Genomic DNA, 287,746 nt, shown 5'->3' with positions numbered 1-287,746 from the left:
TAAAATAAAACTATACGTACTAAAAATGAAATTATAGAGATTAAAAACAATATTTAACCTTAAATAAAATAAGTAGATTTTTGTATTTTTACTGAAGTAACGAATATCTAATCAAAGTTGGGATCATCCACTAGATGGTTGGTTTCTCACGGGCCTGCTTATCTATCTATTGAGTCCCAAACCAAACCAAGAGAGCCCAGACACAGAGTATGAGTCAGATCGTACCAAGGACCACAATGCTAGCTACTCGACACTGCTGCCCATACATACCCCAATTACTACTTCTTACATTCATTCATTCATATGTTGCTTCCCATTCATTTCTTTTCATCACATTCATTCACTTCAATTCCCTCTCTCATTAATTACACTATAACACTACATGGATAACTCTTATTCAAAAACATACCCTAGTAATTGTGAGGAGTTGGCTAATGCAAGCTTGAAGAAGAGGTTCCTCAAGAGAGCTAAAGAAGAGAGGTCCAGGCTCTACATACTAAAGAGGTGCATTATTATGTTACTATGTTGGCACAAGTACGAACAATATTAATTATTAATATTCATCATCATATCATTCATTTACTACACAAACCCCCACTATTATTTTTAAGGTAACATTAATTCTAGCTAGTTTTTATTGTTTTAGTCACTACTATATATAATTGTAGTATTGGTGTTGTGTTATATAGTAAATATTTGTTAGAAAAAACAACATATGAATACACAATATTTGTTAACGTGGTTCGGCCAATTTTGCTTAAGGGCAAAACACATGCAGTTCCTTTGTATTATTAGTGAAAAATTACAACATTATCTCTGAGTATTGAATGACCAAGTTGAGCACTTTATTGCACCTGTGAACCTTGTCTGAAGATTCCTTTGAATTGAATATTTCAAAGGGTATGTATGAACATTAATTAAAGATGATATGAGCTAGCTAGGTTAATTAGTGCGAATGAATTGAATTGAATGAGAAATGGGAGGTGAAGATGGTATATGATACTATAAGTTTGCAGGATTTTCACGTTATTGTGTAATCAGACATTGTTGAATGGAGATTGTTTTTTAGTGTAAAAGAAGGTAAGGAAAAAGACACTGTTTCACATGAAGATAGGGACACATCGTGGCTACCAAGTACTGGTCCTTTGGTTTGGTCAAGAGAAACGAAACGAGGGTTTCATTACTTTTTCTGCTTACTTTAATTTCATTGATAAATTCATCTGATCTCAACCTTCACCTTCAGCTATATATGACATCAATCATCTTGTGCTTTGGCTTTTCAACTCCAATTTTATGTTTAATTTCTCAGTTGCAGGCAATGTTTGTACTATTTATACTGCCTTGGTTTTATTATAGTGGCCAAGTAGAAGGACTAGCTAGCTAGCTTGCTTGCTAGTATATCATGTGTATGTTATTAAAATAGTAGTATAAAATAATTCGGGTCTTTTCACCAAGTAGATTAAATGTATGTTTGGTTTGTGTTGGCAAAAATTAATTTTGAGTATATTGATTATGTAAAATTGGTTCTGACTAAGATTGAGTTGAAGGTCAAATGGTTAATGTTTGGGTATATTTATGTAAGAACAAGTTGAACAATAAATTTGAGTGTTCAAGTTAATTGTAAAATCAATACCATCAAATATAATCAATTCTAAAGGTAAAATCAACGATCAAACATGTCATAATCAAATATACACCTCTAAAATCAATTTCGCCAATTCTAAAAGTGAAACCAAGTGTATGTTTGAACTAGAGTTGGTTTGTCAAATTCAAAATTTTTGTGCAAATTGCGATAACTCAATGTATTGTGATAATTTCATCTCAATTCAACTCAAGAACGAACTTGTTTGAAGAGTTGTGACATGTGCCTTCTCTATATTTTCAACGATTTCTATTGAATATTATATTAAGTAACTCAACGTGATTGTTACAATTTCTTTGTCAATTTCAAATAAGGGATATACTTACAAGCAAAGTTGTGGGGAGACATTTGTCCCGACTGTATTTTCAACAATTTATATTGAATATTATACTTACATACTATATATTTTTGTTAAATAAAAACATGACGTATTTAGTTTTTATATTTATAAGAAGAAAGATTGAACGCAACAAACCCACAATTATAATAGCCAAATTCTCGACCGGAAACCTAGATTTGTCGTGAAAACCACACGAGCATGTATTTCATCCGGCCACAGTTTCATATATTTCCATTTAGTTTAATTAAAATTATTTAAACAATGCCACATATTATGTCGTGTGGTTCGTGCGTGCATATTGTCGTGTACTATAACTATAACATAGTAGCTCCTATAAATCTAGCAAGTACCTGAAGCTAGCGTGTAAAACGTGTGAACAAACACACTGCCTTCTTTTTCGGAACTTATTCGTAACTGACATTTGTTCAACCGGTTATCTAATTAAGTATTCGATGTTGTAAACTACCTGCAAAATAAAATTTTGTAAGTGTAATTCTAAGGAATTTGTGTCATTAAGGATTGATCCATTCCATGATACAATAAGTAATTCACTGGCACAGCAGAGAACAATAAGAATAAATTAAACTGTACATGATAGAAAAACTCTTTTAACAAATATAAATAAACTTAGTTTACAATATGACTTTGTTTTTCCTTTAGTGTACTATTCAATGAACCTAATTTTGTTTTTTTTTTTTCCTTATAAATGTGGCTAAAAAGAATACTCCATCCGTTTCAAAATGAGTGTCGTTTTAGGTGTTTACACACATATTAAGAAATGCAATGATTAAATGAAAGAGAATGTTTATTTTACCAAATTATCCTTATTAACTATTGGTTAGTTTTAAAAGTAATACTTTGGAAGTAGTGTGCTGAGTAATAATTGGAGGGTACAATTGAAAAGAAAAAGTTATTATTGCATTGGAAACTGAAAGTGACATTCATTTTGAATTTTTTTTTTTTGGCTAAAGCGACACTCATTTTGAAACGGAGGGAGTATTAGTTTCGTTATATGAGGTCAACATACAATTTAAAGTGGGGTCAAGATATAAAATCATTCTATTATTGGTTGAAATAAAATAAAAAAAGGGGTCCATTGACCCCAATGCACATAAGGTGCATCCGTGCCTGACTATACTACAAACAATCTTATTAGATTGCCTTCGAATATACAACACTACAAAGTCGGAATTGCCATTCAAAGGATCCTTATATATTGCTATACAAGGTCACCAAACTCGCTGTGATGTCGGAATTGCCATTCAAAGGATCCTTATATATTGCTATACAAGGTCGCCAAACTCGTTGTGATGGATAGATGTAGGTAATGGCTTGAGCGAGGGTTTTGTTGTTGGATTCAAACCATACATCGTGGAATTCATATGAGATCGCCAAGTTGATCGCATCAACATTGCACTTTAACACACCTACCTGAGGTTTGACCCCATAGATAAGATGAAAATATTTCTCTTGAATTGCAAAATGTTGGTTAAAACCTTGAAATTAGAGGTGACAAAATTGATGAGTTAAATAAATTTAAATTTGGATAGTATGATGGATGAATCAAAATAATCAGTTGAAAAGACGATGTTTTTGACACTGACAATATTCATATAATTGATGTCAATTGATGTCACATCAATCTTACTTTTTAATGTCCTCGTGAGCTTAACTCAGTTGGTAAGGACAATGCATAAAATATGCAAGGTCCGGGGTTCAAACCCAAGCCACCACAAAAAAAAATCTTAGTTCTTAATGACTCTACTCCAAATGGCCTTGATAATGTACACTTATTTGTATGTTCTTTTGGTGCTTGCATCAATTGTCATATTCATTATTCTCGATGGTGGAGTTACATTAGAGCTTAGAAGTGGATGTAAAAATTCAAATACTCCTTTTGTTCATCATATAAGCCCTCCGTAAATTTCATAAAGGAAATGTTAACTTGTGCCTTAATGATATATGTTTTTTTGTTGTTGAAGGAAGGTACTCCTTCAACAAAAATATGTTAAGAATTCCACTAATAAAAATTATGTATTGGAAATTGTGTTAATTTATTGTTCAAAATATTTAATATTAATTTCTTTTTATTAACTTCTTACAATTAATGGAATGAAATTAATGTTTAACATCTGCCCTAAGGGTACAAGTTAACATGACCCATTTCATAAATATTAAAAGCAGGTATTTGTATAAATAAATTTGTAAAAAATATATGTTACTTTGACATAATTATTCATACATTTAATATGCAATAAGATAAAGAAAATAAATTTACATTTCTCAAACAATGCCAAGGAAAACATAAAAAGAAATAGAAAAGAAAAATTAAAATCTCTGGAAAAAGGGACATCATTCCTACCCACCAACAAAGACTAAGAAAGCAATATCTTAAACAAATTTTTTTTTGGGTGGTGTCAAGTTCGAACTCCTGATCTTATATATATTATACATTGTCCTTAACAACTTAGTTAATCTCACGATAATATCATGAACAACTGAAAATGTTCTAATACAATCAGTGATGCCAAGACTTTGCTAAATGCATTTGTACATTTGGCAACATATACAATTGAAGGGTCCTAATTAGTAATTAACACTAGTTGTCCAAAAGTTAGATAGGCAGCTTTATTTGTGAAAATTCCGGTTAAAAGAAAAAGAGTATCATAGTCTTTAACAAAAATAAGCTTCATAATATAAATTAACGTGATTGATAAAAGCAAAACCTTTTTCCATCGAAAACGTGTGGAAGCAAATCTCCCCCTTAGTTATGGGCATTCCTCACGGAAATAGGGTCCCATCCATGCATGCGCCTATTATTCTACTTTTATTATCATGTCATGGAAAGGAGGGATATTCTGCTAGCAACACAACCATATCAAATTGAGTATGAACGTGCACTTTATCAAAAATAAATAAAAATCAGTATTACAAAAGTGCATGTATATTCAATTCAATTCTTAAGTAACAATTTGTCACCATAAATTAACTATATCTAATATCATGTTAAAAGTTCCATTTCTATATTGATTATGTACTGCACGGGTGTTGTCAACTATAATGGAGATCAATGAATAATCTTTAACCCGTAAGATTATGGGTCGACCAATAAACACAAATTAGATTATTAGAGATACAATATTACAATCAAATTTGTCTTACTATGTCTTTCAATGATACTTGAATCTTATCAAATTTTACATTTTAGTTTTGAAAAACTAATCAATTAAAGAGTGTTATTTTATTTTATCATAATATATTATTGGGGGATTATCTTCTCATTTTTTATAAAAAAATTATAAAGAAAAAAGATAAAAAGAATACAATATTATATTGTTGCACGGGTCAATTTTATTTATTACTTTTATAGTTAAAAAAATTATTTAAGTTATTTGATTATCTTCATTGTCAATTTTATAGAGCCGAGTTTGCATGGAAATTAGGGTAGCCGAGTTTGCATGAAAACTAGGGTATTCTGTTTGTAAACGTATTAAATAAGTGTACAACAACTTGTCAAAAAAATAAGTCTACAGAAATAATAGATATATACAAACGATGACACAACAGGATAGGAATGAAAAACTCATCGGAGAAATATTAGGGATTGCTGCATTTTAGAGGGAATTTGTTAGGTTAAATTGGTGAGCTGCATTTTAGATGGAATTTGTTAGGTTAAATTACTGCTAACCTAATGCAGCATTTTAGAGGGAAATTATTAGGTTAAGTTGTTGCAGACCTAATATTAATTAAGTGTACAAAATATTGTAAAAAAAAAGACAACAAGATAGGAATGAAGTTGGTGGGATGCATTTTTTTAGTACTAAATAAGTGTACAAAATATTGTCAAAAAAAAAAAAAGAAATGAAATTGGTGCGATGAATTTTTTTAGTATTAAATAAGAGTACAAAATATTGTCGAAAAAAAAGGCATGAAATTGTGCGATGCATTTTTTTTATTATTAAATAAGTGTACAAAATATTGACAAAAAAAAGGCAAGAGGATAGAAATGAAATTGGTGCGATGCATTTTTTTAGATGGAATTTGTTAGGTTAAATAATTGCAAACCTAATAAAGCAAATGAGCGGGAAAAAATTAGGTTAAATTGCTGCTAACCTAATACAGCAAATTGGAGGGAAAATATTAGGTTAAGTTGTTGCAGACCTAATAAAATGCATTTTAGATGGAACTAGATTTTTGATCCGTGCTCCGCTCGGGTTTATTGTAAAGGGATTGACATACAAATAATAAAATGCAATATATAATAGGTAACGGTGAAAAAATAACACGTGATAATCCATAGTAGACAAAATAAAACACTTCATAAAATGTATGACATCTGAAAATATTATAAAAGAAAATTCGGTAATCCTATCAATAATTCAGGTATATATAACCATGTTTACATGGAAATTAGGGTAGCCGAAAAAAAAGTATAAAATAGAAGGCATCAAACGTGATCATTGATATGCTCATAGTTTCTAGAACAAACGTGCAGCATCAAATAAGTGTAGAAAATATTTTCTTCAAAAAAAAGGCAAGAGGATAGGAATGAATTTGGTGTGATGCATTTTTTTAGATGGAATTTGTTAGGTTAAATAATTGCAAACCTAATAAAGCAAATGAGCGGGAAAAAATTAGGTTAAATTGCTGCAGACGTAACAAAATTAATAAATAAGGATAAGTTTAGAAAATATTTTCTTCAAAAAAAAAGGCAAGAGGATTGGAATGAATTTGGTGCGATGCATTTTTTTTTAGATGGAATTTGTTAGGTTAAATAATTGCAAACCTAATAAAGCAAATGAGCGGGAAAAAATTAGGTTAAATTGCTGCAGAAGTAACAAAATTAATAAATAAGGATTTGTTAGGTTAAGGGCCCGTTTGTTAGGGATTAAAATAAAAGTGATTTTGATATAAAATAATTTAGAGATTATATTTTAGAGATTATATGAAAAATCAGAATCTATTTTGCGTTTGTTTACTGTAATAAAAATCACTTTTTTTAAACAAATAATCTAGTTTGTTTGGATACAACTATATAAAATGGATTTTTTGTTACAAAATTAGTTCAATCTTTTAAATTATATTTTCTCTCTCCTCTAAAAAAAATCTATTTTATTTTAAGCTGCTCCCAACAGCTTCTCATTTGAAGCTGTTTTTAGATTATTTTTGGATTCTGATTTTTTTAAAAATCTGTAACAAACGGATGCAAAACTCTTAAAAGTGATTATTTGTTTAAAAAAAGTGATTTTTTTCTTAAAAAAGCTATAACAAACGGGCTCTAAATTGCTGCTAACCTAATGCAACATTTTAGAGGAAAATTATTAGGTTAAGTTGCTGCAGACCTAATAAAATTAATAAATAATAAGGATGTTAAGTAAGAACCTAATAAAATTAAATTTGTTTATACTATTAGAAAAAAAAAGGAAATGCTAAAGAATGTCCTCATGACATTGGTTAAGGGAACAAAATTAGAAATATTGTGGTGGATAGTGGTGAATTCAACTTTTTAAAATTGTTAAAATTATAATTTCCTACTATTTTTTATTTCCTTAAAAAAAATCTTAAGAAAATTTATCCTAAAGACACAAGTTTATAATCAATAATTCAAAGCCAAAGAAGCGTAGCTTTAATAGATGAGGTAGACGTAAATATGGCTGAGTAACCAAAGAAAATCTTAAGGAAATACTATTTTTTATTGTGATGCTCCATAATCAATAATTCATGAAGAAGAAGAAATTCCTCACAAGAGGTAGACGTAAATATGGCTGAGTAACCAAAGAAGCGTAGCAACAACATTAACCATATCAAACAACCAACAAAAAAGAAACCAAACCACACCAAAGAACAATGATGGTTTCAATGATACATGTTAAATAGATTTGGATCTCATCCCAAAAGTTAGCTCAAAAGATGAGGGTACTCAAACATATTTATATACTCAACAGCTCGGAAACTTGAGCAATACAAGACTAACAACAAACTACAAACAACTTCAAAGCCAACTTCAATACCCATTTTCACGCCTAGCGTTGGCCTGAGTCCAATTCCTACATTGCAATCCTTAACCCGGCTCTAATACCATGTTAAATAGGCTTAGATCTCATCTCAAAAGTTAGCTTAAAGAATGAGGATACTCAAACATATTTATACACCTAACATCCCAAAAACCTAAGCAATATAAGACTAACAACAAACTACAAACAACTTTAAAACCAACTTTAAAAAACCTAACCCATAGAGATACCTTAAGATGTCTACTGAAAATGAAAGATCATAATTCCAGTGGATTAGCGTTAAAAAAACATGACATGAGGCCGACTCAATCAGATGATGACCATACTCACAATTACTTACCAACCAACCACTGACTTACTACTTTACAAAAGCCATTTCCTATTTGAATTTCAAGTGAGGTTGGCAGTGGTAGCAGACCAACTTACCCATCCATCTGAACTCCTAATAAATATGTATAGACTCAACTTTCTTTCTTCCTTTGTTGTGTAAGTAATTCAAAAAATATGCCTTTCTCCAATTGTCAAAATTTAATGTGTCCTCCTATTATTTGCAGGGTCGTTGGCAAATTAAATTAAATGCGTTACCACCAAATTTAAGACTCTGCATTTCTCTGTCTCCCTCCTCCCACATATTAAATTTTAAGAATCTCACACTTACTTACTCCATCAAAACATATATGCCCTCTCCTTCACCACTTTTGTTACACTTTTCATCGTTCTTTCTGAGTACTAAATGTTCTTTTGGTGACATATTATTTAAGCTATTCTAGTGACATATTATTGATGTCTCACATTGATTAACAAAGGTTTGTTATTGTTTCTTCAGAAAAAAGTGCAGGACAGGAGCAAGAAGCTTTGTTTTTTTTATAGTTGAGAATTACAGCTAGTTGAGATGAGATATTGGTGCGGTTCAATCAGAAGGCAGTGCTTTTATAGTTCAAAAAAGCTCTGTGTTATTTGATTGAGCCGTGCCAATATCACGTGTTAATCGGGCACAGCTTCTTTCTCCTCTTTAGCAAACTGCAGCATTGCAAAGGTTTTTTTTTTTTCTTCCAATGAGTTCTATAATTTAATAGTTGTATAATGAATGTGATTGATTACCATTTATTTGTTTCTTTTCTTCTGCAGATTTTATCTTCATCCAGCAAGCTATCTAGCCATCTTACTAGTCTTTTTTCTTGTGACATGATAATGAAAAAAAAAAAAAAAACTCTAGGTGTGGGATCACACAACAAATGAATTGGTATGGTAGGTAGGAAATTAATTCATTAATCTGTTGTACCTTTTTTTCTTTCTTTTTTTCCTTTTTGAAGGTGGTAGGGACTTAATTCATTTGAGGACGGATCAACAGGCAACATATATGTTTTTCTTTATGTTTACTTTGCTTCTATTTAAAGGTTCTTAGCTCAAAATATCCCTTTTTTTCTTCTTCTTGCTTTTATGTTTAAACTTCGAAGTACTTTCGAGACAAATGTATATGAATAAATTAATTTTAGAAATATTTCCAACTAGAAAAGGTGTAGACAGTGATTTGATTCTCCAAGACAACATACCAATTGTTGCAAAAAAAAAAATGCTTGAATAAACTTCTGATTGTTACTATTTTTTTCATGCTATGTTACCTATATAGGCTATAGTTAGCTTTAATGACCCTTCAACAAAAAAAATCTACAATGACCCCCTCAAAAAATAAAATCTACTACAATGATATTCCTATTAATTTATGGTTTATTCCCGACACTGTGACATCATTGTAGAATTCTTTTAAGGGTCATTAAAATTAGGAAAATGAGGGCACTAGTTAAGGAAACCAAATATAGTTAAGTTAACAAGACCCTTAAAATTAATATGGTTATGTCCCCGTGAGTTTAATTCAGTTGGTAGAGACGTTGCATAATATATGTAGAGGTTGGGGTTTAAACCCCGAACACTTCACTTAACCACCAGACTACTTGATAAAAAAAAAGTTGATAGGGTTATAATTTTGTAAACTTTAATGAAATAGTGTATATTACAATTTTGTAAAAAAAAAAGTTTGTAATTATATTCCTATCCGTCATATAATATATTAGTGTTTGTGTTTTTTCTTTTGAGGGAATATTAGTGTTTGTATTGTAATTAAGAAAACTAAGATGGTTATAACTTGTGTATTGGCGTTGTATCCTTCTACCTTCAATTTGGATAATTAGGGACCTCTACGTTAATTTTTGTCTTAGTAAATTTATTTTCTAATAACAAATTAGGGTGAGGGGACAGTTCCTCACTCCAAGACCCAAAAAACCCTCGGATTCAAAGAGCTCTTACAAAAATATTTACATTTATATCCTTCTCTAAAACATTTCATTTAGACTAAAATGAATATATTTAATATAATATAGATATCTCATGTGTTTTATGCGATAAGAAAGTGCCGCTTAAATTGAAAGAAATTATATCGAACACCAATCAGACCGATAATGTTGTATAGTATGGAGTGTTAGAGGTTAATGATTGGATCAAAAGAGATAGGAAGACCTAAAAAAATTATAAGAGAAATTATTAGGATAGATTTAGATGTTAATGAGTTGAATCCAAATATGATTTATGATCAAACAACATAATTTGATCCATGTAGCCGACTCTAGTTAGTGTGATAATACTTGGTTGCTATTGTTGTAATATAATATAGAGATTAAACCTATATTTAACTCTCAATTCAAATAAAAATAAATTTAATGCAGTTGATAGCATTGTAACCAAAAACTTCAATGAATTTTAAAATTAAATTCACTCGTAAAAAAGTTATTGATAAAAAAATTATTAAAAAATATATTTATCTTTTATAGTGAATGCAAATTAAAACAGAAAAACTGTCTCAGAAAAGCTTACATTTGAAAATCTGGAAAAAAATACAAATGAAAATAATATTTTTAACAATCTGCATCATATATTTGTGTTACTTATGTTGAAAACATGCTCATGCACGAAGTACTTTACATTATAGTACCTGGCCAAGTTCAAAATGGAATTGCAAAATGTATTTGAGATTATTGATCTTGCTATCATGAAGTACATCATTGCTCAACTTAAGTGCAATTGTCCAAGAAAAATCTCACGAAGGAATGTTAGAGAGCTATGAGAGTTCGCCTTTGAATTTTTGAAATTTGAACAAGTCTCAGAGTTGTAGCATTTTCTGTTTCTCATATTTCTATTTTAGTTGACCAATATGACAATATAACAATCCCAGTAAAATCTTAGTAGTTGATATTTTTTTGATAAATTTCATATTGCTTGTAAGCCAGTAAATTTGCATTCTCATTATGAAATAAACAACTTTCCAAACTTGCTGTTTATTGCTCTGTCAACTTTGATATTCAACACAATCATGAGAAACAACTAAAATTATATTAAAATTTTAAAGCAAAGACAAATAAGTTGGATGTAAGTTATCAAAAAATAAGTTGGACATAATAAAACTGATTATTACAAAATGTTAATGCGGCAGATAACTAGAATAGAAAGCGCTTCGGCTGCTTAACAAAAGAATGGGTAGGTTGCTACTCTACTCTTCTACTTGTTCATTATCTTAGGCGAGATTACCTCATTTCTTCAGTTTGGAAAAACAAGGGCACTCAAGCAGCAAGTGTCCGACACCTACTACTTTCATATGTACGTTAATCTTTCAAGATGAGTTGCGAGTTGCAATATATCAGAAAGTTGCGGTCCACAATGCATTTTTAGCCTCTCCACACCGCTGGTGAACATACTTCATCCTCTCAACAGGCTTGGAAATCCTGCTGCATCTCCAATCAAACGCAACGCATATATCACCTGTCATCGCCTTCCACTCACAATATGCACAAGACTAGAGTAACATATATATTTCATGATGTCTGCAGAACTCTCGAAAATGTGACTCTATGCAAAGTTTTTTGTTAGTTGTTGAGTTTTGATGTTTCTGATGAGGTACTAAATCAATGGTGTCAGATTGTTTTTCTTTTAATATATTATGATGAGAATCAAAAGAACATATTGAGGGTGTACCACAACATGTTCCCCTATCATCAACATGTTCCACATCTAAGCCTATGAACCATAATCCCCATGAAACATCTTCATTCGCATATTTATGCAGTACATCCCTGACATTATAAAATCAAACTATTATTAATTTATCAAAGAATTAAATACTGTGTGCCAAATTACTCAGAAAATCATTCAATTAATAATGAGTACAGAAGGCCACACAAAGTCCACAAAATTATTAGTAATCGTTTCTATGTAAAATATAAATTTCAATAATATCTCAATTTCTATGCAACGAAAACAAAACTTACTGGTTTATTATTAGTAATCTTGTGAAATGGCATATAATTGTCCGGTAGCATGACGAAAGTACTAGTTTCCAACCTTACCAAACTTTCAGTATTCTGGTTCATGGTATTTCACTCCCCTGTTGCAAGACAGTTACACTAAGAAATAACTTTGAACATACTGAAAAAAAAAAACACAATTCATATTTTCTTACTTCTGAGAAAGGACAGGGCCAGACTTCATGCACCCAACATACACCCAAAGTTTCAGACAGTGCATAGACAGAGTCGATTCAAGTGTTGCTGCAATTTAAAAAAGAAACATCACAATGAGTTAATGATGGATGTTCATAGTGCTTGTTTTTTTATACACCCTTTTTTGCCCAAAAAATCATGGACATTCGGTTTAACCATTATGACCCACTGCTCTAATGGGTCTTGTGTTTTAAAGTCATTGTTAAATTATCACATCGTGTCTTAGTTGAAAATTCAGTTTTCAGGCTACTTCATTTTTCACATTCTTAGAAAAAAAACCCAAAAAAATGTGCATGAGCTTTATTTGATTTTTAGATTTTTTTGTGGTATATATATATATATATATATATATATATATATATATATATATATATATATATATTTGAGAGGTTTTATCATTTTTTTACTTTATTTTTTGGTTCTTTTTAAAAGTAAAATTTGCAATTTCTAAAATGAGATGGATTCTGATTGTCGCTTATATATAAGCATATTTCAGATTATATAATCCAAAAATCTCTAAAAAGAGTTTGAATTATATAATCTGACATAAGTATCTTCAAAATTTAGTAGAGTGCACAAGAAAAGAGTAGAATCAAAAAAGAAGTAGTGATTATAATTATGGGGGTTCGGATAACCATTTTGTCAAACAATGACGGAAGTGGTCGAAGTACCAGAGAAGGAAAATCTCATGGGAGAATTCTTTATCCTCATCAAGACAATGAAGATCGAAGATCGAGAATAAATGTTCATCAAGACAGTGAAGATCGAAGATCGAGAATAAATATTTAACTGTATGATACATATATTGGTGAAAACATGTGGTCAAAAACAAAGCATAGGCAACACAATTGTTTTTTTTATTTTTTTATTTTTGCATTTCTTAATTCAATTTTATTTAATTTGTATGAATGTTCGGTCCAATTGGATTAATCTCAATTATTATACAAAAATCTTAGAAATTTATTTCTGCAACCTAGTTAGATATTTTATTCATTTTATTGATTATTTGTTTTTTGTTGATCATTGTATACAATAACGTATAAATAATTGTTATGTTGAAATTAGTATCACACTTCTTTCTTTGAAGGGTGTTGGTGTTGATGACTTTCCTTGATGGGTGTTGGTGTCAATGACTTTCTTGTTTGAAGGGCGTTGGTGTTGGTGGCTTGAAGGGTCTTGGTGTTGTCCTACGGCGTATTCGATAAGAGATAACACATTGTTTTTCTTGTTCGCCGGTGTTGAATGGAATCCTCTTCTTTCTTTTTTGTGTTCTATTTTATCACTATTCTCCGGCGATGTCCGAGTTACATGATATTTATGTTATATGTACTAGCATTCAGAAGGACACTTTATACTCGTATGTCTGTTCTTTTTATTTTATATTTTTTGAAAAGGCTAAGCGAATATAAAAACCAACAAAAGCTCCTCTAGGACAAGGTGTACCAAAGGAAACTAAATTGTTCAGATGTTACAATAACACAGGCAAGCTACTACACAGTAGCCGAAAGAAAATAAATAAAAAAATTATGTTATAGCCTGAAAGCATAACAAAGGAGTCGATCTCCAAACTGTGTACTCAAAATTGAAAAGGGCATAATATGATTTTAGCAACCAATAAGTTTGAAGTTTAATCCCATTTATAAGTATATGTATAGACATTTTTCACTTTTATATTGTAACAAACTATACATATATTTTTCAATGACACCAATAATATATCAAATATAATATAAATTGTTATTTTTATAATGACACCAACAATATAACATTCTTTAATTAAGAAAAAATATATATAACATTCTTATAAGTAAAGTAAATTTTTTAAGGGTGTAATTGGAAGTTAAAAAGTAGCCCAAAACCATGTATTCTCTTTATATATAATATAGATAATTCATTCATTTTTCAATCAAATTATCTAATAAAATTAACAGAAGCTATGCTAAATTAAATATAGTTTAAAATGAAATTTAATGAAGGAGAAAACTGAGAAACAAATAAATAGTTAGAATTAAGGACAAAACTCATGTGGATTTCCTTATGTGTTTTTCGTAAGTTCTTGGCTTAAAATACACTTTTTGTGGCTAAAATAAACTTTGAGAAAAGTGTGGATTTGAGAAAATCATAAGTAGTTTAGTTAAGAACCATACAAAAAGCACCTAATAAAACTTAGGTGAACTTGCGTTTCCTTAAATGTTTTTCATGTTTCTTTGCATAAATACTCATAAGTCATAACTACCTATGATTTTTCAAATCCATAATTTTCTCAAAGTTTGTTATAACCACAAAAAAATTAATTTTATATGAATAACCATACGAAAAACAGGTAAGGAAATACACATGCATTTTTTCCTTAAAATAAATGATTTTTCTTTAACGATAAATGTTAACAATTAGTTGTTAAAAGAACACAAAATATCAACAAAAAATATCAAATCATTATAACAACAACAATAATAGTAGCAGCAGCAGCAACAACAACAATCATAATAATAATAATAACAACAACATAATAATTTCCTTAAAAAAAAGTAATGTTGGTTGATCTATTTTCTTCACGTAAAGCATAGTTTGTCTAAACTCACCAATTCATGTTTTTGAGATCACGAATGTGTTTGACCAAGGCAGGAATATTTCCATTAACATTATAGTTTCGTGCGACCATATCAACAAACATCTTTGAACCCACTTTCTACTTGAAGACGAGTAGTTCTTGTCTTAAAGCTAAATCCATTTTGGTGTATGTGCCCCACATCTACGCATGGAGCGTGTCGCAAGAGCTAATTTTACGAGCAAAACTACTAAAATATATGCCATTGTTGTCTCGGAGCAGAACGCCGCAAATTGAAAGATGAATTTAACTTACCTGAGTGTCATCTCAATTAAATTGTACCTATTCTTCCAGACCGCTTCCAACCAACAAAAATAATATCATTTTGCTGAAGTCATCCATTAAATAAGTTTCCTTGCATGAATTTAAACATGGTTATTAGTTTCGTCTTCAGGTGGGTGAAATCAACAAGCATGCTGAGCATAACAAGAGTGAGTTTTTTTTTTTTTTGTGGTGGCTGGGGTTTGAACCCCGGACCTTGCATATTTCTACCAATTGAGCTAAGCTCACGAGGACATAACAAGAGTGAGTTTGGAACAACATCTTCGATTCTATCCTTCCAACGTTTAATTTGATAAACATGGATCTTCAAATCAATTTTAACAAATCCCCAGCCAATCAATTCAAAATCGAAGTCTCTAGTTCTAACACATCCTAGCAAGTAAGGTGCACCCATAACATAAAAATGTACCTAATAAAATTTCAAAAGTAATGACATATTGGTTGTACATATATTTTAAAGACATGATTTGTGTAAGACAACAGTGTTAATGACGATGGTGAGTTTTAAAAAAAACTACACTTTGAATAAAGCTCGGTTTTCAGCACCATTTTGTTGTTTTAGACTGATGATGAGTATCCTTTTTCTTCACTACATGAATCTACTTGTGTACACATTGGTCATAAATTATGTGTCATTATCAAGTCCGTAATATTACATGCCAAAAAAAAGTTTGTGAGTAGTGAGCAACAAGTTGACATACATCTTCTACCTTTACCCTTCCAAAGACGGTGACATTTAGCATACACAAATGATAGTTTTTGTGTACTATACCAAAAGTGCAACATTAGCCATTAATTTATAATTTAAAATTTCGATGGCCATGATTTTAGAAGAGCAACTTATTGTGAGAAGTGTGGGATTGTACCTCTTTCCTGTTTCAAGAATTTAGTGCAAACATAGATTTTTAGCAAAATCTCAGTACAATTTATTTATTTATTTATTTTATACAACTAATTATTTTTTATGAAACCCACAAGCACACCAATGTTCCCTTTTGTGTTTTGGACCATTCTCCATTTCTTCCTCTGAAACAAAACCAGTAACACAGGCCAATAATAAGATTAGTTTCAGATAAGACAATAAGACATCACTGTTTTGAGTTTTGGATCTGTAATTGGTGGTGTTGCTTTGATGGAAAAAACTCACTACCCCCATCCATCGTGGTTCTTGTGAGTTGGGATTCCATCAGATATGTAATTTTCATCACTCCCTGTTTATCCACTTCCTTTTCTATTTGTCTTGGTTTGTGAAGGATGAACTTTGGCACTGATAATCGGATTCACATATATTAAAAAAGAAAATAACGTGATGCTTATGTTCCTCATTTTCCATAATCAAGGAAAAATTAGTACATGTTATTTTGGAGATATAAATAAATGAATTAAATAGTAGTATTTATTTTCTCCTGCTGTCAAAAATTATTATTTTTTCTTTGCTAAAATTAAGTATATATTTTATGAAATTAAAATATTGTTTTTCATGTTTTGTTTTTATTCGTAAGAATTAAAGAATAGGGAAGATACACATTCTCATACTTCTCACAAGAAGCTACTCTTCTAAAATCGTGACCATTGAAAGTTTAATTTACAAATCATTGGCTAGTGTTGCATTTGTGTATGGTACACAAAAACTATCATTTGTGTATGCTAAATGCCACCTCCAAAGACAATTACACTCAGGCTCATCATTAATGCAAAGCCATACTTTGTAGTAAAATGGTATGATAAGGAAATCACATAATTTTTTTTAATAAGCTGAACTAGCTCATCGAAATTAGCAGCAGGAATAATCGAATTTGAAATCTTAAAAGGAGTATACTCCAATATCCCATGTCATCACCACCAGACCAACCCAAATTGGTTAAGAAATCACTTACGTTATGCAAAAAGGATAGAAAATCAGTTCAATCTAAGGTCAAAAAGTGTAAGAAAATTGGACACAATTAAAATTGAGAAGAAAATTGGGCAAGCACAGCAAATAAACCTACACATCTAAACATGCTTAATATACCAAACTTAACAGGTAGTAACATGAAATCTGAACAAAATTTTAAAATTAAGTATCCAAACTAGTGTATATAGCTTTCTTTCCAAAAGAGGAGCAAAAGCACAACAGGAGTATATGTTTTTTGTCAATTCAACAGAAATAACTTAAGCTGCCTCACAAACCTAGCCATCAATTAGGTAAATCGGTTTCACAGCTCCTTCTAGAACTAAACTATTTCTTTAGAGAAGATAGGTGTATCCAAGCACCAACGGCAGCAGCACTAATAAAGCAGCAACGGTAATCCATGTCAAGTAATTGTTGGACTTTTTCCGCTTCAGAATAGCTTTTTGAATCGACTCTGGTCCTTTTGCTCGGCTTCGGAACCTGACACCACTCTCCTTTGCGACCTTTTCCTTCATTGGAGCCGGGGCCTCGACAACATCATTCACCATTTCCTGTTCGGTTGCCTCAACTTCTGCAGCTTCCAGTTCCTCCGGGGGAGTGGTAACAGCTCCAGATTTCTTCTTTGCTTTCTTCTCGCGATCCTTAAGTTTCTTCTCAGCTTCCTTCTGTGCTTTGAGAGCTGCTTTAGCTGCAGCTTTCTCTGCCAACTTCTTCTTCCTTTCCGCAGCAAGCTTTGCTTTTGCAATTTCATCTTCTCTTTTCATCTGTTTTAATTTCGCTGGATCGATTTCAGGCTCTTTCACAGCAGAGGTCTCCTTATGAGGATTTTCAAATTCATATTCATCATCAATTGCTGCTAAATCCTTATTATCCGATTTAGTTTTCAAATCTTTACCTTTGGTTTTGGTTTGTTTTTGAGCTGGCAAAGTTTCAACTGGAGAAGGCTTAGGCTCCTCCTTTGGCAGTTTCGTGACGACTTTTGGTAATGCCACAGGTTCAGCAGCAGGTTTCAGTTCTTCCCACAGTGGTTTTTCATCCGGGTTCCTCACGCGCCCGTCCCTACCCAGCTTCCTCATATCCAACGATGAAATAATTCTTTTCTCATAATCAGCCCTAAAAGTTTTGCCACCTTTCCAAAGCGACATGAATTTCTCACCCTCTGTCTGTAAAAGTTCATCAACAGCTGTAACATCTTTCTTAGCAGCCAGATCACGTGCCTTGGTCAGAAGCGTACGATTTTGGTAGAAATAGGAGTTCCCCTCATTATGCTGTTTCCTCAGCTTCTGAATGCTCTCAAAAGCTTCTTCTCTCTTCTGAGTAACATCTGTCAGTTCTTCCTGTAGAGACTGGATATCGATGTAAATGGTTTTCAGCACATCTTCAATTTGCTTGATTTTGGACCGAATCGCTTGTCTCTCCTTCTTCAAACCATCCAAATCCCCACCTATAAGCTTAACCTGATCTTGGATGGCATCTTTCGGCCCAATAGTATCCTCTAACTTGGTCTTCATTGCAGAATTGGCAATGACTTTCTTCCTTGTATCCTCAAGCTGTTTGATTTCTCGGACAATTTGCCTTTCCTCGTTCAATGGAATGCTCTCGTGCTGAATGCGGTATTGCAAGCTATATATTGTATCGTTAAGTTCCTCCTCGGACGAGCATATACGGCCCCGACCCGCATTATTCGAGTTACGCAGCTTTCCCAGTGCCTGCTGCAGAGGCTGAATCTCTTCCATTTTCTCATCGATAATGCTCTGAAACTGCTTGTTGTCACCTCTTAGAAGCTTAATCTGAGAAATCAAATCTGATCGTTCCGACCACTTTGCATTCAGTGCATCAGTGATCTGAAACCGAGCTTCATTTTTCTTGTTGATCTCTTTATCAAGCTGATCAATCTTCGCTTTGATAGATGGATCATCATAAGGTCTCCATCTGACAAAGTAAAAAGAATGAATCCGCGTAGGTGCAGGCAATTCTTCAACAGCGTTTTTCGGGGTATTGGAATCCGCAACATCGTTGGCATCCCCTTCAGCAAATCCATCTCCAAATGAGCCAAATATGATGGTCTCACCAGCTCCCGGGTCTTTTTCCAGCTTTCCATTCTCCTTTCCAAGTGCAGTAGATTTGCCTCCTTTAACGCCATTGTCCACCATTGGTCCTTGAACCATTTCGAATCCCACAATCTCAACCGTCATGGCTCCAACTACAAAATCAAAGTCACAGTGTAAAAAGCCAAGGATATTTGTAAGAAGACTCTTTTTGACAAAGGGTCTCCAAATCCAATTCAGAGTTTATGTAAAAACACAAAAGTCAATTTTCATGAGAATGAAAGAGTAAAAACACAAAATTATGAATTTATCAACTCTTGGATGAATGAGTACTTGTCATTAATTCATCTATTAATTAAAAAAATTGGAAAATACTTAAAAATATTGATGTCGAAAAAGAAGAAATTGAATTCAAGAGTCAATTAGGAGCAGACAAATGTATTAACACACTCATTGTCCGTTAAAACGGTTGTGCAAAATTAATTGTACAAGAATTATAACTATTTTGACAATATTATTTTACCTCCAAAATATTGATGTCGCGTAAGAAATCAAATTCAAGAGTCAATTATTACGAGCAGAAAACGTATCAACACCCTCATTGTTCATTAAAACGGTTGTATGATTAATTGTACAAGAATTATAATGGTTTTAACTATTTTATCTCGAAAGAAACAATAAGCAAATTATTTAAAATAAATAAGAGAATAAAAAAAGGCTTTTACTTACTAATTAATTTGACAGGGGAAGACCTTGTTCTTACTAAGTCTTACGATCAAAACAAATTTAATTCTTCAAAAAACTATTTGTGGATCATACTCAAAACTTGCAGATTCAAGACTTTTTTTTTCCGCCACTAGAATAAACTCTTGACATTAACCAAATACATCTATACTATATGTAAAGAATAACACATGTAACAAATAGATAAGAATAAATTTAAATATTAAAATAAAAGTGTAACAAACACAAATATCCAGTTTTTTCCTTAACCATTTAAAAAGTGTAACAAACTAGATGATTGTATCTATACCTACTTTTTCATTATCCCAATTATACCCTAAAACAACAACTTTTTCTATAATAAAGATTGTTGTTGGTGTTATTAAAAAAATAAGAATTTACATTATATTATTTTTGTTATATTGTTGGTTTAATTGAAATAGACAATCATGATTAGTTTGATTTGTTGTAATTTGAAAACAAAAAACATTTATATTTTTACTTTTAATCAAAATTAAAATTTCATAAAAAAAAAACATCGTTCATAATTTTTAAACTTTAGCACAATAAAATTAGCGGAAAGACGGACACGTGAGTGCCCGTCTTTTCGCTAGTGATTATAAATGATACATACAGTTGTTATTATGAAGGGGATATCAAGTGAGAGGAGTGTTTATTGTAAGAAAAACCATTAGATCAAACTGAACAGTCATGATTAAATTTCTCTTTTAATACTATTATTATACGATAGGCATTAAAGAATAACAGTATCCCTTTCTGTCTTCTTTTCTCTAGGGTCTCAGATTTCATTACCCCACCCCAATTCATCATAACACTTGTGCACCAGATTTTCCAATCAAGAAAAAAAAAACTATAGTTTTCAAGTACAAGAAACTTAGATTTTGGATTTTACTATAAGAAAATTCAATTAACTTCTAGAAAGAAACACAGTGAAACCTGAATAACAATCACCAGACAAAGTGTATTGGAGAGCTTAAAATAAGAATTGAATCTCAACCGTTCAGTTTGATCTAATGGTTTATATATGTTGCTTTCATCTCTCATAACAAAAACAATAAAATCTACAAAAGAAAAACAGCACTAAAAAAATAAAAAATTTAGACACAAATAAAATGCGTACCTGTTGGCAAACTTTATCAATCTGGTTTTTTAACACTTTCTGCAGCAATTCTCAAAATCTCTCCTCTATTTGTAGAGAAAAATGAAGTTTCATATTTTAGGAAATTTTAACCCACATTATTACTAATAATTAGGATTGATCAAAAACAAAAAGTTTCCTAAATGAGGATAAATCTGATTTATTACTTTAAAAATATTTTAATTTAATTATAAATAATCAAATCAAATTCATAGTTCAAAATAATATATCAAAAAAACAATTTCTTTTAAAAACTTGACTATTTTTTTTTTTTTTTTAGGTTTTAAAAACTTGACTACCTTTTTTTTTTTTTTTTGAGGTTTTAAAAACTTGACATAATGGGACAAATCAAATTTATTACACATTGAAAAAAAAAAGGCCAAAACTTAACTGGGTGTATCTGTTCTAAATTTAAAGTGCATCGTGATTTTCCTTTATCTAATAAAAGGTACAGGTAAGCACATCCTTATTTACTTATTTTAGAGACAATTTATTTATATTAAAGAAACTTTGTCATAAATATTTTGGAGATGCCGATTCATTTTTTGGTAGGTTATTTAATTGCCTCTTCTTGCTGTTGCAAGGTACCCCTTCCAGTCAAATATAAACAAAATTTTACTTATTCACGAAATAAATAATGTATCTAGTCTACATTATACACCATATACAATAGTTATTCAATGAATCTAGAAAATAAAAATTTGGCTTATAATAATGACAGGAAGGAGTAGATAGATAAATGAAAAAAAAGGTAGATATATAGACAGAAAAAAGATGCTCCCAGATTTGTACTTATTCTATAGACTAGACTATAACCTTCCTTTTTAAAATATATATATATATATATATATATATATATATATATATATATATATATATATATATATATATTAAGAAATGGCATCAATGACCATTTTACAAAATATATGAACTCAGCACATGATAAGTTATGATACAAGGTCTATCTTTTTAAAAAAATATATTATCATCTCCAATGCTATGTTCTACGATATTAAGAACACCTAAGAACAGTTTTAATAGTTTTTATGCATTGGAGTTATGTGACTTGGCTGCTATTTTCATGACTTTACATCATTGACATTGGCAATGATTATTTAAAGATCGTCCAAATAAAAAGAATGTTATGAAAAGGTATGTATTGTAGAACAGATACATATAAACCAAGATACATATAAACCAACTTTGCAACCGAATGAGAGAATAACAGTTTTCAATTATCAATTTGAAATAACTTGATGATAAGGCCAACAGAGAAAGTTTTGATGAGCAAATCATTATGAGAAGACAACTGCAGCAGAATAATCATAAATATGTAATTAAGCTAAAAAAAAGAATATCAGAGACATTGAATCTGACCTGTGACCTATAGCAAAGCGTACTATTATGCCCTTTTCTTCCTCCAACTTCTTTCTATCCTCAGCTGAGTTATTTCAAACCATGGGTCAGATGCATTAGGTACATAGAATCAAAAAATTGAAAGGAAAAAAAAAAACTAGGAAACGTAGAAAAATCATTGAACCACCTTGTGGCATCCAAGTTTCTCAAACAGAATCTCTTTGTTTCCTGCTCTACTAAAAGCTGTATTGGTTCCATTAACAACGAAATATTTTTTTCCTTGGAGTTGATTCAACTCTCTCTGGTTTTCCTGATAAAAGAACTATTGACCATAAATACAAACATCACCTATTAAAGCAAATTTAAGATTCAGCTCCAATGAAGATAGTCTTACTCGATTTCCTGCAGTTTATGTAATAACGCTTTAGAATCAAAGTTATTTGATTTGATAAGAATAGAAGTGGATTTAATGCAAACAACCATTGGTTTGGCTTACAACCTTGGGAGCAATTGGAGCTATGCTTTACAACCTTGGGACTAATGGAAGAAACAGAGAATAAAATGTCATGACCATATTTGTAAATAAAAAAGATGCAGTCAATAATTATATGCCTGAGAACTATACATTAAATAAATATTAAATTTCAAAAGCCACCAAAGTAAAAAAAAAAAAATGTATTAGATAAAATAACATGCTTGACTTGCACTAACACTGAATCTTTCGAAATAGTCGGTGTTTAACCATTAAAGTCATGTCAACCAAACATGAGATGCACTTCCTTGCATGGTTTTCATATTTTGATCAAGTAAACTTAAGCAATCAGGGGGACATACACGAAGAGCACACCAAAGAGGGCATAATAGAGATGAAAATATTTCATGGAATATTTCATGGCTCGCATTTGGCAGCATAATTCTCAAGGAAATAAATTTACGCTCTAGTTAAATACAATTCCTGAATACGAGTAATGATTTACCAACATTTTTTACACTAGTAGCGTGTGTATATGTGTAATGAACTAAGAAAGAAAAACGAGAAAGTGTAGAATACTTCAAATATATTCCTGTTTATTTAGAGAAAACAAACCAATCACCTCATTGGAACAGAACTTGTAAGATTGTTATAAAGTCCAGGAGGGGCTCAAAAAGAGTCTATCATGGGATGGGGGAGAAATGCATAGCAAAAATATGGCATGAGTAGAAATCTGACAAATACACTTACTAGAGTAATATTACAATGGTCGGAGTTTAATTTTATTGGTTTGATCTCTCTATAGGTCCTTGAAATTTCTTTATATTCAGACATCAACCACATCGGAGGGGTAACCTTGGCACAACTGGTAAAGTTGTTGTCATGTGACCGTAAGGTCACGGGTTCAAGTCCTGGAACAGTCTCTTGTGTAAAAACAGGGTAAGGCTGCGTCCAATACACCAAATGGTGGGACCCCTTCCCGGACCCTGCATATGCGGGAGCTTCAGTGCACCGGGTTGCCCAGTGCAGACATCAACCACATCCTGATTCAGAATTTAAAGTTAGCATTACACATGTTATAAATTTTAGAACAAGCTTCCTTTTCAAATTATAATAGCAAATAATGATATAATCAACACTTGATATAGAAACGTAGCTTCACACGTCAATATTTTTCTCAAACTCATAAGACCAAAATCAAGGCAAAATGAAAAGAAATTCGTGATATATGAAAAAAAGCTATCATTCAATTAAGCTCATAGTAATGTATTAATCCACTTGGCAACTTCATGATTATTATCCACATTCTTACGAATCTTTCTAATTTTGTTCAACTATTTGGAAGGGATAAAAAATCTTCCTGTCCTCACTCATTTAAACAAACAATTCTAATATAATTTTCTAAATAGTATACAATAAAGTGATAGACAAACACTAAAAAGAAGAGCAGTAGCAGTTCAATGCACAAGCAATATAGTTCATGGCAACGCAGTTCAAAACCAATGAAACTAATTCATATTTAAACAGCCCCCACCTAGGTTCATAATAACATATTAAAACAATTATGCTAATGGTTTTTTAGAAACTTGGTATCTGACCTAAGGACCGACTAATCCGGGGACCAACATGTGGGAGGACCCAATTGAAATCAGAGCAAAGCCTTGTATGGACCGACTAATCCTAGAGAGCCTTACGCCACCGGGCCAACCCCTCGGGGTTAAGAAAAATATTATACTAATTCAAAATAAGGTTCTCTAAATCAATTATATAATAATTTTTTTTTTTGAATCAGAATTATATAATAATTGAATGTGGCAGAACAATTAGCTGTCAATAATAATATCCTTCAAAATCAGTTAGGTTCAAACCCAATACAAACTAGAAACTCAATTACTCACAGTGATCATATTCATTACTGGGAAAAATAAATAAAAATCAAAACTTGATAGATAAATAGAGAAACCCAGAAGCAAAAAAGTACCTATTAGTGAAGAACATTCCAGCACATAAGCTAGCCAAGCCAAACAAAGCAAAAGAGAATAAAAAAACGAAAGTTAACACAGTTTTTGCTCCAAGTTCAACACCTCCTACTTTGATGTTCACCGACATTGTCCTTCTCCTCATCTTGTTCCCTTAGCTGCAAACAAAACCAATAAAATAGAAACAAACAACAATGTAAGAGAAGTAAAAAAGCAAAGTTTAAAGCTTCAGTGGAACCTCAAAAGTTTTAGGTTTGGGGCAAAAGAGTAGAGAAGAACGAACAACCTCCTAACTTCACTTCAGTTCTCTGTCTCCTTAAAATCTGCTAAATGTTTTTATTTCAATTTCAACGACTCAATGTATAGTCTCTCTCGTAAATAAGCAATTGGGCAAATAATCATTTTCTTTTCTTTGAATGAATATAACAAAATTCTAAAATAGTTAATGATTGATTATGATTTCCGATAATCAAAATTGTCCCCAGCATAATATTTATAAGAATTAATTAAAAATAATTTTCAGATTCAAAAAGGTTAGAGACTATTTTGACTAAATTAATACATAATGAAAATTTTAAAAAAAAAGTAGTGAAATTACAAAATAGGATATGTTCAAGGATGAAAATTACTATTTGTCTAACCGTAACTAGTTTCGTAAAAAATGGAAACGTGTTATAAAACTAAATAAATAGATAGGATGATATAGAGAGAAAAAGAGAGAATATAGAAATGTTGTTATTCTCTTCTTATCAATTGTGTTGTATTTGCCGTGCTATTTATAGAAGCTTAAGCCTACTGTTGTTTGAAGTTAATTCAAACATTACTGCATCGTAAGCTATAAGCCTATGGGCAGCTAGTGTAACAAATGGGCAATTTGCAGTTGCCTTTTGGTTTTTGACTGGCATATACAGTGGTTGGACCCATCAATTTGGACATCCATTATTTATAACACTCTCCCTTGGATGTCCATCGAGGATATGCCTCATTAAAACCTTACTAAAATAAAATCCAATGAAAAAAAAAATCTAGTGAAGGAAAAAGAGTACAATATCCTTTTGAGTGTGAACTGCCTCGTTAAAAACCTTACCAAGAAAACCCAGTTGGGATAAAACCATGGTGAAGGGAAAAAGAGTGCAGGATACATTTATTTCTCCCCCTCATGAAGACAAATATCTCTAAGACGGCGAAGACCAATTCTTGATACAAGTTTCTCAAATACATTTCTTGAGAATGACTTTGTAAAAACATCTGCAAGGTTATCACACGAACGAATTTGTTGGATGTTGACATCACCATTCTTCTGAAGATCATGAGTGACAAAGAATTTTGGAGAAATATGTTTTGTTCGGTCTCCTTTAATGTATCCTTCTTTCAACTGAGAAATGCATGCTGTATTATCTTCATAAATGATTGTTGCATCCATTCTTGCAAAAGATAAACCACAATTATTTTGTATATGTTGAATCAATGACCTTAACCAAACACATTCTCTACTTGTCACGTGGAGTGCTGAAAGTTCTGCATGATTTGATGATGTTGCTGTTATGGTCTGCTTTACAGATCTCCATGAAATGGCTGTTTCTCCACTGGTAAACAAATAACCTGTTTTTGATCTACCGTGATGGGGATCTGACAAATAGCCTGCATCTGCATAACCAATTAATTCTAATTTGGATACTTTGGGGTAAAACAATCCCATATCCATTGTACCTCGAAGGTAACGAAGTACATGCTTAACCCCGTTCCAATGTCTTCGTGTGGGTGAAGAACTATATCTTGCTAATAGATTGATAGAAAATGAAATATCGGGACGTGTATTATTAGCAAGATACATCAATGCACCTATTGCACTGAGATATGGTACTTCAGGACCAAGTATTTCTTCACCTTCTTCTTGAGGTCTGAAAGGATCTTTCTTCACATCCAGGGATCTAACAACCATTGGAGTAGATAATGGATGAGATTTGTCCATGTAAAAACGCTTTAACACTCTTGTTGTGTAAGCTTCTTGATGCACAAGAATCCCGCCATTTAGGTACTCAATTTGTAATCCAAGGCAAAACTTTGTCTTTCCTAAGTCTTTCATCTCGAACTCTTTCTTTAAGCAATCTATGGCTTTTGGAAGCTCTTCAGGAGTTCCGATAATGTTTATGTCATCAACATAGACAGCAATTATAGCAAATTCATTTCCAGATCTTTTCATAAAAATACATGGACAAATGGAGTCATTTTTATATCCTTCCTTCAGCAAATATTCACTGAGGCGATTGTACCACATACGTCCTGATTGTTTTAGCCCATAGAGAGACTTATATAATTTTATGGAGTAGTCTTCCCGAGAACCTGAACTATTTGCTTCAGGCAAATTAAATCCTTCAGGGAGTTTCATGTAAATTTCACTGTCAAGTGAGCCATACAAGTAGGCTGTAACAACATCCAACATGTGCAAATTGAGCCCTTCATGAGCTATAAGGCTAATTAAGTATCTAAAAGTAGTTGCATCAACTACAGGTGAGTATGTCTCATCAAAATCAATTCCGGGTCTTTGGGAAAACCCTTGAGCAACAAGTCTTGTTTTATATCTTGCAATTTCACCATTCTCATTGCGTTTTCGGACAAACACCCATTTAAATCCAACTGGCTTCACACCTGTAGGTGTTCGGACAACAGGTCCAAATACTTTTCTCTTATTAAGAGAATTTAATTCTGCTTCAATTGCATCTTTCCATTTTGGCCAATTTTCGCTTTGTCTACATTCTTTTATAGACCTTGGTTCTTGATCCTCGTTATCATTTATTACATTTAGCGCTATATTATATGCGAAAATATCGTCAACGTTGACTTCATGTCGGTTCCATTGTATTCCATTCGTGACATAATTTATTGAGATCTCTTGATTTTCATGTATTTCAGATATCTGATTAGGTTCTTCTGGAACTGAAATATTGATTATGTCAGAAGACTCTTTTAGAGTTTCTATATCCTCTTTTGGCTCATCTTCCCTTTTTGCTCCTTTTCTTGCTCGAGGATTTTTATCTTTGGAACCGATTGGTCTACCACGCTTCAAGCGTGGTTCAGACTCATTTGCAAATTTAGATTGTCCAACAGGGACATCTATTTTTATTGGAGCATTAGCAGCTGGTATATATGATTTAGTTACACTTTTTGGATCAGTGAATGCATTTGGTAATTAATTTGCTAAACTTTGCAAATGAATTATCTTTTGAACTTCCAATTCACATTGTTTAGTTCGAGGATCAAAATGAGATAATGAAGATTCATTCCAACTGATCTCCTTTTTCAGTTGCATTTTCTCTCCCCCTAATATTGGAAAGTTTGATTCATCAAAATGACAATCAGCAAATCGAGCTGTAAATAAATCTCCTGTTGTTGGTTCAAGATACTTTATAATAGACGGGGATTCATATCCAACATATATTCCCAACCTTCGTTGAGGACCCATCTTAGTGCGTTGTGGTGATGGAATTGGAACATACACCGCACATCCAAAAATTCTTAGATGGGAAATATTTGGTTCTTGACCAAAAACTAATTTCAAAGGGGAAGAGTCATGATGACTTGTTGGCCTGATGCAAATCAATGATGCAGCATGCAAAATTGCATGTCCCCAAGTAGAAATGGGCAATTTGCATCTCATGAGAAGCGGTCTTGCAATTAACTGTATACGCTTGATAAATGATTCCGCAAGTCCATTTTGTGTATGAACATGTGCTACAGGATGTTCAATGTCAATCCCAATGGACATAGAATATTCATTAAATGATTGAGATGAGAACTCAGGGCATTATCAAGTCGTATTTTCTTGACAGGATAATCAGGGAAGTGAGCTCTTATTCGAATTAGTTGAGCTAGCAATCTCGCAAACGCCTGGTTGCGAGTTGGTAATAAACAAACATGTGACCATCTAGTTGATGCATCAATTAAAACCATAAAATATCTAAATGGTCCACATGGTGGGTGTATTGGCCCACAAATATCACCATGTATTCGCTCTAAAAAATTTTGAGATTCACTTCCAATTTTTGTTGGTGATGGTCTGATTATCAACTTCCCTTGTGAACAAGAGGTACATGAGAATTTATTAGATTGAAGAATCTCCTGGTTCTTCAATTGATGACCACAAGAATTATTAATTATTTTTCGCATCATTATAGACCTGGGATGGCCCAACCGGTCATGCCAAACAACAAATTTATTATTATTTGTAATCTTCTGGTTTACCATCACATGTGCTTCAATTGCACTTATATAAGTGTAGTACAAACCAGAGGAAGAGGCAGGTAACTTTTCCACTACACTTATTTTATCCAAATTATGTCTCGTTATATAAAGATATTCAATATTTCCTTCATTTCTTGTTTCAATATGATATCCATTTAGACGAATATCCTTGAAACTTAATAAATTCCTATGAGACTTGGGAGAATATAATGCTTTCTCAATGTTTAAATTCGTTCCTCCACACAATATTACATTAGCTCTTCCGGAGCCTTCAATTATTTTTGAACTTCCAGATATAGTACTAACACCGGTTTGTTGCTTTAGAAAAGAAGAGAAATATTTTTTATCCTTGAAAATTGTATGAGTTGTTCCACTATCAGCGAGACACATATCTCCATTATTGGGGTTAATGTTAATACTCATTCTATTTAAAAATGAATAAATAAGAGATAAGTATGAATATAAGAATTACTATAAAACATTTATTATCATTAGATAAAAACATAACATAAAACAAATAAATACAACATAAAACTGTAAAACTTTTATTATCATCAGATAAAAACATAACATAAAATCCTTTTATTATAGGAAAATAAAAGGTACTCTTAAACATTTTATTGGTGGGGTTCTATTCCTGGATATTTTCATCTCTAGTTAGATGATCAATCTTTTCATCAGGATCAGCAAAGAAATCAGCAGCGTCTAAGTGGGTAATATCGATATTACCATAATCATCTTCATCATTTTCACATGCAAAATGAGTTTCAGCCTTTTTATCTTTATTCTTAAGTGATTGTTGGTAAAGATCAACAAGATGTTTTGGCGTACGACAGGTGATAGAAATCTGGCAAGTGTACCAAAAATATATCGAAGTAATAAAATTTATAAGTTCGTATCCACAGGGACTGTTTCAATTTATACTCGACAAAGACGTTAAAATTTAGGATGTATGAAATTTATAGGGTTGCCCTAGGCAGTTGGATTAAGTGCTAAAAAATAATAAATTGCAAGTAAATAAAAAATGGTTGGAAGTTATATAGAAAACAAATGATTAAGCCGGTGAATCCGCTATTGCTTTATATGAATAGTCTACTCTCTTTACTCTCAATTAATATTCATTCTTTACGACAAATTAACTAAGTGGTTTTGATCAATCTCTTGACTCAAAACCCTTTCCTAAGTTATAATCCTATTAATCTCTTAATTAGATTGAATAACCGCGGAAGCGATGTCGGAACGTTAGTTTATATGTCATAACCCTCAATTTCCTATCTCTAGGTTCCTAGTGTTGAGTTAAACAGAATCATTATATCAGGATTAAAAGCTAGGGCTAGTAGTCATTCAATTCCTAAGATCAATTTATGTGATTGCAAGAAGCTAGGGTTAATAGTCATACAAACAATCATATGAAAAGCAATGAACACAAATAATTCTGAATAAAGACTGAATAGCATTGATAACAAGAGAGTTCAACTACAAATTCATATATTACAATAGTTTCATCATGGCTCAATCAAAGGAAATTAGCTACACATAATTGAATGAATAAACAACATAATAAAGAAAATAAACCGATAGAGTTTCGACGTTGCCGGTGTTGCTCATCAATTTCTTTTCAACATGTGCTGCTATTGTTTCCAATCATCCATGTGCAACTCTCCTGTCTCGTGATGCGTTCTCTTTTTCCAAACCAAATTGAGGTGCGGCTGCTGTTGGCAAAATCGCAAAACGTGAATGAATCCCAATGTGTGTGTGCAGCTCCTTTTATATATCCTTCACCAATTGTTTCTTGTTTCTTGGTCAGCCTACGTACACACACACAAAGCCCAATTGCTTTCCTAATATTTCTATTATTCACACCACCCAAAAGCAAAACAATTGTTCACGTGGCAGCAACTTAATTTAATCATCGTGGCACGTTTCGTGGTTCATCGTGCCACGAAATTTCCAGAACGCATCAGTGAACTCTACATCCTTGCAACGTGCCACGATTAGAGCAAACGTGGCACGATTCTTCACATTTTTTCCTCTTTTTCTCAATTTCTTCCTTTGGGCTCTTGTTCCTGTTTTAATCTGATTTCACCATGAATTACAAGTAATTGACTCTCTAAATGCTATAAAAATATCATTAAAAGACTCTAAGAATGTGGAATGACGGACTGTCATCAACAGGTACGACTCCAATGACCTTTACCTCCACAACGATAGCAAATACTCTCATTACTTTTGCTGCTTTGACCAATCTCATTCCTTCCAACATTTTTCATCTTCTGGTGAGAAAATGTGTTTTTGTAATCACAATGGAGATTACAAAAACACATTTTCTCACCAGAAGATGAAAAATGTTGGAAGGAATGAGATTGGTCAAAGCAGCAAAAGTAATGAGAGTATTTGCTATCGTTGTGGAGGTAAAGGTCATTGGAGTCGTACCTGTCGTACGCCAAAACATCTTGTTGATCTTTACCAACAATCACTTAAGAATAAAGATAAAAAGGCTGAAACTCATTTTGCATGTGAAAATGATGAAGATGATTATGGTAATATCGATATTACCCACTTAGACGCTGCTGATTTCTTTGCTGATCCTGATGAAAAGATTGATCATCTAACTAGAGATGAAAATATCCAGGAATAGAACCCCACCAATAAAATGTTTAAGAGTACCTTTTATTTTCCTATAATAAAAGGATTTTATGTTATGTTTTTATCTGATGATAATAAAAGTTTTACAGTTTTATGTTGTATTTATTTGTTTTATGTTATGTTTTTATCTAATGATAATAAATGTTTTATAGTAATTCTTATATTCATACTTATCTCTTATTTATTCATTTTTAAATAGAATGAGTATTAACATTAACCCCAATAATGGAGATATGTGTCTCGCTGATAGTGGAACAACTCATACAATTTTCAAGGATAAAAAATATTTCTCTTCTTTTCTAAAGCAACAAACCGGTGTTAGTACTATATCTGGAAGTTAAAAAATAATTGAAGGCTCCGGAAGAGCTAATGTAATATTGTGTGGAGGAACGAATTTAAACATTGAGAATGCATTATATTTTCCCAAGTCTCATAGGAATTTATTAAGTTTCAAGGATATTCGTCTAAATGGATATCATATTGAAACAAGAAATGAAGGAAATATTGAATATCTTTATATAACGAGACATAATTTGGATAAAATAAGTGTAGTGGAAAAGTTACCGGCCTCTTCCTCTGGTTTGTACTACACTTATATAAGTGCAATTGAAGCACATGTGATTGTAAACCAGAAGATTACAAATAATAATAAATTTGTTGTTTGGCATGACCGGTTGGGCCATCCCGAGTCTATAATGATGCGAAAAATAATTAATAATTCTTGTGGTCATCAATTGAAGAACCAGGAGATTCTTCAATCTAATAAATTCTCATGTACCTCTTGTTCACAAGGGAAGTTGATAATCAGACCATCACCAACAAAAATTGGAAGTGAATCTCAAAATTTTTTAGAGCGAATACATGGTGATATTTGTGGGCCAATACACCCACCATGTGGACCATTTAGATATTTTATGGTTTTAATTGATGCATCAACTAGATGGTCACATGTTTGTTTATTATCAACTCGCAACCAGACGTTTGCAAGATTGCTAGCTCAACTAATTCGAATAAGAGCTCACTTCCCTGATTATCCTGTCAAGAAAATACGACTTCATAATGCCGCTGAGTTCTCATCTCAATCATTTAATGAATATTGTATGTCCATTGGGATTGACATTGAACATCCTGTAGCACATGTTCATACACAAAATGGACTTGCGGAATCATTTATCAAGCGTATACAGTTAATTGCAAGACCGCTTCTCATGAGATGCAAATTGCCCATTTCTACTTGGGGACATGCAATTTTGCATGCTGCATCATTGATTCGCATCAGGCCAACATGTCATCATGACTCTTCCCCTTTGAAATTAGTTTTTGGTCAAGAACCAAATATTTCCCATCTAAGAATTTTTGGATGTGCGGTGTATGTTCCAATTCCATCACCACAACGCACTAAGATGGGTCCTCAACGAAGGTTGGGAATATATGTTGGATATGAATCCCCGTCTATTATAAAGTATCTTGAACAAACAACAGGAGATTTATTTACAGCTCGATTTGCTGATTGTCATTTTGATGAATCAAACTTTCCAATATTAGGGGGAGAGAAAATGCAACTAAAAAAGGAGATCAGCTGGAATGAATCTTCATTATCTCATTTTGATCCTCGAACTAAACAATGTGAATTGGAAGTTCAAAAGATAATTCATTTGCAAAGTTTAGCAAATCAATTACCAAATGCATTCACTGATCCAAAAAGTGTAACTAAATCATATATACCAGCTGTTAATGCTCTAATAAAAATAGATGTCCCTGTTGGACAATCTAAATTTGCAAATGAGTCTGAACCACGCTTGAAGCGTGGTAGACCAATCGGTTCTAAAGATAAAAATCCTCGAGCAAGAAAAGGAGCAAAAAGGGAAGATGAGCCAAAAGAGGATATAGAAACTCTAAAAGAGTCTTCTGACATAATCAATATTTCAGTTCCAGAAGAACCTAATCAGATATCTGAAATACATGAAAATCAAGAGATCTCAATAAATTATGTCACGAATGGAATACAATGGAACCGACATGAATTCAACGTTGACGATATTTTCGCATATAATATAGCGCTAAATGTAATAAATGATAACGAGGATCAAGAACCAAGGTCTATAAAAGAATGTAGACAAAGCGAAAATTGGCCAAAATGGAAAGATGCAATTGAAGCAAAATTAAATTCTCTTAATAAGAGAAAAGTATTTGGACCTGTTGTCCGAACACCTACAGGTGTGAAGCCAGTTGGATTTAAATGGGTGTTTGTCCGAAAACGCAATGAGAATGGTGAAATTGCAAGATGTAAAGCAAGACTTGTTGCTCAAGGGTTTTCCCAAAGACCCGGAATTGATTTTGATGAGACATACTCACCTGTAGTTGATGCAACTACTTTTAGATACTTAATTAGCCTTATAGCTCATGAAGGGCTCAATTTGCACATGTTGGATGTTGTTACAGCCTACTTGTATGGCTCACTTGACAGTGAAATTTACATGAAACTCCCTGAAGGATTTAATTTGCCTGAAGCAAATAGTTCAGGTTCTCGGGAAGACTACTCCATAAAATTATATAAGTCTCTCTATGGGCTAAAACAATCAGGACGTATGTGGTACAATCGCCTCAGTGAATATTTGCTGAAGGAAGGATATAAAAATGACTCCATTTGTCCATGTATTTTTATGAAAAGATCTGGAAATGAATTTGCTATAATTGCTGTCTATGTTGATGACATAAACATTATCGGAACTCCTGAAGAGCTTCCAAAAGCCATATATTGCTTAAAGAAAGAGTTCGAGATGAAAGACTTAGGAAAGACAAAGTTTTGCCTTGGATTACAAATTGAGTACCTAAATGGCGGGATTCTTGTGCATCAAGAAGCTTACACAACAAGAGTGTTAAAGCGTTTTTACATGGACAAATCTCATCCATTATCTACTCCAATGGTTGTTAGATCCCTGGATGTGAAGAAAGATCCTTTCAGACCTCAAGAAGAAGGTGAAGAAATACTTGGTCCTGAAGTACCATATCTCAGTGCAATAGGTGCATTGATGTATCTTGCTAATAATACACGTCCCGATATATCATTTTATATCAATCTATTAGCAAGATATAGTTCTTCACCCACACGAAGACATTGGAACGGGGTTAAGCATGTACTTCGTTACCTTCGAGGTACAATGGATATGGGATTGTTTTACCCCAAAGTATCCAAATTAGAATTAATTGGTTATGCAGATGCAGGTTATTTGTCAGATCCCCATCACGGTAGATCACAAACAGGTTATTTGTTTACCAGTGGAGAAACAGCCATTTCATGGAGATCTGTAAAGCAGACCATAACAACAACATCATCAAATCATGCAGAACTTTTAGCACTCCACGTGACAAGTAGAGAATGTGTTTGGTTAAGGTCATTGATTCAACATATACAAAATAATTGTGGTTTATCTTCTGCAAGAATGGATGCAACAATCATTTATGAAGATAATACAACATGCATTTCTCAGTTGAAAGAAGGATACATTAAAGGAGACCGAACAAAACATATTTCTCCAAAATTCTTTTTCACTCATGATCTTCAGAAGAATGGTGATGTCAACATCCAACAATTTCGTTCGTGTGATAACCTTGCAGATGTTTTTACAAAGTCACTCTCAAGAAATGTATTTGAGAAACTTGTATCAAGAATTGGTCTTCACCGTTTTAGAGATATTTGTCTTCATGAGGGGGAGAAATAAATGTATTCAGCACTCTTTTTCCCTTCACCATGGTTTTATCCCAACTGGGTTTTCCTAATAAGGTTTTTAACGAGGCAATTCACACTCAAAAGGATATTGTACTCTTTTTCCTTCACTAGATTTTTTTTTCACTGGATTTTATTTTAGTAAGGTTTTAATGAGGCATATCCTCGATGGACATCCAAGGGGGAGTGTTATAAATAATGGATGTCCAAATTGATGGGTCCAGCCACTGTATATGCCAGTCAAAAACCAAAAGGCAACTGCAAATTGCCCATTTGTTACACTAGCTGCCCATAGGCTTATAGCTTACGGTACAGTAATGTTTGAATTAACTTCAAACAACAGTAGGCTTAAGCTTCTATAAATAGCACGGCAAATACAACACAATTGATAAGAAGAGAATAACAACATTTCTATATTCTCTCTTTTTCTCTCTATCATCCTATCTATTTATTTAGTTTTATAACACGTTATTACCCACTTAGACGCTGCTGATTTCTTTGCTGATCCTGATGAAAAGATTGATCATCTAACTAGAGATGAAAATATCCAGGAATAGAACCCCACCAATAAAATGTTGAAGAGTACCTTTTATTATAGGAAAATAAAAGGTACTCTTAAACATTTTATTGGTGGGGTTCTATTCCTGGATATTTTCATCAGGATCAGCAAAGAAATCAGCAGCGTCTAAGTGGGTAATATCGATATTACCATAATCATCTTCATCATTTTCACATGCAAATTGAGTTTCAGCCTTTTTATCTTTATTCTTAAGTGATTGTTGGTAAAGATCAACAAGATATTTTGGCGTACGACAGGTACGACTCCAATGACCTTTACCTCCACAACGATAGCAAATACTCTCATTACTTTTGCTGCTTTGACCAATCTCATTCCTTCCAACATTTTTCATCTTCTGGTGAGAAAATGTGTTTTTGTAATCTCCATTGTGATTACGATTAAAACCATGACCACGTCCCCGTCCACGACTATGACCACGTCCACGTCCACGACCATGTCCACGGCCACGACCACGACCATGAGTTTGTCCATGGTGATCATGCGTTGCTATATTCACTTCTGGGGATGGAGCACTACCAGTGGGACGGGCCGCGTGATTTTTCATTAAAAGCTCGTTATTTTGTTCTGCCACAAGCGGGCACGATATCAAGTCAGAATACCTTTTAAAACCTTTTTCGCGGTATTGTTGCTGCAGGATCACATTAGATGCATGAAAAGTGGAGAATGTTTTTTCTAACATCTCCGCATCAGTCACTTTTTCTCCACACAATGTCAATAGAGAAGTGATTTTAAATACAGCCGAGTTATATTCGATTACAGACTTAAAGTCCTGTAAACGCAAATGCATCCATTCGTGACGAGCATTAGGAAGGATGACGGTTTTTTTGATGGTCAAACCTTTCTTTTAAATTATCCCAAAGAACTTTTGGATCTTCTATGGTAAGGTATTCATTTTTTAGATCCTGATGAAGGTGGTGACGAAGGAATATCATGGCCTTAGCCTTTTGTTGATCAGTTGTTACTTTTCCTTCTTTAATAGTATCTCCATGCCCTTCGGCATTTAAATGAATTTTGGCATCAAGGGCCCAAGCCAGATAATTTTTTCCAGAAATATTAAGAGCCTCAAAATCAAGTTTTGCAAGGTTCGACATGATTCAATCTATAATACAGAAAAGCATAATCATCATTCAATACACACATATATATATACTATAACAAAAATAAAAATACCATTTTATTTAATAGCAACGATTACAAAATATAATGATAATATAATATTTTAATCTAAGCCACCACGAAAATAAAAAGTAATCATACAAGCAAAGACTAATAATGGTAAAACGAAAATTATAGCTAATAGTACAAAATCTTCTCCTAATTCTTCAATATGAGTGAAAAACAAGAAGAACACAATAACCACAAATAGAGTGATGCAAAGGAAAAGGATTTTAGCCATTTTGTAAGTATGGGTAAATATTTTAAGATGTAAAAAAATATGAATGAAGGCGAGGTATTTATAGATTGAATTTTATAAAAATGACCGTTATTATTACCGTTAAATCCACTGTTCATAGCCGTTAAAAAAAACTGTTCATGACCGTTGAATTTACTGTTCATGACCATTGAAATCACTGTTCATGAACGTTAACATCACTGTTCATGACCGTTGATTTCACTGTTCATAACCGTTGAATAATGAGAAAAATATTTTAAGTGTTAAATATCATCTAGGTTAGGTGATAGATCTCTGGCAAGTGCACCAAATACTATCGAAGTAGAAAAAATATCGATCCCACGAGGACTGTTTTTAACTTCAATAATTCAATTGCGTTATAAAAATAAGATATATAAAAGTTTATTTTGTTTTGCCACTAGGCAGTAGATTTGGTTTGATTTTAAGAAATCAATTAAAAGAATAAGATTTGATTAAGAAAATATGGAGAGAGATGAGATCAGGTCTTCGAATCCTCTATGTTTCCCCTAATTGGTTACTGCACCTATTATTACTAATGATTTTCTAGTTTCACGATAGTTAACAAATTAGCCCTAATCAATCCCTTGAGTTAGGACCCTCTTCTTAAACTACAGCCCCTAATTCCTTAGGTGGTCTAATAATCCTTGAAGGTTTTATGAACGTTAACCTAATATCACTAACAAACGATTATCTATTCCTAGACTAACCATGTTTATCAGAACAATTCAATTAGGTCTAAGTCGAAAGCTATGGTCAGTAGTCATTCGATCTCACAAAATCATGTTTATATTTGATCAGGATATAAAAAGCATTAAGAACAATTGAATTGAATAAAGACTGGAAATTCATTAATAAACAATAGAGTTTCACAGCAACATATGATCAATTAGGGTTACATAGGTTCATCTCCGACCTAATCCTTAAGAGATTTAGCTACTCATAATTGAGTTTACAAATAGCATAATGGAAGAATTAAAACATACATAAACTGGGTTAGAGATGATGAAATCCTCTCCGCTGCAGCCTTCTGGGTGTTAAAATCGCCCTTTAGCTCTCCAAAATCGTAATCCTTATGTTTGAGAGTAAGTTGGGCTTAAATAGGCAACTTCTGGATCGCCCATAATCGCATTGCGATTTGCAAATCGTACCACGATGGCTTCTTTGAACCCTAATTTCCTTAAAAGCCCTTCTTGAAATCGTATCACGATTGGCTGGATCGTATTACGATCCAGCTTCTTGAAAAACATGCTCTCTGACTTCAAGAAATCGCATTGCGATTAGAGAATCGCAGTACGATTGGCTTCAATCCAGTTCTTCCAAATTTGTTGCTTTTAACTGCTCCTGGACACTTAATGTTGCTTAGAACTCTATCAAAATGTCAAAATAAGTCCTAAAAATTACGTAATGACAGCATGTCATCACAACCCCAAACTTAAACCATTCCTTGTCCTCAAGGAATTTGCTTGCAACAGTGACAAACGACAGTAAAATAACAGTTACCTGACAAAACGATAGTACCCAAAAGTTCATTCTCCTTCTAGCTAAAGATGAGCTAGTTTGACTTTTTCGCATCCACCAATTCACAACTCCTCGCATCAAATTGAAACAGGGTTCTACCAGTCGACATGCAGGTCTACATATTACCATACGCTTGAAAAGTTTCTAAATATCAATCAAAGTCAATATCATTACACACTTTTGAGGTCTTCAGGGTTATAACGGGGCTTAGGTGAAAGGTGGGATATATTTGGATAAGTAGGCTACACAAAATTTGAGTTAGGCATTCCTACGAAAGTTAAGCACAAAATTCAATCCATCATTCATTCACCTTATGAAACAACAATCAATGTAAAGGTACTAGAGAATATTTTCAACAGTAGGGACAATCGAGTTTGAAGTTACTCGGATTTTCAATGTGTTTTGTCCCTTTCTTTTCATCATTTCATTTTCATCATATAATTTTTTTCATACACCATTTTTGTGTGTATTTTGCATGACAATTTCTTTTTCTTTCATTTTTGTTCTCTTATTCTCTAGTACCCCCACCCCAAACTTAGTTGGTTGCAAATTCCAATAGCAACCCCAAACTTAATCTTTAGCAACATTCTACAATGCCTTAACTCAGAAAATACATTAAGGGACAAGTCCTAAAGGTCTCTAGGCTTGTAATGTAGTTTGTCACCGAACAAAAAGTTCTAATCCTACCGGCTCACAATTGGTTAAGAAAGGATAAATTCAACAAATTAAAACAGGGTAGGCTTCAAAAAGGCTCACAGGACCAAGCACTTTTGCCTCAGTGTGTAATTGACAAAGACCAATCAATAATAGAGAAACAATGCAAGTTCTAGAAATGTAGTTGCATGGAAACTAATCTAAATATAAGTAAATTGAAAAAACAAATTTGGCAATGAACCTTATGGCTGAGATTTCTGGGAGTATGTGACTACCTAGCAACGCCGTACACTTCGCCTTTGAATCAAGTCACCCCTCCTTTAGAACTTTTGGAATACCGTTTCATCAAACAACTGTTACTAAACTGGAATAGGTCACATAATCAAACAAATTCGTCAATAATAAACAAGTTGCTGGTTAGTTCTACACCTAATGCAATTAAAGTTGCTGCTACTACTTATGATCAATTAGGGTTACATAGGTTCATCTCCGACCTAATCTCTAAGAGATTTAGCTACTCATAATTGAGTTTACAAATAGCATAATCAATGGAAGAATTAAAACATACATAAACTGGGTTAGAGATGATGAAATCCTCTCCGCTGCAGCCTTCTGGGTGTTAAAATCGCCCTTTAGCTCTCCAAAATCGTAATCCTTATGTTTGAGAGTAAGTTGGGCTTAAATAGGCAACTTCTGGATCGCCCATAATCGCATTGCGATTTGCAAATCGTACCACGATGGCTTCTTTGAACCCTAATTTCCTTAAAAGCCCTTCTTGAAATCGTATCACGATTGGCTGGATCGTATTACGATCCAGCTTCTTGAAAAAATGCTCTCTGACTTCAAGAAATCGCATTGCGATTAGAGAATCGCAGTACGATTGGCTTCAATCCAGTTCTTCCAAATTTGTTGCTTTTAACTGCTCCTGGACACTTAATGTTGCTTAGAACTCTATCAAAATGTCAAAATAAGTCCTAAAAATTACGTAATGACAACATGTCATCATTAGGACATGATTTTGGTATGAAAGGATCGCATAGCTTTGGTTAGTATCACTACTCGAAATTATCTTTCGTGATAATATAGTATATATGGGGTTTTAGACCTCCATTAAATATAAAAGTTAGTATCACTACTCGAAATTATCTTTCGTGATAATATAGTATATATGGGATTTTAGATCACCACTTTAAATAATAATATCCATACTTATTATAGATCACTTGACGAGTTGCCAGTTTTCTATAATAAGAAGTAAAGTAATAATAACAATAATAGCCACTCTAGTTATAAATCACTTGACGAATTGTCAGTTTTCTATAACCGGGGCAGATAATAATAATATTAAAATGATAAAGATAAATGATATACATAATAATATTAAGTAATGATATTAAAGTTATGAGTAGAGGTAATATACCTAGCAGTAGTGTAAACCCTTGGTAGAAACTATCGTGCTGATAACGTGTTATAAAACTAAATAAATAGATAGGATGATAGAGAGAAAAAGAGAGAATATAGAAATGTTGTTATTCTCTTCTTATCAATTGTGTTGTATTTGTCGTGCTATTTATAGAAGCTTAAGCCTACTGTTGTTTGAAGTTAATTCAAACATTACTGCACCGTAAGCTATAAGCCTATGGGCAGCTAGTGTAACAAATGGGCAATTTGCAGTTGCCTTTTGGTTTTTGACTGGCATATACAGTGGCTGAACCCATCAATTTGGGCATCCATTATTTATAACAAAACGATAGTTTTACTTATTTTTATTTTTGTGTTAACAATTTTTTTTTTATTCTTCATGTGAAACTATTTAAGAGTTTTAGCAATGTTGCATGCACAAAGCTGACTACAAATCAAGGGTTTGATTTAGCTAAAAGAAACTCGTACCATGTTATTCAAATACTCTTTAGTACTCCGTTAACAATGTAGGTTTGGTATGTTAGTATAGAAGATATCGAACGACAATTAATATGAAACAAATGAAATGAAGTACTTATTTAAAATATCAACTTTTTATATCCCTCCGTCCCAAAATAATTGACATTATTGATCATGTGCGTTTTTTTTTTGTGGTGGCTAGGGTTCATGCCGAGGTTTGAACCGAAACTTACATATATTATACATTGTCTCTACCAACCGAGCTAAGCTCATGAGGACGATCATGTGCGCTATACACATAATATACTTTAACGGTTTAACCATACATTTTTACTATTATATATGATAACATATACTATTGAATTTGTCTTTTCAGATCACAAACTACAGTATATCCACCAAATTGTTGAAAGATCGAGTGAGTAGTCAAATGAAAATTGTTGAAAGGTCGTTTCAGATCACAAACTACAGTTTATCCACCAAATTGTTGAGATGGGATGCAGCAAGTAGGACTGATATCGAAGATTATGAATACGAGAGCTTTTATAAATAGAAACATTATATATGATTATGATTTGATTTGAAAACATTATATTATTCACTTCAAATGGAGAACTTACATAATTATTCTATCTAGTCATGAATTGCATTGCGAACATTCAATCAGGAAAAAGTTATATCAATTGCAAAACAAGAATATTAAATGTTTCATTTGCCTAAAAAATTACAATTAATTATCATTTCTAATATCATTTCTACCATGGCGAACAAGCATCATTACGGTCCTCACTCTTCCATACAATCTGGATTCTCCTTCAAAATTACAAAACCTTCAAGAACTGGCGAAATGGGAATATATCTGCAAAAAAAAACAACTGTTAGTATTACAAAGACAGCATAAGTCTGTTTTTAATTTAAAAATTCAAGGCAGTGACATGTTACTTTTCTGTTGCTAACTCTGCCCTATCCCCGGCAGCCAGGAGAACCGGGGTGGAGTGAGTCTGAAAACCAGTGATTGTCTTGGGACGACCAGCCTGTCCAACAACGTCCACTGCCTGGCCAACTCGAACAGGCACCGATAGAGGCTTCAAATTCTCATCCACAGTCAACAACATCCTCGGCTGTTGCAACAAAATATAATAACTAAGACTTAACTTAAAATGGGAGAGGGGGAGGAGGAGTTAATCACTGGAAAGAAGAAACGAGACTCAAACAAACCTGCATTGCCAACACAAGGAAATAGAGAACATAGTGATATTCTCCCAACACCAAAGCTTTCATGTCGAGACATGAATGCAGCATTGTAATTAGACCAGCAAACGCTGTCCTGTTAAATGAGAAAGTAAAAAAACTTGATAAGAAGTTATTAAAATTAAGCAGCATATAATGTCAAAAAAATAAAATTAAGCAGCATATATCATATGAAGTCACCAGCTCAATTGGCATGCAGTCTTACAACACAGGGTTTAATAGACATCACAGAGGGATTTTGGAAACCAAAGGTTTTACTTACGGTGACAATAAGAAGCGGTCAGAATGATATGGATTAAGAGTTAGTAGGCCCTTTCCCAGATGTACAAGACCTTGGGCAATCCGCACCTGTAGAAACAAATATCAGTGACCATCGAAACGCCCCAAAACTAAAAAAAATATGGACAACAAAATGAAGCATACACAAAATAGAAGGTTGGTATCCTTGTAGTAATAGCTTGAAAGATCGCGAAGCATGCCAGCAATTCGAGCATTGTTAGTTCCAGCTCCTATTAGACCGAAGGAAATAACCGCCGCCTGTACATAGAAAATGTTTTATAACTTAATTACAAGAATCAGGCGATAGACCATAATGATTAAACTGGATTTACCATCTTACCATTGCCACTTCCGAATCAGTATCATGGCTAAGTCTGCTCAAGGTATCCATAACATTGACCTGTTATGATGATCCATTGAAGGGTTAACAAAATCGACCAAAATGAAACATTCCATGCTATTACAACCGATGTTTACCTTGATCTTATTTTAAGAGCTATGTCATAATGTGTTTCACACTAATATTATTACCAGTGTGATAAAATGCAGGGATGAAAACCCACTTTACCTTTGGATTTGATATACACAGTAGACCAAGCGCTAGGGGAACTGCTCGGCGTACATTCTGCTCTCCATACTGTAGAAGTTGTTCCAGTGATCGAATTGCCATATCAACACCTAATTCTTCAGCCATTGCTACCATAGCAATTCCAAGAACTGCAGGACCTTGATGCATTTTATCTTTGTCAAGATGTTGGGAACAATGATCCAAAAGATTTTGCACCTGAAGTAAAGAAGTACCAGAAATTGTAAGCACAAAATTACAGTAGAAATTTCTTATATAAAGCGGTCGGTAGTTTACAAGATTGTACCTTGAGAACATTCCCAGATCCAGCATAGGCACATGATAGCAGTGTTATTTCACAATACTTTCTAATTTTTTCATTAAGAGTCTTTGAAACTTCAGCAGTTGCCTCCACACTTTCCTGTTGTTACAAAGCACATAATGAATTGAAGAGTAAACACCACACCAGAGTAAATTAGACATAACCTAATAATACCAACCCTCCTCAACCATAAAATGTTTTCCGAAATTAAATTAAATAAATACGATAATGGATGCATCTAAATACCTGTTTCCCAAGATAAAGAAGACCTAGGCCAAGAGGTAAAAGTCGTGTCAAGGGCTCTCCCAACTCTGATTCACTTCTGTCCATCAGTGCAAATATGATTGCTTGAGCAATTTGGTCATCACAAGAACCCACATAAATCAAGCCCAATGAAATTGCAGCAAAAGCAATCACATCAAGTGAAGCTTTAGCATCATTCAGAATAGGTGCCAATTTGCATCGTAACTGAAAGAAGAAAAGGATAAATCAAAATTTACATGTGCAATCAAAAAGCCACATGTATCTCAACAAGCAGTCAAGCAGTATTACTGGAACAAGATTCAAGAAATATAAAGAGAAACAGCTTACCTGCTCGTTTTGGGAACCTGCATACGCAATTCCTAATCCCATAATTGCACAAATCCTGATCGAAGTGTCTTCATTATCTGTGTAGTCCCCTAAGACAGCCATTGCCTAAAATGGAACCAATTAAGGTCTAATTTTGAAACTAAAAGATGCATGTCATACATTCAAAGGGTAGAAGAATAAATGAAACTAACCGGATCAAAGTCGTTCTTGATACTACAATTGACAATTCCAACTCCTAATAAGGCACCAGCAGTGACATGGTTATCATTAATATGGAGGTATTTGTCAAGTTGTGCAAGTCCACGGTCAACATCCCAAAGTAAAACCATGCCCTGTTATATTACATGATAGAGTATAAGTATTGCAAATAAATTTATATGGTTCATAAAAAGAAAAATGACGATTTAGTAAGAAAACTCAGACCAGACTTGCTGCAGCACTAATCTTCCCATGTTCCTTGTTTTTGAAAACCCAATTTACAGAACCACTACTTGAAGAATCTGATGTATCAGTCATTAATTTATCCTGCACAACAAAGATGGAAAGGAAGTAGAAATTAGAAGAAACATCAGAGATTAGTAACCCAAAATCATAAAAAGTACAACATAGCAATTTTGAAATATGAGGTCTACTGTACCTGACCAAAGCCAACATTTACAAATGCATTAACAAAAGTAGCGGCAAGGTTCTGTCTAGCTGAATCAACACTTGCTCTAGCACTTGTGTGGCCATCGAGCAAGTGTTCCTAGAAAAACCAATCAGAGTGCAACATAAGGCTCAATGCATATCAATAAAACGATACATTAGTAGCAGAAACATAGCATAGCTAGAAAAACATGCCATAAAGTTGTCTTATCAATACAAATACAATTTCAGTAAATATAAAGAAATACATGACAAGAAGCATCCTCTTATGATGTTTGCAGAAATCATTGAAAGTTACAAGATAATTTAGAGAAAAAAAAATAAGAAACAACAAAATCTGATTTCTGCAAATTTAGATAATAATATTTCACAACAGTTATAACCAAAGGAAGGGAATCATACAAAATCCAATGTTAATTCAGGAGGGAGGAAATTTATCATAACAAACACACCTTGTATATAGCCCGAGGAGATTTGGGCTCCATGACTTCAATATCACGAGCAAGAGTCAGATATCCTTCACTTAACTTTGAATTGTTTAAGATATCCTCCAAAAATAATCTGTCCTCTTGCTCTAGAGCCATTTCCTCATCTAGTTCAAAGGTAATTCCCTGCATGCATCAAACCCATCAAAAGACGGTCTAAAAGAAAGACTGATTGTGGAATTGTCTGAGTCTCTCTGGCTCCCTCTAGATTTGTGTCATTTAACAACACAAAGCTAAAAACAGTTGAGCATAGCTTCACAGTTAAACAACTGTTGTGTAACAATTACACATATAGTCACAAGGAAGGAAACTCCAGAGATATACTCACAAAGTACTAACACAAAATTATAGGACTTACATGACGTGCAAGCATGTAACAGAATTGCTTCTTTTGCAGCATATCATTACAAGAGGTGAACACCTGCCTCACATACTATCAACAATACTGCAACTAGTTAGTTTCAATTCAGAAATTCATTTAAGGAATAAAATATAGATTTTTTTTTACAAGATTCAGAAAAACCTAAATCACTGTTAAACTTTCCAGACAGAGACAATATTCTAGTGTCACACCTGTAGCTTGTCCAGGAACAACGCTAGCTGGAGTGCATTTGTATATTCTTCAAATGTTATATAGATTGAGCATGCAAGTTCCAAAACTAACCTATCATCCGGTCCAGGAAGGTATCTGTAGAAGAACAAAAATAAAATAAAATACTGCTTATCCAAACAATTCATAATAGCAAAAGCCCAAGATGATGTTTAAAAATCAAAATATCTTCCTTCCACCTATAAAAATCTTCTTTTTCTTCATAACTAATTTGAACTGATGAATTGATTTATCTTAAAAGAAATGATATTTGTACAACCAATTTGGGGTCTGTTTGCACTTACCTAGCTGAACTGGTAAGGTACATGCAAGTCCTCTTAAAATTTGTTTTGTCCACATGTTTGATCAACATATCAAGGCCTTCAACCTAACAAAGTTAAACAATTTTTACACGAAAATAATGTTAAGCTCACCGTTTGAAGAAATTGAGCGACAATGTAAAGAAGGATTTGACAAAGTACCTCCATTAAAAGATCTACAGCTTCGGCTTCGGCATTATGCTGCAGCAATTTAGAAGTAGTCAAAAGTAATAATAAGTAGTTTTCATCTAACAAATATTATTATCAATTTCCAAAAGGTTAACAAATTAGAGCAAAAATAATGTTTTATTTGATACCTTCATGTGAAAAGCAACTATTTGCTGTACAAGTTCCAAAAGATCGTCTATTGGAGTGTCTGCGCTCTGTAGAAACACCCAAAAAAAAAAGAAGCATTGTTAGTATTAATTTAAAATAGGTAAAGGGGCAAGAGAACGATATCATTTAAATTAGCTAGCCAGAATCTAAACCTGTCGTTTCGCATACTCTTTTGCAATTTCTCCCGCCAAATTCCTAATAATGAAAGAAAGCATGAGAGTTAAGTGGTAAGATAATATTTAACTGACCTTCAAAAAGAAAAACATAATGGAATAGTTTACATATATAATTCTGACCTAACGTACTCGTGGCCCCAAGAACTAATATCACCGTGTGAACCCAATAATCTGTATCTGAGGCTTTCCTGAGCGAGTGGGAGATAAGGTAAGAGTCAATATCTAAAAACAAATTAATCATGAGTTAAAAATATTTACAGTAACAGAAAACTCACAAGTTCTTGTCCGTTAGACGACATGGCTAAAACTGATAAAATGTCTGCTAAGTGCTTCTGCAATAATGAGTTAAAGTCGAGAAATAGTTAAGTAAAGCATAAGAAAGTAAGAACATTATTAATTAATAATAATACCTTTAAATAATTTGATTCATGCATAGTTTGATAATATGTCTTGAGAGTGGCGTAATGGGGGCGTAGAAATTTTAATGGCTTGGGAACTGAAGTCATGGAGCTGGTTGAATTATGAATTTCATGCCTACAATACAAAACAAACATCTCACTCACCAATCAGTTTCTATATATTTGGTTGAAGAATAGAAAGCAATACAAAAACCTAGCTAGCTTGATAGCTACCTCATGTTGTCAAGTGCAAGCTTCTGCAATTCTTGGTTAGAATCCTGAACCCTCTCAACATACAAATCTAGTTGTTGCTTCAAAGCTACATCCTCATCTGACTGCATGCATGCATAACAGATTAATCAAATCAAATCAAAAACCTTAATAATAAAGAAAAGTGAGACTCACAATGTCTTCTTCTTCGCTATGGACCCTCATGTTCTTTGCCATGGCGAGCGTCGAGAATCAACTTGAAAGTAAATAGAATTTCTAGAAAGAAAGAACGATTGATTGATTTTGAGACTTTAGTAAGTAAGTACTTTGAAGAACAAGGTGTATTTATATCCCTCAAAAAATACCTTTCGTCGTGCCCACCAAGTCAATTTTTTTTTTAGACTCAATTTTTTTTTTTTTATATATATATCAAGAATTAAAAAATACTTACACATAAATAGAAGGCAAGCAGGCAGCAAGTTGATGCCAAAATCAATCCTCGTAAGTACAATATTCATGAACCTAGAAGACATGACATTGTTATGCAGAAGGGTCTGCAAAGAACCGAACTAGTACTATATGACTACAATTCAAAACTTTCACCATTAGACCACTTTCATTTTTGTTGAAACATTGTTGCTTTCAAAATATATATATATATATATATATATATATATATATATATATATATATATATATACACACACACACACACATATAAGCATTTTTTTTAAAGTCACAAACACCCTAGTGATTCCTTTTCTAATAGCAGTTTTTGTTCGTTATTTGGTTCCTTTATTGATAACAGTTTTTTCATTATTATTATTATTATTATTATTATTATTATTATTATTATTATTATTATTATTATTATTATTATTATTATTATTCGGTCACCACATAAAAGTTCATTTTATTTTTTTCTTCTTTCAATTACCACATAGCAGTTCCTTTTCATTTTCTTGGTCTACACTTACTACGTGTTACGATATTAAAGTTGCATCTATTATTGATAATATGAGTGATTTAGATGATAATTTCATCATTAAAACTTCACTTTTTAGTGTAATTTTCTGGCCTCTTTGTTTCTCCTATATTATATTACTTGAAGTTATTTATTCTAACTTTTTATTTCTAAAAATTACTACACTAGATTATAACATTACTTTACTTTTTCACTTTGACTTTTGAAACATGTTTACTATTTTCAATTTGCTTATTTTAGTAGTTCTTTTAACATAAATGTAATTGACTATTAAGGTTGAGAAAGAAGGAATTCGGGAACACAACTTGGTAATTTTTTTTTTGAAGGAACCTGGTAATATTATTTGGTAAGAAAATAAAGTTAATAGTTTAAATTGGTGTAATTTTACACTTTTTTTATTGTTTTTGTAGTCGCTTTATAGAATAATTATAAATGTATCTCTATAAGTAAAAATATAATCAATTTAATATTTATATAAGAAATTCTAAAAAACGTGTGGATAGGGTTAGAGTCTTGTATAAAAAAAAGTCACTCAAATATTTTCATATCAAATATCAATCAAGAAAATTCGGTACACATATATAGCTATAAAAATATATACATACTTGTTGACCGAAATTTTTCTTCACTTTCACATTAATTTAAACAGTTTTATCATTTTTATAATATTATTCAAATTATCAATTAAAAAAGACTCATGCTTCATATACGTAGCTTCACAAAACTGAAATAACTATTTTTAAGTCTCATCATCAAAGTGGCAATGCATGCATGGAGGAACACTAATGTTGCTAGTTAGTGGGAAATCAAGCCAAAGGGGCGCCGCATACACCCAGACCCAGTAATGGGCACCAACACATGTGAGAATAACCGATTAATGCAAGTCAATGCTAAATTTTGTAGACCACAATATTTAACTATTAGGATAGGATTGCCTTAATTTGCTTATAAATACTCATTCCATATTTCATTTTACACACAATCATGAACACACCATCAACCTCAACATCAAAGACATTAGACCCTAAAAAACCTAATGATCCACCACAAACTCTCAAGAGTGTCAACTTCAGTGGCTCATTCTAGTGATGTGGGGATATACATCAGTTGATCCACCTGAACAACCAGTGGCAGGGCCGGCCCATAGCCCGTCGAGGCTGGGCTATGTCACCGGGCCTCAATTTTTTTGGGGCCCAAATTTTTTTTTTTAATATGCAAGGCAAACAATTATTAGTTATATATAATCAACGTGACATAATAACAGGTTATGCACGCGAGCTGTAGTGGCGCTGCCACTTTTGGTTTAGTGTAATATGTCATGTAATATGTCATGTCATGGGTTCAAGTCCCACTTGATGGGTTCAAGTCCCACTTGGGCAATTTTTTTTATTTAGTGCCTCATTTTAATTTTTTGGGGCCCAAAATTTAATTTTTTCTTCAAACCTTAAATGACCAAAACCGGGCCTACTAATTGCTTAAGACGGCCCTGACCAGTGGTAATGACCATATTCTTTATCAAACAACAAATTGATATGAGGATACGCGATATCATGTGCACCATCAAAAGAAGTATCGTTGTTCCACACACTTAACATATTTGTGAACTATCACCAAATGTGCATTTTAATGTTATACTTGTAAAACACTTCACTTAACTTTTATCCTTATGCTTGGGGGACTGTGGACCATCATATGATATATAGTTCTATACCTCCGTCCTAGATAAAGGAGATCCTTTGATGGCTTAGGGAAACCATGTGCCTCGCACATGGGCGAGCAATAACTTCCGGGCGGTTTAAGCAAGATGTTATGATCCAAATATAAGCAAAGCCCAATCATCAAAGTTTAATCAACAATTGGTTAGAGAAAAGGGACATGTGTCACTTGATCCAACAATTAAGGGATAATTCTAACAAGAAAATATCCTCTTAACCCTCTATAAAAGGAAGAATGGATTAGCAAGAAAGGTGTCGAGAAAAATGATTGGAATCACTCTCTTCTCTTTGTGAGCTTAGGCTCTTCTGGTTGCTATTAGTCTTGTACTTAGGCTATAGCATTATTATCCTTCTTCACCTTTTCTTTATCATTCTAACAATTATTTTCATTGTACTGTTTTGTTCCAAAGTTTATTGAATACAACTTGAGTATTTCATTTCTTCATCTGCGTTGAATTACTGAGTTGTTACACAAGATAACTTCCTATTAGTATAAAATGAAAGATTGGCTTCAAGGAAAAGGGGGCTTTTTAACAAAACTGAAAAACATCACCACCCTTGGGTCTCTCAGTAAATTGTTGGCAAGGTTCAACAAGCCGGTAAGTTGAAGGTCAAATTAAACGAGCCAATTCCGATGACATTTTTTGTGTAAAACCTTCGATTTTATCAAATAAATTAAAAATTTGTTTGTTCGTAGATTACCTTAGAAACTTGGCTTTGTGTGGATTCCTGATACAGATCCTCTAATTCTAAACCATGTTTCGAATATTCCAATTGGTCAAGATAACTTTCTTGTTTGTTTTTATGCTTGTGATGATCGGAATGTCCTTAATCAACTTCTATCCGTGGACAAATGAAGACTTATGAGTTATGGAAAATGAAGAAAGGCATAAGTGTAATGATAACCTGCAAGATTTAGTGGTTGGTATGTAATATGTGTGAGTATTATTTTCTCCTTGTGTGTGTATATATATATATATATATATATATATATATATATATATCATTGAAAATGTTTTTTTTACAAAAGCAAAATAATATACATTTATTTAAATTGATAGAATACATCAGATATATTAACATCATCATGGCTAAAAACATAAATGGTAAATCTGCGAACAAGCTCACAATAAACCATACAACAGCAAAATGTCTACAACTATAATATGATTAAATCTAAATCACCAGAACACTTGTGCTTCCGGATATACAACGTTGACTTGCAAATTATTGATGAAATCTGTGATTGACTGAAGCTGATTTGTTAATAGGAATCAAACGAACACCGCAACAAAACGTGAAATCTACGAACGCCGCACAAGACGACAAACAACACAATGCCACACTCTGACAAAAAAATCACAAAAAAGTGCAAAAGAAAAAACTTGATATATGTGAGAAAGGGGAAAGAAGATGTAGATGGGTAATTCTAGGTCAAAAAATGACCTAAAACCATCACTCATAAATGAGTGAAAGAGAAAGAGAACTTAAAGAAGGTAAAGTTACGCTCAAAAACTAGGGCCGGCTAGATATAGGCAAATTTGTATGATATTTCTAATCTCTTAGAGTGTGCGATAATTACCTTAGATTAGTATTGTGGGTAGAAATTATAACTGTATTATTTTGCATTTAACAGGGACTCCTTATGCGATCAAAAATAAATAAAAAACAAGGGCTCCTTAAAAATAAATGCCCATTTAAAGATTTCCTTAGATTAGAAATTTCAAAAATAAAACCTCCTAAGATGGAAATACGTACAAAATATAAAGAATTTCTACAACACACCTCACAAATTAAGGAGTAGGGATACTCTCCCTTCGTAAATTTATAAATTAACGATCATGGACCTTTGTCATTTGGCACACGGTTAATATTGTATTTTACAGAGTCCCTGTGAGCGTAACTCAGTTGGTAGGGACATTGCATAATTTATGCAGGGGCCGGGGTTCGAACCACGGACACCCCACTTCTCCACATTTAATTGTGTAAGCTCCAACCACTAAGCTACTAGACCAAAAAAAATATATTGTATTTTACAGAAATCTCTGATTTTATTCGCAAAATCTTGGGATTAATAGCAAACAATTGGCAACCGCATTAATATTCTTGTATGTCTTTGAGATTTTATTTTAATTTAATCTTTAAAATGGTAAAATTTAAAAAAATAATGTAGTTTTTTATTTAAGGAAAAAAAAATAAAATAACGTTGTTGTCATTTGTCTCGCATATTGGCTGGTGGGTTAAATATAAAGAGGATATTACATCTTTATCTTTATATAATACAAAAGCATACATATAAAAGCAATAGTACACATGTCATCTTCATACTCATTTCATTTAATGTTTTTCCATCAACCAATTAAAATGTATCTTGACTAATTCATTTTCTATTAGCAAATCAAAATTGATCATGACTCGCTTATTTTTCACCAACCAATCAAAATTGATCTTGATATGATTTTTTCCCTATATATAGACAATTTGATTTTTTTATTATTTTCATCTATCTCTTCATCCCATAAAAAATCACTGCTTTCAACCTCATTCTCTTTTCTTTTATTTGTTTATTTTTTATTGTTTTGTTGTTTATTTAACATTTCTTATTGTTATGTTCCTTTTTATGTGATTTCTTAGGTTTATGTTTCTTAATCATATTCTCTTTTCAATTTTCTTTTGGTGTTTATATGTTCTTTGTTTTTGTTCGGATCTTTATTTTAGACATGGAAGTCAATCAAGAGAAAAGAAGAAATGCATCACATATAAATTAGAATATATATGAAGGATTTCTATTACCACGTTCAAATATAATCACTTTCATCCCCCTTTTCTTTTATTTTAATCCTTCAATACTCACAACTTTTTCTATCTATCTATTCTTTTTTGTTTAATTTTTCTTAAGTTTCTTATGTTGTTATTTTACTTTTAATATCTTGCTCTTTTATATTTTATTTTGGTTTTTGATTTTTTTTTGTTTTTTGCTACTTTATGCTTGAGATGGAAACCAGTCGATTATCAAACAACAACACCACATACAAATCTCCTACGTGCAAGAGTGAAACAAAAAAAAAACAAGATAAGAAGCCTTACCTAATCGAAATTGGAGAATCTGGAAGGAAAGACGAATGGAGAATTTCGCACTTCTCTTTATCCTTCTGGTATAAGCCTTCGAATTGAAAACAGATTGGTAATTTCACTTTTTCTTCCTCTTCTCACCTTCGTGAATCTTCTTGAGCTTTTCTGGTGATTTTTGAATCGTTGAGTACTCTGTGGTGTTGTTTTATTGTTGATGATGATGAGAATTGAGAGGTTCTGTGATGAATTGCTGAGAATCAAGCGAAATTGAAACGGTCAGGGTTTCTGGATTCATGTGTTCTTCGCAGAATTCATGTGAATTTGGGGGTTTTGATTCATTTTTCTGGAAAATGAAAATGGGAATCTGTTTGTGGTGAGTTGGCGTTCAATTCATGGTCTCTGACTTGTGCAGTAAATGCACTATTTATAGCCTGCCATGTGTGACCCTGTGCCAATGCAAAAACGCCACCTAGACTTGGACTGAAATTCGAACAAAAGGACTGGATTTGGACTTGGGACCTTCTTGCAATTTTTGAAAGTTGGAGGACTGTTCTGCAAATAAAAAAAGGACTAAAACAAAAGTTTGACTTAAAAATTAAAAGACCTAAAATAAGATGACACAAAGGGGCTAAAATGCAATTTTAGAATTTTTAGGACTAAAATGAAATTAAAATAAAATTGAATTAAAATTGGTAAAACGGAAAATAACGTAAAGTGAAACGATTAAAATTGACAAAACGGACTAAAATGAACCAATTACCTAAATGAGGTACTTTAAAGTAACCTCTCTCTGCCGAAATTTCGTGTGAAAAGACCAAAATGCCCCTAGGGACTAAAACGACTTGAAATGATTCAGATGTAATTTTAAAAAGGTTTTTTTTGACATGGAATTTAAGCAAGAGCTTTATACAAACAAATTAAAAGACTCAGAGACAATTTTTAGAAATTAAACAGGGTTAATATGTGAAAAGACTAAAATGCCCCTAGGGGCTAAACTGACTCAAAATGACTTTAAATGCAATTCTTAAAATGGGTTTTGACATAGAATTGAAATAAGGACTTATTCAAACCAGTGGAAAAGACTCAAACAATTTTTCAAAGATTGAAAGAAATTTTAACATAGGAAATGACTAAAATGCCCTTTTTCATGAATTTTGCAAATAATATTGAAATAAAATGCAGAGAAAAATGCAACTGATCAGAGACATATCAAATGACTTAAAATGCAAGAAAAGGAGAATTGAGCTAGTATTCTTAGGTCCAAAATTAGGGTATAACACTGGGATGTTACAAATGGTATCAGAGCAGACCTCTCCCAATACGATGTGGTTTGGGGACGAACCAAGCGGAAGCTGGTGGGCATGTAACACCCACGGCTGACGAGGACAGGGGAGTGGTCGCCGGTGCACAAGGCACGACAATGAGCGGCTCCCGACAGTTTCTAGAGGAACTGAATCACATCGGAATGAGAGGGATCCTAAGGCTGTGTAGGTATGGGACTACATGGTTGAAGGAAAGCTTAAAAGAATTGTTTGGTACTACCTTTATCAACAAGATGCATCTTCTTTTCGGTAGCTCATTCTATAAGAACTCCACAGTTAAGCATGCTTGACTTGGAGCAATTTTGGGATGGGTGACCTACCGGAAAGTTTCCCGGTAAGCGTGCGAGTGAGGACAAAACACGCTGAAAAGACTCGTGTTGGTTTGTGGGGTCAGTCGGCAATCCTAAAAGTAGTCTGGGATGTTACATTTATATATAATAAAATCCTGAAAAATTATAATTTACATGAGTTAACAAGGTAAAAAAAACGGACAGATAGAAGTGTATAAATAAAATCATTCAATAGACTTTCTCATATCAATCGATAAAAATTAGTTTTCAAAATATCTTATATCGACTTTTTCATATCAATCGACAAAAATTTGTTTCTGTAAGCGAATAAAATCTGCAACGAACACGGTGCTTTTTCATATCAATCGACAAAAATTTGTTTCTGTAAGCAAATAAAATCTGCAACGAACACGGTGCAAAGATTTAACGGTTTTTAAAATATATATATATATATATATATATATATATATATATTAAAAAGAAACATTAAATTAATATTTATAATTTTCATTTAATACGTTTCACAAAATTATTACTGTCATTATTTTTATGTGTGACTCTGCAAATATACGGATCATTTTAGGAATATATATATATATAGGAAATTACATATGATGAGGGAAGAAAAATAGAAATAAATACAAATAAAAACACGTTGTGAAACAAAAATATTCATTCATAATATCAAAGATAATTAATTAGATATCTTGAATGGCATACTTAAAAGAAAATGAAGTCTTCCTCAAAAAAAAAAAATGAAGTCTCTCAAAAGAACTTAAGAAAACTATAAGGACTTGTAAAATTAAGGTCCTCTTAACTCCTAAAAACCAAAAAACTTAAAAAGGAAAAACTAACAAGGGCTCCTAAAAATAAGGCCCTCCTAATTATTCATTAAAAAAAAGATATAAAACTTGATCATGCATGATCCGCTAACAAAATAACCAAGATCATGCAGCTAAATTAAGCAAAGCACGCTAATTAAGCGGCATGTGACGCCGAAATTCCTGGTGTTAACACTAGTTTCTTGTAGTCCAAGCTTTCGTCCTCATACACATCCCACCATTTCTTCACCAACATCTTTATATCCTCTCTTTGCATATTCTGTTCGACTCCAGTGTACCTCCATGGCTTAGACCCCTATATTACGTCACCAACATACGGTAAATGTTTCACAAAATTAAAGGAAATTAAAGTTAAAAATTCTATATAGAAGTATGGAAAACTTACAGCTGCACAGTAATGAACAACTTTGACTTTTTCAAGTTCAACATTCTCAGGGTGACGCCAAAGCATGGCCAACACAAGATTGTAAACATTAGGAATTGGCTTATATTTGTCATTGAAGTACATGTTCAAAAAATCCTACAAAACAAATATACAACCATATTACTCATAAGTTGATAATCCAATTAATTAAGTGATTATTTATACAAGGTTAATTAACAATTAGGTACCTGCTCAGCAAAGGAAGTTGGCTCTGTGACTTGCAGTTTTTGAAGGAGATCTTGGTATGTAGCCATGTTAGGTTCATAAACAAACATGCCAGCATTGAAATACAAAGGTGGTTTGGGACCAAAGTTAGTGGGCCATTGAACCTTGTCTGGACATTGCTGACAGTAACCAATTTCATACTGCTTAGTGTGACGCCAAGAGGCCTCACAATAACAGTCCATCACAGCATAGAAATAGTTATTTGGCAAGTCAAACAAGTGGTCAATGTTTTCAAAAACTTGTATGTCACCATCAAGGTAAATCATCTTCTCATATTCCTCAAACTGCAACATTAATTTTACAATTAAAACATAATCACAAATCAAGTACGTAAAATATATGGAATATTTTTTTTACAATAATATGAGATTTATTTTTAGAAAGTATATATTTGAAAATGAAAATAGTTTCCCTATCACCACAATGAAAATCATAAATCAAGCTTACAATGTTACACGTGGTAATTAATGTTAGGATCTATTTATAGAAAGTATATATTTGAAAAGAAAAAAGTTTCCAAATAAAAAAGTACTCTCACTTTCTCTTTCTTTTGGGGGAAAAAAAAAACCCTAATGCCAAGATCACATGCAAAGTTACCTAGAAAGTTAAGAATATAGATTAAAAATAAGGAGAATGATTGCTTACAGCCCAAATACGTAGTTTGGAGTAGTTGATGACATAATAAGCCATAGCAAACTGGGTTTGATTCTTAGGAGGGTAAACAGGTTCAATTGGTCTAACAATGCAACCTTGAGCGGTGAGAATATTCCTATGTTCCTCAGGAACATCAGGCAACACTGCAACCACTAGAGGGTACATGGTTTTAACCTTACGAAGACCTTTGGCTAAACCAACAACACCTTTGACATAGTCACCATTTCCGGCAAGGAAGGTCACAAAGGCGCGTTTGGCGGCCTTAGGTTGATTGTCGGTGACGGTGGTTGCAGCAGTTATGATATGAGGAGGAGACATGGTTTCTTGTTAGGGTTGTTAGGAGAAAGGGACAGACAGAATTTTTGTGGAATGTTTTGCTGCTTGCTATGTTGGTAGGAGAAATGGTATGCTTGTTTATATAGAGCATCAGAGGGTATAGTCGATATTTCACTGCTCAGAATTAATCCAACGGTTCGATGGGTGATCTTGGAATTATACGGTCATGGATAGTTGCAATGTTTGTGAATTTTAATTTTTTTTTTACGCAATGATTAATTTTAATTGGGAATCAGAAACTAAGGAATATAAAGTGATATTGTAAATTTCACACACGGTTAATATTGTATATTTATTTATAGAAATCTCTGATTTTATTCAGTCACACATTATAAATTTTTTTTGGAGCAAAGTCACAACATTATAATTGGTCACTGCGGTATTTGATTTGATTATCCGCAAAATCTTGAGATATATATCATCTGTGAGTCGATTTGAGCCAAGAAATCAAGCATTCAAGTAGCAAATTAATTACAAGGGTCTGCTAACTAGTGTCAATTAGTTAAGAAAATATAAAACAAAAACTTTGAATTGAAAACAACAACCTTTTTACTTTCAAAAGGTTTGTTTTGACAAATACTTTCAAAAAGTTGAAACTTGAATATTTCACTTTTCACTATTTTTGAATATAATATTTTTATATTGATTTTCTTGACTAATGCCCCTTAGACACTCTTTAGCATTTTCTAATTACAAAATCAAACATTCAATTTTTCTTTTGAATATTTTTATATTGATTTTCTTGACTAATGTCCCATAGACACTCTTTAGCATTTTCTAATTACAAAATCAAACATTCAATTTTTCTTTAATAAAATTAATTAAATTAATATTTGTGGGTTAAATATGAGCCACTGAATCAAGCATTCGATCTATCATTAATAGCATTAATTTAAATCATATTTGTGAGCTAAATATGAGTAAAAAAAAATCAAGCATTCAAATGGCCAATTAATTACAAAATCAAGAAATAAATCAATCATTAATAAAATTATATTTGTGAGTTAAAAATATGAGCCACGTAATCAACCATTCAATCATACCAATTCTTTTAGACGGTGTAATGTTTTTTTAGACATGTTTTCAATCAAATTACTTCATGATACCAATTTTATACATTAATTCTTAAAATATATATGGGTTAATTATGTTTCTAGTCCCTATAAAATAGCGACCTTGTAAGTTTAGTCCCTACTTAATTTTAATAGCATTTTTAGTCCCTAATTTTGTTTTTCTGCATTGAGTATTAGTCCCTACTCAATTCAAATTCGTTTAATTTATGCTTAAACTCTTAAATTTTTGAACAATTTTTTGCAGACATGTTTAGAACATTACTAAAAGTTCGTCCGCAAAAAATTATTGCAAAATTTGATTTCTACATCCAGATTTTATTACTTTTTATCTTTAACTTTTGTCGTTTTAAAAAATTCATATTTAATTCATTTCATGTCAGAAAATTCTAAATTTTAGTAAACGAACCTTTCATAGTGTTCTAATCTTGTCTCAAAAAAATCGTTCAAAAATTTAAGAGTTTAAGGATAATTAATCAAACTTTGTTTTAGCAGGGACTAAAATTATAAGTAATTTTTTTTATAGGGACTAAAAATGCTATTAAAATTAAGTAGGGACTAAACTTACAAGGTCGCTATTTTATAGGGACTATAAACATAATTAACCCAATATATATTCGACATGATTTGATTAGATGTGTGTAAAAGTTTTACTCAATACAAATTAATCTAAAATTTAAATTAACATATTTAATGTTAGATAAATGTGTCATCATATGAACTTCAGCCTGATTCAAGAGTATGGCCGCTAAAACCACCAATTATTAGAGTTTGCAAGAAAAAATATTTGTATTCTAAACAAAAAAGCCCCATAAATTATTGGGATGACCTTAGTTTATTCAGTTGTTGCTATTCGTTTCTTTTAGGATTTTTGCTCTTCTTTACTTATGAGAAATCAAGTTTTGTGGCTTTCCATAGAACTTAAGTTTACATGAAGAGAAATCAAGTTGTTAATTCTATAAAAGGTTTGGCTTGTCGTGTGTTAGTTTTTAAATTATTTTTTTTTATTGAAAATTGTTTATAACATATTAATGAAAATGTGTTTAATGCAACATGATATATCAACGGTTAACGAACACTAGTTTACCACGTAAGTAAACACTAGTTAAATATGTAGGTATGTGTTCAATGCAACATGATATTATCAACGGGTGTTCAATACAACATGATATATCAACGGTTAATTGAACACTAGTTTACGTTACCATGTATGTAAACATGTAGGCGTCTTTGCGTAAACAACCTCATTTATTTGCTATTAAACTCAGCGCTAAATTTTACATAAAAAGAAGAAAAGACAGCTTTGCACTTACAAATAGTCAACAAATTCTGCAAATAGATAAGAAAAAAAACTATCCACTACCAATTTTAAGAATACACTCTTCTGCTTAACAAATACCCCTGGTAAAAAAGTCATGTTGTAGTTAATAAGAGAGGTTGAATTGTCTCTCTTGAATAACAAATAAAAACCTAGCTGGGTTTCTTGGTGGCACCACCCCTCTAACGCTTCAGAAGCAGCACCAATCATAATATTTATGTCACATCATGCAAAATTGCCACACTATGCTTATTAAGATTAAGATGTTTATGTTGATTTGGCATTAGAGTGAAAGTGAGGAAGTAATAATAAATAAAAAATCCAGAATTTTGTTGGAGCAACCATCATTCATTAATAAAAAATAATTCTAAAGCTACAAAGTCAATAGTAAAGCTAGAAGATTCAGAAGACAAGACACTTCTGTTAATAGAAAATAGAAATACATTCACATTGCAGGTATGCAAAGTTATGCGCAGGTTAGGTGATGTAGGAGAGCCAGCAAAAACCGCTTATACAGGAGAAGTGGCAATGCTCCTAATCCTACTTGAACGCCTAACCGGAGTAACTATCTCCTCTTCGCCGCGTCCCTATAAAAAACAATATGATGAAACACATTAGCAACAATTCAACATGTTAACAGTTAACAAAGATAAAATGATGATTCAATTAACAATCAACAATACTCACCTTTGGAATTTTCTCATACATTGTTAGACTTCCATAGGATGGTGAACCCATGGAGTAGTCAGAAGAGGCCAACGACTCTCTCCTGTGGTAATTCCGGCGCTTTTTCTCTACGCTGGTAGCTTCACTCAAATGATTCACTCTGTTAGATGAGCTCTTCTCAAAGCTGCTCATTTCTGAAGGGCACGATTCTCCAACCACGTCCATTTCTACAGGCACATTCCTCATAGATGGCTTATCTGGGGAAATCTTCTTGTCCTCAGATCCAATCTTAGGCTTCTCCACAGAGCTAGTAAACTTTTTGCTTCTGCTTTTAACTTTCCTTGACCAGTTAAAAGTTGCACCTGCAATAAAAACCGTACCTGCACAAAGCAGCAAGTATAGCACAATGTTTTGAGGAATGTGAGTTGCTTCTAATAGCTGCTCATTCCCTCTAATTGCAGCATCTGTGTCAGCTGATATTCCCACTGCTTGGTCATCCGTGTGTATCTCAGCAACTTCTGAAACTGGTGAATGCTTGAGATCAGCATCACTTTCTTTGCCAATTAATTTAACATCATTTTCTTGTTCCAGCTTTGTATCTACATTACCTTCACCACAGACTTCATTTTGAATTTCCGAATTTGAACTTGGCATATTTTCATGATCATCAGCCCTTGGTGTTTGGTCTCCTTCTGAGTATACTGATTCAACCAGTTGCAAAGCCTGCTCTGGTTCTACCAAAGTAGTAGATTGGCCCGCGAGTGCTTCCTCAGACTCTAAAGCATCTTCAACTTCAAAGCTAGCATCAATTTCTTCTTCCAACTTTGCATCTAAATGTTCATGTTCAGCCTGCTCTTCTGATTCTATATAAGTAGCAGGTTGTCCATTGTGCACTTCCTCAGATTCTTGAGCATCCAATGCATTTTCAAATCCAGTGTTCATCCCCATATCATGCTGAAGTTGTTCTTCATATACTTCATAATGCTCTGCTAAAATATCACCAAAATACTCATCCATCGAAATCTCTGAGGCAACGTGTGTTTCTTGAACAGGAGGGCGAGTGTCGCCTATTTTATTTTCACCGCGACCAAAGATAGGACTCTGATTAACTGCACTATAGTCGTGCAGCACAGTCAAGTTAAAGTACTGCAACTGGGACAAATTACGCACTCCTCTAACATCTGAAATCAACTCAGAGATGGAAGACAGCGACTTAGTATACCAAATATGCGAATTCCGAACGAAACCTGCAAAATTCGCTTTTGCAAACTGGGAGAATTGATCAAAGTTAGCCTTTGCAAACTCCGAAAGTTCAGAAGACTCATAAGCCTCATAAAAGTCTTCCAACACAGCATGAGACCCTGGAGAATTTGTGATTGAAATTGATACAAAAGCAATTGAAAGAAGCAAAATTAGAACAGCAGCCTTCGATCTCAAAGAAAAGCGTGGTTTTTGCAGCTCCTTTGCTTCAACTGTTTTCTCTGGCAAGAGAGTCCTAACAGGACTTTGTTCAGAAATTTGATCATCTTCCTGCTTCACAGTTTCATCAGAAGAAACATCCTCCGATGATTCCTTCTGGGATTCATCAGACTGAGTATCCTCGGTAACATCTGTATCTGAAAAGTTTCCTGACATAATGAAACTGTCCTCTAATTCCATTAGCGGCTTTGGTTTGTAATGAAGGAATTGTGGCCTAGGGGATAGGTAATTTGTTTTAGGGTCATAAGGTGGCACAGAGGAATCAGCATCAACAAGAGGGTCTACGGCATTAGCAGTGTAAGAAACTGGAGGAGTAGCCGCGGCTGGACTAAGCTTAAAAGTAGGGTCAAGGTTAACAAAATCTGAATCATTGTTTCTAATCAAAGGAACATTTTGAAATGAGGGTTCAGTGTGCACAGTTTCAAATGAAAAATCTGAATCATTGTTTAGAATCATAGGAACATTCATACGCATAGCATTATACGACAAATCATCCATAGGAACAACATTGGACTCAGACAAATTTTCATCACTCAAATCTTCAGACTCACAACTCGGAAAGAGGACTCTACTATTCCCATCTAATGAACCAGTATCAACCCTTTTCTGTTCTAAAGGATCAGAAAAAGTTACCTTCCGAACATGAATTTTGTTGTCGGAAGAAGGAGTAGGCTCGTTCCTCTCCGCAAGGATTTTCTTTCTCGGTGACTCAGCCATCTTGAAGGAAGCAGAGATCGTCGGTGACATGAAATTCTTCGTTGATTTCGATGTTGCAGCTGGCGATCTAACCTTTGCCGGTTTCATAAACTGATCTTTTGTGTTTTCTTTGTCATCAGCAAAGCTTTTTCTTGAAAAATCTTCAAAAATAATAATAATACCAAAATTAATACATAAAAAATCCAACACAGATTAAATTTGAAATTGAAGTCATTAACATCACATTAATCGCAAATTGAAAGAAAAAGATACCTGAAGGACTATTGGCGGGAGTGTGAGAGAAACTAGATCTAGGGTTAGCGGCAATGAGGGAAGGTTTAGAGAATGGATTTCCTGAGAAACTTCTTCGCATGGGGTTAATGGTTTCTGAATTTCTTGGATTAGGGTTTGATGAATTTGAAACTGGAGGGGATTTGTCGTTGTTGAGAGGCATTGAATCGAAATTGAATTGAAAGAAAGATTAGGAAAATGGATGAATTAGGAAATGGAAGTGGAAGTGAGAAGACAAAGATTAAAAGAATGTGAATGTAACCCTAAGAATTGAATTGAGAGATTCTTAAAGATTGAGAAATGAAGAGAAGGTGTGACTGTAACGGCTATATTCTCAGGCAAGTTTAAAATATGGTAAGACGAATAGAGCCGTTAGATTTAACATATCCGATTGGAGAGAACTAGCCGTTGGTCAATAGGGGGGTGCTTGCGCTATTTGAAATGTGACTTTTTCCTTTTCTTATTTTTGACTCCTGACTACTATTTGAGTTAGAATCACAAGATAATACAAAAAGAACTGGATATCAATTGAATATGGTTTGAATATCAATTTTTTTAGTTAAATTGAATATCTAATCTAATGATCAACTATTTTGAAGGTTTAATTCTTCCCTCCACTTAAAAAGGTCAGTTTTTTTTTTGTTGTGGTGGCCAGGGTTCGAACCCCGGACCTTGCATATTTTATGCGTTGTCTCTACCAACTGAGCTTAAAATGTCAGTTTAAAATCGGAACAAACATTGTATCGATTTTTTTTTATTACTAAAAACAGGGAAAGGATCCTCTCAAGTGACTGGAAGGTCCAGTGTAATCTCAACCATTGAATAATAAATACACATGAGCAATTAAATGTTAAAATTAAGAGAGATAGTGTGTGTATTTAATGGTTTGGATCCGACGGGAGAAAACTGTATATGATTTCACTTGAGGGAATCTTCTCCCCTAAAAACACTATTGATTAGTACTCCCCTAAAAAATAGTCCCTAATTTATACATGTACTCCCCCTAAAACACTATTCATTATTTTTTTATTTTATTTTTTTAAAAAAAAAAACACCTCATTATTTGTATATGTGTAAAATTAGTCTATATTGATTATGGTTTGAATATCAATTTTTTTAGTTAAATTGAATATCTAATCTAATGATCAACTATTTTGAAGGTTTAATTCTTCCCTCCACTTAAAAGGTCAGTTTTTTTTTGTTGTGGCCGCCGGGGTTCGAACCCCGACCTTGCATATTTTATGCGTTGTTCCTACCAACTGAGCAATGCTCACGAGGAACAAACATTGTATTGATTTTTTTTTTATTACTAAAAACACTATTGATTAGTACTCCCCTAAAAAATAGTCCCTAACTTATACATGTACTCCCCCTAAAAAAAACTTATGCATGCACTCGTTACACCTCATTATTATTATTATTATTTTTAAAAAAAAACACCTCATTATTTGTATATGTGTAAAATTAGTTTATATTGGTAATATATATTTGTGTAGTTTTTTTTAAGGATATATTTATGTAGTTGATATTGAAAACACCTCATTATATATGTGTGTGTATATATATTAAAATAAGAGCAATGCTATATCTCTAGAAAAAAAACATCAAGAATTCTTCAAGAATAAAAAGCAACCAATCACAATGCACTATTTGCCACAATTCAAGGAGGTGTGGCTGAAAAATAGGAAGTGGACAAATAAATCATGCAATTAAAACTTGCCACATGTGTCTTGAAAAATTCTTGATGCTATTTTTCTAGATAAATAGCATTTTCCTTAAAATAATTATCTAAATTTAAACACCTCATTAACCCTAAGAACATTGATTTGATTCTTACTTGAAACATATTTTAATGCATTACAACATTGAGTCCAGCTGAAAAATATTTCTTTTCTTTTTATTAAAAAAAATCCATTTTAGGATGGGGATATAAGAGGGATACACGAATCCGTTGAGGACGAGGATGATAATTGATTTTTCATCCTCGTTAGACATGAGTAAGGATCCTCTCCATTTATAAAATTATTTTCATTTATAAAAATAATTGGAGATTGCCATTTAAAAAGAGTCACACGTAAAAAATAGATTGTGGATCTTACCAACTTATGTTTCCCATTATCATTAATTATTATCAACTTTCATTATGTCTTTATCTCTTCAAATTGAAGAAATGGAAAATATCTAAAACAGAGAGGATCTCAACTCGTTGGACATGAATAGAGTAACGAATAAGTATTTGAAAGTAGGATATAAGGACGAAGAAGGTAAAACTCGTTCTCACCATGTCCCATGGTCATACCTATTTCTTATCGAAATTGTGTGAATGGAATTAATGGATGATAGAATTTTTTATTGAAACACATATTTCGTTAAAATTGAGAGTGAGGAGTTCAAGACTGGTTTGTCTCAGAATTCATGCTCATGCACACATTCCATGATTCCTTGTGAAAATTGATCCAAGGAGGGTAAATTTGAAGGAAAAAAAAAGATTTTCGTGGGTGGGGTGTGTGTTTAGTAAATAGGGACGAGAATTGTGGAAGGCTTTTAGAGTAAAAAAGGTCCATCGAAGGAAGGATTCATTCCAATCACGTAAATTTCTTCAATCTTCATACTTACACAAACACACGGATCTAAAACCCTAAAAAATGGAAAAATCATGCAGTCTGTTAATTCACTTGGACAAATGCACACCAGCACTCGCCTCCGAGATCAAAGAATCCCTCGAAGGTGTTAAATAAGCTTGGATCTCATCCCAAAAGCTAGCTCAAAGGAGGAGGGAACTCAAGCAATCCCTCGAAGGTGTTAAATAAGCTTGGATCTCATCCCAAAAGTTAACGATCTCATCCCAAAAGCTAGCTCAAAGGAGGAGGGAACTCAAGCATATCATGGATCTCATCCCAAAAGCTAGCGATCTCATCCCAAAAGCTAGCTCAAAGGAGGAGGGAACTCAAGCATATCATATCATGATCTCATCCCAAAAGCTAGCGATCTCATCCCAAAAGCTAGCTCAAAGGAGGAGGGAACTCAAGCATGAGGAGGGAACTCAAGCATATCATGGATCTCATCCCAAAAGCTAGCGATCTCATCCCAAAAGCTAGCTCAAAGGAGGAGGGAACTCAAGCATATCATATCATATATTTATACAATCGACAGCTCGGGCTAGCGTGGGACCTAGCGTGGGACTGGGTCAAATTCCCACATCGCAATCCTTAACCTCGGGCTAGCGTGGGACCTTAACCTCGGGCTAGCGTGGGACTGGGTCAAATTCCCACATCGCACAATCGACAGCTCGGGCTAGCGTTGGACCTAGCGTGGGACTGGATCAAATTCCCACATCGCAATCCTTAACCTCGGGCTAGCGTGGGACCTAGCGTGGGACTGGGTCAAATTCCCACATCGCAATCCTTAACCCGGCTCTGATAGATACGGAGTTAACGGCTCTGATACCATGTTAAATAAGCTTGGATCTCATCCCAAAAGCTAGCTCAAAGGAGGAGGGAACTCAAGCATATTTATACAATCGACAGCTCGGGAACCTGAGCGATGTGGGACATACAACAAACTTCAACAGAAGGAAACAACTATGCAATAAAGATCGAAGCACTGAAGAAAGCAGTCGCGTTTCTCATCAACGGTGAAACCATTCCTCAACTTTTGGTCACCGTCATCCGTTACACTCTCACTTGCGACAATCACACCATTCATAAACTCATCCTTCTCTACCTCGAAATCATCAACATAACCAATTCACACGGTCGCCTTCTCCCTGAAATGATCCTATTCTGTGAAGGTCTCCGTCGCAATCTTCAATCCCCTAACGAATTCATGCGTGGTGTAACTCTCCGTTTTCTTAGCCGCATCAATGAATTCAAGATCGTCGAACCGTTAATCCCTTCGATTCTGTCAAATCTCAAACACCGTCACCCTTTCGTTCGTCGCAATGCAATTCTCGCAGTTATGTCTGTTTACAAGCTTCCTCAAGGAGAACAGTTACTAATAAACGCACCGGAGATCATTGAGAAGTTTCTCGAAGCTGAACAGGATCCTTCATGTAAGCGTAATGCTTTCTTATGCTGTTTTCTTGTTCTCAGGATCGTGCTATCAAATATCTTTTTTCTAATGTAGACAACATTATTACTTGGGATGAAGATGAACAACTTTAAATGATTGTTTTGGAAGCGATTAAGAAAGTTTATAAATGGAATGAGAAGTGTGAAAATAAGTGGAAATATATGAAGATTATTATTATATCTTTGTTGAGTGTAAATTCTACTGCTGTTGTTTATGAATGTGTTGGTACACTTGTTTTGGTTAGTTCTACACCTAATGCAATTAAAGTTGCTGCTACTACTTATGATCAATTAGGGTTACATAGGTTCATCTCCGACCTAATCTCTAAGAGATTTAGCTACTCATAATTGAGTTTACAAATAGCATAATCAATGGAAGAATTAAAACATACATAAACTGGGTTAGAGATGATGAAATCCTCTCCGCTGCAGCCTTCTGGGTGTTAAAATCGCACTTTAGCTCTCCAAAATCGTCACACCTTTGTTTGAGACTGACTTCAGCTTAAATAGGCAAGTTCTGATCGCCCAAAATCGTACCACGATTAGAGAAATCGTACCACGATTGCATCTTTGAACCCTAATTTCCTTAAAAGCCCTTCTTGAAATCGTATCACGATTGGCTGGATCGTATTACGATCCAGCTTCTTCAAAAACATGCGTTCTGACTTCAAAAATCGTATTACGATGGTGAAAATCGTACTGCGATTACTGGATTCCAAGTCTTCCAATTTTCTTGCTTTTCTTGCTCTTCTTGCTGCTTAAACTTGCTTGTGAACTCAAAAATATCATGAAAAAGACTCTAAAAATAGTGCATGACTGACTGTCATCACAACCCCAAACTTAAACCATTCCTTGTCCTCAAGGAATCTACTTGCAATATTGACAATCGACAGTAAAATAACAATTACCTGATCAAGCGATAGTACCAAAAAGTTCAACACCTTACTAGCTAAAGATGAGCTAGTTTGACTTGTTCGCATCCACCAATTCACAACTCCACGCAACAATTTGAATAGGGTTCACAGTCGACATGCAATCTACATATTACCATACGCTTGAAAAGTTTCTAAACGTCAATCAAAATCAATGTCAATGCACACTTTGAGGTCTTTAAGGGTTATAACGGGGCTTAGGTGAAGGTGGGATAATATTTGGATAAGTAGGCTACACAAAATTTGAGTTAGGCATTCCTACGGAAGTTAAAACACAAAATTCAATCCTTCATTCATTCACCTTGTGGAACAACAATTAATGTAAAGGTACTAGAGAATATTTTTAACATTAGGGACAATCGAGTTTGAAGTTACTCGGATTTTCAATGTTTTGTCCCTTTCTTTTCATCATTCATTTTCATTTTTTTTTCATACACCATTTTTGTGTGTATTTTTCATTTTTGTGTGTATTTTTCATTGATAAAGTTCATTCTTCATTCTTTGTTCTCTTATTCTCTAGTACACCCACCCCAAACTTAATTGGTTGCAAATTCCAATAGCAACCCCAAACTTAATCTTTAGCAACATTCTACAATGCCTTAACTCAGAAATTTATTAAGGGACAAGTCCTAAAGTCTCTAGGCTTGTAATGTAGTTTGTCACCGAACAAAAAGTTCTAATCCTACCGGCTCAAATTGGCTAAGAAATGGATAATATATAACAATTATAATTAGGGTAGGCTTCAAAAGGCTCACAGGACCAAGCACTTTTGCCTCAGTGTGCTAATGACAAAGATCAATCAACAGTAGAGAAAAATCGCAAGTTCTAGAAATGTAGATGCATGGAATATTCTAATATATGTAAATTGAAAAACAAAATTTGGCAATGAACCTTATGGCTGAGATTTCTGGGAGTTGTGACTACCTATCTTTACTGCCGCACACTTCGCCTTTGAAATACCAAGTCACTCCTCCTTTTGAACTTTTGGAATATCACTTTGATCAAACATTTGTTACTAAACTGTAAAGAGTCAACAAACAAGCAAATTCATCAATAATAAACAAGTTCAGATTCAATCACATAACAGGGGGATACCACTGAGTTATTCAAGCATACTGACAATTGTCTGACTCAACAATAAAAATAAATTACTGAAAATAAAGACATAATAAAAAGGATGGGTTGCCTCCCACCAAGCGCTTTCTTTTACGTCATTGAGCTTGACGTTTCAACCAATGTTAGGGTGGAAAATATGTCAGAAAAAACACATCATCCTTCTTCTTCCTCTTGTTTGGTAGGAATTCCATGTATTTGTAACAAAGAAGTAGATGCTCCCATGCTCTCACCGTTAAACCTTTGGAATTTAAGCTCTCCCACCTTAGAGAAGGACATGCAACCATCTGCACACGAGTGATTTCCTTAACCCCTGTTTGTTCATACTTCGAGAAAATGTCAGCACTCCTTACTTTTGGATTTTCTTCCACCACAACCTCGTGACACTCAATCTCCATCTGAACCAGCTTCCTCTGAGACTCATGTGCTTTCTCAACAAGATCACCACACTGAACATCAAACTTCTCAAATGAAACTTGATTTGACACCAAGAAATCATCTAAAATATTCTGAAGTTGAGTATTGTAATCGATGTTGATCACCTCTTTCTTCCCTTCACAATTGCTACCTGGTTGATTTTCCTCATAATGACCACAACTCGAGATTTTGTTGTCCAAAATTTTGATCTTAAAAGATAACATATATTTTTCATACTGCAACTTAGCAATCTCTTCTGTGTCATAGAGGAGTACCCTGTCTATCATAGCTGCAAAACTTGAATAAACTTTTCAGTAGCACAGTACAATGAGTAGAAAAAGAAGAGCATTAATATATATATATATATATATATATATATATATATATATTTTTAATATATATATATATACAAAAATATAAATGACTGAAATCCTAAATAAAAACAAAATTGCCAAATTGAAATGACTTAACAGTCCCCGGCAACGGCGCCAAAAACTTGATAGATCTCTGACAAGTGCACCAAATACTATCGAAGTAGTAAAAATATCGATCCCACGAGGACTGTGTTAATCTCAATTCAGCAATAAGGTTAATATTTAGGATGTGTAAAATATTTTGTTTGCCCTAGGCAGTAGATTTGATTTGATTAAATAAAATTAAATAACATAAAATAAAGATTGGGTTAGGAAATATGAGAGAGAGATGAGATCAGGTCTTTCGAATCCTCTATGTTTCCCCTAATTGGTTACTGCACCTATTATTACTAATGATTTTCTAGTTTCACGATAGTTAACAAATTAGCCCTAATCAATCCCTTGAGTTAGGACCCTCTTCTTAAACTACAGCCCCTAATTCCTTAGGTGGTCTAATAATCCTTGAAGGTTTTATGAACGTTAACCTAATATCACTAACAAACGATTATCTATTCCTAGACTAACCATGTTTATCAGAACAATTCAATTAGGTCTAAGTCGAAAGCTATGGTCAGTAGTCATTCGATCTCACAAAATCATGTTTATATTTGATCAGGATATAAAAAGCATTAAGAACAATTGAATTGAATAAAGACTAGAGATTCATTAATAAACAATAGAGTTTCACAGCAACATATGATCAATTAGGGTTACATAGGTTCATCTCCGACCTAATCTCTAAGAGATTTAGCTACTCATAATTGAGTTTACAAATAGCATAATCAATGGAAGAATTAAAACATACATAAACTGGGTTAGAGATGATGAAATCCTCTCCGCTGCAGCCTTCTGGGTGTTAAAATCGCACTTTAGCTCTCCAAAATCGTCACACCTTTGTTTGAGACTGACTTCAGCTTAAATAGGCAAGTTCTGATCGCCCAAAATCGTACCACGATTAGAGAAATCGTACCACGATTGCATCTTTGAACCCTAATTTCCTTAAAAGCCCTTCTTGAAATCGTATCACGATTGGCTGGATCGTATTACGATCTAGCTTCTTCAAAAACATGCGTTCTGACTTCAAAAATCGTATTACGATGGTGAAAATCGTACTGCGATTACTGGATTCCAAGTCTTCCAATTTTCTTGCTTTTCTTGCTCTTCTTGCTGCTTAAACTTGCTTGTGAACTCAAAAATATCATGAAAAAGACTCTAAAAATAGTGCATGATTGACTGTCATCACTTTCCTGTAGTTTCTAAGAACCAATATTCTAATGAAATTCTAAGAACACGTTAACGTTGCTCTATACGGTTAAAAAACTGTCCATAAAACGTTATCAAAACAAAATTCTCCATGTAATTGTGTCCAAGTTGGAGCTATCTTGACATAAATTTGGAGGCATTGGCTTCGGAAGAAATATTATATAATTGAGGTACCACATGCTCATAGCTGTTAAGTATTCAGGAAATGCACAAAGTTTCAACTGGACAACAGAGGCACGTGACCATGTTTCAAAAAAAAAAAAACAGAGGCACGCGACCATTTCACTTTTGAAGCAGAGGCATTCCTTTTTAATAGTAATGAACTTGATTATGTAAAGTGGGGTTGATATGTTTTAGTTTTTAACTGGCATTATCCGTGACATCAATTAATTAAGGACTGTTCATCGATAAAAAAAAATCTAATCAGGTGACTGCAGTGGCGGATCTTCACTTATTTTCTTGGGGGTGCCAAATACTTTTGTATACTCCACTTTTAATGAACGTTTATATATTACAATATTTCAAGTAATATCATACAATAATAAGTGATCTGGTGGTTTGAATTGCTTTAAATTGGTGTTGTGTTGTGGGTTCGATTCTCCTTAGGAATGTTTTTTTTGATTTTTGATAAAATATTAAAAATGCACAAGAAAATATCAAAAATATACTGGCTAAAGAGTCGAACACACGACCTTTAGCCTTGTAAAAGCACCCCCTATCCGCTAGAACAACTGGAAATTCCATGCTATATTATGGATAATACTATATATATAGTAAATTTGGGGGGTGCCACGGCACCTGGGGGTCTCAATAGAGATCCGCCCCTGGGTGACTGGGCATAAGCAATAAACTGATAAAAAATACAATGCGATGGAAGAATGTTCTTAACATCTTTAATCAAAGTGGCATGTTTAAGCTAACTCTCAAAAAGTAGTAAGTTAGTACAACAAACCACTTCTTGGAACCTCGTATCTTTACCAAAGAAAGACCACGAAAAATAACAATGAGCTCAGCGAGAAGAATCTCATAAGAACCGACTTCGAATCCCAAAAAACCCACTATCCGCACATTAGTGGTGGAGTGTTTTTTTTATCCACACTCACACTTGTTTTAGGTTATGAAATCTAATAAGTTAGAGGGTGTTGGATTGTGTTTTGAATGTGTTTGTATTTTTCGAATTATATAGCCAGAAATTGATACGGAGTGCGAGAAAACATTACGGTGGAAAAAGAAATAATCTTAGAATAATATTAAAAAATTGTTCTTTAAGCACATAATATTTGCTCTCAGACAGACACCTAAAACTACCAAAAATGCTCTATACGATAATTAATACCGTTCGCTTATGAATATGAGTTAACTACCGATCAAATGACCTGTTGCAACAATACAATTCAAGTAGTTTTATTATATCACTGTTATGGTCCTCGGTGTGGAGTGACTTTACCAAATCAATCAATAAGAATGCATCTCGTGTATGCATTCTTATCATGGTTCAGTGAGCAATGACAAGAGTGCAACATGATTTCCTTAGTTTACTACCCGTCTGCGCAGGCTCAAGCAAACGATAATTAACTATTGTAAGAGGCATTATTAGTAAATTGAGGTGCCTATGAACAAATATTAGGTGCTAAAGAGCACTTTTCTAACATTACTAGTTAACCTTTTCGAACATTTTACCTCACACCCCAACAATTATACCACCACCCCTACAAATAACCAAAAATACCAATTTTAACCTTTTCTAAAAGCACACTCATTTGTTCACCCCATCATGTTTTCTAAAATAAAAAATAGTTTTTTTTCCTCAAAAAAAAAAATGGTTGAAAAGTGATCTACATCAGTTTTGGACAGAAAACTACTTCATCATTTTGCTTTGCTCGTCGAAATTTAATAATCATGATCTAAATTTTCTGGAATTTATCACAACACCAAAGAGCTTAAAAACAAATTCCGGAACCAACGAACCGTGGCTAAAGCAACGTACTCATCAAAGAATTGAGGAAATATAATTTCATGAATTCCGGAAATATAATTTCACTGAAACACAAGCATGTGATCTAATTCCAAAACTTTGGCTAAACTTCTTCTTCACTAAAACAACAATCCATAAAAAACAGAGATCTAATTTCAATTAATAAGGGAACGGGTCAAAGAAAAACACAAGCATATGAATGATTTTGATGAATTTCGGTGAAAATGGGTATGCATCGAATTGGACAAAGAAATCGAAGGACAACAAACACTGAGAGAAATGTGAGATGAATTCATTATTCTTCCAATCAACTTGAACTACGATATCGTAAATATGGCTGAAATTTAGAAAAAACAATGTTTCAGCTTTCCGGTATGGTAAATAATTCCAGAAAACATGGTTGTGATCTTAAAAAGGTTAAAATTGGTATTTTTGATTGTTTGTGAGGGTAGAGGTATAATGGTTTGGGGTGTAAGGTAAAATTTCCAACCTTTTCCTTAGTGAAAACCTCATAAAACATTTGGCCCATTGGACTTAAAACAACCCATGACCCGAGTCCGATAGATAATTCAAGCACCACCCTCGTCTTCTTCTCTTCTTTTCTCTCTGCAACTATTTTCCACTTCAGTTCAAAGGGTTTTTGCAGGGTTTTGAAACAATGGAATTCGAAAAGAGAAAATCAGCAACATTAGCTTCACTGAACTCAACAGAATCAGATAAATCACCAAAAGGTTCATTCGACACACCAATAATCCCTCTCATAAACACTCTCAACCAAAACCCTAATTACTTCACCACCAGTTCCTGCTCCGGTAGAATTTCCATCCTCTCTCAACCCCTCTCTCCTATTCCATCTCCCCAAACAAAGAAAAAAGCTAAAGGTGGCACGTGGCTCTTCGTTTCTCACCACACCGCAAATCCTGACTCCATCATTTCTCTCCTTTTTCCATCCGATTCAACTCACTCAACTCAATCACCCATTTCCGAACTCGTTTTCAGATTTGAACCGTTAATTATCGCGATAGAATGCAAAGATCTTTCTTCTGCTCAATCACTCGTGGCACTTGCGATTTCTTCTGGTTTCAGAGAATCTGGTATTACAAATGCGAACAAACGTGTTATCATTGCCATTCGTTGTTCCATTCGCATGGAAGTTCCGTTGGGTGATACACAGAAGATTATGGTTACCCCTGAGTATGTGAAGTACCTTGTTCAAGTTGCAAATGAAAAAATGGAAGCTAATTGGAATAGAACTGATAGGTTTCTTAGATTGTTGCAGAACAATGGATCAATGGTTAAAGATAATAGTAACCGGTTGTCGCCGACAAATGGTGTAGAGCTTGTTTGTGATAATCTTCAACTCGATCGTGAATCTCAGTTAACAAATGGGAATGCACCCGAAAATGAATCAGGTATTTTTCTTTGGTCAAGATTTTTCAATTGTAGGATATAATTTAATTTAACTTTGAACTTATAGACTACTCAATTAACAAATTGACAAAATGATTTTGAAACTTTAGTAATCTTTTAAAATATTTGATTACTAAAAAAATGGTAGAAGAGGGGCAAAACGAGAACTTTACATGAAGTCCTCGCACTTGTATGTTTAACTGAAGAACTGAATCATGTGCATTATTAGTATAGACTGTGAAATTAAATCACTATGTTGCACACGATATTGGCTGATTATAATGTATAGTCTCATTCTCAAGCTATCAAAAACACACACTTCTGGGATTAGACGTCTGGGATTAGATGCGTCCTTGCATCCGACACACGGTGTAAGATACTCATTCGACACTTGTCCAACAACTCATACAAATAGTGGGATTTTTTTAATTCTTTTCCTCGACGGAGAATAAAGATGTATCGAAACAATGATGATTAATGAGGAGGTTAAAGACATTAATTTTGATTGCAATATTTTTAGATGGACGAATGAGGCTGAAAGACTATCTTATCTCATTTTAGATATTTTCTGTAATGAAACAAATTGCTCAATTTAGATGGACCTATACATTTTGATTCTCAAGTTAGAACTTTTATACTTAGTATTCATATTCCACTTAATTATAATAAATAAATATATATGCATCGGTGTCAATGTGCTATGCTTTTTTTACATTTTCAGTGTCAACGTGACCGTGTCATGTCAGGTGCCCATGTATGTCAGTGTCACTTTGAGAATGAATATGTCTGAGTCAATAAAATTAAAATCAGTACTGATATATATATATATATATATATATATATATATATTGATAGAACATTATGGCGTCATTTGATCCATGTAGCCGACCCCACTTAGTGGGATAAGGCTTGGTTGTTGTATATATACACATATGCATCTGATTGCAGGACAACTTTCCTTTTAATATCAATCAAAAAAGTCTGAATCTTTGAATGGTTGGCAGGGTTTGTGGGTTCTCCTGGTTTTAATCTGCCAATTGCCCATATTGAAATTGTTGGTGAACCGGTGGAAAAACTTTTCCTATGGGGTCACTCTGCTTGTGCTTTGGATAATGCTGACCACAAAAAAATCATTGTATTTGGTGGCTTTGGAGGGCTGGGGAGACATGCTAGAAGAAATGACTTATTGCTGCTTGATCCGTATTCTTTCAATCTTGAAACGATTGGCACCTCTGGGTGTGCTTGTCCATCTCCGCGGTTAGGCCATACAGCCTCCTTGGTTGGAGATTTGATGTTTGTGATTGGAGGTCGGACTGGTCCTGATAAAATTCTGAACGACGTATGGAGCTTTGATACAACTAAGAATTGTTGGAAGCTACTGCAATGTGGTGGAAGTGTCTTTCCTCCCAGGTAATACTTTGCAATGTTCTTTTGTTATAGCTTGCCCCAGTTCCATGAAAGCCATTTATCAAGTGATTATACAGTAGGGGAAAGAAGTTGTTTAACAGTGTGACTTTGTGTGTGTATATATATGTTGTGTATATATATTTGTAAGACATTTTACGTATTCAGCTTGTTAGGTTAACATTATGTTTATTCATGTGCATACAACTTATTGAACTGTATATTGTAACTCTGTGATAGAGTACATTGCTGTTATTTCCTGTGATTGATTCGGCAATTTTATGTTCACAGTTAAGTTTAATATTTTTTATGTTGCACAGGCATCGGCATGCTGCAGCTGTAATGGGTTCAAACATTTATGTATTTGGAGGACTTGACAACGATATTATTTTTTCCTCCTTTTATATTCTTGACACAGCTAATTTACATTGGAAAGAAATTCCAGTTTCCGGGGACTGGCCATATGCACGTCACTCTCATGCAATGGTAGCATCTGATTCTCGGTTTTTTATGTTTGGTGGATATGATGGTGGGAAAGCACTTGGGGATTTGTATAGCTTTGATGTTCAGACGAGTCAGTGGAAGAAAGAAATAACAGCTGGAAGGAATCCACATGCCAGGTTCTCCCACTCAATTTTTGTCTATAAGAATTATCTTGGAGTTCTTGGTGGTTGTCCAGTAACACAACATTGTCAAGAGTTGGCGTTACTTGATTTGAAGCTTCATATATGGAAACATGTTACCCTTAATTCTGCAGGAAAAGATTTATTTGTGCGTAGTACAGCCAATGTTGTCGGTGATGATCTTGTTATAGTTGGGGGTGGTGCATCATGCTATGCATTTGGAACCAAATTCAGTGAGCCAGCAAAAGTCAGCCTGCTCCATTTAATGCATTCACATGACAATGTTATGCCTGTCAAAAATCAAAAACAGCATATAATTGACCTAAATGGAGGGATGAAAGGGAATACGGTTGAAAATTCTCAAGGACCCCAACTTGAACATCTGCCAAATATATCTGAAAATGAAAGTTTGTGTTTTAATGATAACTTGCTTCACATCAATGGTCAAAGTCAGACGATTCCATTGCACTGTGTTCTGCAACTAGAGAAGAAATATGCAAAACAGGGTAAGGATATATTGAAGAAATTCGGATGGTTAGACTTAGGGAGGAAAGCATACTCTGAAGAGGGTGGAGTACATATCTGTTTTCCGGTCCATCAAGAGCTGTTTGCTGTATTTCATGAAAGGAATCAACATTCAGGAGATCCTATTGATCGGGAAAATGATATCCCACTTTCCAAACCACTTACACAAGCTGGATACTTGTTAAATAAGTTATCCTGCTCTGAAGCCCTGACTCTTCTCCACGAATATGGTGCCGTTCTGCTGGAAGATAAAGTTGTTGAAACAAAAAAAGCTGCAATGTCTCCTTTGAAAGAAATGAGTGATGGAGTAACATCTTTGATTGAGGAAAAAGGCCTACCGACTGGGCTTCTACAGGAATTGCCAACAAGGTATTTTTTATTATGATTGCTTCTATGGTGCCTACTTTTCAACTCTTCTTGTTTTCCATTCATTTAGGATTTTTGTTGTATGAAATCCCTTTAGTGGTTTGTTTTGTAGTAATCTTTAGTGTTTTCCAGGTGGGATCGGATTGGTGATATTGTTATACTTCCAGCTACTTCATTCAAGAATTCTTTGTGGGACTCTATTGCAGAAGAGCTGTGGCTAATTGTTGCCAAATCACTTAAGGCTCATCGTCTTGCTCGCCAAGTAATCATATATACATAAATGCATAATAAAACAAATTTGCTTTTGTGCTTTCCCTGCCATAGTTTCATCATACTAATTTACTTTTTTCCCTCTATACATAAATGATATTTTTTTATATATATTTTTTTTGAAAACTCGGTATCCAGTCCAAGAACCGACTAATCGGAGGGGACCAATCCCACCGCTCACTTGCGGGGGCCCGATTTTTTTATTTTTTTCTTATTGAAGCAATTACTTTTTTCCCTCGATACATAAATGATATTTTTTATTTTTTTCTTATTGAAGACGCATCACATATAACCTTTATGTGAAAGATAATAGAATATCTAATAATTCCCTAAAAAAAACGAGAGAATATCTAATAATGACATTCGGTAGATATATGAAATACTTAATTTACCAATTATGAATGGAATTTAGTTTTAGAATATTTTTTCCAACATATGAGTAATCAGTGTCTAGACGAACTATGAAGGCTAAAATTACCAGAGGATAATTTTTTGTTCTTTTAATATGCAAACTAGGAATGATGTCCAGTGGTTGATTTTTGGAAGGAATTCTTTTTGTTTGTAATGCTTTATTATTGGGATGGAGCTTTGGGTTATTGAACATAATGCTGTTTTAATTATGCCTGCAATAGCTTTGCAGTGAATACATTGTTGATATATAACACAAGTTAGCTGGTTTATTACAGGGCCCGATTGCTGCAACTGGTACAAGAGATAGTACATTAGAGATTCTTGTTGGAGATGATGGTTGGGTTAACCATCGAGAAAATGGAATACACTATTCTTTTGATGCTACAAAATGCATGTTCTCATGGGGTAATCTTTCTGAGAAGCTCCGGATGGCCCAGATGGATTGCAAAGACGAGGTTATAGTAGATCTGTTTGCGGGCATTGGATACTTTGTGCTGCCTTTTCTTGTCAGGTATTTTGCCTGTTTGAACATGCAGGGTGTGCAATATACCTAACCTCCAATTATATTATACTATTTTAAAATTTCGAGTATTGCCGAGACAAGATTATGGCGTGCTGTGTGGAAAGATCTGGTTTCATTATCTTTGGACACTTTAGCCAATATTATCTGGTTATTTACTTTTTCAAAATACATTCTGATCTGAATATCAACATTTGGTGACGAGAATGGGACTTACTCCTGAGATTATTAAAACTGAGATTAAGAATTGGATTTTTCTAGTATCAATTGTTTCAGGTTTTCTTGCTTTTGAGGTTTTTATTTTTTTATTTTTAATGTTATCGTATTAATCTCTATTTATTGATGTTGTTTCTGCATGATCTTAAGCAGGGCCCATGCAAAACTTGTATATGCCTGTGAGTGGAATCCCCATGCCATAGAAGCACTCCGACATAATCTACAATTAAATTCTGTTGCTGAGCGTTGTATCGTGATTGAAGGAGATAATCGAAATACAGCTCCTAAGGTATACTGATGCATTGTATTTGTACTTGTATGTTTGCTTCCTTTCAATTGTGGTTAATTTAAAAATCCAGTCCTTAGCAAGGAGAAATTTTCTTTAATTAATCAGCTGGCATCGCCTATTGATTTTGAAGTATTGTGGGAGGAAAATGGCTGAGTCACCAATTGAGAGTCGGTTTCACTGTCCATCTAAATGCCATGTTATACTTGTTGGTCATAATTAAGCCTTATCACACTTGTTTCTTGGAGGAGCCAAAGATTCATTTATCATCACACTTAGTTGTAACTTGGTTTCCTTTAGACATCCCATCAGTTTTAAATTTAACCTGGCCAATTTATGAATAATGGAAGAAAAGTGAGGTATAAAAGTGTGCAAAGGAATTTGAGTGAGGGATGTATTATTTATCTTGTTTGGAGAAAAAGAAAATTAAGTGAAAAGTACTTGTTTTATCCCCTTGTTTTTGGTTAAAAAATAAATAAAGGGAAAGAAATGTGTGACTCGCAAACTTTTTACTTTGGTTACTTTTTCATAAGTCATTTTGCATGCTTATTATATACGTAAATATGATCCCTATAGTCATATCAATTATTAGTACCCATTGATATATGCAGTAGGAAGTTACTTCACTGAGTATGTCGATATTTTCATTTTCAGGGTGTGGCTGATAGAGTCTGTCTTGGTCTACTTCCATCTAGTGAATGCAGCTGGGTCACCGCTGTGAGGGCTTTAAGGTAATTGAGATACTGATACATACCTTACAAGTTACAATTCAACAAGACTTAACTGGTGTTTCTTTGTTGTCAGCATTTAGCCATCATGAGAATCTATAGATTGATTAAATTCTAATTGATGGTAACATCTTGCTTCCACGCCCATGATAATATATTATTGTTTGCCGTATTGTTGTCTATATAATTCGTCTTTGCTTTTGCTCTCAAATGCCAAGTATCCCTGATGATCGACATTGAAATAATTGCCACCAAGTTCTTGAACTTATTTTTATAAAAGCATTTTTAAACTGGCTTGTTGGACTTAAGTTGTGTTATTCTACTGACTTTGATTGTATTGATCCTGAATTATTATGGTTCATATCACATCCAGTAACTTGCCTGATTGAAATCTACGTACATAACTAATTGCTAGCCAACTTTATGACTGTTTTACTTCTGATGATGGCAGTTAAGTCTTCCAAATCTGAGTTGATATACCAAGCATGTGTTCCAGATGGGACAATGGAAAAAGTTCTGTTTCTTTATTAGTACTAGCTGAATTTTGCTCAGATTTCGCCTCATTCGTGTTCATGGAATCAATATTGCAGGAAAGAAGGTGGAATATTACATGTTCATGGGAATGCAAAGGATTCAGAGGAGTGTCAGTGGACAGATCATGTGTCAAAGTCAATATATGAAATTGCTAGATCTGAAGGTAGCATATTTTTTTCTCTGATTTTAAAAATTAGTGAATTGCACATCTTTGACCCAGTCTCACTGCAACCGCGAAGATCTAATTTCTAAAGTAATTATTGATTAGTCACACACTGTTATTCTTTCAGGATATTGTTGGGAGGTTACTATAGAGCATGTTGAAAGAGTGAAATGGTATGCTCCACACATTCGCCACGTTGTTGCAGATGTGAGATGCAAACAGATCCAGAGATAACAAATGGTTGGCATTTGAGGTTAAGAATTGGTTTTAGCATGCAATTAATGTGAACGTCACTAGGAATGTTAATACATGCAATGCCGGGATTCTAACTGTTGAACCTTTCAAGTGCTGATTCTACATGTCCAAAGTTCATAAAATCCTGTTCAACCTTTGATCAGACTGGTAAATATTGCCGATGGGAAAGGTCTCAAACTGGATGATATTACGTTATGTTTTGGAATTTATAATATTGTTCATCCAAAAATTGTGGAAGGAAAACTCGTACACGGGAAACTTTTACAACATGGAACTAGTCAAGTTGCTCTTGGGTCGTAGTTTGGGATACAATGAATGAAGCCCATTTGATGGTGTTTATACCACTGGTGAGCCCCATAATTCATACTACTTTCCCCGATGACATGAAGGGTTTTCCTAAACTCATAATTTACATGTCTGATTGTCTATCATATGAAACCTTTTCCCACCCTATTTGATTTCTCGCACGCCCTATGCAGTTCAGATTATAGAATCTGAACATCATAAACACCCCATAAAAACTTCTAAAACACGTTAAAACATTTCAGATTTTAGAATCTAAATAGGGCGTGAGAAACTCATAGGGTGAAACAAGTAATAGTCTTATCAGATTACTAGTTGGACTAGTGATTGATTAATCTGTGGGTATGGTTAGTATCCAATTAATGTCTATGAAATACAGTTGGAAAGCTATTGTTGTCCTAAGACGTAGCTGATTTGACAAATTTTCCACTTTGGGTTGTTCTATTTGCTCGGCCTTTGTGGTGTTGAACTTTTCCCATGAATTGAATTCCATCTAATCGAAGAATCTGTAGGTCGTTTTTGGCTTATTCCCTTTCACTGCAACCACTGAGTTGTGTGGATTGACAACTTTTACTTCTTTATGAATAATAACCTTCCATTGGCATCATTTGATGCAAAATCGTAATTGGAAAGCTTGCAATTGTTATATATGAATGGTAAAATAATTGAAGTACGAAATTGATTTTTCACCTTGGACTCGGGCCTCTTTTAGCTAACCTTTATCATCCTATTAAGTTTATTAAAAAGTTATTGAGAATTGCTTTTTTGACATAGAAAAGTTCCTATTGACACATGGAAATGACCATATTGCCCCCAGCGGTAGTTAACTACCGTTGAGGACCCGGCGGTAGTTAACTACCGTTGAGGACCCAGCGGTAGTTAACTACCGGTCAATTCATTTCTTCAATTCACTTTCTCTTTCTCTGTCTTCTGTTCTTCTTCTTCCAACCTCATATTTTCTTCTTCCCTTCACTTCAATATGTGGGCTAACCTCTTAACATCCACCCCTTTTTCTCTTCAATCGTTCTTTCCTTGATTCAGAATTAAGTTTCTTTTGTTTTTGCTTTGACAATTGATTCAGAAAATTTCTTGGATTGTGATTTATTTATTATTAGAAATTAGAAATTAATAATAAAAAAGATGAATTCAGATGAAAACAATTTCACCAGATAATTCACTAGACTTGAGCATAAGACTAATATTAATTATTTTAGGTTTTGTTGTTGTCTTTGATCAATTTTTGTTATTGAATGATTTATAGGTCTCTTCTTTGCAATACTGGGATCAATCTTGTTCATACCAGGTTTCTACTATACACGGATTGCATATTATGCTTACAAGGGATACAAAGGCTTCTCTTTCTCTAACATACCTCCTGTATAGTTTTCTCCAGTAGCATCCTTATGTAAAATTTTATATTGCCATATAGAATGAAGAATCAATCTTCCTGAACAATTACATTTACAGCTGATAAGATTTTATACTGCTCTATGGAATGAACTCTTTTTAGTGTTTTTATTAGCTGATTATGATGGCACAGTTTGCTAAGTTAGAATAAATTGAAGTGAAGGGAAGAAGAAAATATGAGGTTGGAAGAAGAAGAACAGAAGACAGAGAAAGAGAAAGTGAATTGAGCAGTAGTTAACAACCGCTGGGCACCAGCGGCAGTTAACTGCCGGCGTGTTTACCAGCGGTAGTTAACTACCGCCAGGGGCAATATGGTCATTTCCATGTGTCAATTGGAAGTATTCTTTGTCAAAAAAGCAACCTTCAAAGTTATTTGGTTCGAGAATTAGGAAGGGAGGGGGGGGGGGGGGGAGGGGAGGAATTTTAACGGAGGGGAGGGGAGGGGAGATATTTTAATTAAAAGTGTGTTTGGTTCACAAGGGGAGGGGAGAGATTTTAAAATTATTTTACTGTTTTACCCTTAAACTTAATTAAATAAGGATAATAAAGTAACAAAACAATAACGATGTAATCGATAACAACATGATGTAGACGATGGAATAACGAATTAGTAATATGGTTGTTACAAGGAGTAATGAAAGTTGTTACAAGGAAAAATTGTTAATAATATAGAATACAAGTTGTTACAAGAAAAAATTGTTAATAATATGGAATAAAAGTTGTTACAAGATAATCTAATAATAGTAAAAGTTGTTTCAAGGATAATATAACATAATAATAATAAATGTTGTTACAAGGATAATATTGAGATTTTAAATTAATATAAGGATAATTTTGACAGTGCAATAAAATTTGCTCATCTCCCTTCCCCACCCCTCCCCTTCTAAAAATTGAACCAAACACGTCAAATTAAAAATCTCCCCTCCCCTCCCCTCCAAAACTCTCGAACCAAACGGAAGTTACATATTTAATACAATGTTACATATTTAATACAAAATATAGTATATAAGTTTCAATGTAAAGTTACTATTTTAGATAAAAACCCTTAAAAATATCATTTCCTAGCTTGTATAAATATAGTAAAATGATTATTAATCATTAAAACTTCTTTCAGATACAAAACAATGTTTTTAAATTTTGTTTATATAGTTTTAGAATTTAGAGTAGTATAAATTATGAAAGATAAAAAGTAAACAAAATACAAATTAAAAATATGTGACATAATAATATATGTGGATTTGTCATTTATGCCGATTATGAGTGATGAGTGATGACTCATGCTCCTGTCGGTGGTCATAACACAACGGCTTAGATGACCAAGCCACCAAGCTACGCTTCAGCTTCACCCACCCACTATAATTATTTTCAAGGACTTGAGGGAGCAAAAGCTAACGCTAATAATAATAATAATAATAATAAATTGTTAAAAAAGATAATAATAATAATAATTTGGCAGAATAATTTTTGGTTGGAGTTACTTGATTTATATGAAATTAGATATTTTATGTTCTTGTATGCTTAGCTCAGTTTGGTAGGTACAATGCATAATATATACAAAGTTTGGGTTCAAACTCAGCCACAAAAAAAAAATTATATTAATTTATTTATTACTTTGTTATTTATTAAGTGTCACATCATAAAAATTAATAAAAAAATTGTACAAAATAAATTAAAATTAATCAGATCAAAATAAATGTGATTAGATTGGATGAGATATATAAGCTGAAATGTTGAATTGTGCGGAATAGGGTTTCAAATAGAAATATTATTTTTAAATTCTACTCGACATTTCAATTCATTAGAGAATCAATTTGATTGAGCAAACAAAATTTAATTTAATTTGTCGTGAGCTTAACTTTGTTGGTATGGACAATGCATAATATGTGTAAGGTCCGAAGTTCAAACCTCGGCCACTATAAAAAAACAAAATTTAATTTGATGACAATTTTAAAGAATAATATATGTTAAACCAACTCGATGTTTTACCTATTTGTTTATTATTTCATGCAATACCTATTTGTTTATTATTTCATGCAAAAGTTTCACTGTTGTTCAGTAGTAACTCATTTTATAAATAAATTAATATAGGAGGCACACAAGATAAATTCTTCTCTCTCAAATGTTTTTTATTTACCAACTAGACATTTTATATGTTAGAAAGATTTTTTTTTTTTTTTTTAAGGAATATGTTAGAAAGATTGTAATCAAATTTGGGTATTAACTTTAGTTGTGATTTTTTATCCACTTACTGCTTAACCCTGTCGCTTAATTAGATTTTTTTATTGATGAAGATTGAAGAGTCTCTTAGTTAATTAATGGAAAATGCTAACAAGTGCTCTAAGGGCATTGTTTAAGCATCTAAAAGTAGCAATTTTTGCATTGAAAATTGTACGGTTATGACTTTAAAAAGTGTTTGAGTTGTATTTTTAAGACATAGTTTCTTTTTTCGGTTCCTTAAACAATGTCTTTAGGGCACTTGTTAGCAAGACCCTTAATTAATTAATTAATGTCACAGGTAATGCCAATTTAATACAATTAATCAACACACTTTAGAATATTAAGTTAAGTACAGTAATATTGAAAAGTACTTGGAAAGTGAAATGGGCACATGCTTCTTTTGTCAAGTTGAAGTTGAAGCTCTGTTCATTTTCCTTCCTGAGCAGTCAGCACTCAGCAGTCATGAGCATGTGGCACCTCAATTATTGAATTGAATGTACTTCTTCCCAAGCCAGTGTCTCCAAAATTTACGTCCAGATTGCTCAAATCTGGACAAAATTATATGGACATTTTTGTTTTGATAACGTAGCATGGATAATCTTCTAACCGTTGAGCAGCATTGTTCAATTGGTTAAACCGACCATATTGTTAAAAAATTGTGAAAAAGATGAGAACAACAAATTATTTATGTTATGAAAATAATCAAGAACAAGATATTATAAAACATGAAGAACGGAGATAAGGAACAATGAGATGAGAAAACAAGAGACTATTTATTTAGTTATGCTCTTCAAGATTAAATTAGTTGAGAAAACAGTTTTACAAATTTTTGGTTGGGAGTCCACAACAAATATATACTATATCATAAAATATCTAAATTGTCAGCAAGATCATATGATAACTGTGTATTGGGTTCCAGTTATCACATTATTTGATTTATAATATAAATTAAAGAAAATGCTAACTAGTGCTCATGAGACACTAATTAAAATGACTAAAATAGTATAAAATTCTTAAAACTTGAATAGTTCAACTCTTAAAAGTATAAAAAAAAATACTCTATTTTTGTTTTCCTTAACTAATTCCTAGTTAGAATGACCTATAAACTAAATACATAAGCTTTTACTGTATTTACTAATTTATCTTTCATAAAAAAGATAGTAGAAAGGAGTAAAAATAATTGTCTTTTCTGAACACTCAAGACTAATTAATGATTTTCATTCAAGGTCATTCCATTAAAAAAAAAAAAGAATGATTTTCAAGGTCATTAATGTGGGGCACTAAAATAAAAATGAGTTTGAGTAGGACAGCCAGCCACGCTACGCCAAGCCAGTTGAAATAGCAGACTGCTTCTTTCGGCCGTGTTGTTCATTGCTTTTGCCACGCAGCTACAAACCATTTAATGCATCCATCAATTTACACAAACAAGCAACCGTTTTGACTTTTCACCCTTATTTCATGTTAGCTTATGTACTTCACATTTCGGACGTCAAATTTATAAAACTTGAACACAACTACTCCATCCGTTTTAAAATGAGTGTCGCTTTAGCCCATTGCACATAGATTAAGGAATTGAATGAAATAATCATTAGACATAACACTTTTACTAAACTGCCATTACTTTATAAGAAAAAGACAAATTTAAAGTTGCATTGAAAATTGTGTGAGAGAAAAGTTGAAGAGGGTAAAGTTGGAAGAAAAAAATTAAAGTTGTATTGAAAATGTAAAACGACGTTCATTTTGAAACAAATTTTTTTGGCTAAAGCGACACTCATTTTGAAACGGAGGGAGTAGTTAGTATGCCTAAAAAATTTGTACTCTTATTTAAAAACATTTGTTAAGAAGACTCAAAATCATTATTATGGATTCGTAGATGAAACATCAAACATTATTAAAATTCACACATACAAATAGAAGATCATACAAATGTGAGATTGAAGTTGAAATTTGGATGAAGATGTCTATATTCTAATAACATCAAAAATATTGGTTGAATTAGGTCTTACAAACCACTTAAAAACATTTTTATTTTAGATAAAAACAACTTTTTGATCAGACTTCACTTGTTTAACCATCAAACCCCATATTAATAAGAATATGATGATTAACACAAAAATAGTAAAAATCTAAGTTTGGGTATGTTAAAAGAACCTCCATCCAAATTTGTAACAATGCTTCAACGGATATAATGTCACGGTGACATTATGTCACCCAAGTATTTTCCCAAAATGAGTGGATGAATAGCATCAAATTTGTCAACCTCGAAAATACAAATCATAATTAAAAAATTTACTTACAAATCATAATTAAAATTTACTCAACGTATTATTTGGATAGTATTAGTCTACTTTATAATATATTTTATTAGGACATTTATTTAGCTATTTGGTTATTTAAGCACAAGCAAGTAGTTCAGTGAACTTCACACACACTCTCCACTTCACTATAGAGAAAGCAATGTCTCCAAACAAAGCTTTCCTCTTTTTAGCTCTTTTGTCCTTTTCTCCACAACTCTTCTTGATTGTTTCTTCTGCAGCAGAAGATAATGGCCTTGTTATGAATTACTACAAAGAAGCATGTCCTCAAGCTGAAGAAATCATCAAAGAACAAGTCAAACTTCTATACAAACGTCATAAGAACACTGCTTTCTCTTGGCTCAGAAACATTTTCCATGACTGTGCTGTTCAGGTAACTGTAACTTTCTTTATGTCATGCTATTTATGTACTATGTTTTGTTTTTTTAATGGTTTTTGAAATGGTTTTGTTTCTTCTCTTACTTGTGTTATAGAGTTGTGATGCTTCTTTGTTGCTGACATCCACAAGAAGAAGCTTGTCTGAGCAAGAACACGACAGAAGCTTTGGTTTGAGGAATTTTAGGTACATTGATACCATCAAAGAAGCTGTTGAAAGAGAGTGTCCTGGAGTTGTTTCCTGTTCTGATATTCTTGTTCTTTCTGCTAGAGACGGCATTGTTTCGGTATAATTTCCTCTCTTTGTTTTGTTTCTGACTTTGTTTATCTTCATCTGATGTATGCTTTTTAAAGAAAAAACATGTTTTTTTAAGGACAAGGTTGTGCAGGTACTAATTATATGTGCATGTATCAAATTGAGTTATACAAGGACAAATTATTGTACATAAAACCAATACACAAAACTGTTAATTTTGCTATGTTATTTTTGCCTATTATTAAATTGAAGAGTAGTTGGAGGCTTAGATCTAGTCCAGATTTGCTTTGACTTTTGTTTGAAGACCGAACTTTTTTTTGAAATAAATTATAGTAATAGTTTAATTTATCCATTATTTGTTGAGCAAATGAGAAGTTATAATTGATATATTTATTTTATATGTAAGGCTCTAAGATCAATTTTGTTGGAATAATTTTTTGCAGCTAGGAGGTCCGTATATTCCTCTGAAAACAGGAAGAAGGGATGGTAGAAAGAGTAGAGTGGATCTGTTGGAGGAGTACCTTCCTGACCACAATGAGTCCATTTCTGCTGTTCTTGACAAATTTGGTGCCATGGGAATTGACACTCCTGGAGTTGTTGCTTTGCTTGGTATAATACCATACTAATTAAACACCTTCTTCATTAATTAATTCATAAACATGATGATATATATGTTCTCATTTTATTAAAATGGAAATCTTCATTTTTACATCATATCTAATCAAAATAATGTGATGTCCTCAATCCTCATGACTCATCAGATAGATAAATCCAAATTGTGGGGTCCTCAATCCTCATGAGTCATCAGATTCTAATAGATAAAGCCAAATTGTAGTTTAGATCCGTCGTACGGTGCAACAACTCGAATAGCCTTTGGATCTGGATCTGAATCCACGTGTATACCACATTTAACTCATTTAGATCCAATGGTCATTTAGTTTGCTGCACCGTACAGTAAGGGATCCAGATCCATCATACAATTTCAATTGCCAACACTCATATAATTGCACGACACAATTATAAGATTGAAGTACTTTATTATTGTTAAAATTTGCGTTGAACTTAACTCATTTCTTACAAAACTGACTTGTGGAGCGTGGACTATCCATACCGTAATATATATCATTTAATGTGCGACATTAACAATTATTTTGTTGAACAGGAGCACACAGTGTTGGTAGAACCCATTGTACAAAGTTGGTGCACCGTTTGTACCCCGAAGTTGATCCAGCTTTGAACCCAGAACACATTCCACACATGCTTAAGAAGTGCCCTGATTCAATCCCCGACCCTAAGGCCGTGCAGTACGTGAGAAACGACCGTGGCACACCGATGATTCTGGATAACAACTACTACAGAAATATCTTGGACAACAAGGGTCTTTTGATTGTTGATCATCAATTAGCACATGACAAGAGGACTAAGCCTTATGTGAAGAAAATGGCCAAGAGCCAAGAGTATTTCTTCAAGGAGTTTTCTAGAGCTATTACATTGCTTTCCGAAAACAATCCTCTTACTGGCACAAAGGGTGAGATCAGAAAGGAATGCAGTGTTGCCAACAAGCAGCGCCATGAAGAGCCTTGAATGAATTTCATTTCATGGTGGAGGAAATGTTGTGTAAGATATTATGCAGAAATAAAAGTGTTGGTTGGTTTAAGGAGCCTAGAACACAATGCTAGGGTTGAGCCTTGGCAGGTTGTGGTGCTCATGGGGATTGGAGAATTTAGATGCTTTTAATTTTTAATCTTCTTTGAGATGTAACTTTGTCTTTTTTCTTTATTTAATTTTAGTATGCTAGCTCAGTGTTGGGCATGTTAATTATGTAATATGGTATTTCATGTGATGTGGTGTGGTCCATGGATGGCATAGTGACAATGTTTATGATATTTGTGCTCATCAAAGCTTTGTTCTTTTATATACACTAATAGTAGTAATAGTAATAGACACCATGTGCGAACTATAATTTAGTGCAAAGTACAAACACTAACATTATGATAACTAGCACTGAGGATGAATACTTGATGAATTATTAAATTGTTAAAGAATAAATTTCAAATTCTCTCTTTTATTGAATTATGTGAATACCATGTTTATGATGAAGGAAGAAGGGATATTTTTTCAACAGTTTTCAAATTAATTTCATTTTTTTATCAAAAATTTCATATAATTAAAATTTTCTAATGATACACTATACTAAATGCATGGTTTTAAATTTAAATTTAAATTCATTTGATTGAAAGCTGTTTAGCAGGTTAAGCAAACATTTGCGGACTAAAATAATTGGGGGTACAATATAATAAAAAACAATAACAATAATTGGTGGTAGATAAGAAGTACTAATCCAGAAAAAGCTAAGAAGTGAACAAAGGGATCCACAGAACAAGTGGTCCATTAAACAAACAAGAGTATCTGTCTCTTTTTTCCTATTTATTATTATGTTTTATGTATCTTTTTCATTGTATAATTCATCATTTACTTTATTTCATCATGGTATTTTATAGATAAATGATATTTGTACAACCATTTTATGACAACCTTTTGACAACTTTCTTTCTCATACTCACATTATCTTCTTATTCTCTCTCTTCCTTCTTCTCTCTCCATTGTTTTTAACCAATAAAAAGAGAGAAAAAGAAGTTGTCACCAAAAGTTGTTTCATATTTAAATATAACTACCGTATTTTATAAGGTGATTCTCTCTTTGTTTGAAGGGTTGTGAAGTGACGTCGGAGTCATTAAGTGACTTATTATCCAATTGTCTTTTATTCAAACAAGTGTGGTATGACGTCTTATCTTGATTAGAGTTTTTTTTGGCTTATCTAATGAGACCGATACTCATTTGCTCAACAATTTAATGGTCGGTGTTTGTGTGATCGATCCGGTTTTTACATGAAAAATTGTACAATTATCTGACCAACAACAATTTAGCCCATTTGAAAAAGAGGAACAAATTGAGTTTCACAAATCTTGAAGTTCGTGACATACCCGTTATTAACAATATCAATCTTTGCTTGTGAAGCGTTGGATTAAATCCGATGTGAAAAGATTTAATTTTGATTTTCATCAATGATGCACTCGTCCTAAAGGGTGTTTGGGAATTTTGATTCCTTGATTGTGTTCATCCAAGAGTGTTTGCATTGCATTGTAGTTATTCTAGCCTTTTGTATGATTTGATTTTGACTTGTTTATATTGCTATTTGTGATATATATAATATGTCGCTATGTAAAATTGAAAAAAAAACGTGTTGCTAATATAGTAAATACTTGACAAATTTATTAACATGGTCAACTAATTAATTTTTTATGACGATTATGTTTTTTTATCTTTTTTTTTTCTTTCTTTCGCGCCATTTTAGTTTATATCCTTAAGAATTTTCAGTCATCAAATCTAAGTCCTTTACCCATGTTAACATATGAATAGTAAATTTAAAATTTGAAAATTCATTATGCAAATGAAACAAAATTACACAAAAATAAATACAAAATTACACAAAAATAAATAAATGATCAAATCATTATTAAAAATTAAATTAAAAGATCAAATGTGTAATTTAACCTATATATTCTAAACATTATATTTATTATAGGGTTAATTATGTTTTTGGTCCCTACAAAATTGCGACCTTGTAAGTTTAGTCCTTACTTAATTTTAATAGCTTTTTTAATCCCTACAAAAAATTTCTGCACTCAATATTAGTCCTTACTCAATTCAAATTTGTTTAATTTATGCTTAAACTCTTAAGTTTTTCAACAATTTTTTACAGGCGTGTTAATAACGTTATTAAAAGGTCCTCTGAAAAAAATATCGCAAAAATTTGATTTCTACGTCCATATTTTTGTTACTTATATCTTAAACTTTTGTCATTTTAAAAATTCATATTTAATTTATTTCATGTTAAAAAATCATAGATTTTAGTAAATGAACCTTTCATAGTGTTCTAAACTTGTATAAAAAGAATCGTTAAAAATTTAAGAGTTTAAGGATAATTAAACAAAATTTATTTTAGCAGGGACTAAAATTATAAGTAAATTTTTTTTTGTAGGGATTAAAAAAACTATTAAAATTAAGTAAAGACTAAACTTAAAAGGTCACAATTTTATAAGGACCAAAAACATACTTAACCCTTTATTATAAGGGTTAATTATGTTTCTAGTCCCTATAAAATAGCGACCTTGTAAGTTTAGTCCCTACTTAATTTTAATAGCATTTTTAGTCCCTAATTTTGTTTTTCTGCACTGAGTATTAGTCCCTACTCAATTCAAATTTGTTTAATTTATGCTTAAACTCTTAAATTTTTGAACAATTTTTTGCAGACATGTTTAGAACATTACTAAAAGTTCGTCCGCAAAAAAATATTGCAAAATTTGATTTCTACATCCAGATTTTATTACTTTTTTATCTTTAACTTTTGTCGTTTTAAAAAATTCATATTTAATTCATTTCATGTCAGAAAATTCTAAATTTTAGTAAACGAACCTTTCATAGTGTTCTAATCTTGTCTCAAAAAAATCGTTCAAAAATTTAAGAGTTTAAGGATAATTAATCAAACTTTGTTTTAGCAGGGACTAAAATTATAAGTAAATTTTTTTATAGGGACTAAAAATGCTATTAAAATTAAGTAGGGACTAAACTTATAAGGTCACTATTTTATAGGGACTAGAAACATAATTAACCCTTATTATAAATATCCACCTTAAAGATACATACAGGACATGTCAACAAAATTGACAAAAATGAATGCTCTCAACCCCACCCCATCGGAATCCCCACTCTTGTGGGTCAAGAAATAATATACTCTTGTTCCTTTGAGTTTGAGAGATGAAAGAATCTGAGGACACGTGGAACTTTAAAATGGATAAGGTGCAGTACTACCATTTTTGTCCAAAATGAATGACTAGCAGAGCAGCGATAATGTGCGTACAAAATGCCAAATGAAATGAAATCACCCTCGTTTCTTAAGCTGGCCTACTAGTAATGCATTATGACTCTCTTTGGTAAACCCAAAAAAAGAGCTTTTAGCTTATAAGCTCATTTGACAAAAAAAAGCTCTGTTTGGTAACACTTTAGCTCTGTTTGGTACAACGAGCTTATAGTTTATTTCAGGAGCTTATAAGCTATTTTTCGGAAGCTACTTCAAGTAGCTTTTGAGCTTATAGCTTTTAGCTTCTCATTTTTTTCTTCCATATTTACCCTTATTATTCAAAGCAAAAGCTATCAGCTAATTTTACCAAACACTTCAACTAGCTTATCAGCTAGAAGCTATCAGCTAGCTTATCAGCTATCAGCTATCAGCTAGCTTATCAGCTAATTTTACCAAACAGAGCCTATGTGGAAATAAATCAGACTGCTAGGGTCTGTTTGGTAAGCCATATAAATGAGCTTCTAGCTTCTAGCTTATAAGCTCGTTTGACAAAAGTAGCTCTGTTTGGTAACACTTTTTCATCATGAGCTTATAGCTTATTTCACGAGCTTATAAGCTATTTTTCAGAAGCTATTCCAAGTAGCGTTTGAGCTTATAACTTTTAGCTTATCATGTTTTATTCCATTTATACCCTTACCACTTTAACTAAAACTCATGTTTACCCTTAATAATTAATTTATTATAATTTAAACAAAACAAAACAAACTCAGCTGCGTATGTATGTATACGTATGTTTTTTTTTTTTGTTTTATCCTTCGTTCCTTTTAACAATTTTTTTTTAATCTTATGAATTGATTATTTTTTATTTTATTCTTAAAATAAATTTGTAAACTTTAGTTTTTTTATTAATATATAATAACTGGAAACTTAATCGAAATAAATTTATAGCTTCTCATTTTTTGTCTCATTTTTACCCTTATCAATTTAACAAAGTCCATATTTACCCTTTGTAATAAATAACTACGTTGAAGAAACTTCTTCAAAAAGAAAACTACGTTGAAGAAAAACATGACACTTTTAATCCCAGATTTCACTTTAACTAAATATATATGTTCACGCTTTTATTTTTTTTTACAAAATATATGAAATTTTAAATATTTTAAATATCAATTGATACAAATTTTATAATGCATTAAAAATACCCTTTTATAATGCATTACAAATTTTATAATGCATTAAAAATACCCTTTTATGCACTAAAAATGCTATTAAAATTAAGTAGGGACTAAACTTACAAGGTCGCTATTTTATAGGGACTAGAAACATAATTAACCCTAATTTAATTAAATCTTGACCAAAAAGTAATAATTTAATTAAATAAGTAGTATTTTTCAAGGGCCTGCCAAAAATTATAAGTAAATCAACCTACCTCTGCTGACTTTTTTCAGATGAAATTTCTCTTCCTAGTTTTTACATTTGCCACTTTATTTTCTTCGATTTACGGTTGAATTTTTCCGTCACTATCTAGGGCCGTTCCTACAAAATTAGAGGCTCATCTCTAATTGTAAGATAGGCACCCTAGTAAAAAAAAAACATTACTCTTTTAAGAGAAAAATGTTACAAGTGTTTTAAAAAAAAGTAAGAAAAAAAAATTATATTGTTTTTTTTTTTTGTGATGGCCGGGGTTCGAACCCCGGACCCAATCATACTAAAAAAATAATTCTAGTAAAAAAAATCATCTGCCCTTGCCTACTCGGAGTGGGAGTGGAACCCAGGATACCTAGTATACCCACACATGTCTTAACCACCAGGTCATCTCAACAATTCTAATATGTGTGCGCGCGTTTAGTATATATTATTGTACAAATAAAAAAAATATTTTAGGCCACCAAATTTAGGAGGCCCAGCTCTTGCACCCCAAAGAGTTGGCCTCGTCACTATCACAAAAATCTTCCCATTTTTTCTAATCACGTAAAAAAGAGTATGAGAAGCAAGCTTGAATATGGAAAATATGTTGCAGAAGATGATGTCACTTGCCTCTCTCCATTACTAAGACTTTTCTCAATTCAAGCCATTTATTTTTTTTTTTAACAATAAAAAATGATATATATTAACAAAGAGACCATAAAGAATATATAAATGCTGTGGTAAAAGACCTTAACCTTGTTCTTTCCCTTCCAATGTATATTAGTTCTCAAGCAATCCAAAGTATTGCTTTGCTTTAATTGATATATTTAATTTCCAGTCCAAAATCAGAGATTTTCAGATAAAATTAATTGCTTAATCCTCAATGGTAGAACATCAATCCTGTGCTACCTTACCTTGGTCAATGCCTCTGCATTGTATGTGAATGGAGATAATTTCAATGCTTTTGCTGATATATATATATTACACATATCTCTGCATATCGCATGGTGAAATCTAACCATAATTGGTTCAATGGTAACATAAAGAGTGAAAGAATGACACCAAGTTTTATGCAGCTGGTGAACCTTTGAGATTCACATAATTGATTGAAGTAATCTCATCTCATATATCCAATTTAAAATATTCACCAAGTAAGCTCTTTGGAGAAGCATATGTGTCATGCACGAATGCAAATGTAACATGCTCTTCATGTTATCCAAATGTCACATGTCTTACTTCTGATAATTTTGGGGTTAAGAATTTTCTTGAATATCGTCAGCGTGGATTGAGGTTTGATTACGACAATAATCTGAGGCTGGGGTTAGACAGTGATGTTTCTTCAATTTAAGTTTTGTTGTATTGTACTATTGTTTATTGTAATTTGTGATCTATCTCTATTTATGTTTTCTGAAGTTAATTAAAAAAATGGTCAAAATCCAATTAATGCATATCTTCAAAACCATGTCTTATGCTAAGTGATGCAAAAACTATAATTGAGCAACTTTTTTTTTTCAATCCTTTTAACTTCTTTTGGACAGAGCTGCCATCTGTGGCTTTCTATTCTGTTATACGCGTACAGATCCTAAATGCTGAAGCCTGTTTAATTTCATTCCCTTGTCGCATTTTGACTTCAACCTTGTTGGATTGTGGAGCAAGTAACTTGTCTTTTGATTTTCTTGTACTTCTTGATTTTTTTCAGCCTTGAGTTCTGTGTTCAAATAAAAAAGATAATGTAACGAGTTTCGGTGTTTCTTTCCCTTATCTGAGCCTCGAGCATTGATATTTTTTCCATGAGCTCCGCATTTTTCAGCCTTTCCCTTTCATCAGCAACAGCATTAGCATTATTTCCATTCAAAATGTTATTAAAATTCTTCCAATCCCAAACTTTTCTAGAGCAGACACAAATGCACTTTCAAGGCAGAACTACAAATATCAACTAAAGGAAAGCAATACTTGGATTGCTTAAAAACTAATATATTGGTAGCAAAAGAATAAGGTTAAGGTATTTTACCAAAGCATTTATATATTCCTAACACTTAAATGTTCATTTTTTGGCTTGAGTTAAGAAAAATCATAATGGAGAGAGGCTCGTCAGTTTTGGGTTTTAATTAATATCATCCTTTCAGTTTTGTAAAATAAAAATAGAAAGAAAACATACATTAACATATGCACGTGCGCTTCTCTCTCACTTTCATTGTAAGGCCCGTCAGCTATAAAAAAGAAACCTACGCGACAATAATAAGTGTCAAAAATCTCATATTCAGTCAAAAGCCTATGCGACAATAATGAATGAAGAGGCCAGGATACGGCAGAGGGGTGGAGTAATTTGGTTCTGTCAAAAGTGGCAGTTTTGGCTTGGAGGTTGATACAAAACAAAATTTCGACAAAGGATAATTTACTCAAAAGAGGCTTTGTTGGAACCAAACAGTCGTCTTGAACAAAGCTCAAGTTCTGTGTACTAATGGTTGTGGAGTTGCAGAAAATGTTCCTCACGTATTCTTTGCTTGCTCGGTAAGCTCATCAGTCTAGCATAAGGTTTTATCTTGGCTAAGTCGCATGCGTTTCAAGTCATTAATGGTCAAGATGTTGACAGTTCCAGCCCCTGCGTTGCTTTATCGAATAGATTTCATCTGCAATTGCATTTCTAGTACGTGCTGGTATGGAGATTATGGTATAGGAGTGTGATTCCAATAGGTAGAGAGTAGGAAATAGCATGATTGTTTTTCCTATTTATATACTTGCTGCATTGTTATATACCAGGGAGGGTAAATCAACATCTGTTCTGGTATGCCTTCTTTGTATTATATTTTAGTCTAATCCAAATACTTCTTGTGCTTAGGTTAGTGTTTCTAATAAAATTTGCCTTTTCAGAAACAAAACAAAAAAACTTACTATTGAATATATTCAAAGATTATATCCATGTTAGACACCTCAAAATAAAAAACTATATGATCATTGCATTTGATGTTTCTTTGGCTTAACTTTGATTATAAGTATATGATCACATCCCTAAAAAAAAAGTATATGATCATTGCATTGCAATTCATGTTAGACACCTCAAAATAAAAAATAAACTATATGATCATTGCATTTCACCTAAAAATAGGGGACCAAAATTGCACAATCAGATATAAGGGGATCAAAATTGCGGTACCAAAATAGGGTGATTTATTATGTTTTACAAAATGACAAAAAAATTAATTATCAATAGAGGTTGGTCTTTAATATTTCCTGCCTGATGATAGCAATGAAAGAAACAAGCATCAATGTTGGAATTGTCATTAGTTCAAAATTTTCTGTTACAAAGACACTACTGCAAATCATAAACCATCTATTGTTGTAAATTGTTCCTCCTATTTAAGCAAATTTATTTGTGGACCTATGGTCCCTGCTTATGAAGCTCAGTACAGCCACCTGAATTACTATCAGTATCACTCTTAATTTCACCTAAGCCTGACTCATTTTTTCCATTTCCTTCTAATAACTTTTCTGAGGATAAGTTGCACGTAGGGTGATTGTAATAATAAGGCCGTGTTTGGAATGACATGTAACTTGCAGTAGAAGGAAAGGATCTGTATCCAAATGTAGAAGGATAGTATCCAGTGAAATATGCAGTTGGTGGAGGTGGTGGCCAATACATCACGGGTAGAAAAGTACTTGCTGCTGCTGGCGGCATTTGATATGAACTGTGATTACCAGATACATTAGTACTATAAAGGGTATGAGTTGGATTCAGTATAATATGGGAAGAAGTATTTTGGGAAATTTGAGATTGAATAGAATAAAATGCTGGTGTCATTGTATATGTTGGAGCAGAAGAATAGCCAGTTAAACCAAATTGAGTAGTTGATGCAGAACTCGTAGGTGTTGGCTGTTGAGGTGGGTTTTTTCTCCCTCTGGATTTAGCAGGAAGGGTCTTATTAGTTGAACTCTGGAGTTCATGAGTGCCCTGCTTAAAAAGTACCAAGTAGAAGCTTAGGAGAAATGAGGAATATAACAAGGGAGCTTAATTGAATATGGCTGGTGTGACACAAAAAGAAGTGCTATTTAGGCCGTTTTTGGATAAACAACTTAATTAAACACTTATAGCATAAATGCTAATATGGGATTTGTGATCTTACATTGTTCCATGCAATTGGATGTTGAATGAATAAATCCTCCCCTTCAGCATCTTCATCAGTCCTGCCGGATGAAAAAAAGTTGCCTTTTAGAGTAGTTTCTATAAATTGAAATACAGTTTTGTATGATGGCGACATATCGGTTTATATTTTATGAGAATATTCTGATCTACAATAAAAGTTTTCAGTCCTTTTCACATGTTTCCTATGATGACAAGTTGACAATGAAAAATCTGAAGAATGCTCTTCGAAGATTCATGCCAGTTATACAACAGGACAACTATATCTTGCTGTTTCGTTTATGCTACCATAATAGTTTACAAAGTGTATGATTTGATAAACCTGTAATATTTCTGAAGCAAATCTAAATTCTGGTATTTGGTTTCTCTTTGAACTAGATCATCAGGAAATCCTGCCATAAACAAAAGCGTAATGCCCAATGCCTTGAAGAAAAAACTTCCACTGCGAACATGAACCAACATCGCCATTTGGCACATAAGTGGACCAAAAGACTTCAATTTGTTTCTTCCCATCACCTGCCTCACATATCTGTATTATTACTCAAAATCCATGAATTAATCAGTATTAGAGTACACATAAAAGTATTTTTCAATTGCAATATTAATAAGATTCAATACTCAATACCGATTATATTGAAGGAATGAAGTTAGAAAATTGTACTCATTATATCATTCAGAAACTTACTCATTTTGAGGAAGATTTCTTGTCCTTCCACCATATTTAATGCACAAGAATAAGCATGATGGACAATTAGCATCATATGGACGCATCACTCTTTCCTCTTCAAGTATCTGGACAGGACATAGTGCCGGGTTTTGTTGGTTTGGATAAAATATTTTCCTCCGAACGCCAGGGTTCATGTATAAAACATGCTCCTACATAGATAAACAGAAAATAAGCATTGCATTAATAGCTGAATAGAACTATTTGAGCCTAAAATTTGCATGTCAAGCCTAAAAACAAGTTATCTGAAATATTTTCTTACACCGGGATGTTTTGGAGACACATATGGTTCTCCTTTCTTCAAAATGCTAAAATGGTTGAATTTCAATTCATGCATATCTTCACACCCATGTCTTATGCCAAGTGATGCAAAAACTATAATTTTCCTTATAGTGTGAGACTGGGCATTTTTTTGTTTAAGGGCTTCAGATTCAATTATCCTTTTAACTTCTTTTGGACAGAAAGCCGCCTTCTGTGACTTTCTATTCTGCGATACGCATACATATCCTAAAGAAGGAACCTCAAATGCCGCTGCATATGCTTCAGCCTCTTTACTTTCATTCCCTCGTTGCGTTTTGACTTCAAACTTCTTGGAATGTGGAGCAAGTAACATGTTACTTGTTTTTTGATTTTCTTGTACTTCTTGTCTCATGTTACCTGTTGGAATTGAATCATTCACATGAACAGAAAAAGTTTCCATACATGTTACATCTAATTCATCATCGATATGATCAGCAAGGTAACATTTTTGCGAGCTAACAGTTTCACCTATGTCATTAATTTCCTCTTGTATTTGATTGTTATCCAATTCATCAAAATAATTACCATTGCATGCATCACCACTTTTTGTTTCATTGAAATATGCAACAGAGTCACAGTAGTTAAGTTTTTCAAAATGCAAATTTTGGCCTTCATCCATTCTCATCCAATTTATCAATGGCTTTTCTGAATTAATCTCTTTAGGAACAATGGCTTCAGTATCATCAGGCTTGTACTCACTTTTGAAAATATTCATATTCTCTACTTCATCATCCACCATTTCATTCTTTTTCCTTTTGAAGCTTCTTGCAACTGCTTGCTGATTATTTTCCTGATATAATGGTTAAGTTTTTTACTTTTAATGAGGGAAAGAAAAAACAGATGAAAACTACGACAATCATGGAATATAAATTAAATAGGATTAATAATGATGTTATAGAAGATGAGTGTCCTTCAATCTTGGTCATTAGATATCTGTGATTACTACAATCATATGAATCTCAAAGATTCATTTTCTGCATAACTGTGTCATTCGTTCACTCTAGATGTCAGCTTTTGTTGAATATAAACAAGTCAACATTTATTTAAGCAAAGTACAAATAGAAAAGATAATGTTACTTGAGTTTCGGTGTTTCTTTCCCTTATCTGAGCTTCGAGCATCGATATTTTTTCCATGAGCTCCGCATTCTTTTTCTTTTCCCTTTCCAACTCGGATGAAATCTGAGCAACAGTATTGACATTATCTCCATTCACTTCTTTTTCAATATCACAAAATGCAGAGGCATTGACCAAGGTAGCACAGAATTGATGTTCTGCCATTGAGGACTAAGCAATTAATTTCATCTGAAAATCTCTGGTTTTGGACTGGAAATTAAGTCAAATGGAAGATACCCTTTAACTCTTTACAATGTTAACAGCTTCAAATACTTGGATTGCTTAAGAACTAATATATTATATTGGTAGCAAAAGAATAAGGTTAAGGTATTTTACCAAAGCATTTATTTTATATATTCTTAACACTTGACTGTTCTTTTTTTAGCTTGAGTAAAGAAAAATCTTAATGTAGAGAGGCAAATGAGAGTGATCTCAATGAAAGGCAAAGAAAAGTCTTGGTTTTGGGTTTTGATTAATATCATTCTTTCAGTTTTGTAAAAGAAAAATACTAGAAACAAAGCATTAACATGTGCACGTGCGCTTCTCTCTCATATTCATTGTATTCCGGGCCATATACTTTTTCCATTAACTTGATAATTTAGAAATTTTCAAGAGGTTGCCTTTTCATGTGTATGAGGTTTTATTAAAAACTTGAGATTAGTAAAGTTTTTCCACTAACATATTGCTTGCTGTCTTTTATTAATGACAACTCACCATCATGTTTTATTAACAGTTGCATTGTCTTGTTATGAAAGCCTGAGTGAGATTGTTACCTTAAATAACAGCATATAATTATAGGAGCATCCGAGGCACAACTCACGTATACGTATTTAACTGTAAGTTGTCCACTTAATTACCATTTCAATTGAAAGGCGTGTCAGTTCGGATCCGAGCTTGTGTTGCAGATGTCCAGTTTGGGTAGGCCTTTGGTCTAGTCCGGAACAAATAATATACGAAACTTAGAACAGCAAACGTTACGTTTTCAACAGACATTTCTGTTGTTTTGGTTAATAACAAAAAAGATGGCCAATCCTTGCAAAAGTTTCTTAGAATTTATGTTCATGTCGGTAAAATCAAGAGGGCACCAAGTCAGTGATGGTCATTATCAGTTAAAAGAAAACAGACATATTGGTTGCTGAATAATCAAATCACATAATTAAAATTTGATTAGTATTTAAAGTTTAGACTGTGTTCAAAAACTACATCAATTGAATTGCCAAAAAGCAACAGAAACAGAATATCATTACCTAAGAAAAACTATTTTAGCATTCTTGAGAGAAACGTATTTGGTGGAAGAGCTTTGATGTCTGGTATAAAAAAAAATAATAAGCATTCTGTCTTGATGAAAGAGTATACAGATATTATGTATAAAAAAGAAACGGGCGTGTACACGTGCATATATATTACATATGCATTGGGCTGCATAATACACAGTATAGAAACAATATCACGTGGATTAGGAACTTAAATTGTCTCTTAATATAATTATTGTCAGGGGAATACAAAGCTAAAACCTTGGATACCATCTTATTAACATTAAACTAACCTCATTAGCATCAGGCATTTCTCTTTTTACAACAACCGGAGCTCCCTTATTATTCTCAGGAAGTATAACCAGTTTAATTACTTTGAATATCTACAAAGTGATAACATGTAGGTCTTAGCTTGTAAATAAATTATGAAAATATAAAAGGATTAATATCTTTTGATTAGGTCCCCCTCTATGATGTGCAAAGGAAGCACTAACTTTTCGAGCAAGATTTTGATGTCATGCATGAAATTTCCTGAAGATACATAATCTCAGCCATACGTCTTGTTTCCAAATAAGGTGAAACTTACAAAGAAAGGCTCTTGTTAATAGGAAAAGGAAGAAAAGAAAAGGGGAAACTACTATTCTAACACAAGCACAATAGATTATCAATACATTATGGGGAACCATATATTTGAGTTTTTACTTCCTCATACGGGTTAAGGAAATCAAATTCCTCCCGTGATTATTCTTTCCTCTACCACAAATAAGAGCATAACACTGAGAGCATTTAACATAAAAATTCAGGCTCAAGACACTTGGAAAATGTGACAGCCTGAAACTAAAATGTATAAAGAAATGCATAACAATACTTCAATCAATCTATTTTTAGTACCACACGCACGGAAACAACCTTGCTACGAAAATTGGGATTGCAAAGAACCTCAAAGTATTCACCAATCCATGAAGAAGTGTCTTGCATATTCTGGGAGATAACAGTACTTGCCAACAACGTTAAGTCTCTCGATCAATTGGCGTTCACAATGAATCACATGAAATCGACTCCATTCAGTGGATTTAAAATAATGGTCCCTGGTGTGGCATTCCACTTCTCATCATTGCACAGAATTCCTCATAATTTATTCTCCCATCCTGTTTGTTTAAGAATCATTAGCGATAACATTGATAATCTGTAATAGAGTTTTCTTGATTAATTTAGGAGTAACTTACATTATCTGTATCCACCTCAGAAATGATTTCCTTTATCGTTGCTTCATCACCCATTCCATGCTTTGTCATGGCAGTCTCCAATTCTTCTCTAGTAATATGCCTGTCCGGGAATTTACAGAAGCAAATGGTCAATCTCAGCCATAAATCTTACAATTTTAACAAGTTAAGCTGCTGTTTAACTTTTCAGAATTGATTGAGTAATTCACTCTTTAAATATTCCTAAGTGCCAGAGGTTAGGAATTCATAAAGTGAAGTTTTTATTATGGTGGATATATAAAGCAACTAATCTAGTTTAGTACAGAAATGTTATTGATATCATATACTCCCCATAGTGAAGGGGTTAGGAAAAAATAAATAAGGCCAGAGTGAGCCAGTATCAATGTGCATGACATAGATAAGGCCATCGAGCCAAAATGTCCTGTCAAGTTTAGTCGAATGTGATGGTAATGTCCAACATTGACTTAGAGATTAAAAATAACATGAAAATGAAATTCTCATAAGAGAGTTTATCATCAACATTCATTGACGAACTCATCTACAATAATGGCAGGTGAACAAACAGTGAAAATCTAAAAAGATGTGTGATTCTAAAGAAAAAGTCATTATGTAGTCGTTCAAACACAAAATGATTTGGATTTTTTTTTTTTTTTTTTTTATATATGGGTAGCAATATAGATCTTGCAATACTCACCCACTATTGTCCTTATCAAAATACTGGAATGCTTTGTAAAGATGTTCATCCCGCTCAAGTCTGTGCCTATGCATTGTAGCCGATATGAATTCAAGATAGTCAATCGACCCATTTCCATCAACATCAGCCTGAGAAACGTTATACATAAGAACACAGTTTCTGTTAAGTTTAGGGTTTGAGTCATGCATTCAACTAGTTATGCTTTGGTATAGATTTGTAACTACTTACAGCTTCCATAAGCTGTTTCACTTCAGCCTCAGACAGTCTTGATCCAATTCGAGCCAAGCCTGTCTTCAGTTCTTCATAAGTGATCGTGCCACTACTATCAGTGTCCATGTTTGCAAACATTGCCTTGAGACCTTTAATCTCTTCTTCTGATAAATTTTCAGCCATAACCTAGAGAAATTTCCACCAAGTTAATGGAGAAAAATATCCAGAAAAGATAAGCCAGAATATGAAACTCATAGAATGTTCAGGATACTCATGCATATGATGAAAAATAAAACACTCTACAACCATCTAAGCTTCCAAAATGACAGCAGTTTCCATAAACTTTAGAGTTCAATATGCCAGTTTTTCTGTTTTATGTCAACACAGTAGACTAGTCTGAATGTGTTAACCTTCAGGGCATGTTTTTACCAAAGAAAACTTTACAAGAAACCAACACAAATGAATTTATTGGCATTTATACAGCTTAATAGTGGCATTTGATCCATGTAGCTAAACCCACCTAGTGAGATGGCGAGTTGAGTGAAAGCAAACGAGGCTCATATACAAAACAAAACAAACAAAAGCAATTCCATAATACCATTTCTACAGACAATGACCGACAAAAAAGGACACAAAACATAGTTGCTTCTGACTCAAGTTTGTTGTCATACCTTCAATGCAAGTTTCTTGAACTTGTTCATTGCCCTGAATTGTTTCATTCTAGATAGAACTGCACTATCAATCGGTTTATCGGAGGCTTCTCCACCTTCTCTCATCCACGGGTGTTCTTGCCAAACAAATCATTAATCATAGTCAGGCCATGTGTGATAGAAAAGTTAGACAACAAAGTGAAAATGCAAATCAATGATGAGGACTTATTGAATTGATGACAATCTGATAGTATGTATTACAATACTTGGGATAGCAGAGGCAGATAAAGAATAAAGATTCTTACAACATTTGAAACAAAAAGTCAAAGGAGGGCGATTTAGATGCTAAACTGATACTGGAAAAATAAATAAATTAAATAAATAAAAATGGTGCTTCCACTTGATTAAAAGAAGAACTACTGCAATTGAAGTTATTTGATGATTGAACCATAATAGAACCAGTAGTCTAGTACCAAGGACTTCTGTAGAAGTGATTCTCTTCTTTGGATCTGGTGTCAGCATCTTCCGGACTAGATCTTTGGCACTTTCGGATATTGATGGCCATGGTTCACTAACAAAGTCGAGTTCACCTTCCAATATAGCATTAAATATTCCCTTTTCAGTTTCTGCAAAGAAAATTAACCCCACCATAAAAGTGTTAATTTTTCAAAGAGAAACTCAACCAAAAACTATAAATATATCACATTTGAAATTACAAGTTGATCTTACCAGCCCAAAAAGGTGGTACACCACTAAGCAGAATATACAATATGATGCCTGCACTCCAAATGTCTATTTCCTTTCCATAATTACGACGAAGTACCTCAGGGGCAACATAGTAAGCACTGCCTACCATATCACGGTAAACTTTTCCTGAAATAAATTACAGTAACACTATGTATGAATTATCGACCATGAAAGCAAAGGAGATACCAGGAAGCAACATGTAATTCCTTTGAAACTACCACAATAATCAAACACAATCAGAATTCAAGATAGCGCTATAATGAGAATTGTCTTGACAATACAATACGCTTCAATTCGACCTACTGAATATGGAATAGAAACCAACTTATCTGATTTACTATTTGCTCAAAACCAAACGAAAATACAATCTTTGTTAGGAAGTCAAGTATCATATCTTTTCGATGGAGAAATCAGATATCTACATCGAAAATCAATCTTACAACAACAAGTTGGCTCGTGATGATTAGAGTGTGGTCGCATTTGAAGCTGTCAAACCTATCCACTCATGTTAAAGATCAAGTTAGACTTGAGGATAGCATTCTGAAAACTTGGCCTAGCCTAACAATGTGCCAATGAGTTATAACTCAAACTCAATGTCACCATCCTAAGGGTTCAGGTTCACCATTAGATATCAATCAAACTAACATAACACATATTCTTTTGATAAGTCACAAATAAAATTACCTAACAAGCAAATATAATAACCAAACATAGATAGTTTTGAGAGCAATCAAATAACTATCACATAATTTAAACATTAGCAGGACAGTAAACAACAATGATGAAATTGCATAAATATACAAACAATGCAAAAGCTGCAGCACCTTCTTCAATAAAGACAGAAAGTCCAAAATCAGTAGCCTTAAGTGCTGCCCCATCATCCTTACTAGAAAGCAAGAAATTCTCAGGCTTCAAATCGCGATGCAAAACACCCATAAAATGACAAATGTGCACAACTTTAACAACATCCCTACAAATAGAAGCAGCAGCTCTCTCTGAATAATGACCTTGAGCAATAATCCTATCAAACAACTCACCACCAGCACAAAGTTCCATCACAAGATGCACAGAGAATCTATCCTCATAAGCACCTTTAAACTCAACAATATTCGGTTGACCAGACAAATGCTGCAGAATCTGAATCTCTCTTTTAATATCTTCTCTATCCGCTTTAGACACAAGCTTCCTCTTTAATATAGATTTACACGCGTAATTTAAACCGGTTGAATTCTCAGTACAAAAATAAGTAATCCCAAATTGGCCTCGACCCAATTCTTTACCTAGAGTGTAAAACTTCTTTATATCTTCATAGGGTTTACCTAAGATGGTTGTATCAACCTTCTGCTGCACTGGTTTCTGGGCAGTGGTGGCAGAGGGTTTTGGATTTGAGGATGGGGTAACTGTTGTTGAAGACTGTTGAACCTGAGGTGGAACATTGATGTAACGAAAATTACTATCTACACCGGCGGGACGAGAAGGGGGTGCAGCAGCGGGACGGGCAGGTGATGATCTATGATGACGGGCAGTAAACTCATCTTTGGCATGTTTCTTCTCCTTGCTGCCGTGACAACCCATTATTGTGTGTGATTTGGATTGAAAGATGATTGGAATTTGGAACGCGGCTAAGAAAAGACAGAGAAGATGAAAAAGAGGATTGAAATAATGGAAATGAAATTATTTCCTTTGCTTTGGTTGATTACAGATCATTGTGTTTATTGATATTATTTATTTATGTGTAAAAATATATAAATGTTTAAATCACATAATTGGTATTTATTTATTTTTATAAAAAAAGAAAAATAATAACACCCCTTATATAAATAAAGGTGAATTCATTTTTGGAAGTTTTTTCACAAAGAGTTCGACATATAAAGTAGAATATCCCTCAAAAAAAAAGTATAAAGTAGAATATCGCCTTTATCTGTTACAAGGTATTAAATCGGTGGTCACTTACTCAAATTCCTTTTATTAGTTGAATTGATATGAAGTTGATCAAAAGATTATTTACCAGGTGTGTGTTTGATCCGTTCAGAATTATGGAATAAAACATGATAAATTCGATTGTATTGGCTTTGTTGTAAAATTGTTGTAGAGATAGCATAAATTAGAGGCAAGAGATATGATAAAAACTGAAATTTTTGTTCTTAAATTTCTCATTAAATCACAACAACTTTTTGTTTTACGTACAAGTTGTCTATATCTTAAAATACCAAAATAGTTTTTTTGTCTACTAAACATTACGTATATAAGACAAAAAATTGTTCAATATGGTAAAAGTTTGTGATGTTATATCTTATGATGTGTTGTTCCGTATTGTTATGTTTTGTCAAGTATTTACCATTTAGCAGATTCAACGCATTCAATGTTTTATTAAAGTAAGCTTTTTTTTAATGGACAAAATGACAATAGTCATATCTCAAATTCAGACACAAAGATATAAAGTTGATGAGACGGGGTTTGAACTCCAATAACGGTAACAGACCTAACAATTTTGACATTTTCGCTAGTTGATAGGGATGTAAATGGATATCCATCCACGCATATAGTGTGATATCCGTGTCCGCTTCATTGAATAAATATGAAATTTGTACCCTGTCCATATCCGTGTGGATATCCGTTTAGCAGATAATCTACGGTTTTAAATTATCAACGAGTTTATACATATATCTAGGGGTGGGAACATGCCAGGCCGTCTGACAGGGGCCTACGGCCTAGCCTATTTAAAGCCCAGCTCGGCCCAGCTCGTTTATTAACAAGGTCAGGCTCAAACTTTTTATAAGGCCTATTTAATTAAACAGACCAGGCTAATGCTTGCAAAAAAAGCTTATTAAGCCCATCAGACCGACCTATTAAGCTTTTCATACATAATATATCTTCCATTATTGATATTTTTGAAGTTTTTTTTCTTCCATAAACACAAGTCTTCATATGATTGGTTATTTAGTAGCTGATATATTAAGGTGATTAGACATTCGTAAGAATTCATTATTTAGTAGCAAACATATTTATGTGTTTTAGACCTTAATAAGTTTTGGCCTATTTAAGAGTAGGCTTACATGCGTTGACAGACCTTAGCATAAAATAGGCTTTTAAATAGGCTTTCAAGCTTCATCAAACCTTTAAAAAGGCCAGACCAAACCTCGAAAATAAGCCTATGACGGGTAATAGGCCTGGCTCAAGCCTATAATTTTTGAAGTAGGCCAGGCTCAGGCCTTACAAAACCCGGCCCGGCCTAGCCCATTTCCACCCTTACATATATCCATGGATAACACTTATGAAAAAAATTGTTGATTTTTTAACTAAAATTTAAAAACAAAAGTTCATCAGATGCCTTTTTTTTAGCAAAACATATATTCATACATTACAATAAAAATAAAGATCCTTGACTCAGCAAAAACATAAATAAAGTTCGTTAGATTTAATAAAAATAAAGTTCGTGTAATAACTAATAACATTCACACTATCGAGGTTTTTGGCTTAGGAAGTTGAAATGTATTAAGGTTATTTGTGTAACTTACTCAGCTTAATACTAGCAAGTATGGATATTCACATGTGCAGACACCATTAAATCTCTATTTGTATCCATTTATTAGTCGTTAGTTATAATATTTATTTATTTTATCTATGAATATTCATTAAGACATCCGCTCTGTGTTGACTAAAGAGGATAATTTAAAGATTGAATTGATAATAGAGGTCTCAAATACATGCTCACCAACAATATTAACAAATTAACATAAATTGTTTTAAAAAAATTGTATCACAGTAATCAATTATTAATACTCTATCTTTTGTTATTAGAAAAACAGTCTTTCGATTCCCGTGAGTATAGCTCAGTTGACAGCGACGCATTATTATATGCAGGGGTTGGGGTTCGAAGCCTGAACACTCCACTTATTCACCTTAAAAAATGTGAATTATAGCCACTAGACTATTTGACAAAAAAAAAATAGTTTTTCATATCGAGTATATCACAATTAATTTAAATTTTGTTTGCTGGCATCGATATGACACATCCTTACTATATATCATCTATTTTTACAATCAAATATAGAGTAGAGATGAATCCATCATGAAAATTGTTGTCGACGCATTTGGTTTGGATGAGAAAGATATAAAAGACGAAAATACCCCTCAGTAGTTAAGTGCCGAGGAAAAAATAAAACCGACTGCAGTTAACTACCGAGGAAATCTTCAGCACTTAACTATCGAGAAAAACCTCGGCAGTAAACTACCGAGGCGTGCTGAACATAAACAGAAGCAGAAACTCAGTTTTCTAGTTTCCTTCAATTGTTCAAAAAACTTCCAAAACCATCCAACTCCTTCAATTTCGATTTTTGAGCAAAGTGCATCATCTCCATTTAATCACAAGTAAGTATCTTGACTCATTTTTAATCATAATGTTAGTTTATGTAGTTTTTTTTTTAAAAAAATTGGTAGTTTGCATGTGGTTAGGGTTGATGTTGGAATTGAAATTTTGATGATTACATGTAGTTTATAATTGAATGCAGTTGCTTTAATTGATGTTTGAATGATGTTAGAGTATAGTGTGGTTTTGAATGGTGCCAAATGAACACATTTTGAGTATGTTTGATACTTTGCACACAAAGTGTTTGATAAAATGCTTCAATGACAATTTTATTGATTATTTAGTTAGTTTATGTTATGAGAAATATATTGAATGATGTTTAGGTTATGATGGAAATGTTGCACACAAATTATATTGAAATGATGATTATATTGAATGGTTTTAGGTTTAGTTATGTTTATGTTTATGGAAATGTGAATGTTTATGTTGAAATGATGATTATAATGATTATATTGACTGTTTATGTTTATATTGAAATGTGAAGGTTATAATGTGAAGGTTATATTGAAATGTGAATGATTATATTGAAATGTGAAGGTTTAGTTTAGATTATATTGAAATGATGCACACAAAGTGTTTGATTAGGTTATGGAAATGATGTAAATTTTTTAATTGTTTGTGTAGATATGTCTGAGCAGGACCCGATTGATCCAACTAAGATGATTGGTGGTAGGCGTGCGATGACTAAGAACCACCGGAAGGAGAGGCAAAGAGGGCACATCCCAAAGAGGGGAAGAGGTCGGAGGGGGGATGGTTCAGGGACTTCTCGGGTTTCTCAGGCTACACAGCCTGAAGAATCGCAGGTGGATGACCCGACCTAGGAGGTGGAGTACCTGAATTATCAGGATCAGGTACACCACGATGTGACTGATGGTGGGTATGACCAGGATCATATACCAGAGCAGCAACATATACCAGATGATATATCAGGCGGAGGTCATGAGCCCTCAGTAATGGTTTCAGGCCATGAGCCATGTTAGGGAGCAGATCGCGCCGATATTGGCCAGGAGGCGAGGCCAGAAGCCGAGGAGGTGGCAACAGCAGCAACATCAGCAAGACCAGCATCATGAGCAGGAGTACTGGACATTATGTTTTTGTTTATTACTTGTTTTTAGTTATTGTGGGATTTGTTGGTTGGTTTCTTGTAAATTATCATGACATTGCTTTCTTGTATTTCGATGACATATTTCTATGACATTTGTTCGTTTTAGTATCATATTTTCATTTTCAATTTTGTTGGTAATTTTCACTTATTAACTTCATGATTTGGCATTGAAACAATGTGTTTACAATGTGTAAAAACACATGTAACAGGTTCTGCCATTTTATGGCTACAAGACGCATCGACAGTTAACTGTCGAGGGGCATTTTCGTCTTTTATATGTGTTTCTCAGCCAAACCATATGTGTCAACAACAATATTCATCCATCATGAGTTGTCTACAACGGTTTATAAAAGTAAGTTTGAAATATATAAATCACTTTAATTAAGTTTTTAATATTTACACAAATTCTTATATAATAAGATACATTAAAATAAATATTTTAATTTAAAAATCCCTTCAAAAAAATATTTTAATTTAAAAAACGGTTTATAAAAGTAAGTTTGAAATATATAAATCACTTTTATTAAGTTTTTAATATTTACACAAACTCTTTTTTTTTTTGAAGAAGCTAAACTAGCCCACCTAAATTGGCACTGAAGAGAATCGAACCTGAGACCTCAAGGAGGAGCACACTCCCAGATCCCAAGTCAATACCACCAGGCCAACCCAATTGGGTTATATTGACACAAATTCTTATATAATAAGATACACTAAAATAAATATTTTAATTTAAAAATCCCTTCAAAAAAATATTTTAATTTAAAAATCTTGATTTTTTATTAATTTCTCTTGTTCCAATAACTAACTGGACACATACTTATATTTTCAAGAAACAATTTAGGTATCTACGATATAAAAGAAGGGATATGCTTGAATTGAGTTTATCCTAGATTAATCTGAACTCAATAATTTCTTGTTGTCTGCTGATATATCAGTAGCTGCGTGAGTTAACTCACGTAGAGATTAACACTAGCGTGAGTTAACTCACACAGCTGAGATAAGTCACGCAGATTTAACACCGGCGTGAGTTAATTCATACAAGGGTATTTTTGGAATTTCAGTTGGAAATGAGCAAAATGTGTTGGGTAAAGAGCATAATTCTTCTGGGTTGTGCCTATGGTGGTGCAAGTTGGCCCTGTTTTTGTGTGAAGAATTTCGATTTCAGAAAATTTGACTTCATAGCCCCCATTTACACCCATACCCCAGCAAATTGAATTCTCAAGATACTCTTTATTTTAACAAATTGTCAAATATCACATAAACTCTCCTGGACTAAAATATCATTTAAAAAAAAAAGTAAGTAAAATAAAACTACTTGTTGTTCTATGATTTGAAAGATCTAGCTTGTAAACATTTGATTCACAAATCAAATGAGAAGTTTTAAAATTTGAAATATCTGATTTGAATATTCAAACAAATCTTTCAAATTGTACTATATTGGTACTGAGTCATAGTCATTTCATCAAAAGAGAGGTAAAATGAAATGATCTCTGGATGTCATCTTTTCACGAGTAGTTAAAATAGTATAGGATAGGAGAATGACTCTAAGAGGAGAAGAAAATCTTATAAATAAGAAGAGAGAAAAGCATAACCAAATCACTATCTTCAACACTCCTGGCTGGACCAAACAGTACTTTTGCAAAGTTTGTTGTCATACGTTCAATCCAAGTTTCTTCTCCCGAAAGGGTAAGTATATGTGAGAGGCATAGCAAATACAAATGCAAATACAAATACAAATCGAGGATTCTCATACAAGTTCAAAATGAGTTAATGAAGTCGGATTAGGAAAATCATAAAAAAAGACTCAAATTCGTTCAAATTGTGGCGGCTCAAGTACAAAAATTCGTAAGAAAGATGGATTCATATATTTATTGTGATAACTTTGTTTACACTTCAAGTCTAATCATCTCAAAGGCGAGACACTTTGATAACTCTAATACTTTCAATAAAGCTCAACTCAAGCCGAGCTAAGACTTTATAATGCTACTCGCACTACAGACCAAAATCATCACATCAGTACAACAATGAAAACGTCGAATTAAGTCCAGAATCAGATAATGATATTATCACTAAAATTTCAGAATGGTGCATAAGCAACACATACACATTCTTCAAGTATCTCCAAGATGAAGAACCTGTTGGAACTTGTGTTGGGGGTCTGCTGCAATAACTTGACCAAGAAGATGATGAAGATGAATAAGATGAAGAGTGCACATAAATTCCAAAGATTGTTGTATATCTTGATTGTTGGGAAGCGGCTACTACACTTGAAACCTGAAAAGTTTAATGGTTATGCATGTAAACTCAAAGCGTATGGGGTTGCCATACTAACCTTTAGGTTCGATTCGCCCCCACCAATAACTGTATATTGGATGCAATAAGGAATGACCGGCGAATCCCCTTCAGGATACTATGAGTTCCTTGACGTGTATTGCACAACCACACCAAACGTATCTCCTAACAGTATTTTACAGATTTATGGTTCCAGCAATTCACTCATGCATTAGAGAATTGATGGATGATTTAGAGTAAGAGAATGATGAAGAATTATGTTGTTAATGTAACAAAATTCTGTCCAAAATTGTATGTTGTAGTGTGTTTCTTGTCTATCCAACTAATGCCCAAATGCCAAGCATTTATAGTGCATTATATGACCCTTCACATGAGAGAAAGCACCCCTTTGACTTGAATCAATGCTATGGTTTATTAAGCACCCCTTTGTCAAAGGTTATCATCATATACATTTGAATCAATGTCATGGTTCATTAAACACCCTTTTGCCAAAGGTTATAACCATATACACTTGAATCAATGTCATGGTTCATTGTATATCAATAAATAATAATGTTCCAATGTATATGAATGGTTCCCATGAGGAGTTACAACTTTTGGTTCTAAAGTGATTCCATTATTTTGAAAATCACCGACAAAACCAAGCATTAGCAATAGGATTCCTCTAAAAAAAAAAAGCATTAGCAGCAATAGGACAGCATACTTGTCACAATTACTCTAGCTCAACCAACTGCTCAGTGTTGACTTCATTGTTTTAGAGTGAATGGACATAATAATGGTCACTAGGAAACAATGCCAAATATATGACATCACAGGGATAAAACTAATGAAAAATCATTAGTTTTAATTAATGAATGAATGTGTCATGGGAACAAAAAGAAACAATCTCTAATTATGCTGAAAAATATTTAACTTTATGATTTCTCAATGATAGCTTGTCAAAAAGAAAATGAGGAAATCTTTTGGTTGATGCAGAAAAATGCCCTATACCTACACACAATATATATCGATGCCTAACTTTTTGGAATACGTCCGTAGGTAAAACTATACTTCAACTTTTTTTTTTCCTTCTCAAATTTCGTGAATATAAAATATATTTCTCCCAATTAACAAAAAATCCTTACTCATTATTTCCAAATCTCATAAAGAGAAACATAACTTCCATAAAGGAAAATCACAATCTTCTCCCTCGGTCTCTTTGAACACCATCGATCTACCACCACTTCATATTCTCATCTCCGAGTTGTTATACCACCAAGACCAAACACACGCTTCCTCTTCTCCTCCACCTTTGCTCTGAAATTTGAACAACCACAGCGTTGCACACTGATTTCATTTCAATTGAAAGGTGATATGAGCCTGTGGTGCAGATGTCCAATTTGGATAGGCACTGGTCTAATATGGAACAATTAACGTATGAAACTTAGAATAACAAAGGTTGCTTTATCACCCGACACTAGTTTTGTTCTTTTGGTTAATTACAAAAAGATGGCCAATCCTTTTCAAAGAAAACAGACATATTGGTTGCTAAATAATCACATCACGTAATTAAAGATTGATAGTATTCAATAAATATTTAATTTTTAACATAATCAAATATTATTAGTAGTGATCCAAATGGAGACCATATCCATGTGAGACACTTCCGAATAGAAAACTTTATGATCATTGCATTTCATGTTTGTTTTGTCCACCAGTGCACATCTTACAAAGAAGAAAACGAAAACTACTAATCTTGCACATGCACAATAGATTATCAACGCATTATATGGGAAGTGGGAACTATATATTTGAGTGTTTACTTCCTCATACAGGTTAAGGAAATCAGATTCCTCCTATGATTATTCTTTCCTCTACCATAAATGAAAGTAAAATTCTATGATATCATAAGCCAGCTTTTTAACATCAAAATTTAGGCTCAAGACACTACTAGTAAAATGTGATGGCCTGAAATTAAATGTACAAAGAAATGCATACCATTACTTCAATAAATCTGTTTTTAGTACCACGTGCACGAAAACAACCTTGGATGCCAAAGAACCTCAAAGTAATCACCAATCCATGAAGAAGTATTGTCTTGAATATTCTGAGAGATAATCTTGTACTTGCCAAAAACGTTAAGTCTCTCGATCAATAGGATTTCACGATGAATGTGAAATTAAATCCATTCAGTAGATTTAAAATACTGGTCCCTGGTGTGGCATTACACTTCTCATCATTGCACAGAATTCCTCATAGTTTATTTTCCCATCCTGTTAGTTTAAGAATCATCAGCGATAACATTGATAACCCGTAATAGATTTTCCTGATTAATATAGGAGTAACTTACATTATCTGTATACACCTCAGAAACTATTTCCTTTATTTTTGCCTCGTCAACTATTCCATGCTTTGTCAATGCAGTCTCCAATTCCTCTCTAGTAATATGCCTGTCCGTGAAATCAAAGAAGCAAATGGTCATCCTCTGCCATAATTTAATATTTTTAACAAGTTAAGCCATTGTTTAATTAACTCTGTAAATCATCCAAGTATTCCCCTGAGGTTAGGAATATATAAACCCTAAAGTAAACTAATCCAGTTTAATACAGAAATGATATTGATATCATATACTCTCCATAGAGAAGGGGAAAGAAAAAAAAAATGGTTTTGTTATGGATTTGTCAAAATACAAATGGTTTGGATTTTTTCGGGACAGTATAGTACCAATCTCCATAGAGAAGGGGAAAGAAATGTTACTATCATATACTTTTCGGGACAGTATAGTACCAATCATATACTATCTAGTAGTTCAAACACAAATGGTTTGGATCTTTTTCGGACAATACAGTACCAATCTTGCAATACTCACCCACTACTGTCTTTATCAAAATACCGAAATGCCTTGAGAATATGTTCATCTCGCTCAAGCCTGTACCTATGCATTGCAGCCGATATGAATTCAAGATAGTCAATCGACCCTTTTCCATCAACATCGGCCTGAGAAACGTTATACACACAACAACACAGTTTGTGTTAAGTTTATGACAAGAGTCATGCATTCAACTAGTCATGCTTTTGTTATGGATTTATAACTACTTACGGACAGTTCTGATCCAATTCGAGCCAAGCCTGTCTTCAATTCTTCACAGGTGATGGTGCCACTACGATCAGTGTCCATATTTTCAAACGTTTCCTTGAGATCTTTAACCTCTTCCGCTATATTTTCAGCCATAACCTAGAGAAATTTCCACTAAGTTGGTAATGGAGAAATATATCCAAAAATATAAGCCGGTATATGTAACTCAAAAAGTTCAGAGTATTCATGCACATGATGGTAAACAAAACACTCTACGACCATCTAATCTAAGCAATCAATGTGTTACCATGTTTCATGCCATACCTTCAACCCAAGTTTCTTGAACGTATTTAATGCCCTGAATTGTTTCATTCTAGATAGAACTGCATTATCAATCAGTTTATCAGAGGCTTCACATCCGTCTCTCATCCACGGGTGTTCTTGCCAAACAAATTATTATCCACAGTCAGGCCATGTGTAATAGAAAAGTTAGACAACAATGTGAAAATGCAAATGAAAGATGAGAATTTATTTAGTTAATAACAGTTTTGTGGTGTGCCTGTCTGTTATAGCTACTTTCAGAAATGATTTTGATAGTGTCTCATATTTTCGTTATAATATTTTTAACAATGAATTTTTTAATGAAAGCTTCAAATGAGAAATTGGTTCAAACAACTTCTCTTAAAAAGTCATTTAAGTATTTCTTCATCTTGCTATACTTTTTTAGGATCATCAAATTTAGAAAGAAAAAAAAAGCTTGAATAGCTTCTCATAAAAATCAATTTTGAGACATATCTTTTTGAAAATGTGAAGTTACAGAATGTCAAAAGTATTATTTTAACCTATAATAAATGAGTTCAAAATAACTTACATTATTTTTTAGCAAGTTTTCATAAAAACCGTTTTTAGAAGTACAAAGTAAAAATCACTTTTGTTAAATCTATAACAAACATACCCAGTATGTACTACAATGCTTGGGAAAGTAGAATCACGTAGAATAGAGAATATTGCTACATTTAAAAAATTAATTAATTAATTAATTAACATTGGTTATTTTGTATAAATAACAATGGTGCTTTAACTTTATTAAAAGAAGAACTATTACAATTGAAGTTATTTGAGGATTGAGCCAAATTAAAAACAGTAGTCTAGTACCAAGGACTTGTTTAGAAGTAATTCTCTTCTTTGGATCTGGTGTTAGCATCTTCTTGACTAGATCTTTAGCACTGTCTGATATTGATGGCCATGGCTCACTCACTAAGTCAAGTTCACCCTCCAATATGGCATTCAATAGTCCCTTATCAGTTTCTGCAAAGAAAATTAACCCTATCATAGAAGTGTTAATTTTTCAATCAGAAACATAACCACATTTTGAAATTACAAGTTGATCTCACCAGGTGAAAAAGGCGGTCCACCGCTAAGTAGAATATACAATATGATGCCTGCACTCCAAATGTCTATTTCTTTTCCATAACTACGAAGCAGTACCTCAGGAGCAACATAGCAACCACTGCCTACCATATCATTATAAATCTTTCCTGAAAAATTTATAGGAATAGAAAGTTTTGAGAACAATCAATTACCACATAATTGAATATTATTAGGAATAGTAAAAAATATTAGTCCAAAACAAAACTAAATACTGTTAAAATTGCACATATACAAATACAAGCAATGCAACCAAAACTGCACCTTCTTCAATGAAGACAGAGAATCTAAAATCAACAGCCTTGAGTGCTACAGCTTTAGCTTTGGTAGAGAACAAGAAATTCTCCGGATTTAAGTCACGGTGCATAACACCCATGCAATGACAAGTGTGCACAACATTAACAATACACCTGCATAAGGATGCAACAACTCTCTCTGAATAACCTTGAGGCTGAGCAATGATTCTATCAAATAGTTCCCCGAAAGCACAATGTTCTAGCACAAGGTGAATAGATAACCTATCCTCATAAGCACCTTTGAATTCCACAATATTTGGTTGACCAGACAAATGCTGCAGAATCTGAATCTCTCTTTTAATATCTTCTCTATCCGCTTTGGACACAAGCTTCCTCTTTAATATAGACCTACATGCATAATTTCGGCCAGTGGAATTCTCAGTGCAGAAATAAGTAATCCCAAATTTGCCTCTACTCAATTCTTTACCAAAAGTGTACAACTTTTTTATATCTTCGTAGGGTTTTTCTAATATGGTTTTGTGAGTTTTTCGCACGGTTTTCACATTTTGGACTGTGGGAGAGGGTTCTGGATTTGGTGGTGTTGTCACCGGTGAAGCAAGTGAGTCTGGTTTTGATGGTGTCTGTGTCACTGGTGAAACAAGTGAGTCCAGTTTTGGTGGTGTTGTAGTGATCTGAATCTGATTGGAATATGCTGAAACAGTGACGTACCGATAAGTAGTATCATCATCGGCAGTGATGGCGGCAAATCCACGATGGGCAGCAAACTTGTCCACCTCTGGCTTGCTAGTGTAACAACCCATGTTTGTGATTATTGTTACAAGATGGTAAAAAAAGAAACTTAGGAATTGATATGAGGAACTATATATGGTGTGAAGATTGAATTGGAGAGAATGGTGTTTGTGAAATGAGTAGAAGATGCTAAGAAAATACGGCAGAACAGGTTAAATAGAGCATAATGCAAATAATTTCCATTACAAATCATGGCACTGATTATGTGGCGCAAACATGTAAAAATAAATATACCAATAATAGAATCTGTAAAAATAAACATATAAGGTGAACAAATTTTTGGAAGTTTTTTCACAAAGATCCTTTAATTTAATATTAATATTGGATCGTATATTTGAATCTTAATTGGTTTCAATCAATGTGTATATTTTGGAATGCAATCTAATATATTTTGATACTTATTTAAAATATAATTTTGTATTCAATAATATATTTTTGTACGATATAGTTTGATATTCAATTTAAGATATTTTGTACTAGATTTAATATGTGAATTATTTGTTACCAAAGTAATATGTTAATTACTTGTTCCCAAAGTTTCACACATATTAGTTGTGACTTTTCTCATTAAATAGAGAATTCAGTTACATAGTTAATCCAATGCACCGAAAAGTATTATGGAACTTCGAATCATATTCTACTCTCTCCTCTGACTTTTGTTGATGAGTCTTTCTTCTCTTCATCTCACTTTTTTGTCCCTTCGAAATTAAGAGTGTTCTTAAGTACATAGTCCATTTTTCGTATAATGTCCCTTCGGGATTAAGAATTGTCGGTCTTAAGAGCATAGTCCCTCGATAATCTATGTCCCTTCGAAATAATGAATATGTTCAAGAGCATGGTCCCTTTTCAGAAATAATGTCTTTTTGAAATTAAGAATCATCAGCATAGTCCCTTTTGATATTTTCTTCCATTGGACAAGTTATATTTTATGATGGTGATAAAAGCATATTTGAGTTGTTGAAATACCATATTGATATTTGAAGATGTTAAACATTATAATGGTGGTAATATCATATTTGAGTAGTCACAATACCATAGTAGAATGGTCTTAGTACAATACCATAGTAGAATGGTCTTAGTACCATATTGGAGGTAATTCTCTAACGGTTTTCTATAGTGCTAGTGACTGTCTGCGGCTACGCCTTATGCCTTTACTTGGGGGAGCAGCTATCCAAAAAGCAGTGTGGTTGATAGTATGCCTTGCGCAACTTTGGACAGTGGCACAAAACATCTTAAGAGAGAGATCTGATCGTGAATCAACCTAGTGACAACTTCGGTAGATGAAATTTCTTTTTCAATATAAACAGTTTCGAAATCCAAAACAATTAAAAGACAGAACAATTACAAAACCAAACCTACCAATGTAGTAATGTGAGAAATCAAGCTCTACCTTGTTAAAAATCACATGATCAAAGAAATGAAGATTCATCTCATATGAGAAATAAGTTTGAGAGCTTTGATATAAAAAAATTTCTTACATTTCATATTAAATTAGATTGGAAAGGATAGTAAATGAGTACATCATATTCTCTATATATGTAGAATCTCTGAGGATTAACAAAACTAACTATTTTTTGACAAAATCTAACTAAGTAACCAACTCTATATATTAGCTTCTGATAAAAAAAACAAAAACAAAAAAACTGTTTGTTTCCCACCGCGCGTTCTTCAGCGATCATTCTCTCTTGCGCGAGCCACCTCGTTATCAGAGGCATCTCCACCTTCTCTCATCCATGGGCGTTCTTACCAAACAAATCAACAACCATAGTAAGACCAAGTGAAATATAAAGTTAGACAACAAAGTGACAATGCAAATGAGTGATGAGAATTTATTTAGTTGTCACAATCTGATTCTATGTATTATAGTAGTACTTGGGAGAGCAGAAGCAGATAAAGAATAAAGAGTCTTGCAACATTTGAAACAAAAACTCAAAGGGGGGAAATTAAGGTGCTAAACTAATACTGACAAAATAAACAATAAATAAATGTTAATTAGAATCAACTTATCTGATTTAAAATTTGCTCAAAACGAAACAATATAGAGCCTTCATTTGGAAGCTAAGTATCATATTTTTCAATTGACAAATCAGATATCTACAACAAAAATCAATCTCGCAACAAGTTGCAAGCATAGAATTGTTTGCTCCATATCCAATAGTCTTTTTTAAGGTTCATATCCAATATTCATTGCAAGTTAGCATGGATAATAAAAACTAGCAAATCCCCGTCAAAACTGTGAAAACCTGGCCTAGGCTAATTAATAATGTGGCAATGAGCTATATTTCAAACTTAATGTCACCATCACCATTCTAAGGACTCACCACCTTATAGAAATAGCCTAAAAAATATTCTTTCGATAAGTAACAAATAAAATTACCTAAACAGTATAATAACAAAATTTCTGCACAATCAATTGCTCACTGCAGCCTCAATATCTAAACTAAGACATTAGCAGGGATACTAAACAACAATGACAACAAAATTCAGATATAATTGCAAAAATACAAGAAATGCAAAAGCTTCCACACAAAAAGAGAAACTTTGAACGAAATCGATTTATTTTAAATGATGTCCGTGAAAGGTGAATGGACATGCTGCTCTTCGTAAGTCAGTAGATTATAGACTCCTTTAGATGAATAATTATGTTCTAGATCATGTTTCGAAAGTCAAGTGTCCGCTACAGAATCCTACAAACTAATATTATCCAACAAAGAACAACACTTCACTAATGATCCTTCTCCCAAGCAAAGGGTATCCTCCTCCATCACCATCTCTGCACCTCTACCCCAACCTAATCTCCTCATCTCAGCCACTTCATAATAGACTTATGTAATAAATAGACTAGTAATATATTTTTGGCTTAAATATACTTTTGATTCCCCTATTTACAAAAATATGAAATTTTGGTCCCCCCCGTTTTCAAAAGCAGTTCCCCCAATTTTTGTTTTTCTTATGTTTTAGTCCCCCCACTCCATTTTGAAGTCAATTTTGTAGATGTAATCTTCTCATGCAGCGCTTGTGTGGAGAAATATATCATACATGTCATTACCAATTTCTTTAATTAAATAATAGACTTGTTTAGACATATAAGCTATTTGCAAGAACTCTTCATCCATATCGTTTCGGTCTTGTCTAGATAACTTTTGCTATCAACAAGATAAAATGAATTAAATCGTGCTTGTAAAATCAACAAGCCAACACTAACAATTGCTAGTTTATTTTTTCTGGAAATCACTAGCCTTGGAAATCACTTCATATTGTTGAAAAGCTATGAAGCCCGGATACTCCAAAATGGTGTCGTACCCGTGTCGGATACGTATCGGATACCGATACTCCGCGGATACTCCGGATACCGTATCCCAGAAGTATCGGAATTAATTATTTTAATTTAAAATATATATTTTATCGGATACTTAAAAGATACTCGACGGATACACACACAGACGTATCCAAAAAAAATGAAGTGTATAAAAATGAGATTGTGTTGTGCAAATTTAAGATACGAATCACTATAATTACTTTTCAATTAACAAATTAAATATTATGATTTTCGTGGATGAAAGTAACGAGAGAGGGGAGATTTAATCAATCAACATTAAACAAACTTTGTTTTGAGTTCTTTTATTGATACATTTGTTGATATCCTAACATATGAATGAAAATAGAATATGATTTATACAAAAACTTTACATTTTTTATTTTGATCATATGTATTTTTTTTTTATTTTGTAAATTGTAACTTTTATGATTATATAGTATGAGTAATCAATGTTTTTTTTAAGTATTTTACATGCATATAAATTTTAATATAAATATTTTGTTAAAGTATCTTAGCCGTATCGTATCCTAAATTTTAAAAATTTCGCGTATTCGCGTACCCGTATCGTATCGTACCCGTATCTCACTACGTATCCGGGCTTCATAGTTGAAAAGTGACTCAAAACCAGTTTCCAGGCAGGCAAAATCGGTGGCCGATTTACAGGACTCGGTGGCCGATTTTGGTCAGCAGATTTGAGACTTTTGTCTCGGCAAAAATCGGTGGCCGATTTGGAGCATTCGGTAGCAGATTTTGCGTAACAGCAAAATTAGAAATTGTGTTTTTTGGGCCTGGATTGTTTCTATATTTTGAGGGATGTTTTCCACTATATAAAAACCTTGTATCAGATGAATATCTGAGAGAGAGTGAGAGTGTGTAGAAACAAAGCACTGTGTAGAAAACAGGGTTTAGAAGCCAACATACAAACTAGGGTTTATAGAGAATTTCTCTTGGCAACAACACTAGGGTTGAGATTGTTTTGATTCACCTTGAACAAAGCACTATTAGTATTGAGTCTTTTGGTCACGGGAAGAGGTTGGGACTTGGGTAGAATTAGGTTTGAAAACTGATTCTTGTAACTCAATATCTCTTTGTAAAGAAACTCATATCATTATAGTGAAACGGAGAGCTGCTCTCTCCCCTCCAGAGTAGGTCATCATTAGACCGAACTGGGTAAACAAATTCTTGTGTTCTCCTTCTTCCTTTATCTTTTGCTGTTTATTTTTGTTTGAATTATTTTGTCACCTGCTTGATTTGATTGCTTGGTATTAATTTGCTCCACGCATCAAGTTTATTATTGATGTGGTTTTCACAACGAATTCACAACACATATAAACAATATTTCATTTTGCTTAAAATATTTTCTCTATAGTTGTTTTAGAGATTGAAAGTGTCAAAATAAAATGAATAATCGAGTACTAATTTTTTTACTTGTCTTTGTTTCTAGGGGTCTTAGTAACCAGTGTCCTCAGGGCAATGGTTAAGAAATCTACAAATAGAAATTTTGTCTTGAAAATATAAGAAGTTATTTTTGATCAAGTAACGATTACACAATTTTTTTTTATAGAAACTTGATTATTTTGGATGCTTAACCAATCATTGGGGCACTAGTTAGAATTCTCCTTGTTTCTATTAATCTTTTGCATTGAAAATTTTGTTAATTTATATCTCAAAAAGTTAAATAGTACTTCATGTAAATTAATTCTTTTCAATAAATATTTGCTATTTTTAGAATTCTTAACATATATGCCCTAAAAGCGCAAGTTAGCGAGACTTATTTCAAATGCAAAATTTTCATTTTTCTATCTTTAACTAATGTCCTTTATCTAAGTAACCTCTACCAACTAATCACATGCATGGGTGGATGCAATAGGTTATTGTTTGGATGCATAATATACCGTAAGTTGAAAGCAGGTCCCACCTCATAAAGAAAAAGAAGGCATTCAGTGCCAATCTTTTGTTCTATTCATCAAAACCTTGAGTGCTTATTGATTAGGATGACCCATGGTTGTGACATAGATTTTTATATTTAACACAAATTATATCTACCAATACCTCTATCAAACTTTAGTGCAAATCGATGGTCGTAAACCCTCATGAATTGTGAGATAGTTACGTCATTTTCATGCATAAAAATAAAGGAGTTAACCATTGGCTTGTCAATTGTTATTCGTCGACCTTACTGAACCTGTAGCAATCCCACGGCAACATCCATCACTTTTCCATTTAAAGCATTTGGTGTCCCATTTGGTGACTCTCAAAATGTTTTTGTCCACAAATATTCGTATTATGGCATTAAAATATTTTGGATTCCATGTTTATGGGTAGCTTCCTCGATTTGGCATGTTGTTAAATTTTTAATATTTATAAGATAAGATTACTATAAAAAGAGGTTTAGGCTTTATGCGGAGAGAAAACGACACTCTAAAAAAAAAACATATTTTAAATCTTCACCCTTAACCAATTTATATCCTTTTAAACCCCTTGTATTATAAACACATTTCATTTAAACTATTATATTCTCCTCAAAAAATTTAAACTATTATATTTAAAATTTAATATTTACTTTTTGTTCTAGTAAACAAAAAAAATCACATTAAACAATTACTCTCTTCTATCTACCGAAATGCCTTTTACAAATGACACAATATTCACGAGGTTTTACACAAGACTTCAAAGCAGATAATACTTAAAAAATGTGATTTGAGATCGGAACAATACATTTGAAATTCAACAAAACTATATAACATTGAGTGACCCTTATTTTCATTTTTTTTATTTAATTTGCAGGTTAACTAATACCACTCACAACTTATTAGTAATAACTTGGTAAAAAAGAGCTTATTAATTTTTTTGGTTACATAAAAAAAAAGAGCTTATTAATAATAACAAATAACAAAAGGAAAATTTGTTAAAAAAATAACAAAAGGAAAAATTAGGTCATTGTTTCAAAAAGGCAGTAATATAGGAATATATGTGATTCTCATTTATTTGCGTAAGAACCAACCAATTGAAGGACACTTTTGTTTCTCAAGTCAAACGATATTTCTTGCTTCACGGTTGTTTGGTTCCCATCCAGCTTCGAATATTATTTGAGAGTCATAAAACCACCAATTAAATCAAAGATACCTTTTGTCAAAAAATATATTCAAAGATGCCTGACAAGTTACAACACATGTATTGATCCAAAATCCAAATATAGATAACTCAATCTCTCAATATTGAATTTATTATAAAATTTTGTAAATACAAGGGTACCCCTAAACGATAGCAAGCTTGGGTACCCCTAAAAATTGAAGGGTACTTTACAATCTAACGGAAATACAAACTTATACAAATGCAGGTGTTGGGTGGTAGAATTTGAAATCGTGATCCACATATGATTAAGGAACAATGTTAAAGAAAGTTAGAGAGTAATTCACATTTGAGCGGCAAGAGAGCCAGCCAAACAGTTAGGGTACCGGTAATGGCAAATTTTGAAGTATAGGTCAATGCTTCATACTTCATAGTAACATCACAGGCGTGGTCCGGAAGATAATATTTGAGATGAGTTCGCACCTATGAATGGAAGTAATGGTTGACATGTCATCAAGTATAAGCGCACCAATATAATTAGAAGAGAAGATAGTCGACATCAAATAAAGTATAACTGACTAGAAAAAATCGATAATTAAACCGTGTGCTAGTAAAATCAACAAGCCAACACTAACGATTGCTAGTCTACTTTTTCTGGAAATCACTAGCCTTGGCCAACAATGATGGACAAATACTTAGGGAGATGTCAAGTGTTACTAAATGAAATGTCACATGATCTTCCCTTTCATTTTGACTCTTTCTTTCTCAACAAACTCCATGACTTTGATACATTCTATCAAATATATGATGTTGAATTTGTTACTTAATATATAAATAAGATTATCACATAATTTATTGGACTCAAACATATCGCATGATTAAACATTTATTTATAATCTTTATAATCAAAATTAGTTTTGGATAATTTTGCTTAACTCTTGATTCTTTTGTTCGTCAAAAAAAAAAAAAAAAAAACCTCTTGATTCTTTATTTTCCATCACGCTCCACGACTCCATCAAATAGTTATATGATATTGAATATGTTTATCGATTCTTAATAAGATTACCATATAATTTGTAAAGCTTAATAGTGGACTGATTAAACATTCTTGTATAGTTAGTTTGGTGAATTTGGGAACAAATTTGTCTAAAAAAACAGGATTACATTGTTCTTCCTCTAAGACAACTTGATCCAAATTCTAATTTCTAACTGAACTCTTATAACCCGAGTCCACCCAACCCAATCATTTCCCCAAAAAACCCACCCCATCCAATTTTAACAGCTCAAAAAATTGAATTAAAACTTTTTTCTTCTTCCTGTTTTTTCTCTCAAATTTAAGAATTAATACGGGTGAATTGAATTGAATTATATAGAAAGCAGTCCACCTCAACCATCGAACCCGGTTTGGTTCCAAACAGCATCACGAACCCGTCTCAAATCACGGCCTTTTAAGGTCCGACCCACCCCTTCGAAAACCGAATTTGCCGCCATTTTCCGGCCACGCGCCAAATACTCATGCGGCGGAACCATCTCCGATTCGTTATCATCATCCATATCATGCAACGATTCCACCGATTCAACTCGGAGTATCTTACTCCAATCCGGCACGTTCACCGGTGCTGATGTTGCAACGTTCCGGTACTGGTGGTGAACGATTCTCGACGACATAGTCGCAACATCACTAACCTGATTCTCAAACGCTTGCGACAGGCCGCCGTGGTTGTGACGACGTGAATGTGCGCGTGAATCCCAATCGCCGGGAGAGAAATTGACGTTGTGGTCACGATCTTCAACCATGGACCACACATCTTCTTCCCTGAAATCGGTTACTTCATGAGTGGTGGTGGAGCTTTGAATATAGTTTGTTCCTAACAACCGTTCGTTTCGGTTGGTGGTGAATTTGCGACCCTTCGCCATGGTACTCAGCGACGGTGGTAGCAAAGTGAAGCCAATAGTATTAACTATAATAATAATAATAATATGATTAAATACAAATCCATAATAATATTGTGTTTTTGCACTTAACCTCTTAGAGGATAGAACCTGGATTGGGTTTGGCATAAGCTGTGTGTATGTTAGTAGATGTGTATTTATAGCCTTTTGTTTCAAGGGGTATGCTAATTTCATCTTTAATTTCATTTCAATTTGAGTTCCACTTCATTTTGTCTTCTACATATTATAATAGGAAAATGTTAACGAGTGCCCCGGGGCTGGTTAAGGAAACCAAATATAACATAAGGATCTTGGTACTTGTGTAGTCAAAGTTAAAAAAGTGTAAAGAATTATGTTTTCAATGCAAATATTTCCTTTTTTGTTTCCTTAACCAAGGCACTAGTTAACAAGATCCATTATAATATTATATCTTGTTGTCCCAATAACAATCTTAAATTAACCGTAACAATAATAACTACATTACAAAAACAAATACAAAAGACTACCACCATTCTTACTATATACTCCCTCCGTCCGTATATCTAAGAACTCATTTGACTTTATTTTTGTCCCTAAATGTAAACTCCTTTTCAAATTATTAGATGCATTTATTATTTTTTCCCTAAACATACCCCTAATTAATACGACTAATTTATCTTGAAATATGAAAAGTCAAATTTTATACATATACAAACAAAGGTCAATTTGGTAATATTAACACACAAAACAGACACATTAATTACACTGACAACTTTTCTTAAGAAATGTGAAAAAGGTAATGGGTGACTACATTAGGGGACGGAGGGAGTAGTCTTCTTGAATCTCAATTTTATTTTATTTTATTTTAAAAATATTTTTTATATTTAGGTGAGTTGAGTTTCATAGGACTACCAGGATCAATGCAACGTTCAACTGTTCAAGGCTCAACGAACATTTAGTAAGGTATTTATAAATGGGGCTGCTAACTTACACCCACCTAAAAACATTAAGGTGCAAGTTAGCAACCTACACACCACTTGATTATTTACACACATTTTTATAAGTATTATCACCCACTTGATTATTTACACTCATTTTTATAAGTATTATTACGGTGCAAGTTAGCAACCTTCACTAATTTACACCCACTTTCATCATTGCAAATATTGTTTCCTTAAAAGTTTGTTTTTATTATATATTTTGTACCTTAAACATGTCATTGTCTTTTTTGTTTCTTTTTTTAAGGATCTTTTTTAAGCTAGTTACAAAATTGCCTTCTATTTAAAATTAATTAGAATATAAACAAAATGATGTTTTAGTAAATTATAAGTGGGTGCAGCTTGCTAACTTGCACCTTGGTGTTTTTAGGTGGGTATAAGTTAGCAGTCCCCTTTACAAATTATCCATCAAATATTTCATTACATCAACAACAAGAGTTGAACTCACGATCTTACGAGAGAGTCAACAACCCCTATCGACACTCAATAAAATTCTCTTTTTTTAATGTAAAGGTTATTTATTTATTTTTTTACTCAATAAAAAATCTATTGATTCATTTTACATGATTTATTTATAAAAAAATTGCACAATTTTTATTAATTAAAAATTATTTTGTTCAAATGGCAACCGATCGACTTGATGGCGTGTGGGTCCACTTTTAACCAATTCCATTAGATGGACCATCATGGAGAAGGAGATAGAATAGACCGGAACGCAATAATACTAATATTAATTTCTATTCTCTTTTTCGTATTTACAAAAAATATTCTATTTTCTTTGTTGCTCTCTATAAGTGGCAAAAAGACAAGGGTAACACTTGTACCTTATGGCTTATGGGCACATATTAAGTTATTTAAAAATTATAATATTTATGTTGGAAGACTTTTTAAAATTTTCTTTTGAAGAATTGAATGCTAAATTTTAAAAGTGTATTCATATAATTAGTTCAGTAACTTAAACTTAAACTTATACCCTTTGAGCACATATCAATATTTTCTTAAAGATAAATCTACTTTCGACATATGGAAACTGTGATGCTTTTACTTATTTTTATTTTTACTTTAATGATATACTAACACTAGTTAGGGATAGAAATAATTCAAACCAAATTATAGGGGTAATAGTATAGACTCTACACAACCATAAAGCATATCTAACAAGAGTTTTATCATAGAATTTTAAGTAATATATATTTTTAACAAAAGAATTTTAACTAGGGCTGGCAATGAACCGAACCAACCCGAATTTAGTTCGAAACTCGATTCGACAATTGACTCGTTGAATTTGGTTCATGAACCAAATGAGCCGAACTTGAGCTGAAAAATAAGTTCGTTAATTAAATGAGCCGGACATGAACTATATATAGTTCGACTCGTTTGGTTCATGAACTGACTCGATTATATATATATACACACACACTTTTAAAAAAAATATCTTAACTTTTTCCAACTTTTTAAAACCTATAACTACATTTTTCCGTTAGAGCACATCTACATATGGCATCTGCGTTTCATAAAAAATGCAAAATACTTTATTTAAATTATCCTTGCATAGTCCATACAAAAATATATTACCTCCGTCCCGGTATAATTGACATACTTTGGTTTTTCACACAAATTAAGAAAAGTGTATAAATAAAGGGGAAAGTGGAATATATTGTATTGAAAATGATAAAAGTAGTATTATTTAGTGTTATATTGTATTGGGAATGATGAAAGTTGTATTGAAAATTGAAATGGGTCAGTTATTTTGAGACACTTTTTTTTAGAAAATGAGTCAGTTATTCCGGGACGGAGGGAGTAACTAATTATGCTTGCGATCAACAAGCAAAATAATTAATTAAACTACATCACCATACGAGTTGCTTAAACATTCACAATTGAAGTATAACTAATCCATACATACATGCATACATACAAAGTAGAGACAATACATACATGCATGTATTCAAGTATGTTTTTCTTACTTAGCATGCAATTACAATAGAGATAGTGTCGTATATGTGACTGTGTCATTCAAATGCATCTAATAGATATCCCACACGGTCCACGTGGGTCAGTGGCATGCATGCTTAACTCTCTTCTTCTGCAACCTTTTACTACTCAACACGTGTAAGATTCTTGTACAACGTGGGCCTATTGATGTTCCAGTGCCACGTGGGCACACAATGACAGGTTGTAATTGTTTGCGAAAATAAGGTTGTATTGTAGTTGTAGATATGTGGGAAAAAGGTTGAAAGATAATGAAGACAAAGACACCGAATTGAACCAACAATGTGGACATATAATTGATGGTTTTGGGAAGGTTTTAGTGATGATTATACTCCATCCGGTCCTATTTATAAGAGAAAGTTAGGTCAACAAAAGTAAATGTATTTGGACTGGATTTTTAACTAGATACATCAACTTTTGTTGACCCAAATTTCTCTTATAAATAGGACTGGAGGAAGTAGCTAAACTAATCCCACTTCATTTTGATGTTAATAGCAAAAAGCATCTTTAAAATCAAAATCCTCACATTCTCCTTCACCAATGAGTTTACAGAGAGAAGGGCACATTGAGTGGTTTAGAATTACGTTTAGGTCTGTGTGGGACCCACATAAGTGAGCACTCTCCTATTTTGTAATTAAAAAAGGGTTAATTATGTTTTTAGTCCCTACAAAATTGCGATATTGTAAGTTTAGTCCTTACTTAATTTTAATAGCATTTTTAATCCTTACAAAAAATTTCTGCACTCAATATTAGTCCTTACTCAATCCAAATTTGCTTAATTTATGCTTAAACTCTTAAGTTTTTCAACAATTTTTTACAGGTGTGTTAAGAACGTTATTAAAAGGTCCTCTAAAAAAAATATCGCAAAAATTTGATTTCTACGTCCATATTTTTGTTACTTATATCTTAAACTTTTGTCGTTTTAAAAAATTCATATTTAATTTATTTCATGTTAAAAAATTATAGATTTTAGTAAATGAATCTTTCATAGTGTTCTAAACTTGTATAAAAAGAATCGTTAAAAAATTTAAGAGTTTAAGGATAATTAAACAAAATTTATTTTAGCAGGGACTAAAATTATAAGTAAATTTATTTTTGTAGGGATTAAAAATGCTATTAAAATTAAGTAATGACTAAACTTACAAGGTCGCAATTTTGTAGGGACCAAAAACATAATTAACCCATTAAAAAATATCAAAATATTATGATGAAAAGAAAAAATTATGACTATTTTTCATAAAGAAACATTCAGTCACGGAACAAAGGTTCAAGGCCCTCACAAGTACATAACCTATTTTGAAGATAACTTCTGAATGACATTTTTATGTTTTGAAAAATGCTAAATATAAGAGAATTAAGAAGTTTATGTAAAAAAATCTTTTTTGCGTAAGACTTATAAATTAACTTTTTTTAAAACCTTAATAAGTATGCTAAGGATATTGGTTACATCCCTTCAGAGCACTTGTTAGTATAACCTTATATTTTTAAAGGCTTGTAAATGTTATTTTTCAAGATAAAGAGCAATTAAGTAGACCAAAAGATCAACATCTTACCCAAATAACAGACTCAGCCTAATGGTTATGGTTCAAATGTGTGGTCTAGGGTGTGGCTTTTCCTCCCTCACGTATTTTTATTGTCAGTGAGTTCTTATGAATATTCACAATTTCACTGAGAATTCTGCTCTTCTCCCAACACATTTTACTCATTCCCAATTAAACTTCTGAAAATGTCCCTGCGTGAGTTAACTCAAGCGGAGTGTTTTCTCATGTTTAATACCTGCGTGAGTTACTCACGCATGAGTATTTTCATGTTTAACTCCTGCGTGAGTTAACTCAAGCGGGTGTTATACCCAGTGTGAGTTAACGCAGGCAGCGTAAGTTAACTCACAAGATTATTTTCGGAAGTTTGGTTGGGAGCGAGCAACAGCAGAATTCATTCACTAATTTTAATGGGCCTTAGATTGTGGAGTGGGCAGTAAGTGGGTCACAGCAACTCAGGAGTGGGTCCTGGGTCATGGGCCCAACTTCTAGACCCGTCACAGCCACCAAGCATCCTATGTTGTGCTCTTATTTCCGGTCTTCCAGACAAGGTTGTTAAATTCACTTTTATTTTGAGCTGATTCTGTTGTAAACTTAAATTTTAATAGACACGAAAATGAAAGTGAGTTTACTCAGGTTGAGCTCATAGTTAACTTGGAAATCTCCCAAAAGAAAATTAACAATATTTTTAATCCTTTCTGTCATCTCAACATATTGTCCATTTACTTCTTTGTTACTTTGATTTTGTTCATGTTAATTTTTTTGCTTCACAACGGAGTTGTAATTTTAAATAAATTATTGACGCATTTAGCGTATTACCTAAATATATATGTTGTGTATGTTATTTTAAATATTTTGTTATAAACTAAATCTGTCAGCCGCACACAGTTGTGGACACTATAAATCGAATTTACAAGTCGATTTCACGCAAGTAAAACGAGTTTGCTTAAATTCTTGAATTTTACTAACTTGTTCGCTACCTGCAGTTCTTTATTTCCTTGCCCCAATTGCACAATTCTATCAATTTTACTCTGTACTTGATAAATTAAATTACAAAGGAACTTTACTTTTGCCTTGTTGGTGTTTTTGCCTGAAATGAGTGGGAAAACTGGGTCTGTGTTGAGAGTCTGGTGTAATTGGATCATTTGGCACTAACAGTTCATATGGAATGGCCCACTCTGGGAAAATAATCCCACATATTAGGTAATCAACCACGTTGTTTAGCCAAACAACACAGGACAAAATTTACAAGTGCAATGATTTCAACGCAGAACTGTTCCATAAACATGAGTCACTACTATGTCGACTTTAGAACAAAACAAACACAGCCTAGAAACTGCCACAATCTGTGTTTAGCCTAAATCATAAAACTTTTGTTATGAAAATTTATATTGCTATAATATTATATAAGCTAAATTGCATATTTGGTTATATTATTTTAATTTTAAGTTAGTATCCTATATTATAAAAAAATTTAAGTTGATCTCTTGTGTTACTAACGTTGCACTAAGTTAGTATTTTTAGTTAAAATTCTGTCTAAAATGTACATGTGGCTAAGAGAAACGTACACATGGATAACTTTGAGGGTGCTATGTGGACATTTTAGAGAATGTTAACTCAAAAATTGATGGAAAATATGAACTTATGCTAACATCAATCAATAATGTAAGTGATCAACTTGAAACTTTTTAAAGGTTAAATATGAACTTAAAATCTAAAATGAACTCAAGGAACCAAATATATTTGGTGAGACCTACGTTACCCCTCAATGAATTGGGAGTAATTTATCCCTAATGACAAGTACGATTTGATTCTAGAACGAAGGAGATGGAGATCACATGTTGAGTGAAGACGAGGAAGAAGTTTGATGCTCTTGAGATAAAAATAGTAATTGTTTGTAAGAAAAAATTCAATCGGTGAGGTCTACATCACGCCTTAATGAATCGAGGATAATTTACCTCTAATGACAAGTATGATTCGATTGTGAAACGCGAAGGAGATGAAGATCATTGAATGAAAGAGAAGAAGTTTGATGTTCTTAAGATAGAAATGGTAATCGATTGTAAGAATAAAGATGAAGAAAATGAGATTTTTTTTAAAGGAGTAAATTACACCCAATTAATCGAGTGGTAACTTAGAAAAAATCCTCATTATTGTACAATAGGTTAATACTCTATATGGTGCATAATAATTGTCATATTAGGTAATTTTGCATAGAATAAGGACAAATTATAAGTTAAAAAAAAATTAGTAATATCATCAAAATAACCTTATTAATGATTTAATGATTCTCTTCTTAAAAGAACGATTGAGTAATTCTCATTATCGTAAATGCAAAGAAAAATAATGAATTTGATGTGATGAACATATGTACTGTTCAATGGGGAGAATACAAGCACAATAAAACAATCTTAGGACCTTGACCCCCGTTGCATCGACAAAGAAAGTTGAGGATGGTGGAGGAAGCTAAGACTTAAGAACATTAGAGACCTAAGAAGAAAAGGCCTCATGCTTTGCAAGCTAACCAGCACAAAAGTTTCTTTTCTAAGAGTATGAGTGAACGGAGATTCCCAAACATACGACATGGAATTCTTGATGTGGGACACCAAAGGAGCATAAGGATGAGTTAATGCATGTCTATTTTCCAGCAATTACAATGTTGTTTGAGTTCATAATTAACTGAGCAATCCAACATTCCATGCAAATCTTCAATACTGAGCAATGACAATAAGCTTAACGTTCATATTTGTTGTGCGACCACAAGAACTATATAGAACCAAGAAGCCAATAACCACTTGAATTATGAAAGATGCACGCGGTGTTAAATATATAGGTAAAATTGGAAAAAGAATTGAAATTAAATTGAAAACTAAAAAGTGACATTTTATGGGAATGATTAATTTACAAATGAGATAATTAATATGGGACGAAGAGAATAGTTATTTATTTATTTTTGTTGTATTGAAGAATAATATATATGGTCTGTTTGGTAAGACTTATGAACGAGCTTATAGCTTATAGCTTATAAGCTCGTCTGACAAAAAAAGCTCTGTTTGGTAATGGTCTTTTACCAGGAGTTTATAGTTTATTTCACGAGCTTATAAGCTATTTTTCAGAAGATATTACAAGTAGCGTTTGAATTTATAGCTTATTGTTTTTTCTTCCACTTTTACCCTTATTACTTTATCTGAAATCCGTTATAACTTACTCCCTCCGTCCCGGAATAACTGACCCATTTTTTAAAAAAAAGTGTCCCAAAATAACTGACTCATTTCAATTTTCAATACAACTTTCATCATTCCCAATACAATATAACACTAAATAATACTACTTTTATCATTCCCAATACAATATATTCCACTTTCCCCTTCATTTATACACTTTTCTTAATCTGTGTGAAAAACCAAAGTAGGTCAATTATACCGGGACGGAGGGAGTATTATAGTTTAAAATCAAATATATTTAACGTTATGTTGCCTTCTTTTTTTTACAGAAAAGTTACGTTTCTTTTTTTTTTTTGAGCAAAAGTTACGTTTCTTTTTATAAATAATTGATGTTACTTTTTAATAAATTGTTACGTACCTAGCAAAAAAGTTGACACGTTTATACATGTATATATATTAAGGGACTTTTATATACATTTTTTTTAGGGAATTCTTTTGAGTGGGTTTTTACTTTTTATGCATATTTTGTTACGTAAACAATATATTGTTACATTTATAATATTCGTTTTATTGTTAGTTCCTTTCAAAAAAAGTTATTGTTAGTTATATAATTTAAATGAATATAAATTTAAATTTAAATTCTGTTGGAAAAAATCATTTTATTAATAATAATATATAAAATATATTTTAAATTAACTATTTAAATTACTAAATTTTAAGTATCTTAAAATTTCATAAAAAGTAAGTATTTTAAGTATTAATTGATATAAATTTTATTTTGAATTAAGAATGCCCTTTTATGTCATTTTACATTTATCAGCTAGTTGAACCGCTAATTTTACCAAACACTTCAATTAGCTTATCAGCTATCAGCTATAAGTCATCAGCTATAAGCTATCAGCTAGCTTATCAACTATCTGCTATTTTTACCAAACAGAGCCATTGTAACCCTATGGTATTTTTGTTCAGGGTGGATCATAGCCCACCTGGTCCCTAGATAAGCTCAGCCTCTTGGGGATTTTTTATTAAAGAGACTCTATACATGAACCACCTTAGGTGGCATACCCTCTTTGACACCCACATACAATTGCGATGGGACAAAAACATTGAAAAAAGAGATGAGAGGGTGTGATGATGTAATGTGAAATTACTAAAATACCCCTGACACGTGGGGTGTACATGAGAGGTGAATGAAATGGTGTCTACCTATCATTTTTCTTTATTAAAGGAAAATGATTGGTAGAGCACTCATATTTTCATTGGGGGGGGGGGGGGGGGGGGGGGGGGTAGGCATGCTTCCCAACCATGTATGTGGATGTAGGTCTATTGATATGCTCAGACGTACTCCCTCCGGTCACATTTATAAGCAACTTTTACTTTTTTAGATTTATTAAATAAGTGATGTATCTAAAACATAATATAGTCTAGATACGTCACTTATTTAATGAATCTGAAAATGTAAAAGTTGCTTATAAATGTGACCGGAGGGAGTATAATACTAAGATCATTCACAATTGTGGCACCAAAATCTATAATCATAGATACCTATTATTAGGTACCATTATTAATGGCCAAAATTTTGAGTCCTTAATATATAGAGGGTCTCAAATAAACATCCCCTCAACTCACGGGTTCTACACCTCTTTAATATTAAAATAAAAATAAAAACATTGTGATAGAGTTATTAATATTGATGATTTGTGGACTATATTTAAAAAATTTGTGTGAAGTGATGTGTTAAAGAGATTGAATTTTATTGGTTATTATTATTAAAAAAATTATAATAAATATTGCGTACACATGAAATCCATTTAAGTATAAAAAATGAGTTTCTCCCCTCTAAATGCTCTAAGATATTATTTTCAAGAATGTCATCATGAACTTAACTCAGTTGGTATGAACAATGCATAAAAATATGTAAGGTCCAGGGTTCAAACCCCAGCCACCACAAAAAAAAAGATTATTTTCAAGAATGTAGAAACGTAGAAACTCATGAGTCCTTTTTTTCTCTGTTTGTATGATGAATGGACCTTAGGAAACATAGAATATCCCTGAACCGGAAAAGCTCTAAAAAGGCCCTCTTCATTCATATTGTGCAGGATTATGTGGTTATTAGAAGGTCCAGGGTTCAAACCCCAGCCACCACAAAAAAAAAAGATTATTTTCAAGAATGTAGAAACGTAGAAACTCAAGAGTCCTTTTTTTCTCTGTTTGTATGATGAATGGACCTTAGGAAACATAGAATATCCCTGAACCGGAAAAGCTCTAAAAAGGCCCTCTTCATTCATATTGTGCAGGATTATGTGGTTATTAGAAGGTCCAGGGTTCAAACCCCAGCCACCACAAAAAAAAAAGATTATTTTCAAGAATGTAGAAACGTAGAAACTCATGAGTCCTTTTTTTCTCTGTTTGTATGATGAATGGACCTTAGGAAACATAGAATATCCCTGAACCGGAAAAGCTCTAAAAAGGCCCTCTTCATTCATATTGTGCAGGATTATGTGGTTATTAGAAAAAGACAAATCTTTTTATGGACCACTACATTTTTATTTTTTTTTATAAAAAATGGACCAATACATACGTGAGAGCTTCTATGGTGCAGTCAGGAAACTACTTTTTTGGAAAAGTTAATTTTTATTTTTAATGTTTGATTCATTTTTAAATTGTTGATTACTGATTAATGATCAATAACAATTCATCTAGTAATGCTTGCAACATCTTGGACTTACAGGTACTATTTTATCGTTGACATCTTTAACAGGCAAACAGAGTTGATGATATTATGTGATATTCTGAAGTGTTGTTACACTTAAAACAAAGTAGGATAAAATTAGATTAAGTGTAGTCTTGTTAATTTGATGAATTGATGATACTTTGGGGACTGAACTTTTGATGTCATTGTACAAACAGTGGGGTGTTTCTCCCTGCATTTTTGATGTTATAGTGTTAACTTCACCAGAAAAGTTATTTTCATGACTTCACCATAGAATTTTCCTACGTTATGCCTAAACGGCACCTTAAACCAAGCTAAAAAAAAAAAAAGAGACAAATCTCAAAGGTTTATATTAAAAACACGAGAAAAACGTGCTGAATTTGGTTTTACTTTGATTCTATTTTATCTTCTTGATATTGTGTTATTGGACTAATTCTACCTAATATTGCGCTGATCATTAATGACCGCTGCATGAAAGGAAAAGAATACTATAAAAATGGAATAGAAAATTTGGAAAATACTTCATCAAAAACAAATCAATATATATGTTTTGACAAACAAGTATAACCACAAAAAAGAAAGAAAAATAAAAATCAAATCTACTGTTTCAATTTGGATAAGAAGATTGACAGAGGCAAGTGAATATATATAGCGTTTTGACTAAAATGGTAAAGAAAAGAATGTATCTGGTCTCTGACTTTGGTTTGAGGCAAGGTTTACCTTTTCTTGTTTTAGATTTTCTGTGCATTTGACTAGTATATACTTATTTGTCTTGTAGCAGACTTTGATATTAAAAAACTAAAATTATCGATGAAATTTAGTGATTTTATTTTATAATGACAAAGAAAAAAAACACTAATATTTTTGTTTGGGAGTTTGGTGGAAAGAGATGGGAGAGTTTTGAAGGATGAGATTATAGGAAAAATAGAAATAAAATTCGATTTTTTTGAGAGCATATTTTTCTATTGAATATATACATTGTATTTAGAAAATTTACCTAAACCCTCCAAAACCATTATCTACTACAATATTTTAGCTTTCTCAATTAAGAAAATTTTGTATTACAAAAAAATTAAACCCACAAAACCCCTTCCAAAGTTCTCATCCTTTGCATTTCTCCTTTTCTTTTTTTTTCAAGCTCTTCCTTTCTCTCTCCTCCAAACTCTCAAACAAAACCTAAAAAAAAGTGCAAGCCTAAAACATAAAAGCTCAACATAGTCTTCAACTTTAATGGAGGAATTAGACAAAAGACTATTACTAGCTTAAGCGTGTTCAAACTTGACCAAAACGGGACAATTCTTCTCTCTTTAAACCAAAAAAGATATATTATTAAGTTGAACAATTTTTAAACTACTTTTACTCTCCGAACCAAGCATTGTAAGGTTTTTTTTTATGTATACTAGAGCAATTTACAAAAACAATACTCATAACAAAATCATAAACGGAAAATTTGAAAGTTGTTCTATTTTATACCATTCTTCGAAGAAGTACGTTCAGGTATGCCACTGTGAATTCAAACTATACAGAAATTGTCATCGTGAGCTTAGCTCAGTTGGTATGAACAATGCATAATATATGCAAGATCCGGGGTTCGAATCCCGGCCACCAAAAAAAACTATACGGAAACCTTAATTTCATCACTATAATAATATAATTTATTTATATATCAATCGACATGTTGCACCGACTTATATTCGAATAGAGCGCTGCTAATAAGAGAACACACCATGTGCGTAACGTTTATCGATCAATTCTTAAACAACAAAAAAAGTTGTATGAAAACTATATATTTCGTACTAATTAACCTCACTCATATTTACATAGCTGTTGTCGTTATCTTAGCTTTTCCATTTGCATTTGCATAAAATATGATCAATGACAAAAAGCAAGGCAGTTCATATCTTTTGTCTTTTTTTCATGCATGGAATCACACGCGATTCACATTATTCTCGTAAATCTACACGATATGTGAAGATCGTTAATTATTTAGTAATTAATCTTATAGATTGCTAAAGATCTCATAGTACTTTATTGGTCAAAAAAGAAAATGTTTACATCTACCATAAACTTTTGTATATTAATCGTTAATACAAATGATACTCATAAAGAAAATATTGAAATAATGACTAAACACAAAGTAGGAGCGGGATCGAAATGCCGAATTTTCAACTTTTTTTTTTTTGGTGGTGTTTTCATCACTTATTTAGATTAAGAGACCCATTTCTAACTATTAGATTACTTATAAAGAAAACAGTATTCACACATTTTTTTAGAGCAGTAATTGCATGCATGTCAAGGTGCCATTTTAAATTGCATGAAAATGGGCCCATAAAACTATCATCGTACTTTACACACACGAGGAGATCAACAAACCAAAATCTCCCGTGCAATATTCTACAGTATCCATTAATTAAGAGGTAATAGTATATTTTGATCCCTAAATGTGTAAGGGGAGTAGTCATAATACTCTCTCAATGTATCAAAATTCTGAAATAGTCTCTGATTATATATTTTGTTAGTCAAAATAGTCTCTAACGCTAAAATAATCTCTCAATACTCACAATAATTATTTTCATATAAGGATTGAAATGACAATAATTAAGTACTTATAAGAACTTATATGACAATAAGTAAGTATATTAAATGATTAATATGACAATATTAATGATGTATTTAATATAAATGACTTTTTTTAACTAACGAAATGCACAATTAGGAACTATTATTTTAAAATTTTGATACATTGAAGAACTATTGTGACGACCCGTTACACATTCAGGGACAAAATAGTTATTACCCCATTAATTAATACCACGAATATCATTACAGGACTATTCCCTTAAGAAAACATTACGGGACGATTTGGCAACCATAATAAATTAGCTAATTACTTTAAAAAATAAATAAATAAATTGGCTTATAAGTCCCCTTTAGGTACTTTAAAAAAAATTTCCTTTTAGGAAAAAAAAATAGTATAAATTAGCTATAAGTTTATATGATTATCCCTAAAAAAAACTCCCATTTTATTATAATATAAAAAGTCAAATATTTCGATTTCTAATTAAAATGTATTGATGACTCATATTTTTTATAAAAAATTACCATATAAAAAAAAAGTGTCACAGGGATACTCGTGGGAATGTATTATAAAAAGTCAATATAACTAGTTTATTGTTTATTTTGTAGTTCATTAATTTTTCTCTCAATTTTATCCTTATTATCTTATTTGAAAAATATTAAATAATCATATATTATTTATGTGATTTCATATTTTTAAGTTAATTCAATCGAAGTTAACCGCTATAGGGTATCAATTTCTTTTGTCCAAATAGGGCTTATATGTGTGTATTCACACTCACCATAGAGGGAATGTATTAGTATGAGGACTGTCTGTACTACTTGGTAGTATTAGGCAACTGATTACCTCTGGTCTCTCTTGATTTCACACATTGCCTGGCAAGTGGCAACCAAAGATTCATAGTACACGGCTAATTAATATTACTAATTTATTTATTTATTATATGGTCAACAAATTAATCCCCCACACACACTTTGCGGCTGCCATGCACACGAATGAATGAACATGAGAGATGATACGAGATGAGACCCAATCTACTCGCCGTCACAAGAGAGCGATTAGTATTAATTAAACTAATCATATATTAATTCATCAATCACTATTAACCAAACTCATGTCAAATTTTCCCTTCATATCCATTTCTCTCACATCACCCCTATATATACACAAATATCAAATTAAACATCCTCACAACTTCAAAAATCTCTCATTAACAAACTTTTTTATCATTCTTCTAAGAATATATTTCATAGAAAAATAATCCACTGCTTAATTTGAAAGTAATTATTGTTGTGTGTACGTAATCAAGAAAATGGGAAACTGTTGCAAACCATCATCTTCAATGGAGTGGGTCGGAGAGGACTGGGAATCTTTGAGGTCTAAACCTGAATCAAGGAAGGCAAAGCCATATCCATCATCAAGCAAGGTGTTTGATGAAGCTAGTCTTGATCATCATCAGAAGGAGATTGATGTATTAGGAAAGCTTAGAGCTTCTTGTGACGCAAGTGGGAAGGTGACGTTGAAGATTTCAAAAAGCGAACTCGCTGAATTATTGGGAGCTATACAACAGAATAATAGTAATTGTAATCAACAGCCACAGCAGCAGATGAAGAAGAAAAAGGAATTAGCTTCTGCAGAAGAAGTTCTGTTTAGGTTAATGAAAACCAAAAACCATGAAATTACAAATAATCATCACTGGAAACCAGTGCTAGAGACTATTCCTGAATGAATGTTAATTAACTTCTAAAGTTATTAGTTTAGTTGTTAAGTGTGTGTCTGGTGAGAATTAAAACGTACGACCATGCACATTTTGTTAATAGTTTCAAGTTGTTTAGTATAATTTCAACTCAATGGATGAAATTATTCTTATCCTAGCTATGTGACCAAAAAAAGTGGAACTTCAGCTAACCCTAAAGATAAAAAAAAAGATCGGTGAAATATGAGAAGGGTTTGAAAACACAAGATGTTAATAATTTCAAGATCCTTACTTGGATCAATAATTATGTCAGGAAAGCAACTTGAAAATATAATATTACTAAAGATGTTTGGGATAATTTGACACGTTTATACGTTCTTACTAATTTTGCAAAACATTATAAGATGCAGATTGATATTCCCTCTCCTAAGCATAATAATATGATTATTCAAGAATTTTGTTCCACCATGTCTAATTTGTGGAAATCAATTAACTGGCACTACTTAATCTGCTGAATTAGCAAGCCTCAAATAGCTTTAAAAGTTTTTATGATTTTTTATAGACTTGGTTTACTTGACAAAAACTTTCAATTCAATTCAATTCGCTTCCTACAAAGAATTATAGAATGTGTAAATATGTTAAATTTGACACCAAATATTAATGGATTGAGACTCATCCGTGAACGTTATTTTATCCTTTTTATAGTGTGTTATTGCACTGATTATACTAATCTTGCACTCATCATTGTCATTGATGACCAAACGCAAAGGGAACTAATATTGTATAAAAATTAGAAGCGAATGAATATTTGGAAAATACTTGTATACCTAGGACAAATAGATACCTATCGTTTGACATTAAATATTACCGAGAAAAATAAAGAAACTACTTCAATTGTATGTTTCTGATTGTTTAAGAAGATTGATGGAGGCACATTTATATCAATGGAGGTGGTGGTGGTGGTGAAGTGTGGTGGAGGTGTTGATGTGTGGTAATGGTTGGTGTTTTAAGGGAGGAGGTGGGTGCTTGCTTGTTGGGGTTTTCCTTTGAAAACAACCTCTGTTTCACGGGTCCTGGTTCGTCGTCACTAGCTCTGGTTTGTGCCTTTTTGGGTGGTTTAGGTGTTTTCGGAGTTTGGAGGTGTGAGTCCCATTGCGTTGAGCCTTTTCCTTTTGATTTGTTTGTTGTTTCATCTTCGCATGCCATGTTTTCGTCTTACATTTTGTTTGCTGGTGTTCGGTGGGCCGGTTCATTTGGCTTCGAGATCGGGAGTCGGGGTCCAGCTACAATCTCTGTTTGACTTAATTTGGTTTTTCTCTTATGTACCGGGGGCGAGGGGTGCCCTGCTATTTGGTTCTTAAGTCTGGTGGGCCGATCACTTTTGATTCGAGATCGGGAGTCAGTTCTTTGACTAAAGTTGGTTTTTGGGCTAGTGTTTTGTGCTCTTTTGGTGGATCAGGGGTCGCGAGGTTGTGTCAGCTGCATGATCCTTAGGTTAGGTGCTCTTCGAATTGTGGCTTAGCTTGGGTGCTGGGGATTTGTGTTTTATTTTGAGGGTGTTCTTTGGAGGTGAGTAGTGACGACGGACAGTGGTGTATACCGTGTTTACAGTGCTTGTTTCTTTTGGAGTCGTGTTTAGGTGTTGTTTTGTTTTGGTGGGTTTATTTTCAGGGTGTTCTTCTGTGGGTATGGTGTACCGTATATATGCGGCACCATTTGTATCTTGTTTCGTTCATACCCTGCGTCTTGCGGGGATGACGTTTAATAATATTTGCCGATTCAAAAAAAAATATAATTGAATAGCGTTTTGTCTAGAGTGGTAGACAAAATGAAGAAGATCAATGTATGTCTCAGACTTTGGTTTTGTTGTGGGTGAGATGATAATGGATTTCCTTGAGGTTAACCAAAGATTATGAGTTAAATTCAGTCATGGAAATGCAGCATTTTTAAATCTCTTGATAAATAGATTTGTCATTAATTATGGTCTTACCCAACTTAAAATATTAGTCCATGCAATTATGCAAGGAGAATATTTGATTTACATCAACAAAGACTTTGGTATTGTTGTAGATTTTGTGCATAAAACTATTGTTGAGAAACATGGCATCCATGAAAGTGGAGAGAAAAAGCTAAGAAAATTATTGTATTGATAATAGTTGAAGAAATACAAAAGTGAAAAAGTTGGTTACAAAAGAGTCAACTTGTGACTTATATAGTGACTACACTAGTACCCTTAACTAACTCTAATATGAATATAACTACATATATTTCAACAGTCTCCCTCAAACTCAAGGTAAGAGAACTCTTAGCTTGAGTTTGAATTACAAAGCAAACACCAAACAGAAAAAGAAAAGACCAATACAAAGCTTCAAACCATAAGAGAAAGCTTCCAAACAGAATTTGCTCTTCAATCTTCATGCAAGGAACACTGTAGACCAACTACTAACAAAACAAGATCATCACCAGCCAAGTATGAACAGCCAGCAAGTATGCCATCAGTAGAAAACTTCAAGTAATAGAACTTCAAACAAAGGAAGGTAAGAATGGTCCATCACAAACTACAAAGGCTAATCATCAGTAGAAAACCATAGAGAGAAATGCTTAACCATTAAGCAGAAGCTACAACTCAAGGCTTAACCACTCAACAGAAGCTAATCATCAATAAGGCCAACAAAGGGCAAAATGCTTAACTACCATAGGTAGAAGCCAAATATAAGAAAGAAAGAGAAAGAATGTTAAAGGGTCTTGATGGCTACAAAGTGATTCACAATACTAAAGTTGTGCCAAAAAGGTAGTTAGCACATCAGAGGACTCAACAATTCAACATCAGAAAATCAAGAGAGTGCTGATTGATGGCTATAAAGTGAAGCATCAATACTCAGATTGTGCTAAATGTGGATAGCTCATCAATAAACCAGCTAGACAATAAAAGGAGACAATCCAGAGATGTTGAGCAAGCCCAGCCCAACTGAGAACATGTGAGGAAGCTTCAGACTCAGTGTCTCTGAGTAGAGAAACAAAAAACGCTTCTGAATAGAGAAACAAAAAAACGCTTCTGAATAAAAAAAAGTTTCTGAACCACAAAAAAGCTTCTGAAGAATACAAAAATGCTTCTGAAGAATACCATGCGCGTCTGAACTTCTGAAGAAGACAACGTAGTGTATCATCGAATACCAATTCGGAAACGAGCTTCTGAAATGAGATTCTTTTATCCATAATATGCTTCTGAAACGAGCTTGTGAAATGTGCTTCTGAAACGAGCTTCTGAAACGAGAAACCAGCTTCTGAACAAAAAACGGCTTCTGAACAAAAACAGCTTCTAAACAGAGAAACCAGATTCTAAACAAAAACGTCAGAACCACTAATGCTAAACTTGCTTCTAAATGAAAACGTGAAGCTTGTGGCAAAACACAACTGAATGTAAAACGCGATTCTGAACCAAAGTAGCTTCTGATTCTGAATGTACTTCTGAACATCCTTCTCCAAAATCTGCAAACATACTTCGTTGACGCAGATTCTGCTCAAAGACTGATGAAAACGCGTTGCTAAAACGAAATTTGAAAAACGCGGAGGAAGAGACACACCAAAACAGAATCGATCGAAAAAGGATCAAGAAAGTGAAACCGAATCAAGAACGAAAAATAATCATGAATTGGATCCCGATCAAGAAATCGAAATCGAATATGTAAACAGAATGATTGATTAAAGAAGAGAAGATGAAAAACGTACAACTCGCACAAATTCGAAACAAGAATCGAATTGTGAACCGAATCGTGAAAAGTACGATAGAGAATCAAAACACAAAAGATGAATTGAAGTAAGGAATTGGAAGAAAGTGATGATGAAGGTTGAGAATCAAGAACGAATCAGAAAGGAATTGGAAACAAGAACCCTAGAATGTGGGGAAAACTGCAGTAACGAGCGATTTCAAGCAAGAAACTCGAATCGAAGGTGAAAGTCAATCAGAAACTGGATTCTAATCCAGAAATTGAAACTGAATTTGCAATTGAAGTAGAATCATGAACTGTAATGAAAGGAAATTGAAAACACATAACCTAGAATTTGGGACTAAGAACATGTGAGATCAGAACAGAAGAAATCGATCGAGGAAGAAACGAAATCGAAGGAGGAAACAGAAACAAGAAAGGAAGAAAAGAAAATGAAACTGTCGTGAGAAAATTAAATTTTCTCAAGAAAATGCAGCGGAAAATCCTTCAAGGAGGATACCAGATTAGCTCTGATACCATGTTGAGAAACATGACATCCATGAAAGTGGAGAGAAAAAGCTAAGAAAATTATTGTATTGATAATAGTTGAAGAAATACAAAAGTGAAAAAGTTGGTTACAAAAGAGTCAACTTGTGATTTATATAGTGACTACACTAGTACCCTTAACTAACTCTAATATGAATACAACTACATATATTTCAACAACTATTACAACTATATATACATTATTTAAAGACAATTTCTACGATAAACTCGAAAATTGAAGAGTAGCGGTACACAGTCTTTCAATTAATAGTTAAGCGAGTTGTTTTTTGAAGAAAAAAAATATTATTTGGTCTCATACGTGTAACTCAGTTGGTAGCTACCATGAACATTATTTACAAGAACTTAGATTTGAGCCTCAGATTCTCCACTTCTTCATTTTTAAAATGTATGAATTTAGCCACAAAACTACTTGATAGAAAGAGAAAAAAAAACAGTATTTGAACCAACAATGAATTAGTTTGAGTGTTAAAAGACACTTGGACAACTATTTATAAATATATAAAAGAAATTATTGTTGACAATATCACAAAAGAAAAAGGAAATAGAAAGGTTTTGAATAAAACAGGATGTAGGACGGAAGTGTAGAACACTATTAAAATTTTTCCTAATCAAGTAAATGGTCTCTACAAATATTTATAATTTTGATAAATGGTCTCTACAAATATTTATAATTTTGATTTTAGTCCTTATAAAATAAAATTACAATTTTCAGTGTCTGTAATATTGACAGAATTTTTTTAAAGAGATGAAAAGTGTTGATGGAAAATTTCACAAGGGCTAAAGATACTAACGGAAAATTTTACAGGAATTAAAATGTGCGATTTTATTTTGTAGGGACTAAAAATGAAATTATGAATTTTTATAGGGACCATTTACGTAATTAACCCTTAATTTTTTTTTAATACTTAGGAAACCAAATATTATATATATATATATATATATATATATATATATATATATATATATATATATATAGACACACACACACATTACATGGTTGTGATGCTTGGGATCGACTATGTGGGATAACAAAATGCAATTTAGTTGGTAAGACGCTTCATCTACATTCAATAGAAAGGATTACATAGAAAACACTATTGATCCCCTTTATAAAATGAGGCAAAGAAATATATATGTTTCCATTTGATAACATTTCTTTGCATCATCACCTATTTGAGGAACATGAAGTTGTTTCAAACCGCCGTAAATTGTGTTCATCAAACAATGTTGTTCATACAAGAAATCAATACAGTACTGCGAATTAAACTATTCAGATACTTTAATTCCATTGAAGAGCACGTAGATATGCATATTAATCCACGTTTTATACAAGGACTTAACAACAATTTGTTGCTTTGAGAAAAGAGAATCACATCATGTGGGAAACATTTTCATGGATCAATTCATAAACAACAAAAAAAGCGTTAAAAGAATGAAACTACGTGTTTCTTTAGTTGTTTGTCGTTATTTTAACTTTCCATTCTTCATTGCTTTGTTAATTTGCTTTTGCTCCGACAGAAACATAAACCTGTGACAGAAAAAGGTAGTTCGTCTTTTGTCCTTTTTCCGTGGAAATCGCGTCTGATTTACAATATTTTCATAAATCTAAACGATCTGTGTGATGATCCTTAATTATTTGGTAATTCTTGCTAAAGATTTTTTGTTTTATGTTCAGACTGACAACATGCATATGATTTCTTTTTTTAAATGCCACGCATGTAAATTATCATTGATTAATATACATGTTAGTAGTTGAGTTGAATATTGAGTCTTTGTTTGGAATCTGAATACTCATGCAAATAAGACATCAATATCCTGAATGCGAAAATTGAACTCGCACTTTTATATGGGTCCATCTAACATGGTCCACTAAAATGTTTGCTTTTGTTGTCAAACATCGTAAGAACACTTGATAAGAAGTTTAAAGTAGAAATTTTATTTTTAATTTTGTGTATTCAACACATTAAAATATCAAAAAATAAATTTTTCTACATGAAAGTTATTGTTTCCATTTTTAAATCTTTAACAAAAGCTTTTATGACACTATTGGAAAGACCCAAACATTATTATTAATCTTGTAGTTAATTAGCTAATGACGTACTGCATGGTACAATTTTTCAATACAAGATTTAAAACGTTATCGCATGTCTAGGTGGCGCCATGTTAATTTCCACATCCTTATCAATTACTTATACTATATCATCATGTAATTAAAGAGAGAACAAGAAAAAGAACACCAATGTGATTAAACTAAAATACACTTACAAATATTGTGTTGGTCGACACAGGGGCGGAGCTAGGTAGCTTTGAGGGTGTGCACCTGCACACCCTGGATTTATGAGATTTGCATTAGTTTTCCTACCTTCATTGCTATTTGCACACTCTGATATTCTTGCTTTGCACCTCACCTATTGATTTTGGTGTTTGTACATACCAAGTTTACTAACGTGCACATGTACCACCAGTACTACATATGTTTTGACTTTTAAAGTGTTATTATTTTATTATTTGGAAGATTTTTATCACTTAAAAGCCAAAAACAAATAACCTGGTTCGAATTCATGTTATAGTATAGGGCTTCATGATTCATCTACAATTAATCATCCCACTAGACCAATTAAACACATTTGTAATATCTTTGTTTTAAGAGGAATCATTTCACTCTCTATTCTCTAGTTCTATTTTTATTCTTTTTCCTTTAAAGTGTATATAATGTAAATGATATTACTCTTTTGAATTCCTAGTGGTAAATACTTGAATTTACACTTTGTCAAAAATCATAAAATTTAATGTGATAATTTATTAAAAAGAATAAAAATAAATGCAATTTTTTATTGGGTAAAAGTAACACAAATGTAAATTTAGTAGTTTAAATTAATAGGAAAAGAATTTACTTTCTCTGCACATACTTTAAAGTTATTTTACACATGCATTCAATGATGTGCTTTAATATCAATTAATAAATACGATAATTTGTGTTTTCGCTCACATTAAATGACACGATAACACATTATTTAACGCATGTGTGAAATAAGTTCACACCGTCTTGTCAATGCATACTAAGTAATTAGTTACTAAAAGAAATGAGTTTGTGTGTTTGTGTGTGTGTGTGTGTGTGTGTATATATATATATATATTAAAATTTATAATATTAATGATTAATGAAGTTAAAAAAATTGCACCCCTGATGCAGGTTCTGGATACGCCACTGGGTCGACAGACATTAATCATTGTCAATAGAAACTTTGCACCGATATTACGTCAGAAAAAAAATTACTCCCTCCGTCCCGTTTTATCTGAGCCAGTTTGGTTTTTCACACAGATTAAGAAAAATGTATAAATAAAGGGGAAAGTGGAATATATTGTATTGGGAATGATGAAAGTAGTATTAATTAGAGTTATATTGTATTGGGAATGATTAAAGTTGTATTGAAAATTGAAATGACTCAGTTATTTTGGGACATTTTTTTTTAGAAAATGGGTCAGATATTCCGGGACGGAGGTAGTACCACATTTGTGGAGGTAATGATTCAAGGCAAAGGACAAGTCAGCCAAGTACTCCCAGTTTAATATTCTTTTAATTAATAATATATGATTGTGTGGCGTTCACATTCACCTGGATGTGGGGACTAGTACTTGGTAGTATTAGGCAGTCCTAAAGGTGCTACTATTCAGTAGTTACCTCTCTCTCTCATTTGCTTCATCTTAATATTAGACCTTTACTTCACACCTTTATAGCAACAAATTACACGTGTTGGTTTCTAAGCAATGCCACCTATTAATCAGAAGTATTACAGAGTACAAGTTTTATCCTAATTTAGCTTTCGATTTCAAATTTCAAATTAGCTCTAAGACAAAAAAAATGGAATCACCAACGTCACTGGCTTCAAATAGCTTCATTGCCTTCAAATTCATTTTAATTGGGCTGGGCTTCAAATAAGGCCCATTTGATTTCGTCGGCCTTTTAACTCACAAACAAAAACAAAATGACAAACAAAATTGGTCAACCGGAACACTGATTACCCACCCAACAGGGAAGCGATTCCCCGATACCAGGTTTTCATCTTCTTCCCACAACCCTTATTTCATGCAAGTTTTTCAAAAGTCTATTTCCCTCTCAATGATGCAGGCTAATAGTAGCACAGGAATCTTATCTAAACAAGGTTTCACAGTAAAACTTTATACCTTATGTCATTATCTAACCCTAATTTCCTCATATTTTAAACCTAAATACACATATCCCAAATTCACAAAAACCAACCCATTTCCTTTCTCAATCAGATTCCACTAATTCAATATTTTTCCACAAAGTTGACTCTAAAATCTACCCATTATCAGAAAATTAGGGCAGCTGTGGAGAGATTCCTTCTGCCTTGATAACAATGTAAGTTTAAATTTTTATTTTGTGTGTAATTTTTTTATGGTTTTTAATAGATGATGTGGTAGACTCGGGGTTCTATAAATTGGGGGAAATATTGAAAGTTTACTCACACCACAATCCCAACATTGTATTCAGAAACTCTCCCTCTTTTTTCTTTCAAAAGCTTTTGTTTTCAAAGTTGAAATGGCCAAGAGTTTTCACTCAATTTCTGAAATTAACACTTCTGAAACATGTTGGAATCTTAAGGCCAGAATCCTTAGGATGTGGTTGGTCAACGATTTAAACAAAAATGCATTGCCTTTCTCTGTTGAATTGGTTCTTATGGATGCTGAGGTTAAAATTACTTTCAATTTTTTTTTTGTTTTATTGTTCTTATTTAGCTAATAATGTTACTTATTTTCTGTAAGAAGTTTTATAGTAGTTTTAGTGCTTAATAGTTATCATCACAACAATTTTTTACAACTGTGTATTTAATTAAGTACTGATTTTGTATTGATATTGTAGTTTTAAGTAATAAGTTTAAAGCTTTTACCTTTTATGTGGTTTTATTGTATATTTACTGGCTAACAGTTATTGTCAAAAACAGTTTTTTAGTTTTTAACTTTGATTTTAAGTCTGTACTGATTTTATAACTTCGATTTTACATTAAAAAATCAGTACTTAAACTCTGTTTTAAATTTTGTGCTGATTGTCTAATGATACAACTTATATTAACATAAGTTTAAAGCTTTCAACTTTTAAGCACTGATTTTGATGTCCTATTTTCAGGGAGGTCGGATTCACGCCTCCATTAAGAGGACTCTACTTTACAAGTTCCAGAGCCAAATTGCTGAAGGCGGAGTATATGCTTTTTGAGAACTTGACTGTTGCCACTAATAATGGTAGCTACAAAACCACAACACATCCATTGAAGCTTAACTTCCAGATTTCTTCTAAAGTTATGCCTCTGTCTTCTGCCATTGTAACTGGCTCTCCCTTTAAGTTTGTTCCCATATCTGAAATATGTGGAGGCACTTGTGATGATGAAGTCTTAGTTGGTTAGTCTTTCATGAGCCACTTCTTAACTTTATATCATTTTTTTCCTTCTTGAATGCTTGCTTAATATTTATAAATTTCATTAGATGTGGTTGGAATGCTTACTGGAGTTGGCTCTGAACGTGAATACGATTGTCATGGAAAGACTACAAAGCTTAATGTGATTGCTCTCGAAGCAGATGGGTACTTCCTTATTTAATAGTCTATGTTAACATTTCAAAATATATTCTAAGATTCCCTATTAATCTGTAATTTTTGCATGTTAACTGTTGAGAATTTAAGAATGCTTTAGACTTATGTGCATAATATGTTCAAATTCTTCATTCTTAACACAGAATGCTGCTCCTGGAGTTCTTCCAGCCGAGATTTCTGCTTTGGTCAAGTCCACTTACCTGTTTAAGGTTGAATGCAAAGCGGATACAAGTCCTAGGTTTGAACAGTCCTTTCGCGTGCGTAAGATATGCACCGATGGAGTTATCATAAATCAATTTAAGACCAAGTGGGCGAAGGAGGAGGCAATCTTCTATAGGAATGTAAATATTTCTTTTGCTTTTCTATAATCATAAGTATTCATTTCAACTTATTTTTTTAATTAATGTATGAAATGGTATTTAATTAATGTTAGTTTTACAATTTCAATTTGATAGGAGTGGGGTTCTTTGAGTGGATTGGCAGGAGATAGTGATGATTCTCAGGCTGGTGCTTCAGCTCTTGTGCTGTCTCAGGCTGGTTCTTTGAGTGGATTGGCAGGAGATAGTGGTGATTCTCAGGCTGGTGCTTCAGCTCTTGTGCTGTCTGAGGTATAAGTTAATTGTTTACTCTATAATTCAACTATAATGTAATTTAACAACAAAATCCAACCTGTAACTTAATGTCTAATGTTTTTAATCACACATTAATTTAAGGGACTTGAGACTTTGACTGCATCTTCTTCCAAAGGGAAGGAACTTGTGATCGATTCTGCCAGCCTTGCTGTGAGCCAGGTACTTATAAACACTATCAGATGTACCTTACTTATCTCTCATTCTGTCAAACAAACATAACATTCAAAATTAATTAATGGCTGGACTTTAACAAACACAATGTATATTTACAGGATCTGCTGCCCAAGTTTTCATCTGCTGTTGTTGAACTAGATGAGGCTGTTACCAGATTGGGCATTGGTGGTACTTCTGATGTGGTGATTGAAAACAAGGGAGGTAAAAGGGTTTCACCCACTGCTGAAGCAGATGAAGATCTGAACCTTCCTATCAAACTGTTGAAGCGGAGTATCAAAATTGAGAAGATCTAGCTAGGAAGTTGATGTCTTCTAAGTTTGTGATAATGGCTTGCAGCTCAATCATTATGTTTTTCCTTTTATCGTATCAGTCTTTATTTCAAGTATTGTTTTCTTAATCCGTACCACTCCCACATATGGAGGATCTTTTGTTAGAGTCGAGTGTGGCATCCCACCAAATAGGGAAACATGGATGACTTTTAGTTTATTATTATTATTAAGTATTTCGAATCTTTGTAAGACCCAGTTATATTGGGCATTTTGTTTGTGGTATGATTGATCCATCTAAGTCCCATAAGTTTGTTTTGGGCTTCTATGTTATTGTTGTAATGTTAACTTTGTAGACAATCAAATTTCAAAGCTGCAGTCGGGTTTTTAGAATTAATCCTCATTGTTATTGTGTTTTGTTCAGTTTTGCATTTTAGTTTTCTAACACTTTTCTTTAAAAAAAAAAAAAGGTTTTTAACACTTTTTTATTAGTTCTAAATACTTTTTAAATAACATCACTTTATAATAGGATTTGCTAAATACATTAGTTAGGATGTACTTTATATAGCAATATTTAAGAATTGAATCTCAACGATAAGTTTTGTTAAGATTTAATTAGTAACTACAAGAATAACATGCATGATGAGACCTTAACAAGTTGAAAATAGTTGCAAATCTTATATACATATATAACTTATAACTTGAAGTATCCCGTGCGTTGCACGGGCGTTATTACTAGTTTCACACATTTATTACACGGCTAAGCTATTTTGTACTATATGGTCGACAAATTAAGTTCACCCCACACACACCCCCTTTACGGCTAAGCTAACCATATCTTAAATTTTCCATTCATCTCTCTATAAATACATGTATCAAATTAAATCTCCACCACTTCACAATCTCTCATAAACAAACTTTGAACATATATTCTTCTAAGAGTTCAATAATAATACATCACATCCAAGACTGAGAGCGTACACTCATAGTATTTTCAAACTAATTAATTCTTCAGTGTAATCAAGAAACTATGGGAAACTGTTGCAAGGCAGCATCTTCAATGGAGTTTGGTGGAGAAGACTGGGGATCTTTGAATTCATCTAAGCAAACAAAGAAGCCGAAGCCAAAGGCATGCCGTTCATCATCAAGTAAGGTGTTTGATGAAGCTCGTCTTGATCATCCTCAGAAAGAGAATGATCTATTAGAAAGGCTTAGAGCTTCTGGAGATGCAAGTGGGAAGGTAACCTTAAAGATTTCAAAGTCCGAATTGGCTCAATTATTGGGAGCTATACAAAATAGTAGTAATAATCAACAGCCGCAAAAGCAGATGAAGAAGAAGATGGCGAATGAATTAGGTTCTGCAGAACAAGTTCTTTATCGGTTAATAAAAGCCAGAGACAATGAAATTGCAAACAAGCATGATCACTGGAAACCAATGTTAGAGACTATTCCTGAATGTTGTTAATTACTTAGTCTGAGGTTAATTAGTTCTTTAGTTAATTAGAACATACTACACAGTTCAGGTGCTAGCTAGCTGAAGGGTCGATTGAGCATTTGTTTTTTCTCAACTTTTTCATATACAATATATATATATATATATATATGTAGAGGGTTGGTTGGTTGGTTAAGGGATCGTGTAATGTGTATGATCTTTTTCGTTTGTAAAATTGATGAAGCTGCTGCTCCAAATAAAAAAGTTAGTGGTAATAACTATTTCCATTGATTCAGTACGTAGTTTTAGTTATGAACCAAACCAGGTTAGATTGATGATCGAAAAAAGAGACCAAAACAAAGGTGTGTCGTGTAGTACTCTACATCTATTCGTCAATCACGACGAAAACTATTTATATTTATATCATATAAATCATATCTTGAGTAGACAATGTTTTTTGGCTTAAATGATCCATTGGTCCCTTAATTAATTTCCATTTTTCATTTTCGTCCCACAAGTAATAAAACGTACCTTTTGGTCCCTTAAATTTTTCTCCTTTTGCCAAATAAATCCAAACTGTTAAGTTTAACCCCAAATGTCTATTGTGGACCAACATTATAGATAGTCCACCATAGACCTTATTAATTTTTTCAATTTTAACCCTTTGATATTTGTCTAAGAAAGAGGACTGTTGGATAACATATGTCTATTTTATCTTACCATGTACCACTACCACCTAACTTTGTTTTCCTTTTCTTCATCTTCCTCTTCCTCATCTTCATCAATCATATTCATACATTGATCAAAACAACCCAGAATTTTTTTATTTTATATATATTCTTCATCATCTCAATTCACATTAAAACCCAAACAAATAATTGGACCCAAAATCGAAACAGCAACAACCACAAAAAATTAGATCTTTTTTTCCTTCTTTTCACCTTCCTTTTCTCTTGTGTTCACCTTCCTTCTTCCGTTCCTTCTCTCTTCTGTTCCCTCACAACCTCATTCATTCCCTCCAAACACTTGATAACCCAATCAACATAACTAAACTTAAACTTCGAATCAGTAACTCCAAAGCAAAACCGTCCTCGCCTACCAAAACGGCGTCGTGTGGAATAATCCAATCCTGCAATTTCTTCCTTCAATTTGTGCATATTAAAATCCAGAATCAGATGATGAAAAGTTTATTTTGTTATCCATTATCAATCATTTTAACAACGACCCAGATGAATAATTTCAAAAAAGATTAAAAATTAAAGCCAACTGAAGTGTGTAAAAGGTCTTTGAACCCAAAAGAGGATGATGTCGCCATTGATGAGTTACCGAGCTTTGGAGGCAAGTGATAAAGCAAATCGGTACATGGTGTTGCTGGAATTGGAACTGAGAAAATTGAATAACGAAGAAATTGCAGAAAGTAGTGTTGTTGAATTGAAGGAAGAAACGGCGTCGGTACATGGTTGGGTGTTTGTGTTTTGATTTTGCAAATTGATTTTAATCCTTTTTTGATGTTGTTGTTTAATTGATTTGTTAGAATAATTGAGAAAGCAGAATTGAGTTTGTGTTTAGAGTTTGAAGAGCACAGTGATTGATGATGGAGAAGTGAGGTTGGAATGGATGGAAACAAATTTTTTTTTTCTGGGTTTGGGGGTTGTTGTGATGAATGTATGAATATTACTGTTGAAGATGAAGAAGAGGAAGATGAAGGAGATGAAGAAAAGGAAAAAAAGGTTAGGTGGTAGTGGTATAGCATAAGATAAAATAGACATGTGTATCCAACGATCCTCTTTCTTTAAAAAGATCAAAGGGTTAAAATTAGTCCACCATAGACATTTGAGATTTAACTTAACGGTTAGGGATTTATTTGGCAAACGGAGAAAAAAGTAAGGGACCAAAAGGTACGTTTTATTACTTGTGGGACGAAAATGAAAAATGGAAATTAATTAAGGGACCAATGGATCATTTAAGCCATGTTTTTTTATTGGGTTAATAGTTCTTTACCCTTGTAATATAGGTCATTTTCCGTTTTCTCCCCTGTAATTTTTCTATTTTGATTTACCCCTGTAAAAGTTTTTTGTTTTGATTTACCCCTTTAGTAGGCCAAACAAAAACCAATTTTATTTTATTTTTTTCAAGAAATTTTCGTTTTTGTTTGGTTTATTAGGGGTAAATTAAAACAAATTTTTTTTACAAGGGTGTAAATCAAAAAAAAAAATTACAGGGAAAAACCGAAAATGACCTATATTACAGGGGTAAAGACCTATTAACCCTTTTTTATTTGGGTAGTGTTAACTTGTGCCCTTAGGGCACATGTTAAGAAACCCAAAAGAAGAAATATTTTTTAAAATTTTGTGCATTCAATTCATTAAAAAGTTAAAGATTAAATGTAATGCACACATTGCAATAACCTATTTCTATTTTTGATTCATTAACTTATGCCTTGAGGGCACAAGTTAATATTTTCCTTTTTATTTTTATTTTTTCAGTTGCCACGTACATTCATTAGTGTGAAAGTGGTCATGATCATGAAGAATATGCAAGATTGAGAGGTAAGCTTGTATTAAAAACTGATTATATATTCTTTTTCGTTTTTTTATTTTTACGTTAAAGACAAATTTATTAACGAAAGTCTAGCAATAAATCAAAAGTCAAGACTGCAGAAATACAAGGTGGAGTTTCTTCGATCCATATGCAATCTAAATTCTTAAGAGCATATTTATTTAAATAATGAGCAGCTTTGTTGGCTTCACGCCTAACATGCAAAAAATTTAAACTACGAAAATTACCCTTAAAACTAATGCAATTTCGAATAATAGAGCCAAAATAGTTAGGAGATTGTTGGTGAGCGTTCAACATTAAACCACATTAGAAACATCTGATTTTGCTATAAGATTCAGAAAAGACATGTCTTTCGCAAATTCCAAGTCCTTCTGCATAGCTAAAGCTTCTACAACCTTTGGATCTGATAATGAAAAGATTTTCCAGGAACTAGCACCAACGACAACACATTCATTATCTCTCACAACAACACTAATACCCCACTTAGCACATTTTATCGGACCTGCTGCATCAACATTAAGCTTATAGAAACCACTAAAAGGAGGTGTCCAATGAACATCAGATATTAGCAAAAATAGACCTCCACTTAGTGTCTCCATCAACACCGTACTTGCACTCTTAAAATTCATAATAGATCTTTGTGTCTTTCGATAAGTGGTAGCACATCAACATCATCCCCTCAAAACATTTCTTATTTTTAGCACAGCATATATAGAGTCTTAAATTCTCTAATACTAATTCAATTTTTCCTTAGTATATATAGAGTCTGTTTAACAATATTCATTTTTTAATTTCTAATACTAATTCAATTCTTCAAAAAAAAAAAAAACTTATGTCTTAAAAACTTATTTGACTAAAACAGACTCGTTTGATAACTTTTACTATCTTTTGAGCATCAATCTTAATTGAAAAAAGTAAATATCAATTAAATATATCATTTCATTCATATTTATAACCTAGTTCAATTGTTAATTTTACCAGTTATTGCAAATTCATTCAGCTAGTTTATCAGCTATAAGTTATAATTTAGCTTATCAGCTATATGAAATAAACTTAGCTTCGCTTATAAATTATCTACAACTTTTTTTACCAAAAAGAACCTACAATTAATAGCCTTAACTTTACAATTGGGTCGAACCTTATAACTTAATTACATGAAAGTTTCCCCACGTTGATCCCAAACCCATCAGCAAAGGAAAACAACACAAATCTATATATTGTTCTAAACATGGAAGAAAAATCCATAATTTTTCACAGCTTAGAAAAATTAAGCTGAGGAAAACCTCAACTTAATCCACCAAAAATGACAAGTTAATCGTGACTTATTACAAAATAGTTTTTCAACAATAAGACTTCAATATCAGGTAAGATTTTTTTTAAAGGGAAATGTTAACTTGTGCCCTCAAGGGACAAGTTAATGATTCAAATATGGAAATAATTTATTGGAATGTGTGCATATCATTTAATCTTTATCTTTTTAATCAATTAAATGCACAAACTTTTATAGAATATTTCTTCTTTTAGGTTTCTTAACATGTGCCCTATAAGGGCACAAGTTAACACTACTCTTTTTTAAATAATGATGCCATACCTTTGAAAAAAATGTCTATTCTCATTCTAATTTCATACTCACACCTTAGATAGGTCGAATCAGTCTTGCTCTATTGATTGCAACAAGATCAATCTGTAACAAACTAAACTTTCTTCATATATCATCAAAATCATAGCAACAGGCTTAATTTAAAACGGGATAATGTTGCCTAGTCACTGTCCGAACTTATGGCAGATTGTAATATATATCATCTCTTGACATTCGTATTTAACAAAATAAAAAACAGTATGCTCATTTTATTAATATATAGTATCTATCTCAGACAATAATTTTACGGCATACATTTATAAAGCCATGTCTTTTCAATTGACTACAAAACTGGTTTATTTTGGACATGGATTTTGTGCAATAAAATAAGAGCAGTCGATATAGTCATCAAAATTGTCGTCAAAATTGGAGTAATAGATAAAGATCGGATTAGATTCCAAGTCTCCAAGTCGGTAATAAGGTTTAAATGGAAATTGTCCGATCTTCATCCAACGACTCTAAATTTTCAAGTGCCTGCTCCAATTTGGTTTTCAGAAGACAGTGTGTAACTAAAGATTCGGTAGGATGATTGAAATTCACCTTATCGACGTTACCAAGAGAGCTACCATTTTGAAGATCACTCTTCTCCATGAAGCCACATCCTTCGGATGAAGCTTGTTTTCAGAAGGATCAGATGGACCAATCTGTTCATATTGCATGGATTCAGGTTCACTGGTCTCAACTGCATGATTTGGAACCAGGCCACATCAAGAATATTAGCAATATACCAGTATGTATGGAGTACTAAATACTAATTATTTCATTGGTTAATGATTTCCTGGTTTCTCCTTCAAAGGAGGAGGACGATATTCGTTTTTGAATTTATTTTTTCAATTGCCACGTACTCTGATTATTAGGGTGAACGTGGTCATGTAGGATGCAAGATTGAGAGGTAGCATTTAAAACTAATTTCATATACAAACCCCTCCTCTTTCAACTTTGCCACCATATCATCTCCAGTAGATTTGTTTGTCAGGACTTGTTATAACAGATTTCAATATCAGGTACGATTTTACTCGTACTTAATGTCATACTCGCACCTTATAAAACTCGAATCGATCTTAATCTATAACAAGCAACAAACAAGATCAAGCAGCAACAAATTATACTTGTAAATATATCAAGAGCTGTGTAACAGGCATAAATTAATACATGCGGATAGTGATGCCTAATCTCTGTCCAAACTTATGGCAGATTGTATTACCATCTAATCTATTGAAATTCATATTTAACAAAGTAATGAATAGCATGCACATTTGTATTAAGTATATATTTTATATCTCAGTCAATAATTCAAAGAGTATGTTTTCCCCCCCAATAGCAAGTATTCTGACATCATGGATAACTGGGTAAGATGGATTACAGTCAGGGCCAACACAGATGAAAGCGGCAACAATCAGGTAACATAAACAATCTCGAATAATGACAATAAAGTTGCTTAGAGCCAATAAATATTCGTCATCATGTATCCTGTGATTACTCAAATCATATGTATCTCAAAACCTCACTGGCTGCACATAGCATTGTGCCATTCCTCCACATTGACGTTAGCTTTTTCTTGATTATAAAAAGGGAATTGAAAAGTTCGAGCAATAATAATTCAACATAATCAACCATCATATTCCTAATTGTATTTTTGTCAAAAAAATATTCTTATTTGTAGCAGTAACTCCCTCTACATATAACCTATGAAAGGAGTTGAATCGATCATGGTTAGATTTCACCATGCAATGTGCAGAGAGATGTATATGCTAAGTATATATGCTGAATAATATCGTGTTTATCCTACCAATATTGAAGAGAAAACTCATTTTATTCAATAACTGAAACAACAAATGTAGAGCAAACTACAATGTTATTAAAAGAGAAAATTAAGAAGACCGGAAACTATAACTACTAATGTCAACTCAATTCTAATAACCATTCAAAAAAGAAGAAAATCAATTCCAATAACATGTCAAATCAAACGACTACTAGACTACTAACGTTAAATTCGTTTTGGTGGAACTGGGCTAGGATCCTTCAAGCAAAATCTCGTTTTCGAGACTTGTGGTTGGAAGGGGAGACCTCACTAAAGGTGGACATCCAGACCTTTCGGCGGAGATTAGTCATTTGCAAAGCAGGTGTATACTTTGCACCAATAATATGGTGACCAAACAAAAATAACCACTATACTTGTTTATTTTGGACATGGATTTGCTACAGTAAAATAAGTGCAGTAACTATAGTCTGTAAAATTGGAGCCAACAGATAAAGTTTGGATCAGATTCCAACTCCGCGATGAGGTTGAAATGTATCTTCATCCAACAACTCCAATTTGTTGCAATCAAAATTATAAAGTGCCTGCTCCAATCTGGTTGTCAGAAGGCCCAGCATCAACTAAAGATTCAGTCGGATGATTGAAATCCACCCTATTAACATCACCAAGAGAGCTACAGTTTTGAGGATCAAGCTTGTCCATGAAGTTGCATCCTTCAGATGAAAGCTTGTTGCCATAAGGATCAGACTGACCAACCTGTTCAGATTGCATGGATTCAGGTTGTTTAGTCTCAACTGCTTGATTTGGTACCATTTCCAGAATATTAGCAATGCCAGTACTTGGTTTTCCATTTGAGTTTGGGGTATTTTCAACATTGCTAAATGTATCAATAGAAACAAGATTTGTCTTTGCATCTTCTTGTACATTTGTTTCTGGTAAGTTCTGCTTCTCCACAAAGTTTTCAACAGGTTGACTAATCTGTTCAGATGGCATAGATTCAGGTTCAAGAGATACAGTAACCAAGTTGAGTTCAATATTTGAATTATTTGGATCATCATGAACCAACTCATTCAGCTGATTCACGGAAGGAAATACTTGTTCATTTCTGAGCTGCTTATCTGTGTTTTCAATTGTTGGCAACAGGTTCATGGTTTCAGATGCAGGCCTTGACTCTTTTGCTGCACCAGATTCTTCTACCTGTGTGGAAGCATCGAGTTCATGCAATTTATCACTTTGTTCAACAGTTTTATCGCAGTCCATCTCTGAATTGAGACAGGACGACTGATTCACATGCGCAGCCTCTGATATCACTGGTGGAACTGAGATACTAGAGTGAACCACTGTCGGTAGCACGTTCTCTCCAGGCAAAGGCACCGGTATTTGTGGCTTGATTGATTGCAATGGGGGAAGAGAATCATGTACCTCATTGGTTTGAGAGTTTGGCTTTGGAATTGCAAACATCTGCTTGATCATTTGGCTGAAATGGGGAACACCATCATTTTCTTCGGTATCTGGCATAACTTGTACCGTATTGGTTTGAGAGTTTGGCATTGGAATTGGAAACTCTTTCCTGTTGATAACTTGGTTGACGTGGGGAGCCACATCATTTTCTGCAGTAACTGACATAACTTGAACCTCATGGGTTTGAGAGTTTGGCTTTGGAATTGCAAACATCTGCTTGATCATTTGGCTGACATGCGGAACCACAACATTTTCTTCAGTATCTGGCATAACTTGTACCTCATTTCTTTGAGAGTTTGGCATTGGAATCGGAAACTCTGTCCTGTTGATCATTTGGACATGCGGAGCCACATCATTTTCTGCAGTAACTGGCATTACTTGTCCTGGAAGAAACACGACACCTCTCAAAAAAGAATCAGAATCTGTTGCCTTAACATTAACAAGGTATCCATCATTGAAAGCTGCTTCAATGACACCAGTGACCGTCTTCCCTAACATACCACTATCGGAATTATTAGTTGTTCCGGCAGTTTGATTGAAGTTCAATACATTCTCAGGTTTTTGCACTCCATGAACTACATTATCTTCTTTTCGTGGCCGGCCACGTTTTCTTTTCATTGGAACACTTGATTGAACGCCCAATCCTTGATTCTGTTGGTTCATTTTTGTTCAGAAGATACTGGAAGGTCTCAAACAAATATCTCTCTGAAAAAATCACAACGAGAAATCATGGCATTTGTTTGAACAGAAAATGAAAGTACAAATAAGCATACATTGATCATCATGAGTAATTAAGTTAGAGAAAGGATGTATAGAGAATACTTTTTACTATAGTAAAGATTAATAAGAATTTTGATCATAGAAGAAAATTCTATGGAAATCAAAATATAGCCTCATGTCAATAAAACTGCAAGAGTAAAAAATGCTACCATGTATGGCATCCATTTCCCCTTATGTGTGTGTGTATGTGTTCATGGTTGTCCCATAATACATCTCTTAGCAAATAATACAAAATGATTTGCAGAAAGATTTGACATGATTTTATAAATTCAAACGATAGGCCTGTAACAAACAGTATATTAACTTATAAAGTAAAGAAATTAAAGGCTTGTGACAACATCTAGACTCAAAATGAGAAGCAAACTCGGATAATAAAATTCCACACATGACATGCATAATAGTGTTCTCTGCTATATCAGTATATTGGCATTTATTATTTCTTAGTTGACAGCAAACAGAATAGTATCAATTGGTTCAAAACTTGTGCTACATCATGTAAAGATGAAAACACAGTGGTAGCTATGGTGGTCCCAATAACAAAAGGGACCATTGTATCCCTCTTACATATAACCATTCATAAAATTGTTGGTTAAATAAAGAGAAGGAAAATTCCCTATCAAATACTATCAAGTGCCAGAAAATTACTAAATACCAGATAAAGCAAAACAATGCATCAAGTTCACAAACATTATCAAGAATTTCGACATATCACAATTTACAAATTAATCTTTTTTCATGAATGGTTTTGTATTATCAAATTATACTTTAATAAATATAATTAATCTTAATGTTACCGAAAAAGATCCATCTTAACAACTTTATATCATAATCACAAATGGTTTTGTCATATGAAGTACCGACACGACTAATAATTTGAGAAAATCACATAAATCAGTGTAATTATATATGTTGGTGACACTTGTCCGACACCGAAACATGTCTAATCCAAGGAGTGTCCGTGCTTTTTTGCGTTATAAGAAGGAAAATATTTATACAAGCTTTTTTTGTAATAGATGCACTAGTTTAAGAACACAGAAAGGAAAATTGCATATGATTAGGTTTGTTATTGTTACCTAAGCGTAAATAAATGAAAACTCACAAATGGAATGCAGAAATTCAAAGACGTTGATGAAGACGAAATGTAGTGGTTGAGTTATTATGGTGAATAAATCTACCACGATCAATTTTGTTGCCTTCGTTACTATTTAAGCAAAACTGATGAAAATATCGTTACATAGTACAATACTAACATTATTTATTTTTCTTCAAAAAAATACATTATTTATTTATTTATTTTTACTAGTAACATTATGTTGGGCATTTACATTCAAAAAAAATATATATAAATATATTCCTCCTTCAACAAAAAAATATAAATATATATTATGCTGGGTATTTATTCAAAAGAGAAGAAAATAAATTATGTTTGTTTGAAAGAAAAATAAAATAAATTAATGTTGGTCATTACTATTGATGAATCAATTGGTCTCTTCAGATCTCCAATTCCAAATTCTCATATATGTCTTCTCCTCACATATATCTTATTTTAGGGTTGTCGTTTTTTTTTTTAAATTTAGGGTCCATTGTGGTTGCTTTTTTTAACTAAAAAACAATATTCAATTAATCATATCGTTAGAAATTACATCGATACTAATAAAAATCTTAAAGTCGATACATACAACTGTAAAATGATAAATATTTGAACAAACTCATAATATTCAAATTTATAGCACAAAATGACAACATGTCTACCAATGTTACATAGTAAAAATGTTCATAATACACGTATCTTCGGATCTGTAATGTTGAAGATGTCAAAGTCAATGATTAAATTTGTAATGGACATCAAACGAAAGAAGGAAAATTCCGGTTATATTGGTTTATGCCTCTGGTCCACCTCTTTACAATAATATCACCCATGTATTCTATTAAGATGAACATCCAACGGTTTAAAATCATTCGCTATAAGTTCAGAATGTTTTTTCTCGGGACATATAGCAGCTCTCACGAAAGAATTATGTTAATCTAAATCGAATGAATGTTGCAACAAGATCGGGAAAATCAAACAACGAACAGATACGTCGAACAAAACAACATTGTCACACTTAAAAATTAAATCTTTAATTTTCGAGCATAGCCTAATCTTTGATTAAATCATTCCACCATTCTTCTTCAAAACCCAACTCTCAAGCGTAGCCTAAAACTTTTATTTCACAAAGTCAATTTTTAAGCTTATAGTGAATAGCTTGGAGCACTAATTTAAATAACTTTGTGGTGACAATTTTTCTTACAAGCATACAAATTTTTTAACCGTTAATTTCATCAGACACTATAAATTTATCCACTACAAAAACAAACCATAAAAAATATAAGATTTCCCTACATTTTTCTCTCAATCCCTCCTATCCAAACTCCAACCAGACACACATAGTGTCTGGCATTTGGCATATGAGTCGAAATTTTTTGCTTACATGGATGACTTCTTCCCAAAATTATTAGGGTTTATTCTATAAATTCAGTAACGAAGAAAATATATTTTAGTAAAAAAAAATTGCTAATAAAAAGTTTAGGTGAATTGGCTTCTTTGGACTGATCAGTGTTAGGGTAGACCTCAAGGTAATGTGAACGTGTCTAACATAGATATTTACAAATCATTCATAAAAAGGCGCTAACGTTGACAACAAGAATTGAATCCACGACTTGGTATGTCAACTCTTTACCAACCAATCAATTGAGCCGAAGTGATTAATGAGCTTCACTAAGGATGAATCGTTCGGGAGAACCCGAATTCAATTCCTAAATAGAATAATTCTTGGTCAGACTATCCTTACCTCACGTCCGAACTCCATATTATTAGGCTCCTTTCCCTGAACGAGGAGGATTAACACCAAAAAAATCAACTCTTTACCAAATAATCAAACTTATTGGCTATTTTAGTCAATCTTTATGAACTGAGTTGTGTGAGCCATCAATTAAACTTTATGTTTTTCAAAGGGAAAACTCTATAACTTAAAGATATCGTTCTATAACAATATAATACTAAGACGATAAATAAGAAGAATAGTTTATGCTAATCGTAAACACTTGCTTGTTAAAGAAATTCAGTAATCTTAGAGTAGAAAATTTAGTAAAGGTCTAACAAACCAGAAGAGGAACTAATCAACACAAATAATCCGAAAGATAAAGAAAACAAAAACAAATAGCCTTATATCTTCTTAACACCAAACAAAAAAAAACATCAAAGAAACAAAAAGAATAAGAAAAACAAACAATGTGTCTCTCCTACGAGCGTCCACTATAGCCGGACAAGTAAGATCCAGCAGTTCCTTGATGTTCAAGTAATTTGCAGCTAGAAGGAGATCGTTAAGGGTATCCTGATCAACCTGCTTCATGAATTCAGCGTCCCAAGCCTTGAGATCATCGACACGCTTCTTAACCTTACGATCAACCTTAACGAATTCAGCTTCCCAACGAATCTCCACATGCTTCTTACAGTATTCAATAACCTTCGTCAAGATCTTGCTCTTAACGTTCAGAATAACGATTTCATTGTCGCTGCCACTATTCTTCTTGATCATGTGCTTGATTGTCTTTGATTCCAGTGCCACGTCCTCAGAAACCTCGAAAGTTTTGCCGTCTGAACTTTTCAGAGTGATCTTCTTGGTTGAAGACATGGTGTGAAATCACTGGCCCTAACAAAAATATATTGCTGCATAAAAAACTGTGAGATTGATCGCACGTTTCTCATATTTATAAGCTATTTTGTATACATATTTTTTTAACAAAATATATCTGAGATTCGTAACCAAAAAAAATATATCTTAGTTTCGGTCAAAAAATAAAAGATATACATACTCAACCCGAACAAAAAAATATATTTCTGCAGAAAATTTAGATTTAAAATTAGAGCAAAAAATAAAATAGATTTAAGATATATATACTTTAGATATAAAAATTTGATTGATTTCAAATATATTTAAAAATAACGATGTGGTACAATTTATGATTAGATGACAGGGTAATCTTATTTCTTTTGGTACAAGTGAGACACATGTTGCTTAAAATCTATTTAAAAACAACTAATAATGTAATATAATTTAAATTTTCTTAATATGGTACAATTTATGATTAGATGACAGGGTAATCTTATTTCTTTTGGTACAAGTGAGACACATGTTGCTTAAAATCTATTTAAAAACAACTAATAATGTAATATAATATAAATTTTCTTAATAAGTATACTAAAAAAAAATTAGGAATAAATCTATCTATGTTATATATAAAGAAAATAACCTCTTTTAACTCATTTAGGCTGGCTTTTTCTGCTTCAAAAATGTCATCAACTTTCAATACAAATAATACATGTAACAAATAGTTTAAATATTAAAAAATATGTAACAAACACGATATGAATATTTATATGTTTGGTTTTTATCCTTTATCATTTAAAAAGTGTAACAAACTAGATGAATATGTTTATACTTACTTTTTCATTATCCCAATTATACTCTTAAACAACTTTTTATATAATAAAGATTGTTGTTGGTGTCATTAAAAAAAGAATTTAAATTTTTTTTTGTTATATTGTTGGTGTCATTGAAATAGATAATCATAGTTAGTTTGGTTTGTTATAACTTGAAAGCAACAAACACTTATATTTTTGGTTTTAATTAAAATCAAAATTTTATAAATAAAAAAACAATGTTCATAATTTTCAAACATTAGCGTAATGAAAAGAGCGGAAAGACAAGCACGTGAGTGTCCGTCTTTTCGCTAGTATAATATAATTGTTAGTTGATTCTTTCCTCGGAATAATTTAATATATTTTGATGGTTTTGGTATGATTTTGCATGTTGTTGATGGAAGTAGTATTGATTATTACTGAAGCTGGACTGGGATGATGATGATTCCTAGGGATCGGATCAATTGTTGTTTGAGTGCATTGCTTTACACTTTCCTTTCTTGGAATAACCATTGGAAAAAGTAATTTATGTAACGGGAATTAAGTATTAGATTATTAGTTTCCTTTAAATCCTTACCTCTCGCCCGAACTCCAGATTATTAGGCTCCTTTCCCTGAACAAGGAGGATTAACGCCAAAAAAATCAACTCTTTACCAAATAATCAAACTTATTGGCTATTTTAGTCAATCTTTATAAACTGAGTTGTGTGAGCCATCAATTAAACTTTATATGTTTTTCAAAGGGAAAACTCTATAACTTAAAGATATCTTTCTATAACAATATAATACTAAGACAATAAATAAGAAGAATAGTGTATGCTAATCGTAAACACTTGCTTGATAAAGAAATTCAGTAATCTTAGAGTAGAAAATTTAGTAAAGGTCTAACAAACCAGAAGAGGCACTAGTCAACACAAATAATCCGAAAGATAAAGAAAACAAAAACAAATAGCCTTATATCTTCTTAACACCAAACATAAAAAACATCAAAGAAACAAAAAGAATAAGAAAAACAAACAATGTGTCTCTCCTACGAGCGTCCACTATAGCCGGACAAGTAAGATCCAGCAGTTCCTTGATGTTCAAGTAATTTGCAGCTAGAAGGAGATCGTTAAGGGTATCCTGATCAACCTGCTTCATGAATTCAGCGTCCCAAGCCTTGAGATCATCGACACGCTTCTTAACCTTACGATCAACCTTAACGAATTCAGCTTCCCAACGAATCTCCACATGCTTCTTACAGTATTCAATAACCTTCACCAAGATCTTGCTCTTAACGTTCAGAATAACGATTTCATTGTCGCTACCACTATTCTTCTTGATCATGTGCTTGATTGTCTTTGACTCCAGTGCCACGTCCTCAGAAACCTCGAAAGTTTTGCCGTCTGAACTTTTCAGAGTGATCTTCTTGGTTGAAGACATGGTGTGAAATCACTGGCCCTAACAAAAATATATTGCTGCATAAAAAACTGTGAGATTGATCGCACGTTTCTCATATTTATAAGCTATTTTGTATACATATTTTTTTTAACAAAATATATCTGAGATTCGTAACCAAAAAATATATATCTTAGGTTCGGTCAAAAAATACAAGATATAACATACTCAACCCGAACAAAAAAATATATTTATGCAGAAAATTTAGATTTAAAATTAGAGCAAAAAATAAAATAGATTTAAGATATATATACTTTAGATATAAAAATTTGATTGATTTCAAATATATTTAAAAATAACGATGTGGTACAATGTATGATTAGATGACAGGGTAATCTTATTTCTTTTGGTACAAGTGAGACACATGTTGCTTAAAATCTATTTAAAAACAACTAATAATGTAATATAATATAAATTTTCTTAATATGGTACAATTTATGATTAGATGACAGGGTAATCTTATTTCTTTTGGTACAAGTGAGACACATGTTGCTTAAAATCTATTTAAAAACAACTAATAATGTAATATAATATAAATTTTCTTAATAAGTATAATAAAAAAAAAATAGGAATAAATCTATCTATGTTATATATATAAAGAAAATAACCTCTTTTAACTCATTTAGGCTGGCTTTTTCTGCTTCAAAAATGTCATCAACTTTCAATACAAATAACACATGTAACAAATAGTTTAAATATTTAAAAATATGTAACAAACACGATATGAATATTTATATGTTTGGTTTTTATCCTTTATCATTTAAAAAGTGTAACAAACTAGATGAATATGTTTATACTTACTTTTTCATTATCCCAATTATACTCTTAAACAACTTTTTATATAATAAAGATTGTTGTTGGTGTCATTAAAAAAAGAATTTAAATTATATTTTTTTGTTATATTGTTGGTGTCTTTGAAATAGATAATCATAGTTAGTTTGGTTTGTTATAACTTGAAAGCAACAAACATTTATATTTTTGGTTTTAATTAAAATCAAAATTTTATAAATAAAAAAACACTGTTCATAATTTTCAAACATTAGCGTAATGAAAAGAGCGGAAAGACAAACACGTGAGTGTCCGTCTTTTCGCTAGTATAATATAATTGTTAGTTGATTCTTTCCTCGGAATAATTTAATATATTTTGATGGTTTTGGTATGATTTTGCATGTTGTTGATGGAAGTAGTATTGATTATTACTGAAGCTGGACTGGGATGATGATGATTCCTAGGGATCGGATCAATTGTTGTTTGAGTGCATTGCTTTACACTTTCCTTTCTTGGAATAACTATTGCAAAAAGTAATTTATGTAACGGGAATTAAGTATTACGTAGATTATTAGTTTCCTTTAAATCCTAGTTTTACCTTATATCATTTTAGCCAGCCGGTTGTATTAAACAAAGTCATGTACACCTCGTTTGAGAATGGAATCAATCAGCATTTCAACAATTCTTTTTTTGAACAAAACAAATTCAAGGATTCTTCTCTCTAAAACACTCATTCTCCCGTATTCTTTGAATAATTTCCCTTTTGTGCACGATTCTATTCCAAATCGTTAGAATCCCTACTCTTGAGAATCTGATTTTATGGGTTCATTCCTATAATCTACTTTTCCGTTTCAATTGGTATCACAACCTTCGGATTTGGCGCTCATGAAGGCTGCTGCTAAGCACATTCCTAACTTTTTGGGAAAGGTGTCAAGTGCTCATTCTTAATGAATGTTAAAGATCTTACAAATCTTTCAAAACCTTTGAATTATCAAAAAAATTTCAAAGTGATCAAAACTAAATAAAGTCATGTCTTCGCCCTTTCCTTCTATAGAAATAACATTGAGTCACTTGGCTTAAGATTGTACATGAAGATGGAAATCAAAGAGAATGTGGAGGATGGTTTACATCACCACATTCAATGCGATGACGAAAGCAGTTGTGCTGCCTGAGCCCCTTTTAGCCTTAAAAATGTTGGCTCATCCGTAAGTGTGAGGTAAGGGATGCACGCACACGTCTTCGTCATATCATATCATATCAAGTGAAACCCTTGTTAATAATCTATTTCTAATAAATCATCAGAATTTGTCAAAATTAACCTTAGATGAGAAGAACTATCATTTAAAAATTGGAAGCAAAGTAAATTTCAAAACGGTAAAGAAGCCCTTGTGCGTGTGCTTGGAGTTGTGGCTGCATATTTTTTAGCTTGTAAGTCATTCCGATTTCTGACCCAGTTTTAAAATAAAGGCGTACTTTCGGTACACTTGATTTAGTTACTTGACCCAGTTTCCTAGAGTCTATTTAGAAATCATATTAGACTGAGGTTTGTAATAGCTCTTTCTAACATGCATGGTTGACAAAAAAGATTTTTTCGAATTATCAAAGGTTGATGGATTTGTGAACAAATATCCTGATGTATGTATTTAGTTGTTGTGTTGTTTGTGATAAGTTAAATTGAACCATGTTGAAAAGATTTAAGGACTACAGGCATGATAATATAATAGGGTTATGTTAACTTATGTCATAAGGCAAAAGTTAAGGAATTTAAAATAGAATTAACAAATATATTTTAGGGTTAATTATGTTTAAGGTCCTTATAAATAGACGTGTTTCCAACATTAGTCCCTACTTAAATTTTATTAAATTTTTGGTCCCCATGTTTTTGCCGTTAACGAAATTGGTCCCTGCTGTGACTTTCTTGCTGACCAGACAAACGGAATTGCCACCTAGGCAAACACATTGGATGCCACGTAGACACATTAAATGATGTGGCATGCCATGTTATAAAATGATATTTAAAAAAAAACTGATATTTATTTTATTTTCTTAATTTAAAAAAATTAAATAATCTTGGAAATTTCTCTTCTCATCAATCATCCTTCATCACCCTTAGCAATTTTCTTCTAGATCTAAATACTACACACAAAAGAAAAAAATCCAGCAACATTAATAACCATTTCATGTACTTTGTTCATTTTTCCATAAAAGAAAATTACATAATGGTGAATGAACTTGTGTAATGTGATTTCACCAACCCATTTTTCCAATTCGTCGATCCTAAAACACAATCCCTACTAGCACCATCACCATACATTCATCATCCCCAGAAACAACATGACCTTTCTTCTCCGACCCAGCAACAACTCTTCACCATTATAACAATCTTCGCAGAGAGAGAGGGGAAGTGAACGTCGTGGTCACAACCGATGCGAAAATCACAGTCGGTGAAGGAAATTGGAGAAAAAGTGTACAAATATTTCAGGGTGAAACGAGATTCACAGTTACACTCTTTTAATCCAAACAACAACAATCGATGTCGTTTTTCCTTCGAAAAACGTTAACAAAATTACTGTTTTTATTTGTTTTAAATAATAATAACTAAAATAAATTAATGTTAATTAAATTAAAATCTAGGTGGATATTGTTTTACCACATGGCATGCCATGTCATTAAATGAATCCACGTGGCATCCTAGTGGCACATCTATGTGGCAATTCCGTTTGTCCAATCAGCTAAATGTTCACGGCGGGGACCAAACTTACAAACGACAAAAACGTGGGGACCAAAAATTTAATAAAATTTAAGTAGGGACTAATGTTGGAAACACGTCTATTTATAGGGACCTTAAACATAATTAACCCTAAATTTTATATTTAAATGATAACTTTTTAAACTTTCAAAGCATTGAATGCACAACTTTTAAGAAAAAGTTTCTACATTTGGTTCCTTAACTTATGTCTCAATGTCACAAGTTAACATTTCCCAATATAATAATCTATCATCAGTGTACTTTTGATTGCTAAAATTTGATTTGAGAAATTGTGTGGAGTACTCATTTGAGGACAATAATTATCACCACCAAGAAAAGTGTTGTATATAATGCAAAGCGGAAATCATGCATACTTAGTCAATGTATGAGAGGGAGAGGAAGAGGGAGAGGGGGGGAGGGAGGGAGAGAATCGTAAAAAGATAAAATCTTCTTTGTCTGGTATTTGAGGGCCAAGCCTACTAAGTGATTGAAATTGATGAAGGAGAGTAATGATATGTTTGGATTTGCATTTTTCTTCTAGTGTCGCACTTTAAGAGCCATTCACTGTGAAAACAAAGAAGCTGCTACTTGTAGCTTCTATGTAGACCCACGTCTACTTTATCTCCACCGCCAAAACAAACAAACAAACAAACACTAACTAAGATAGGTTGTAGTTGAAGAGAAAAGTTTTGGAGTGTGAGGATACAAAAATAAATAAATCAGAATACGTTAAAGTTTACTTGTTCAAACTTGTGACAAGTGAGTGTTTATCATGTTTAAGGATGGTTTTTGAATGTTGACGTTGAAATTTGAATACATTAAATTAGTTTAGGCTCACTTTATTTGTATTTGTTGTTGTCATGCACGCATTAGACTGGAATGTACACCAGCGCCCAACCATTTGATGTCTCAGGCAGAGTTAATCTCTCGAGTAGTGATACATAGACCACCTTAGGTGGCATGTATCACTTGTACACCCACGTACAATTGTGATATGTGTCTCCACACACACAAAAAAACTCATCTTTTGTGTCTCACACTCTCACATGGGAGTGGTACAATGTGTGTATGAGAAAAAGGTGTCTATGAAACATTATCCTAATCTCTTTGATTTTTCACTTGAGGAATCATTTGTCTAAGTTTGGTTAGTCAGGTTCCATCAAGTAAGAAGTATTTATATTTGCTTGCTAAGCATACCTAGCTCAAAATAGGTTAAGTTTCAAAATTTCAATATTTAGAGTTGATACCTTTCATAGTAAGATAAGAAAAGCGACAGACAACTCACTGATACATCATTAATAAGACCAGAGAAGGGACAACTTACTGATAAAAAAAATAATTATACGATGATCAAATTATTTGGATGCTTAAAACTATGAATCAATTTAAGGTTTAATAGACTTACTCTCCTGTTTCACTTATGGTTTACTAGACTTACTCAACTGTAACAAGAAATAAAAGCATCTCCCTTACAGGCATATGCTATATACCACGTTACATTAAAAATCCAACCACAATTAAATTTAACACAGGATATTGAAAATGCGGCAATTCATAGAATATAGATAGAAGTATTCAGCAGGCAATATTTTAAGGATACATAAGGTCCGCATAGAATATCAATTTTTTAGCGAACACATGAGACATATTAAATAAACAACGGAGCAAAATGGGTTTCATGTTCCATAAGACACATTCCCCTCAAAAAAAGTCTCCCAAGACACGAAAAGAAAAGCAACCAAAATTAAGTCTCATAAGTACAGAACAGAAAATTTGGGGTTGAACTTTTTAACTATATCCTAATTGCTGTTGCTGCTGAGGAGGTTGGTAACTTGCATACCCCGCCGGATAGCTGCCATACATATTGGGATCTTGTCCAGCAGGAGGGGCATAAGCATAATTTTCATAACCTTGGGCATATCCGCCGAAGTAACCACTACTACCATTCCACTGGTTTGGATCTTGTTGGGTCTGAAAATCAGCAAGGAAATCCATTATTGATCAAAATAAGTCAAAAATGTTTGCATCAAATGCAGCTCAGGTTTACAACAATCTCAAAACTATTACCTGTTTGTTTGCCGGGCTTCGGCCCCATGAAAGCCGGACATTTTGTCCACCTAGAAGCGTACCATTTAAAACCCGTAGTGCTTCCTCAGCAGAACTCCTGATATATTAAATATAGTGGCACAATCAGAGCACTGAATAGAATGGGGAAGTAATACCGTCATAAGATAAATATCAAATCAAATATCTAAATGATTAATTTACCTGTCTGCAAATTGGACAAACCCACATCTCTTGCCTGATGGAATCTTAACATGAACCAGTTCACCATACTGAGTAAAAACTTGTTTCAAATGTTCATCTGTGACATTAGGATCCAAATTGCCAACAAAAATCTGCAACAAAGAGAAATCAGGTTACAACCAAGTATAAAAGAGAACAATTTCTATGTTATAAAGAAATACGCACAGTTGTATTATTTGGATCATTCTCGTTCTGTGCCCCCCCTTGTGGATTCTGATAAGAAGCTGCATTTTCAAAGTAAAATAAAATAAAAAGATAAATGACATAGAACATGGAAGGAAGCAGTTCATAGAAAAAAGACAGAAAATAAACCAATAGCATAAATATAATAAAATGCACGGCTTGTATTTCTGTGACATAATTTTCAAGCAAAATTTGTTCATATTTTCAGTCAAAACAGCTATTCAGATGCTTCGAATATTCATTTACAGATGAAGATAATTCATTCCAAAAGCAAGCACACGAGGAATTTCAGAAGCAACAAATGACTATAAACATTCAACAAACAGAAATTAAGTCAGTATAAAATAAACACATTCAATTTACTTAACATGTGCAATGAAAGGATGCACCCAGGGTTGAGGAGCAATAAAAAGGTCGGTGCCTTACACACACCATCCTTGTTGAAATATAAGAGAAGATAACTATTCATCTATACATTAAATCATGGACAAAAATAAACCATCGATTCAAACAATTACATGAATATTCAATAAAAATAGTTGAAGTGTTGAGCAATGCAACGACTGCGCGCACGTCTGTGTGTGTGTAAATTTATTTACATATGCATATAGAAATGGCATTGATCTTCCTGTGTCCTAAATATTCAATAAAAATAGTTAAAGTGTTGAGAAATGCAAGGACTGCGCGCGCGCGTATGTAAATTTGTTTACATATGCATCGAAGCATATAGAAATGGAATCGATCTTCCTTGTTATAATCAAAGTTCAATAGAGATTGATGTCCTATATTATAATCAAAGTTAACGTAGAGATTGAAATAAAGAACAGAGCAGGAAACTGTCAAATGCTTGTGCAGAAAAAACTCACAACGCATCAACTAGAAATTCCGAAAGACTACACTACCCATTAGACTGAGCAATATATGCTAAATTATAAATTTAGTACGCCAAACAGTGCAGAAACTAACCAAGAAAGAAAAAGCCATAACATCATGAAAATAAATAGTAAAGAACGTGACAACGAACAACCAATCTGCATAGTACAGATTTTACACAACGAAAGCACTAAAGACCAGGACCCCACCTTTTACCCGTGTGGATTTGAGATTGGTAACTTAAATTATTAAAGCATCAGACAGATGAACCAAAAATTATTAAAAGTAAACAAGATTTGCTGTAGAATAAGATAAATCTTGCAAGTAAAATTGAAAGATGTAGTTCTAATGCAAGAACTAAGATTATTTGGATATAATTTAAAATACCAAAAGAAGTAAAGCTCGAAAGAATAAAAATTAAGAGCTGAAACAAAGAAAGGTGGGCTGAAAAAAAATTAAAAACTATGAATAGCTGCTGTATGTAATTTGGCTTAAAAGCAAGCCAACAAAACGAAAGGAAAAGAGAAAGTAAACAGAATAGGTGCGGAATAAAGGCGGGAAAGAAAATGCCACCAAAAATTAATGGGCGAGACATAAACGGATTACTGACCTACGGAAGGCCATGCACTAAAATGGTAACCATTTCAGCTGAAATCAGTTCCAGGCTCGAGATGATAGAGCCTCTTGAAACCCTGCTTTGAGACAACACGAGTTCTATAAGATTTTATTATTCTACATGATTTACTAAGCCCAAATTTTGAAACGAAATTACGAACAAGCATCGAGTTTAGACAGCATATCTTCAAGAGCCTGACTGAAACTTATCTTATACTGAAGGATAACATTTAGGGATTCACACGATAAAAGATAACAGGGAGACATAAAGCATTATATCCAAACAGTATCATTATTCATCAATAGGTTAAACACTGGCATCTGAAGGAAAACAGCACAAGTTTTTCTTTATGTTGGCCAATGTATATCAACCATTAAAAAAACAAACCTTTTGAAGTCTGTGTGCCAAGGTTTTTGTTAGAGGCTGGTCCAATACGCATGGGTCTTGTGGAACAAAGAACCCCTTGCATTTCAGTCATCGCCCTCATTTGTTCACTCTCATCAGCAAACCTAACAAAACCATAACCTTTTGACCTACCAGTGTTCCTGTCAATTACAACTTTGGCACCCTTAACTGAATTATACCGAGTTCTAAACACTTCCGTCAAATGATGATCACTAACATCAGCAGCCAAGTCACCAACAAATATGGTGTAATCCGGAGAATCATCATGGCGCTTCTCACCAGAACTAAAAGTTGCCCAGTTCAATCTGAAATTCTGGCCACCATTTGGCATAATGGTGCCATTATATGTTTGAAGTACTCTCTCAGCACCAGCACGGCTAATAAACTCAAGAAACCCATAACCTTCAGATTGATTATTCAGCTTATTGCGAATAACTTTAACAGATCCAACCTACAAAGAAACAGAACAACTCCTTAAATATAAACAAAAACACCTTCAAAATTGACATAATAATTTCACTATCAATATAGTGAAAATAATACTATAACAATTTCACCTTGAATAATAAACAGTTCAAGTATACAGAATAAATTATAGATAAATCTATATGCACTGACAGTGTAAAACAAATCAACACCATAGTGCCATATATAGCTTGGTTTCTAATCTAAAATATCTACATAAATATCTATTGTCGTGATTTGTTAGGATGCATGTGTAAAAAACTTTGCACTGTCTGTGTATGCAAATTAAATCCAACAAATAAACCATACATCGATTTCATAAACAACTTAGAGAACCCCGTATCATGATTTGATAGCATGCATGTGTACAAAAGTTTTACACCGTCCGTGTAAACAAATTAAATCCAATGAATAAAAGATTATCCAATTTCTCAAAACAGAAAACATCGTTTTCATAACAAACTGGTCTTTATAAAAGAACCTCGTATTCAAATTAAACAATAACATAACAAAATTGTTTTTGATCCGATTAACATAAACTTCATGCATCAACTAACCCTAACAATTTTTCTACAAAAAAAAAAAAAAAACTAACCCTAAGAGATTTAAAATCTATAGATCTAAAAAGATATGATAATAAAAGCGGTTATTATACCTCGCCGGTGTGAGAGAAACAATTATAAAGATAATTCTCGTCCATCCAATATTGCAAATCACCGATCCAGAGAGTTTTGACTTCATCGGCGCTGGTAGGAGGAGGAACGGCCGATTGTTGAGGAGGCTGGGTGTTAGGGGCCCACATCTGAGGAGGTTGGGTTTGTGGTTGAGGCTGAGGAGGATGCATCATCATGTAGGGTGGTTGTTGTTGATGTTGCTGTTGTACTTGTTGATGAAATTGTTGAGCCAAGTTTGGTGGTGGCATACCTGGTCCTCCTGGTTGCATCATCTTCTTCGATTGATTGAATTCAATCGCACAAATTCTAGAGAGAGAAAGAGATAGCGATAGAGAGAGAGGGAGAGAAAAAAAACGAATGAAGGAAGTGGTGTGTGTGCGCGCTTTTAAAGAGTGATTCAGACTCTAACCCTAACCCGGTTACGTGTCACTCTTTTCTTTGCATCTCGCTGGATATTTTTATTTTTTTTATTTATCTTTTTGTTATAAAGATTTGTTTTATTTTTTTGGTCCAAGAGCTTTTTTTTATTTTTAAAGGAAATTTGTTTTATTTTTATTTTTCATGGAAAGATTTTAGAGTTAAATAACTTTTTCCTTGTAAATATCTTAAAACTTATTATTAATTCTTTTAAAAAAATTCAGTAGTCTATAACTTCTAACATAACTGATAAAAAATATCAAATTTATTGACTTGTGCTTTGTGATCGAGGTTTAAGGGAAGTCATTTGAATGGTTACTTTAGAAGTTACCTCATTTCTTTTAACCAAGGTCTTCTTAACTTTGAAATCGCCTTTGACATGTTTGGTAATATTTTTACCCCGTCCACTCACGTGATGCGTAGTAGTCTTAAATTGTGTCTTTCTTTGCGTATTTCTACCTTATGCAATACAATGATAATTTTGAATTTTATGTGTTGGTTGAAAGTTTATCGATATCACAATATTTAGAAAAATACTTAAAAAAGAAATTGGTTCAATTTGAAGTTAGAGAAGGAAATTAGAGACAGAAACCATCGTATGTGTCTATTAGAGATTAGTGATGGAAATTAGAGACGGGAAATGGAGACAAAAATTATGAGGCTTTCTTATCTAACATTTCTTTGCAGTACAATGTGGAGGTTGACGTATGGATTTAGGACATTAATTTAGTTGGCATGAATTCATCCAAAGAAGCTTATGCGTTGATCTCTAATTTTGACGCAACATGTATTCTTCTTTGTACAGTTTCACTTAAAACAATCCTGTTCCATCGAAGTTATCGTTGTTTGCTTGGAGATTATTAAATGAACAACTTTTTTAAAGCTTCCGGTGAAAGTTTGGAAGAAGATCGTACGGATTCAAAGGGAGTTTTTATGGGGAGGAGTGGGTGGAAACTCGCACGTGCGGTTCTTAGGGGGAGAGCTAGTATGAACCATCTTATCCCAATAGCGTTTATTTGGAGCTCAATATGAAATCCTATTTTATTGCGAGACCTGTTCGGATAAGGGAAACCTCCAGAGATTGCTTCGAAGTAAGATCCTTGCGTTGACCCTTTCTTGAACCAAAACCAGGGGGAGGAAAGAAAAAGGGATCAAAACTTCCCATTAATAAAGTGAGGGCTTTCCAGACCTTCCTCCACCCCCTCTTTTCATTCTCCTTTCCCATCTCACCCCCCCTTTTTCAATAAGGAAGCCCCGCTCCCTAAGAAGGGGACCCTCTCTGATAAGGAAGGAAACGAAAGAATTTCCATTTTATGACAAATCCGGTTTGATGGCTGTTAACCACAAGGATATAGGGACTCTATATTTCATCTTCGGTGCCATTGCTGAAGTGATGGGCACATTCTTCTCAGTATTGATTCATATGGAATTAGCACGACCCAGTGATCAAATTCTTGGTGGGAATCATCAACTTTATAATGATTAGCGAAATTAAATCGAGGAATCAAGGACGATTCAATGACTCTCTCCAATAGATCTCGATTTGCGGACGATGTCGTTAAAGAGTCGACACCGTTTTGCACAAGAATAAGTTCTTTGTATTGATGGACAGAAGGGCTCAGCCAGACCCGGTTCAATTCCTTTTTTTCGGGAATACCAACCAACCAGGTTCAAGTTCAAGGAAAGAGAAAGCGTAACTGCTTGCTTTTTGTCTTCTAACTCTTTTAGCATGCCTTGTGCAGGTCTCTCGGGTGTCTACGGCGGATCCGACCAGTCTCGTGATGAAGAGAAGTTTTTTCCGATCTTCTACTAAGAAAGGTATCGTCACGACAACAAAATCAACCCGGTAAACTAGTCGGGGCTCCCCATGGTTTAGTAATATGGAGGGGATAATGTCTTTTCATCCGGGGGCGAGGGTTCATTTCATTCATTATGAACTAAAAAAAAAGTCTAAGGCTGATTAGTGAGGTCTTAAAAACTTCATACAATGAATGATAAGCCATTCCATTTGTGCTTTCAGCAAGTAAGCGACGCGAATCTATGGTTTCTATGTTTCAATCGGGTACCAATTGCTTCGATACGTTTGAAAGCCTCGAGATGACAAAAAGAAAAAAAAAGGATTCTAGGTTTGTCTTGTGTCTCCGTAACAAATGGTCTATCTATTGATGGGTGAATGACGGGGATTGAACCCGCGCGTGGTGGATTCACAATCCACTGCCTTTATCCACTTGGCTACATTCGCCCCTACCCCGCATAGGTTTTAGTCTCTATCTACGATCAGATTCTTTCTGAAAATTCGGTATCTGATCTAAGGACCGACTAATATGAGGGAACCAATCCCACCGCCCACTTGTGGGGCCCCGTTTAAAGCCAGAGCGAAGTTCTGTATGGACTTTTCAATCGAAATTCGCACCAGAGTTAGGGATGGAAATAGGCCAGGCCGGCCTACAGGGGCCTACGGCCTAGCCTACGACAGGCCAGGCCAGGCTTTTTTCTTAAATAGAGAAGGCCTAGGCTTTTTTTTAAGCCTATTTAGCTTAAAAGGCCAGGCCATAGGCCTCTCAAAAAGCCTCTTAAGCCTATTAGGCCGGCCTATTTAAGTAATATGAATAATATTATTTATTATTATATTATATTTTGTATTTTTAATTAAAATATAAATTTGTAAACTTTTTCAATAATTTAAGCTTTATTAGTATACATTAATTTTTTGTATATATAAATGTACTATTATAAATTAGAATGGAAATATGATACAATATATATTCGAATTTTTTAAAACCTCGTGTTGATAATGTAAAGAGAGTTTAATTTAATTGAACTATTAGTTTGTTAGTCCATTTAAACTTAGATCACATTGCTTATTTAAAGATGTTCATAAGATATAGGCTTTTAAACAGGCTAACAGGCCGTATCAGACTTTCAGAAGGCCAGGCTCAGGCCTAAAAAGTAGGCCTATGACAGGCCGCAGGCCAGGCTTAGGCTTTAAGAAAATTTGGCAAGCCAGGCTTAGGCCTTGCAAAGCCTAGCTCGGCCTAGCCTATTCCCATCCCTAACCAGAGTGAATCGAACCGGAGACCTTGAGAGGAACACACTCCAAGATCCCAAGTCAACCACTAGGCCAACCCCAAGTGGATACAAAATAACATTTTTATAATCAAATTTATTTAAGCATATTATTTGTAGACATTTTGTCGTTGTATAATAAACTTGGGTGTTGTGAGTTTGTTCGCAGATTCATCCCATACTTTTTAAACGAATTTTGTATCCGATGTACTTTATTAATTTGAATGAATGAATATCATTTTGTTTTTTTTTTAAAAAAAAAAAATTGTAAAAGTGACTTCAATCATATATCCCATTATATATGGTATAAATATACTTTTTTTTTTATCTTCTTAAAACATGTACAAGCTCATATCTTCCATTGCGATGACGTCGTCAAACCAATTCAACAATCTAGTAGTGGCAGCAACCAAAAGACTATCTGCAATTCAAACAATGACAACAAGATATCTGAGTCCCACACACTTCCACTCAATGATGGTATAGTAACCGTACTTAACCTTGTTTTTTTTTTGTTGTTAAGGAATTCTTGGTTTATCTAAGTAGGTTCAAAAGGATGAAGTAGGTCATTGCCAGAGTTGTCTGATCTTGTCGTATAAGTGTCGAACGCTGATCTATGAAGTGACGAAGCAGAAAATAGAAAAATGGACACTTGTATGAGGTTTCTGACAGTGTCGAACAAGTGACATTCGAGTGTCAGACACTGACACCCGTTAAATACTGTGACACGTCTACTCCTAGATGTGTTTGTTTCTAATGCGGGTGTGATGTCTCAGGATGCGAGTAGGGTGTAACACTTCGGTTTGGATCAGTTTTCAATAAAAAAAATAAAACTAACTGATAATATCTTCATTAGTTTAGTTCGGTTTTTATTGCTTTTTTAAAAATGACACCGAAACAAACTAATCGGTTTGGTTCGGTTGATCGGTTCATTCAAAAACACAATTGAAAAAAATCAATATTCATACAGAGATACACGAGTTAATCCAAATATACATTTATTTTATTAGTTTCATTTTATTTTTTTAAACACACAAGTGATCAAATTTTTTCTTCAACACACACAATACATATAGACATAATATAATACAATCTTAATACAAGTCGGAGTAGTTAAAGTCTGAGAAGACTATTAGAAGAATGTTTCAATTGATCATCCGTTGAACGATTTCCATAGACAATTTGAAATTAAATTTTTCATAGAAAAAATATAAACGACAAATATGAGAATGTTTTTTTATGATAGATGACAAATACAACATCTTTCTTTAAAGTTTTAAGGCATAACATGAAAAAATTAACCAAGAGATGTATAATCTCAACAACGGGTGAGAAACAACGGTTTAGGTTGGTTCGATTCGGTTTTAAACCAAACCAAACAAGGTCGGATACTTTTTTTGGTTTGGTTCGGTTTGAATTTGTGCATGGGTGAGTGTGTTATTTGTTTAGAGTTATTACATTTGTGTATGGGTGAGTAGTTTTTGGTAGCTGCATCTTTGGAGTTATTGTGGCATTTAGGGTGGGTAGGAGAAAGAGTTTCCCATCATGGGAAAGTTGTTTGTTTACCATTGGATTAAAGTGGAGCACTGATTTTATCATGGTCTATCCACACTAAATCTTTTTTAGTTTGTCTTCAACCTTAATGACATCACTTGAATACCAACTCAGATTTTCCATTTCAGTCGAGCTTCTTGACAGCTTTAAAAATATTAGTTAAATTGTATTCCTACTATTTAATCTTCTTGATGTCCATAGACTACAATATTATTTTAATGAGTTATTATGATTCAGCTACATGATGAAATTGTTTGAAAATACATTCTCTGGCCATACTCTTCAAAATAAGACAAGAATAGATCTTTAACAATAAATTTTAATATTCATTTAGACGAATCGATTGGAACTGTACTAAATATGATAACTGAAATTTTAATGAGATATTCTGATTTGCTGAAAATATCAACAAAAGAAAACATTAGCCGGAGAAGATGACCGGAAACTCGCCGTCGGTGGCTCTCCGGCGATGTGTTCAGAATGAAAGAATAAATGATTCAATAGAGAGAACTCATAGATCGGGTTTTTTTTTTCCTTCAACAAGATTATGGCTGCCGGAAATGGCCTCTGAAGGGGATAATGGTGGTTTTTTTTGTAGATAAGACAGAAAACAGAATTGAAGAAGTGGAATAGATGCAGAGTAAGAGTAAGAGTTAGAGTTAGATGAACAAGTCAAAAGTGTGGTGATGCTGTTAGAAGTGAAATAAAAAACAAAAATTAAAGAACATGAAAATGAAGGCAAGAAAAATGTGCGGTGGTGCTGTTAAAGTGGTGGTGGAAGATAGTGTGAGAAAAAAAATCTAGTGTTTATAGAGTATAGTATTACTATGTTATTCATTTGATCTAAAGGTCAAAATCAACTTTCCCATGGTGGGAAACTCTTTCTCCTACCCACCCTAAATGCCACCTTAGTAATAAGGTGAAGCATCGCCAGAAGTGATTACTCTGACAATGGGCGATTTTGGAGCTGCTGGAAAAATTGTTTTGGTTGTTGTTCAAATGTGATCAACTTTGTGTATGTATGGTAGTGTTACTATATGTGTATTCTTTTTTTTGACTGACTATATAGTATATCACAAGAGTTCTCCTGGTCACTCCAATTAAAATGAAAAATATACTTAAAACTTAGAAATAAAAATATCAAATGAAGATAACATCAAATACTATTATAGATAATAACTATATCATGGATCATATAGCTTCTTGTGACAAGTGCATCTCCATGCCTGTGGATAAGGCTCTACAGGCTCTTCATCCTCTGGCTTTCGAGACCCTGACGTCACAAGGATGGGTATGCAAGGGGTACATTTCATGCACTTTGTTCTGCAAAATGGTGGATGTGATCCAGGGCCTACAAGCATCCTTCTTGTTAATGGAGGGACTTCTGATTTTCCTTGGGTCACCGTCCCTTGTTCAATTGCATTTGCAGCACTCTGAAAGAAAGATGAAAAAAATAAAACAAGAGCAATAATTAACTATGAATTGATTCTCAATTTTTTGTTTTATGAGATAAAATTATCAGTAAACTACAATAAGAATTGAAGTTTTTATTCATAAATCAGTGTCTTAATAATGATTTCAAATTTGACATATAGAAATAAGAATTAATAACACAACTAATAATGAACAAAAAAATTCAAGAAATGGAAAATGAAACATTGATATTGAAGTGGAATCATATTTCTTCATGTGAACTATATCAAAACGATCAACTTTATATGATTGAGTTATATCATAGAATTACAGTCTCAGGCCATGTTTTAATTAACATAAACCAATTTCATTCGTTCACAATTTACTAGATCAAGAGTTAGTTAATTATTTATAAAAAAAATAACAATTCTTGATATTACATCTATATCACACAATTAAAATGAATTCTAAAATTAACTACGATGTACAAGTTCATCATTGACAACATTTTTTTTCCTTCAAATTCATATTTAATTTAAAAAATAAAATAAATCATGGATATTAAGTCTAAAATCTAGATAAGTTTATAAATCCCTTTAGAAATCATTATATTGAACTTAAACAAGCGAATTAAATTAAAACAAATATTACACAAAACAATATTGTTTTTATAATATTGTTTTGTATAATATTTATTTAGACATGGACATGCATATATATAAAACATAAATACAAACGCAATAGAAAAAATAGACATAGACATTAGTATGAACACATTAATGTTCATCATTTCACTGGTATTCAATCGCTTCACTGGTATTCAATCGCCAAAGAAAAGCTAGTGTGTCATTACTATCGACAAATTAAAAAGAATTGTACTAAAAATGTATAATTAGAAAATATGTAATGGACAAGATAGGATCCATACCTGAAAATCTTCATAACTTAAAGGCACACGACATCCAACATCTGCGATGAAAAAGTTTAGAAGATGTTATTACTATGAAAATGAAGCAATCAATCATCAATATATAAAGGAAAATGTTAACCGGTGTCTCCGGGGCACTGGTTAAGAAATGCAAATGTAGTAATGTTATATTGGAACTTGTGCATTTAAGGTAAGTATAAAAAGTGACATTTTTAATTTAAAACTTTCCCTTTTAACTTTCTTAACCAGTGCCCCGGGACAATGGTTAATATGAACCAATTATCATAAGAAGGTATCGTAGGTTAAGAAAAAATAATGAAAGTCGAATGTGGGAGAATTGCATATTTGATGTTTTTTTTTTAATCGTCAAAATATTATTGAAACTAGATGAGCTGCAAGAGCTCCTAAGCCCCTGATCATGACACAACTATTGACAATTAACCACGACAAAAGGCAAGTGACTAAGACAAGACGTCAAGAAAAAAAAATACAACCGAAGCGGAGCAGGCAAGACTAAAATCAAAACTCAGATTAAGGGTGCCTTTGTTTCAGCTTTAAAAAAAATAGATTTTGTGTCAAAAGAATCTAGAGATTTTTTTTTAGAGATTTTAAAAAAAAATCTGAAGTTATTTGTGTTTGCCTACTATCCATAAAAATCCATTTTGTTAAAAAAATGAGTTCTAACATGCACATGTGTTATCTCCTTGTTGTTGAAAAAAATAGATTTTGAGAAAAGCTAATCCTAATAGCTTTTCATTTTAGGGTCAAAATAAATTTTTTTGATAAAATGATTTTTCTAAAAATCCTAAACAAACACTTAAAAATGAAAAAAATGATTTTTTTAAGGGAAAAAATAGATTTTTTTTGAAAAAAATCTGAAACAAACGGGCCCTAAAAGCACTCATACACCTAATTCAGCCACTTAAAACATACTCCCTCCGTTTCAAAATACATGTCTAATTTTTGCAATGTGCACTATTCACTTGACTTATTTTGATCATACTTTTTAACAAATGTATAAATACAAATATTAACATGTAAGATGTTGTTTGATTTGTCTCGGCAAATATTTTCAAAATATTAAATTTTTTACTTTAGATAATTAAAGATATTAACGGTCAAAATTGTGCATTGGGATGTGTGAAGTGGTTGACTTGAACATGTAATTTGAAACGGAGGAAGTATGAAGCAAGAAGAAACTCTATAGACACGGACACCCGACATGTAACACCTTATTTTAAATAAAGAATACTACCTCCGTCCCTAATTATAGGGCCCTTTTGAAAATAATTTTCTCAATTTCAGAACCTTTCTTAACGAACTAACTTTAATATACTCAAAACTTTTAATAAAACTTTCCACATCAAACAAAGCTTAAAAATTATTACACATTTAACTTTCAAACTTTTAATTAAACTTAAAACAAGTTCCAAAACTTGAAACGATATAAGTAAACAGTCTCAATCCAAACTCTCTCAATCCAAACTTTGATGAATCCATTAATTAGATTCTACATATGAGTTTATTTTAAAGAGGGACCAAAAGTGAATATGAAAATTTGTTGGGGACTAAAAGTTGAAGAAATTTTTATAGGGATTAAACAAAAAAATTGACATATGTATAAGGACCAAAATCACATTTAACCCTAATAATAATAATAATAATAACCCTAATAATAATAATAATAATAATAATAATAATCATGATGATGATGATGATGATGATGATGATGATGATGATGATGATAATAATAATAATAATATGATTATGGGTTTAAACCTTATTTTTCATTGATCCTTTTTATATTGAGTGTCTCTCTCCCTATTTGATTCTTATGTTTGATTATTTTTCTCCCTATTTGATTGTTTCCAACAAAACACCACGGCACGGGTACAACAAAATCAAAATATCATCTATTCATGCAATTTGACGAATCCCAACACCATTCATAATACACACACAACCTTCCAACGTGTAATGGTTGAGATCGTGACAAACACATAAAATTTAAATTGTAAGAACAATATATTTATATAAATTTCCAACAAGTATTAAGCTATAGAGTTTTTTTTATTTTTAAAGGAAAAATAAATAGAACAAGCGTTTGAATAAATATATTAACCTAAAAAGAAAGGTATACAATGGAAGAAACACATATAAAAGCATAGGAAAATTCAAAAATTAAAGTGGAGACACATGCCTGTGCTGTGACCGTGGCAAAGTTGCTGGGTTGAGGCAGCAGTAACTAGGAACAATGTGGCAACCGAGATCATAAAAAAGACACAACGAAAAAGATGAGTTTCGGCCATCAACATAGTGAAATAAAGAAATATTTCTTCAGAAAAAACTAGAACAGCCCTAATAGTGAAATAAGCACCGTGCATACACTTCTGGCGTTGAAGAAACGTGAGAAATAAATATATCAACTTCTCAAGACTTGTCAAAAAAAAAAAAAAACTTAAGATTTTTGCCGATAATATAAATTGCACCTGATTTAATGCTGATTTGATTGATTTATTTCTAAAGTTAAACTGATTTGTTCTCAGTATATCATTGTTGATTTTTATTAAATATATATTTTACTTTATTAGATACTCTCCGATACAAAAAAACTCTCCGATAAATAGAATAAAATATACTTTTACGATTCATTAGATAAATTATGCATCTAATTCTTAATATAGACTAAATACAATATAAAAGGTTAATTTCCGCTTGTAAATAAGACTGGGGTAATAAGGTAACTTTAATGTATAATATATGCATGAGTTTGAACCCCTGACACCCAACTTATTCTCTTTAAAAATATTTTATATTCTCTATCATTCTTTTATACATCATTCGATTTTTTTTGTAGTGTTTTATACATCATTTGATTACTATTATAAACAAAAATAACATTTTAGATTCATTCATTAAATGATATATATGGTATACAATAAAGACCATAAATATTTATCATAAATATACATTTCTGAAAATTAAGTGAAATAATATACATTTATGAAAATTAAGTGAAATAAACATTGAATAAATTGAAATTCATCAATTTATGTCAAACCAATTTTTTCGGTCCTCGCTTAACTCAGTTGGTATGGACAATGCATAACGTATGAAAGGTCCGGGGTTAGAACCTCGGCCACCAAAAAAAAAAGAAACCAATTTTTTCGATAGAATTAAAAAAAAAAAGTGTTATATAATTGAAAATAGAAAAATGCTTACATTTACCCTCACTAACATATGTCTTTAGCTCACATGTTAAAGATTAAAAATAATCTGACCTGATCAAAGAATTAGGCTCTTCCATTACGTATGAAGGGACATTTTGGAAAATTCAATGGCCTGTGAACAAGTGATGGAGCCTACAAATTCATTTTCTCTCTCTTTTTTTAAAATGTAATGTTGGCCAACATCTCTAGTCTCTCTTATAAGTGGCAAATTACAAACTCACCTACCAATGATGGGCACATAGTATAAATTTCATACTAAATTGAACGATAAACTCACCTAAAAATGTTTAATTACCAACTATGACAATAAGCAGTCATACAAACGTTTGATCACCAATGACAATAAGCAGTTCTACAAACGTTTAATCACCCACTATGTCGAAGAGCTCCCACTAAGAGCTTAGGGTGTTGCTGTACAGAAAATATGTAATACACATGAGGTTTAAAACCAGAATGTTAAGCAATTTCCCTCCAAAATCCACAAGATGAGGAAAGGATGCATGCAATTGCAATAATTTGCACATAGCATTAATTGACTGGAAAAAACTTCAAAGGTGTGCTAGTAGCTTCAGAATCTCAGCAACCTCCTTCAATCTTCTATCTGTGTTTTCTCTAACAATAACTGAACTAGGAGTAGGACCCCGAACATTTCTGCATTTAGGCAAAACAATTAATTGAAAACAACCGTTAGATTTCTCTCTTCATTCAATCAAATTTCATCTTAGAAAAAATAAACACGTTTTCCCAAGAGCCGAAGTGTGTGACCTTTTCTGGTAAGTGGCCTTCCTAGTAAGCTCCTCAACAAGACTGTGCAGTCTCTTTAGAAAGGCAGGAGATTTGAGTATGGTCTCAACGCCTTTTTGAGTTGAGCATATCTTCTTCAAAAGCTCAGAAGCAATGAAGAAGCCCTCCTCCTTATTCCTGAAACAAGTTTTAAAAGTTAAATATTATAAGGAAGTACATGATATATCAACTTTCAATGGCTAACCACTACAAAATATTGAAACCTCAGTAACTCCAAGACGATTGTCTGTATAGAACCCTGTCTTTGTATCAGCACTTCTAGCAGATGAGGATAGCGAGCAAGATTTCGGAGAGTTGACAAAACATGCTTTAGAACCTCTTGATCAGGGATACTCCTGCTGATTAATCGAATAAGCCGCAGCAAGGTGTCAATGGCCCCAGCAGCCACAAGTTCTTCACAACATCTCTGAGAATGCCATGTTGCCAAATCTGCAAAAAAAGAATATAGCTAGTCAGAATTTGTTGAATGTAAATAATATAGGACTTTTTATGTCTCGGGTCACCTAAATACATTCTAAATATCCACTTTTATATGCCTTGCAAAATAGAATCGGAGCACAAATCTAAAGAAACTAAACTATATAGTTCTCACCCAATGTTGAACAAGTATGAAGAATGTCACTAAGACTCTTCATACTAAGTAGCTCTGAAAGCGCTGCCAGGAGTCTGTTAATGAGACGCTTGCTGTCATCCACATTTTTGGAAGACTCTTGAAGTCTTGAGCGCAAATCCATTAATTGTTTTGTTGACTGCTGACGTGCAACGTAACCTTTCCAGTGGGACTACAAAATTTATAATTTATAATAAAAAAAGAGAAAGCAGATTAGCAAATAGAAAAAACTAAACAGACTACAATTCAGGCTCCAGTTACAATCAGAACCTGCGGAATCATAATAAATATGCACTTGTAACTTGCAAGACACTTAAGGATAAACTAAAAATCAAGTGGACGGAAGAAAAGAGCAAACTTTTGTCATAGTTAGTTCAACCCCATTACCCAATTTTCATGTTACCCACACAAAAAGAGCAACCTGGTGCAATAAAACCAGTGGAAGAGTCTAGGAAAGGAAAATCAATCACATGACAATAACTCAAACCATTGCTACTTCGTTTGCCTATTTAAGGGAGAAAGGGAACATCTGTTTTAGGGAAGCTATATAAAATTTCCGTGAAAGTGCGATGTAAATCAATATAACTGAATCAGAAATCAGCAGTCAAAAAGAATACACGAGAACCACAGTGGGGTATATGATGATAAGATGATAACTATTAATATACAACAATACCTGTATGACAACGATATGATGCCTATAAACAACGGCCTTTCGCCTAGTTACCCACCCACGAATGTGGGACTGAATAATGATTGCAGACTTTGTCATCAATTTATGTAACAAGAGATGCTTCCACCATCGTTGCAATTTCACTACTTGAAACAAGAATAGTTCCAACTGAAAACTACAAAAGCCAGTTGGTTTTGAAATGCATCCAGCAGCAACTGCACGTAGCTTAGAAGAACTGCCTACATCATAATAAGACAAAACAAAAGTATACACTATGCTGAGTAAATTTGAAAAAATAATTAAATCACCCAATTACAAGCTCAATGAAATAAATACTATAAAACAATGAAAGTATGGAAACAGAATACCTAATATCAAATTTCGAGTTAAATGCCCCCTAATATAGCGCTGGAGCTCCAATGCGGCATACTCCTGGCAGTTACGAACCTTCAGTATTAAATATGAGCAAACAAATAAAAGGCAAATAAAACTCTAATCGAAAGGCAAATATACATCACAAATTATTTGGAGCTTTAAGGCAACCCTACCCAAATTGGTTGTAGCTCAATTACCTAGCTAGTTTGAAATAATTAGGCTGTGTTAGTTAGAGAGTTAGGGTGTGAATCGTGATAAACCATAACAAATTTCGACCTCTAGACATCAATTTTCTCTCCATCACATTTAGTGTTTCTTAGAATTTGTGGTTGGGCCTAACACAACCCCACAGAACCGGCTTGTACGGTGATGAGTGCTCTTCCTATCTATCCAATGTGGGACTTGTGGTTGGGCCAGCACTATTGGGCTTGGTGCGTGGATAGTTAGGTAGCCCGAATCGATAGGCTTTGACACCATGTTGAAATTTGGGCCTATTTGTCTTGTAAGGTGAGGAGTGCTCTTATCAAGAGTAATATATATCTAATGCGGGACTTGGATTTTTCCCAATAGTGATAAAGCATAGCATATAATATACAGAAGTCATATCTGCTCCAGTTATTACTACATCTATAAATCGTTATAAGTGTATTACCTCACTCAAAATTACCATGAGCTAATAAACAGACAAACAAAAGAACGGAAGAGTATTATATCATGATTTTTTTGGACAGAAAGTAGCATATAATGATAACAAATAGAATATCACACTACCATGACATTAATATTCTGTGTCTCAACTATGGCCTTCCGTCTGGCTATCCACCCACGAGTACAAGATTGAATTATGATGGCCGATTTAGTCATTAATTTAAGCAACAAGAGACCCTTCCACCACCGTTGCAATTTCACTACTGCGAACATGAATGCTTCAAGTTGAAAACTACATAAGCCAGCTGGTCTTGAAATGCAACTACCAGTATCAGCTGAACGCAACCTGGAAGCACTACCTATACCACAACATGAGATAATAATGTTGGCAGGATATTATGAAACCACAATTAAAGAGAAATTAGATTTGCAAAAACTAAACTACCAAATAATAACCTAATAGCCGATTTCGGGTTAAATGTCCCCTAATGAAGCGCTGGATCTCCAGTGCAGCATCTTTCTGACAATTGAGTGTCTTCTGGCATTTCAAACTTCGACTGACGCTCTGGATCTTTACTATAGCATCTCTTTGAAACAAGAAATTCCGTTTCACAAGCCAACCACGGCAATGCCTCTGGAATCATTCAAATTGCAAACGTATTATTCTAAAAGTAAAACCTCAGAAAATGCAAGGCATTTCTCTAAAATTTCGAAAACCTGACTAGAATGATAACTGAATTAGTAATTTCAAAGAATAAACATAAATGGGGAAAGTCCAACAAAGAGCTGATTTGGGACTCCATGTTGACAAGTATTCATTCTAACATATGTATAACTAACATTCAGTGGCTAAAAATTCTAATAAATGTAACACCACTAACTCATTAATATTTTCGGGCTTTACCAGAAAGTCATACAAAGTATATGCAAAAAGAAACAAGATTATGAACAAAAGAACACAAGCAAACGTCTTACTTGAATCTCAACAATTTGATTCTTACGAGCACAAGCATTCTTCCGAGCAATCCATCCACGGAAAAAAGATTGAATGACAATAGCAGCCTTGGACATGGTTTTGAAGTTCTTAATAGCAATCACACATCTCCACATTCGAAAATATGATTGAATCTTTATGACAGCTTGAATCTGATTTCTAAATTGTTTTCTCAATAACCACCTACGGAAATTACACTGAATTTTAGTTGCAAATAAGTGCTCCTTCCTAGTAGACTTGCAGCATATGTAGTTTTTCCAAGCAACCTGAATGCCAATGGCTGCCTTTGTTTTAAGATCAAAGATAAGTTTCTGTTCGGCTAAATGTAGAGTTTTCTCTTTTTGATCTAGCAGATAAATATATCTAGATCGTGCCATCCAACCACGAAGGAATTTCTGAATAGTAGTGGCAGCATTCACAGTGTCTGCAGTCAAGAGGTCAGGACTTCTACATCCTTGTCGAGACCTCCAATAGAACCAACTCCTCACTGCTTGCTGGATAAGCTGTGCTGATCTTTTCAACCTCAAAAAAGAATGCCTTTGGTAGAAAAGCATGACGTACTTCTCGTATACTTCGGATTTCTTCAATATTTCTGTGTGATATAACACATGCCAATAAGTAATGAAACATAACACCAATAAATTCATGAGGTTAAATAATAAACTACATACCACATGAGAAATCATAGATTGGACCAGTAGTGAATATCATGCAGACCGACTCCTGCCTCACTTTCAGCCAAGCTCTGAAAACGGTCTGCAAAAGGGTAACACTATTTACCATCTTGAGAAACTTGCGGCGTACAACCAGTCCTCGGACATGTGATTGTATTGTTCTTGCAGCATTTTCTGAAAAACAAATTTACCATTGTCAACAAGAAAATAAAAAAGTAATTACAAAAAAAGTATAGGTTGGAGTTACAATGGGTCAATAAGCTGTAACATAGTGAAAAACAATCATACTGGTGTTGTCAATCACAGATCAAGCAAAATATTGGTTTGTTCAAAGTATGCTATGCTACAGTTCTGTAGCACCACTATTTGACACCAACTTTTGTACTAAATTGCAGAACAGTAGCAGTTTGCCTAAATTTTGCTATGCTATAAGTTTCTAGCGCCAATATTTGACAAAACAAAAATACCAACCGTTTTTATTAAGCAATGGTCATGATAAAGAAAAATAAATGCAAGTATGCAAAAACCCATTCAGATCCATCATAAATAAATGCTAATTAGGAATTAATGAGAAAAAAACTAGGGATGGTTTTATTTCAACTTGTTAGTAATTTCCGGCATAAATATCTAGAAAGTAAAAATCCACCATATATAGTATTTTTTATTTTTTTTCCCATTTCGTTGCTGTGGTAAATGTTTGTATGGTGACATAGTGGCAAAACAGGTAAGAAAGCCACAATAGGTTTACCTCTTCTAACGGAAGTGTTGCATTCTGTGATCATAGATGTTTGCAAAATAGAGATCGTTGGCTGAATAATACAGTTTCGATCAGCCATATCTTGCCACCAAGTCTGAATGGCCTTGAATTTTCTTGCGGCATCTATCTTAATAAATCACAAGACTTTGATTAAAAATATATACAAGATGAATCAAGAAAATCAAATACTTGTTTCTTGAATAAGATCGTAACGTTCTTATAATTAATTTAAGATGTTTTGCATTGGGACACAAACGCAGCCAATAAGAGAATATTGCCTAACACACAAAAATGAAGGATAGTACACTGTTGCCTATCACAAAATGCGTGAAATGCAAGTAGTCTAGCAACAGTTCCACGATACAAACTATATATAGAGATCAAATATTTCAAAGTTAAAGCCCAATTTCAAGTTCAACCAGTCTGTTACTTTTTTAAAAAATAAACAGAAATAATGATTCTTTTTCACTTCTATTCTTGAGTCTACTCATATAAATCCAACTGATACAACTACCATAACAATAAAGCCTTCATAAGTATTCAGAAGTTGGTGACAGTGGCAGAACCATTTAATAAAGGAATTTAGTCTCATAAATGCAAAATTTATTGCATGCGTCAAAATCAAATTCATACATTTATGATACAAGAAATACAAACAAATGACATGCATATGCATAATAAATAATTAAAGTTCACACCACCAAAGAGTCGACAACAAACCTTCATTGTCACCCACATCTGAATCATAAGGTTTTTGTGCTGATTCAGAACGGGAATGGCACTGTACCGTCCTCAAGTTCCTGCGATTTGTGTTTTGGCAGTCATAACCTAATAGCTTATGAAAATTTAAGTTATCCTGGAACAAAGAAAGTGAAATTTTAACATAATTTCTAGAATATCACAGTATCATGACAATAATTTTGGTTCTGCTTACCACTTTTTCCTTGACAAATAACTGGCTTGCCAGGAAAACAACCAATATCACCACACTTCGATCGCTGCAAGCACCATTATATTGAAGTAGCTCACTAATCTGAAGTACCTATAGAATAATAAACCGAAATTCCATCATCCTACTAATAGTTGAGGACTGATAGTAACATAACTTCAAATTTACTGAACTTGCATTGTATTATTTTTGTAAGGTGCATTCTTGGTGAATTATGAACTTTCAAGTGTAAGGGGGGGTGCAGTTTGGGTTTGGCACATAAAATAGGTTATAAGTTATATCAAGTGACAAAGTACATACACAATTCTTCTTTACTATAGGTTATATACTACCATAATGATTACATATTTTGATGCAATTTCAAAATGCCCGTCAATTTTATTTCACCAATCTAGTTCTATTTCAACCTTGAAAAGAATTCAACGCTGAATATATGTGATTCTCATTCATAAATAATAAATAAATAAATAAAGAAGTACAGAATGTTTTGGAGTTGTTTAGAATAGATTTAGAACCAGACAAGACAGAAGTTGAATCTGCTTGGGCAGAAGTGATTAGATCAAAACCATACATTATAGCTTATTTGGACATGCCTGGTGACCTAAGAATTTAAGCAAGTGTTTGGTAAATGTTCCAAAAATAGCTTAGGACCAACGAGCTTATTTCAATAATCTTCTTAAATAACCCTATTGTTAATAATAAAGAGTGTGTGTGTGTGTGTGTTTAATAAACGCCTGATCTAATTGTATAAATCAGTCATCGGATGAGTCAGTTGGGGCAACTTGAGAACCGTTTACTAGATTGTTGATTAACCTAGCTGCGACACTATTTATTTTATAGGCTATTATGGAGACCTTGTGAGAGTAACAAAAAAAAAAAAACTTATGTACATATCACAATTTATTTTCATAAACTCTTCAAATATTTATGCAAATGCTCATGTCATAAGATACGCCCAAATAAACTCATCACACCAACTTAATTATGTTGGTAATCTCCCATCCCACAACCTACAACACAACTACGGAAATGACCACTCCTCCTTAATCAGCCCAAAGTTTGATAATTCAAAACCAATACTTGTAGTCAAACTTTATTTTATTTCTAGCAGATACTTTTTACAACTTGTGATTTTGTCAAGGTTCAATCCCAATAAATGGTCTATATGAGTGTGTTAGATATAAAAAATTCAATTTGTATCCCTCGAGAACAGGGGCATTTTGTGGTTCTACCTTAATGGGTTTGAAACAGGACTGGTATTTAATACTAGAGTACATAAGTTAGACACTACATCAATAACGTGTTGCTATCAGTACTACCAATATATGAGATGTGAATCATGTGATCATGTCTTGACAATAATTCCATCATATGCATGCAAGTCAGCACAAATTAGAATATTTACCTCAGGAAAATTCCCTAGTAACGTGGTCAATTTCTGGGACAATATGAAATTGTACAGTGCATCTGAATACTCATTCACTGACATAATCGATGTCTTGCCACTTTTTTCATAAAGTTCCTGTAAAAGAATTGAGAATTAAAGCTAACAAACAAGAAATAATTATCAGCACTGAGAAGGGATCTAAAGAATTTAAAGACCTTCAACGAACAGACATTGTGAAGTTCCTTCTGGAAGTAATAATCAAGTAAGCACCAGATTGCTTTGCCATCAACAAGGGAGTGAAAATTGTCAACTGGGCAGTTATAATGGTCACAAACAGCCTGCAAAAAATAAGTGGCTAACATTAATTGCAGAAAAGATCAAGAAATAATTTTTGCAACCAAGGTTGAAAGAAAGTGTAACACACTAATAAAAAAAGTGGCCAACATTAATTGCAGAAAAGATCAAGAATTTTTTTTTGCAACCAAAGTTGAAAGAAAGTGTAACACACTAATAAAAAAAGCGTCACAGAACAAAAGGAAGTCAATAACAGTTTAGAATAAGAAAGACAATCTATGCAACCGTTAAGATAAAACTACAAGAAACATCATGTTCAAAAAAATTTATGGCATAAATAATATTACTAATGAACCTCTTGTAAAAAACATCTAGTACAATTACTATTACTATGCATTCTATAATCCCGCTTTACTAATTCTCATATCATACCATAAGCTGTCGGCAGTAGAGTGAATTGTGTGTGGGTATTGGGAAGCTTAGAAAGCATACATTTTTATAAATTGAATTAACGATTCACAGCATTGTCTATTTCTGAAGGAAATCTACAGGGTAGATGAAAAGATACGTGGATTGTACCTGAATCCATTTCAAAAGCAATTCCAGAGAACTAGAATTTGAACCGGTCATGAGTTCCTGTAAGGTAGTAAAGAAAATCAAAACTCAAGTATAAAAAGAAGATACGAACTTTGAGAAAACAAGGAGAGCATAGATTCTGCCATAACAATTAAATCAAAATACAACATGGAAATTACCGTGCCAAGTCCGCGAATTTTTGAAATTTCCCCAACTAAACTTGTTTTATCAACCAACAAAGGTAGCTGCGATTCCAATGAAACGGGAAATTGTGTTACTAACCAGGTTACAAGTTAAACGTAATCAAGTCCAAAGGTAACTATATTACAGAAACTAAAAAATAAGGTAAAATCCAAAGGTAATTATATTACAGAAAATAAAAAAAATAAAAAAGGTAAAATAGAGCTCAAACCTGCAAGTGAACGAACATGTTCCAGAGTAAAGAAATTGTGAGTTCTTTGTCTCCATTAACAATATCATCTGCTACAATCATTGTGTCGTCTTCATCAAGTAGCGAGACCCCGGCTAGTCTAAGATATTGTAGGGCAACACCACTGTTTACTATATTTTTCTTACGGGTGTCAGAAGGAACTGCAATTTTCTGTCCATCCAATGACAATGAATCAAAATTCTAAAATAATTGGACTATACAGAAAAATATTAAACTTGGGGTTGGATATAATACCTTGAGTATAGAAGAATTATTTTGCAAGAGATGAATAGCTCTACACAATTTTAGCCCATCTTGGAGATCTATAAATAAATCTCTGACTCGGAAATCATACTCAACAAGAGGTCCCTACAAAATCATAAAACAATCAGATTAAAAATTATGTAAAACATATCTAGAACTTGATAAGATGCCCTTCTTCACAAACGACAGCATAAACATTAAAGTGGATCATCTACTATCGTCATAATAGACCAAGACCTCTTCAACAAAAGATGTTGCAGATATGCAGATGGTAGCTTATTTGTTCTCATACTAATATACAACCTCACACAAGTAAATGAGCACAACACATAGAAGATATACGAACCTGTTGGTGAGATAGTTTGTAACCTAAAATAACCAGATGTGTTAGAAGATTGCCTTCTCCGCGCATTACATCAGATGACAGAAATTCTAATTTTGCAATCAAAAAGAGAGAAAGTCAGCCTTAAACTGTAGAAACAGCTGTCACAAAAATATTAACCACACCTAAACCATTAACAAATACTTACCCTGGATCACTTGACTGCTTGCTTTAACCCAGGATTCTGCTTTGAATAATAAAGGGGAACCACCGTCCAGTCCGTCAATACCATACTCAATCGGGAGGCAACTTTGACACTTAGCTTTATCAAGTATAAGCACAAGCAACAATATTCTCTTCAAAATCACATTCCCCAAATTTTCATAGTAACCAGACCTATAAACTCCTTCAACCATCTTGTTATATGCATATGATTTTGCGAAACCCTCGTGTGTAAAAAACAGTTTATCAATGACCATTTTTAGAAATATAACATCTTTGTCAGAATCACCATCCCCATTTGACACTAAAGAGTCCCCACCGAAAATTATATATAAACCGATTCGCAGCCAACTTGGATTATAACACATAAGGACTTTTATGGCCTTATCCTTCAACCCTAAATCCGTCACTATCGGGCAATGTGCCTTCATATTTAGCCTTCCTTCATCAATCGTCTGATAAACAAAACAACATAAATAAAAATGTGTGTCAGATTCAACAAATACTCCATATGTTTCAAAATGAGTGTCACTTCAGCACAAAAGTTGTTTCAAAATGAATGTCATTTTCAATTTTCAATGCAATACTAATTGTATTTCTTTCCAATTGTACCCTCCATCCATGTACACTACTCTATAAGCATCATTTCTACTTAGCATTTATTTATGATAGTGGAAAAGTCACTGATAATTAATAAGGATAATTTGGTAAAATAATCATTATCTATTTTTTCATCATTGCATTTCTTAATAAGTTCGTATAAACCTAAACAACATTCATTTTGCAATAATTCAAATTTCAAGCAAAACATGTGGAAGAGAGAAAACAAACCTTAGTGACTTGATTCATGACATGGAAAATATCTTCACAAGTTCCGAGACTCAAATAAACACTCATCCGCTGCTTAAAATCATCGAAGCTACACACATCCTTCAACGAATCCTTCAAGCGTGAAAACGATGAATTCTGCAAATCGAAAGCAGACACATTCTCCTTACCAAAACGCGACGAAGAAGTTGTTGTCGTTGTCTTCCTCTGTCGTTTCGGAGTTCTCCAAGTAGAATCAACTCCAACTGAATTTCCTGAAACATTATCACGTTTCCCCTTACTCATCACCGGAGAAGCATCGGCGATCTGACTTCCACCGGCGATTGAAACATCGCAACCGCAAGAAGCAGGTGATTCGAGAAGGAAATTAAGCCAAACAGTGAGCGATTTGGCTAACGATTTAAGCGATTGTTGTTTTTTGATTTGTTCGATTCTGGAGGAGTGAGATTGTTCGAGTTGAAAAGCTTTGAGTTTCTTTGAAGCGGTTGAAATGCTTTGATTTTCTTTGAGCCTCGGCCTCCTCGGGAGTGTGGTGGTGTGTTTGGATTTGGAAGCGGTGAAGAATTGAGTTTGAGGAGTATGTTGTTGAGAGAGAAAAGAAGAAGAAGAAGCGCGTTTGGGGGTTTTGAAATTAGAAATGTCTTTGAGAAGTGAAGAAGAGCGAAAAGGTGAAGGTGATGGACATGGAAGCTCGTTGTTGTTGTTACCTTCTTCCATTGATTGTTCGAATCTGGAAGAAGAAGAAGAAGAAGATTCAACTTTGGGTATTGTTCAGTTCAGAGGTGTTTTGAATTTCGAATTTCAAATGGTTGTGTGTTCGTGTGGAGGAAAGCGGGTAGATGCAATGCCAGCCCAAATCCCAACGTTAACCTTTTCTTTCTCTTAAAATAAAATAAAATAAAATAATTGATTTTAATTAAAATTGAATCGAATATAAATTTAAATTTTGTTCTCTGAAAAAAAAATTGTATATTTAAAGGATTGGAAATATATCAAACTCTTTGTTTTATTTAGAAATCTAAACTAATAGTTTTATACCGTACATCTTTATCTAGTTGATAACTCGTAAAATATGAGTCATATAACGATTTGATAAAAAACACAGATAAAAATCAATTAAATTATTACATATAATGTAGTCATGTATTCACTCATCGAAGTAATCGTGTAACAACTAGTCTCATACAGATAATGGTTAATATAACTCAATGCCATCTCACCCATTGACCACCGATGGAGAGTGAAAATTATACATCCAACCATAAAGAGCAAGAAAGTCCTCCCACACCATTTTCTATAGTTATTTTTCTCCTTCTCCCTCCCTGCCGCATTTTCCAAGTTAGTTGCCTTTGTGAGATGGTCCTCAAATAAGGACTTCAACCATGGAATACTTACATGTGCTACAAACAGTTTCGCAAACTCCTGGACCGTAGTATGCTCGACAATACCAAGTAACTATGTTGTCGGCTCAACACTCATGTCTTTAGAGATCTTTGCCTGATGAGATAACATATTTCCTTCGATCAGAATGTGTAGAAGACATATGTGTTAGTCATATCCCCAACAAGTAGATGGAAGTTGCTAGTCTCCTCAAGTTGTAAGCATGACTTGACTCGAAAATGTGGGACCCTATCAAAAGTTGTGGGAAAAGATCGAAAGTAATATCTGAATTCCATACCAATCCAAATGTGCGGGTGGGTGTATAAGTGCATCTATCTTCTTCCCATGTGTGATGTATAGGAGTACACACTCACGACTGTGAAATAAAAAATAAAAAACAGTTAAATAAATATAAACCAGGATAAACACTTGAAAGCTAAAAACACTTAAATTATACACTAATATAATTACACCTACATCAACGTCCGTCCAAGTCTTATGGGCAACATGATATGCAAATGAATGCAATAGAGATAAATTAGAAGGGCTCCCCAACAAAGGTAACAGGTGCCAGTAGCTCATGTTTGACGTCTTCGGCCCGAACGTCCTTGTACCACTGACCAGGCTCGTCGTATTGCTCCTAAGTAGGATCATAGTACTGCTCATAATTAGGATCATAGTACTCCTCCTAAGTATGGTTAACCATCTCTGACAGACCAGTTTGCGATGGTTCCTCGCCATCAGCATTCCTACGCCCCCCGTCCCCATTCAGGAGGAGGGCTCACTGCCGCTATCTCTCTATGTGCACTACCAATCATGGGCTCTCTTCCTAGCTTGAGTCTATGTGAGTTGTCAGTCATATTTACACAATCAACAACATGAAAAAAATCAATATACAACTCATTGAGACATTTTGTCAAACACTTGGAAGACAAAATATACATACTTTTTTCATTATGTTATTTCAATTTTTAAACTACCACATTGTGCTTAAACTTAGTTTAAACAACATTAACAGTGCAAACATGCAAGCATTTGATCATTCACTGCCAAAAAAAATTAACAATTTCATAAACCCTAAACACTAACATATGACCAATTTTTTTAAAAAAATAGCAAATAAAAATAATAATGTGAATGATAAGAGATTACGAACACTTGTTATTTGATTGAATAGTTGCTTGACTTTGAAGAAATTTTATGGAGCTTGATTTATTGGAGTTTGGAGGGATAAAGGTTTGTGTATTTATAATTTGAACAATAGGGAGGTTTGTTGTTGCTGTTTTGGTATAAGACCAGAACGCAACGACAGTTAATTGCCGTAGGAAAGATTAACGAGCGACAGTTAAATTAACCATCATAGGGGAGCGAACAACAATTAACTGTTGTTGGGGGTGAATGAGTAATTTTAGGGTGTCTAAGAGCAATTTATGAAACCTGACGAAATTTTTTCTCTATATTAAAGATAGGCAACTTTGTAACTACGATACTACAACCTTCTTCAAAACAAAAAAAACAACATTGCTCACGTAGAAGTAGAAAGAATGTTTTTATAACTCGACTTACAACCCTTCCTCCGTTCACATGTTGTCATCTCTATGCAACGACATAAAGATTTTATCCTTCGCTTTTGCTATTTTAGTTAGGGTTCTTTTATGCTGGAATCCAATATGCACTTTGTGTAGGGTTTCTATGGCTTCAGACTTTTGGTATTTTTATGTTAGGTTTTGTTTCTTTGCTGCTAGATTTTTTCTTGCTTTACTTTTATTTTTTCAGTGATGCTATGATTATTTAGGTTCAATTTTTATCGCATGTTGATTTATGGGTTTTCCCCTTTCTCGAACACAACTCATTGCATGAGTCCGAAAAGGAGTCTGAAGAGAGGTTTCTGCAGTTATCCCCATTCCATATAGTCCTCCAAAGAGATAATGGCTCTCATCTTCGATGTAGCTAGACAAATGTCACCATTCACAAAAGCAGAGCTAGCAACCCTTTTATGTTTGGTGTATTAGAGATATTTTATTTTTCATTTTCTATACAGTGACAAATAAAGTGAAACATTGATTATTATTATTATTATTATTATTATTATTATTATTATTATTATTATTATTATTATTATTATTATTATTATTATTATTATTATTATTATTATTATTATCTCTTTTGTAATAATATAAACATGATGTTTTACAAGAAATACAACGCTCTTGTCTCCTTGATGGAGATTGACGTGGTGATAAGTAAGACAACGACCAACATGATATTTATTCGTGAATTAACAATTGCTTTTAATCAAATTGTTAATTAACGAATAAAAACCCTATTGTTTTTGCCTTGTTTTTCATCAAGATAATCTCTGTTGAGGAGATGAGATTGTCGTTCTTATAAAGACACACCTACATTATTATATAAGAGATAACAATAATCAATGTTTTCACTCTATTTCTCACATTATAGAAAAAGAAAAAAAAAAAAACAACATCAATGTACCAAAGTTTGAGGGTTTCTAGATCTTCCTTTAGTTGGGTATTGAAATGGAATTTGTAGAGAGAAAGGTTGTATTGAAACTAAGTTTGCAAAGAAGGAGTTTTCTTCTCTACATTTTTTTTTTTGTGTTCAGCCCTTTTAACCTCTTCTTTTGTTTTGATTTTGTTCCCAATTTACTTATAGCCTCAATTGACAAATATCCTTTTGTATCTTTGGCAAATATTGGAATTGCATAGATGAAAAGAAGGAAGGAGGAACTCAGCTTTTTTATTAGTTACATTATTGGTGAAAGCTTTAATCATATTTGGCAAATAAAGAGGAGTACAAGCACATGTAGATAATGAAGATAGAGGGCTGGATTGAGAGCTTACAATGGAGAAAATAAAAAGCAACTAGTAAAGATAAATTTGGATGATGTTGAAAATAGGGAGATCAAATGGAGCGTGTACTACTCTTTTTTAGTTTTTGTTTTGTTTTTCATTTTGTATTTTTTCTTACATTGTAAAGATAGTGAGTAGATTTTTTAATCATTTCTTTTTTGTGATTCTATTTTCTTCTCCATTTTTTATTTGCAATTTGTAATTTTTTATTATTTAAAATGACATTGAAATAAAGACATATTTTTTGATTCTTAAGATTTTATGAGGAAATTACCAATGATGGAAAAATCATGATAAAATTAAGATGACCACTTATTTTTGGAATTTTTTTAATTGTCCGAACAATATTAAAGTAATCCAATGCTACTTTCAAAGATTTACAAAAGTTGCACAACTAAACCTTATAAGTTATCACCAGAAATGAGTGCATGTTAAAAGCAAGCGCGGGCAAGTTCTTCGACTTCGCGCAAGTGAAAGAACATAATTATTGCATTTTTCGATCTAAATGATTGATCATCTCCAAATTGACTACCAGGACATAGATCGACAAAAATTAAATTGATTTTGATTAATCGTTTCTAGATAGGCAACCAGTGTGTAGGTCAACAAAAAATAAATTGATTGATCGTCTACAGATTGCCTACTGTGTAGATTGACATAAATTAAAATGAAGTCTCCCAATTATCTACCTGTGCATGGTTAACATAATTAAATTGATTAAATTAAATTTAAATCTAAATAACAGTGACTGAAGCTAAAAAAATTGATAACAAAAAGATTAAGTTTTACCGACCACATAGTTGTCTAACAGTCTTCTATCATTTAGTTTTTTTTTTTTTTTTTAAATGCTTCTTTAGTATGCATATCAATATTTGTGCCATAAAAATCATATATATTTTATGTTTTTGTCTAATATTAATTACGATTTGTAAGTTATATCTCTGTGACATGCCAACATCTATGTGAAAAACATAAAATATCCCCAAACAAACACGTTAGCACAATAACAAAATAAAAAAGAGCGGACACAATAGTAATAATAATAATGAAAAACTGAATGAAATGGATGCATCACTGCAAGTGTGTACCTCAAACTAACATTCAGCCTGTATAATAAAAATTTGTATTTTCCCTGAGGTAAGGGTTAATGGAAAAATAACCGCAGAAAGTCACGAGCTCTTGTCACTTGGCATTGCATGTACACCCTACAAAACTTGGCATGGAAAACTTGAAAGTCACCACAGGTGTATCACCCATGCACCCATGTAAAACGGTTGCCGTGAGTCCATATTGAGATGCTTTTTCTTTATCTGTTTCTCCAATTGAACTTCAAAGTATACAACCAAGAACCATAAAAACCATTACCAATCAGCAAATTAACAATGCGCTGCAGCTAGTGAATAGCGTGATATTGTGCTGACATCCTCCTTGGAGGCAATTTGCGCAGGATGTAGAGCACTAAAGCTGAAGGCAGGACCTCGACCAGCTGTATTTTGAAACTTGAAAAGTCAATGCCAGATTCCAAGAAAGTGAGAAACTCAACATTATAGTGACTATCAACAAAAAGGATTACTCGAGCAATTTACCATGTAGTAAACCAAGTCTAAAATAGGATGATCCAAAACATCAAGAGATGTGTCTGAATCAAATGCCGACAAAAACCCCTGCATGTACATCAAAAGTATGATTAAGAAAGAAAATATTTTGTTTGAATAATAATAATAGTAATAATACCGTACAAACTGTTATTCTGTTTTAATGGTAAAACTTTAGTTCATGTGTCGAGACAAAGGCTTAAAGCCTCTGCCTTCCCATTTCCCTAAAAATCATCTATACAAAGGACTTATTTTGAATTTAATCACTCTTACCATGCTGACCACCTAAGTTCTTCAATTGTGCTCGTATATTTTCCTCTAGCTACTTTTCAAACCAGTTGCTTATAACCACATTTGACAGTGCTGCATTTCAAACCCATATTATATGATTTTCACATCTAAACTGATTTGTGTCACCTTTAGATTCATAGGGAACAAATTTATTGATGCATTTACAGTCATCTATAATGACTTAAATTGGATTAGTTTCTAACTTACCGGAGCTTCTCAATTAAAATAAGATATCGGTTTTTTACTTGCACGTACCCCACTTAGTGGGAAAAGATTGGCTGTTGTTGTTGTTGTTATTTTTTACTTGTGACAAATTCCTTGTAGGCTTACAAGTAATTATAGAAAGGTTAAATGGGAGAATTTCTGAAAAATCGGGATAAAGAAGCTAATTTTATGTTCTATCAGAAACTATTGTTTAAAAAGCTCATAGTTATTGCAAGATGCTTTTAACATTTTTCCCCTTAATTGCTTGTAGATAAGTTTATCCAAACCGTGACTCTAAAAAAAGTTTATCCAAACTGGCTCTATTTGTACAAGTAAATTATTAGTGTCAAGAAAAAACTAATTTTTCATTAACCAGATAGCAAATTTTTTACAGCTACTAAGAATACATGAAATCAATATTGTTGCAACCAGAAGGGAGAAGACCACCATATTAATGGCATAACATAATAACAGGGTATGATATGTCTGTGATAAGCAGACAAGAATTATAGTTATACTCGGTGACATATTTACACATACAAGCTTAAGAAAATGTTTGATAAAATACTAAAAAGATAGCTATAATAACAAAGGCAAAGAAGTTACCATAACACATCGTATTAGAAAACAGGTGAAACAGATAGCTGTAATAGATCCGACCTGTAATACACATTCATGTTACATGAATACAAGTAATATTGAGATAACGGTTCATTTTGTTATATGTTTAGAACAGAACAGAAGATGAAAAGCAAAAAGGAGGTAAAAGAGTACATGTGGTTTATCCTTTAAATATGGTAATGGACAAAGGCAGGAGAGAAACAAATAATATGAGGTAGGATGTTAGGAACCCAGAAACTGTATTGAATAGAAAGAATACTTTTATTAAGAAAATATGAAAGAATAGGAGAGAGAACTCTCCTCCAGGGTTTCGCTTCAACAACAAAACCTATGCTCTATTCACAAAGTGTTGACAAATCTGAATCAATCCCATCTGTCCTCCTACTAGAGGATAATTTAGACAATGGTCTTCTCATTCACAGCCAAAACAGAAAGTTGACATTTAAACATTTACAGAACATTTAAATAATAGTTATCTTTCATATTGAATTCACATGACGCCATTTTGGACTTATTGCAAATGCAAAAAATTCAATCCTTTCCTACTTTAAGAGCAATGACTAATCCAGAAAAATACTCTAGCATGCCAGTTGCCAAAACTTGTGTGTTTTTGGAAGATCCATTTAGTAAAATAATAGAAATGAGGGCATATGAAGAGTGAATAATCATTTTCTATTGAAACATTCACACATGCCAAATTGAGTGCTAAAATATCACAGGGAACCCAAATTTAATAAGAAAGGCACGTATTACAGAAGAAGGGGGGGTGGGGGTAATAAAGTGAGACTCAAATGAGCTTTTCAGTATCGTGGGGGAACATGATTGCACGGTAGCATAATATCAAGTAGGCACACTGAGAAGAAAGTGCTCATACCTCATGAAGTTTCTTCCTTCTCCCTTTAGATTCAATTGGGAAATGCCTCAGCATGCAAAATAATCTAGAAACATTTAATATGTACAAGGCATTAATAAGAGAGACGGTCCATGTCAACCATGAATTAATAGAGAATATATGAGACGGACACTGCAGAGATATTTCAATATTTCATAGACCATTGCAAGTGAGACAAGATGCAGAAGCCTCACCTTCCTCCGTACAGTAAAAAGCCTAGTGCAGCTACAAATGACACACCTGAAGAAGGAAAAGAAAATTTCATTTAAAAAAAATCTATGCATACACAACAATGTATAATTTTAAGTGGAAAAATTCACACGGTCACACCTAAGCAGCAAGCTCTCAGGTGTATGAAACGTAAAACAGTCTTCGATTATAAAGCTAACCTCCGATAAATATCTTTCCAAAGAACTCCACGACGCTGTTGTCATCTATCCAGAGGTATATCCAAATACAAATCTAAACCCAAACCGCACTTTAGTATTATTAATTTATGATCATTGATATCAACTATCAAAGCAAGTGTTCCTTTTTGCTTTGAATCAATGAAAGGTCTATGCCTAGATTGATATGCATCTTGAAGAAATTGGTATAAGTAAATTGAAATTACAGTGTAAAAGGGAAATTAAATTGTCTGCTTTTAAAACCAATAATTTTCAAATCAAATACGTCATGGTTGAACATTCAGTAGTCGTGACTACATATGATGCTTCTAGAGAAATTCAAATCAACATACACAAATTTCTGAGAAATTCACAAGCCATGATACTTCTAGAGACCAGAAGATCTTGACTTGAAAGTTAAAACTGCCTTATTTTCATGTACATACTAGTCACGACTCACGACTACTTATCCATTCCAGAAAAAGTGGTTGACGAGTGGAGACAGACACCCAGATGTTGATGATATAATAGGTTGTAAAATGAAAAGCTGCCACATGAAGCCATCTGGCAAATATCATGGGATATCAAAAACCAAATTAAGAGCAATTGTGCATGAAACAAAAAAAGGAATGTGTAGGAAAATACAATACAATATTTCAAAGTTCAGAGAGAGATTTCAGGATGAACAGTTATGGTGCAAGTGCAACCATATTGCAGTTAGAGAGACATCATTGTGTACTATAGGAACACATTGGGATGAAAATTAAAACTAGGAAGTACAACATGCCAAAATAGTCCATTCAAAAAAACATGCCAAAATAGTGCTAGAAGCTAGTGTATGTTTGGTTCCACTTATGGAAGAGAAAAAATTGATTCTAGAGGTATAGAATTGATTTTAACATGTTAGGATGATGTCAACTAGAATGTACTTTTGCTTCTAGAATTGATTCTAACTTTAAGTTGAGATTTGTAGTTTTTGACCTCAAACATGATTTTTACATTCAATTTTTTGTTCAAGTCGCTTTTATGGAGATGTATGCATCCAAAATTATCCAAACATAACGCTACTTTCAACTCACTTTAAACAAAAACCAATTCTATCACAATGAGAACCAAAACTACAGTGTAATTGTGTGGTAGAAGAAAATGAGATAGATACCTGGATAATATACAAGGCAGCATTTATTGAAATATAAATTATCTTGAGCATATCAGTTGGTAAACTCCTTGCCTGTTCAGTCATTCGAATAAAATTAAATAATTTCCTGATAAAAGAAGTCAAAAGAATCAAAGCCCAAAAAAAGAAAAAATCCATACAGTTAAAGGTGTTTGGATAAACATCTTAATTTGTGACTTATAGGTTTAAAGCATAAGTGCTTAAATTGCAACTTATAGCATAAGTGATTATCATTTGTTTTCATGAGCTATCTTGGAGAGCTTATGAAAATAAGGTGAAACCAGCTTATGAACAATGTCATGTCATAAATAGTTTTCAGAAGTTTTCCCAAACAGTCTCACAGGTGCGTGCTTGTGTCGGTAGATAAGCTTAAATAAGTCAATCGAAACAAACTTAAAATCTATAATTTAGAATTGATAAAGAGAAGTTGGAGTTTGACTTGCCTGATGATAAATTTCAGCCCAAAAAAGGACTAGAAGAGTATATGTTGAGAAAAAGAGTAGTCCTGGAAGATCTAATAGCACTAAAACGAAGACCTAATTGAACAAACCAAAGCAAAAGTGAGTATATATAGCAATGTCACCACAACATGATAATAGTGAAATTAATATGATGAGGGTGGGTTGCATTGCATGCAAAATGAATGAATGAATGAATGAATGAATTAAGAACCTTAGGATGAAAAAGAAAAACTAGGGTGTGCAATCCAAAAACCAGAGCACGCACTGCAGGCAAGCAATATTAAAATAGGAAAATGAGAATGGTGAAACAAAGCATATAATATAAATAATTAAGGAGGATTGTAATTTGTATAGTATACCTCCGTTGACAATGAAATTCATGAGATGAAAGATTTTCTGCGTAGTCCATCCGTACTCAGGTACTCTAAGTTGAATTCTGACCAATTGAAACTGCAGGGCATGAGACAGAGTTAGAAAATGGAGGAGGTGTAAAAATGAAAATGAAAATGAAAATGAAAAAAGAGTGAAAGTAAAGTAGTTAGTTAGTTAGTTACGAGAGCGAGGAAAGAAACGAGAGCATAAGCAGAAGAGATGAAGTAGAAGAAAATAGAGGATTGCCAAGAAGTAGTTGCAGCAATGTCCATGCTGCTTAGTTGCACCAAGTTCCTCATTCTTAAGATTCTAGATTTTAGAGAGAGAATGAGAGGAATGTTAATAGACTTACCAGACAGTCCACATACATTCAGACACGACCCCTGGCTTTCGCCCGCGCTCTTTGTCTCTCAAGTCTCAACTAATCTTCTTCTTCCACTATACACATTTTACTACAATTTAAAAAATAAAAAAAATGTTTTTTCATCTCTAAGTCTAACTTTAAATCATCACCTCACTCACAAACATCTGTTGAAGGTGACTAAATTTAAGTCTACATAAACTCAATTCAGCCAGTGTATGTAAATTAACATTTTTTTTTTTTATGATGGAGGGGTGGGAGAGGTAAATATAATTTAATTTACATAAATTATATTTATATTTATACGTGAACTTAAATGAATTCACATGTACTAATTTAACATTTTAGCCATAAAAAACCCAATTCATGTGTAAACGATTTCAATTTACCTTTACATATGTTTTCTTAGATCACGTATAGAGTTAAGATTAAATTGAATTTACGGAAGTGAACTGATGCAGAAGGGTTTTATTAATAATTTAGTAGTATTTATTATTTAGTCAAATCTTAGCAATTTTCTAGAACTCTATCATTATTACGTTTATTTTATTTTGGCCCACAAGTTTGTTATTTCTTTCACTATAGGCCAAATACCTCCCTGGGTCCTTTAAGTTTTATGTTTGTAACCGATAGGTCCTTTCAGTTTTTTAGGTAACAGATAGGTCCTTTAAGTTTCTAAAGTTTCAGATAGGTCCTTAACGGAGTTGATATGAAGGACCTATCTGAAACAAACTCGAAACTTAAAGGACCTATCTGAAACCTTAGAAACTTAAAGGACCTATCTGTTACCTAAAAAACTTAAAGGACCTATCTGTTACCTAAAAAACTTAAAGGACCTATCTGTTACAAACGTGAAACTTAAAGGACCCAGGGATGTATTTGGGCCTTCACTATATAAGCAAAACTTATGTAGCATGAGATGCACACTTTTTGATTCAATAAAATTATTCGAGATTTTCTCTCAATTCTGGTGGATTCCGGAACCCTATTTTCACAAGTTTGTCGCTTGCGAACTAGTTCTTTTCTATCTAGGTTTAGCGCTTGCTAGCCTACGTTTCCTTACTGCGTCATGAACATAGTTCAATTGGTAGAGACATCTCATGTAATATGTATGGATTGAGGTTTGAATTTTATATTACTTATTTATTCATCTTATGAGATGAATTTCTACTCATAAAACTACTTAATCAAATTTTTCTTTTTGAATTTAACGAAACTATATATTTTATTGATTAGAGAATGAAACATCAACGTTACAAGAATGAACTTATATAGTTCTGTCGCGTCATTTTTCGGAGATCAATGCTATTTGATTAGCTTTTGACTCGCTAATTTATTTCACGACTGAACATTTAATTTTTTAAGAAAAGGGGAAAAAAGTTCAAACACCCCATATATTGAAAAGATTTAGGTTCGGGGGTTAGTTACATAAAGGGAAGGTGTTAGCACCCTTTATGTCCGTAGTACTCTACGGGAACCTCTTGGTTTCATTTAATTTATGTGCTATAACTTGCTTGTTTTTGGAAAAAAGAGTTTGAAATGATAAAAGAAAGGAGACCTAGTTTATCTACATTTTATTGATTTGGAAGGACGAGTGTCCTCTGCCTACGTACCCGCGAGGGATCAAAACCTCGTAGTTCGGGGTTAAAAAAAACTGACGTTTGATTGGTTGTGTGTTTTTTATTAGTTTTGAAAAAAGGTTTTGAAATGAAAGAAAAGCCGAAGCGGCAAATGATATTTGTTTGTGTTTTTTAATATTGAAAGAAAAATGACTCAAAGTAACATTAAATGGATTGAAATTTGATTAAGAAAAAAAATAAAAAAGACGTCACTTGATTTATGATCAAGGTTTATTTAAGAAAATATTTTTTTTGTGATTTTTGGACTATTTGCATGTTTTTGTGGTTTTTCAAATGACTAGAATGAAATTAAACTAACGGAGCAGAAAGTAAAACGTAGGTACCTTATGGTGGCGTTGGACCACCACGAGGACCTTTAACCTAATCTACAAGCAAAATAATAGGCATACACACACGCACGCACACATGCACCTAAACTATTACATAAAAACCTACGATACATGCTATGGTCTGCGAGAAAATAAATAAATTACATTAAGCCTACATTTACATTCTAATTTCATGCAATGACATAAAAATAAATTTAAAATGCATGATAAACTAGACTAAAAATGCATGAATTATTTACATTCAAACCTAATGTACAAACTGTGTCCATGTGATAAAATAAATAACGAAGAGTTAAGTATGCATGATAATAAACCTAAACTAAAGATGCATGAATGAATTTATATTAACCTAATATGCATTCTAAGTCTATGTAATAAAATTAAATGCCAAAAGAAAATGCAAAATAATACAACGAAACTAGCTTAATTAAAAAATGGAATTTAAAAGAAATAAGTAATATGCAATGTAAATTAAATATGTATGCAATAGATAAATGAATTTTGAATATGCAGCCTAAACTAACACATATGAAAATAATAAAGTGCAAAATAAAAATAAAAAAAAATGCAAGAGAAATTGAAATGCATGAATAAAAAACAAAATGATGTGATGCAAGGCAGGGGGTGCGGTCAGTATTCTGGAGGGTGTGCAGAGAATAACAGGAATGGGATTTGGGCCTAAACACATGCAGGGGGTTGGGTCGGTTTCATACTGGAGCGGGTTATGGATGACCCTTTTTGTGAATGGGTAATATATAAAGGGTGTAAGACCCATTTTCAATTCATTTACCATTCCCTTTCTCTCTCTTCCCTCTAACAGCCGCTCTCTCTCTTCTCTCACTGTCTTCTCCCTCTGTCTTCTCCGATGAGCTGAGGCGGCGGTTGGTTCTAGCCTCTTCTCCTTCTTGTAGCTTCGGTTCGTTAGGTCGCGAGTGGTATTGTGTTGAGTTCAGATGTGTCGGATTTGAAACAGTTTGAGATCGGCTTGGTTAGGTCTCGAGGTATTGTGAACCGAATTTGTACTAAGGTTGGTAGGTTATGATGTGGGATTCTGCAGTGGTGCGACGTTGGAAGTTGGCCTTTTGTTATGGTTTGATGAAATGGTTTGAAGATTGTTTGAATTGGAATTGGTTTAATTCGATTGGGTTGTTGAAAATGGGGTTATGTATTGATTGTGATTTTGTGTAAAAGATGCGTTGAAATTGTTTGCAGGTGATTGTTACTGGTTGGAAAGAAAATTGCAGGTTTCCGTAAGATTGTGTAGGCTGCAGGTTTATATGTGTGTTGAAATCCCCCCCCCCCCCCCCCCCCCCCCCCCCCCCCTTCATTGTGCTATGCAGATTCTGTTTTATAGTGTTAGCATTAGGGTTAAAAAACAACTGAATGCCTCGGCTTGGGGGAGAAGGATTCCCTGAACTTGGGTAACTTGTGCCTGAGCTCGTGGAACAGATGTTGGACTGGAACAACTTGTAGTTATCGGACTCTTTTTGGAATTTTTTTTTTTACAAATAATAATAAAAAAAATGAAAAAAATAAATAATAAAAAATAGATATGCAGACTTGACTTTGGACTTATCTAATAAAAAAAAAGCAATTAAATACAAATAAAAAATAATAATAATTATCAGAATAAAATTAAAAATTAAAAATAATCAATTAATAAAAGATGGAAATAGAGATTAAAAATAACGAGAGAAAAGGGTCCGACTCGAAATCAAATATGAGGTATTTTAAAATACCTCTCTGCCGAAATTTTCACCGAAATGTCTGGGACTAATCAGGGTCGAAGGGCACGTGTCAGTGTATGAATGTAGGATCCTTAGGTCAAAAATTGGGGTATGACAAGTTCCAAAAAAAAAAAAAACCAAATTCATCTAGTCTAGTATGTAAATGTCAATCCTTACTTTATTGTGATAATTACTGAATGAAACATCAATTTTACATTTGATAAGAATATTTATTTGTCACAATGTAATAATTCAACATCCTTTGATAAAGTCAACTTCAAAAAAAGTCATTAAAAATGCCACATTTTAAGAATTTGTCTTAAGCCTCAATATGTATTGCACCAACCTTGATGGGAGTTGGCAATTCGGTCAAAACTTGTTTGGTTAATCTCGGTTTTTCACTTCCTCGATATTGACCAATTGACCCAAGATCGCCTAACACTAGTATGATATTAAATGATCGAGGATATTTGGAAGTCGCGGAATGATGTTATTTTTTCCGAAAAAGTTATGTTTGTGGAGAAAGTGGTGGATAGATACACTATAGTATGAATGGTTATCGACATCCTCTCACTGTTTGACTTTGCAGTAGTTTCCTGATCGTCACGTGTTCATCATTTTTCTCTCTTTGGCTTTCTGAGTTTGGTTTAGGTGTTTCGCTAATTTTTTTGTTGTTCTTAGGCGGATCTTTTCTCTCAAGGTAGTTGGGTTTTCTAATTTCTATGCACTCCTTTGGTTTCTTTTCTATGCACTCCTTTGGTTTCTTTTGTTTCATTTGATGACAATTTTGTTGACAATCTTGTTTTTCTTACTTCTTATTGGTCAAAAACAATGGAGAGAGAAAAAGGAAGAGAAAGAATAACAAAATCATGTGAGTATGAGAGAGAAAGTTGTCCAAAAGTTGTCAAAAAGTGGTTGTCAAAATATCATTTCTCTTTATTTATATATTTACCTTTGTCATTCAAAAAAGAAATAACAAAAAGACTTGTGCAGAAATTGATACGTCGCAGCGTGATAAAATTGAAAGGCAGAAATATAGTACTAACCACAAGTATAACTTGCATGCACCAAAAATTAAAATTAAAAGACACAATGAATGATAACTTGATAATGATAGAAACAACATACGCCAAAACTTTTAAGAAAAATACCAAACTCTTATACTTCATCCACAGAATATCCTGGCTAAATAAAAGGCGCAAAAGGCTTTGTACGACCACACCAACCATTACAATTAAAATACGATGGTTGCTAGTGCATGCCACAAAATGAGATTTAGTGGGACGTAATATGCCCAATACAAAACAAACTAAAATCAAAATGTTCAATGATTTTCCACAAATCAATAAAAAATAAACATTTAAATTCTGATCATCAATGAAGACCACCAGAGGTGGCAATCGAAGGCTTGGCCGTATCGACGGACTTTGGAGTAGGTAGAATAATTACTGCCAATATAGCGCTGATGACTGCAGCCACAGCACCGACTACAAACGCCGGCAAGTTGCCACCACCAAACAAAGCATCCCACGGTCCACTTAATGACGATACTATCATCTGAATGTGTGTACAAATACCAAATAATTTATTTTAATATAAAATGATTTTCAGCATATGTACATGTAATCACTTTTTAAGTAATATTAATGTCTAAATTGATGAATGCAATTTGTGGATCAATTAATTTTAGTCATTCAAATATGATGCACATATTACATAGACCAATTCTACGATGCATGAACAAATTGTTTAAGGGAACATAAAAAAAATGTTAAAGGACTAGAATAGAAGAAGGATTAAAATGAAAAGGTAGAACATGTATAAGTTTGTAAACAGGACAAAAGATTTATAAGCAAAAGAAAAAGTGATATATTTATGACCAAAATATATCTACATCTATGAGAATATATTAAGATTAACCTGTGGAACGACGATTGCAATATTGAGGACTCCCAAAGATAAACCTGAAATTTTTGAAGCATAATTAGAAAGAAAAAAAGTTATATCTTTTTATCAAAAAGAAAAAAAGTTAAATCTAGTACTTTTAAAAATGTGTGGAATATCGGAGTTGTTTTACCTTGCCCGGCCCCAGATGAGGTGGAGTAAATAGATGCTAAAGCAAACGGAACACTAAAATTAATCTGCATAGGTCATTAAAAAAATGTTAGTTTATGATTTGCAGTGATTTTAGTATACGTATGTAGCTATTTTTTGTTGTTGTTGCAATGTCTCAAAAAGTAGATAAAAAAAGTAGCTAATAAAAAACAAATTTGAAATTTACAAATTTACTGTATCATTAAATGACATAATGCTGATCGGATAGAATTAGATGTCTGTATAAAAAATTTCATATAAAACTGATTTACATTTAAAAGTATATATACGCCTATTAAACTCAATTAAATACCTTTTGTTATAACAATTAAACTCAATTAAATACTAGAGTTGAAAGTATGAGATGTAAATTATGTTTACATTAATTTTTATTTTAGTACGTTTATTAACCTTTACATTAATACGTTTCTAAGAATACAATGTACATATAGTAAGTATAGTAAGATATTATCTTATGCCATAGTTAAAAAAAATCTCATAGACCGTGTTAATAACAATATTCCAAATATTGTAAAAATCGAATCCTTTTCCGAAATCTGATTATGCAAATATTGTAGGAAATAACAAAGAAATCTGATTATGCAAATATTGTAGGAAATAACAAACAAAATAATATCCTTAAAAAAAAAACAAACAAAATAATATAGAATCAAATTGTAAAATAAAAAATAAAAATTACCGCAAGAGGAATTCCAAGGACGCCGAAGAAACTGAATGCAGCAGCCTTAACACGACCAGAAGGCAGCGATGTTCCACCAGGGCTGACACGGCGTTCATGTTCCGCTGCCTTGGTGATAACAACCGTCATAGCAAGTGCAATAGCCAGAATAATATTCACAATCCCCCATAGCCTCTTAGCTCCACCAATGAAACGCCCCAATGGTTCAACGCCCAACGACATTATAGCAAGCACAAATGCATTAATCATTAGTCCCAACGCTCCCGCGCGCACACCCGCAGCATAAGTATTATCTCCAACATTGCCACCATACACTTCACGACCCATCCAATCAGTATCAAACAAGAAAAATGGGAACCATGCTACCCAATTTATTGCGGTTACTATCATTAGCATCCACATTGGTTTCTTTAATCCACTAAAAGCACTTAACAACTCCCCGAAGCAGCCGACGTCATCCTATAAATTACTAACAATATTAACATTGACTATTGTAAAAAGCAAAAACAAAAAACTCGAGGGGACACAAGTTAATTACCTTTGATTGTGATTGTGATTTTGATTCGAGCGGAATGTCTTCTACGTAATACAAAGCGAAGGAAGAAACGACAGCGAGAAGGAATATTGATAAGAAGAAGCATGTCTTGAGATTAGCGCAAAAGACATCACAAGCTTTGGTTTCTGTGAAAGGGAACATGTGATAGAGTTTGCTGAAAGAGCCGGCGGCATAACCAAGGATATTTCCCACGGCCATGAAGAAAGAGAACATGGCATTGCCCATTCTCATTCGACGGTGATCACCGGCAGCAAGGTCACCAAGGAAGGCACGACAAGGTCCTTGAAGCATATTGTTGGCGACATCTAGTACCCAAAAACCTAAGATAAATATGACAACGGCACGAGGACGTGTTTTCTTTGACAGGTCGTCACCGAAGGAGTGGCCAAGATCTGCAGCGTAGCCGATGAAAAAGACAGCGATAGCAACGGATAATGCACCAGAGAAGATGAAAGGGCGGCGACGACCAAAACGAGAATGACTTCGGTCACTGTAGTAGCCAACGATTGGCTGGACGATCATGCCTGATATGGGACCACATAGCCAAATGTTGGCAGCCCACTTGTGAGGTACACCGAGAAGCTGGATGTATGGTGTGAGAAGGGAGAGCTGTAGGGCCCACCCAAATTGTATGCCGGCGGCAATGGATGCCACGGCAATCATCTTACGGAGAGGGCAGGGCTTCCGTTCTGCAGCCTCCTCAACTTGAAGGGATGAAATTTTGTTAGTACCATTATTGGTGGAAAGATCAGTGTGCTCCATTGGAGAAATTGATTGAAATTGAGACAACCAAAGTTTACGTGCGTTATGTTAGAGTGTTTGGTGAATTTATAACATGGGTGCCTTGTGCAAGAGTTTTTGGTGAATTTATAACGCGGGAATTATGGCTGGGTTGTATGTGTCTTATGGATCACAATGTTTATCCAATTTAGTTTTCAAGAGTGATTACTAATGCTAATTAGGTATGTATGACTGTGTTACACGTAGTATGATGCAGACATTATATATTTTTGTATTTTAACACCTTTTAATTTTACGTTTTTTCTTTTATCGTATCTTTTTTTATTAATGTCGTATCTTTTTTTTAATGCATTTTGATATCATATCTCTCTCAAAAAAATATCGCATCTGTTATATTACTTTTCATTCTTTTCTTTCTTTGAGCAAATTACTTTTCATTATTATCAGTTATTTACGATATTTTAAAATTTAAATAAATCACCAATTGAAATTATTGAATTCCTTCACAAAATAGTCTCTCTCTTAGTCAAACTAATGAATATATTTTTTTTGTCAAGTAGTCTAGTGGTTATAATTGGTGTTGACTTGAGACTTTGGAGTTGGAGTCTTACGACTTTAAAGCTCTAAGATGCACTATTAGTTGAAATATTTTATTTCAATACTGTAATATTTATGTTGGTCCGTCCTGTTTTAGCCTGCCCCGTGATTAGTCTTTCTAAAGTCCTTAGACGGTCGAGTTCAAACCCCCACTCTACTTTGATTAATGCAGCGCCAGACACATTGTGGTAAGGTTTTCAGAAGGATGAACATAGTATAGATCAAGACTCTGATCTTGATTTTAATTGTTTGAATTTGAGTCCTTGATTTTTATAATCTTGAATGCGATTATTGAGAAATAACGAAAGAAAATTGGAGTTAATCTATGCAATTTCACGAAGCGGAAACAAAGTGTGATGAACACGCACTGATACAATCAGAGCATTCTCAGAATGCATTGTAACAAAATTTTCAATCTCAAACCGGCGATAATGTGAATGAATCGGAAAAATACAATGTCAAGCTTCATATACAAGAAGGCTTGTTAACTAGCCTAGCCAACGCAATGATAACTAAGCAAAATGAAAGAACTAACTGAAAGGTAATGTAAATGGAAATGAATACTTGCAAGGGAAGCTAAAAGCTAAGCTAAGTTAACATCTCTTCTGATTCTGATAAAGACCACATATCCTAAAAGATTAAGCTATTAGGTGGAGGCCCTGAAATGTTTTTATATCTCGTAAGACATATCTGGATGAATATGACACAAAAGTATGTTGTGATTGAAACTTAGACAATATACACAACCTATACCTTGTGCTACAATATAATTTGATTTAATTATGAAAAGATAGGTGAAGGAGCAGACTCATGATTGGTTATAGAGGCATTTATATCTTGTTTCAAAAACATAAGCTAGAAAGTGGAGACTCAATTGCTATTTTAATAGCTATGTTGGAACATGTGTTTAAATTGAGTTAAAGACTAAACACAAATTTTTAAATTGGATAGAATCAGTGTTGTGTGAATTGAAAAAAATGAAAGTTTTATCTTGGATAAATCACATATATTAATAGTGTTTATACAGTGGAGGGTGTACTTCTAACGGGGTGCATAATTATGGGAACGGAGTAAGCTCTAACGGAAAAAATATATCTATATTTTTTTTCCCGAAAGAATCTATATATTTTATTTGGAAATGTTAAATTATAAAAATATTAAATTAAATAGTTAAGTTAATCATTATTAGAAAGTATTTTCGTTGAATTAAATAATTAATTTAATCATTATATTAGAAAGTGTTTTCTTAGTCGTTTAGTTTCGTTAAAATATTTTGGAACGCGATCTGAAATATTCAGGTGTGCAATCTAAATATTTTGATATACAATCTAATATATTTTGGTACTTGATATGGAATATATTTTTGTTTGCAATCTAATATATTTTGGTTCTTGATCTGAAATATAATTTTGTATGCAATCTAATATATTTTGGTACTTGATCTGAAATATATTTTGGTACATAATATAATATAATTTTGTATTCAATATGATATATTTTGGTACTCAATTTGAGATGTTTTTAAACTAGATCTATTTTTATTTTGAAACATTAAACTAGATCTAATATGTTAGTAATTGATTATTTTCAAAGTAATATGTGAATTGCTTGTTTCTAAAGTTTCACACATATTAGTCGTGAATTTTCTCTATAAATAGACAGTTCACATAGTGCATTCTACAAACCGAAAAATATTTTGTCTTCGTGGGCTTAGCTCAGTTGGTAAGGACAATGCATAAAATATGCAAGGTCCGGAGTTCAAATTCTAGCCACCACAAAAAAAAAACCGAAAAATATTCTAAAACTTCGATCATTTTCTTCTCTCTCCCTCTTCGAAATTAAGAATGATATCAGGAGCATAATCCCTCAATTATTTATGTCCCTTCGGAATAAAAAATATTTTTAAGATCATAGTCTCTTTTTAAGAATAATGTCATTCGGATTTAAGTACACTCCTCTTTATATTTTATTCCCTTGGAGAAGTTATATGTTAGAATGGTGTGGCAACACCATATTTGAGAGGTTGAAATACCATATTTATATTTGAAGATGCTAAAAATTAGAATGGTGGTAACACTCGCGTGGTGGTATAACACCATATTTGAGTGACTACAATGCCATATAGTTGATTGGTTTTGGTATTAAAGCATGAGTGGTCTTATGCCCATATTGGATGTGTAATTCTCGAACGGTTTTCTACGGTGCAGTGACAAAACATCTAAAAGAGAGCCATTAATCCACAACCCGAATATTCACCTTTAACTAAGTAACTTCGAATGACTGATTTTGCTGTTCATCAGAAGTTAATTTTCTATAAAAATAATCATTAAAAAAAGAAAAATCATGACGCTTCTGAACTGTATAGTAATTTAATTGAATTTCTACATTACTTTCGTTATAAAAACTTCAAGATTTAGATGTAAGTAAATAGTTAATACTAGTTGATTTCAAAGAAGATTAAAACGCTCGGTTGAACTAAAAAGAAAAATGTTAACTATTATACTTGTGCAGCATCGGTTGAACTTTGGTACGACAATCATGTTCATCTAAACTTTAAACAGGATCATAGAGTAAAAGTAAAAAGAAGTTTGCATTTTTCCTAAACTTTTAACAGCATGATGCAAAATCTAAAGACTCTTCTCGTGGTTCTCTTCTAATGACTTGAAGTTTGAGTCTTCTTGCGCGGCATAGAATTGGACGAGTTCCTCTGGTGTCATGTCTTTTATCAAGCCAAATTTCTTATCCCATGCAAGGTTCCCAAGTCTCTCGATTTTCAAGTACCCTGCATATGTATGAAGATCATCCAGAGTTATAGGGTCAACATCAACAAATTGAGCATCCCAGTCCTTGAGATCAACATACTTCTGTCTTTTGTCGTGCTTCTTGCAGTATTCAACGACCATGCTCAACATTTTGCTATTCACTTCATGAACAGAAATGGTATCAACATCACCAATCGGAATCGGAATGGTCTCAATAATGTCCTCAAATCTTTTTGACATAAGTGCCAAACCCAAATCAACTTCAAACACAACCCTGTCCGAGCTTACCAAGTTGACTTTCTTTGATAAAACATCTGGACTGCGATCCATTTTCTCTTCCTGCAATTACCACTAATATCTTAGTCTAGTTTTTTTAACTTGGAATCATTGCTTAATAATTGAGATACAAAAAATAATAAAATTCCCGAAATAGTCATATATAAATCTTGAGCCAAAGAATCCTAATATTTCTTTATAGTGGTATGATTCCTTCTCAAGATTTAAAACTGTTAACTATTTGACTATTTATGTATAAGACTCTAGTTTGGTCTTAAACTGTGTTCAGATTTGACCTGAATACAATTTTCCTAACGACGCACGAGGCCGACCAAAACATATTTCAAAAGAATTCCATGCTAGATATGGAAATTTTAAATTTATCTACAAATAAGAACTAAGTTTTACTGAAATCACCTTTGCCTTGTGTATTCTTGAGCAATCATTTAACTCTAAGTATAAATCCAATGCTTTAATTGCAAGTGTTTGATCAATCTTCTCTTCTGCCCGTTTCGGATCCATCTGGATACCAAGAAATGAAGACAAAAGAGCTATTACAGGCAAATATCAAATGAAAATAACAAAGATTAAAACATAAGGCCTAATTTGCATTTGAATATAGCAGCATTAGAAAGATAATTAAATTGCCACCATTCAACTGCACAATTCATATTTTATTTTTTAAAAAACTACACAGTTCTTTCTTATACAAAAAAAACTACATAATTAGGTCAAGACACGTAAAGGATCATTAAAGAAATTCACATATATATAAACCTTTTTCTCAAATGCAAGTGTAACACCATTAGATAGTTGACGATTAAAGTCAAGCATCTCTTGGTTTGTCAATCCAAATAAGTTCCCACTGTATAAGTTCCAATTATACAACGGGTACAGGTATTTTTACCATCCTTGGTAGGGTGTCGGTCATCGGCTCAAGTGCCTTTTAGTTTACGTTGTTTTTAATGTGCTGTACACTTTATTTAGGTTGGTGTATTCCTCTGTACTCCGTTTCTAATACAATTATGTTTATATAATTGTTTAGAAAAATGAACTAATTAAGAAATATGTTACTTGTTCATAATAAATTTAGAAGTATCAAACATATAGAAATGGGAATTAGAGAATACCATAGCAACTATAGCATCCAGTATTTCTTTATTCATCTCTTCATATACCTGAGATAATTAAAATGAAGCAAACTCAGAGTTCATAAAGGGGAAAAGGGAAATGCAAAATAAATATTATTAGAAAATCAATGCTGCAACATTTCTAAAGAATATCATCACTAACCAGATGGTAAAAGGATATGAAGCTGGTTTCTTCAAGAGAAGGAAGTTTATATCTTGGAATGTCGCGTCGTTCAAGATAGCAAAATAATTTTGAGAGGCGCCTGGTCATAACTATGTAATCTGACCATTTTCTAAACAGTTCTCTCAACAAAAGGCCATCCTTCTTTTCTCCCAAAGATGGCAGAACCTATTAATAAGAAAGATGTATTAGTTTTAACCATGTTAATGTAAGTAATACCTACACTATCGGTTCTTGACCTTCCATGTTTAGCAAAATCCAAATGGTTGATGCATGTGAGTAAGCAAACAACTATGGTTTAGTATTAGAAATTAGACTTAAGGAGGAATTAATATATTCTTCAAAGACCATTGTATACTGGACAGACAGTAGATTTGAATTTTCTTTACTTGTATAATGTATATACACAATTCATAAACAGTTCTAGATACCCACTTTGACCATATAAAACTGTATGGGAAAGGGAAATATTATTTATCATATCAGATGATTCAGATTCACAATGTAAGTTAGATATGCAGCACTGACACTTCAGATTTAGGCATGTCTGGTGGCGGACGCTGACACATTTGATTGCATTTAATCTTACTTTCTCAAATAATCACCGGTGTGTATACATGTCTTCATCGCTTGTTACAAGTTTACAAAGCTTATAAGGCTATGGAGGATGAAAATAAAGTCTGTCATTGAATTAAATATAAGGCTATAGATTGTCATCCCAAAATAATAGCATGTGATATATAATTTCAAGTTTATTTAAACACTTAAGAGTATGATTCATGAATATGATAGCGAAATGAGAGTGTGACTCACTTTTGATAAAATGTACTCTTCACATGTTTCCTTGTACTTGTCGTATAGTTCTAGGCCATAGTCATTAGGAGGCCTTTGGGTGGACATATTGTAGACAGTCCTGCATTACAATTTTTAGAAAAGGCAAAATGAATTAACACAACACAAGGAGTGCCAAGATTGAGCAAATACAGCGTCAAGAGACCACCGTTAAACTAGTTGAATCAGCCTTTAATAAACTCTATTCCCAGTACACTCTCCCACGCCCAACGCTATTGGGTCTAACTCTAACCCATCTTTACAAAACCGGCGTGAAGATTGTTAGTCTTGATAAACTCTTTCAGGCCTTATCTTTATCCCAATAATAACGCTAAATACTTAAAATAATGAAAACTAACATAAAATCCACAGCCACTAATCCCAGATACATTATTAAAGTTTCTAAGCAGAAAAGAATATCATCATATCATATACAAATAAAAGAGAAAAAGATATGATATATTCTTACGTACGTATATAGGTTAATGTGTTCCTCAGGAGTGAAATTAGGTTCGGGTAAACCTTCAAGAATGTTGAGGAGTTTGGTGATACCTTTCTGCATAGTCTCCAATCCTTCTTCTAAGTTGATAAATTCCCTCATCGTCATACCTTGACAGAAGTAGAGAGAACCCTAACTTGGAACGAACGAGTTTTGATTTTATTTACTCTGATTTTATTCTACCACCCTGTTTGTACTTTTATACTTTCTTTTTCTACTCTGTTGTGAGTTGTGTTGTGACCCTCTTTCTTTTTCTTTCAAAAACAAAAAGATTTAATTTGTATATATAATTTTTTTTACACATTCAATCAAATCATATTATTTAAATATTTGTTTAGATATTTTATGAACTTTCTTATAGACGCTGTCTTTCAAAAACAAAAAGATTTAATTTGTATATATAATTTTTTTTACACATTCAATCAAATCATATTATTTAAATATTTGTTTAGATATTTTATGAACTTTCTTATAGACGCTGGCGCGCAATAGTATCATTTTTTTGTGGTGTCCGAGATTCGAATCCCAGACCTTGCATATGTTATGCATTATCCCTATTAACTGAGCCACGGGACCGCAATAGTATAATTTGATTGAACAAAAGGGGACCGCAATAGTATAATTTGATTGAACAAAAATAGTGTCACTCTTCTCTCAAATTTTTAATTTAAATATTACATATTTTAAAATCAAATCTTAATTTTTTTAGTAAACTATGAATTTATTCAAGAAATAAAAAGTGAAACAAAAAACTTGGAACATAGATCTAATTCCAACCAAATTCTTTTGGTGTTAACTAAAATTTAAATTAAAAATATTAATATTATTTTGTTGCTAAACAAGGAGAGATAGGCGCTGAGGGCTTACAGGATAAGGTTATTGAGTTAGAAATTAAAAGTGCGCTTATTAAGTTACTTGTAGAAATTAAAATATTGATATATATATATATATATATATATATATATATATATATATATATATATTTTTAGAGGATCTATATCTATTCTTATACTATGTATAAAGGGAATACAACATTTTTGTATAACATTTCTCATCCAACTATATCCTTCCTTTAAACTATTGTATTTATAATTTTTTTTCTTTTTATAATATTATTTTAAATCGTTAATTAGTTAAAACTACTTTTTTTTGTGAAGAATTAGTTTTTTTTTGACAAGAATTAGTTAAAACTATTTATAATTTTTTTTCTTATTATAAAATTATTTTAAATCGTTAATTAGTTAAAACTACTTTTTTTTGTGAAGAATTAGTGTGAAGAATTAGTTAAAACTACTTGAAAACTATTGTATTTATAATTTTTTTCTTTTTATATAATATTATTTTAAATCGTTAATTAGTTAAAACTACTTTTTTTTTGTGAAGAATTAATATTATTTTAAATCGTTAATTAGTTAAAACTACTTGAAATATAAATATGAACAATTTTTTTTGGGTGGTGGCCGGGGTTCGAACCCCGGACCTTGCATATTTTATGCATTGTCCATACCAACTGAGCTAAGCTCACGGGGACGAAATATGAACAATTTGACTGCAATAGAAACAATCTTGGAAGATGTAAATAGAAACCTTATATATATATATATATATATATATATATATATATATAGGGGGTTTGCTACAATAGACCCACTCATTTTTATGAAGGTCTATTTTAGCAAGGTGCACCTTTTCTTTTAGACTAAAAAACCTATTTTTTGTTTTTTGGAAAAGACAATACTAAGGGACAATAATGTAATTGACCTTTAAATGATTATTTTTATTTTAAAATTTTCTACTTTTTGAGCTTCTTGCTGGGCCCGCTGTCATCTTTTCTCTCAATTCACGTTTTTGGGTTGCTGTGTTTTTGTTCATCTTCATAATTCTTCAATAGCACAAAACCAAATTAATTTAGTTGGAGTGGGAAAAAAGAAATTGAACATGATAACCAAATCAGAACAATAATTGAACAACAAATAATGCATTGATGGGAATGAACTTTACATGTTGATGTAGAAGAAAATGAACAGAAACGAGATAAATAGTTTTAAAGAATTGGAATTTTTTTACAATTACATTGTGCAGATAATATTCAAGTGAAAGATTGTTCTTTTGATTGAAAATGTAGTCTCATACTCCCATGGGTTTAACGTTGTTCTTATTGTTTCCTTTAACAAAGAAGCTACAATCTTTCAAAAAAAAAAAAAAAAACAGAAAATCTATGAAGCAATAGTGATAGTTTAAGGTACTTTTTCATTTTTCTATGCTTGGTTTGTTATTATCTACTTCCTCCGTTTCAAAATGAGTGCCGCTTTAACAAAAAAAAATTGTTTCAAAATGAATGTCACTTTCAGTTTCCAATGCAATAATAACTTTTTCATTTCAATTGTGCCCTCCAATTAATACTCTGCACATTACTTCCAAAGTATTACTTTTAAAACTAACCAATATTTAATAATGATAATTTGGTAAAATAACCATCTTCTTTCTTTTTAATCATTGCATTTCTTAATATGTGTGTAAACACCTAAAACGACCTTCATTTTGAAACAGAGGGAGTAAGAATTAACAGTAAAAAGGGAATTGAAATAGGGGTGAAGAATAAAGGTATTCGAAAGAGTGAGAATGAAAGAGAGAGAAGAAAAAAAAAATAATAATAATAAACAAACATTAATGCTTAAAAGTAAATTACAACTTTGTCCCTTTCTTTTATTTTTCTCAAAAAACAAAAATATGGGTATTTATGTCTAAAGCAAAAGGTACACCTTGTTAAAATAGACCTTCATAAAAATGAGCGGGTCTATTGTAGCAAATCCATATATATATATATATATATATATATATATATATATATATATATATATATGAGTTATGATAGAAGACACCTTTTATGAAGGTGTCTTTTATCAAGTTACTCTATGAGCATTTGCGAAAAGACACCAACTTACTTTTATGAAGGTGTCTTTTAGCAAAGTTATAACTAAAAAGTGAAAATCACACCTTAAGGTGTGACTTGTTAAAAGACACCACCAAAGGGTGGCTTGTAACAAAACCCTATATATATATATATATATATATATATATATATATATATATATATATATATATATTATATGGGGTTTGCTAGGATACACCCACTAGTTTTTATTAAGGTGTGTTTTAGCAAAGATATAACTAAAAAGTTGTTAAATACACCTTAAGGTGAATGTTGCTAAAACACACCTTCTAAAAAATAAGTAGGTGTATGTTAGCAACTCCTATAGGCATTTGCTAGGATACACCCACTTATTTTTTAGAAGGTGTGTTTTAGCAAGTTATAACTAAAAAGTAGTTAAATACACCTTAAGGTGTAGCTTGCTAAAACACTCCCACATATAACAAATTTTCTTTACTTGTTGTACACGATTCATAAACAAATGGATATTCTAACAAATTAATCACTAGCTTAATAACTACGATTTTAATATATTGGACACGCAGTAGCTTTGAATTTTCTTTACTTGTTGTACACGATTCATAAACAAATGGATATTCTAACAAATTAATCACTAGCATTTGATGAATATGATATGATTAGCGAAATAAGGGAGAGTGTTACTGACTTTTGATGTGATATAGTCTTCACATGTTTCCTTATACTTGTAATATAGTTCTCGGTCGTAGCAAGCAATAGCATTTGGGGAGCACAAATATTGAACACGGTCCTGCATTACGATAAAATCAAATTGAACATATAAAATACAAAATTAAAATGAACTAAAACGATAAAAAAAAATCATGTGATTGTTATTTTGAGAGATTGATAAGTAACGTATGTATATAGCATGACGTGTTCCTCAAGAGTGAAGTTAGGCTCCGATCCTTCTAGAATGATGTGGAGCTTTGTGATTCCCTTCTGCAATGTCTTCCGTCAAATATGGAGCTGATAAACTTGGACACATTCATTAACGTGTTGTGTTGAACCAGAGTGAGAAGCTGAGCGGCATCGTCTAGAGAAGAGAACCGTAATTAGGAACGGCTAAAGGAAGAGGAAGCAAGAGTGAGGATACTTGTGCTAGGATTTTTATTTATTTCTTTGTTATGTGGAGATGGATGGTGGGGTTTATAATTAAAGATCTAAATCCATATAATCTAGCATAAAATGGATCACGGTGCTGTTTTGATGGGCTTTGAGGCGAAAATCCAGGAAATTTTACCATATACCCCGACACATGTACTTTCACCCCTACAAATCTTTAAAAATTCCAATTTTACCCTCTTTATTGTTTAACCTTTTCCACATAATTTTTCACCCTCAATTTCAACCTTTCCCATTCAAGTTCACCCCCACGTGCTATTTTCCCAGGTATGTATTTCCAATTATTCATCCTATAATACATTTTCGAAATTTTCCCGGAACATTCATCTTTAGTTTTTTAAAAGGTATGCCAAAAAATATATAATAATGTTCCTGCTTGTGAAATCATGAAGTCATGTGTGCTGAAGCACTTACACGAGCACTCCCAATATTGTTGTGATTACACGAGCACTTCCATTAGGTTGTTTGTCTTCTCTCACACGTCGACTATAGCAGACAAATTAATTGCCAAAATTTCTTTAATTTATGAAAACAATTCTCAAACCTACAATTATAAAGTCGATAGTACAGTATAATCAAAGAACGATTTCGATTCGGTAACCCAAAACACGACGTGAATCCAATACAACCATGGAGCGAAACAATTCTAGTAACCTTGAAAACCTTAATCAAAGATTTCGGTAAATGATTGAGAGAACATACACAACCATATGATAAAATGATTAACCAATGTGCGAACGTTTTCCAGAAGAAAGTGGGGGTGAACGTTTGTTGTGAGTTTTTCAGAAAAAGGTTTGGGGTGAACAAGTGAGAGTGATTGAGTTTTATTTTATATAAAGGGTAAAATTGAAACTTTGTGTTAAATGTTGGGGTTAGGGTATAAATGTAGGGGTGTGGGGTATAACTTCCGAAAATCCATCCGGTCTAAAGATAAAATTATATGCAATTTTGGTTCGGTTTTGAGGAAATTATACCTAATACCCCGACATTTATACCTTCACCCCTACAAAACCCAAATAATTCCAATTTTATCCTTTTAGCATTTAACTTATACCCTCACTTTCTTAGAGTGATTTCACCCCTACACACGCATCTGGAAAACTCAGATGAATATTTCTTGTTTTAGATTTTTTTGGGGAAAACTAAAAAAATACATTCTCAAAAAATAAACTGATTTGTTATGGTATATCTTATAAACCAATGAGGATATGAAGAGCAGGACAAATGTATTTGCTGAACCAGGGTAAAATTCCAACATTATGCTTTGCCAACACAACTTCGGTAGGATCAAACAGTATGACAACACAATAGAATCAATTAGATCTCAAAAGTTAACAAAACAATCATCAAAATTGGAGCACAATTTTCCTAATTCAATATAGTTTTGCATAATCCCCAATCCAAACAATACGATCAATTTGAAAATCCAAGTAGAAGTCAATACTGTTGAGGTTTTCCATTAGATCTAACAAACAGCAAACACCATGTTTGGTTTTCGGAAGGTTAAAATGAACTAGGATTTTGGGGTAAAATGGTTTTACTTTATATAAGAGGGTAAAATGGGCAGTTTGCATAAATTGTTGGGGTGAGGGTATAAATGTAGGGTGCAGGGTAAAATTTCCCGGTTTTGAACGACTCATTTAATAAATTTGATCCGATTTAATGCGCTTTATTTTGGATCGATTTTTGGTTATCCAAATTATGAGTTATAATTTTTTCTATTAACATTATAAAGATATGGTAAAACAATGACGGGGAGATAACTGGCAACAAGTCCGACCAGGCCAGCGGCCAATGGGAAATTTTCGGAGTTAGCAAATAATGAGAATCCTAACATTGATGGGGAGAGATTTTTTTTTTTTGAAGGATTAATGGGGAGAGATATGTGGGAGGAAGAATTGCAAAATAATAGGGATTCGAGTGCTAATTTTAATTCAAATGAGGAAGAATTAATAACTTCCCCTCTATTGTATGTGACCTATGTTCTTTTATCAAATAGAGATGCTAGTAATTCAAAAACCTAGAATTAGTGGAAATACTGCTGAAAAAGTTGTTATGAGGTGGGTTTTCCTTTTCATTTTTGTATGGATTTTGTGGGATTCTCGGTGGAATTTGGATTCTAGGGTTTTGTGGGTTTTCCTTTTCATTTATCCATGTCTGAAAGAGTAACAATACCTTCCTGTTGTAAAAAAAAAAAAACAATACCTTCCTAAAATTTATACTCCAAAAGTGCCAGTCTATCAAATAAGCATACAATTTAGTACATAAAAGCACAAAGCGGGATTGCGATACTGTTTGGGAGAACTTTTGAAAACAACTTATGACATTTTTCAATAGCTTTTTTCAGCTTATTTTCATAAGTTCTCCAAGATAGCTTATGAAAACAGCTCAAAGCATAAACAAAAACAATGTAACGTCATTGTATCATTTGCAACAAAATTGTATGCTTATTTGTTCAAATTCCGCTACACTATAGCCGCTATTTAACAACATTATGACACCTCACAATAACATAACCATTCATCTATAGTTACGATGGAGACTATATATATATATGTATTGATGGTTAATGAACTTCAATTAATACCAAGATTAGAAGTTGGAGCTAAACATTGAACACTAAGTAAGAAAAAACAAGAATCCTGATGAGAAGCATATTTAAAGCAAAATAGTAATCTCACGTGTACAAAGAGGAAAATGGAACTAAAAAGAAGAATTTGTCTTTATGAAATACTAGATATTTAAGAGGAAAATAACAATGTAAATGTCTCATAACTCTACTCCACCTTTTCTAGTTTCCCTGTCTGTCTGTCTGTCTCAGAACTAATATGTCTATAACCTTCACTCCTACTTCTTGGAGAAGATGAAAATTATCTCGAGCTTTGTATTGGATGAACTTGTGGATCATATTTTTGTGAAACAATGAAATCTAGAGCTGTGACCACATCTGCTATAACCGGCCGCATATTAGGTTGCTCTTGAACACACCTAGCGGCAATGTCAAAAGCTTGGTACAAACCCTTTTCTGGATATTGACCTTCAAGCAATGGATCCACCATCTTGGAGAAACTTTTTCGCCTTTTGAATGACCGAGTTGCCTGCAAAAGCGAATAAAGATGCATAAGGTAAGGATTTTACCATAAAAAGAAAACAACTTTCTCAAACACATAACAATGTGACAATGTATCAGCAACCTTCATCATCAGCAAACTATTCAATGAAACATTTGTTCAGTGCTAAAAGGAATATATAGGAAGCTTAATGGATAACCACTTACATTCTAGCTTAACAACTTCAATATTTTATACAACATGCAAGGCTTAGTAATAAACAGCATATATGATTTCCAACAAGAGTTAGGTAAAAGATAATTGACATACCCATTCGACTACTTTTTGTTCTTTAACAGGTCTTCTATGGTCAAAGGCCTTTCTGCCTGTGATGAGTTCCAAAAGAGCGACTCCAAAGCTATAAATGTCTGACTTGAATGTCAATTGACCTGTCATTGCATAATCTGGAGCACAGTACCCAAATGTTCCCATTACCCTTGTTGACACGTGGGTCTTGTCACCAATTGGACCTACTTTTGCCAAGCCGAAATCAGATAACTTGGGATGATAATCGTCGCCTAACAAAATGTTGGAGCATTTGAGGTCACGATATATGACAGGAGGCTTCATTTTATCATGCAAGTACTCCAAACCTTTAGCTGCACCAGCAGCTATTTTCATTCTCGTATTCCAATCCAGTGGTTTTTCCCCGGGAGAAAGATCTAATAGAACGAAGAAGATGAAAAACATAAGCAACAAAAAGAAAGAATACTTATGCCAATTTATTCTCTGCATGTTTGGATTGACCTTGAGTTTAATTGGCAGAATCACGGTATGACATTACGAAATTAGCAAAAATTACATTTTGGAGTGTTAACAAAATCACAGTGCTACATTGGTTTCACTAATTTCACCGTCAACCAAAACATGCACTCTACATTATACGAAGAAAAATGAGAATTTAAGGTAACAATATAGCATACCATGCAAATGATTCTCCAAAGACCCCAAAGGCATGAACTCATAAACCAAAAGCCTCTGCTCTCCCTCAGCACAAAATCCTAATAACTTGACAAGATTTGGGTGTTCTGCCAAACCAAGTGTTAACACTTCAACAACAAATTCTCTGGTTCCTTGAAGTCCATCAGGGTCAAGTTGCTTTATTGCAACAACCTACACCAACAGTAAAATTCCTCAAATTAACATGAAAACCACTTGGCAAAGAACATGAATGTGTAAGGCATTGCAAAAGTTCTATGATTTCATTTCTTTTAAGAAAACAATTTTTAACGAACCTGATTAATTTTCTCGATGTAACCCTTATAAACCTTGCCAAACCCTCCTTCACCAACAAAGTAATCTGCCCTATAATTCCCTGTTGCAGCTGCAAGCTCATCTAAAGTAAATGTCTTTGCAACTTTTCCATCTGTGCAAACCTCTCCTTTTAAATTCAAATTCTTCATGCCCAAGGAATGTTGATAGTGTTTAGAATCATCTTCCCTTTTCTCACTCACATTCAAATTCAAATCAACTTTGACCTTACCTACAAAAAACAATCCATGCAAAACAAAGAACACATGAGGAATAGAAATCAAACAACATGACACATGTATCAAACAAAAAAGGAGACGAAAATAAAAAAATGAAAATAATCAGAATTCAAATGTTTATAAAACCGCAAAATAACAAACTCTATTTTTTTTTTTTATAAAAAAAAAGCGGGGCTTGTCATTTTACCCTTTTATCAACTTTTGATTTATTGATCTAGCCATACTAAGACACACCGTCACCAACATTAATTAGAATCCTTATTTATTAATTTTATTAGGTGTGCAGCAACTTAACCTAATATTTTCCTCCAATTTCCTGTATTAGGTTAGCAGTAAATTAACCTAACAAATTCATCTAAAAAAATGCATCGCACCAATTTCATTCATATCCTCTTTTTTTTGTCAATATTTTGTACACTTATTTAATACTAAAAAAATGCATCGCACAATTTCATGCCTTTTTTTTACAATATTTTGTACTCTTATTTAATACTAAAAAAATTCATCTTTTATTAGGTCTGCAACAACTTAACCTAATAATTTCTCTCTAAAATGATGCATTAGGTTAGCAGCAATTTAACCTAACAAATTCCATCTAAAATGCAGGCACCAATTTAACCTAACAAATTCCCTCTAAAATGCAGCAATCCCTAATATTTCTCCTCACTGATGAGCTTTTCATTCATATCCTCTTGTGTCATCGTTTGTATATATCTATTGTTTCTATAGACTTCCTTATTTATTAATTTTGTTAAGTCTGCAGTAACTAAACCTAATATTTTCCCTCCTAATACTAACCCTAATTTTTTTAGGTTTTGTTATTTTTACGTTTTGTTACATCCCTCAAATATATATATATATATATATATATATATATATATATATATATATATATATACTTATTTATTTATTTTGTTAAGTCTGCAACAACTAAACTTAATATTTTCCCTCCTACTACTAACCCTAATTTTTTTAGGTTTTGTTATTTTTACATTTTGTTACATCCCTCAAATATTTTAACAAGCAACAAGTTTTACTACTAGGAAGGGATTTACAATTTATGCAAATTTGTTTCTGTCATATCTAATTGTTTTGGATTTTTTCGTTCTTCTATTCTTATATAGTGGCCATAATTATGTTAGTTGTTTTGGGAGTTAAACATATTACTATAACAAGCAGTGGTAGGATGATTTACAGTAGGATAGTTGACGTATGATAATTTACAAGGAAAATTATCATTAAAACTAAGTGCACAATATAAATGACATAAATATAGAATCATGACAAATATTTTAAATTTACATAAAGAACTGATAGGAATCAAAATACATTTGCTTTGTTTCAGTAATTTATAATTTGAGTGGTGTTTTTGCCAAAATCTCTTTCGTTAAAAAATTATGGATTGCTGCTCAATGTCGCTAAAAATATTTTGAATCAATTGCACAATTTGCTTTTATAGTTCTATTTAAAATTATGATATTAAAATTATAAGTTGGGATTGTACTATAAAATTTTGCTTTTGTCTACTACATTTATAATGTCCTAAAAAAATTATTAACAGATGACAATGAGGACTGTATTAACACCACTTCAAATGTAGTGTATAAGGAGATTTTCCAAAATGTGTGAACAACCATTGTATGTTCTTAATTCTTTTATTATATATGTAATGAATCATATCACAATATATCAGTTTCTCCATTTTTTATGACCCGGGCGATAGCACGGGTAAAAGTTCTAGTTTCATTTATTTTTTTAAAGGGTAAAGATTGTACAGGAAAAAAAATGGATGAGGATATTAATCAATGAAGATCCATTGATAAAAAAAAGCCGAACTGATATTACCGTGCTTCTCTCTACGGCCAGGATCCTTGATTTCAGTCTTCTTCACACCCAGGAAAAGTTGATCATGTTTAGAATCATCTTCACTTTCATCATCTAAAAAAAAAAACATACAACACAAAGAAAAAAAACCATAAAAACAAACAACACATGAGGGATAAAAATCAAACAAAATTGCACATGCACCAAAAACCGATAAAAGCGAAATATTACAGCCCCGCATGATTTATTGATCGAACCATGGCAATCATGAAAGCAGCAAAAAGAAGAAGAAAAAAAAACAGATATAGAAAAATAAATATAAACAATTAGATCTGAGCTTAAAATATTCCATCAATACTCAAAACTCGTGAGGGTGAGAAAATCTACTACATGGAAACGTTTCTCTGAGCAATAAAATTTATTTCCATCTAAAACATCAGTCACAAACTCTAAACCCTAAATCATAAAAATATTGGAATATAAAACAGGAACAATGACAATAAAATTTACAGATGCCAAAAAAAAAAAGAAGCATTCAACAGTTTGCATCATGAAGAATAAACCCCCCTCTAAAAAAACAACCATTGATACAACAGGAATAATAACAAACCCTAAACATTAAACAATAACCCTAAACCATTAAAAAAATGCAAAATAAATCAGGAGACAATTTGCAAAAAAAAATAAAAATAAAAAAGAAGCATTAGCATTAACAATTTGCATGATGAAGATCAAACAAGCCCATCAATAAAAAAAACAACCTTTGATCGATCTATGACACATGCACATCAAGAATTTCATTTTGGTAAACTAAGAGAAGAGAAACAAAATGAACAAAAAAAAAAAGGTGAAGGAGTAGAAGGAATTATATAGGAGCATAATTGTTTGTTTACAAACTAGGAAACAACTGTGCAGACATTTAATGTGACCGCAAATTTCAACATAATTGATGCAATCACTATTATTACAATGAATGAAAATTATTACTTGAAAAAATTTCCAAAAATAAATAATTACTTCTTTTTTTTGGTACAATGAATGAAAAAATTATTACTATGAATAAAAAATTGTTACTTTTTCTCTATTGAGTCTGACTGACTGTGGCGGAGGGTTGTTTGTCCTCCTACTCGCTTTTATTGTCAATCTCACAAAAAAGGCACAGTAAATAAAAACGTGGCATTATAGATGCATTCAATGTCCGGTGTTAGCTGTGATTCTAATCATGAAGATTTATCTCACATTTTTTTTTGAATGTCCTTTTGATGTTCAGGTTTAGTCTATGGCAAGTATATGTCATGAAATTCAGAATGCAGTAGCAACATCTCCTTCAGCTATTGAAGCTATTTTCTCATTGTTGCATTTTTTATCTGCCACGCTTTCTCAAAAGATGGCTGCAATTTTTTGGAGTATGTGGAAGCATAGGAATGTCAAAGTGTGGGAAGACGTAACAGAAACATGTGCGACGGTGGTTGAAAGAGCTAGGTCCATGGTAGAAGATTGGAAGCTCGTGAATGTCCCATGTGCCAACGGGCAAGCTGCGCCTACTGCTAATCATATTACAACAGTTAATCACGTAACTCTTGCTGTCACAACTACTATTCAGGTTCGTTGGCAGCCTCCCGCACAAGGTCAATTGAAATGTAATATTGACGCCGCATTTTCAAACCATCGCAATAGAACTGGCATTGGTATTTGTATCCGAGACGAAGGTGGTGTGTTTGTACTGGCCAAAACAATCAGCTTTGTTGGTGTTTACTCGGTTGATATTGGCGAGGCTTTGAGTCTCTATCACGCCTTGCAATGGGTTAATGACATGTAATTCGACAATATCGATTTTGAAGTTGATTCCAAAACCACGAAAGATGTTGTTTACTCAGATAGGGAAGACATCTCTAAATTTGGTAGTATTATCACGGCTTCCTGAGTTCTTCTCTCTTCCAAGTTCAACAACTCTCGGGTGGAGTTTGCTAGGAGACAAGCAAATGCGGTTGCTCACACTCTCGCAGGAGAGGCCACGTTTCTAGCTAGTCCCGTTGTTTATTTTCATATACCCAATTGTATTGAAACTTTGATTATTAATGATATGCTATAAGCACCTTTATTTCAAAAAAAAATAGTCTTTTGATCAAATAAAAAATCAATCGTTGGAATTTAATGTTAACGAATCCGTTGACACCTGTGTCAACAGATATTTTAAAACGTACATATGTATATAAAGTGGATAACAAATTTTGGTATAATTCTTTCAAAAAAAAAAAAATTTTGGTATAATCTTTTTTTCTTCTAATTTTATCATTAACTTTTTTTGAAGGAATCATTAACTTAAATTCTTTCAAGTACATATCGAAAAGCATATGTTGGAGATATCAACCTCTTAAGTTTTTTTTTGAGTTTCGAGGGAAAGGGAAGGGAAGACTTTGGGGGATGGAAAATATGAGAAAAAATAGAGAAATCTTTCACATTTTTTGAAAGAGTAATATAAATTAATGTTTATGATTACTATATTTTTAATTTTAAAAATATTATAACAATATAAAATGTATAGTAATATTATAAGGACTAAAAAGTAAATTAGTTTTAAAATTGTTTCCCTTCCCTTGAAAACAAAATATATATGTAATTAAAATCTCCACCCAATTTTCCCCTCTTTTGATCAAAACATGAGTTATTAGAACCATAGCTTGGTTATTTTACTAACTTCTAATATCAAGACTACGAACTCGACACCGGATTGTTACCGTGAAAGCTGGATTTTGGGCCATTCAAATCAAAATCGATTTAATAATTATATCAAATTTGGTCTAAGTATAAAAGAAAGTTGGTTTTCCATTATTTAAGTTTTTATTTTTATTTTATGATTGCACATAATGTCGAGTTAAGGAAGGAGTAAGGAAATTTGATAAAAAAAAGGAAGGAGTAAGCAAAATATATTAATCATATTTTTCATTAGGAGTGTTCATATTCAAACAAATCCAAATTCAAAGTGAAAAAGTTTTTTAAAAGATTAAAAACTGCATAAAATAAAGTATTATCTTATTGTTTATTTATAATATTAATATTAATGAAAAAATTTACGATTGTAATTTGGATATTAAAAAACCAATACCAATTCAATCACATTAAATTGGATTGAATCAAATCAAAATATATTAAATGAATTACTCAAACTGAACTTTGTATGATTTTACCTTTGAATTAGATATTTTATTTTACCTCAAAACTAATGCAAAGCGCACCCTAAAATACTCATACCCTTAGTATGATCACATAAACATTTAGGAAGTAGTAAGCAACTCATAACATATGTGAGAATAGCTTGAACCACAACTTTAATGTGAAAATCTCATGTTCTTTTACACTCTTTTCTAGATAATATTTTAATTGAATACAGTTAAAACTCTATAAATTAATAATGTTAGGACCGGAGAAATTTATTAATTTAGAGAGTTATTAATTTATCGATAAATTAATAATTATTAATTTAAAGAGTTTATAAGTAATTATACTGTACATACCAAACAAAAAGGCAAATTAGTTTATGCCTCTTAGAATTACGTTGCAGCGGACCTTGTGACTCAACGTAAATTAGTAACTACTGTGTTCATATGCATTGGAAATCAATAATGACTTTTGAAGTACAGTAAATGTAAATAAGAGGAACAAATGTGTTCAATGTATTCTTAATATTTTTTTTTTCAGTTTCTATGAATTATTAATTTATGATTTTCTTGGGACCGAAAATTATAAAGGGATCTCCCAAAAAATTATTATCTTATTATTTTATCGAGTTTTTCAATTTTTTACATTGGCCAAAGTTGGGACCGGACAAATTTATTATTTTAGAGAGTTTATTAATTTACCGAGTATTAAATTAAAGAGTTTCTACTGTATATGTTTTTGGTTCAAAAGAGGGAAGATGATGAGAAGAAATATATTTTAATTAAATATATGTTTGGTTTACAAAGGAAGAGGAGATATTTACAAATCTAATTATTTGTTTATTCCTTTAATCTTACAACAATATGATTTTAAAATTATTCACTCTGATAAAAATAAACATGAAGTCTCAATTACCGAAAACTCCATAAATAATCTAACACAGACGTTCCAGTAAAATATAGGATACTCATAAATATTAGAACACTTCTAAAATAGTCCAGTATATTGGGAAAAATCCAAGTCCCACATTGGATAGATAAGACTCTTGATAAGAGTTTATATAGAGGATGCAATCTTCACCTTACAAGCCGGTTTTGTAAAGATGAGATAGGTCCCAAACTTCAACACAGTACAATATAAAAAACATTTAATAGCAATTTTATTTTAATAATTCATTAATATATGTTTTTTTAAAATGATTTATTAATATTATTTTAATAATTCATTAATATATGTTTTTTTAAAATGATTTATTAATATGTGTAATTTTTTTTTTTGGTAAAAAAAAGAGGGTAGAGCCCTATTAATATGTGTATTAATATATATTAGAACGGAAAAGTAGAAAACACATATTAAAAAAAAATGCCGTACCAGTTTGGTAAAAAATAAATAAAAACTTTCATCGGGTATGTTTTATCCAAAAACTAAATTCGTAGCATATGTTTTGTGCTGAATAATACATATAAGTATGACTTACATCATTCACAACAGGATCCGTGGCGCAATGGTAGCGTGTCTGACTGCAGATCAGAAGGTTGCGTGTTTCGATTCACGTCGGGTTCAATTCCCTATGATCCTCTCAGTTTTTTTTTCAACAATTTTTCATATAAACGCAGCATTTGATTTTGAAGCAAACAGATCCGATCCTTCAAGTACAAAGAAATCAAAGATCTTAATATATATATATATATATATATATATATATATATATATATATATATATATGGGGTAATGGTCATTTTGGTCCCTGAATGTGTAGCAAGTACTCCCTCCGGTCACTATTACAAGCAAATTTCTACTCTTTACATTCATTCAATAAATGATGTATGTGGTCTATATTATATACCACATACATCATTTATTGAATGAACCTAAAAAGTCAAAATTTGCTTATAATAGTCATAATAGTCCTTCAATGTATTCACGTCGGGTTCAATTCCCTATGATCCTCTCAGTTTTTTTTTTCAACAATTTTTCATATAAACACAACATTTGATTTCGAAGCAAACGGATCCGATCCTTCAAGTACAAAGAAATCAAAGATCTTAATATATACATGGGGTAATGGTCACTTTGGTCCCTGAATGTGTAGCAAGTAGTGTCCTTCAATGTATCAAAATTCTAAAATAGTCCATGATTGTCCACTTTGTTAGTCAAAATAGTCTCTAACGCTTAAATAATCCCTTAATACTCACAATAACTCTTTTTATATAGGGACTAAAATGACAATAAATAAGTACGTATAAGGACTAATATGATAATAAGTAAGTCTATTGAAGGACTAATATGACAATATTAACGAAATATTTTAATATCAAAGACTATTTTGACTAACAAAATACACAATCAAGGACTATTTTGAAATTTCGATACACTGAGGGACTATTGTGACTATTCGTTCCTCATTCAAGGACTAAAGTGACTATTTTCCATATATATATATATATATATATATATATATATATATATATATACACATACACACACACACACACATACATACTTGAAATCAACATGAACCCCAAATGAATAAACAAAAATAACACAAAGTGAAAAATAACACGAACATGCAGCAATATAACTCCATATAGATTCAGTTAATGTCATGATCCTCCTTAAGGCATTAGTTAATAACACAAAGTAAAACACTCAAACTACAAAACAAGAAAATGTTAACTATTATGCCTTATGCAGTCAGTTATAGGCATCCGTTGAACTTCGTTACAGTAATCAAGTTCATCCAAAACAGGATCATATAGGAAAACTACAAAGAAGTTTGCATTTGCTTAAAATTTGAACAATATATTGCAAAACATAAAGACTCTACTCGTTGTTCCCTTCCAATAACTTGGAGTTTAAGTCATCTGCAGCTCCAAAGATCTCGGAAATTTCCTCTAGTGTCTTGCCTTTTATCATGCCATCTACTTTAGTCCAAGTCAGCTTCATCAGACTATCAACTTTCATGTAGCATGCAGATGTTAAGAGATCAAGCAGAGTTTTAGGATCGACATCGAGAAATTGAGCAATCCAGTCCTTGAGTTCAAAACCCGTCATCAGTCCACTGTTATACTTGACCATTTTGCAGTATTCAAGGATCATTTCCAACATTTTATGAACAGAAACAGTATCAACAGAAATGGTCTCAGTAATGTCAGCAAATCTTTTTGACAGAAGTGTCACGCCATAGTCACTTTCAAGCACAACTCCATCAAAGCACATTAGGTTGATTTTCTTCGACAAAATATCAGGACTGCAATTCACTTTATCTTCCTGCAAATTCTACAAACATCTTAGTCTAGTGTTTTTAAAATTGGATTCAATTAAAAGAATTCCTGAAATAGTCCTGTTATGTATAACTCTTACATAAATTTATTTTGTCCCAATAGGATCCAAATTTTGAGCCAAAGTATCCAAATATTTCTTTTTAGAGATTAGACATTTGAGGATACACAAATTCCCTGTCACTATGTCTATACAACAATACTCTACGACAACATGTTTCAAAAGGAACTCATCCTACATAATACAATTTGAAATTTAGGAACTAAGTTTTACTGAAATCACCTTTGCATTGTCCATTTTCGGGCCTTTGTAAAACTTTATGTAAAAATCTAACGTGTTAATAACAAATGTTGGATCAATCTGGTCTCCAGCAAGTTTCTGATCAACCTGAATACCAACAAATGAAGACAAAACAGCTATCTATTACAATTGAAGACAAAAGTCAAATGAAAATAACAAAGCTTAAAACAAAATGACGGAGTACTTGGATTGAATATAGCATCATTGTGAAGATAATTGAATTACCGCCATTCAACTACACAATTTTTATACAAAATAAAAGCAACATAATTCAGACATAGTGAAACCGTTTTTTCCAATGCAAGTGTAACAAACACATAGAAATGGAGTATAGAGAATACCATAGCAAATATAGCTTCCATTATTTCTTTATTTATCTCTTCATATACCTGAGACAATTAAAATGAAGTAAAACAAGAGTTAGGAAATGGGAAAAGCAAATCAAACAATATCAGAAAATCATCGCTGCAACTTTTCTAAATAATCTCATCACTAACCAGGTGGTTAAAGGATGAGAAGCTGGTTTCCTCAAGAGAAGGAAAGATATATTTTTGAATTATATTTGTGTCTAAATAGCTAAAAACTTTTGAGAGGCGCCTGATCATAACCATGTAATTTGACCATCTTAGGAGCAGTTCTCTCAACAGAAGATCATTTTTCTTTTGTTGCAAAGATGGCAGGACCTATTAATAAGAAAATTGTATCAATTTTAATCATGCTAATGTGAGAAAGCAAAATTCGCACTTTAAGACCATGTAAAATAACAGTATGTGATAAATAATTTCAAGTTTAATTATACTATGATTCAGAAATATGATATGTAGCCAAATTACAGTGTTTCTCTCACTTTTGATTTGATGCACTCTTCACATGTCTCCTTGTGCTTCTCATATAGTTCTAGGGTATGGTTATGTGGAGACTTTTGGGTGCACATATTGAAGACCATCCTGCATCACAATTTAAGTGGAAAAATAATACAGATTATAGTTTTATTAATTTGTAAAGGAAAAATGAATTCACACGAACCAAGCAAAATACAATCTTAATGTTAGAAAAGCATAATTCTTGGAAATCATCATACATATTACACCAAATAAAACTGAAATCATGAAAAGCATAAGTCTTTAACACAGTTTCTCACCAGAAAAACAAAAAGAACAAGAAAAAGAAAAGCTACACTCCCATCTCAATGACCAAAAAGAAAATAAAAAATATCATTGTTACTCTCAGAGATTGATACGTACGTATATAGCATCACATTTTCCTCAACGGTGAAGTTAGGTTCGGGCAAGCCTTCTGCAATCTTCTGGACCTTCGTGATTCCCTTCTGCAACGTCTTCCATCCTTCTCCTGTTACTCATTGATGTGTTGACAAGTTTCCAGTTGAACAAGAGCGTAATCAGAGAGAGGAGAGAACTCTAACTAGGAATGACTTGTATTAGAGGATGAAATGAAACTTAACTCAACTAACTGGCTTACTAGCTTATAGAAGTTAGTTGTAACGGTTAGAAGGGGTTCATTAGTTAGTTAGTCACAAAGGGTAATTTGCTGAACAAGTTACTCAGTTCTCTTAAATTAGTAAAAATCAGTAATGAATCTTCTCTTAAATTCTCTCAATTTTTTAAATCATAATAGTTTGTAAAGGTAGAAGAGAAACTTATATTTGATTGATCCTGTGAATGAACTAATAAATCAAACTGATATTTTATTTGATTCTATCACCTAATTGTAATTTTGTACTTTCTTTTTCAGCTCCAGTTCTGGCCCTATGGGAAAGGCCACCATTAGGACAAATTAGTCCATATGAAAATGTCAGGGGCATATTAATCCTTCAGTTAATTGTTTTTCATTGTAATAGAGAGACTAGTTTGTCCAGCATATAAAAATGTCACCATTAGGACAAATTTGGGTATCATAACAGTTAACATTTAGCAAATGTGTTAAGTTTGCCCATGAGAAAATTGTGAGAGACCAAATTGTCATATAACTGAATTTAATTAAAATTTTAATATTGAATTAAATCAAATTTGATCTAATTTTAGATTAAATCTTATCTAATCCTGTAACAAAAAAAATCTTATGTAATCCTTAAATTAATTTTAATAAATCAAATCTAAACTGATTTTCTTCCAATAGCTATTACTCCCTCCATTTTTTATCTTTTGATGTTTTAGCTCTTGACACAAGTCTTAAGGAGTAGTTAAAGTATAGAAATATTTATATGTTTTGAATATTTATATTGTAATTTTAAGGACCAAAGCGACTAATATCACAGATGATTCAATAATCATATGGTTGTAAGAGGACTAACAAAAAGTTTTGGTACTTGACTGGGTGAAAGCACCAATTTCACAGGAGAGAGTTTATTCTCACTTAAGTTGACACAGGTAAATGAAGTTGTAGAAAGATAACATGAGGATAAAACTTGTAAAAAGATAACATGTAAATAAAACTTCTCTAGACTTTTCTCTAATGATCTAAATGGAGAATTTGAAAGTTGAATGTTCTATCTTTGCATCCATCTAAAGAAGTTGCAGATCAAGGTTGTCCGTGCATTTTTCCAAACTTAGAGAAGTATTAAACTTTCAAGTCCACACAAAGTAAGAATTTGACAAAACTTAACACATTGCTAAATGTTAACTGTTATGCCTTATGCATTCAATTGTGCGCATCAGTCAATCGTGAGCATCAGTTGAACTTCGCTAGGGTAATTAAGTTCATCCGAAATAGGATCATATAGGAAAAGTAAAAAGAAGTTTGCATTTGTCTAGAAGGAAAAGTAAAAAAGAAGTTTGCATTTGCCTAGAATATTAACAATATGTTGCAAAATCTAAAGACTCTATTCATTGTTCTCTTCCAATAACTTGGAGTTTGAATCATCTACAGCTCCAAAGATCTCAGCAATTTCCTCTCGTGTCTTGCCTTTTATCAAGCTATCTACTTCATTCCAAGTTAGATCCACCAGACTATCAACTCTCAAGTAGCATGCAGATTTTAAAAGATCAAGCAGAGTTTTAGGGTCAACATTGACAAATTGAGCATCCCAGTCCTTGAGCTCAAAATCCTTCAGTCCATTGTTGTGCTTGTGCATCTTGCAGTATTCAATGACCATGGTCATCATTTTGCTTCTCACTTCATGAACAGAAATGTTACCAACATCACCAACAGGAATGGTCTTGATAATGTCCTCAAATCTTTTTGACACAAGTGCCGTACCATAGTCAACTTCAAACACAGCCTCATCAGAGCTTATCAAGTTGATTTTCTTTGACAAAACATCCAGACTGCAATCCATTTTCACTTCCTGCAATTACTACTAACATCTCAGTCTGGTTTTTCAAAATAGGATGCATTGCTTAATAATTGGGATACACAAAACAACATAATTCCAGAAATAGTCATATAAAAATCTTCTACACATACATTGTCCCCCAAAAAAAAATCATCCAAATGATCCTAATAAATATTTTGTGGGTTGAAGCAGGGAAGAAAAATGACATTTCCTTTTTGAAAAATATGTAATATTATTAAATATTTTCAGTATAACAAGATCAGTACAAGAGGCTATAAAACCTCCTTTTGAAAATATGACAGCTGATTTCAATAATCCTATGATTATAATAGGACTAACAAAGACGATTAGGTATGTCAATGGGTGAAAGTACCAATTTCACTGTTAACTTTGGAGAGCACTATTCTCACGGGAGTTAATAAAGGTGAAATTAAGGTGTAAAAAGATAATTTTAGAATAAAACTTCTCTCAACTTTTCTCATACTGATGATCTATTTGGAGGATTTGAAAGTTGATGATTCTTTGCATCCAACTAAAATAAATTGAAGAACTAAACTATATTAATAGTTGTTTCTTTCCTTCTCAAGAATTTAAAACTTCAAAACCTCATTTGGTTTTAGGAAATACTTCTGTTTTTCAATCTTATTTATAATTTTAAATTTTAATTACAAAAAAAATGAGGTACATGTGAAACAACATTATATTAGTGTTACTATAATGGTTAAGAAAGAGCACAAAAATTTCAGAATTTGACCTAAATGTAATTATCCTAAAGACACACAAGGTCTACCAAAACATGTTTCAAAAGGAACTGATGCTACATAATGCAATTTTAAGATTATATCCAATAAGAACTAAATTTTACTGAGATCACCTTTGTTCTGTTTTTTCTCGTGCACTCTTTTCTTATGTACTCGTCAAACTTTAAGGAGAAATCCATGGTGTTAATAACAAATGTTTGATCAACCTTCTCTCCAGCAAGTTTCCGATCAATCTGGATACCAAAAAATTAAGACAAAAGAGCTATTACAGGCGAAAATAAGATGAAATAACAAAGATTAAAACGAAGGACTAATTTGTATTGAATACAACAGCATTATGAAGACAATTAAAATACCACCATTCAACTACACAATTCTTATACAAATAAAAAAGAAAGGAAGAAAAACTAAATAAGTAAGTCAAGATACACAAGGCATCATTAAAGAAATTAAAAAGACATAGTGAAACCATTTTTTTCCAAGGCAAGAGTAACACCTACATAATATTGGACCTGGTGCCTTTTAGTCTATGTTGTTTTTAAACTAAATTTAGGTTGGTATCTGTTTCTCATATGATCATATATTGATTCAAAAAAAATTAGGAAATATAGTACTTGTTTATAAATTTAGAAGTATCAAACATACAGAAAGGGGAATTAGAGAATACCATAGAAGATATAGCATCCATTATTTCTTGATTCATCCCTTCATATACCTGCCACAGTTAAAATGAAGTAAACCCAGAGTTAAAAATGAGGGTTAAGCAAAACAAATAATATTAGAAAATCATTGCTGCAACTTTTCTAAGGTAATCTCATCACTAACCAGATGGTAAAAGGATAAGAAGCTGGTTTCTTCAAGAGAAGGAAGGCCAAATTTTGGCTCAATGTATCTGTCGAGAGGACTAAAAAAACTTGAAAGGCGTTTGGTCATAATTTTGTAATTTGACCATCTTTCGAGCAGTTCTCTCAACAAAGGTTCACCTTCCTTTACTTGCAGAGATGGCAGAACCTATGAATAAGAAAACCATAAAATGAATCATGTCAATATAATACATATAATATTGTTACATGTGAGTAAGAAAACAACTAAGGTTTAATATATTGGGCAAGCAGTAGCTTTGAATTTTCTTTACTTGTACGCAATTCATAAACAGATCTAGATACCTACTTTAAGACCATATAAATCAAGCACTTAATTGTGGATCATGGGTCAAATCACAAAGAAGCCAATCTCATGCTTATGAAATTGAGAATGTTCTAAATTTGATGTTTAGGTTGTCTTGTTTTGTTTGATTAAGACAAATTTTTAAAGATGCTTAGACATAAATCTGGTTACAAGATTGTGGAGCCTTCTCATAAGGTAATTTATTAACTTGTTTCTTCCTATTAAGCCTATGAAACACAGACACAACACCAAACATGAAAAGACGCTAACACCGATAGTAATTTGAGAAAATAAATTATCTGAATGTAATCACATGAGTCAAAGGCATTAGAAAGGTAGCATCGAAGCTACTTAACAAAATAATCGCTAACATATGCATATAATCAAGTTTATAAATTAAACACTTAAAAAGTAGGATTGATCAACGAATATTATATGATTAGCTAGCGGAATAAAAGAGAGTGTTACTGACTTTTGATGTGATATAGTGTTCACATGTTTCCTTATACTTGTTATATAGTTGTCGATCATAGGAAGGAATAGCATTTGGGGAGCACAAATTGTAGACGGTCCTGCATTACAATAGAATCGAAATTGAACATATATAATAATATAGAATTTCAATGACCTAAAACGGTAAAAAAGAAAATCATGTGTAGGTAACGTACGTGTAAAGTTTGATGTGTTCGTCAGGAGTGAAGTTAGGCTCCAATCCATCAAGAATGTTGTAGAGCTTTGTGATACCATTCTGCAAAGTCTCCGATCCTTCTTCAAAGGTGATCACATTCCTCCTCGGCCTTGTTGATGGTGTCCTCGTGTTGTTGTTGAAAAGGTTGAAATTGAAGTTGAGTGAGAATCCGAAAGGCATCGTCACAGTGAGAGAGAGAGAGAGAGAGAGAAAGAAAACCCTAACTAGAAACGGTTAAACGAGAACGAAGTAAGCAAGAATGAATGAGTACTTTTTTTGGTGGTATGAATGAATGAGTGCTTTGGTTGTTATATAGGTTTATTGATTAAACCTGTAATCCTAAGAATCAGAACGGAACATGGGTTTTGTTATCGATCTGTTTCTTTCTTTTTGAGTTTACTCCTTTTCTTACTCTGGTCTCTTTAAACAATCCTTTTTTTTTTTTTATTTATAAAATTTTGATTTTAATTTGCACACACATCCAATCAAAACATTTAGAATCGCCACGTCAATGAATATTTTTAATTTATGTGGCAGTTTGAAATGTTTTGATTGGTTTTGTGTGCAAAATTGTTTTGAATCGTCAACCCACCACCATTGAACCCTAGAAAAAAAAAGTCTAAAAACACCTTCTCAGAAAATAGATTTTTTCTAGAGGAGAGAGAAAATATGGATAAAAAATTGAACTAATTTTGTAACAAAACCAATCGCTTTTATATAGTTGTATCCAAACAAACTAAATTATTAAAAAAAAAAAGTGATTTTTATTAGGGTAAACAAACGCAAAATAGATTCTGATTTTTCATAAAATTTCTATATAATAATCACTAAATTATTTTATGGTAAAATCATTTTTATTTTAATCCGTAACAAACGGACCCTTATTTGTTTTAAAAAAAATGATTTGTGTTACGTAAATAAACGCAAAATAAATTCTAATTTTTTATTTTGTAACAAACTCTTTTATATAGTTGTTTTCAAACAAACTAAATTATTATTTTTTTTAAAAAGTGATTTTTGTTACGTAAACAACCACAAAATAAATTCTGATTTTTTATAAAATCTCTAAAAAATAATCTATAAATTATTAAATATCAAAAATATTTTTTTTAATTTGTAACAAACGGTTTCAATATTCTCATAAACTAAGTTACCTTCACGATGATTCAATCAATCGAACTTAAAACTTTGGTGTTAATATTCCAAAACGACACATAAAAAAGAATGGAGAGAGTAATAAATATAATTATTATCTTTTTCAATATAAGGGATAAGAGATTGAACTAATTTTCTAACAAAATCTTTTATATAGTTGTATCAAAGCAAACTAATTTATTTTTTAAAAAAATGATTTTTGTTACATAAACAAACTCAAAATAAATTTTAATTTTTTTATAAAATCACTAAAAAATAATATCTAAATTATTCAATATCAAAATTACTTTTATTTTAATTTGTAACAAACGGGTTCAATATTCTTTTTTTTTTTTGTTGAAGGAAGTTCAATATTCTTATAAACGAGTTACGCACACGAAGATTCAATCAATTGAAATTTATGGCATGATTTAGTCCCCGTTTGTTTAAGATTTTTTTTTTTCAAAAATGTTTGTTTAGAATTTTTAGCAAATTCATTTTATCAATAAAATCTATTTTGATCCTAAAATGAAAAGCTATTAGGATTAGCTTTTCTCAAAATCTATTTTTTTCAACAACAAGGAGGTAACACATGTACAAGTTAAAACTCTTTTTTTTTTTTAAAAAAAAAAAGATTTTTATGGGTAGTAGGTAAAGATGGGAATAGACCTGGCCGGCCTACAGGGGCCTACGGCCTAACCTACGACAGGCCAGACCAGACTTTTTTTCTTAAATAGAGAAGGCCTAAGCTTTTTTAAAAGCCGGTTTAGCTTAATAGGTCAGGCCACAGGCCATTCAAAAAGCCTCTTAGGCCTATTAGGTCGGCCTATTTAAGTAAATATGAATAATATTATTTATTATTATATTATATTTTGTACTTTGAAATAAAATAAAAACGTGTTAACTTTTTCAATAATTTAAGCTTATTAGTATAAATTAATTTTTTGCATATTTAAAGTATTGTTATAAACTAGAAATGAAATATGATACAATATATAGTCAAATTCCCTAAAAACTCATGTTGATTATCAAAACCTAAAAACTCATGTTGATTATCAAAAGAAAGTTTAATCTAATTGATATATTAGTTTGCTAGTCTATTTACACTTAGATCACATTGCTGATTTAAATATGTTCATATGAAATAGGTTTTTAAACATGCTAGCAGGTCGTATCAGGCTTTCAGAAGGCCAGACTTAGGCCTAAAAAGTAAGCCTATGACAGACCGCAGGTCAGGCTTAGGCCTTCAAAAAAATTGGCAGGTCAGGCTCAGGCCTTACAAAGCCTAGCTCGGCCTAGCCTATTCGCATCCCTAGTAGTAGGCAAACAAAAATGACTTCAGATTTTTTTTTTGAAATCTCTAAAAAAAAATCTCTAGATTCTTTTAGCATAAAATCTATTTTTTTTAAGGTGAAACAAGCACACTCTTAACCTCGAAAAAGAAAGGAGATAACAAAGTTATAAATTTTAAATGACAATATGTTGCAACTTTGATGGACTAATTTTCTAAGTGAAGCTAAATACACGCTGCCACAAGAATAACGCTCAATCTCTCAGCTAACCCTCCAGTCCTATTTATAAGAGAAAGTTAAGTCAACAAAAGTTAATGTATTTGGACTGAATTTTTAACTAGATACATTAACTTTTGTTGACCCAAATTTCTCTTATAAATAGGACTGTAGGGAGTAACAGCTTAGAAAAGTGTGTTACAGCAAAGTATGCAAAACTCATGCTGTCACTAAGAACTTCAATAAGTAGGAGTGTATAGAACACAAGAATTTAATATACTTCAAGGCAAAGCTATGGAAAGCAATACAATATAAGACTACATATCATTATTGTCAAAATCCCGACTTAAATCATAAAATCTAGAATTTTGCGACTTTCTTTACCTTCAACGACTCAAATCCATAGTAGAATCCCAAAATAAGCAAAATCCATCGATTTTGATTGCGATTTTACGATTTCGTACAAAATCGCGTGATTTTAAAGGGTTTTGAAGAATTTTGTCCATTTTTTTTAGTTATTTATATATAATTATTTTGTGGACTTTAAACTGAGTCATTTATATATACAATTTATCCATCAATTTTGATTACGATTATACGAGTCCCGATTTTGTTGTTCCCAACTACTCGCAATACACAAAAACTTAAGCATTTATCATGCACAACCTGAAAAGCATATACAATTTTTTTTTAAAATAAAATAAAAAAGGAATTTTTAAGAGAAGTAAATTCAAAAACAAACGACATCTAATTAACACTTCAGAGTTCAAACTTGAGTAGAATGCTAGCAAACAAGGGTGACAAAAGTTCCCTCTCTTTGAAGCTGAAATCATAACGACCTGGAGCAATTATCTTTCTTAATGATGGGCTTGAATGTATCGAGGCTACAACAATAGGATGCATTGGAGAGCAGTGTCTCAAGTTGATCTCACTAAGTTGTCTGCAATTTTCTACCACATGCTTCACTCCCTTCTTTGTGACATCATGGGCCCGTTTGTTTCAGATTTTTTCCAAAAAAAATCTATTTTTTCCCTTAAAAAAATCACTTTTTTCATTTTTATGTGTTTGTTTAGGATTTTTAGAAAAATCATTTTATAAAAAAAAATCTATTTTGACCCTAAAATGAAAAGCTATTAGGATTAGCTTTTCTCAAAATCTATTTTTTTTCAACAACAAGGAGATAACACATGTGCATGTTAGAACTCATTTTTTTTTTTAAAAAAATGGATTTTTATGGATAATAGGCAAACACAAATAACTTCAAAAAAAAAAATTAAAATCTCTAGATACTTTTGACACAAAATCTATTTTTTTTAAAGCTGAAACAAACGCACCCCATAACAACCTTTCACTGAAAGTTGCACAAGTCCACGACAACTCTTTGAGATCACAAAAAATGCTTCATCATCAACTGTTGTATATGACAAGTTCAAAACCTCCAAGTTATAAACTTTAAAGTTTAATCCAAGTAACTTCACTTTTGAACAGAAGGTTAAGTCCAAATGTCTAATCTTACAACATTTTCTTAAAACATGACAAATACCTACTTCAGATATGTTACGGCAATGACTCAAATCAAGCACTTGCAAATTGGGAAAACAATCGGCGATGAGGAACATGTCACTGTTATGAAGAGAAACAATTTTGGAACATACGAGAGAGGTTAAAGTCGTAATCATTTGGGAGAAGGCTCAAAGGCCATTTGCGGGAAAGGTGTACTTGTTGGAGAGATTGAGTGATGTGAGTTTCAATAGAAAGTGAGAGATTTCGCGTAGAAGCTTGTTGAGGTCACCGTAATAGTAGTAGCATGTGAAGTTGATAGAGCTGAGATTGGTGAATCTATGGAAGAGGCGAGGGAGGAAAGGGCGTGTTTGTTTACGGATAGTGAGAGAGAAGGGGAGTCGATTAGTGATGGAGAGAAATTGTCTAGAGACGAGGGAGAGAGACTTGAAGTCGTGGCGGTTGTTGATGATGAATTTGAAGATAGATTCCCAACATTCATCTGGTAAATAAAATTTTGTTGCAGCAGCATGCAGTGTTTTACTTCTTGTTATTATGGAAGAAAGTGATTGTTGTTGTTGTTGTTGTGAAGATTTGAGAGAATTTCTCTTCCTTTTCATGTTGGTTATTGACTTCCGGTGATTTGTAAAGGCAGATTCTAGTCCGCGTTAGGTTATGTAGAGTGTGTTATATAAAAGTGAGGAAATCAAGTAACAAAATAGTTCATTCCATTTTTTTTGGTTACGTAAGTAACAAGATATCAGCTTGTTATAGTGGAAGTTAGATTTTGGGTCCATCCAATTCAAGATCAATTTTTGCTAAAAAAAAATTCATTTTCTTTAAAGAAAAATCAGTCATCGTGAGCTTAGCTCAGTGAGTATGAACAATGCATAATATATGCAAGGTTCGGGGTTCAAACCCCGGATCACCACATAAATGCAAGGTTCGGGGTTCAAACCCCGGACCACCACATAAATAAAACAAAAATCAAGATACATTTTCTTTAAAAAAAAATGAAGATAGATTAGTTTTTTTTTTTTTTTTTCATTCTATGGCCTAAAGCCCAAGATAAAGTTAGTTTCATATTTTAGATTTCATTATTTGAGTATTTTTTTTTTTTTAATTTTAATCATATATTTACTATCAATATTACTTACACATGAATAGGAGGCAAGCGGGCAACAAGCTGCGTTCATTATTTGAGTATGTTTTTGTTTTTATTTTATGATGATAGCACATAAGGTCGCATTAAGGAAGTGTGTTCAAATTCAAACCGATCCAAAATAAAACTACAACTACAAATCGATCCACAAAAATTGAATATTTTCGGATTCGTTTCGATGTTATTTTGTAACCGTTAGGATCAGATCGGATTTCGGATCACTTTTTCAAAATCGAACCGAACCAAACCGAACCGCAATAGTAAATTTTATTGCTTATTTATTGTTTTATTGGTATTATATATTGCATTAATATATCTATTGTTCTTTTTTAATTTTATATATTGCATTAAGTTAATATATATTATCACTAATTCATATGGTTCGAATATAATCAATTATTTTCATTCTATAATGTTAATTTTATGATATATTTGTGTTATATTTTGCATCAAACATATTATTTTACCGTGTACATGTAATACTAATATTAATAAAAAATATTACTTGTTTCATTTTGGATGTCCAAAAACCGATCCAAATCAAATCGCATATATTTGGATCAGATCGGATCAGTTTCTTTTATAATAATCATCCAAACCAAACTGAACAACATGCCATTTTTATTTTGGATCTGATGACATTTTACTTAGAAACCAATCCAAATCGCACCGCAAACACCCTTGGTATTAAGAAAGGGTTAGCGAAATATGACCATACTTTTAATTATGAGTATTTGTATTTAATTAGGATTAAAAAAAATTAAGATGAAAAAGGTTTAGGGCATTCAATCAAGACTCTTTATAACATAAAATAATCTTCTGATATTCAATCAAAACTCATTGTAATTTACACAAGAAAAAGCGTCATGTTGTATTCAAAACCATTATAGTTACGAGAGATTGTTTAAAAAATTGAATTTTTAATGAACTTTAAGAGATTTTTAGTAAATTTTTAGCATGAATAAGTCTTTCGTAAAAACATGAGACTTTCATGGAATGTTTATTTCTTTTAAAATTTTAACCCCTCTCTCCCTTTATCCCTCCCTCCCCTTCTCTCTCCCTCTCTACTCCCTCTCTCCCTCCCTCATAAATAAAACAAATAAAAAGATGTGTATGAAAAATATTGTGAAAGAAAGTGTGTTTTTTTGTTTGAAGGAAAGAAAGAAAGCGTGTTGTCTCTTCGATAATTCATTAATTAAAAAATAAGTAAAGAGAGAAGTGTGTCCGGACAGCAATAATGAATGTAGGCGGAATACACATAGCATATGTTAAATGGCTCTTATATAGATGTATGAACAAATTGATCACAACAGGATCCGTGGCGCAATGGTAGCGCGTCTGACTCCAGATCAGAAGGTTGCGTGTTCGATTCACGTCGGGTTCAATTCCCTTTGATCCTTCAATTTCAATTTTTTTTTCACTTCGATATCAATATTTCTATTCCAGATTTTGATTTGAAGCAAACGGACATGAAATATTAATAAACAAACCTTTGATCCTTCAATTTCAATTTTTTTTTCACTTCGATATCAATATTTCTATTCCAGATTTTGATTTGAAGCAAACGGACATGAAATATTAATAAACAAACAAATGCTTGATCCTTTTGTTTGATCATAGAATTACAAAGAAATCAAAGATCTTACTATATATACGCATTGAGAACTTTAAATCAACATGAACCCCAATTGAATAAACAAAAATAACATGAACAAGCAGCAACATAACTCCACATAGAGTCAATTAATGTCATGATCCTTAAGGATCCTGTAGCTGTAACCAGGTACTCTATTGAAATGATTGTTTTCTGTAACAGAACATGTTTTTGGTAGAAGTTCATTTGGACCTCTTTGCTTCTTCCTCTTTAACAACATCCAAAAACTAGACTTGGGTTTGCTAGAAACCATGTTCACAAAGTTTGGCTGAGGCTTTTGTGAATTTCCTAATTTGTCTAACTCAATTTTGGTGAAGTATTCAATTTCCTTTCTGACTAGAGATCCTATTGTTCCTCTTGTGCCTATAGCAACTGGAGCAGAAGCACCCATTCTTGTTCTATTTTGGAATTTTTGTTTTGAAAGCTGGCAGTGGCAGTGGCAGTTGCACTGATTTTATAGCTCCTTTTGAACTGGATCCTCGAAGGAGACTTGTAAATAAAGATAGTTGAGGTCATTATCCTAAATTTGGAGCATCTTCTAAATTGGAACATGCTTTATGAAAAGCATGATAATTGAAACTTTAAAAGTTATATAGGACAGTATGACACCATACAGTTTTCTCCCTTCTACATATGGTATATAACTTGCTATTATGTAATCCCTACATCACAAATTTAAGTAAATGTAATTACTTTCACAGTATATAATGATGTTATTACTAAAATACTTCTTAATTTCTTACAAAAAAAAAATTCTTCTTAATTAATATATGTTTTTAATCAACATCAGAGGACATTTTTGTTTATTTGCAAATTTCAATGACCAAAATTACCGATCATTACAATTTTAGACACCAATTTAGCGATTTACTCCTATTTTATTCTCTCAAACAAGTTTATGCGAAAATCACTTTTGAGAATGTTCAAATCATTTTACGGGTTAAGTCTATGGTGCACAAGTAAGATATTGTTGTATCATGCACAAGTTTATGTTTCACAAGTCTCTCAAAAAAAAAAAGTTTATGTTTCACAACCGGAAAAATAAATTGTGTACGATGCTAGATTTATATCACTTGTGTACCATAGAACTAACGCGTTTATGAACTCTAGTTAACCAAAGAGTGTGTATACTACTTAGTCACCATGCCACACACTTCACACTATGTTTCTTTTTCAAACTACTTGGCAAATTTAAATTTCCAAGGGCGCTTGACTAGTTCAGTGGTTCCTTTTTTTTTTTTTTTTTTTTTTTTAGTTCTTGTTATCCAGGTTGAAGGCTTGAACCTAAGTAGGGATGGGAATAGGCCAGGCCGGCCTATAGGGGCCTACGGCCTAGCCTATGATAGGTCAGGCCAGGCCAGAATTTTTTCTTAAATAGAGAAGGCCTAGGCTTTTTTAAAAGCCTATTTAGCTTAAAAGGCCAGGCCGGAGGCCATTCAAAAAGCCTCTTAGGCCTATTAGGCCGGCCTATTTAAGTAAATATGGATAATTTTATTTATTATTATATTATATTTTGTACTTTGAAATAAAATAAAAATATGTTAATTGTTTCAGTAATTTAAGCTTATTAATCTACATTATTTTTTTGCATATTTTTATGTATTATTATAAACTAGAATTGAAATTTGATACAATATATAGTCAAATTCCCTAAAAATTCATGTTGATTATCAAAAGAGAGTTTAATCTAATTGATATATTAATTCTCTAGTTTATTTAAACTTAGATCACATTGCTTATTTAAAGATGTTCATATGAAACAGGCTTTTAAACAGGCTAGCAGGCCGTATCAGACTTTCAGAAGGCCAGGCTTAGGCTTTCAAAAAAATTGGCAGGCCAGGCTCAGGCCTTGCAAAGTCTAGCTCGGCCTAGTCTATTCCCATCCCTGAACCTAAGTTAGAATTCCCAAAGTTAATCTCCGCCTTTCATGCCTTGGCCATAGAAAAGAGGCTGATCTTTCATTGTCTTGTTTGTGCTTTTTGGGTAGAGGGGGTCCTATTGATTTGCTGGATTGCTGATAATTCCTCTATTGGAAGATTCTCTTTAACTTTAAGTTTATAGTTGATTATTAATTATTATTTTTTATATGCAGTTGATTATTAAATATGCATGAAATCAAATGATGCATTGTTTTGGAAAGGAAAAAAAAAAAACTTTGTGCGCATTTGTTCATGCCAATGGTAAGATGCGCACAAAAAACCTATGAAATTCAATATTTACAGTGACGGTAATAGAATAGGATAGTGGCAAATCACAATACAGCTATGAAATTCAATATCTACAGTGATTCGATTAACTGATTATGTGTGGAAAAAAAGCACCGAACATTATTGTACCTACTCTGCATCATTGAGTATTCCATTCCACATAGAAAACCAACATACTAATGTTTATCTTTTGCAAGGGTTTATTCGTCCTTTTTCTTACTTTTTCTCCTTGACATCAGCGTTAGATTTTGGAAAGAACTGACGAGTCAGAATATTTTACAAGTTTCAGTATTTGATTGCCTCGTACCTACAGATTATTAACCTACTAACCAACCAAAATGAAAATCAACTTATTGTTTGCTAAACAGTATTTTGAATTTACAGCTACAATATATTTTTCTCGACAAAGGCCTACAAAAAATTAGAGAAAAGTGAATTGAGGAATGCTGCACTTTCAAATTCAAACTTAGATGATTTACAGATAATGAACTTCCGGTGTGAAGCCATAAAAATATGAAGACCAAACTACTAGTAAACAAATGTAAAATAAACCTCCAATATTTTTCTTTTGCAACTTTGAATTTTAGTCCTCATTTTAAGAATGTAACCGACTTTTACATTTGGAAAAAAAAAAAAAACTACTTTGAAGTGATATTATCTCTAAACTAGTTAATAAAAATGTATTAGTCACATAGTCACAAGGGAAGAAATAAACTAACAGAGGGATATGGTAAACAAATGACAATGTACATGTTTATAAGCCTCAAAATTGGTCATCAACTCTATAATTTTATCTATATACTCTCGCACAGACTCTCATTCTTTGTTTTTCGTTATTTTGATTTATTTTGTGAGATTGAGAACAAATTATTGTACGCCAGGGAGATGGCACACATACCCCACTCTTCGATAAGTGGCAAGGGCATGTTGCAAGGCAACATTAACACCAGCACCCTCCCTAAATAATGATTCATACAACTGACAAATAAATTGTGACAGTTCCTCTTCATCATCATCCCAAAAAGAAGAGAAGTCCGCATTTTTCTCAGCATCACTATCTTCCCAGTCACTTACTGGACTGGCAGGTATGTTTTCGTCGTCGGCTTCATCCTCTCCAATTTCAAACTTCCCATTTGCCATCACATTCAACTCATTGGTACCATCCAAGGTCGTCAACTGAGGCTCAGGGGGTTCATTTGAAGGACATATAACAGCTTTGGCACCGGAGTCCAGAAAGGCCTTGAGTAGAGCAAGAGTAGGTCCATACGTTCCTGTGCATATAATTATCCTGTCTCTCCAAGCTCCAACCTAGATTATACATTATATCAATAAAAGGATAAAACAGAAATGAGTAGGAGCATTTTCACATATATGATGGAGGATCCAAAGCTCCAAATGACTAGCAATTTCTCTCCCTTTTACTTCCTACACCAGCGAAAATACTGTTGTACTGAAGAACAGAGACAGCATACAACACAAACTCCGGTGTATTGAAAGCATAAAAAAGGAAAACATGGTTCTCGACGATATTAAGAAGCTATGCAAAGCAATTATTGTGATATGGCCATTCTTCTTCACAACAAAGATTGTTCCAATAAAAGTATGTGATAAGAAAACGATTTGACTAAAAAAAACAGACCATAATCGCCAAAATAATGGCTGTAGATCATCCTTACAGGCCTACAATACCCACACAGTCCAGATGCTTTAAAAATCAGCCAATGCTATTGTCACAGATATTATAATCCATAGAGTAGGATTGCTCAAAATTTCATGGAAAAAAAAAAGGATTGTGTTAGGTTCCCAATATATTCACCCATAGAAGGCCAGGGATAATCAAGGGACTAACATTCAATACCATAAACCTCAAGATGAGAATGATGAAATAGAACATGTATAATAGCCAATAAGAGTGCCCTAATAGTTTAAGTGAAGCTCCATCAAAATGTACATCCAGAGGGGCTATTGAAAACTAAAAGTGGAAGCAGATCACATACCATCCATCGTACATCATCAGCTGATAACTGCATAGAAGGGACAGTCCTACGAAACATATACGAACCAATTTCTTGATTATCTTCCATTACCTACATAAGAGATATCCAATTCAAGCTTCTAAAATAATTTCAAAACCTTATACAGAAGCACAAAGGACATAGATATACCAGGGTTTGACGGCCTAGATATCGGTGAACAATGCCTCCAATTTGGAAATAAGGTTTAAAGGCAACTAAATCAGAAATAGTAGAAATATTGGCCAGGAGAGATGCACCCTTTCTGCGATGGCTCCTCATTGTGGACAGCAAACTGAATTTCACATTTTGCAGAAACTTCTCAGCAAGCTCTCCAGGTTCAGCCACCACAAATACATCATTGTGCCAACTAAATAAAAGGGCAGCATTATCAGCTTTCCATCCGTACGTAGAAAAATAACTGTTTACCACAAACAGGGATACATAAAACACAGTAACTAACAAGTACCTAATAATTAAGCCATCTGAGTCAGCTTGAAGAGCCAAATGGATAACACCCACTTGTGGGGAATTCAGCAATTTCTCATGCAATGTTTTGACAGGCAAAGAGAGCTGTCTAAGTCCTCGAGGAGACAATGGAGGTGATGCAACTGCTTTTCCCTGTTGACCATCTAAACTTAAAGGAGGGACCAGATCAATTCGTCCAATTCTATGACCAATATCAGGACTGTTGAAAAGTGGACTTGAAGGGAAGCTTCCTGTAAACAGAGGTGACGCAAATGGAGTTGGGAATGTAGATGATGGCACTGTCTTTACAGTCCCAGACAAACCTTGCATGAGGGATAGTCGTATGCCATTACGAGCACAAAATGACTCAAGTGCCCGGGCATGGTGGATCGATCTTCCAGAATCTGGATTATGTGAAGCTTCAACAAGTAGAACATTACGCCTCCACCCTAAAGTGGGCCCATTTGCACCTGATAAACAGGATGAAAAAAAATCTTAATATTTAAGGGGGGGATTAATGAAAGTGAAATTTTATATTATAGAAAACATATGATCCAGAATACCCTCAATTGACTCCTTTGTCTTGGGCAACTTAGTTTTCAGATTCTCGGACCACTTCTCCTCATGTTGGAAAGGAAGAAGCAATCTCTCGCAGGCATTTTCAAATGCCAGATGATTCTGTTGTATATATTCTTCAACTGCGGATTCCAACTTTCGCCAGATAGTTGGATCTGTCTCATCAAGTTCCATATCGCAGTGTTCATCAACTGTGAGGCAAAACACAAAGAACATGTACTGAGAATAAAGTTTTTTCGAAGAGTAGCAACTGTTTCATGACACTTCTTCGTTAAACAGAGAAAAAAAAATGAAGTTGAAATTGAAACAGAATAATAAATTTCTGAAAATTGATTCAAATGAATTGGATGAAGGCAAATGAAGGTTATTCCATTCAAAACGCAAGCAGGATACCTGGATTGAAACGAAAATAGTGCATCTCAGGAAGCATAGGTAGTAATGTACTTAAAGCTTCCTCCACCCTATCAACAGAGCATGAACTCTCAACCAACACTTGTCCAGTATCCATGTACCGCCAACCACCTTTTCGTATCTACAACAGTATAAATGTACAATAATAAATGTATCAACGACTAGTTTCTTGGAATAAAATTTAATAATCAAATTCTTCCTAACTTTCATGTTTAAGGAAGTGTAGAAGAAAATGGGACACTGGAATAACTACAAAAGTCCTCGATCTTCTTTTTTATTATTACAGATTTAAAACAAAGATTAGATACCTTAGTTGGAACAGAACCACATCCTATGGAAACCAGACAATCAATTTTTGTGTCAGGCCACAGAAGTTGTGCTTCTCTTATCGCAAAAATCGTAGGATTGTTTGCCACAATTGCTCCATCTTGCCAGCGGTTGACATCTTAAGGCCATTGTAAGGATGAAGAGATACATGTCAAAAACAATACAGAAGAGGAAATAACAAATCTTAAAAACAGGCAACTTCATGCAAACAACAGCAGAGCCATCAGTACCATCAGAGAAATCATCAAGATAATATGGAGCAGCAGACGATGCTCTGATAGCCTGCCACACTTGATGCTTACAACTTCCAATGAATGCACTGCGCTTATAACCAACTTGTGCATTCATAGGTGATGTTAACACGGCAATCCCTGCACTATCTGATGCTGCAAGGGCCACCTCTGGTGTCCCAGCAGGGTACTGCAATTGTGGATTGTAAAAGCGGAAAGGGTGAGCGGGCAAGAGAATTAAAAATTGTAAATAAAAAATATATCAGCAACCATGGACAAGTGTAATTGAGAAGTCGGTATAAACATCAACAAAAAATATTAGATTCACACCTGATAGTTGCGAAATATGAAAGGTTGCGCTGGCATCATGCTCACTAAGGTTGATACAACAAAAACTTTGGGCACATTTTTTACAGCAGAATCTATTAATAGATCCCCATCCTCATCAGTACACATTTCCTTCAATAGCCTCTCAAACTGATCTGCACTGTGCTGCAAGACAATAAGTCAAAATACTCCTTTTAGGGCATAGAAATACATAGATAAATAGATAGTAGATATAGCTGTCCAAATAGCATAGCTGCAGATAAAAAGATACATTATGCACTTTTTTAATACATATCTAGCTTGTGTAGCAGCTTCTAGTTGCGTTTATGTCATAGTTGAAATTTGTTATTAGACAGTTAGTTCCAACAAACTGACAAAACTATCAGTTAGTTCAAACACACTGACAAAACTATCAGTTAGTTTAGGGTTTTTTAATGACAAGTATCAGTTGTTATATTATTAGTGAAGGGAATTGAACCTATGACCTCCAAATCACTCCAACGCTTATGTCCCTCCCCCAAACCACCAAGTCACCTTATCACTCCTAGTTAGTTAGTTCATTTTAACTAATTCAGATTCAGAAAATAATTTTTTCACTTTCCACTAATTTCTTCATTTTCTCTTATGCTTAACTTATAATATGGTATTGAAGCTTCCTTTTAATCAACCACCAGCGACTCCCTCCAGCAATCCAATTGCTTCCTTAAAAAAAATCAAATTACCAACTCTGACCCACAGCATTTTCAAGCCAAATTTCTCACATAGAAGAAAGAGATGAAGGTGTCATCAGAGGTCCATAAAGAAGTATGTAGTGAGTCATTCAATTCCTCCACTATTCTTGACTGAAGCATACTGCAATCTTGGAAGCATAAATCCTGAATATTCTGAAAGGAAACAGGACTCAATGCTCTTCACATGGCTTCTTTCTTTGCTCTCAGAATCCATGCTCCCACCAGTGGTTCATTGTATCCATTCCTAGAAAGTTTGTGAATAAATCCACAATTTCTTTCTTGTGTAGACAACATTAAAGGCTTGCCTGTTGCGAAATGGATAAAAGAATATCACAAAAGTTTGTCATAGCTCACATTGACGCTCTCGGGTTTGATGAACTTACTCATCTAGAAACTATGCTTCAAGGTCTTCCCTATCAGTTATTGCCTTCTCTGAACCGACACATATTGAGAATGAGATCCTTATGACTGCAAGACCACATCTGGATCATGTATCCATCTTAGATTTTATTTCGAAATCACCATTTCCGCAGTGGTACTGAGGTAGTACTGCACGGTGAGCACGAAGCTACTCCTAGGAGAGGTGAGCCGTTGCAGTGAGAGGTGAATGGTCGTGATTAGACCAAACTGAATATCTTAGTGGTCTAAAAAGCAAACAATGGTAACTGGATCCACTAGAGGCAAAATACAGCAACATTGTCAGCACTGCTTGCAGAAATTTTGTGGGTGCCGTCCTTGATTACTGAGTTTAAAAGTGAATTTCCAAACTCCTATCACTTATTGTGACAACTTAAGTATTGTATCCCTATTACATAATACAGTGCTTCATATTTAGGACCAAACATATGGAGCTCTAAATCTTTGATCAAGAGAAAGTAGTCAATTAGGAATCTCATAGTACATCATGTCCACGCTGCTGATCAAAATGTAGACATTCTCACTAAGCCCATCTCCCCACTACAGTTTACTAATCTGAGACAGACTCATGGTGTTTGATAAGTTTGCACTTGATCTACCACCTTGAGTTTGAGGTGGAATTACAGTGTAATTTGTATACCGTAGCAGATCTATCATGCTCATGCAGCAATTTCTAGCTGCTTCTATATTAAACTCTTTTGAATTCTGCTAGACTTATAGCCAGTTAGTTCTTAAAAAAAAAAAGTGTCACAATTATCAGTTAGTCGAATTTAACTAACTCCAACTGATTATTGTATAACTTGTAACTCTTTCATTCAGAGACAGTTCAGAGAATTCTCTCAAATTCTCTCTCAAACTATCGGTACTTAACTTCTAATACACTGTTATAGACTCTTTTGAATTATGTTATAGACTTATAGCCAGTTCGTTCTAAAAAAAAAGTGACACAATTATCAGTTAGTCGAATTTAACTAATTCCAACTAATTGTTGTAACTTGTAACTCATTCATTCAGAGAATTCTCTCAAATTCTCTCTCAAACTATAGGTGCTTAACTTCTAATACACTGCCTTCAATATAACATAAACTACTCAACATAAATTTGTCTCATTTCCACTCAATTTCTAAAAGACATGCTCCAAATATCATATTATATGATTCATATAAACAAGAGGCGTATCAGGAGACCGTGAAAAAATAGAGGAGCTAATTTGGACCGCTGAGACATGAGTGGTTGAGTTGAGATTGGTTTTGCTTGAAATTTAGTATTGACTATTCATTTAGGGTAGTTGGACAAGATTAATTCCTATCGTGAGAGCATGTTCGTGTGTGTGTGTGTGTGTGTGTGTGTGTGTGTGTGTGTGGTGACACACACAGAGAGAGAGAGAGAGAGAGAGAGAGAGAGAGAGAGAGGTGATAAAAAAAAACTGACGGTACAAAAAACAAAGAAAAAAGTGCATACTTTTGATCCATGAACAACAACTCTAAAACTTTGTGATGAACTCTTATAAAGTTGATCTAACTTGTCTCTCCAAGTTGCAGCTTCATTGTCCTTAGGAACAGGCTCAGCAAAAACATGTTTCCCTGATTAAAAATTGAATCAGCTTATCAAAAAAGGAAGGGCACATAATAGATCCATAAAATTTAAAAATAAAATGTGACATTTTAAAGCAACGTGCTCACCAAGATTCTTGTATATGTCTTCACATTCTTCTAAAGTCATTAACTTCATCCCAAGGGAAACAGCCAGCATGCCACCCGTTGATGTACCACATATTAAATCAAACAACTCATGTATTCGTTTCCCAGTTCCCTTTTCAATTTCCTTTAACATTTGCACGGTTGCTAGACCTTTCATCCCACCTCCATCCATTGAGAGTATGCGAAGCCCTTGCTTTGCCACTTGTCTCCCTCTTACTGCACGCCTCAGGTTTTCATTTTCTCCTACAACAAATGCAAGAATGAATTGACCCATTCAATAATCAGAATAAAACATCCTGAAAAACATAGATAAACTTATATCCAGAGGCAAACCAAGAATTGCCAAAGCACGTGCTGCAGCTTTATAAACACGTGGTTCAGTTGCAACAGCCATGCGTAAGAGAAGTTCTCGCAAGCTTTCAGAAGTAACAAGGATGCGACGATTCTCCAGACAAAAGGCCAAATTCCCAACAGCTAACAGAGCTAGCCTTTGCACCTATGGAGTAAAGTTTCAAATTAAAAGATCGTACAATAAAGGATTTGTTTGATTTCAGATTGTTTAGTGTTTTAATTTTGTTCACTTTTAATTACAAAACAACCACTTTGTTCTCGCTTTGTCACTTGTTGTCCAAGATTTGTACATGAAACAGTTAAAAATAAAAAATAAAATAAGTTTTTTTTCACTGTTTCCCGTACATATCTTTGAAAACAAAAAACGAACTGAAAATATGGCAGTTCTCTAATTAAAAATGAAAACAAAAAATGTTACATCAAACTTGTATGAAATCAATTAAATCATTATAACAAAAAGAAACTAACTTGCCTCTGGATCTTTATATGCACATAAGATTTTCAATGATTTCAAAACATCCTTGGTCAACATCTTCACAGCAACAATATCAGATGTGAAAGCCAACTGAACCACAACTTGCAATACAGATATAACCTCTTCCCGGCCTGCAGATTTCAGAACTATTCCAATTGGTTGCATGATGTCTGCCTTCATCAGCTGCAATGCAACAGAATCATCAGAGGCAAGGGCCGAAAGAGCAGAGCAAGCTTGTTCAACCTGTAAAATATTAAGAATAATCATTATGATCAAATATAGCAACAGAATAAAAAAATTAAAACTTGGTGACCTATACACCCGTTAAAACATACCACGTGACAGTTGTCACTGCTTATCATGCTTATGAGCTGCCTCACTGCATTCTCGTCTTTACCTACAAATTCTCTATTTCCTTGGTCTTGCATAATCTTTCCGAGAGCAGATGCTAGTAAAGGGTGATGACAAGAAGAAAAACGGAATATAAGAGAGAAGGCAGCACTAAGTTTATGCCTAGATGCACCAAAATAAGAATTGTTTTCAACCTGCCATAACAGAAAAATTATGTTTAATTGAATATGTAATATGTTTTAATGTCATAAAATAGTCCAGTTAGTTTACAAAATGCTACCTCTATTTGCACGTTTACTGATCTCAAATTTTCATCTGCGACAATCCTAATATTTGCAAGAGAAAGATGACGAAGTTTGTGCAGGGGCAAAATTTCCGGAAGAAACTCAAGAGGATTTCCAAATAGCCTAAGAACACGTAGTTCAGCCATAGCCCTATCATACATGGCAACAGTAAGACCAGAAGAATACATGAAGTCCAAACAAATTCGCAAAAACCATATAACCCAAAAACCTGAAGTCAAGAAGAGGCCGAACAAGCTTGTTGTGTTCCAATGACAACTCCACCAATTCCACACACTGTCTAAGTTCCACTACTCAAGAAGCAAAAATTATCAGATAAAAGCAAGAAACACTATTCTTAAAACCTCAAAATACTTTAGGAAATATCTCAAAGTAAATACTACAGGGCCACACATTGGATGTGGGCCTGGAATCGACAAGGTCATTTTTGATGTATTGCTGCATTAAGTAGAGCCCAGAACTTCTCTTACCCAATGCAATCAATGTTTGTTTTCAGTTGGTAGCTTCATGTAACCTAACATTGCTCATTACTTTCAGGTACTGCTGTTGGAGGATGTGAAAATCTTTCTATTACTAACCTAACATTGCTCAGTTCACTTAGGGTGGGTTTGCGAGTTGGTTTTTGGAGGGTTTTGGAGGACTAAGTCTATATTTTAATATACATTTGATATTTTTTAAAAATTAACAGAACAACATGATATGATATTCTATTGTACCATATTGTTCTTTCAATTTTTTAAAAATATCAAATATATATTAAAATATAAACTTAACCCTCCAAAATACAACTTGCAAACACACACTTATTAGAGAATGTGAAACTCTTTCTACTTCTACAAGGCACATATGAAAACAACTAATTTACTACTATCTTTGCATGGTAGTAATCCTGACGAGAAGCCTACCAGGTACAGAGACAAGCGTGTTGTTGTCAACTCTAAGCACTCTTAAGCTTCTTAGCTCACCAAGCTCGGGTGGTAAAACGGCCAGCTTGTTGTTATTTAGATAAAGTTTTTCAATGTGCGGCAATTGTGTAAGCTCTACTGGAAATACCTGTACACAAATATAGTGTTTAAAACATCCCTGGTCCAACTCAATCGTATTTGACATCCGTGCATAAATTATAAAATTCAATGCACTTCAAAAGCATCAAGGAGGAGATAACAGGCAAGCAAACATAAGAATACACCACAAATATTTCATGTTACTTAGCAATAAACCAGAGAATAAACAAAACAAGACTAACTAATTCCATCAATTTTGGAAATTATGCATATCAATCAACAGTCATCAAACAACAGCAACAGCCAAGCCTCTACATGGATCAAATGACGTCATAATGTCCTATCATATACCATATTTCTATCTAGCTCATTAATCTCTAGATCGTTCTTAACAATTTGTCTTATAGTTTTTCTAACTCTTCCTATGCCTCTAGTGATTTGGCTACCATGCATCTGATTTACTCTTCTTACTACAGAATCCATAGGTCTTCTCTCTACATACCATATGAATGATTTACTCTTCTTACTACAGAATCCATAGGTCTTCTCTCTACATGACACATGAATCAACAACCATCAGATTTACAAAAATATACACGTGAGTCGCAAAGGTAAAATCTATCATCGCCATTCGTAAACTACATGCTAAAAAAATTAAAATCACACAAATTGAAATTCATTGACCGCATAAAATCATATCATAAGAAACTACACCGACCAAAGCAACAATAAAATGCACATCAAAACTTGAACTGCATTGAACAACGACAAAATAAAGCTCACCGACAAGCCACAGCCACAAATACTAAGCACAGCAAGACTCGTCCAATGATGACCACCACCACCACCACCGGGAACTCCGTCATCAACAACTTCCGGCGCCGTTGAAACCAAATCAGAACGCAACAAACGTGTCAAAACACCAGTGCCATCAGTCTGTTGACCGGAATTAACAGCCTTCGCCATGGTAATAGCTCTAAGCGGATCTCTTCTCTTAACAACCTTCATAACCAAATCCACCGCATCTTCATCCTCTTCACGAGGCGTCAGCTCAATTACAACAGTATCCTGCGGCATCGGTAACGCCACCATGAGTTGCGATTGAAGCTTAAGAGCAACCTGATCTTCATCCTCCGATGATGACCAATCCAATTCGATGCGAAAACCGAGGTCCTGATCTTGAGAGACAATTGAGGAAGCTGAAGAGGATGAGGATGAAGATGAGGCTGATGATGAACGGGAGGAGGTTGATGTTCGAGCGAGAGACTCCGGTGGATCGTCGTTGCCGTAGCTGAGAGTAAGGTGGAAGATTTCCGAAGGTCTCTTCCAACCTAATCCCCAAGACATTGTCAATTTCCGATCGAATCAGTTACGCTATCATCGAGTGATGAAACTGAAGTTGATTTTAGATTGATCGGTGAGTTTTCGGATTTTTTATTGAATTTGATTGTTAATTAATGGCGAGTAGTGAATGGTGATTGAATGAAGGTCGATGAATCAATGAATCTGCGAATGAATGAAGATTTGAGGGAGTGAGAAGCATGCAGAGAATGGTAACGTGTTCTCTCTCTCTCTCCAGTTTGGAACGCACAGGAAAATGAGAGAACGAACCAAAGAAGCAATGTTGGTGAGATGTTTACAACTTATTAATACTTCTGTGTCCTTAACCTCTATTCAAAATTAAGAAAACTAGCTAATGTAATAAGAGTATTGATATATTTACATGCATTTGGAGACAACTTTGATGACTTCCTTTGTTTTTCTCTTTTTTATTGGTCAAAAACAATGGAGAGAGAAAAAGGATGAGAGAGGAAAAGAACATAACGTGAGTATGAAAGATAAAGTTGTATAAAAGTTGTCACAAAATAGTTGTACAAATATCATTTCTCATGTAATAAATTTATCTCAAATATCCTAGATTATACGATGGTTTTAAAATATTAGTGAAACATTAATTTTTTTATTATATTTTATTACTCCTTCCGTTTCAAAATACATGTCCAAGTCAACCACTTCACATATGCCAATGCACAATTTTGATCATTAATATCTTTAATTATCTAAAGTAAAAAATTATAAAAATTTAATATTTTGAAAATATTTGTCGAGACAAATCAAATAACATCAAACATGCTAATATTTGTATTTATACACTAGTAAAAAAGTATGGTCAAAGTAAGTCAAGTGAATAGTGCACATTGCAAAAATTGGACATGTATTTTGAAACGGAGGGTATTATTTATCACTCTATTTCCTTTTCATTCTTTCATTTATCTTTTAAATATCATTTATTAAGAATAATTTTGTAAAACAAGTCGAAATATCTTTTTACCATACAAAATAATTACATTTCTCTACAATTTATTTTCCATTTCTCTACAATTTATTTTCTTATATATTGTTTTTTATATATATCCTTTGTTCATATATGATTTCTTAACTTTTAAGCAACTTAATTAGTTTTTATCTTTTATTTTTATTTTAAAATGGATCTGTAAACTAAAAATAAAAAAATAAAGGGAAAAAAAATTATTTTAATTACTTTTATAAGAAAAACCGTGGTAAAAACATAAAATGTATTTTAAGCCTATATACACCTAAAAACATAAATAATTTTAAAACCACATAAATTAAACTCATCTAATAATTTTTATAGTAGAAGTCATTGATTAAGATAAGTTTTCTTATGAAAAAAAAAATTAAAATCAGATTTGTACCAAAAAAAAATAAAAACATATTGATTCTTATGCTCATTATACGCTTTTTTGTGTGGTGGTCATGGTTGGAACCCCGAATCTTACATATTTTATGCATTATCCATGCCAACTGAGTTATGCTCACGAGAACAGATGCTCATTATACACTAATAATATTATTTTTTTGACAAAAATAAACGATATTCATTCATTCAAATTGACAGAGTACATTGATACAATGAAAATTTGCTAAAAACAAAAAGGATGAATCTGTCATCTGTGAACAAACTCACAACATCCATGTTAATAGCATAAAACGGCAAAGTACTAAAGCCTACACATATGACTATATTTAAGTCTCCGGAATACTCATGTCTCCGGATCTACAACGTTGACTTCATTGATTTGATCTACACTAGATCGAAGCTGATCTAACAATTTGAAGAACAAATACATGAACGAAACAAAAAAGACAAACAACGTCGTACAAAGACGACGAACAAAACATCATCGCATTAAGACGACGAAATCACGAAAGAAAAAACAAAATAGATGTAATAATCACTTATTTCAATAAAAGAGAAATAGAAAAAACGAGTTAGAGGGGTGATTTTGGATCAAAAATTGACCCTAAATTATTCCTCTTTGATGGAAGAAGAAGAAGAAACAAGAATTTTGGTTACGGCTCACAAGAGAGAAGGGAAAGATACATTAATAATTTAATATACATATATTTGCATATACATTTTTTATTAATAAATGTCATTTTGTTGGCTGATTGTTTCCACTTAATTCCAACTTACCAGAAGCACCCATCTAACCACTTTTTTTTTTTTTTTTTATGTACTTTTAAAAGTTTAATCGATGGCCGACCTGGATTTTATATTGGATTTGGTCAGTTTAACTTTTCCTTAATTAAACTTTTTCTATTTGATTTTAGGCTAAAGTGCACTTTCCCCCCCCCCTATCTTTCAAAAAGTTGCGATTTTGGCCCCGTAACTTTGAAAACTACAATTTTGGTCCCCTAACTTTGAAAACTGATGAGAAGACGACACGTGTCCAAAAAAAGATAAGGGGGTTAAAAGATAAGGGGCCATAATCGCAACATTTTGAAAAGATAAGGGGTCAAAAGACATATTTCCCTTATGTTAGGGGGTTAAAAGAGCATATTTCCCTAAACATGGGGGGCCAAAATTGTAGTTTTCATACTTAGGGGGCCAAAATCGCAACTTTTTGAAAGTTAAGGGGGGAAAAGTGCACTTTAGCCTTGATTTTATTTGAGATCTTTTGCGTTCTAAAGTAAGGAATGTTAATGACTACCTTTGAAATGCTCTTTGAGAACTTTAAATGCCAAGTTTTTATCAAAACTTACTTATCTGATACATTGAAAATCAAAATACTTTATTTTTTTAATAATAATTTCTTAATTTGTAATCTTTAAAGAGTGTTAGCAAGACCCTAAACTCAAGACTTGTGATATTTCATGATGTGTTACAATTTTTTGTTAAAGGAATTTTTTTTTAAAGATTGTTAAAGGATTTTAACCACATTGAAATGTGTACTCTAATATTTTGTAGTACTCTATTTATCTTTAGATATTTACAGGGCAAATTCATCCTATTAGCAATAGACTATTCTTAAGATGTCGTGATTAAAGACCAAGAACTTTTACATGCCTGTCAACAAAAAAAAAAACAACTTAAGAGACATGGAAATTTTGTACCTAGGCATGCATGCTTTGGCCTACTTAATTTCAATTTTCCATCCCCAAGATAAAAATTGTTTGCTGTATTTTTTAAGACGTCTTATTTTGGACACTTGTTAAGGATACAAAAATGTAAATAATTGATAAATTTTAAGTAGAAAAAGTTACTTTTTAAAGCTTCAATGCATTGAATACATCATTTTCAAGACAAAATTTCTTTAACCTTCTTAACAAGTTCTCTTAAGGGCCCTTGTTATCATTTCCTATTTTTAAATAAGGTCTTTTGCCGTGTTGCATGGGCATAATAATATCATTAATATGGACTAATTCCTAGCCCCCTATCTCAAGCGGTCAAATATAACTTTGGCTAATAGCATAAGCAAGCAGCCACTTTATCAACACATACCTTTTTTTGAGAGAATTATCAACACATACCCAAAATGACTTCACTTGACCTGACCTGACCATTCCAATTTCACTAGCCACTGAAACCTCCAAGAACAGTCCAGTTAAATGCCTGATTTATAAACTAATTTTTAATCAGTAACCAATTTCAATCTATTCTTTAGTACCACCCCCAAACAACCTTGTTAACTCATTGTCTACTAAAATACCAGCAGTTAGTTGCGTCCCTTACTGTATACCCAGTAAGCATCATAACATCGAATGACCTAAATACACATCCACACCATCCCCATGTACGTCATTGTACCTAGAGCTCCAGATCATTTGCTGCTAAACTAAAAATATTTCTTAAATCCTCTTTTGCCGTGTTATCCGCAAATATAAATTCAACAGCATTCTTTGATAGCTCAAACATCTCCTTCCTTCCAAGGCCTATATAATATCACAATCAACAAGTAGTCAGCAAAGTTTATTATACATTAGTTTAAAGTCTATTGAATGCAAGAGTGAAGTCAAACTTACCAAATGAAGAAGCAGCAATTTTGTATTCGTTGGAGAGACTGGTGGAGAACACACCTGAGTCATCAGTACACAGGACTACAGGATGTTTTGCATTATACAAATCCACTGCATCAACAAAAGCATGATATTAAGAAACAATGATTGAACATTATTCCTTGATCAAAGTCTAATATACAATTGAGTAGAATGACATCAGAAGGGGGGTTAACTTCGCTCGATGAGAAATTGTACTTTTCTGGTTCTGTGAGGTTCTTTAGAGGAAATTTAGCTTGAAGAGGGTAAACATAAAAAGTGAAAACGGGTATTTTGTACACAAATTCTCTCTTATATTAACCAAAAAGAAGAAACATTTTTTCTTCAAAATACAGAACCATTTCTACTCTAAAATCTCGAATGAAGTTGAGAATACAATGAGGTTCTTTTATTAATTCTATATTTGTGATTTCAATTTAACAAATATAAACTAAAGAACCTACCAAAATGATGAGCATCAATTGATGGAACGGACAATGTCCTAATGTTTGATGTCAAACAAAGTTCAACCTGAAAATTGTGAAGATGATATAGAATATATGTAACTTGGCAGTTAATAAATTGGAAAGAAACAATATCATATGAAGCATTCAAACTTAGCCACCGGATGATCAGTAGAAATGAGACATCATTGAGTTTCACTTCCACTTTCCCAGATCAAATAAAACTTCAAAATTGACAAAATAAAGGTTGGAGTGTGCAGAACCGTTTAATTGTTTGGTTATTTACGGGTAAAAATTCTTCTTGTGGCCATACAAATCACAGTACATCACTACTATTTTGATTTAATTTATCATTTATGTCACTAAAGGTAATTCAACTTGCAAGTCTAACCGGAATTTTAGACGATTTCAGCCTTCTCCAGTGTTCCTCCTCAAAGAAACATGCATGTCCAATCCTTTCAGGAAGAAAGTCAAGCATATCATGTATCTCCCTCAAGTTAGGCACCTAACAAAAAAAATTTGAGTCATAAAAACAAACCTGCCAGTGAAACAACACTAGTAACAGGTACAGGAAAATACTAAAACACCTCTCCACAGTGAAGAGTTACATAAAGACCCTGTTCTCGAGCAAATTTTAGTGCTGGCAAATATGTAACCCTGCAAATGATAAACCAGGAATTTTGAGCTCAAGCATCGACTTCTAATATTTGAAGTAAATACTATAGAGGAATCTAGGTCAAAATGATATACCATTCACCAACGGCTGGATTCCCAGAGAGGTCAATTCCAACAACCCCAAAATGCCTCATTTCCAATGCAAGCATGACCTACAGCAAAGAAGCAGATTATTCAAAGGAAGTAACAAACAGCCTTAAGTTTGCCCAAATGATTTGTGTATTACACTCACAGTTTCCATTGCTGCTTCCGTTGTCTCCCTCCGGTCAATGCTTAAGAGAAGCCTAACAAAGATTTTTTTCCTAGTATTTTCATTACTTCTATCATCTGTAGCTGAGACTGAGAGTATAGGGTTTGAATGGTTTTTAATCTCTTCGCTGAAAGGAATAAAACCCAGATCAACCGAACTGACAGATCTTAGACCTTCAAGTACAGCTTCAATATAAGAGCGTTTGCTCATTCCTTTGGATTCATTTTTCTGCATGAAATTAAGCAAATATTTTCTTCACAAATTCATGGACACAGGCACACAAAAAATTAACGACTGAGATCCTTTCTTTACCTTTGGAGTAGTTCTCAACTCCACATATACAACATTCTCTGACGCAAAATCTTCAACAACCTGTATATAGAAGTTGCTACCATAATGCAAATGCAATAAATTTGGATGAATAAAATACTGACAGTAGGCACTAATCAAGCGGAAAATACTTGGGTGACATAATGTCACCGTGACATTAAATCTGGGCCACACAAATGTACTCATGGATGTGTTGTGTGGCCCAGATGCAAACGGCAATGTGTGTTGTGTGGCCCAGATTTAATGTCACGGTGACATTATGTCACCCAAGTGCTGTCAGACATACTTCTTTTGTAATTCTTGTAACCGTCGCATGATCAGTTGTAAGAATGTGGATTACGTCAAACAGCTTGAATACCTCAGATAATGAACGATCGTCTGTATTGACAAAACCATAACCAACGTTAGCAAAAGCGGTTGAGTCTTTTTACATTAGGTGCGATCTTCTGCTTGGATGAGTCAACACCCTAACATTCTGTCATGTATTAAGCACACTAATTGACCATTTGCTTCTAAATCCTTCTCAATGGTTTAAATATAATTTTCTTTGGTCTCCCTCTATCTCTAGTTATTGTATTGTCCCCATCTAGACTACTATTCTTACCGCTGCTTCAACAAATCTCTTCCAAACATGTTTAAACCACCTAATATGATATTCTAGCACCTTCTCCAGTCTCCACTACATGGGCTATCTAATTTCTCTCTAATAAATGCTGGTAATAAATACAGGCCATTTAATTTGGAGTAAAAAGAAATGTTGGTCCCTAAATTTGGAGTAATCGTGTGATATACTGTAAAAGAAACGGTAAAAGAGTGAGAATGGAAGGGAAATACATACTTTTGAGGATAACATGCTGGACTTGGGAGAAATCAATGAGACCCTTATCACCCAAACCTTTAGCAAGTTCGCTGGGAAAAAGAAAAAGATTAAAAGTAAAATTGAGAGTGTTGGAAAACGGGGTCGAAAAAGCAAAAGATTTGAAACATACAGAAGTGTGGAGTCTCTGATGGATCCATTGAGGTGAGCATGCAATTCTACCTTTGGAATTGACATACACCACTCCATCTCACTCTCCTTTCTTGCGTCTTGTATCTTGGTCATCACTCATCAACCACACGAGCTCATCAAAGTTAAAAGTAATTTTTTATTAAAAATAATTAATTTTTAATTTTTACAAAGTTGAACATGCAACTTTTCCTATGCTTCTCAATCCAATATTTTTATCAAGGATGGGAAAAAAAACCAAAAAATCAAACCGAATTGTTGAACCGAATCGAATAAAAAAAAACTGAACTGTTACAAACAATCCGGAATTGAAACAGTTTGGTTTGGTTCAATTTGATTTGAAACAGTTCGGTTCGGAACAATTCAGTTCGGTATCAATAATAAAAATTTGGTTCAGTTCAGAATAGTTTAGTTCGGTTCAAAAGGCAAATAATTCAGTTTCGGTTCGGTTATTTTGAGTTTAACCCACGAGGTTAGTGAGCATTTCCCTTTCTTTTATTAGTATGCTTGGATTTGTGCTCCTCAAAGAGTTTCCCTTCAACTTTTATCCCTTTATATAATATTTATTACTATTAATAATAACTTTTTCAACCCCATTCCCTAAAAAAAAACTTTTCAACCCCATTATTATATCGATTTATCATTTATGAATTCTCTCAATTTTTTCCACGTGTTATCAATCTGACAATTGAACTATTTTATTCTCATTTTTACATTTAAAATTCGTCTCAAAATTTTCTATTTAACGATGAGATCGATAGTTAAAAAAAATGAGATTGATAACACATGAAAAACATAATAGGAAAAAAATTCATTCCTCTTAGAAAGCAATCTCTTAGCAATTTTATAAATTTGTGCACTCTTCTAGATTAACCTTTTGTTTTGTGCAAAATTGATATCCTTCGCACGTGCAACAAAACTAATTTCTCGAGCTTTGTAAGACTCAAATGAAAAGTAAACTCTCTCTATGAGTTTTAACGTTGCTGCATATCTAAAACTGATTTCAAACAAGAATCTCGTGTTATCTCATCAAAATGTTTTTGAGTAAATTAACTTACTTTAGACAAGGGACATCCAAAATTACACATAAAATATCTTTTAAGTTAAATCAATAGGTTGTAGAACGAGGGCAACACATCTCCTTTATCATTTTCTATTCTATTTAAAGAGGTAACATATTTATTTTGTTTTCTTTCTTTTATTTTTATGATATAAAATGGAGATTTTTCGCTTTTATTTCTTTTCTTTTTCCTTATACCAAATAAACATATAAAAAATTCCATTTTTCGCACTTGCTTTCCCCCTTTTTACATTGTATTACTCTTTCTCTTTCTAATAATCAAAAACACCCTAAAGTGTTCAATATAACTGCAAATTCGAACAACTTTTTTAAAAGATTTCATGATATTGAGCTTTATACATACAATGAATTGAGCTGCAAAAAAATAAATAAATAAAGTAACGTGTCCCGGTTATCTCCTCCTATTGGAAACAAGTAGGAGGCAACATGAAAATAATAGAGCTCCAAAAAATAACAAGCGGGCCACTTTTATTTACTTCTAACTTTTAACAATAACTTTGTGGGACAGGTGGGAGTTGAGGGATTGGTTGAAACTGCAGGTTGCAATCAATAAAACAATTTATGGACATCGTCACCACTGGTTTTCAATGCAGGGCTTTCGTCAAAGTAGGATCAGAAATGGTTTTCTATGGGTTTGTCTAAGATAACTAAAAATTACTCCATCCGTTTTAAAATGAGTGTCGTTTTAGCAAAAAAAAATTGTTTCAAAATGAGTGTCGCTTTCAGTTTCCAATGCAATAATAACTTCTTTTTTTTCAATTGTACCCTCTAATTAATACTCTGTGCACTACTTTCAAAGTACTACTTTTAAAACTAACCAATAGTTAATAAGGATAATTTGGTAAAATAACCACTTTCTTTCTCTTAATCATTGCATTTCTTAATATGTGTGTAAACACCTAAAACGACACTCATTTTGAAACCGAGGGAGTATAAAAAAAGGCAAATGATAACTTGTGCCCTCAGGGGCACAAGTTAAGGAACTAATTATAGAAATGTATGTATCAAAAGTTGTGCATTCAACTTCTCAAAAGGTAAAATATAATGTTTTCCAATGCAAAATTGCTCTTTTTGGATTCCTTATAACATGTGCCCTTAGAGCACAAGTTAACATGACCCTAGAAAAAATGTTCAAGAAAACGATAATTTTTTTTATTGAAAATAACAATAATTTATTACAAAATTATGTTTTAATATAAATGTACAAATTCTAAGATAAAATTACTAATTTTGACTTCTTATATGATGCAAGTTTGCACATGATAGATTGTCCTTTATTTAGTTTGGGTGTAAGAAGAAAATGAATAACTTGACAAATTTGAAGATTTCAAATCAAGTAGGTTAGTGTATATATTTATATCTTGGTCGAAATCAAGTTGTACCAAGGTTTAAAGTTTGAATTTTTTTTTTTTGAAGAAATGAAAATGGGATATATTAACAACGGCGGTGAGAACACCTTAGTACAAGGTGTACCAAGGGAGCCACCCCGTAAATGTCATACAAAGAATTTACAAGAAAAAGGTCAGTCGATACCCAAACAAAGTAAAGGGTCCGACCACCATCTTTGAGAACCATACACAAAAGTGGTATTGTGAGCTTTTAACCACCAAAACGAATGGAATTTTGCGTTCGGTCCAAACCAGCCAAACGCAAAGCAGCCAAACCAATTGAAGAAACGACCTACGCGCCCTTGAGTGACTTGTAGAATGTCTAAATTGATAAAAATGGTCACATATGTTTTGAGGATCAGCTCCAGACACACCAATCCAAGACCTGATATGCTGTCATAAAGAGCTGAAAACCTCACAATGCAAAAACAAATGGGATGCCGTCTCAGCGTAGCCGCACCCTGCTACAATTGAAGACACACCAATTGAAGACCTGTTGTTGAATATTGATTTCATGTATTTGTTAACCAGGTGTCTTCAAAGCACAATTGCAAAGATCAATCCTTCAAGCTAAATAAAACTACAATGGATGATAAAATCATCCCTCAAATGATTTAGCACCGTTGAATTCCTAGACTAGATAACCTTTTATTAATTTGGAAGAGATTTTTAACATTTAATCCAAATGATCTTGTGTATTTATTGTCTTTTTGTACCTATATTATCTGAGACGCTAGCCAAACAATTATATTTTCATATTATTTATTTCACAAATATGTTACTATTGCAATCTTTTAGTTTTTAATCATTATATATTATTTTTCTCATTGCAACTTATGAATTTTTTTGTCAAGTAACTTAATGACTAGAAATTGATCATATGTTAAAACAAATAAGTGGCGTATGTGAGGTTTGAACCCTGATCCTTAAATATATTCTGTAATATTTTCTGTAATGTTTCTACAAACTAAGTTAAAACATATGGGATACTTATGTAATTGTTTTAATAGTATAAGAAATATAAGTTAAACTAAGTTAAACCCCGATCCTTAGTTTTTTTTTTTTTTTTTTTTATCAATTTGGTCTGGATCATATTTATAATGAGATAAGATTGCCATTATGATGAACAATTTTACACAAAATAAACTATTTTTTTATTTGAATTTTTTGTTCCAAAGTCGAATCAAACCGACTAGGAACACTTTAATCTCTATTCGTAACACTACTTTCTACTCGCGTAAAAATGCCTAATAAAAACTACTAAATTATATTTACTACTATCTTCTTCTTTACATTGATTAACTATTTATTTATTTATTACCATAGACAATAGGATAGAAGGGATCCACGAACATGATGTACATATAGTATTCTCATCCAAAAAATAAAATATATATATATATATATATATATATATATATATATATATATATATATATATATATATATCACTAACTGATTATGTTTATATAGAAAAGAAAGTGATGGAGAAGCCTATTAGCCAGAGCTAGCTAATTTAGATCTTCTCATGCATCACACACACACACGGAATTAATTGTTACATAAAAATTAATAATTTGATACTAGTACTATACATTTAAACCAGCATTCACCACCAAAAGAAAAAGAAGCAATGACCAAACCCCTGAATTACGAGTCTTATGGACTACTAAATATTAATTTAGTTAACAAATTACTAGCATTGCAGTATGCAAGAGAAAATAATACCATGTAAATGATAAAGTATTTGTAAGTGTAACAATTTAAATGGACCTAGGAACAATAACAGCCTTGAGAGGATTCTTCATAACAACGGTGAAAGCAAATGTCTCAGTTGGGTCGGGTGGGGAATTTGGAACCGGCAACCACCTAAAAGCAAGAACCATTTTGGCCAACAACATGTTTATATGCAAAGTCCCTAATGTCCATGCTGGACAAATCCTTCTTCCAGCACCAAAAGGCATCATCTTCATCTCTTTAGTTCCTGTGATATCAACATCAACTCCATCCCCATTCAAAAACCTCTCGGGTCGAAACATATCCGGATCCTTCCAGGTATTTGGATTTTCCGACAACCAAGCCGTGTAAAACTCCACACTTGCATCTGCCGGAATAGTGTATCCACCAAGCTTTGTCTCCTCCGTAGCCGCGTGCGAAAGCACAAAATGGCTAGGAGGATGACGCCGAAAAGTTTCCTTCACAATTGCACATAGATAAGGCATTTTTTCAACGTCACTGTCCATAACAACACCGCATTTTCCAACACAATCAACAATTTCTCTATACAACCTCTCTTGAATTTCTTGATCCATCACTAAATGAAGCAAAGCCCATTCAATGGCCGTTGCGCTCGTGTCAGTACCAGCACTGATAATCTCTGACACGAGCGTAACTAATTCCTCTTCTCCCAATCTCCCTCTACTAGGCACTTCCAAACCAAACAATGAATCAACATAAGCAGCACCAATGGCACTCACCTGTCATATATAGTTGCATATTAATTAGAATTAGTTCAATATTCTTTAAAATACTTATAACACAAAATTTAATTTGGTCTCAATAACATATGCAAAGATTAATTAAAAAAAAGTTGATGTTTAATCTAGACAAGCACATCAACTTTATTTGACCCGTTTTTGTTTATATTTTAGACATAAGATGGTCAAAGGGAGTTAACATATTACGTCCAAATTTTGTATCAAACACAAAGTAGTTAAAAGTTAGTTATGATTAGTGGGAAGTTACCATTTCGGGATCTCCACATTTTCCATCGCTTTGCACGTAAACTTTCCGTTTCCTTATCAACGGCGCTATAAGCTCCAGCTGTTTCTTCCTCAGCTTCTTCGCTTCCTTCACATGGCCGCGGAATAATGGTGTTAAAACCGGTAAAAAATCAGGAAGCTTAGGAAGGGTAATGAGCATGACTTCTTTGAGAACACTCTCAATATCTCTGATTCTTTCCTCTGTTATTTTCGCACCGAAACATAGACATATAAGAATGCTACAAATGGTGAGTCTGCAGTTACTCATCACTTCAACAAAACCATTTTCATGTGCTTCATTTTGGATCCTTCTCATGTGAGCTTCCATGGCCCATTTTCTGATCCAACTGCACTGTTTTACTCTAAGTGGTGATATCATCTCCGTCACAAGGTTGCGGCGGAGGGAGCGCCAGAGTGGACCGTATTCGGCGGAGTTGATGGCACACTTTCCCATGCTGAAGATGAGACGAATGGGAGAGTCTTTAGGCCTACTTGCAAACTGTGGGCCTCGTTGGATTAAGGCTTCATGGATGAGGTCGGCTTCTGTGACTATAATCAAGGTGCGTTGACCCATTTGCATTGTGAAAATTGGACCGTATTTTAGACGTAAATCACGAACTATGTAGATGAAAGGACGGCGTTGGAGGATAACTTGGAAGAGATTGCCAACGATTGGCCAACCCGGAACTCCTGGTGGTAGGTTTTTAGTGCCGCCCCCGGTCTTTGACCAACGGCGCCACCACCACCTGAGGAAGGCGAGGGCAAAAAGGAACATTATAACGTCTATGAACTCCATTAATTGTTAAGAAGAAGGAAAGAAAGGTGATAATAGTAGTAGTAGTAGTAAGAAGAGTAATTGTGAGAAGGTTGGCAAGGGAAGGTGAGTATTTGCCCCACAATATATAACATGAGTGATAGTGAATGTGGTTGTGAATGGTGGTTAATTGCATTCAATAAAATTGAACAGACGTATTTACTTCTACCAAGTACGGATTGCTACGCATCACGACAGATATTCAACGCATCCATCTGCATGTGACTTTCAAAAATACTACTACTATTTTTTTATAAAAATATTTTAGTTCTAGTATATATACGTGTTATGGAAGTAAGAAAGTTTTATACAAGCAGAGTATGGTACATAGCATAAGTCATAAATCATTCATGTTATGTAGTTGAGTGATCATAGATGAATTTAAAATAAGGCTAGTGTGGGCACATGTTAAGAAATCCCAAAAAAGAAATATTTCCTTAAACTTTGTGCATTCAACTCATTAAAACATTAAAAATTAAATTTAATGCACGCATTCCAATACATTATTTCTACATTTGTCTTCTAAACTTGTGCCTTAAGGGCACAAGTTAACATTTCCCTTAAAATAAGTATTGTTGACTTATATTATGCAGTTGAGTGTTGAGTATTACTCCCTCCGGTCACATTGAATAATTAATGTAAGTCATATAGATTAACTATTCAATGTATCTAAAAAGTTGTTTTTTGCTTAAAAATGTGACTGGAGGGAGTATATTTCTAGGCTTAATACCCCAAGAAAAAAAGTATTGTTGACTAATGCTATACAGTTGAGTGTTGTGGTATTCCTAGACTTAATACCAAAAAAAGGAAATATTGTTAGATGTTAAGGAAAGGTAGGATCGAATAAATAAATTCATCTTTGAAATTGTGAGTATTGTTCATTCAAAAATATTTATTAAATTTTATATATTTTGACAAATCTCTAAAATTGCAACCGAGTATTAGATATGACATGTCACCTTAAATGAATATGTGAACTCCTGTGTAAATCTTTGTTAATGTCACATCACTTTGGAATAAACTAGTATGGACACCCGTGCCAAGCACGGGCTAGAATTTCGTTATATTTTGAGAGAGAGAATATTGTGATGTATCAAGTATTTAATAAATCTCAACATTGGATAAAAGAGTTGAGGTTGACCAACAAATAAGTGAAAAATCTCTTATACTTGAGTCTTAAAATTTTGATTAATGATGTGGTATCATTCTCACTTGTACGATTTCCCTTTCTCCAATGTGCCGATTCACACCAGTGCTTGTTCCTCCAACTGTGCTAAAATTTATTAGACATTTTAAATTGATGTGACATTTTTTGAATGAGTTTATGATTTTGGTAGCATAATTACTTAATAATCTCCAACTCATTCAACAAATCCATAAATTTACCAACACCTCACTATATTCTATATACTATCAGAAGGAAAAAAAACACACTCCTTAATTTTTTTCCGTTGTCATTTTTTTCATGTTCAAAGTCCTTTTTATTATATTTGTTTTTCTAATTTACTTTCTCTTTTCTCATGACAAAATGAACAGATACACAACCCACATTTTTCACCATGTTGTGCCTCAGACTTTATTTGACTATCTCACCGGATCACATACACAAAGAGTTTCACTCGTAAGAGAGAAATGTTGATGTGTCATGTGTGAGTTAAATTTCTACGTTAAATGCAAGAGTATATATTGAGCATTATATAAGTGAGATGACCAATATACCTAATGTCTTACGGTTTTGGGTGAAGATTTAGTGGCAATCTCACTTGTGGGGTTTCTCGTAGTTAAATGTGATGGTTCAACCAACTGTATGCTTCCTCAAAATTCCGAACATTATGATGAACTATTTTATTATTTTTTGGATGTCATTTGCTTAACTTTTTTATATAAATATAAGTTGTTGGGTATCGTTCGCTTTCATGCAATTTCTTTTATCCAACCTATATTATTTTAAATACCTTCACTTTTAGTCTTTGGTGAGATCTGACAATAGAAAAATGCATGTGTTATGCTGAGTTGAAGTGACATTTTAAAATGATGTGTCCATATCACAAATGTAGATAGTTTTACGCTTAGTGAGACATGTTAATGTGTCAATTGTCACTTAAAGTTTCATATCTGATGAAAGTGTAGATGTTGAGAAACATATAAGTGAGATGAACAAAATACCTAATGACTTAAGGTTTTGGGTGAAGATGTGGTGTCATGTAGTTGCTTTTAGTCTAATGTAATGATACAACCTATTGTATGCTCCCTTAGAACAAATGGACAATATCGTGAACTGTCTTGTTCGTTTTTGGATGTCATTTGTTCGATTTTTATATTAAATTTAAGTTTTTGGATATCATTTGCTTTCCTATAATACTTTATATTCAATCTTTCAATCTCTATTATTTCAATTTCCTCCACTTTTGGTATTCGGTGGGATATAACCATAGAAATGTTTTGATGTGTTATACTAAGTTGACAAAATACGTGTTTATTAAACATTTTTAAATGTCGTGGCGTTTTTTAATTGAGTGTATTTTTGGTAAATTAATTCCCCAAAAATCTCTAACTCATTCAACAAACTCGTAAAATTACCAGCAGCTCGTTTAATTCCTGTAATCTCATGGAAAAAACGCACAGTTTTTTTTGTACCAATATCATTTCTCTTAATCTCAAATTTATTTTTTTATATTCTATAATTTCTTATTTACTTTCTCTCTTCTCATCAAAGGAAGAAATAGAAACCTCCCTCCATTAAATTACCACCAACCCATCTTTGTGACTATATTATACCTCTGTTTGACCTTATTTGGATATGTCACATAATTATGGATGTGGAGAGTCGCACACTTGGGGAGAGAGGGAGAGATGTTAATGTATCAAATATGAGTTAAAGTTCTATAATTGATGGAAGAGTAGATGTTGAATAAGTGAGACGACTCATATACATGTGCCTAAAGATATTGGTTGAAGATGTGGTGCCAATCTCATTTTATGGTTTTTCCTAGTCTAATGTGATGATACAACTCCATATGTAGGCTCCACTGAAAGTTCCAACATTATAATGATTTGTTTTTAGTTTTACGATGCCATCTGTTTTAATCTTTTTAGTTTAAAGTTTATATTTTGGATGTCATTAATTTTCGTGGAATTTTTTTTGCTCATTGCAATAATTTTTTTATTCAACCTCTATTGTTTAAAATTCATCCACCTTAGGTTTTTAGTGGCATCTCACAAAGCAAAAATGTAGATATATTACGTTGAGTTGATAAAACACACGTTTGTTAGACATTTTAAATTGACGTGATATTTTTTCTTAATAATTATAATATTTTGGTAGAATTATTACGCAATAATCTCCAACTTTTTCAACAAACCCATAAAATTACTAACAACTCATTCTTTTCTCTATCATTTTTCTCGTGTTACTTTTCATTTTATTTCTTTTTCTAATTTAAAGAAAAACAATAGCGTAGAGGTCGAGAGGAACAAAATAATTCATATATGAAACCACCATCAACTCATCTTTCTTACCATGTTGTGTCTCTAACCTAATTTGGGTATCACATCAAATTGTAGATACAGAGAGTCCCACACTCAAGGGAGAGATGTTAATGTGTCATGCGTATGCTTATTAGACATTTTTATGATTGATAAATTTGGAAAATAATTTGTACCAAAAAAGTTAGAAGAATATTTTGATGGGTGATAAATGAGTTACATATATATGCTAACAAAAAAATATTGCACAAATTTTGGTCTGTGATAGATTAAATATGTGGAAATGCAAATAAAAAAAATAATGGTTAAGATTTCAAATTTAAAAGGGAAGAAAGTTATATCCTTATTTATTTGCAATACATGCTGCTATATATATATATATATATATATATATATATATATATCTTTGCATTGAAACCATTTTATTGTCAATGCTACTGCTATAAATACAATAATGAGAGGTTAATTGGTTTGAACTTGTAAATAATTCAAAATGAAACTATTACCTTAGCAAAAGTACAAAATGAGGCACAACAAATTTTAAAGAATAACAATAGAATAATATAATATTAAGAAATAACTCGATTTCATCATCAATGCTTACAAATTTTGCAAACACAAAGTGATAGAATACATTCATAGTCTCATTGCAATTTTTCTTTCTTCATCCAATTTAGAAATTTCTATCATTTTTAGATGTAAGGCGAGAGACAATAACATAAAGTTAACCATGTGTAAAGAAGGGATTCGAAAGATAAATACCTACATAAAAATTGGTTTGACTCTTAATTATAATCATTGCAAGATAAAATGTTAATCGAAATTGCATACACTATAATTTAAAACTTATACTAAGATCAATTGACACCATATTCATCCTAGAAACAAATATTTTGTCACTAGCGGTTTTACTTGTAATGACATTAACACCTAACATTTTCTTCATCATATCATTCAGCACAACCTCCTTAAGAAAAGAATAAATACTACTAAATATAGTGTAGCGTAAAGAAGAAAGAATGCTTTCTTTAGGTTCTGTTACCTTGTAATCTTTTTAAATTAATTACATGGTTTTTTCCTTGTCTTGATTTGTAGAGTTTTTTTTTTTTTTTGTGAATTTGTTTTGTACCCACTTCGTTCTTAAATACTTGTCGTGTGTGCAGTTTGTCTGTATTATTCATAAAATCTTTTGACCATATATACTTACTAATATATAAAGATATATGTTAGTATATAAGATTTTCGATCTTTTGTCAAAAAAAAGAAAGATGTTCAATCTGTCTTAAAGAATATTTTCAAGATCAACTTTATATAATTTTTTATTACAGATAATAAACATGATAATGTTCAAAGTTGTGCAATGACATTTGTGAAATGATTAACTGGAACATGTATTTAGAAACAAAAAGAATAATATATGAAAGAGTATTTTTTTGTGAATTAATTATATTGATTTTTCTAAAAGACATTTTAGTTATTGTGTATCAATGCATTTAATTAGATAGATTATTCTTTTTTTTTTATTTGTAGCTTTTTTAATTTATAGTAATTATGACTCAATTTCTATTTACTTAAAGTGAACAAATTTGAATGTGCACTTGACCAAATTAAAGAAATTAAAGATTTTTTTAGAGAGGAAATTAAAGATTTTTATTTTGTCATGTTTTGTTTCTAGTGTCCATTTATCGTCATCAATGCATATTACGAAAATAAAATTGAAAAGTAGCCGTGTTTGTATGTATCAATCAATCAATATTATTGTCATTATTTGATACCTACATTGCATGGCACACTACTTTTCAACAATATAAAGGTGTGGATCAATAGGGATAGAGTAAAAATGGGGTACTAATAAAGCTCACGATTCCCCCGATTTTTTTTTTATAATATTTTGTATTATATTTTTTGTATAACACTATGTATTATACTTTTTATCTATATATATATATATATATTTTAACTTTACATGATGTTGTATAATAGTATCTTTTTTTACTTAATATATTGGGCCGATCAACAATGCATGGTACACTGCTTAGATGACCACTTTTGCTTTTAATTAGAGAAAGAGGGTAATTGTTTAAAAATTGTTTTGATATAAATAAGAAAACTAAATTGTAATAGTGAGTAATAATCTTTGTGAAGCAATAGTGATTAAATTTTTAGAATAAAAAATATTTGAAATTAACTAATATATCAATAATAACATAACATTGAGTAAAATATTTGAAAACGGCCAAATGAAAGAATCCATGCTTACTATTATTTTTGGATAATACATAAATGAATAAGTTACACCATAAAATGGAAAAAAAGATTAGACGAAGGACCAAAATTTTAAAAAAGAAAAACGTAAATCAGGGAGACTTTGTAAAAAAAAAATGGTAAAATAGGGAGATAAAAAACCAATTTTCAAAATAGAGGGACCAAAACTCTATTATTTTTCTTAAATAAGGGAAGCAAAAATGTATTTAGGCAAAAAAAAAAAAAAAAGAGTATACGTCCCTCTTTTGCATGAGAAAAAATATAGATATAATCAAATGTCGCACAAACCTAAATTTTAAAGGATTGAATTAATTCATAATTACAACCAAAACAACATTAACAAAAAATACAAAAAAATAAACAAAATCGATAGCACAAAAATCGATTGAAATGGTGTGCAAGAAATATTTTTCTTAAATGAGGGAAGTAAAAATGTATTTAAGACAAAAAAAAAATGTCCCTCTTTTGCATGAGAAAAACTAAAGAAAATACATTATAATATATCCATAACCAAATGATTTAAATTACAGATCCATAGCAAAATTGAAAGCAAAAGGTATCATAAAATGCAGATATAATCAAATGTCGCACAAACATAAATTTTAAAGGATTGAATTAGTTTATAATTATGATTTAAATTACAGATCCATAGCAAAATTGAAAGCAAAAGGTATCATAAAATGCATATATAATCAAATGTCGCACAAACATAAATTTTAAAGGATTGAATTAGTTTTCCTTCAAAAAAAAAAAGGATTGAATTAGTTTATAATTACAACCAAAATAACATAAACGAAAAATACAAAAAAAAAAAATCAATAGCACAAAAATGGATTGAAATAGTGTGCAAGAAAAAGAAGTTGCTTTTCATGTGGCTCTTCAAAAAAGTGTGCAAGAAAAAGAGAAATTGGTAAAAGCAAGATCAATATTCTGTGAAAAATGTTTACAATGGGAAATTATATTTATAGTAAAATAAGGTCGTAAGGGCAATAGAGATATGATGGAAAAGATCTAATCAAAGGAAATCAATAATTAATGTTGTGCAAGAAAAAGAGAAATTGGTAGAAGCAAGATCGATATTCTGTGAAAAATGTTTACAATGGGAGGTTATATTTATAGTAAAATAAGGTCGTAAGGGCAATAGAGATATGATGGAAAAGACCTAATCAAAGGAAATCAATAATTAATGTTTCGATACCGAAAATGAGACAATTGATATTCCATTAAATGTTTATGTGTTTTTGTTCTTTTTTTTCTTTTTTTTGGGAGTGATCTTTATATAATAAATAAAATGAGACTAATCATAACATGATCATATAATAATTAATAATTTCGTCAAAAAATAAAAATAATTAATAAAATAAATTATAGGATATGGCATATTTTTAGGATCCAAAATTTTTTTATCAAAATAAATAGACCAGAAATCATTTGAATCAATTAAATTCTAGAAAAAAAAATAAAATGGTAATTGAAAAGCATTATGATATCTGTTTTTTAGACAAAATAAATGCACAAATCCAATTAAATAATTTAGTACAAATATCAATTAAATGCAAAGTATACATGAACGTGTGTATAAATTAAAATAAGTATGCAATTCATTTCCAAAATCAAAATAAGATGTTTATAATTATTAGCAAAATAAAAAAAGCAAAAGTTTATACTATGTACTAAATTAATAAAAAAAATTAAATTACAAAACTTTTGATTATTGTTTTATACGCTGGAAAGGTTGACAGTATAAAAAATCTAATAAGGAATTCTTTTTTTTTTGAGCAAAGGCAAAACTAAGTCATATCATTAATAATTAAAGGGTACAAATAAGAGGGTACATGATCGAAAATATAGGGGCTAGGGTGAGATAAGGATGCTCTAGCTATAGAGTGTGCAACCTTATTTGCTTGCCTCCTGACATAACTGACAGTGAATTGACTGTTAGATGACAACAAATCCTGACAACTACTAATAATATCTCCAAATTCATTCTGGGGAACTTGTGAAGAGTTAACCGCCTCTACAACAAGCTTGCAGTCTGACTCAAATATAACAGATGGAAAACCACGTGCAACAATAAGTTTTATTGCTTCTAACAACCCCAATGCCTCAGCTTCAGCTGGTGAAGAGGAGAAGAATGCGTAGTCGGACATTCCCAACATTAAATGGCCTGATGAATCACGAATGCAAAAGCCATAGCCGGTAATAGTGTTATTATTAAAAAGTGCGCAATCGACGTTACACTTCATAGATGGTGGCAGTGGTTTCATCCACTTGGCTTCGATGTATGTACCCTGACCCGGTTGCCTTGCTCTTTGCATACAGCGCCACTCATGGAGTGAATCTTTGGCTCTTTGAACAATGATTGAAGGAGGTGTGTCAGATCCTTCCCAAAGTTTAGAGTTACGACCCTTCCAAATGCTCCAAAGAATCATGGAGGCCAAAGATTGTTGTTGAACAGATAACCTGTCAAAGAAATCAAACAGAAGTGCGGTAAAATCACTAGTATTATATATCAGATCAGCGATGATGTTGTTGAGCTGCGCTAATTCCCAACAACTCGAAGCCTTGGGACAGAGAAAGAAAGTGTGAACGTGAGTTTCAGCCATAACCTCACAAGTTACACAAGCATCCGGACAAGGAAT

General features: G+C 32.8%; 25 protein-coding genes, 2 long non-coding RNA genes, 2 other non-coding genes and 6 pseudogenes across 52 annotated transcripts; 9 read left to right on the top strand and 26 right to left on the bottom strand.

Annotated features, from left to right (window-relative positions):
- The first annotated feature begins 8,299 nt into the window (after positions 1-8,299).
- Positions 8,300-9,408, top strand: LOC146903426 (uncharacterized). Its single transcript, XR_015023887.1, has 3 exons — positions 8,300-8,449; positions 8,551-9,032; positions 9,125-9,408. It is a non-coding gene; the product is annotated as an uncharacterized LOC146903426 (long non-coding RNA).
- A 1,953-nt stretch (positions 9,409-11,361) lies between these two features.
- On the bottom strand, positions 11,362-12,616 carry LOC146903425 (uncharacterized). The gene is made up of 3 exons (XR_015023888.1): positions 12,504-12,616; positions 12,313-12,428; positions 11,362-12,117 (listed from the first exon to the last, which is right to left on the bottom strand). It is a non-coding gene; the product is annotated as an uncharacterized LOC146903425 (long non-coding RNA).
- A 4,844-nt stretch (positions 12,617-17,460) lies between these two features.
- LOC146903424 (proton pump-interactor 1 pseudogene) lies at positions 17,461-25,410 on the bottom strand (annotated as a pseudogene). 16 transcript variants are annotated; one of them, XR_015023878.1, is made up of 8 exons: positions 25,348-25,410; positions 25,064-25,219; positions 23,833-24,125; positions 23,005-23,147; positions 22,798-22,920; positions 22,632-22,695; positions 21,237-21,301; positions 17,461-19,527 (listed from the first exon to the last, which is right to left on the bottom strand). The product of XR_015023878.1 is annotated as a proton pump-interactor 1 pseudogene, transcript variant X8 (transcript). The 16 variants fall into 16 exon arrangements; XR_015023880.1 differs by having other exon boundaries at positions 22,632-22,685; XR_015023876.1 differs by lacking the exon at positions 21,237-21,301 and having other exon boundaries at positions 25,300-25,410.
- A 10,904-nt stretch (positions 25,411-36,314) lies between these two features.
- LOC146903423 (uncharacterized) lies at positions 36,315-37,347 on the bottom strand. Its single transcript, XM_085737239.1, has 2 exons — positions 37,120-37,347; positions 36,315-37,025 (listed from the first exon to the last, which is right to left on the bottom strand). Exons 1-2 carry the CDS (start codon positions 37,345-37,347, stop codon positions 36,315-36,317), a joined length of 939 nt encoding a protein of 312 aa, XP_085593365.1.
- A 4,917-nt stretch (positions 37,348-42,264) lies between these two features.
- Positions 42,265-47,431, bottom strand: LOC146903422 (26S proteasome non-ATPase regulatory subunit 2 homolog A-like). The gene is made up of 20 exons (XM_085735731.1): positions 47,259-47,431; positions 47,088-47,153; positions 46,933-46,971; positions 46,756-46,838; positions 46,435-46,549; positions 46,220-46,294; positions 45,829-45,987; positions 45,369-45,476; positions 45,155-45,256; positions 44,923-45,063; positions 44,732-44,836; positions 44,387-44,608; positions 44,126-44,239; positions 43,822-44,037; positions 43,594-43,653; positions 43,398-43,511; positions 43,237-43,322; positions 42,942-43,050; positions 42,666-42,844; positions 42,265-42,582 (listed from the first exon to the last, which is right to left on the bottom strand). The coding sequence occupies exons 1-20, from the start codon at positions 47,319-47,321 to the stop codon at positions 42,510-42,512; spliced, it is 2,229 nt and encodes a 742-aa protein (XP_085591857.1). The 5' UTR covers positions 47,322-47,431; the 3' UTR covers positions 42,265-42,509.
- Positions 47,432-55,913: 8,482 nt separating this feature from the next.
- LOC146903421 (galactinol synthase 2-like) lies at positions 55,914-57,903 on the bottom strand. The gene is made up of 4 exons (XM_085738558.1): positions 57,411-57,903; positions 56,729-57,049; positions 56,502-56,636; positions 55,914-56,411 (listed from the first exon to the last, which is right to left on the bottom strand). The coding sequence occupies exons 1-4, from the start codon at positions 57,735-57,737 to the stop codon at positions 56,253-56,255; spliced, it is 942 nt and encodes a 313-aa protein (XP_085594684.1). The 5' UTR covers positions 57,738-57,903; the 3' UTR covers positions 55,914-56,252.
- Positions 57,904-60,470: 2,567 nt separating this feature from the next.
- LOC146903420 (uncharacterized) lies at positions 60,471-63,534 on the bottom strand. 2 transcript variants are annotated; one of them, XM_085738557.1, is made up of 4 exons: positions 63,258-63,534; positions 61,418-63,145; positions 60,831-61,333; positions 60,471-60,730 (listed from the first exon to the last, which is right to left on the bottom strand). In XM_085738557.1, exons 1-4 carry the CDS (start codon positions 63,436-63,438, stop codon positions 60,653-60,655), a joined length of 2,490 nt encoding a protein of 829 aa, XP_085594683.1. In that variant the 5' UTR covers positions 63,439-63,534; the 3' UTR covers positions 60,471-60,652. The 2 variants fall into 2 exon arrangements, with proteins under 2 accessions (XP_085594683.1, XP_085594682.1); XM_085738556.1 differs by having other exon boundaries at positions 60,831-63,145.
- A 3,284-nt stretch (positions 63,535-66,818) lies between these two features.
- Positions 66,819-67,400, top strand: LOC146903419 (coatomer subunit beta-1 pseudogene; annotated as a pseudogene).
- A 6,679-nt stretch (positions 67,401-74,079) lies between these two features.
- Positions 74,080-82,990, top strand: LOC146903418 (Met-10+ like family protein / kelch repeat-containing protein). The gene is made up of 10 exons (XM_085738555.1): positions 74,080-74,870; positions 75,873-76,278; positions 76,593-77,789; positions 77,919-78,048; positions 78,743-78,978; positions 79,357-79,492; positions 80,144-80,220; positions 80,808-80,914; positions 81,042-81,516; positions 82,734-82,990. Exons 1-9 carry the CDS (start codon positions 74,117-74,119, stop codon positions 81,146-81,148), a joined length of 3,150 nt encoding a protein of 1,049 aa, XP_085594681.1. The 5' UTR covers positions 74,080-74,116; the 3' UTR covers positions 81,149-81,516; positions 82,734-82,990.
- Positions 82,991-87,519: 4,529 nt separating this feature from the next.
- On the top strand, positions 87,520-89,943 carry PRXR1 (Peroxidase superfamily protein). Its single transcript, XM_085738554.1, has 4 exons — positions 87,520-87,784; positions 87,885-88,073; positions 88,486-88,651; positions 89,205-89,943. The coding sequence occupies exons 1-4, from the start codon at positions 87,554-87,556 to the stop codon at positions 89,624-89,626; spliced, it is 1,008 nt and encodes a 335-aa protein (XP_085594680.1). The 5' UTR covers positions 87,520-87,553; the 3' UTR covers positions 89,627-89,943.
- A 7,615-nt stretch (positions 89,944-97,558) lies between these two features.
- On the bottom strand, positions 97,559-101,022 carry LOC146903416 (uncharacterized). 2 transcript variants are annotated; one of them, XM_085738552.1, is made up of 7 exons: positions 100,550-100,756; positions 100,172-100,262; positions 99,435-99,829; positions 99,134-99,324; positions 98,771-98,977; positions 98,432-98,492; positions 97,559-98,259 (listed from the first exon to the last, which is right to left on the bottom strand). In XM_085738552.1, the coding sequence occupies exons 1-7, from the start codon at positions 100,748-100,750 to the stop codon at positions 97,690-97,692; spliced, it is 1,716 nt and encodes a 571-aa protein (XP_085594678.1). In that variant the 5' UTR covers positions 100,751-100,756; the 3' UTR covers positions 97,559-97,689. The 2 variants fall into 2 exon arrangements, with proteins under 2 accessions (XP_085594678.1, XP_085594677.1); XM_085738551.1 differs by having other exon boundaries at positions 99,435-100,262; positions 100,550-101,022.
- Positions 101,023-102,478: 1,456 nt separating this feature from the next.
- Positions 102,479-107,047, bottom strand: LOC146903415 (calcium-dependent protein kinase 2-like). Its single transcript, XM_085738553.1, has 8 exons — positions 106,187-107,047; positions 105,345-105,488; positions 105,089-105,241; positions 104,637-104,752; positions 103,984-104,151; positions 103,756-103,883; positions 103,065-103,164; positions 102,479-102,986 (listed from the first exon to the last, which is right to left on the bottom strand). The coding sequence occupies exons 1-8, from the start codon at positions 106,935-106,937 to the stop codon at positions 102,912-102,914; spliced, it is 1,635 nt and encodes a 544-aa protein (XP_085594679.1). The 5' UTR covers positions 106,938-107,047; the 3' UTR covers positions 102,479-102,911.
- Positions 107,048-114,763: 7,716 nt separating this feature from the next.
- Positions 114,764-118,856, bottom strand: LOC146903414 (calcium-dependent protein kinase 2-like). Its single transcript, XM_085738550.1, has 8 exons — positions 117,876-118,856; positions 117,578-117,721; positions 117,339-117,509; positions 116,508-116,623; positions 116,208-116,342; positions 115,977-116,104; positions 115,458-115,557; positions 114,764-115,380 (listed from the first exon to the last, which is right to left on the bottom strand). Exons 1-8 carry the CDS (start codon positions 118,666-118,668, stop codon positions 115,306-115,308), a joined length of 1,662 nt encoding a protein of 553 aa, XP_085594676.1. The 5' UTR covers positions 118,669-118,856; the 3' UTR covers positions 114,764-115,305.
- Positions 118,857-126,121: 7,265 nt separating this feature from the next.
- LOC146903413 (protein S40-6 pseudogene) lies at positions 126,122-127,109 on the bottom strand (annotated as a pseudogene). The gene has a single exon (XR_015021550.1). The product of XR_015021550.1 is annotated as a protein S40-6 pseudogene (transcript).
- Positions 127,110-141,113: 14,004 nt separating this feature from the next.
- Positions 141,114-141,816, top strand: LOC146903412 (uncharacterized). The gene has a single exon (XM_085733467.1). It carries the CDS (start codon positions 141,255-141,257, stop codon positions 141,669-141,671), a length of 417 nt encoding a protein of 138 aa, XP_085589593.1. The 5' UTR covers positions 141,114-141,254; the 3' UTR covers positions 141,672-141,816.
- An 8,585-nt stretch (positions 141,817-150,401) lies between these two features.
- On the top strand, positions 150,402-152,989 carry LOC146903411 (uncharacterized). 2 transcript variants are annotated; one of them, XR_015022150.1, is made up of 7 exons: positions 150,402-150,626; positions 151,062-151,330; positions 151,415-151,511; positions 151,664-151,861; positions 151,976-152,128; positions 152,234-152,311; positions 152,425-152,989. XR_015022150.1 is itself a non-coding variant. In XM_085734007.1 (4 exons), exons 1-4 carry the CDS (start codon positions 151,625-151,627, stop codon positions 152,617-152,619), a joined length of 663 nt encoding a protein of 220 aa, XP_085590133.1. In that variant the 5' UTR covers positions 151,562-151,624; the 3' UTR covers positions 152,620-152,989. The 2 variants fall into 2 exon arrangements, 1 of the variants encoding a protein (XP_085590133.1); XM_085734007.1 differs by lacking the exons at positions 150,402-150,626; positions 151,062-151,330; positions 151,415-151,511 and having other exon boundaries at positions 151,562-151,861.
- A 490-nt stretch (positions 152,990-153,479) lies between these two features.
- LOC146903410 (uncharacterized) lies at positions 153,480-154,296 on the top strand. Its single transcript, XM_085734008.1, has one exon. It carries the CDS (start codon positions 153,623-153,625, stop codon positions 154,055-154,057), a length of 435 nt encoding a protein of 144 aa, XP_085590134.1. The 5' UTR covers positions 153,480-153,622; the 3' UTR covers positions 154,058-154,296.
- Positions 154,297-160,016: 5,720 nt separating this feature from the next.
- LOC146903409 (DNA binding protein) lies at positions 160,017-163,394 on the bottom strand. Its single transcript, XM_085735865.1, has 2 exons — positions 163,322-163,394; positions 160,017-162,147 (listed from the first exon to the last, which is right to left on the bottom strand). Exon 2 carries the CDS (start codon positions 162,103-162,105, stop codon positions 160,555-160,557), a length of 1,551 nt encoding a protein of 516 aa, XP_085591991.1. The 5' UTR covers positions 162,106-162,147; positions 163,322-163,394; the 3' UTR covers positions 160,017-160,554.
- Positions 163,395-164,528: 1,134 nt separating this feature from the next.
- LOC146903408 (SKP1-like protein 1A pseudogene) lies at positions 164,529-165,896 on the bottom strand (annotated as a pseudogene).
- Positions 165,897-167,637: 1,741 nt separating this feature from the next.
- LOC146903407 (SKP1-like protein 1A pseudogene) lies at positions 167,638-168,105 on the bottom strand (annotated as a pseudogene).
- A 5,068-nt stretch (positions 168,106-173,173) lies between these two features.
- On the bottom strand, positions 173,174-177,519 carry LOC146903406 (polyadenylate-binding protein RBP45-like). The gene is made up of 6 exons (XM_085737931.1): positions 177,142-177,519; positions 176,004-176,472; positions 174,110-174,168; positions 173,906-174,036; positions 173,705-173,801; positions 173,174-173,608 (listed from the first exon to the last, which is right to left on the bottom strand). Exons 1-6 carry the CDS (start codon positions 177,430-177,432, stop codon positions 173,426-173,428), a joined length of 1,230 nt encoding a protein of 409 aa, XP_085594057.1. The 5' UTR covers positions 177,433-177,519; the 3' UTR covers positions 173,174-173,425.
- Positions 177,520-188,028: 10,509 nt separating this feature from the next.
- Positions 188,029-199,388, bottom strand: LOC146903405 (binding / calmodulin binding protein). Of its 2 annotated transcripts, none has more exons than XM_085731322.1 (22): positions 198,579-199,388; positions 197,734-198,202; positions 197,550-197,635; positions 197,195-197,308; positions 196,922-197,110; positions 196,689-196,754; positions 196,513-196,569; positions 195,855-195,977; positions 195,658-195,774; positions 194,238-194,345; positions 194,024-194,159; positions 193,295-193,426; positions 192,544-192,720; positions 191,854-192,464; positions 191,335-191,512; positions 191,002-191,237; positions 190,224-190,302; positions 189,859-190,094; positions 189,165-189,354; positions 188,776-189,001; positions 188,534-188,689; positions 188,029-188,419 (listed from the first exon to the last, which is right to left on the bottom strand). In XM_085731322.1, exons 1-22 carry the CDS (start codon positions 199,290-199,292, stop codon positions 188,317-188,319), a joined length of 4,503 nt encoding a protein of 1,500 aa, XP_085587448.1. In that variant the 5' UTR covers positions 199,293-199,388; the 3' UTR covers positions 188,029-188,316. The 2 variants fall into 2 exon arrangements, with proteins under 2 accessions (XP_085587448.1, XP_085587449.1); XM_085731323.1 differs by having other exon boundaries at positions 190,224-190,287.
- A 4,468-nt stretch (positions 199,389-203,856) lies between these two features.
- Positions 203,857-209,344, bottom strand: LOC146903404 (tobamovirus multiplication protein 1-like). 3 transcript variants are annotated; one of them, XR_015021047.1, is made up of 12 exons: positions 209,007-209,344; positions 208,812-208,902; positions 208,664-208,716; positions 208,435-208,527; positions 207,974-208,045; positions 206,818-206,890; positions 206,623-206,668; positions 206,411-206,474; positions 205,522-205,575; positions 204,694-204,783; positions 204,412-204,489; positions 203,857-204,311 (listed from the first exon to the last, which is right to left on the bottom strand). XR_015021047.1 is itself a non-coding variant. In XM_085731320.1 (11 exons), exons 1-11 carry the CDS (start codon positions 209,121-209,123, stop codon positions 204,219-204,221), a joined length of 834 nt encoding a protein of 277 aa, XP_085587446.1. In that variant the 5' UTR covers positions 209,124-209,344; the 3' UTR covers positions 203,857-204,218. The 3 variants fall into 3 exon arrangements, 2 of the variants coding, with proteins under 2 accessions (XP_085587446.1, XP_085587447.1); XM_085731320.1 differs by lacking the exon at positions 204,694-204,783; XM_085731321.1 differs by lacking the exon at positions 204,694-204,783 and having other exon boundaries at positions 209,177-209,239.
- A 4,673-nt stretch (positions 209,345-214,017) lies between these two features.
- LOC146903403 (sucrose transport protein SUC8-like) lies at positions 214,018-217,072 on the bottom strand. The gene is made up of 5 exons (XM_085731317.1): positions 216,214-217,072; positions 215,676-216,134; positions 214,959-215,022; positions 214,802-214,845; positions 214,018-214,438 (listed from the first exon to the last, which is right to left on the bottom strand). Exons 1-5 carry the CDS (start codon positions 216,991-216,993, stop codon positions 214,256-214,258), a joined length of 1,530 nt encoding a protein of 509 aa, XP_085587443.1. The 5' UTR covers positions 216,994-217,072; the 3' UTR covers positions 214,018-214,255.
- A 2,967-nt stretch (positions 217,073-220,039) lies between these two features.
- LOC146903402 (cullin-1-like) lies at positions 220,040-223,418 on the bottom strand. Its single transcript, XM_085731319.1, has 6 exons — positions 223,223-223,418; positions 222,732-222,831; positions 221,901-222,086; positions 221,738-221,785; positions 221,025-221,129; positions 220,040-220,670 (listed from the first exon to the last, which is right to left on the bottom strand). The coding sequence occupies exons 1-6, from the start codon at positions 223,354-223,356 to the stop codon at positions 220,197-220,199; spliced, it is 1,047 nt and encodes a 348-aa protein (XP_085587445.1). The 5' UTR covers positions 223,357-223,418; the 3' UTR covers positions 220,040-220,196.
- Positions 223,419-229,969: 6,551 nt separating this feature from the next.
- LOC146903401 (putative serine/threonine-protein kinase PBL7) lies at positions 229,970-234,115 on the bottom strand. The gene is made up of 5 exons (XM_085731318.1): positions 233,769-234,115; positions 231,669-231,916; positions 231,357-231,546; positions 230,704-231,095; positions 229,970-230,421 (listed from the first exon to the last, which is right to left on the bottom strand). Exons 1-5 carry the CDS (start codon positions 233,986-233,988, stop codon positions 230,194-230,196), a joined length of 1,278 nt encoding a protein of 425 aa, XP_085587444.1. The 5' UTR covers positions 233,989-234,115; the 3' UTR covers positions 229,970-230,193.
- A 4,281-nt stretch (positions 234,116-238,396) lies between these two features.
- TRNAC-GCA (transfer RNA cysteine (anticodon GCA)) lies at positions 238,397-238,469 on the top strand. Its single transcript has one exon. It is a non-coding gene; the product is annotated as a tRNA-Cys (tRNA).
- A 1,260-nt stretch (positions 238,470-239,729) lies between these two features.
- On the bottom strand, positions 239,730-242,310 carry LOC146903399 (cullin-1-like). The gene is made up of 7 exons (XM_085737238.1): positions 242,229-242,310; positions 241,733-241,838; positions 241,336-241,435; positions 240,986-241,171; positions 240,830-240,877; positions 240,494-240,575; positions 239,730-240,109 (listed from the first exon to the last, which is right to left on the bottom strand). Exons 1-7 carry the CDS (start codon positions 242,308-242,310, stop codon positions 239,730-239,732), a joined length of 984 nt encoding a protein of 327 aa, XP_085593364.1.
- A 785-nt stretch (positions 242,311-243,095) lies between these two features.
- LOC146903398 (uncharacterized) lies at positions 243,096-246,788 on the bottom strand. Its single transcript, XM_085735871.1, has 6 exons — positions 246,377-246,788; positions 246,181-246,280; positions 245,367-245,552; positions 245,209-245,256; positions 244,655-244,774; positions 243,096-243,792 (listed from the first exon to the last, which is right to left on the bottom strand). The coding sequence occupies exons 1-6, from the start codon at positions 246,574-246,576 to the stop codon at positions 243,328-243,330; spliced, it is 1,119 nt and encodes a 372-aa protein (XP_085591997.1). The 5' UTR covers positions 246,577-246,788; the 3' UTR covers positions 243,096-243,327.
- A 3,009-nt stretch (positions 246,789-249,797) lies between these two features.
- Positions 249,798-251,158, bottom strand: LOC146903397 (F-box/LRR-repeat protein 16-like; annotated as a pseudogene).
- Positions 251,159-253,012: 1,854 nt separating this feature from the next.
- TRNAW-CCA (transfer RNA tryptophan (anticodon CCA)) lies at positions 253,013-253,084 on the top strand. Its single transcript has one exon. It is a non-coding gene; the product is annotated as a tRNA-Trp (tRNA).
- A 355-nt stretch (positions 253,085-253,439) lies between these two features.
- LOC146903395 (uncharacterized) lies at positions 253,440-253,745 on the bottom strand. The gene has a single exon (XM_085737237.1). It carries the CDS (start codon positions 253,743-253,745, stop codon positions 253,440-253,442), a length of 306 nt encoding a protein of 101 aa, XP_085593363.1.
- Positions 253,746-256,383: 2,638 nt separating this feature from the next.
- On the bottom strand, positions 256,384-266,863 carry LOC146903394 (phospholipase A I-like protein). Its single transcript, XM_085731316.1, has 18 exons — positions 266,027-266,863; positions 265,145-265,292; positions 264,451-264,529; positions 264,218-264,371; positions 263,922-264,131; positions 263,584-263,829; positions 263,094-263,256; positions 262,743-263,003; positions 262,522-262,643; positions 259,916-260,077; positions 259,586-259,775; positions 259,337-259,473; positions 259,011-259,149; positions 258,605-258,808; positions 258,043-258,511; positions 257,727-257,943; positions 257,559-257,648; positions 256,384-256,869 (listed from the first exon to the last, which is right to left on the bottom strand). Exons 1-18 carry the CDS (start codon positions 266,588-266,590, stop codon positions 256,429-256,431), a joined length of 3,996 nt encoding a protein of 1,331 aa, XP_085587442.1. The 5' UTR covers positions 266,591-266,863; the 3' UTR covers positions 256,384-256,428.
- Positions 266,864-269,792: 2,929 nt separating this feature from the next.
- LOC146903393 (N6-mAMP deaminase-like) lies at positions 269,793-273,409 on the bottom strand. The gene is made up of 11 exons (XM_085731315.1): positions 273,292-273,409; positions 273,141-273,211; positions 272,589-272,680; positions 272,285-272,344; positions 271,955-272,200; positions 271,798-271,874; positions 271,635-271,704; positions 271,439-271,552; positions 271,048-271,114; positions 270,572-270,676; positions 269,793-270,481 (listed from the first exon to the last, which is right to left on the bottom strand). Exons 1-11 carry the CDS (start codon positions 273,402-273,404, stop codon positions 270,357-270,359), a joined length of 1,140 nt encoding a protein of 379 aa, XP_085587441.1. The 5' UTR covers positions 273,405-273,409; the 3' UTR covers positions 269,793-270,356.
- A 3,919-nt stretch (positions 273,410-277,328) lies between these two features.
- CYP77B1 (cytochrome P450, family 77, subfamily B, polypeptide 1) lies at positions 277,329-279,411 on the bottom strand. The gene is made up of 2 exons (XM_085731314.1): positions 278,523-279,411; positions 277,329-278,254 (listed from the first exon to the last, which is right to left on the bottom strand). Exons 1-2 carry the CDS (start codon positions 279,333-279,335, stop codon positions 277,541-277,543), a joined length of 1,527 nt encoding a protein of 508 aa, XP_085587440.1. The 5' UTR covers positions 279,336-279,411; the 3' UTR covers positions 277,329-277,540.
- Between the last annotated feature and the right edge of the window lie 8,335 nt (positions 279,412-287,746).

Source organism: Medicago sativa, chromosome 8 (assembly GCF_051527215.1).
Source record: "Medicago sativa cultivar Bolivia chromosome 8, Bolivia_mono, whole genome shotgun sequence".
NCBI classification, from domain to species: Eukaryota; Viridiplantae; Streptophyta; class Magnoliopsida; order Fabales; family Fabaceae; genus Medicago; species Medicago sativa.
This window is presented reverse-complemented; position numbering and strand designations above follow the sequence as displayed.

Excerpts from the sequence above, each read along its gene's own strand:
- LOC146903423 (XM_085737239.1), bottom strand. The coding sequence starts at position 37,347 with ATGTCGAACCTTGCAAAACTTGATTTTGAGGCTCTTAATATTTCTGGA. Across the intron at positions 37,026-37,119 it reads TTACCATAGAAGATCCAAAA|GACTTTAAGTCTGTAATCGA; the intron begins GTTCTTTGGGAT and ends TTGCGTTTACAG.
- LOC146903422 (XM_085735731.1), bottom strand. The coding sequence starts at position 47,321 with ATGCTTTCTTTCATTATTAGGAATTTGGCGGGAGAAATTGCAAAAGAG. Across the intron at positions 45,988-46,219 it reads GTTACATGCTTGCACGTCAT|GGAATTACCTTTGAACTAGA; the intron begins GTAAGTCCTATA and ends TGATGCATGCAG. Across the intron at positions 44,240-44,386 it reads TTCTTTATCTTGGGAAACAG|GAAAGTGTGGAGGCAACTGC; the intron begins GTATTTAGATGC and ends TTGTAACAACAG.
- LOC146903421 (XM_085738558.1), bottom strand. The coding sequence starts at position 57,737 with ATGTCTCCTCCTCATATCATAACTGCTGCAACCACCGTCACCGACAAT. Across the intron at positions 57,050-57,410 it reads CCAAACTACGTATTTGGGCT|TTTGAGGAATATGAGAAGAT; the intron begins GTAAGCAATCAT and ends TTAATGTTGCAG. Across the intron at positions 56,412-56,501 it reads TTGTTCATTACTGTGCAGCT|GGGTCTAAGCCATGGAGGTA; the intron begins GTAAGTTTTCCA and ends GACGTAATATAG.
- LOC146903420 (XM_085738556.1), bottom strand. The coding sequence starts at position 63,438 with ATGCCTCTCAACAACGACAAATCCCCTCCAGTTTCAAATTCATCAAAC. Across the intron at positions 63,146-63,257 it reads TCCCGCCAATAGTCCTTCAG|ATTTTTCAAGAAAAAGCTTT; the intron begins GTATCTTTTTCT and ends TTATTTTTGAAG. Across the intron at positions 60,731-60,830 it reads TGTATGAGAAAATTCCAAAG|GGACGCGGCGAAGAGGAGAT; the intron begins GTGAGTATTGTT and ends TGTTTTTTATAG.
- LOC146903418 (XM_085738555.1), top strand. The coding sequence starts at position 74,117 with ATGGAATTCGAAAAGAGAAAATCAGCAACATTAGCTTCACTGAACTCA. Across the intron at positions 77,790-77,918 it reads CTACAGGAATTGCCAACAAG|GTGGGATCGGATTGGTGATA; the intron begins GTATTTTTTATT and ends AGTGTTTTCCAG. Across the intron at positions 78,979-79,356 it reads GTGCTGCCTTTTCTTGTCAG|GGCCCATGCAAAACTTGTAT; the intron begins GTATTTTGCCTG and ends GATCTTAAGCAG.
- PRXR1 (XM_085738554.1), top strand. The coding sequence starts at position 87,554 with ATGTCTCCAAACAAAGCTTTCCTCTTTTTAGCTCTTTTGTCCTTTTCT. Across the intron at positions 88,074-88,485 it reads CTAGAGACGGCATTGTTTCG|CTAGGAGGTCCGTATATTCC; the intron begins GTATAATTTCCT and ends AATTTTTTGCAG. Across the intron at positions 88,652-89,204 it reads TGGAGTTGTTGCTTTGCTTG|GAGCACACAGTGTTGGTAGA; the intron begins GTATAATACCAT and ends TTTGTTGAACAG.
- LOC146903416 (XM_085738551.1), bottom strand. The coding sequence starts at position 100,750 with ATGGCAGAACATCAATTCTGTGCTACCTTGGTCAATGCCTCTGCATTT. Across the intron at positions 98,493-98,770 it reads TTGCTTCAGAAATATTACAG|GACTGATGAAGATGCTGAAG; the intron begins GTTTATCAAATC and ends TTCATCCGGCAG. Across the intron at positions 98,260-98,431 it reads ATCCAATTGCATGGAACAAT|GGCACTCATGAACTCCAGAG; the intron begins GTAAGATCACAA and ends CTTTTTAAGCAG.
- LOC146903415 (XM_085738553.1), bottom strand. The coding sequence starts at position 106,937 with ATGGGTTGTCACGGCAGCAAGGAGAAGAAACATGCCAAAGATGAGTTT. Across the intron at positions 105,489-106,186 it reads TTCTGTCTTTATTGAAGAAG|GAAAAGTTTACCGTGATATG; the intron begins GTGCTGCAGCTT and ends AATTTATTTCAG. Across the intron at positions 104,753-105,088 it reads CACTTCTACAGAAGTCCTTG|AACACCCGTGGATGAGAGAA; the intron begins GTACTAGACTAC and ends TTGTTTGGCAAG.
- LOC146903414 (XM_085738550.1), bottom strand. The coding sequence starts at position 118,668 with ATGGGTTGTTACACTAGCAAGCCAGAGGTGGACAAGTTTGCTGCCCAT. Across the intron at positions 117,510-117,577 it reads TGGACCGCCTTTTTCACCTG|GGTTAATTTTCTTTGCAGAA; the intron begins GTGAGATCAACT and ends CTTCTATGATAG. Across the intron at positions 115,381-115,457 it reads CTGAGGTGTATACAGATAAT|GATGGGAAAATAAACTATGA; the intron begins GTAAGTTACTCC and ends TTAAACTAACAG.
- LOC146903412 (XM_085733467.1), top strand. The coding sequence starts at position 141,255 with ATGGGAAACTGTTGCAAACCATCATCTTCAATGGAGTGGGTCGGAGAG.
- LOC146903411 (XM_085734007.1), top strand. The coding sequence starts at position 151,625 with ATGTGCATAATATGTTCAAATTCTTCATTCTTAACACAGAATGCTGCT. Across the intron at positions 152,129-152,233 it reads CAGCTCTTGTGCTGTCTGAG|GGACTTGAGACTTTGACTGC; the intron begins GTATAAGTTAAT and ends CATTAATTTAAG. Across the intron at positions 152,312-152,424 it reads CCAGCCTTGCTGTGAGCCAG|GATCTGCTGCCCAAGTTTTC; the intron begins GTACTTATAAAC and ends GTATATTTACAG.
- LOC146903410 (XM_085734008.1), top strand. The coding sequence starts at position 153,623 with ATGGGAAACTGTTGCAAGGCAGCATCTTCAATGGAGTTTGGTGGAGAA.
- LOC146903409 (XM_085735865.1), bottom strand. The coding sequence starts at position 162,105 with ATGAACCAACAGAATCAAGGATTGGGCGTTCAATCAAGTGTTCCAATG.
- LOC146903406 (XM_085737931.1), bottom strand. The coding sequence starts at position 177,432 with ATGATGCAACCAGGAGGACCAGGTATGCCACCACCAAACTTGGCTCAA. Across the intron at positions 174,169-176,003 it reads TGGCACACAGACTTCAAAAG|CTTCTTATCAGAATCCACAA; the intron begins GTTTGTTTTTTT and ends TTGAAAATGCAG. Across the intron at positions 174,037-174,109 it reads ATGATCCAAATAATACAACT|ATTTTTGTTGGCAATTTGGA; the intron begins GTGCGTATTTCT and ends TCTTTGTTGCAG.
- LOC146903405 (XM_085731322.1), bottom strand. The coding sequence starts at position 199,292 with ATGGAAGAAGGTAACAACAACAACGAGCTTCCATGTCCATCACCTTCA. Across the intron at positions 194,160-194,237 it reads TATTTGTCAAGGAAAAAGTG|GATAACTTAAATTTTCATAA; the intron begins GTAAGCAGAACC and ends TCTTTGTTCCAG. Across the intron at positions 192,465-192,543 it reads AATCTATGATTTCTCATGTG|AAATATTGAAGAAATCCGAA; the intron begins GTATGTAGTTTA and ends TATATCACACAG.
- LOC146903404 (XM_085731320.1), bottom strand. The coding sequence starts at position 209,123 with ATGAGGAACTTGGTGCAACTAAGCAGCATGGACATTGCTGCAACTACT. Across the intron at positions 208,903-209,006 it reads TCGTTTCTTTCCTCGCTCTC|TTTCAATTGGTCAGAATTCA; the intron begins GTAACTAACTAA and ends CATGCCCTGCAG. Across the intron at positions 206,475-206,622 it reads TTTTTACTGTACGGAGGAAG|ATTATTTTGCATGCTGAGGC; the intron begins GTGAGGCTTCTG and ends AAATGTTTCTAG.
- LOC146903403 (XM_085731317.1), bottom strand. The coding sequence starts at position 216,993 with ATGGAGCACACTGATCTTTCCACCAATAATGGTACTAACAAAATTTCA. Across the intron at positions 216,135-216,213 it reads AATCACAATCACAATCAAAG|GATGACGTCGGCTGCTTCGG; the intron begins GTAATTAACTTG and ends AGTAATTTATAG. Across the intron at positions 215,023-215,675 it reads TCCTTGGAATTCCTCTTGCG|ATTAATTTTAGTGTTCCGTT; the intron begins GTAATTTTTATT and ends TGACCTATGCAG.
- LOC146903402 (XM_085731319.1), bottom strand. The coding sequence starts at position 223,356 with ATGACGATGAGGGAATTTATCAACTTAGAAGAAGGATTGGAGACTATG. Across the intron at positions 222,832-223,222 it reads GAACACATTAACCTATATAC|GACTGTCTACAATATGTCCA; the intron begins GTACGTAAGAAT and ends ATTGTAATGCAG. Across the intron at positions 220,671-221,024 it reads CAAGAATACACAAGGCAAAG|GAAGAGAAAATGGATCGCAG; the intron begins GTGATTTCAGTA and ends TGGTAATTGCAG.
- LOC146903401 (XM_085731318.1), bottom strand. The coding sequence starts at position 233,988 with ATGCGGGGCTGTAATATTTCGCTTTTATCGGTTTTTGGTGCATGTGCA. Across the intron at positions 231,917-233,768 it reads TGGCCGTAGAGAGAAGCACG|GTAAGGTCAAAGTTGATTTG; the intron begins GTAATATCAGTT and ends TGTTTTTTGTAG. Across the intron at positions 231,547-231,668 it reads ACATCGAGAAAATTAATCAG|GTTGTTGCAATAAAGCAACT; the intron begins GTTCGTTAAAAA and ends CTGTTGGTGTAG.
- LOC146903399 (XM_085737238.1), bottom strand. The coding sequence starts at position 242,310 with ATGCCCCTGACATTTTCATATGGACTAATTTGTCCTAATGGTGGCCTT. Across the intron at positions 241,839-242,228 it reads AACTGGAGCTGAAAAAGAAA|GAGAAGGATGGAAGACGTTG; the intron begins GTACAAAATTAC and ends AATGAGTAACAG. Across the intron at positions 241,172-241,335 it reads AAGAGTGCATCAAATCAAAA|GTCCTGCCATCTTTGCAACA; the intron begins GTGAGAGAAACA and ends TCTTATTAATAG.
- LOC146903398 (XM_085735871.1), bottom strand. The coding sequence starts at position 246,576 with ATGCCTTTCGGATTCTCACTCAACTTCAATTTCAACCTTTTCAACAAC. Across the intron at positions 245,553-246,180 it reads AACACTATATCACATCAAAA|GTTCTGCCATCTCTGCAAGT; the intron begins GTCAGTAACACT and ends TCTTATTCATAG. Across the intron at positions 243,793-244,654 it reads CGAGAAAAAACAGAACAAAG|GAAGTGAAAATGGATTGCAG; the intron begins GTGATCTCAGTA and ends TAGTAATTGCAG.
- LOC146903395 (XM_085737237.1), bottom strand. The coding sequence starts at position 253,745 with ATGGGTGCTTCTGCTCCAGTTGCTATAGGCACAAGAGGAACAATAGGA.
- LOC146903394 (XM_085731316.1), bottom strand. The coding sequence starts at position 266,590 with ATGTCTTGGGGATTAGGTTGGAAGAGACCTTCGGAAATCTTCCACCTT. Across the intron at positions 262,644-262,742 it reads AGACATATACAAGAATCTTG|GGAAACATGTTTTTGCTGAG; the intron begins GTGAGCACGTTG and ends ATTTTTAATCAG. Across the intron at positions 260,078-262,521 it reads TTGTTGTTCATGGATCAAAA|CACAGTGCAGATCAGTTTGA; the intron begins GTATGCACTTTT and ends ATTGTCTTGCAG.
- LOC146903393 (XM_085731315.1), bottom strand. The coding sequence starts at position 273,404 with ATGACCAAGATACAAGACGCAAGAAAGGAGAGTGAGATGGAGTGGTGT. Across the intron at positions 271,875-271,954 it reads CGGAAGCAGCAATGGAAACT|GTCATGCTTGCATTGGAAAT; the intron begins GTGAGTGTAATA and ends TCTTTGCTGTAG. Across the intron at positions 271,553-271,634 it reads TAACTCTTCACTGTGGAGAG|GTGCCTAACTTGAGGGAGAT; the intron begins GTGTTTTAGTAT and ends TTTTTTTGTTAG.
- CYP77B1 (XM_085731314.1), bottom strand. The coding sequence starts at position 279,335 with ATGGAGTTCATAGACGTTATAATGTTCCTTTTTGCCCTCGCCTTCCTC. Across the intron at positions 278,255-278,522 it reads AATGTGGAGATCCCGAAATG|GTGAGTGCCATTGGTGCTGC; the intron begins GTAACTTCCCAC and ends TATATATGACAG.